The sequence below is a fragment of the Spea bombifrons genome, chromosome 7, assembly GCF_027358695.1.
Source record: "Spea bombifrons isolate aSpeBom1 chromosome 7, aSpeBom1.2.pri, whole genome shotgun sequence".
NCBI lineage: Eukaryota > Metazoa > Chordata > Amphibia > Anura > Pelobatidae > Spea > Spea bombifrons.
The window spans coordinates 8,984,978-9,230,654 of NC_071093.1; the positions used below are offsets into that span (position 1 = coordinate 8,984,978).

The 245,677-nt window shown below is 37.4% G+C and overlaps 8 protein-coding genes across 13 annotated transcripts; 4 read left to right on the plus strand and 4 right to left on the minus strand.

The window, feature by feature from the left end:
• The first annotated feature begins 407 nt into the window (after nucleotides 1-407).
• On the plus strand, nucleotides 408-32,373 carry PSMD14 (proteasome 26S subunit, non-ATPase 14). Its single transcript, XM_053471039.1, has 11 exons — nucleotides 408-546; nucleotides 6,644-6,695; nucleotides 15,525-15,596; nucleotides 15,760-15,879; nucleotides 17,270-17,340; nucleotides 19,050-19,200; nucleotides 28,311-28,418; nucleotides 29,322-29,396; nucleotides 29,655-29,780; nucleotides 31,154-31,216; nucleotides 31,597-32,373. The coding sequence occupies exons 2-11, from the start codon at nucleotides 6,648-6,650 to the stop codon at nucleotides 31,693-31,695; spliced, it is 933 nt and encodes a 310-aa protein (XP_053327014.1). The 5' UTR covers nucleotides 408-546; nucleotides 6,644-6,647; the 3' UTR covers nucleotides 31,696-32,373.
• Nucleotides 32,374-37,998: 5,625 nt separating this feature from the next.
• TBR1 (T-box brain transcription factor 1) lies at nucleotides 37,999-43,793 on the plus strand. The gene is made up of 6 exons (XM_053471034.1): nucleotides 37,999-38,687; nucleotides 39,137-39,291; nucleotides 39,549-39,670; nucleotides 40,178-40,336; nucleotides 40,922-40,983; nucleotides 42,743-43,793. Exons 1-6 carry the CDS (start codon nucleotides 37,999-38,001, stop codon nucleotides 43,575-43,577), a joined length of 2,022 nt encoding a protein of 673 aa, XP_053327009.1. The 3' UTR covers nucleotides 43,578-43,793.
• A 21,234-nt stretch (nucleotides 43,794-65,027) lies between these two features.
• On the plus strand, nucleotides 65,028-130,302 carry SLC4A10 (solute carrier family 4 member 10). Of its 3 annotated transcripts, none has more exons than XM_053471027.1 (26): nucleotides 65,028-65,334; nucleotides 89,345-89,426; nucleotides 95,221-95,367; nucleotides 95,698-95,836; nucleotides 97,001-97,161; nucleotides 99,421-99,609; nucleotides 104,746-104,837; nucleotides 105,994-106,151; nucleotides 107,162-107,249; nucleotides 109,980-110,126; nucleotides 110,691-110,791; nucleotides 110,967-111,141; nucleotides 111,240-111,373; nucleotides 111,807-112,052; nucleotides 113,337-113,442; nucleotides 115,089-115,250; nucleotides 115,618-115,731; nucleotides 121,735-121,896; nucleotides 122,031-122,282; nucleotides 122,472-122,540; nucleotides 122,828-123,001; nucleotides 123,832-123,954; nucleotides 124,671-124,738; nucleotides 125,498-125,614; nucleotides 127,943-127,981; nucleotides 130,062-130,302. In XM_053471027.1, exons 1-25 carry the CDS (start codon nucleotides 65,287-65,289, stop codon nucleotides 127,953-127,955), a joined length of 3,267 nt encoding a protein of 1,088 aa, XP_053327002.1. In that variant the 5' UTR covers nucleotides 65,028-65,286; the 3' UTR covers nucleotides 127,956-127,981; nucleotides 130,062-130,302. The 3 variants fall into 3 exon arrangements, with proteins under 3 accessions (XP_053327002.1, XP_053327004.1, XP_053327003.1); XM_053471028.1 differs by lacking the exon at nucleotides 65,028-65,334 and adding an exon at nucleotides 82,942-83,331; XM_053471029.1 differs by lacking the exons at nucleotides 125,498-125,614; nucleotides 127,943-127,981.
• Nucleotides 130,303-134,921: 4,619 nt separating this feature from the next.
• Nucleotides 134,922-161,490, minus strand: LOC128501522 (dipeptidyl peptidase 4-like). Of its 2 annotated transcripts, XM_053471032.1 has the most exons (27): nucleotides 161,394-161,490; nucleotides 159,894-159,931; nucleotides 159,543-159,630; nucleotides 152,221-152,316; nucleotides 151,255-151,349; nucleotides 151,077-151,148; nucleotides 150,627-150,679; nucleotides 147,268-147,337; nucleotides 146,584-146,704; nucleotides 145,602-145,762; nucleotides 144,452-144,555; nucleotides 143,147-143,282; nucleotides 142,950-142,988; nucleotides 142,652-142,756; nucleotides 141,803-141,870; nucleotides 141,238-141,285; nucleotides 140,471-140,595; nucleotides 139,771-139,818; nucleotides 139,368-139,466; nucleotides 139,016-139,085; nucleotides 138,628-138,822; nucleotides 138,188-138,242; nucleotides 137,978-138,077; nucleotides 137,628-137,692; nucleotides 136,780-136,852; nucleotides 136,271-136,344; nucleotides 134,922-135,709 (listed from the first exon to the last, which is right to left on the minus strand). In XM_053471032.1, the coding sequence occupies exons 2-27, from the start codon at nucleotides 159,897-159,899 to the stop codon at nucleotides 135,611-135,613; spliced, it is 2,265 nt and encodes a 754-aa protein (XP_053327007.1). In that variant the 5' UTR covers nucleotides 159,900-159,931; nucleotides 161,394-161,490; the 3' UTR covers nucleotides 134,922-135,610. The 2 variants fall into 2 exon arrangements, with proteins under 2 accessions (XP_053327007.1, XP_053327006.1); XM_053471031.1 differs by lacking the exon at nucleotides 161,394-161,490 and having other exon boundaries at nucleotides 159,894-160,093.
• A 4,435-nt stretch (nucleotides 161,491-165,925) lies between these two features.
• GCG (glucagon) lies at nucleotides 165,926-174,462 on the minus strand. Of its 3 annotated transcripts, XM_053471042.1 has the most exons (7): nucleotides 174,387-174,462; nucleotides 172,680-172,778; nucleotides 171,256-171,417; nucleotides 168,685-168,819; nucleotides 167,725-167,838; nucleotides 166,942-167,082; nucleotides 165,926-166,477 (listed from the first exon to the last, which is right to left on the minus strand). In XM_053471042.1, exons 2-7 carry the CDS (start codon nucleotides 172,769-172,771, stop codon nucleotides 166,456-166,458), a joined length of 666 nt encoding a protein of 221 aa, XP_053327017.1. In that variant the 5' UTR covers nucleotides 172,772-172,778; nucleotides 174,387-174,462; the 3' UTR covers nucleotides 165,926-166,455. The 3 variants fall into 3 exon arrangements, with proteins under 3 accessions (XP_053327017.1, XP_053327016.1, XP_053327015.1); XM_053471041.1 differs by lacking the exon at nucleotides 166,942-167,082 and having other exon boundaries at nucleotides 174,387-174,446; XM_053471040.1 differs by lacking the exon at nucleotides 165,926-166,477 and having other exon boundaries at nucleotides 166,938-167,082; nucleotides 174,387-174,446.
• A 4,477-nt stretch (nucleotides 174,463-178,939) lies between these two features.
• FAP (fibroblast activation protein alpha) lies at nucleotides 178,940-206,065 on the minus strand. Its single transcript, XM_053471033.1, has 26 exons — nucleotides 205,412-206,065; nucleotides 205,172-205,253; nucleotides 200,703-200,795; nucleotides 199,119-199,213; nucleotides 198,647-198,721; nucleotides 197,334-197,386; nucleotides 197,172-197,244; nucleotides 196,593-196,713; nucleotides 196,168-196,322; nucleotides 194,130-194,233; nucleotides 193,908-194,043; nucleotides 193,537-193,581; nucleotides 192,361-192,465; nucleotides 191,591-191,661; nucleotides 190,689-190,742; nucleotides 189,824-189,945; nucleotides 189,642-189,689; nucleotides 188,842-188,940; nucleotides 188,293-188,362; nucleotides 187,543-187,737; nucleotides 185,892-185,946; nucleotides 181,594-181,693; nucleotides 181,137-181,201; nucleotides 180,802-180,874; nucleotides 180,315-180,388; nucleotides 178,940-179,055 (listed from the first exon to the last, which is right to left on the minus strand). Exons 1-26 carry the CDS (start codon nucleotides 205,415-205,417, stop codon nucleotides 178,960-178,962), a joined length of 2,265 nt encoding a protein of 754 aa, XP_053327008.1. The 5' UTR covers nucleotides 205,418-206,065; the 3' UTR covers nucleotides 178,940-178,959.
• Nucleotides 206,066-207,702: 1,637 nt separating this feature from the next.
• On the minus strand, nucleotides 207,703-223,733 carry IFIH1 (interferon induced with helicase C domain 1). Its single transcript, XM_053471030.1, has 16 exons — nucleotides 223,190-223,733; nucleotides 222,216-222,384; nucleotides 221,904-222,077; nucleotides 220,598-220,663; nucleotides 217,038-217,258; nucleotides 216,268-216,478; nucleotides 215,115-215,332; nucleotides 214,433-214,549; nucleotides 213,784-213,907; nucleotides 213,289-213,516; nucleotides 211,792-212,048; nucleotides 211,353-211,502; nucleotides 210,241-210,402; nucleotides 209,699-209,889; nucleotides 209,278-209,362; nucleotides 207,703-208,379 (listed from the first exon to the last, which is right to left on the minus strand). Exons 1-16 carry the CDS (start codon nucleotides 223,631-223,633, stop codon nucleotides 208,188-208,190), a joined length of 3,009 nt encoding a protein of 1,002 aa, XP_053327005.1. The 5' UTR covers nucleotides 223,634-223,733; the 3' UTR covers nucleotides 207,703-208,187.
• A 6,402-nt stretch (nucleotides 223,734-230,135) lies between these two features.
• GCA (grancalcin) lies at nucleotides 230,136-237,419 on the plus strand. Its single transcript, XM_053471044.1, has 8 exons — nucleotides 230,136-230,282; nucleotides 232,160-232,291; nucleotides 233,316-233,385; nucleotides 234,426-234,469; nucleotides 234,841-234,988; nucleotides 235,714-235,827; nucleotides 236,456-236,514; nucleotides 237,317-237,419. The coding sequence occupies exons 1-8, from the start codon at nucleotides 230,259-230,261 to the stop codon at nucleotides 237,341-237,343; spliced, it is 618 nt and encodes a 205-aa protein (XP_053327019.1). The 5' UTR covers nucleotides 230,136-230,258; the 3' UTR covers nucleotides 237,344-237,419.
• The last annotated feature ends 8,258 nt before the right edge of the window (nucleotides 237,420-245,677 follow it).

Below are 245,677 nucleotides of genomic sequence, written 5' to 3' on the forward strand. Positions count from 1 at the left end.
TCTAACATAATTTTTGTTAAAATTATTCAGAGATCCTGTCCCATACCCCCCCATCATGTGGTTGCCATGCACCCAAGTGATATAAATACCCCCAGCTAAGAACCCTGATTGAAATGATGTCAGCATAAGGCTGTGTATCAGTGTTTTCTGACGCACAAATGTATGTCTAGCTTTTTTCTCTTCAATATATGTTAAATAATATAGAGGCACACATGGTGACAGCAGAAGTTAAGAACAACTGCCGTAGGTAAGCCTAAAAATGAGCGTAAAATGAACAATGCGATGCCCTAAAACTACTCCTGAACTACATTTCCCATGATGCCTCTCCCGGAAAGCATGGAGCTGAGCATTATGGGATTTCTACATGCTTCTCCGGTATGGGCTTTCTATTGGTAATGTCCTGCGGAAAGGCTGTGACATCACTTCAGGACCCGGAAGTGTTTCTTGACTATCGTTTTGAATGAAATCTGGCTGATTCACGGCAGGTGAAGCGGAAACAAGACCCTTTGACGAGAACTCTCCTTCATCCAGACCCTTTAATCACAGGTAATCCCGGTGATCGGAACGGGTTACAGCGAGCTTTCCCTGTTCAAAGCGGATCGGTAGGGGAAGACAGCTTTAGTTGGACCTAGGCCTCTGACGGCCCTGGAGCTCTCGTACAAGCACAGGCTGACTACTGCGCGACCAATCCCGTGTGCTGGCTTTTTATGTGTAGGGGATTGTCAGTAATTCGCACACCGCTGTTCTTTAAGCGTGTTCCCGGGGCATGTGCCCTGCTGCTGGTCGGTAAAGAGAAGTGCAGACTCATTCCACCTCCATGTAAACAAGTACCTCATTACTGTGCTCATCCGCTGCTTCCTTACTACCGGTATACATCTAATACAGCTATGATTTGTGGAGATATACATCCTATGCACCCCTTTCTACCGGTAGCTTTTAAAGTATAGACCTTTTGCACTTAGAACACAGTTTTATTGTGTCTAAAGGGTTTATGGTGAACAGTCTTGGTCTACTTGTTGGGTTTACATGTAATATATTATTTATTATCTCTTATTTATATAGCACCAACAATCTACGCAGTGCTTTATACAATACATATATCCAAGGGGTATGACAGACTAAGACAAACCGATGCATTAGGTGGAGAGACTTGGCTCGCAAGCTTACAATCTTGAGGGAATGGGGTGACAAACATAAGGCACAGAGAACGGATGAGAGGTAGGGTGGTGGTCGTATCAATGACAAGGAAGTTCTAGCAGTTAAGATGGTGCGGCTTCTCTGAAGAAGTGAGTTTTGAGATGTTTCTTGAATGTTGGGAGGGAGGGTGAAAGCTGAAGGTTCGGTGGAAGTAGATTCCAGAGATATGGGGCAGCCCAAGTGAAAGCCTTAGCCCGTGGGAATAAATGTATGGAGGAGCAGTGTTATGGATGGCCTTATATGCTATTACCTTTAAATTTAATTCTAAAGGTAATAGGGAGCCAGTGGAGGGTTTCACAGAGTGGGGATGCAGAAGAGGAGCGGCGTGCAAGGAAGATAAGCCTAGCAGTGGCATTTAGGACAGACTGTAGAGGAGAGAGTCAAGACAGTGGAATGCCAACCAGAAGAGTGTTGCAGTAGTCAAGATGGGAAATAAGTGAATGAACCAGAGTTTTTGTGGATTCTTGAGTGAGGAATGGGCGGATGCGAGAGATGTTTTTTAGGTGCAAGCCGCGGGATCTGGCGAGGGACTGAGTGTGAGGGATGAAGAAGAGGTTAGACTCAAGGATGACCCCAAGGTATCGGGCCTGGTTAGTAGGAGAGATAGTCTAAGATGTATGTGAAACAGCTTTCCAAAGAAGTTGCTCAGTTGTAAACAACGTCTGGCCCTTGATGCTAATGCTAAAACTATACAGGAGGTACCTGGGGAAAAAAATAAATAATAGTAATAAAAAAGTGTGTGTGTATATATATATATATATATATATATATATATATAATATTTTTTTTCTTAAACTTGGCCTGACAATAGGATTCCAATGCAATCTATACTGAAGGATCAACTTGGGAAGATATCAAGCTGGAAATGTACCGATAAAAAGCAATAAAAAAATAACCCGGGTGGATTGTCTTTTTAGTGCTGGGCTCAGTTACCGTTTGTTCTTTGACATTTTACTTTTAAATGGCAAGTGGCCATAACTGTTGAGTTACAAGACTATCCTTTTTTCACGTGTAGAAGTTTAGCATAGTGAAAACGTGGTAACATTTGTTTGATGGTATTTCTTGTACAGACGTAATCGTGTCGGTTGTCAATGTCTCCTTTTTTTTCTTTTGTTGTCATGATATGCTTCTTTCCAGCAGTATAGTGGTAGACTGGGATATTGGACGACTTCCATGCAAATACAAGCCCCCCCCCCCCCCCCCGTTTAATTCCGGAACATATGCGTTAGTAAAAAATAAGTGGAATCACAAAACATTTATTTATGCCAGCAGTCAAATCTCAGTTATTGACATTTCTTTAAAGTACCTTATTGTAATGTAAATATTCAGTTTCAAATGTTGTTTCCACCACGGCAAATAAGAGGTAGTTTTGGATTTGTAGTGTAACTGATACATTACATATTTGTTTTATTTTGGTTTATCATTAAATTTATGAGGAAGTGATTACTTATAGTGATACACTTTGTTGCTTTGTTGTCGTCGTCATTAAAACAGTTATTTTTTGCAATGTCAGATAAATTTTATTTCATAATAATTTTAGTTTAGTTTATTTAAAGAAAAAGCTAGGATTGTAGAAAAGTTTAATAAGCTCCTGTTGTGGCACACAGCCAAGACTGACTTTTTTTTTCTTCCCCATATTGGCCCAAAATAAATGGATCTGTTCGTACATACCGCTTTTCAGTGCTCCCTCACGGAGCGTGCTGGCTATTGATCCTCAGCGTTGAAGCCAGGAGGAGAGAGAGAGAGAGATAATGGCCAATTTTGCCAAAATAACTGGCAAACTGTGTTAGCAGGTCCTGAAAAACCCCGGGAGCCAGGTCGCCATGGTGACTAGAAGCCACTACCTGGCGGCCAAGGTTTTTTTTGGAACAAGGGGCATCTCATCATGCCTCCACGGGAAACTGTACGGTGCCGGATTCACTGGCAGAATATAGGCAGTGGTGTGGTAGGTCTGCGAGGTGTGCATGTGGGTGACTAGTGTATGTATGTGTGTGTGTATGAAATGTTGGATAGTGTGTGTGTATGAGTGTAGCGTTGGCGTGTATGGTGTGTGTGTGTGTTACAGTGTGGCATTAGTATGAGTGTGTATGTCAGCATATAGTGTTAGCATGCATGTATATACATTTAGAATGTTAGCGCATGTGTTAATGTAAGGTGTTTGAGAACATACGATGTTAGTATGTGTAAGCATAATGGTTAAACATTCAAGCTTTTGTCATGAAGATGTTAACTGAAAAAACGTGATTGGGGAAGAAAAAAGTTGGCTCCTAGAGCCAAAACAAATGTGTCAACTAGGGCTGAAACAACTAATCGATAAAATCGATAATAATCGATTATGAAAATCGTTGGCAACGAATTTCATCATCGATTAATCGGATCGATTTTTATCGATTACAAAAAGAGGTTTTTTTCAGAGCAAATGCTCTGAAAAACCCCTCTCCTTATATAATCCGACCTCAAACAGAGATCGGATTATAACACCGGAATCCAGATCCCCCGCTACGCTGCAGGGGACCTGGATTCCCCTCACTGTCGGCCGGTCTCTCACTTCCGTCTCTCTCCCCCTCCCATCTGCCTCCTCCCCCCTCCCATACGTCACTCTGCCTATCTACCCGGCACCGTTACTGACAGGAACTTTCCCTGCAGCTTCATAGAAGCCTCAGTGTAAGTGAAGGTGAGTAACGGAGTCTGTCTGTGCGATGCAAACCCCCACCGGCTAACAGAGAATCATCCTCTCTGCATCGCACAGACAGACTCCGTTACTGCCCTTCACTTACACTGTGGCTTCTATGAAGCTGCAGGGAAAGTGCCTTCAGTAACGGAGCCGGGTAGAGAGGCAGAGCGGTGTATGGGAGGGGGGAGGAGTCAGAGGAGTGTATGGGAGCCACCCTCCAATACACCACCTTGGCTCCTCCCCCTCTCATACGCCACTCTGCCTCTCTACCCGGCTCCCTGGTGTCTTGTCAGAAACGGAGGTTCACAGGAGGCAGAGTGGAGTATGGGAGGGGGGAGGAGGCAAAGTGATGTATGGGAGGGGGAGGAGCCAAAGTGATGTATGGGAGGGGGAGGAGGCAGAGTGCTGTATGGGAGGAGGCAGAGTAGAGTATGGGAGGGGGAGGAGCCAAAGTGATGTATGGGAGGGGAGGAGGCAGAGTGGTATATGGGAGGGGGAGGAGGCAAAGTGATGTATGGGAGGGGAGGAGCCAAAGTGATGTATGGGCGGGGGAGGAGGCAGAGTGGTGTATGGGAGGGGGAGGAGGCAGAGTGGAGTATGAGAGGGGGAGGAGCCAGAGTGGTGTATGGGAGGGGGAGGAGCCAGAGTGGTGTATGGGTGAGTTATAGTGGTGAATGGTGGGTATTATGAATTTTTAGGGCATATAGGGGGTATAAGGCATATGGATATTAGGCATATCAGGGGGGCATAAACATATCTGGGGGTAAAAGGTATATCAGGGGGCTCAGTGGCATATAGGGGGTATAAGACATATCGATATTAGGCATATCAGGGGGCATAAAACAAATCTGGGGGTAAAAGATATATCAGGGGGCTCAGTTGCATATCACTGGCATATAAGGAGTATAAGGCATATCAGGGGGCACAGTGGCATATCAGGGGGCACAGTGGCATATCAGGGGGCACAGTGGAATCTGGCATATAAGAGGTATAAGGCATATATGGGGGCAGAGTGGCAAGCTGGGGGTCAGATGTGCATAACTGGGGGCAGTTTGGTAAATAACAAATTTAAACAAGGCTTTTTTCTCAGTTTTTATTAAATATGAAAAATAGTTAACATATGAATTAATATTTACTAATACCTTTGTATTAAAACCTAGTTTGAGAAACACCTTGTTTGGGTTCTTGTAGCTTTTATTATTATGTCAGTAAAATAAGAAGGTGAATAGAGAGAGGCCATTACAAAGAGATGAAAGTGTAAATTGTACGTTTTTTATTGCAATTTTTCTTCAATTTAAAATAATGTATTTTTTTATCCGATTAATCGATTAATCGACAAAATAATCGGCCAACTAATCGATTATTAAAATAATCGTTAGTTGCAGCCCTAGTGTCAACTCCTGGTGTGAGAGTGTGTATCTGTGTGTGTATCTGTGTGTGTATCCATGCAAGTGAGTGTGTATGCTTGTCTGCGTGTTGTGTGATAACGCTACATCAGGGGGAGGCACCAACATGCAGTGTTGGCACTTTGAGGTCTGCAACTTGGTTTCATGCAGAAGATTGAGCACTCAGGCCCAGAAACGTTTGTCATCGCTGTTCTAGATCTTGGCCGTGCCGCTTGAACTGATTTAATCCCTACAATTCATCCTTACATGCTAGATATTCATGTTCTTCTAATATATTAACCATTTTAATGTATGTCTGAAGAGACACAATGGAGCTCGTCTGCATAGTCTCTTCAAATAGCCGCATGAATCCATGTCCTCTGCGAGTGTTAAATACCTGTGCATCTGTAAGGGGTGCCCTGAAAACCTACTCATGTGCTTCACTTGCACCGCGATAGTTTGCTGTAGCACTCGTACATGTGCGTGGCCGGGCACACACTTATCCAAGCTGTGGAAAGTTAAAAAAGGGAAATCCCTTTCCCATGGAAGACATTATTGTCAAGAAACTGGTCTGTTTTAGACATTAATAATGAGATCTGAATATTCTCATTGATGATCTGGCACTGCCGCGTTTAGTCAATGAACGAAATATGAATTATTTTTCTCATAGTCTGTTTGCTGTTTTACTTAGGATCTCCTGCAATCTCAAAGCATGTATTTCTTTTGTTAATTTGTGAATTTGATCAACGCAAGTGTGACAGAACAACACTGACTGGTCCTCTTTTGCTTTTACCTGAGCAGATCTCCAAAACCTGCACTTCTGTATAAATTCGCTCTCCTTGAGTAATAAGGCCAAGAAGTTTACTACACAAACCTGTATGAAACATAGGACTATAACGAGAGACTAGTGAACGGCTTCATAATAATATATAATATAATTTTTATATGGTAACTGACAAACCGCACGTTAATTAGTTATGGATCTGCTAATGAGGATGCCGCATACCATAGAGTACATCTGTAAGAGAGGGTTAATATATGCTCTGCACAAGATAATCAGTTGTTGATTCCAAAACAGCCCAGGCATTTATTTTACTATTGGGTAGAAGCATTCATTAAAAGATTATATATATTTATATATATATATATATTATATATATAAAAAAAATTGTCGTGTGTTAGGATAACCAAAACCTAAAGAAGCAAAATATGGTTTGTTAATTAGTGCAGGAGATTGCCTCTTGAATTAATGTGGTGTTAATTAACAGGAAGATTGATGTTGTGTATAATTACCAGCAATGTTTCTGGCACACCGAGTGAATGAATGAACATCTCAGATAGTAGGATTTACTAATCACATCCATGTTCTTTCTCATCTCTTTCCTAGGAAAATGGACCGACTTTTAAGGCTTGGTGGAGGTATGCCTGGACTGGGTCAGGTTAGTAGCTTTAATGTGACATGACCTTCTCTTTTTTTTTTTTCTGGTAGTTATTCTAGAATTGCTGTGTCGACACAATCAGTAAGTAACTTACTTAGTTATCGCAATTAAGACCCTTTTCCGCTTTTTTTTTTTACGCCCTATAGCTCACTTGTTTTAAGCCGAATATAAGTTTGGTGAATTTCATACGTGCCAGAATTCCTGGTTCCTGTACATTCAGAGACCGTTTAATCCAATCAGGGCAAGAACAGCAATCTGGCAGCAGATTGAAAAAGATTGTTTTGCTAAAATGTCTCTGCAGTTTACCCCAAAATAAAAAAAAAAAATGAATTTTTTTTTCTTCCCTTTTTATTGTGTGTCTGCAGATGTCTGTTTATGGAAGTGGAAATTCGCTTTTCTGACACAGGGCCTTTTACATTTTAGGTTGAGATTAAAATGATTGTTCGGCTTAATTCATATGTTACTAATTTTTGAATAATCAGTTAAAGTTTCACAAATCTAAATTATGTATATATGTGTGTGTATATATGTATGTGTGTGTGTGTGTGTGTATATATATATATATATATATATATATATATATATAATGCAATGCCAATTAGCTTTCTGCTAAGTATGTTTACTATTTTTAATTCCTCTGCTTAAAAAAGCCAAAAGCAGTTGAAAAGAACAAGTAGTAGCTGTGAGGGACCCCTTTACTCCACAGATAATGGAAATTATATTTATATATTTGATGAATCTTATTGCATGCAATATTAAGTGTATTTATTTTCGTGCTACATACACAAAAGGACAGGATTGATTCCTAAGATGTTTAAAGATGGCAGCTGAACACATCTGGTTTCACAACTACAGACATTAGGTAGATATTCCAGATGGACACAGTGACATTCATAAGTAAACCTCTGATCTTTGTCTACTGTTTCAACGGTCTTCGCGTGAAATAGGCTTCAGACAAGTCATATGGCTTTCTCACCTTGCATGTGAAGCCCGACTTCCATCACGGCTTCTCAATGCGCATTTTAATGATGTCATTATTAAGTGTTAGCTGAAATATAAAGAAGCGAACTTCCTTAATTCCAACTTCTGTCATCTGTCTTTGTAAAATGTGAGAAAATGTGTCTGAAAGGTCGACATATGGGCCTTACAATTGATTCTGTTGGAGGAAAAAAAAAATGCAAATTTTTGTACAAATGGTTTACTATAAATTTTAAAACGAAAATTTATATAGATTAGACTGTAAAAAAAAAAACAAAAAAAAAACAACTTTACTGTTGCCAAAGGGATCTACCAATTTATTAGTTCTGACCATAATGACCATTTTTGTGTGGAGTTTTTTCCCCCCTGGGTGTGGGTTTTCTTCCTTTCATGGACACGATAATGATGATATTGTTGATGTGCGTTACTGTGTTTGACAGAACCAGTCTTTGAATTTTTTTTAATTGTGCCGCTATCATGCACCACCTGATCAACGTAAGGGTTTGAGAAATATATTATTTTGTTGCATGTTACCGTTTTTAATGCAAATAATCCCAAAAACGGATGATTTCAGGAATTTAATCCCTAAAAGTAATTGTAACTAGGTGTAGTTATTTCTTTCTCTTTTTCACATTTAAAGACTCGGATTTGAACTTCCAAAAAGAATTGTTGCACAAAAGCTAAAGGATCATACATTTAGTAGTATAAAGATGAAATAAAAACATAGAATTTGACGGCAGATAACCGTTCGGCCCATTTATTAAAGAGTACGAGCCCTACCGAAACAGAGAGGGATCTGTAAGTGAGATTTATTCCCAGATCCAGTTTGTGGCTCGTTGGCCATCCAAAAAGATATAGCCCGTTAGGACCCAACGAATTGTAACACAAACCATAGAAGTTTACTGAAAGGTAATACAGATTACCTTTAATGTTAATAGGGAATCAGGAACATTTCAGGAAATTTAAACATATTTCACACTAACATAAAACAACTAAGTAATATTAATATATTAATATTACTTATAATGTAGGTTTTTAGGCCAAACAAGGAATAGAACGCTCCTGATCCGTGTGTGTGTGTGTGTGTGTGTGTGTGTGTAAATATCATCATATGATGAGTATAATGTGATAAACATGCTCCATGGTAAAGGTGAGTTCTGTGAAAGGTCTGTCTTGACTCCTGCTCGCCTGTATTTAGAATTCCTTTTAAGTTAATGTAATGCGTGTTTTAGGAAGGAGAGACAAATGGCACAGTGATTTCTATATTAAAATATTTTCTTAGTGTGTTTGCATCAAGTGGACCGGGAACATTTCCATATGCCATACATCTCAATATTGGCATTCATCATGTTTCTTAATACATGACGATTGCCAATGTTCCAGAAGCAGGAAATTTCACAAAGAAATTAACACTATGCCTTAAAACTTTTATTCTTGAAGCCACATTCATTTCTTTTAGCTTTTTTCAAATTACGGGCCTTAACACTTTGCTGCCCATGATAGTAAAGACTTCTCCTCTCCTTTATTTACTATCGAATGTATGGTGAGGAAAAAAAAATGATTAACGTCACTTAACCTCACTTAACCTCACCTGGCTTTCCCCTTTTTTTTTGCCCTTTCTCTTTAATGCTTTTTGTTTTTATTCTTTCTTTTTGCTTTGGAATACTGGTAAACATGCATGGCAGTGGCCATTAAACTGCAGCAACGCACTTGCCAATTACCCATCAAGTTCTTCCATCTGTGAATGTATTTTATCAGATGGGATCGTTGGGAGTTTTCCAGAGAAGGGCATCATGGATGGCACTCAAGCTTTAGCTCTTGGAATCTGATGTCCCAGGCATGAAATTGGTTATTAAAAAGAAACTGTTTTCTACAGCTTATGAGAACACAGTCATAATATATATGAGGACCTGTAAGACCTGCCAGTTGCATCAAACCACTTTCTCATCTGCTCATGGCTAAGTAAGCAATAGCTGTCACATTTGAGTGGCTTTCTGGAACCGAGAACGCTGTGTTATTCAGTCGTGTTTTTGCGTGGCTGCATGGGTTACAGAGTGTTGGTTAGGAAAGCATGCCTTCTGTTACTCAGGGCAAGCTAGCCTGTGACAGGGGTCTGCTGGGCCCAAATATGTTTAGATTGTCTCTGCCCCCCCCATGTTTAAAAGAGAAATAGTGATATCTCATGAGTTTGATTCTTTCACCATTGGGGTGGTGGTCGCTTCTGCCATCTTGAGATGCTGCTTCTGTTCATTTTAAAATAATTAGTCTTCCAATCGGATGTATTATTATTAAAATCCTTTGTATGGCTCCAACAGCTTAAGCGACAGTATGCGGAGGTTATACATAGCTGCAGTCAATAATAAGATGACTATTCGTAACACCGTGTCATCCGTTAATGCCCAGGTATGGACAGCCAGCAGATGCTTTATCTGTGGCTACTAGATTCAAAAAATAACCTAGTGAGCAGCCTACTTTCCAAACCATAGAACGCTGCCAGTTATTTAATCCGATGCCTTAAGGCTCGTATTCTCGTGATTCGGCTCCAGGTACCGGTGGAACCTCATAGTGTTTGTCACTTGTTTACATCCTCTGATACTGTGTTCTCTTATAAAGGCGAAAGGCTACTGCCCATTAGGAAACACAGGCGGGCCAGTCTATTAAATTATGTAATAAAATAAAAATAATTAAGATTTTTGTTATTTATTGACACACATGAAGCTGGAATTTTTGTTTGTATGTTTGTACATGTGTCCTTAATTTATTCGTGCAATCGCACATTAGTCATGTTATTACGAAGCCAATGACCAGCATGATACTAATAGGCTTCAATGGTGTGCTTACAAAAAAGGGGTTTTTACACAGTTCCCAAAAAGGTTTATTCTTCCACAGGTTTAAATCTGTTCAGTCTTTCAACGGGACTCTGATCCGTCCACTTTACATCAACTTCTCTGAAGGATATATATTGAGTACTTCCAGGGTACTTTTTTACTAAACAGAACTGACATGTGACTGTTCCAAAGCAAGAAGAAAACAAATTATTTTCATTGAAAAGATGAAATTTCAACCACGTAGCTTTTTATATTGTAAGCCTCTGTTGGCTCCTTTCAAGCTAATTGTTAATAAATCTTGAAAAACAGTGCAGGTGGTAATGAAAACCACGTTACTAACATATATTTACAGCTTCTTAACTGTGTTTAAAAAGGCCAAATCGCAGAGCAAGAAAACGTTTGGAAGGATCTTATTATAGGGCGCCAGATTCATTTTACGGTTGGAGCGTATAGGGATACAGTGAAACATAATTAGGCCGGCACAGTCTAGATATTTTTGTTTATGGTATTTTGTTTTTAAGTATCAGGACCATTTGAAGAAGGAACATTCATTGGCGCCATGCCATGCTTTCCATAAATAGGCTTTCAAAGCCCTCATAAAGTTCCTGCTTTGCCGATCTGTTTCGTTAAAAGTATTCTTGTCAAGTAGCGAAGAGTAACAGATTTCCCCCTATGCCTTTAATAAACATTATTTTCTATCCTATATCCCCACTACTGACTTGTTTAGCGAAAATGGTTACAACTTCATGGACACTAAAGACCTTCAGCTCATCCCAAACTATGCCTAGAGTATATCATTGCCGACCTCTGTGCAGTGGTGTATTCTGCCCTAGGGTGGCAAGTCTTGGGGGGTCGGTAGCCCCTCTGCTGCAAAACAGAGGTTATATTGCCTTTTTGGCCATCATGCTCTGTTGTTCTGCTGCTTGGTAGGCAGGTTGCAGAAGCGAGAGGTCGCCCTTGTTTACCGTCCTAGTTACACACTGGAGGTTTGTGCATCGCTGGCACGGCCTCCATAGGTAAGAGTCAATAATTTTTTTTTATTATTATTTAATACTATCAGATGTACTTGGTACTGTACAGTTTACAGTAAAACAAAGACCTAAGCCTGTAATATATCACCATTAACCATGTGGCAACAAAGTAGAGCAAAACAAGTTATTTTGATTACATGTCGCATGAAAGAAACACAGTAAAAATATATAATGGAGTCTTTAGTCGAAGGCGATGCCTTTTTTGGGCCAGTTTAGTGACTCCCATAAGTTTTCAGGATCTCGGAGGTATCTCTCTCATTTTAGTGCTGTGTTGGCCCAAAGCATCACCTTATACTATAGACTAGAATTCAGCTAAAAACTACTACAAGTACGATTGCCGAAATCCATGAGTTAATGGACAATCTTTTATTTAACATTTTACATGGGATATATTTAACATATGTATTGGTGTAATACAAAGTTTGGTTTTTGGTATATTTTTTGGCTTTTTAAAGTAGACCTCGCATAATGCAACTCCTCAAGATGTACTCCTTATAGTTGATAGGCAAGTCTCTTTGTTATCTCTATTGGTAAATCCACTTGTGGAGACGTAGAGAATATGTTCATTTTGCCTAAGCGTTTGCTTAGCAGTCATTCAGTTTTGGTGGGAGGTCATGTGAACGTAAACTGTAGATGATAAAATTAGCTTTCTTTTTTTCCAGATGAAGATATGCTGGAAAATAATTAAGGCCACAACTGCCTATAAACGAAAGTATATTATTCCAGAGTTTAAAATAACCTCTTAGCCTCAGTGAAGTTGGTTTCGTGATAAGGTTTGGTAATTGGTGTTAGAAGCATGTACAGCCTTTCTGTCTAGAGAGTATTTGCCTTCGTTATCCTGTGACCTGCAAAGATGCATGCGCGGAGAGACACTTATGACAATATTAAGGTCATTAGATAGTTTCTTAAAGATATGTTGCACCTTTTTTTATTGTCGCTATTGTTTGTCTTCTGTAGTTCAAAAAAGAGGACAAATTAAACTGATCAGTAGAGGCGCCTTTGTTCTGGAATGGAGTCCAACTGGGAAAAGAAGAGCTTGTAGTATTAGTATTGTCGCTACTGTTTTTTTTTACGTCCCATTTTAATGTATAGACATAGATACTGCTTTCAGTCTATAGTGTCAGACAACAACCACCCTTGGGGTGTTTTGTCCACAAACCGTTTCCGTTGGGATCCTGATGGCTTCTGCGGATATTTCTGTGTTTATCAAGCATTTTTTTACTTTTTTATTTATTTTGTGCGACTGTGGTAATGTGAATAGTTAGAGGAGTTAGTGTTTAGAATTAATAAATGCCGAGGAATCATAAACAACCATGAAAAAATTTGTACGCAGGTTTCCCTGGAGTCAGGAGAACGTTTGATCCTTTAAAGCCCACCACGTACCCCTTTTATGCTGTGGTTTTTCTGTTTTAAAAATGGCCCGTCATTGAGCTACAAATTTGTTTTGCTGATGACGATGATTCTGAAACCGTAGTTCTGTATATTAAATAGAATTCACTGTAGTTAGATATTTTCAACCTAGATCACTCCATAACTACCATAACGTAGTGACCACTGAGGCTCTTCTACAGATCTCCAGACTGATATTTAAGTATTGTCTTTCTTTTAACCGTCACAAATGCTTGACTAATACAAATTATTCTAGAGTTTCATCTACGTTTCATTTTCAGCTTGAATCGCTGACCCGACTTAACGGTTTGATCTCTGCTTTTGAATCTTACTCGGGCAGGCGTCTACACGATGAGGATTATAGTCCAGCTCAGATGTCCTCAGGAAGCTCCTCTTTAAAACGTTCTCTGCTGTTTTCCTGAAAACACCTGGTTTCCTCTGAAAATCCTGGTTACGTCTGTCTCTTAGCTGGATCTGTGTTATGTTGCGAAATGATCATGATACGCGATTCGCCCGAAACGCTATTTCTGTGTTCTCCGTTGGAAATGGGCTTGTTAAATTAATGTGTACATATCTTCTAACATCATACATGATGATCTCTGGTGTCCCTCTAAATAAGTGCTAATTTTTTTTTTCCCAGTGTTTTGCAGCTCTCCTCAACCGTAAAATGATAGCGTTTTATTTTAATACATTTTATTAACTTTTTGAGATAAAAATTTGTTGGTTAACCCTTTCGGTCATGGCTGCCCCCACTCATCGCCTTGCCATCGAATGGGTTAAACCAGCAGGAAAGAATTCATTTCCACTTTAATGACCCAGGCTTGCAGAGCTTGGACAATGGGGGACATGCTTCTGACTTGTACTCCTATTGCCAATTAACACCTCCTGTAACAGGTTGCACAGCGAGTCACCGAGGCAGACGCAGTAGCTGGAGTTTACGTGCCGCTTGTTTTTCGCACTCGTTGTTTAATGCTCGCCGAATTAAAGAATTAAAAAGCTGCTTCTTGGCTTTGAAAGAAGGACGTATATGTAAAAAAAAAAATAAAAAAAAATCGAGGTTTCTCCACCTTTTACATTTAGAAGGTTTGACGTGTAAATGTGTAAACCTAATTGCGGCAAATGTTTTTGCGTTTATTAAGTATCTAAGATTTATATATCGTATGTAGATGTTTTCCCTCTGTGACCACTTCACAGCTCGTTATCTGTATATTATTTTTTAAATCTGCTTTTTCTTACCTTTTTCTGTCTAGTTGCTCTGGATAAAAAAACTAATATATTATTCACACCTATGTGCCTGGACGTATTAGAAATCGCAGAGCTGCTATTGTAAACATCTGGTTTTCGGAAATAAAATTCCGGATTTTTCTTAGCCCTTGTTAACGTTCGTTAGTTGGTTGGCGTATTTACAGCAAACAGAGTTCAGCGTCGCGGTTTTCCTATCAGTCGTTTTGACTCTTGTTTAATCAGCAGGTATTTAATAAATCTGGCTAAGTGATGGAAGTTCACACTAACAGGAAGGTGAAGTTAAACGGCTAATAGCGTTAATAAATTTGCTAAAAGGCCTGAGCGGATCACACATTAGATTTGTGCTGTTACCATCTGAAGTGCCTTTTGTAGCACTTTGTCAACATGCGCTGCCCATGCGAAGCGAGCGAGCCGATACATTGCGTTTACACATAAGCGCAGCCAACACGTTCCGTTTCTCAAGCGTGAAGTTATGATGTGCCGCCTAAAACATGGCTTCTTCGACTTGTTAGTAATTATATAGCGTTTAGATTGTTAGCTCCTACTAACAGAGCCCTGCCTACTCCATATATCATAGTACTTTCGCTGCTCTGGCCCATAAAATGCGCGTGTGTGTGTGTATGTGTGTATGTATATGTATATATATGTATATATATATATATATATATATATATATCTCCGTCGTTCTCTGCTTTTTCCCAATTGCGTTATGATTCCATCATTATTCTGGGATATGACTCAAAGCCCAAGACAGAGACTCCGGGTTCTAGATTGTTTTTGCGTTCTGACTGAAGGTTGTGATTATTGCCCTGCAGGCAGGTCAGTTCACTGGCTAACACGTTTAGACAGTTAAAGGCAGATTGTGGCAGCTATATATGTATGTGTTTGTAATTTTTTTTTTTTTGTGATTGTATTTTTTTTTGGGGGGGGGGGGGCTATTAACCAGATCGATTTTCAAGTGTCCTCTAACCTGCCTCACTGGTGAATGGTTAAGAATCACACCTGATCTACTGTATTTATCATTATCTTTTACCAATATAAATTTATCATTTCTTTTTTAAATTGCACAAAATACATGTTTTATTACCCTGCAGACTGAAATATATATTTTGTTGTGGCGAGTCCTTTCTCTAACAAACCTTTGTCTGCTGTAATCTTCTCCCCAAAACCTCTGCTCTCCACTTCTAATCGCTTCCCATAAATGTTCCCTAAAATGTGTTTGCTCAGATTCAATTTATTTATTTGGACTTTTAATTTATTTAATTGTCTTGTTTTTTTCTGTTGATTAGTTGCAAATTGTTTCGAAATATAAAAAAATGCCTGATTGTAACCATAAGCAAAATTTTGTTATATTTCAGGGACCACCAACAGACGCTCCTGCAGTAGACACCGCAGAGCAAGTCTATATATCCTCTCTAGCCTTACTTAAGGTAAGTTGAGTATCCATACATGATCAGTCTTGAACATCTGAACAAGCCAGTTGACCATTTTGGTATGACCTTTTTTATTGCGTCTGTAAGATATATTTGTTGACAGATTAAGATAAAAGTTGACATGCCTTAGGTTAATTTGTTTTAATATATCCCGGTCTAGATGCTGAAACATGGCCGTGCTGGTGTCCCTATGGAAGTCATGGGACTGATGCTGGGAGAGTTTGTGGATGATTACACAGTCAGAGTTATTGATGTATTCGCTATGCCACAGTCCGGAACGGTGGGTCCTCTTATTCTTACAATCAAACGTTTACATGTAATTTAAGTATTTTGAGTTGATGGCTCTAAAAATAGAAGTTCACTTACATTGAAGACTTGAAGCATATAAAAAAAGCCAGCAGCCTAAATTAAGGAGTGATCTATATGCACAGACATAGAATCTTATGACCAGTAAGGGCAATCTGTAAAGTCTATTCTGCTTAGATTTTTTTCTACCTGGCCAAGAACTCAAACCTTACTATAGTTTACATTAGCTAACAGCCAATGATCAAGTATTTCTGTAGACAGATGCTATGCGCACACATTAATGTTCTAAATGACTATTGTAGCTGGAAACAAATTAATTTTAATGGAATATCTTCATAGGCGCACAGGGCCCCTTTGTCAGCAACCATTATTATTGCGTTCACTAATCCAAGCATGAATTTAAAAGGCTAATTCATCTCCCGAAAACCCTTGTGCGATTATGTTGGCACAGCTAGAATTTTTAGCAAACGGCTGTGACCCCAAACTTTTGAACGTTTGTTTGTGTGTATGTGTATGTATATATATATATATATATATATATATATATATATATACATGTGTGTGTGTGTGTGTGTGTGTGTATATATGTGTATATATATATATATGTATATGTGTGTGTGTGTGTATATATTATATATATATATATATATATATATATATATATATATACACACACACACACACCCCACAGTGACCTGTGTCTAACACCTAATTAGTCATGTGTTCTAAGTACACATTCTAAGACAGATTTTCATAAAGCAATTAATACTAAACCTATGAATTTATCATATGATATATCCAAACACGCGATTACCTAGGTTTATAGGTATACACGACAGAGAAGCCTAGGTTTGGGAAAGTGTCAGGTTCCCCTAAAGAGCTGACAATCTGTGCCGAGTAAATGTTCTCTTGGCGTGGGTTACATAGACCAGCATGTATGTCTATATCATGCTTAAATAACAATTTTGTTGGTCTCAGACTGTACTTTCCATACTGCAATCACTAATGTTTGGATTGGCCTTACTCATAACTGTGTAGGCTTTCTACAAAACTGTCATGTTTGTCACAAATTGCTCCATTTTGCTAATTAACGTGATTTTAGAAAATTAATCCTGCTTCTTTTAACAGTTTTTGTGCCTTGTTTTGTAACAGCAATAACCCTTTACCATTAGCTATCTGAACAGCTTGGTTTGCAACTATCATTCCCCACTGCAAATATTGAAATTGTACATGCTATCATTATAGCGCATTGAGTTTTGGGGGAAAAAAATCCAAATTTGCAATGTACTGATTATGACAAGCATGCTGCGTTATTAAACTAGACGGAAAATGTGGATATTAATAACCAAATGTGTGTCTTGTAGGGTGTTAGTGTGGAGGCCGTCGATCCCGTGTTCCAGGCGAAGATGTTGGATATGTTGAAGCAGACAGGAAGGTAAGAATGTGTTCTTGAAGCAGTCCCATTAACACAGAGCTAGTAAGTAAGTACATCTATGAAATTAAATGATGAAGGATGGACCGCGAGCAGAGTCCTTTTCAAAGGTTTTCTGCTTTTAGCGTTCCTTCCCATTTTAAGCTATTTGGTAGCCAAGATGGCCAAAGCATAGTCCAAACATTTAAGACTTCATGTTAAGCAAATAAACCTTAGCTGATCTGTCATATTGTTTGTTGGTTCGTTCACTTAAAACTGTTTCAGTTTCTATGACAACAGCGCTCGAGTCCAGTATTACATTTGGTGGAGGTTAAAATATTGGGAGTCTGATGATAGAATCTTTAAAGCCACCCGTAGCATGGCCACTTTGTGTTCTCGGCACATCCACAAGATCATATTTATATTTTAATAGAGTCCGCTAGCACACAATAACATCAGGACCCCTTTTTTGTTTTTTTTTGTTTTTTAGTTGTTTCATCCCCCCAGATGGTAATTTATTAGCCTTTTGTATGTGTCTGTAATCTGAGCCTAATCTACTAAACAAACTCCCTGACTCCTCCTTATACTGTTTATAGTAAACAATAGAAGAGCTCAGTCTTAATCTCCTAGCTGGACACCCAGACTAAGGAAAGACCATGGAGGGCTTCATTTTTACTGCCATAAAGAATAAGCTTGTTTTGGTGTTTTGAGAAGAGAGAGAACATTCAAAATATTACATGAATGACAACAATGGCAGCCTCCTACAACTTAAGGCCCTGTAGCCGTCGATCCCTTACACCTCCCGTGATTGGCATCCGCTCTGGTTGCTTACCTCTTTATTTGTCGTGCATTTTAAACACTTAAGTATAGCCCTGATATTTTTGTATATTTATATAATAATGTATTTAAATATCTGTGCTTGTATGTGAGATATACAGTGTGTGTGTGTGTATGTATGTGTATATATATATATATATATATATATATATATATATATAATATATAAAAATTTATTTAGTGTGCTTTTTGTTTGTTTTTTTATAATAGTATTAATTGTTTATGTATGTATGTAAGCACCATTGCATTTTCATTGATCAATCTGGTAAGATTTAAGCTAACAAACTTGCAACCGACCTGTCCGTAACGGCTTTAACCACTTTTATTAGTAAACAGCACTTTCTGGCGTAACACACGCAGTAATTTCTCAAAATCATCTTCCACGCCGTTTTATTCTTTACCTCTCAACAGTTGTCATGTACGCGCTCAAAATTCTTTTACTGTGAAAAAACTTTGAAATTAATGTTAGCAAAAGGCTCAGCAGCTGAGCGGAACAGTGCAAATTGCTTTTTGACCGAGTTCCTAGTTGTACTGCTGGCTTAATTGATATTTAAAGAGAAGATATTTACTCGAGTGCTGAAAGGGTAAAAACTGGCTCTGGGAAGGTGTGGTAACAGGGTGATATACTGAAAGCACAATCTACTATCGCTAATGTGCATCCCTTAATGATACCACTCCTTTGTCACACGTATTCATTTTCATGCTTTCACGATGATAGTATGGTGAACGTTCCTAATGGTGCCTTCTTCACACCACCGAGTTTCCCGTTCCTCTCTCTGATTTATACTCTGTTAGTTTAGTGCTTCTTCTCATATCTTACCATGTTATTGCTTGTACAGTTTGGCGTCTGAACAGTTGTTGTTTTCTTTTTTTTTTTTTTTTTTTGCTTGTTTCAGGCCCGAGATGGTGGTTGGTTGGTATCACAGTCACCCCGGCTTTGGCTGCTGGCTCTCCGGCGTCGATATTAACACGCAACAGAGCTTCGAAGCGCTCTCGGAAAGAGCCGTAGCTGTAGTGGTGGATCCCATTCAGAGCGTTAAGGGAAAGGTACGGTAAAAAAAACATTTCTGAAGACCCTTTACTCACCGGCGTAGGATCCTTTACAGCTGCCAGCGTTCTAAGTCTCCGCTCCGTCATTAATATAAACGCAGCCTGCATTTGAATGCTCGTTATACGTATCACCTGCTTGCACGCCTGCTTTCTTTTCTAGTTTTTCCACGCTGCACTAATCATTACAATGTCTTTTCTCCCAAGCGGCTTCTAACGTACTTACGGGTGGGATGGTTCCTGCCGCCGAAAGTTCTTTTTACCTTTTGTCGGCTAATTGCTTGATTTCATGTTTATGAGAGAGAGCTCATGCCTATGATTAGCGCATTGCTACGGATTAGCCCATTAAACTACATTTTCGGCAAACTTTTTGTTAAAGAATCCATCCAAAAGCATCACATTTTGTCCTAAGGAGACCGATGAATGACTAAGTACGCCAAACGCGTCTGAAAAGAAATGAACTTGCAAAGCATATTGGGTTGTAGTTAGGTCTTTGTTTAAATCTCTTTTGTTCTTGTTTGGTTTCTTTTTTTTTTTTTTTTTTTTTTTTATTATTTCGTTCTAGCCCCATATGCCATTTTCCTATTTCCTGCCTCGTGACAGCAGGGTGCAGCTCTATTATCACCTTCTCAGAGCTGTCTGCAAATGTGAGAGGCAATTCGATTTTGCTCAGCCACAGGGAGAGAGCGGATTAGAAAAAAAAAAAGTCACTATATACAGAAATTGGCTTGAACGGTTTACTGCTTTAAAATACTGCTGAGGTGTCTTGTTGGAACATGTCGCTTCCATTGTAATGTAAAATAATGGATATGATAAAATGAACGGGATGCATTATTATGGAAGTTTGCCTTCCTCTTAAAATAGTCTATCATTATGTATCTCGCTAAACATTTTATCTGGGCGCCGGAGCAAGCACAGTGTGTTTGGGGAAAACGTACCAAGTTGCATTTACATAATATTTTGTGCGTGTTATTGTAAAACAATTCCCAGCAAGGTGGCATACCTGAAATATTAAAAAAAATGAGCAACCATTGCGTTCTAATAAGTCTTGTTTTGTCGGCACTATATAAAACGCATTCGAAGAGCAAAAATTGAGTTTGTGCTCATTAAATCGGCTTTGGCTTAATGAGTTAATTGAATATATGCGCTTAATTTACAGACTGCGCCATTAACGCATGGTGGGTTTTTATTTTTTTTTTGGTTTTGTTTTTTTTTGTACCAGGATAAGGACGAACCAAAAATATAGAATGAGAATAGGTTTAAATATGTATTTTTTTGGACTTTATCTCCATGCGAGTCTGATGTTTGGAAAGTGTAAAATGATTGTTCTATTTAATGACTGCATGGTTTCAGTAATGTCACATATAGGTAAAAGCTATAATTCTTTTTTTTAAATATATTAAAGCCACAGAGTAGCATTAGCATTTATTAAAGAAGTCTAGGATAGAGAATTCAATATTTAAAATCTGTTTTCCCACTTCATCATGGGCAATGCTTTAAGGGGTCCTTCATTGTGGTCTTGGGAGTTTAAGTTTAATTGTATTAATATTAAATTAAAAAATGTACACCACGTTTCCGTGCCATCTTCAACATTTTTTTTCCCTGAAAAATACATTTGATAAGGGATTTTTCCCCCTTTATTTGCCATTGTATTTTTTTAATTTTTTTAAAATAAAAAAAAATAATTGCTTTTGGAAGTTTATTTTTTTTTGGGATGGGGGGGTATGGCCATATATTATATTTTGGGGGGTGGGAAAACTATGAGACCCTATATAATATTTATTAATAAAAATAACACATAAATTGCCGTCTGTGATTTCATGAATCCACTTACACTTTCTTTATTTTTACTTAATCCCAAACATTAAGCGGGGAAAACCTTATGTGTATTTTCGACATACTTTCTGTTCAAAGAAACAAGGGGTTAAAATGGCTCTCCACCTAATGTGTTTCCAAGTTCTTTAGTAAATAGAACCGGAATATTCTCAGAGGACACGCGGAGAAAATGCACTTACTCCTTGGAATTTGTTTTCCAGATTTAAAATTGACATTTTATAAATAATTTCAATGTGTCTAACGTCAAGCACACAATCACAGCAATTCAGTGATATTCATTTGGCATGCGTCGGTTTCGGTTCTTTGTGCTTTTTATCGAAAATGGCATAAAAAAGTCTGATTTCTCTGAATTTTTTATGCTGTGGGCTCGCAGAAAGCAGAAAATGATGCTTTTCTCTTGTGGATGCCTGACGGTACACGACAGCAGAAATACCCTGATGATTCTAAACCCTAGCTGCACTCGCCGGGTCACATGTCCATTTAAATTTTTAACGATTCTGGAAGGTTAGCAGGATGTTGATAACCGATCTGTTGCAGGTGATAAAAGATGCTTTAGATGGGACATTAGTCCTTTTTTGACACCTGGCATATCAGCGATGTCTGTGTGATCACGGAATACATTACAATAACATGGTTGACTTAAAATGTAAATCGCGTATACAGGTGGCTCAACTGCAGCTCTAAGCCACATAAAGCTCCGTTACCGAGGACTCGAGTGTACTCGAACAGGGGTGCGTTTACGAATTGACTTCAGAACAGGTTATTGGCAATCTCCTTCCATTCGTGAACGTTATAGGTAAATGTCCTCACCATCACGAATGTTTCAAGTGCAGCAAGACAAAGACATCTACCTATGACTAAATAAAACCACATGGGTAAGGAGAGCGTCAGCTGAAGTTTGAGGCTTAGTGGAGAGGACAGTGTTTCTGCTTATATGTGCGGTTTTATGCTTAGAATACAAATGTGAAGTGTGTACTTCCCACAAAAATGTGATCCATATGAATCTGTAGTTCATAGGGTCTTTTGATAGGACATCAACAATGGTGTCAAAACGTCCCCTTTAAGCCGTGTGGGTTCTTGGTGTTTTAGTGAGTTCATGTTTACTCGCCTGTTTTTGTAGTGATGAGGATCATTCATTGAGCCTTTGGTGTGGTTGGGAAGTAGAGAGGAATGTGTGTGTCAAGTTAACGGTTGTTAGTTGCGTTTGAGCCTCTTGGGAAAAACCATTGGGGAACCGCCAAGCTGCTAGGCTTTCTAAAGTCTAAAATTGAGTGGACTTGAGGTAGGGTTGAGTTGGAGGTAGAATTGAGTAAAGTAGCACTGGTAGAACCATCGTGTGCTCTGCTTGCCTTGTCAGTAAAGGAAGTGGAGCGCCGATGGCGTGTACGCAACTCTTGCTCGGCTGCTGTGGCATCACTGGCGAGCTTTCTCACCTCTGTTTTGCCGATCATCCAATTCAACTGGCAACACGATTCCACTCTTTTCAGAGCTTTAAAAGCTAAAGCAAATTAATTTTCCTTCCATTTTTCCTGCAAAAAAGTGACATTTAATTATTTTAAGCGGAGGACATATTTTACATACTGTTATAAAGATGAATGCGTTCATGTAGATTATATATGATGGTTATGTGCCTTTGTAACCCTACCCATAGGATTTGGAGCATTTTTATTCTCTCTTGTTTTGCCTGTATTCATAACCATTTCAAAAAATAACCTGTTAAAAAGAAAAAATGTTTTTGGAAAAGCTAATTCTTCACGAAGGTCTCCAGTGCTTGGGAGTTCACCTCGTAAAGCTGCTTGGGGTTTGGAGAGCAGCTCTTGTATCAATTAAAAACGGGTATATTAGTCCATTAAGTGACATTTCAAAATACAAAGTAAACGTGAAATAAACAACTTGATCTGTGTTTTTTGGAAACCGCGACCGATGCAATCATCTCATATGCTCTAAAATGCTGCAGTGCTGGACTTTAATTATCTGCTAATGTGAATAAATAAGGTTAATTGCTGTACGATAATAAGACACATTCTTGTTCATTTCTTTTTACAACAATGAATACCATGTAATGACCGACTTTAAATGTCTTTAGAGCCAGAATTCTTGCCCATGCATTTTATGGTGCAAGTTGAAGCCACCTTCCTCATATGCTTCTTACATTCACACCTCATTTTATTTAACCCTGAATGGAACAGCAAGGAGAACGTTGTTTGGTCTCTTTACTGCCGTAGAGTAGTGCAAATCAAGTGTTTTGTGTGTCTCTGCCTGCTGCGGTAGGAAACAAGACGGACGACCTTCTTTCTGAAATAGGTATAATATATTAATATCATTGTCAGCGAAAAGATCTTTTCCTTTATGTCCGAATAACCATCGCGTGCTATGTAGAATAGGCATCTGCTGTAATTAATATATTGTATATATATTATAATATTGAATATATATTGTATAATAGTATACCGGTGAGCATAGTGAATACTAAATCATATAATGTATCGCTGAGCATAGTATTACATTATATGATTTAGTATTCTATAATACTACGCTCATCGAAATAGAATACTAAATCATATAATGTATCGATGAGCATAGTATTACATTATATGATTTAGTATTCTATAATACTACGCTCATCGAAATAGAATACTAAATCATATAATGTATCGCTGAGCATAGTATTACATTATATGATTTAGTATTCTATAATACAATGCTCATCGATATAGAATACTAAATCATATAATGTATCAATGAGCATAGTATTATAGAATACTAAATCATATAATGTATCGCTGAGCATAGTATTACATTATATGATTTAGTATTCTATAATACTACGCTCATCGAAATAGAATACTAAATCATATAATGTATCGATGAGCCTAGTATTATATGATATTATATTGGCTTACAGTTTTAGAAACTTTTGCACTGAAGGACAAAACGCCATTGCAAGAATAGCTATAAAACTGAGAAATATCAATTCCTACAAGATCACGTTAAATATAGTTGAAAATCGTCCCGCAAGCCAGTGTATCTCAATATTTGTTCGATCAACATGAGACAGATGACAAACCGGCAGATTTTTTTTTTTTCCCTTTCCTTCCTCCTCTTCTTCTATTTAGAAGAAGCCAAGTTTGGAAGATTTAATTGTTTGAAAATAATCTGGCATTTATTTTATTTTAGGGGAAATATTTATTTTTTGCAATCCATGGGTCAGTCACCTGCCATCTTTGTATAGAATAAATATGGAATTCCATTCTTGTTTTTCAAGCCACAATGAATTCACAAGCGAACACAGATGTACAAAAAAGATGCAGCTTCTATTTCCTATTGACAGCTTCCAAATATTTAGTATCCAATTCCAAGAGTTGCAATTAGTACAGAATCCACGGTTCTCCAACCACACATCCCACCAGCTAATTATATTTGCAAGGTCAGAGAAAATACATATTTCCCGAGAAATAAAGGGCTGTATTAATACATGTTTTCTTCTTGGCTGTTACAACCGCAGTTTGTTGATCTGGAGTATAATGTGTACAATTCACAAATTTGTCTGATAACAGAAAGTGGTGTGTGATTGTGTTTATTTTACTAACCAGTATATTCACAGCAATCACTTCCAAATATCTCTCCAGTAAAGATGTGTTAATTACAAAACAGACAAGGTCTTCTATTATATTAAAGCTACTAACAAGAAGACAGCAGGAATCACACATTTAAATAGCATCATCAACCTCTATTTTAGTCCTCTGTTTTGATCCGCGCGTTGCACGTAGACCAAAGGTTCTACTAAAGACGAAGTCTATGAAATAGGCAGCGTTATATGAACAAAATATATTCAACAAGAAACAGACCTTTTAACTTGATTTTCAACAAGCCCACGAAATGATACGCTCTTGTATGCTACCGATTCATGCAGTGATAATGGAGGCAATGGCTGGAGGGTTCCCTTACCTACCCAAACCGCCAATGGTTTTGTTATAAATTGTCTCCTGCTCCCGAGACCTCGTATACAAGGAGGGTTACTCGGTGGAGGGTCTTCATTTATGTGGTCAAAAGCAACAGTGCCATCTTATGCGTCCCTTCTTACATTTTAAGGGGTAACTTGACTATATTAGGAATTATTGTTGAATGGTGTTATGCAGGTCATCCTAATGAGTTAATTAATATTGATATTTTAATGGAATGAGTTCTCCTAAACAAACAGCTTACCAAAACTTTAGGTATGCCACGATTTGTTTGCTTGTTAACCATACAAAGCAAAAATTGCGTTCCATTTGATTTTATTTTATAGAGCGCCTCCACCTACCAGATCAATGAGAAGCTTGGCCAACCACCTTTATGGCCTGTGGAGGGATAAACCAGCATGATTAGTGGCCCTGTTAGTATTGCAAGGGCTAAATGATTTTCTTTTGAATATTTTAATGATCGTTACCAAAGAAATTGGACCTTTTTTCTATAAAGTACTCAAATGGTTTTGACATTTTACTTTTGTGCTTAGCTTCCAATAACGAAACAATCGTTCTTCCATTGACGTAACTTTAGCGTTGTCTCGCACGTGCAGCAGAGAATTGTATTCACCTTTATCAGAGAACTGTAACATAAATTACTTTATTATCAGTGTTATGACAATGGCTTAATCTTGGCGTTTTAGCTTAAAAAGCGAATTGTCTGCTCCTTATAGCCTTATTTTACTAGCATAAGGTTTGTAACCCAGTCTGTGACAAAGACAAAAGTATGTTCTTTGCTGCCTTTGTGTGTGAAGCAGAAAGGCATGCGTTTCGTGTAAAGATTGTTCTGCATAAAGTTTGTCTGAACATAAGACTTGTTTACTATGGTGTACGGTGTGTTGGTTTTTCTCTATGAAGAATATCACCAGAGTTTTCTTTATTATGAAGAACGCAGATTTTAAAGTAAAAGACATAAAACATGTCTTGAAGTGCCCACTAGGATAATTTCTGTAATCTTACTGCTGTGTAATTAACACCTATTCGCCTATAACTCATTAGCTCTGGACAAGAATAAATCTATTTATTTTTATATAAATCACCAAAAAAGTGACTTTGAACGTGGCACGGTTGTTGGAGTATTTCAGAAACTGCTTATCTACTGGGATTTTCACGCACAACCATCTCTAGGGTTTACAGAGAATGGTCCGAAAAAAAAAGAGAAAATATCCATTGAGTGTCAGTTGTGTGGACGAAAATGCTTTGTTGGTGTCAGAGGTCAGAGGAGAATGGGCAGAGTGGTTCCAGATGACAAAAAGGCAACAGTAACTCAAATAACCACTCGTTACAACCAAGGTATGCAGAATACCGTCTCTGAACACACAACACGTCGAATCTTGAAGCAGACGGGTTCCAGCAGCAGCAGAAGACCACACCGGGTGCTGCTCTTGTCACCTAAGAGCAGGAACCTGAGGCTACAATTTGCACAGGCTCAACAAAATTGGACAATGGAAGACTGGAAGAACGTTGCCTGGTCTGATGAGTCTTGATTCCAGCTACGGCATTCATGAAAGCATGGATCCATCCTGACTTGTATCAATGGTTCAGGCTGCTGGTGGTGGCATAATGGTGTGGGGGACATTTGCTTGGCACAGTTTGGGCCCCCGGATCTCCATCCAATAGAGCTCCTTTGGGATGTGGTGGTTTGCATCATGGATGTGCAGCCGACAAATCTGCAGCAATTTCGTGATGCCATCATGTCCGTATGGACCGAAATCTCTGAGGAATGTTTCCAGCACCTTGTAGAAAGTCTGCCACAAAGGCAGTTCTGAAGACAAAAGGCGGTCCAACCCTCTACTTATAATATGGTTTGGACCAATAAATGCAACGGCTATGGACGTTTTTTTTTTTCATTGTTTTTTTCCAAGAAAATAACAGGGACGCATCCAAAAGTTATGCATAAGGTTTTTTAAATATGTGGGAGACGATTCAAGCACATACAAAGATGACAAGAAATTGGAATGAAAAGGCGAAGCGCAGACTGCCTTTGGCAAAGGGTTGTTCTTGGGAATCTTTCATAAGCATCGCTGATTTAGATGTGATAATCCTGTTATTTTCCGCCCTACTATGGAGCTAAAAACAAACAGAGGGATTTTTTTTGTATGGATGTATGTTTTTTGGGGTTTTTTTTTATAATCCTAGAAAATATGGTGGCTCACAAGTCCTCCTTGTTACACTGCTTTAAACATTATTATGACTATTATTACGAATTATTATTACTACCACTAATTATTATCTATTGTTTATAAATAGCACCAAAAGTTTATGCATCATTTATTACGTATTTGCTTCAGTTTAGGGTAGTGGCAAACTAGTCGAAGATTGTGGCTTCTGCATATATAGATATCATACACTACAGTGGAATTTCCCAGACTCATTTAAACTTTCTGGTGGTATACGTGGTAATTGTGTATGGAGAACTATGGAGGTGTTACGTCTAACCCAGACGTTTGTGGATAACGTGAGCATTTGGACGTTATACGGGCCAGCACCAGTGAGCTTCTACATGATGAGCCGAGCTGGCCCTGCATAGGGCATCGCATTAACATTGGAACATGTTCAACTTAAACGTATCTGCAGAGTCCCTGGTTACTGGAAAACATACTAATGTTGAAGCGTAGCTACACTGAATATCCAAATACAAAAGTATACTTTTTCCCTAATCTTATGTTTTTATTTGTAGTATATTTCATATTAGTTTTATTTTATATGTAATATATGTAATTGATGTGTTGGAAATGAATAAATGCCAGATTGTGACTTGGAACTCACGGGTCGGCTTGAATGTAAGCCGTGTGTGATTGGCAGGGGATATTAGAGGAATGTTCCTCGCTGGTTATAATTTTGCTGTCATATGGGTTATCTTTCGTAGTGTAATTGATGTGACAGGAATGGGCCAAGGACTCGGTCCCTCAGCTTGTGCTCACTTTCACATTCAGCCTTCTTCTGACTTTGAAGATGATGAGAGGGAAGCCAGGTGTCCAGCCTGTGGACCTTACTGTTAAAACCTCTTTAAAAATAAGCATCAATACAATTCTCTTCAGTAGCAGGAAAATGGAGAGAGGGGAAAAAAATCATCCCCGGCGATGATGCTTTTCGTTACAGAACTATATAAATGTCCTGATGGCTCACTCAGCAGGGGGGTCCTTTTTTATTAATATTATAATTAAAAGAATGTTTGGGAAACTGCCAACAAGCAAGCGAGACGTTCACACCAAGTCCATTGTTGAGTCCTGCAAGGGATTCATATGTTTGCTTGGCTTTCTTTTACAGGTCGTCATTGATGCCTTCAGACTGATCAATGCGAACATGATGGTCTTGGGACATGAACCAAGGCAAACAACCTCAAACCTTGGGCACTTAAACAAACCGTCCATACAGGTAAGTGCTGCCCTTGAACCAATGCAACTACTAAATCGTATGTAATGGTGTTTTTCTATAAAGATAAAAAATATATATTAAGTTCTACATGTGTCCATTTGACATATTTATAGTGTGCACATTTATTTGCCCCCACAAAGGTCCATCTACAGCTCTAATTTTATTAGTTGTAAATGTCTTGTAGCAACAAGCCATTTTTTTTTATTAATTATGATTAATGATTAATTACGAACTCACTCGTTAATATGGTGCTATAGGTTTCCTGCGTGTTTGAAATTGTAGAAGTATCTTGTTTTAGAGCCAATCGTCTTGGGACTTGTGGCTTTGTTTGTGAGACGGAGGTTTGATCCGATGCCTATTATGGCTTAAGATTTTTTTTTTCTTTGTTATGCACACCCATAGTATAAAATGCATCTAGTATACGTTCCTAACGTTCTGCAGTCAGAACGAGTAAAGCCAATATGAAGTCTAATGAGGATGAAATAGCCCTTGTTTGTTTTTTTTCTAGCTGGGGATGGACAAGCCCATACTTGCATGTTTCTAGAGAATACATTATACTGGACCCTTTAGCCAGGGTTTAATGACCTATCCTGTAAACATCATAGCATCTCGCATGTTCATTATTTTGAAGAAGAAAAAAAACGGTTCCCTTTGTGTCCAGAATGATTAAAGCCAATCCCGCCTAATTAACGAAGAACAGCATTCTGCTTTAACTAAGCAGAGTGTGTGCGTTTTTCATAATACCCACTGATACTTTCGAAATAAAGGTCATACTTCTTAATGTAAAACATGCGTACGATGATTTCTAGCATCACACGGTATATAACCAACCGTTCATTTATTGCTGACCGTAAAAACTTTTTATGTGTATTTGCTTATAACTTATTTTATTTTTTTTATTAGGCTCTCATTCACGGCCTGAACCGACATTACTACTCTATAACCATAAACTACAGAAAAAATGAACTGGAGCAAAAGGTATGGCATTTCCGCTACTCAGTAACTTGCATGGAAGAGCTTAAGTGTCGTTCTTATATTTAGTCACTTAACCGCCCGTTTCCTTTTCTTTTAGACTAGAGTCCGTTAACACGTTTAGTAATCACACCTTCCTAGGTTGAATGTCCTTTCTTTATGGCTCTTTAATCAGTGGATTAAGTCACTTGACTCCAGATGCTGTTACATGCTGTAGTTTGGTTCATTAATCTGATACTTTTTTTTTTTTTTTTTTTTTATAAGATGTTGCTGAATTTGCATAAAAAAAGTTGGATGGAAGGCTTGACTCTTCAGGACTACAGTGAACACTGTAAACTCAACGAGACTGTTGTAAAAGAGATGTTGGAGCTAGCAAAGAATTACAACAAGGTATCAAGAATGCACGTAACATAAGACCATTTCAGCTTTTGTATGAAGACAGGATGTATTTTTAGGAAAATTTAATTTGTGGGTTTTTTTCCTTGGTTGAGCAAAGGTTTGTGCAAAATAGCATGTGCAATAAGGTTATACAATAAAAAAAAATATTAAATATAAAAATAATTAAGAGAACACATTTATACACAAATGCTTTTTTTGAGGATATAACGCAAACACCTAGCTTTGCTTCTTTTTTTTATATATATACAAATATATCCTGGGTTTAGCAAGCCTAGCCCAGACTTACACAAATATCTAATGTAGCTTCCATTCTGGTCTATTAAAAGGATGCATTAAACTAAGTTAAAACCCAGGAGGCTTCTACTGGTTTCTGAAAGGAACAGCATAAGTAGACTCAACATTTCTGCATAATGCAGAGCCTTGATGCTTGGCCGAATATTTCAGTTGTCACCAACTACTTATGGGGTGGATAAGTCCATAGCTTTTAAAGCCTTATTGTGTGCATTTTTTGCTCTGCTTAATATTGACTTTTATGGACATATCCCTTCTTGGCGTCGAGGAACTTCCTTCTGCCTCATGTGTCCATCGCTGGCCGCCCTAGTTTAAATTGCCCCCCTGTGCATACAGCGGTTTCTTGCAGTTCTGATTATGAAGTGGTTAAAAATATCATGATTCCTCTGTGTTGGCTCATTACTGAATCCCATTTACATATATCAGAAGAAACTCGCCTCGCCGTGCAGTGGGAACTGATTAGTAACTGAGCCTGTAGCGCGTGTTGTCATTTCGTTTTTTTTCTTTTTTTCCCTTCTTAGTGTGGCTGCTGCCAGTGGATCGGAGTGGGTGTTAGGCATGGCATTGAGAATGGATCTAGTTAGCTTTGATTGATTTGAGAGTGAAAACCCAGCAGTCACTCCACTTGGGCGCATATTAGTAATTGTTTGTCTGAGGCTAGAAGAACACATTCAGGCATCTTTAGAATTGTCAGACTTGATTAGAATATACTTTAATTGGACTCGCACACAAAGTAAGGGAAGCCACCTGGTTACCACGACAAGATGCGTGTAAGTTTCTGATTATAAATAATTTTAATGACACCAAAAAAGTTGATACAAAAGAAACACCAGCAATATAGAATGGAAACATTGATGCAACATACTTCATTATGTCGAAAGTTATCTGGGTCATTTCATTGTGTGAGTGCTTGTTAAGAGCGCTCTTTTTATCTTATATATATATCATTATAATATATATACAATATAAATATTATATATATATATATATATAAATAGTATTTTGGTTTCTTGTTGAAAGTGCACCAATATTTGATCTTCTTATCTCTCCTGCTATCTTGTTTTTCTCTCCAGGCTGTAGAGGAGGAAGATAAAATGACACCAGAACAACTTGCAATCAAAAATGTGGGGAAGCAGGTAAGTGGCAAGAATGGAAAAACTTCAAGGCAGAAATTATACTATATTGCCAGGTGCATGATAATGATAAATAGTGCATTGTGGGCATAAGGCAATTTTAGTAAATATAATTACAAATAAAACATATCCTCTGACCTTTACAGTATAGTATGTACTTAAAAAAAATGTTTTTATTTTTGTTTTTTTAATTTGCTGTCGGTGACAAATTCACTTAAATATACCTTTTAAATCAAGCTTAAGGGTATCATTCCAATTCCTTAATACAAAGCTAGCCTATGTATACAAATGTGGATTTTAGAATTTATTATCTGAAATTCTAAGGAAATTTGGGAAAATAAATCTTTTGGTTTTAATTTTTATTTTCTCCTTGTTCTGCTTAGGACCCCAAACGCCATTTGGAAGAACACGTGGACGTTCTGATGACCTCAAACATAGTCCAGTGTTTAGCAGCGATGTTGGACACTGTTGTATTTAAATAAACGGTGTGTGAGGGTCTGTCATACAAGTTCAGCGGTGTGGCCGGATTACACAAGGAATCAGCAGTCCATCTTATTATTGCGTTACATTGTGATGTATCGGTATATACACAGAATCAAATATCACTTTGCATTTTTCCCATTCTTAAAATTAAATGCCATCTGGGCGCTATTTGAAAGCAAACTAAGTATCTCTATAAAACAATTTGTTCGGATGAATATGACTTGAAAAATCAAGCCCTATTCTACATAAACAGTCTACATATTATATTGTTGGTGTGCAGACGCTCAATTACTTAAACGTTTTTGTGGAATTGATTGGTGCCGGCCAACTAAGAGCCGCTCTTGCGGAGACTGTATTAAAGTTATTTCAATTGTTGGGGAGGATTCTACTATAAACTTTACTATAGATGAGTCAAAGACATCCAATAACGTGAACTGCTGCTTTAAATGTACAACATCTGGCATCGCTTGCAGTCTGGGACCAGCGCGGTAACACCTTTTCAGTCTCCGTTGTGCAATTACTTCTGTTCGTAGACGTCAGGGTGTTCGCAGACTGCAAAGTAGATTGAGACTACATTAGGGCAAATTTTATTAACTTTCCATTTGATAGCAAAAAAAGAAACATGTACCACAAATGATATATTGTGTTTCCGCATAATAAAAATATTGTTTGAAAAATACTGTGTCAATTATATTACTAACGTGTCTCTGTATTTATCTCATTATATATTTAGCTTCTAGTTTAAATAACCTATCTACATAGATCGGTGAACATTAGAATGCATAGTAGGGCACACAGCACTCGTCACCAGCTCAAAAATGGCAAAGAATTGCTGTAGATTGTTATATTTTTCCCCGATTTAAACAATGCATATTGAAAATGTATTTCTAATTTACATTCCTATTCGTTAATTTCTGTGTGATTACATATTTTTGGAAAGTACCTTAAAGCTAAAAATATATAAGGTTAGATATTTTTGTATTACTTTATAGACAAAAAGGCCTCTGCTGTTTGTGTACAGGGGGTATAGTGGTTATTTTTTCCCCCATTGGTTATGTTTATCAAGGTAAAATAGGAGAAATTCTGATACTTTTTGGATTACAAATGACTGTGCATGAATGGGGATTACCGGTAGGTAAAGAGGCTTGCCAGTTGGTATCAAAGGAACATATTCTACTTTGTTATATGGAAACTATATATGTCCGGTTATGAATCTATTAATATAACGGGGAAAATAATTGTAAGTGTCCCCCAAGTGTCATAAGATGTGTACAAGTTGGAGTCGGTAATTAGATGGATCTGCTGTACTTTTGACAGGGCCAGGAGCAGAGGGACTTACAAACAAGACTGAGGTGGACGTATTAAAATGTGATAAGTCTAGTAGCATGTTTAAATAGGAAAGAAAATAAAAAAATGGTATTGTCAGGCTTGGACTACTGGTGGGGAAGCTGATAGAATAAAAGAATTTACCAAAAACTGCTTAAAAATTCAGCTATAACCTATGGGAAAAAGAAAAAATGCAACTCTACATGGTAGAGTACACTTTTCATGTATCTTTTAATTTTCACCACTAGATATTATTTGCCATTATTACAACCTTCCACCACATTCTTGGTAAATTCTACCATAGTGATTTCATAAACTTTTTGAAGGTGTATGTCAAAATGGTTAAGGCAAATAGGAAGCTATGATTAAAAAATATATAATATATAATAATTATAATCATTGCTTAAGCCCTTTTCTTTGCCACCTGAGACTGTGTCTCATTGAGCCTCATTAACTGTACTCTTGGCACCTGCCTAGTGTTTGGTGTTCTGGTCATCCCTCTGCTTTACATCTGTCATTAATAGATGTAGTTCAATTAAAGTGTTGCTTCTCTCTCCTATGGAATGTGTTCTACGGAATGGATGGACACCTGGCAGGAGACGTGGTCTTCTCTGAGTTTAACGAGTTAAGAATGTGTTGTAGTATAGAATCAGAGGAGTCGCCTTTATTGCATTCTGTAAATGTCAGTTCCAGCACGAAGTACAGTTTGAACTTACAAAATGCAGCTGAACACCACAGAATCCGGACTTTTGACTTCCAAGTTCTTGTGCTTTACACCTGCCAGGAGGGATGTTGTGAATGATGGAGGGCCTCCTGCTGCAGTCATTTTAACAAAATCCACCCTTTAGAAAACAGAATGTGTAAGAATTTTCAAAAAAATGTTCTTCGAGCCAAAATTGTGTTGATAGTAAAGAAAATTGTGTTGATAGTAAAGAAAAGGCTATTTAATTTAATGAAAGCCTTCACGTAGGTCCTTGTTTATTGTGGAGTGCTTCTGGGTCGGAAGGATCAATCTGCTTATTAAGGTGCTAGGATTGATTTCTGACATGAACGTAAATTTGTTTACTTTTTTTCCAATTCATTTTAAGGGCTGTTAAACTTTATCCTGAAAAGGTAACATTTTTTAAAATTTCATGTATACATCACTATCTGCTGTTTAACTTCTGGTGGGTACCTAAATCAAGCCTATTACCTACTTTTAGATTAGGTTAAACCGTAGTTTGCCTCTTCTTCCCTGCTTAATTTATTGACTTTATGTATTGTAAAGTCTTTTTTGTAATATAATTATGATGGGCTGCTTTGAGTAAAGAACGCCTTTGTTTCAAACCCATGGATACATAGTCTGTGTAATACTTGACTCCATTGACTCCAATTGCATTATAAAAGACTTGCTGTGAATTTAGCCTTCAAGAGAAGGTCTGAGCTGGCCATCCATAATGCTGCTAAATTTGGAGGATGATTGTCAAGAAACCTTTTAATTTGTACATCTCACCTTACCTTAGTTTCGTTTTTGTACATCCACGTATCCATTTCCCATAAGACTTTTAATTTTATATCACATTTTATCTCCAAACAAAAGATGTCTGAGCAATCAAGGCAGATTGGTTGACCATGAGGCACAACAGCTTATTTAAGTAAAGAACAATTTAGTTTCAAACCTATGGATTACCTGATCAAGGTTCATTCGTGTGCACAAATTGGGTTTTACCAGTCTCACATATGCAGTCTACTTTGATATAATAAACACAGTTTATTTGAACCTGAAACCTGAAGGGGTTCCCAGATTTCTTCCTTACAGAAGGCTATTTAATTAGATGGGCTTGTGGTAAACACTGATCAAAGGCCTTTGTTTAGAAGATAGGTCCCTACACTGAGTTTTATTTTGAGGATACACACATTAAATGTGTTTTTTGAAAGATTACATATACTGTCCTACCTAAGTATAGAAAGCTGTAACTTGGTGGATGTCAGAATTTGTCATCAATAGCCACATAAACACACACACACACACACACACATATGTTTTAGCTCCTTGCCTTGTGGCTTCACAATTTACCATCTGCTTACTAGTAGAGTTTTGTTCATTGAGTTATTATTGAGCTCCTCATGGAGGGCTGCATATGTGCCAGGCAACTGCCCACTGGAGAGAGCAATATTTGCTGGGGTATAACCACAAGGACAAGTATACACCTTCCTTTCCAGTGGTGCACTTTACAAATGTACCTTGAGGTCAGTCCTTGGACATACTTGTTAGACATGATTTTATTAAGTGTATTTTTATTCCCACCAGACCATTATACCACAGGGTGTTCTACTGGACAGTCAAATGCCTGGGACAAGTGAGTAGGCCACTTCTCTTGGAAAGACTCTAAAAATGTATTACATTAATGCTAGAAGGGCCTTTGTCAAGATGGTCATCGTAACAAAAAAAAACCAAAACCCATTCCAGATGGAACAATATGAAAAGAATCCTGTGCATGGCTGCATGAAAAGGAGGACTGGCACGAAACAGCCCAATGGACCAACCCCAGCTAAAAGAGCCTATAATAAAAATATGAATATGTGATAAAAGGATACAGAAAGGACCCAGTTGTGTAAATAGTTTGTTGTTCTAATTAGCACGGTAGTTATGTTTGGAATTAAAGAAAACTTTTTTCTAGTGGACTGTGTTCAGCTCCCCCTTTGTCAGTTCTCTTGGTGCATGGTTCTGTCAATGCAATACTTTACATCTTCTCAGTGCATGAATTACAGGAACATCTTTGGAAAACACAAAAAATTGTCTCCACATAAAAAGGTCAATCGAGAGAAAACAGAAGATCACCTCCGTCATACATTTGTATGTATTAGTGATACAGATAAATGCAAAACACTAAAAGACACTACCACTCTTGGTGCATATATTGAAGGGGTTGATCATAACAAAAAAAATAAAATTAAAATTAAAATAAACAAGATCCAATTGTAATCCAAAAAATTCTATGGTATTTTGTACATTTGCTTGAATTCTAATACTTTACCATTTTCTTATATTTGCAAGAATAAATATACGGTAATTTGACTTTGCATTTGGTTGATGATAATGGGATTTGGTAATTTTTTACATAATGTAATTAGTAATAATAATAAAAAAATACTATGATTATGCATAACAGTGGGCAGTGTAGAGGTGCATGGCTATGAAGCTACAAATTATCATCAGCTCCTCATGTAAATGTGTCCATCTAAATTTACCCATCACCAATTTGACAGGTTCCTCACTTTATTTACTTTTGCTACAATTTATCAAACTCACATGCTGGCCTTTTAAAAGTATTGTTAACATGTACTGCAGCTGCTTTGAACTACACCACCCATCATGCCCAGCCATCCTTTCAGTGCAATGGGATTAGAAACTCTGAACTGCACTAGCTCCAGAAGCTTTGCATTGTTGAAAATGTAGTCAGGACATGAACAATGATGTCATTGATGGCTCATAATAAATAAGAAACCAATGTATTCTTGGAAAATGTTATAATGTCTGCTATAGGTTCCTATTAACTAGAGATGGTATACATAAGCAATCCCCAGCAGGGATAAGGTCCATTTATATCATACATGTTATTAGTAGGGTCCCCATGGTCCCTTATTATCAGTGCTGCACCATGCATCATTTAGAGTTCCTCTAATTTAAAATAGGGGGTCTTTGTACCATTGTTGATGTGCCCCAGTAAGTGTACTATAAATACAGGGTATATGGATAACATTACATAAGGCAATATGCATGCATTAACATAAAGAGTGATACAAAGAAAAACAGTAAAGCAATATAACAATGTAAAGCTTGTTAATGTAAGCTTTTTATTTATTATAAACATATAATGCGTTTTAATTGTATTCCTCTGAGTTGAACCAGTAACTAGAAAAATATTTTTCAACCCTAAAAAAATGAATTTCTTACAAACAATTAACTGTTTCTGTGCTTTAGAGCATCTATTATAGAAACACTGAACAATGTTTAAAATGTTTAAAACCATAAATGTTTGTGGAGTGCGAGCTCCATTTTTTTCGGATAGATCGACTTAAAAAGCCCCTCTTGTGTTTAATATGTAATCTATAATCTAATATATACTAATATCTATATGCTGTAAATGGATAGATAGATTATTTTCTTTGGGGTTTGCACTGAGGATTAAATATTTAATAATACTATAAAGGATGCCATAAACATCACTCCAAATGCATCATGTCACTTCCATTCAGCATCTTATAATTATTTCAAATCTTCCACCCAAAGACTCAGTGTTTTCCCTTTCGCCTGAAATCACACAGTCCAAACGCTTATATATATATTTCCTTCTTCTTCTACTTCTTCTTCTTCCTGAAAGGTGCCTTGAAATCAGTGCTTGCAGCTGATGGTAGGAGGTGTAGGAAATGCCCCATATAAAAACCCCACATGGTGTATGGGCTGAGCATTGTGATTGCAGTAACAAGTGATCTTATCATTTGTACCTAACAAGCACCTAACTTAGCTTATCTACCCCGAGAGGATCTCATCGAACCCAGGTCATCATCGCAATCTACTGGGAAAGGGTTAAACATTTTAAAGGGTAAGATACCTTCAAAATAAGGAAAAAATAAATAAAAAAGGCACCAACACCCCCCCCTTCAATAAACTGTGCTTCAATTTGCCATCCCAGCAACCAGCAGACAGGTGATTATCCTAATTAATGTCTATCTAATTAAATTACTGTCAGCCGTTAACCAATGGCAAGAGCTGTCTCATCAGCTCCAAGTGAAGCAGAATCAAAAGTGAGTTGTTGTGTTCCTGCCTCATGGAGTCAATTGGCCAATCTGGGCTCCCAAGCAAAGTGGATTCAAGCCCTGGGAAGAGGCAGTAGAGTGGGGTGGGGGATTTAATTGTTCCCCTGGATGTGTGGATGGTTCATGTGAGTGCTCTGCAGTAACAGGGGGTCTGAGGGGTTAGTTGGATGCTAGCTATGCAGTTAGATCACTGCCTCTCTCCTTCCATCATGCTGTCCAAGAAATTCCTGAGTGTGAGCAGCAGCTACCCTCATCCAGGAGGATCTGAGCTGGCTTTGCATGATCATCCCATCATCTCCTCCACTCCTGACAACCTGGGGAGAAGTTCACCTCTGAAAAAAACTAGCAGGGGGATGACGAATCAGTCTGATCCAGACAATTTCCCTGACTCCAAAGACGCACCAGGGGACGGCCAGAGGAGTAAGCTGTCTCCTGTCTTGGATGGGGTCTCTGAGATTCGTCATAATTTCGATGGATCTGCAGCAGATCGCTATCTCCTCCCTTCTCAGTCCCAGTCTGTATCCTCGGCTCCCACTACTATGTTTCCCTACCCCGGCCAGCATGGACCTGCTCACCCAGCCTTTTCGATCGGGAGTCCCAGCCGGTACATGGCTCACCATCCAGTGATCACCAATGGAGCTTACAACAGCCTCCTGGGCAGCTCTTCCCCGCAAGGATACCCCGGCGCCGGATACTCCTACGCCCAGCAGTATGGACATTCTTACCAGGGGCCACCTTTCTACCAGTTCTCTGCCGCCCAGCCCGGACTGGTCCCCGGGAAGGCTCAGGTCTACCTCTGCAACAGGCCACTTTGGCTGAAGTTTCACCGGCACCAGACGGAGATGATCATCACCAAGCAGGGCAGGTAGTGGCACTTCCCGGCCGCCTGCGGCTCAGCGGCACTCACCGACGTGTTTCGGTTTCACGCACCGAATTTACTCCCACGTTTAGGATTTATTTTTTTTCTATTTATACATTTCACTTTTTTAATGCTGTTTTACGTTAGTATTTTTACAATATCTTCCTATTTTTTTTTTGCTTTATTTAATTCATAATTAAAATATTAACTGCACGGGTTATTTTAAAACATAAATGTCACTTTTTATAATTTTTTTTTTTTTATTTATTTTTAACTCTAGCATGTGTTCCTTTTTAGATGTAGTTGTATCTTTTAGTAGCAGATTTTTATTTTATAGTAGCATTTTACATGCACAAGCTTTCTGCATCTGAATTTTTTTCTTATATTCCTTATTTTATCCTTAATTTCCAGCCTACTATTCTCCTTTCTAAACTATTTTTTCCCCTTTCCACCAGACGCATGTTCCCTTTTCTAAGTTTTAATATTTCTGGGCTGGACCCCACGGCACACTACAATATTTTTGTGGATGTTATCCTTGCTGATCCAAACCACTGGCGGTTTCAAGGGGGAAAGTGGGTTCCTTGTGGCAAAGCGGACACCAATGTACAAGGCAAGTCCCAATTAACACATTTTTTGTTTAGTTTTATCCTTCCACGCTTTTTTTTTTTTTTTTTTTTTTAGGTGAGAAACATTCATTAAAGCCTTTTGTGTTCAGTCTAAGGAGCAGATGACGCGAAAAATAGAAGGGTTTTTTTTTTTTTTTTTTTTTTTTAAATGTAAATGATCCAAACTGGGGAAAAAAGGAAATTCTGTTTTTAAAAAATGTGGTATATATTTTTAATTGTGTTTTAATGTGTAATATAACAGGTAATAGAGTGTACATGCACCCAGATTCCCCCAATACCGGAGCCCACTGGATGAGACAGGAAATTTCTTTTGGAAAAATGAAATTAACCAACAACAAAGGAGCGTCTAATAATAATGGCCAGGTAGGTGCAATGTCCTGCTATTCATGTTCATGTGTTTATGAAAAAGGAATTGTACTTGTCTTGTATACAACCCAGGCTTGCTCTCCCCCAGCACAGAATATATTTATAGCATGTGTGTCATTCAAAGCCATCTGTAAGATGCATTTCAACACTTGCAGATCCTTGAAGCAGTCTGGAATAAATTACTGTGCATAATCTATATTGGCTGTTCCCAGCTCGTTCATTAGGATATACATCCAGTATTCTGCATTTTCACACTTTGCAGTTAAAATTCACATTATTTAAAAAAATCCTTTTGTAAGGCGATCCATTAATGAAAGATCTGCAATGTGTTTATGTGATATATAATTTCCATGCAAAGAGATAATTGCCTAGACACACTCAGTGAACATTTTAAGGTCTTAATCTATAATAATAGCAGCAAAAGGTCTGTATGTTGGCCACAATCTCCCTTTCCATACACTGATTTATTTTATATATCAAATGTTTTATATTTTTGGGGGGCAGATGGTTGTTCTGCAGTCTCTTCACAAGTACCAGCCCCGGCTCCATGTGGTGGAGGTGAATGAAGATGGTACAGAGGATACCAGCCAGCCTGGAAGAGTTCAGACCTTTACATTTCCAGAGACCCAGTTTATTGCTGTGACTGCCTACCAGAACACTGATGTAAGCAATAGTTTCCAGTCTCTGTGTGTCACCCCCAAGCTGTCCAAAAATGTTCAAAATAACCCCTACTTCTATACATAAAGAAATGTCTATTCTCTGTGGCTCACAAGGTGTTAACTTATTACAAAATATTTTTGCGATAGGGAAAAAACCCCAAATTTTGACTCACTTTTTACTGCTAAAAGTGAACTTAACATTACAATAAACTTGTGTGCAGTCCATTCATATTCGGAATAGAGTGCAATAAAATTGGATTAAAAAATGTAAATATTTTTGTTTATATGTTCTGCAAATTTTTATATATATATATATATATATATATATATATATATATATCCATATAGCTATCTATCTTTAATCTAGAATGAAACATTCAATGACGCAGAAATTGATATAAAGACGATTGTTTTAAATTACACTCTTAGAAATATAAAACATAATGCATGAGCTTTATTGTAATATACACATGAAAAAAGTGAGCACAATTATCGAAAATGCCTCAGTATAAACTGTATTTTAATTTAAACATTTCAAATTAGTTTTGTAGGTGCTCAAGACTAAATCTTCTACTTGCTTTTGTCCTAGATAACACAGCTAAAAATTGATCATAATCCTTTTGCGAAGGGTTTTCGGGACAATTATGACACGTAAGTAAAATGTTCAAATTCCTCTAAGCTTGGTCAAATTATCCACGTATTATTTGTGTGTATGAGTATATAATATTTTTTTTCCTTAAGTACCTAATCATACCGTTACACTTATTTACTAATCTGATAACTAGCACTGAGTTTTTAACTTGGAACAGGTGGGGATTGCAATAATTTTCTGAGGTTGTCCTATAAACCCTCATTAAACCAGCAAATTATACTATAATCACATCATTTATATGTATGATTAATTATAATACATCGGGCACTTAGCAGCCTACTTCACGTTAGAGGCAGGTTAATGCCAGACATGGTATTAGATTTTTGGTTATAAATTAGAACACTATACATTTGTTGTTGTCTCCGTGGCCAGAGCAATTTAGGTGCTTAATGCTTATGCCGCCTGCATGGACTATAATGCCTCTGGCTGATTCTGATGGGAGTAGAATTCAAGGTTTCTGCAGCAAGTTGCTGTTCCGTATGTGCCAGCAGGTCTAAGGAGTTACTAAGTATCTGTAGTAGTAATGATTATGCTTTTATTAACTGTTGGTTTAATGCAACATAAACCAAGTTTATGCTGAATTTCTGGATTATTGGATCTATTACATACCCATTACTACTGTATCAGACTTCAATGCCCCACTGTAGTAACACATTGTGCATGTGGAGTTAACACATATTGTATATTGACAGACTTTTAGTGAATCCTACCTATTAACATTCCTATGAACTACCAGCTGCAGTAATGTATAGCAAACACAGTATATTAGTGCATGAATATATTGTTAGATTTATTTCACTGTGCTGTGTAGTAAAATGGGAAGGTAAAGGCTCTGGATTATTACAAGATATATTTTCAGGAATTTCAGTGATTTTCAGATACATTTAGACTTCTGGTTTTGTCTTCCTGACGTATAAATATGAAAATGTGTCTTAATCCAGTGTATAGAGGATGCTGCTCTGTGGTGTATATTGTGATAAAATAATAGTGTGCTGTATTTGAGATCTAAAAATGCTTTATGATAAAGAAGACACTATACTGACTCTTATAATCCTGCCAATACATTGTGACTTTAAAAAACAAAATACACCATTATATAACCGTGAGGCAAGGAAGGGGCGGCAGCATTTATCATGGCTAAAGTCTGGCCAACATGTTTATGGAACGAATACATTGATACATTTAGAGTAGGACAGAAAGGATCCAGGCATCGTGCAAAAACTTAGGTTTAATTGCAGTAGGAAACAAACAAACATTTATTTATTTATATATATTTATTTTATAGAAATAAAATGCAGATAGTGACCAAAAAAATCTTTAATGTTTACTAGCCCAATGGGCCATACTGTCAATGCGCTGGTTACATTAGAACAGCACAAAGTATCTATTTACTAGGAAATCGTACACTACTGTTACATTGTTGTGTGTGTGTGTGTGTGTATGGATGTATAATATCTCACACACACACTTTTCTTCGTGATATGACTGCAGCATGTTCAGTGCCCTACTATACACAACAGACCCTGTGGAGTTGAGCAGATCTTGTGACATTTATAGCTGCTATAATTAGTCCACTTTTTTGTTATAAAACCTGTTTGTTTTTTATGTTGAGTGATCAGTGGCTGAGCATGTGTGATTTCTTATAGTTAATGACATGGCCTTCAGGTACTGTACACGGGGTAATAGATCCCAGATGATGATGATGGGACTCATGCTTATTTGATAGCCCAGCGCTGACCTTGGTTCTATGTATTTTAGGATCTACACTGGCTGTGACCTGGATCGCCTCACCCCATCCCCCAATGACTCCCCACGCTCACAGATCGTGCCCGGGGCCCGCTACTCCATGGCCAGCTCCTTCCTGCAGGATCAGTTTGTTAGCAACTACGCCAAATCGCGTTTCCACCCTCCAGGAGCCGTGCCCGGGGCAGGCACTGACCGCAGCGTCCCCCACACCAATGGGCTGCTGTCTCCCCAGCAGGGGGAAGACCCCGGTGCCCCCTCTCCCCAGCGATGGTTTGTGACCCCAGCAAACAACCGTCTGGACTTCACCACCGCCTCAGCCTACGATGCGGCCACGGACTTCGCCGGCAACGCTGCTACCCTGCTGTCTTACGCTGCTGCCGGAGTGAAAGCTCTTCCCCTGCCAACCGCCGGCTGCACCGCGCGCCCCCTGGGCTATTACAGTGACCCCGCGGGATGGGGCGCGCGGAGCCCACCCCAGTACTGCACCAAGTCTGGCTCTGTGCTCTCCTGCTGGGCCCCTGGGGGGCGGGTGGGGACTACTAACCCCTACCTGGCAGGAGTGGAAGAAGCAGAGAGTTTGACAGCAGACCGATCCCCCCTTGGAGAGGACACCAAACCCAAAGACCTGTCTGACTCCAGCTGGATTGAAACCCCTCCATCCATCAAGTCCATGGACTCCTCAGACTCCGGAATATACGAACAGGCCAAGAGGAGGAGGCTCTCACCTCCAGACCCTGCGGTATCTGGCAGCTCCTCGCCCCTAAAAAGCGAAGTGCTGCCCCCTAGGGACTGTGAGAAGAACTGCGCTAAGGACCTGGGCTATTATGGCTTCTACACTCACTCCTAATCTATGGCACTGATTATAGTCTTAAAGTGACACCTCTCGAGGACACTGAATAAGCTATCATTGGGATCCACAGCACTGACATTTCTACGAGAACACTTATTATTGGGGTCTCTCACTCTTCCTTTTTTTTTTTTCTTCCAATATCCACCTACAATCACCTTGAGGACACCTACAACTTTCTAATGGCTTCCTTGGGACCCGGATTCACACCCTTCACACTTTACTCACCTACCTTCCTTCACCCCTTTTCAAATCTCCCCCCCCTCCCCCATTGGATGACTTCAGCACCAATGTGAAGGGTATAGGGCAGATCAGCACCGCGGACAGCACTGTCTCTGCTTCGGCCGCGCCGTGGACAGCGCCTCCTGCTATTCCCAAAGTAGATGCCTCCTTGTAGCACGGTCCTTAAGGAGATCCTGACTTTGTTCCTGATCCTCCTAAGGCCATAATTTTTTCCATGGTAGGGATTTTAAACAAGCTTTTAAAGCTGTGAAATTACTGTCTATAATTATGTTAAATTTGTGAAGTCGCCAGTACAGTTCCCTCTTAAACTTTATATATTTGTTTTTTTTTAACCTTTTGCCATTGATTTGGTTAAACGTTTTGCTAGATGTTGCGGAATCGGCTGACAACGAAATACCTGAGATGTGCACTTGTATATTTAATGCTAACGTCATTTTATCTGTTTTTAATAGCCTTTTAACCCAAGGACAATTTTTTTTCTTCCTTTTTCCATAAAACTGCTGGATTTACAAAACAGTGTCATACACGTTAAAAAGAGACTTATGGTATATTAACCTTTTATTTACTGTGCCAAAATCAGGGCATTGCAAAGCACTGAATCCTTTCATACCATCCTCTTTGACATTTTAATTATAAATCTATTTGAAAAAACCCATGGCAAATACCGCATTTCCGAACTGCTGGTGACCTATAGTGTAGTCCAGTGAGAATTTTAAATGTGAATTGTATATGACATTCTAGAACTAAGGTCCATTTTTAAATGTCTGGGAGAAAATGCATAGTTATAGCGGATTCTTTTTTGTCTATTTAAGTCTTGAATTTAACAAGCGTCATCATTATAGATTATGTGAAAAGCTGGATTCACAGTTTATTTTATAAAATACTCTATCCAAAATAACAAAATGCAATTCTCTCTATACATATGTGTACATTTCGGGCTGCTTTTTGATTTATTTTTTTATCACTGCATTTGGAATTATTCGTTGTTTGTGATACCAGCCTTTGGAAGACTTTGTGCAACTTAGATGTTTTTAATTTTTTTTTTTTTTTTTTATTTATATATTTTTTTCGTTTGTATCGTCTGTATTACGACTGAAATAAATCCACAAAACCTTAGTTTGTTTCATAAACTAGTTTTTTGTTTAAAAAGAAAAAAAAACTAAATTCAACGAAGCAATATTACTTATACGTTTCCGTAGATATATATTAGAATTCGATATATATATATATAATATATATATATTATAAAAATTTCTCCTACAAACTCGGAAAATTAAGTGTTACATGCTATTCTATATTTAAGCAGGTATAAATTCCCATAGTAGAGGGACACTCAGGATCGCTTTATATTGGGGTATATACATTAAATCCGACAAAGCTAAAATCTGTAGATGTAGGGATATATAACTTCTAAACACACGTACATAACAGGTGAATCAAATACAAGAATTTAGATTTTGTAAAATTGAATATATATATATATATATATATATATATATATATCTTTTTACATTATCTATTCAAGTTTATAATTCAGACACAGGGCACTTATGCTTTCATTTTATTATCTAAGTGGGAACATTCGTATCCCAATACAATACTGAAAGAAAATATTCAATAATTTTGCATCAGTTTACATTGATATAAATTTTATACCTTACATTAAGATTCTATATTTGTGTAAGATTTATAAATCGAAGGTGAATACGGGATTTTATGTACCTTTTTGTTTTTTTATTTATCGAATAAATGTATTTGCAGTTCCAATCAGTAATTAAAATATAAATAGGACTACAGTGATTTATATTATTTGATTGCCAATCATTCTTTTGGACTGTGATCTTAACGGTCTACATTATAGGAACTCCGAATTCCTGTCTATTAGCAAAGAGGTTCACTGCTGTATAATGAAGTTACTATGAAGTGATGGGAAATACTCTGGTAATATTTAATGAGAATCTAATTAAGCTAAAACACCCCACCATTCTTATATGACCCTGATCTTGTGATGCAGTGTTAATGATCTGATTCAAAATTCCGAGTATCTCCATGTACAGGATCAGGTTATCAGCATCTCTTTTATACTATTTATTTGTGCTTCCTACACAATTATTTATTTTTAAATTAGTGTGAAAAAATCATTAGAATTTTAAATAAGCTTAATTGTGAGATATTCTAGAATTTGTTTAAATATGTAATGATTTTTATTGCCATTGTTTTTGTGTATATACCCCTCCTGATCACTACGGTCTCCCCCACTCCTGTGCAGACAATAATATCCTTGTCAGGATATTACTATTATCAGGTAATATTTGTGAAAATGGGAAGGTCCCCTAGGCATTTGGGTTCTTAATAGCTTTTCAAAGCAGTAGAATCCCACCAGACATCGAACAAACTGGGATATTGAAAGCTGCAATTTTGGATTTTTAATTTATAACACTGATTCAGAAGTCTTATTGGTTCCATGATGTTGGATTTTGTCCCTTTTTCCCTTTTGTTTAATAGCTGGGGTTATTACTAACCATATTCTCTCAGCTCACTTAGGTTTAATAAGGAATATTCTGAATTGTTGGCTGACAAACATGTAATATTTAGTTGTCACAGTGCCCTTCTGAACAGGTGAATAATCACATTGTTTGAGATACATTTGTACTATTGTGTGCACAAGTTCTAGATAATAATATAATAAATTACTTTTTAGGAAAGAAGATAAATGCTTGGACCATCCTACAATTTCCAATTTTCTGTAAAATACCATCAAGGCTCCATGATGGGTTTACAGATTATACAATTCTCTGCTTTAGTTAATTTGACCTCTGTTTATTAAATGCCACTATGGGCCTATTATTATTATTATTATTATTATTATTATTGTTTTTTTATCTTTTATTTCTATAGCACCAACAATTTATATTCAAGGGGTATGACAAGACTAGAATTGACAGACTAAGACAAACATTAGGTGGAGAGACCCTGTGTGTGTATATTTTATATGTATGTGTAGATATACAGTAGATATCTCCTTTTTATAGTAGCAATAAATTTTGTAACATTGGATAGCACAATAAATGCAAGTCAAAACAAGACTTGTGGGCTATACATTGTATTTAAAGATAGATACATCTCTTCAAAATCCTATAGGCAACGTGGTCATGTTATCAGCATCGTTTTTGAGCTAAGACTTAGTATTGCGCAAAAGAAATAAGACACCTTTTAATCTTAAAGCATTCTCGCTGTGTTTTAAAAAATCTGCCTAATGTTACTGACAATCTTATTTTAAATCGTCACTTTCCATTGCCTTGCTATATTGTTGGTGTATGTGTGAAATGTGTGAAATATATATATATATATATATATATATATATATATAGATATATATATATAGATATATATAGATATATATAGATATATAGATATATATATATATTTTTTTTTGGTCCTCCACTTGCACTATTGCCATACTGCTGTTATTTTAAACATGTTATTGACCGGTGGAGAAAAAATAGTTTCTTTTAATATAAGCAGAACACTCACAATCTTATCTGTTTTCTGGGGTAACTCCTGCAGGGACACAGAAACCTGACATAAACATCTGATGCAAAGGGCCACAAAACACACAATTGGTTATTTTTTCTTTTCTTTTTTTTTCTTAAATTTTTCCCCTCTATATAGGCAAAAGTGTTTTGCTCACATCTTGTGACAGGTGTTTTAAAATACTCTCCTTGCCATAAAAAGATTCAAGGCTTATAAGATTTATTTAAGAACTAAACACTACCTCCTTCCTGACTTCTTGCACCATATTAAATATGGTTAATTTATATCAAGAACTATACACCTCCACACTAATTGCCATCTGGTTTGACGAGCTGCTTTTTTTTTTTTTACTTAGAGAAAAAAAATAATATAAAAAAATAAGTTTAACTTTCAATTGAAATCTTGAAGAAATCTTCACACACTGAAATGAATGTATCCATTTGTTTACTTCTTTCTAATCCATTTTCTTCTTCTTGTAAATGTGTTGCTTAAATATGCTTTTGGTTTTAGGTTTGTTTGTTTTTTTGAATACAGTGTATCAGAATTCCGGTGTTGTTTCCCAAGACACATGTGAAACTAGTTCTAAGCATCTCTTTCACTCATTAGGTGCTACAGAATTTCAAGTGTTTACATCTTTTTGTCGAACATATTGTTTCCTGCCTAAGTAAGATAATCTATTCCGGTTGTCTCATTTAAATAAGTGCAATAACAACAAAAAATATGTCCATGTGCCAGTTTTTGTAGGATAATTTGAGGATCTAATTATATATCAAACATTTTCACCCAAACTATGTCTCTGAGATTGTAAACAAAGGTAAAAATGTAAGTATGTAGCATGTTTACATAGCGCTATCCATAGGCGTTTTTCTGTTCCAGACACAATCGGCACAAGTAAAAATCCTGGGGCGTGCGAGACCTGATGTAAGATTTCACTTCTCAGGGGTTTAGTTGAGTGGTGATGTTTGGGAAGTTTTTAAAATGTTGCAATAGTTATATTTTTCTACTTTTTATAAAATTGAAGATACATTTGGGTTCATTCACAAAAGGTGTAATTGGCAGAAGAGCTACAGTTTCAGCTCACTGTCATCTACTTGACAGAGCGGCCGCTTAACAGTGTGGCAAAAGGGCTATTGGCCCCAGACAGTGGTATGTTTACCTTGGGTGCTGCCCTAGGCCTGATCCATGCATCCCCTTTGTTGCCGCCATGGTGCACTGGGATGTGAAGTTTCTTAAGAGCTTGGTAATGCATCCCATGGAGAGATTTCCTTTGTAACCGGCACCTTGAGCAGTGGGGCACATCCCTAGGCCAGAACATTGCTTGTCCCAGGGCCCCAACTTGCTACTTATTTGCTGCTGTAATATACTCGCACATAATGCACAGGAGTAAAATTCTTTAGGTTACCTGGAAAAAAAATAGTTTGGTTGGGTACTTTAATTGCAAAATAAAACAAAAGTCTCGCCCTTCACCCAGCTCTAATTAGTGAAGTACTTCGGGGGCATACAGAAGAGCTCCACAGCACCTGAAGGGCCTCTTCCATCATCTGATCTTTCTAGTGACCTCCATCAAAGTGTAAACTAAACCCATAATGGCTTCTTGGCAATGAAAGAACCCTTCTATTTGAAATGGAAAAAAAAATCAAAAAACCCAAACACATTCTGGAGAAATACGTGATGTTATAAGACCATTAACTCATGTGAGGGTAATAGACCAGAATATTTTGTGACACAGGATACTAAGTCCTAACTCGCTTGTGTAAGTCTGTATCTGGTTGTGATGTAACTTGCGTGTTGTGTTTTATAGGTGCACAGCGGCTTTCAATGCAGTCCATGTCTTCAGTAGGCCAGTTGGGGATATCAAAGATCTCAACTGTAACTGTTCCATTTTGCGGCATGACATTGTGGGGTGGGGGGGGCTTGATCGGCTAAGAGGCAAACTGCTCTCTGGTTTTGTAGGCTCAGTTGACCTAGCCCATGTTACGCCATTGTTGATATGTATGGCACATGATTAAGTATACAGTTTCTATAGGAATATTTCTGAACAGAACAATGCTTCCATTACTATCATAAAGAAAGGTAGCACACACAATACATTATCCTCTTATATAAACCAGCATTTGTGTTATCCAGTAGAATATTTATCAAGTACTTCAAAAAATATCATTGTTTTAAATGTTGCACTTATCCCTACTGGCATGGACTTTGTTTGGAAGTAGAATTTTAATCGTTCGAAATTTGTCTGACCTTAGCTCTCTATTAATTGAATTAAAATACAATATATGAATTAAAAATTAATATAAAAAGCTTCAATAAGAGATAAGAAAACGAAGACCTATACTTTCATAGTTTGTAAATTCTTAGAGGGTTTAAATAACACAAGGGCAACAGGAGTAGATTCGTGGATTTTTTTTTTAATTATTATTTTTTTTTTTTTACAATTTTAGTTCTTGCGCATTTGTTAAGGCAACTCCATATTATTTGTATGTGTTCTTGACCCCCTGTCAGGGGAAGGCTGGCACCTTGTGGCCTAGGAGGCAGTTCGGTTCTGGTGACATTTAGAGGCCTGTTTCAAAGGGTAGGTCCCTGACAGCTTCTGGATTTACCTTTCACTTACAGCAGGATCATCTCCAGGTTTAGGAAACGATCTGGACTCGATTTTGCACTCCAGGACCATCACCGCCAGCAACTTAACTAAAACTAAATTTCCAGAAATATTAGGGGGAAAAAATGGATCCCCCAGCACAGAGGGGACCATGGCCCACTTACATAATCTTGTGGCCCCTATATGCCTCCCAACTGAAATGCCATCATCCACTGCCTGCCAGCACCACTGGAGGAGAATGGCCGATTAGAGGGAGAAATAAAAGGAGCGTGAGGTCTGTTATTACAGACCTCTGTGTCCCTTCTTCCTCACAAAACACTGAAGCCGCACGCACCGAGACTAAGCAGTGAGACAGGGGTCTGTATGAACAGAATTTGCACTTGTGCTACAGGACTTCAGAAAGGTAAGTGTAGGGTAGAGTAGATAGTGAGATAGAAGGAGAAGAGATAGAAAGAAGGGAGGAATGAGAAAGAGGGGACAGTGAAAAGGGGGAGAGAATGAGAAATAAGATAGGTGGCAAGATAGGGAAGAGATAATGAGAAACGTGAGTGATAAGAGAGATAAGGACAAAGGGAAGAGATAAAGAGCAGGAGAGGGAGAGAATGGAGAGAGATAATGAGAGATCAGAGTATGGTATATATGTATATTTTGACAGCCTATCCATTACTGTGACTGTTTTATGCCTAAAGGGTATATACACAAAAAGTTTCCGCACTTTTATATTTTCTTTGAAAACGGTGAAGGCGGGAGGAGTAGTAATTGGCTGTGTCTTAGCGTGTCATGTGACTAGTTCTGTCTGCCAGTAACCAGAATGAGGAATCTGCACACTCCAAAGGAACTCAGGTGCTTAACTGTGCCAGGAAGGGCCAGCTCCCCAGTAGATCAAAATAAATAAAGGCTCCAGGCACTCAAGGGTTCCAGCTCAGGCAGATTTATTAAAGGAAGACAGAAACAACATTTTAACCTCACAATGAGGTCTTTATCTGTCTGGCAAGCCGGCTGCCCTTGCAGTTTCGAGTTTTCACCCTGGGGTCAAGATTACTGCGAAACGTATAAATTGCACCAAAGAGGAACAGCGTCATATGCTTCTTGTGGGCAGAAGGTGTGCCGGGAGCGCAAATTCATCTTGGCATGTGTGCTCAGTTGAAGAAGTTGCAGGAAAGTTGAATGTGAGTGTTGGATCTGCCTATGTTCAGTAAAGTGTGTGCCGGGTGGGTGCCTAAGCAGCTTACAGAGAAGCAGAAGCGCAAGCTCTTAGACGTTTGTTCCCGACACATGGCCCGGTATTGTGAAGAAGGTGATGATTTTCACCAGAAGATAATCAGTGGTAATGAAATGTGGGTTCACCATTACGAGCCTCGAAAGCAACTGGCAGAGTATGCAGTGGAAGCATCCATCCTGATGATGTTGATGTGAAAGCAGTGGTGCATCAGTGGCTACGCGTTCAACCAAAAACACTTTTTGCTGATGGCAATAAAAAGTTGGTACGACGTTGGGAAAATTGCATTGCAAAGGAAGGAGACTATGTAGAAAAGTGATGTAATTTGTTTTGTTTTGAAATAAATAGTTTAAAAAAAAGTGTAGAAACTTTTTGAAGTCCCCCATGGGTGGGCATGAAGTCAGCTGCTGGACCACTAAAGTTTAGCCAGCTTTCTGTTCCCCAATAACCTAGAGAGAGACTCAGTAGAAGGAGAGTTGTGGTTTCAACTCGCTTTGCATAAAGCAAATGTTTGTAGTGTTCGTGGCTGATGTTTGTGAGTTAATAGATATTTTTAAATGTTTTTTATTATTATTAAAAGAAAATATGGGAAGCATTATTCTTTTGAAAAGTGTTGACTGCTACTTGTGGGGATTTAAAGTTGGAAGCCAATTCTTAATTCCGCAGAAAACATTGTTATTGGTGAGAAGACAAGGCTGTTATCTGTGTTGAATTGCAGAATACAACAGATGCTAAGATGACCCCTTCTTGCAATCAGCTAGCTTTTAGTTTCATGTCCAAAAATAGGCAAATATTCCATTTTCTATCAGCCTAAATCTTTGTAATGTCATTGTATGAGGTACACAGCACAAGTAATAACAAGATCTATCTGTAGTTCTAAAATACTGCCAGTTTGTTACTTTTCTGTTTCTCTTTGTTTCAATGTTTAATTGTGCTTCAATCTGAGAAATAAATCTTTCAAGGTGTTGTCTTGCTGCACTGTGAAAAAAACACATTCCTCACAGTGTACTAAATGATTGAAGAAACGGTCAGCCCAAGACTATCTACTCTTTTCTGGACCCTTATTCCTTGTCATCTATTTTACCTTCTCACCCCATACCTGTCTCCTTATCCTACATACGCTATCTGACTAAAAGTTTGTGGACTTCCAAAACCATAGGCCTTAATATGGAGTCCCCCTCCCTTTTGCGGCTATAACAGCCTTTGGCTGTGGGAATTTGTGCCGATTTAGCCAAAAGCACATTTGTGGTGTTAGGTAGTGACATTGGACAAGATTGCCTGGCTCACAAATAGCCTTTTAATTCACCCCAAAGGTGTTCAATGGGGTTAAGAAAAAAGCTCTGTGCAGGACCGTGAGATCAATCAAGGCTATCCACCTGTCCCAAATCAGGGTAAAGGTCGTTAAAGAAGGAGGGTTTGGCATGGGAATGCCAAGCCCTCCCCATTAAAGGATCAGCTTTCTACAGAAAAGCCAACAACTGCAATGATAATAATGATCTTCAACTCGTAAATGCTTGACGCTATTTGGTGAAATTCACAAGGAAGCCCCTAAGCTGACGCCCCTATTTTATACCGAATCAACATTGGCACATGGAACGTGAGGACCATGTACGAGTCAGGAAAGACCGTGCAGGTTGAAGCTACCACCTTACCCTACTGGGCATTAGTGAGACAAGATGGATGCAAACTGGGCAGAGATGACCGATGACAGGACAGCTGTTGCTGTATTCTGGACATGAAGAGAGTGACGCACCTGACACAGAGGGAGTAGACCAAGCAGGCACAGAGCCAACTCAGGACACAAACAAGTTCTGGGGACTATGCTCTGGGAGAGATGAGAGAGAATGGAGAGAGATTTGTGAACCTGTGTGCTCTCAACAACCAGCAAGCGCAGAAACAAATCCATTGGATGTTGTGGACCCAGCTCGATGATCTGGACTTTGCAGATGAGTTTGCACTCCTTTCGCAGAGCAAACAGCAGATGCATGAGAAGGGTGAAAGAATAAAATTAACTGAGAGATGAACACTAGAGGGCCCCACATTACAATTTTTAACTGCTTTATAGTGAATATTGCTTTCAGAATTTGTAGTTAATTTAGTGATATTTAAAGTAAGATTCAAGCCCTTCTTACTGGTGGGAATCTCCGGGGCTCGAGTTGCTCAATGCATAATGAAGTTGCTCAGATAAAATATCTCGACCCACCTACAAATGACAGGTTGGTCCTCCAGCCATAATTCCATACATTTCACTAATTAATTGTTGCAGATCTTAAATATAATATTATTGAAGCAAATTTCTATCACATATAAATCTCTTGCGTGGTTGCATAGAGATGCAATGATATACATCCAATGTGACGCTTGCCAAGATGTGTGTAAAAAAATCTGATTATAAGTCTGGCATGACCGTGCTATAAAACAACCCTGCCGTGGTTTTATTGAAGGTGTAATCAGTGATGTATTAAGGCTTTATGATGTCGTAGGCATGGTCAAGGCCAAGTTCTCCCGTCCACATTTACCACACCATCATCTGCCCTCCCTTTTCTCTCCAAGCACTGCTTACTGCTGCAGAGTGCAGGGATTTGATCAAGCCCAGACATGCCATCCGGCACACTGGGTAAATATCTGGTGGACTGGTGGCTGACATCGCTGCATTCTTTCCTATACTGCCCCCCCCCCGAGGCAGATTGGGTCCTGCAGTGTATGGCCCCTGGCTGTACTATAGGTTTGAGCCAGCAGGAGAACAAATCTTTCCAAGATTTCTGATCTCCCCAAGCGGCTTGACTGTGCTGCCTGCCACCTAGTAGTATCACTTTATGCACACACACCTAGGCATGCTCCTAAGCTGCTACAGGTTGCCCCCCCCACACCTACAGCCCTGGGTCTATACCTAGGGGGATAGGCCAAATACATCACTGCCTGTAACAACTTCAGGCTTCCCTAAAAAGAAAAGTTCAGTCAGATGTACAGTACATGTAGAGTTATAGGCCACGAAAGCCTAATTTTTTATTTGCAAAATTCAATATTCATACTTTTTTGGACTTATTGGTAGAGGTAGGGGTCTTGATAAGTGAATGACCTTCAGACGACCTTAAGCATCACAGCAGGTATCAGATGATTGTTACTGCATGCAAGGAGAAGGGTAGTAGGCTGACCTGTTGCTTGCGATCTGATCTGACATAGTTGCTGGTTGTCACTGACTCATCAGTAGCGTTCCATTTATAGCTGAAGGGGTTGATTTCATGTATGTATAAAAGAAAGGTATATAGAAGATGATTAGCAAAATAATATTAAAATGAATGGCTTGGTACCATGAACAACACATGACATGTCACACTGTGTCATGATTTCTTCAACAAAAATAAAGCCAAAATGGAAAAGCCATGTGTAAAAATCTAAATACACCTTATGATTCACTATCTTGTAGAAGCACTTTTAGCAACAACAACCATTTTCTGTATTGATTTATCAGGCTCTCACATCATAGTCAACCCAATGATTGCAAGGTTCCCAGGTCCTCCTGGCAAAACCCTTCCAAACAAACCAAACATGTTCAGTATTTTTCTTGTCGTGTCATGAACTTTAACATTTAACATGCTAACTGAGACCTGTAGAGTCTGAGATGTAACTCTTGATTTTTGTGCAATTTCTTAGAGCATTTCATCTTGGGGTGGGATTTGCTGGGATGTCCTCTCCTGAGAAGATTGGCAACTGTCTTAAATGTTTTCAACTTTTGAATAATCTTTCTCACTGTAGAATGATGGACTTCAAGTAAATGCATCCCTCTTCATAATTTCCCATGATAATCTGGGTTTTATCCAGGATGGACTGATATATTGATTGATTTTTGTTAAATACCAGTAAATTTATACCATCACTTTGCATTAGGGAAGTGCATTTTCTCCTTCTTAATTTTTTTTTTTGTTTTAGATTGCTGTATCTGCTTTAAACTTTTTGTCCTTTCATAATAACCTTTTAGCTTTTTATGTAAATATTAAAAGCATCCTCAGGATTTAGAAGGCTAGTCTGAATACCGTATTACCCCTGCTGATCCATAAGGATTTGGTATATTTTCAAAAGGCATTTTCAATTTAACATGAAGAAGCTCGTAGTATTATCTGTTGTTTGTTTTGGTTTAACTGAGAAAGCATGACGATTAACTCCAAACATAGACATGTGACTAGGCAGCAGACAAAGCTCATGATAATACTCACAGTGAACGTTATTATGTAGTGGTCAATACAAAGAAACTCAAAACCATAAAAATAATAAGGAAAATGTCCGGAAACTCAGCGGTGGGCAGCAGTAGTGTTTGGTTTATGCAAAACATAGGGTTTGCACCCATACTGGACAGTAACAATTATTTACTATACATGAGATTACATATTCCTGATACACTGATGCTGGTGTCCAAGTCTCGATAGGGCTGTAACTTAAGCCCTTGAAGAGCCTGTAGGTATTTTTACTTTAACAACCCATTTCAATGGACATGGAATGGAAGGTACAGCGGCATAAATGGTTGTCTGGTAGAAAAATGATAGGGGCAGGGGGACTGGATGGGCTCTGTATCTCTCATTGGTTTCTTTATTCTATTTCTCTTGGCCCCTATCCACCACACAGAGAAGGTTAAGAACAATGAGGGATTGTAGCTCTCTTGGTTATCAGGCGACCACTATTTCTTTTTTGGGAGGAGTCACATTTAACCTGGCAACTCAAAGGTTAATTAATCAAAATTGCTTGCTTTTTCACAACTAGCATCAAGGTGTATCCCAGTGGGAGCATTTATAGAAGTGCAAATGTGAGTTGGTAACAGTGAATACAAAATTCAATAGCACAACTTTGCCACTAGAGGGCAGCAATGTATTTTTGGAAAAATAGGACTTTCTTTCTATTTCGATCAGTTTCTTGTAACGCATTCTATTTCATTTTGTAACAATTAGGAAGCAGGTACAAAGTTGACAGCATAGGTAACATACAAATATTAAAAATGTCTGAGGGTGTAGCATGTTTACCTTTTCACAGAGAAAAAAGGATAAAGAGAGAACATTCATAGGACATGTATTATTATTATTATTATTATTATTATTATTATTATTCTTTATTAAGCTCCAACACATTACATAGCACTGCACAGTGGGTTGTGGTTGGTTAACATATACATGAGAAATATGTATTTACATATAAAAATACTACAGCTTGCCGTCTAGCCTCATGACACCTTCAAAGTTCCTGGCAAGAATGGTGGGCTTCTGATTCTGCTAGGGATTTTCTCAGAGTTGATGTGTTAGTTAACTGTGTTTCTGGTAATACACATGCAAGTGAATTTTAATTATTAATCTAAACACTGTTTCATAAAAAAATGCAGGTCTTCCAAACAAGATAAAGCATTTTCTGCAACGGATTGGCCATCAAGTTACTTCTGTAAATTCCATGTTGACATCCAGACCAATAGTGTAACATTAAGCCCCCTTTTTCTTTACAGAGTATTTTTACACGATGACATCTGTGCTCTGTTTCTATCTCCTCCATAAAATATCTCATATTGATACATTTAAGAATAACATATGGATTTACACATTTTGTATCATATCACTGAGGACTAGAATGATATCAGAACTTTTGGGTTCCTGTGAGTACCTGTGAGAGGGGAAAACTCCGTCCACTGGCCTTAAGGCTTAGGATGCAAAGAAATTGTTTTTTTTGGAGCCCTCAAGTTAGGTTCACCTGGGTGCTTGTCATTTTGTCCATGTTTGGATGACAGGTACACTTGCGCAATCACTTTACACACACTGAATCATTCCTTGTACCTTGTTTTTCCTCACAAGCCCAGCATAGATTTTTTTAACCACAATGCAGCTGGGTCTCTGAAGACCCTTTGGTTCCCACTTCCCCTTAAAGGTTTCAGTGGTTGCCCTACTTTGGAGGGGGACAAAAAAATCCAGGCGTCACTTGGTTTATCCAGCAAAGGGAGGAAAGGAAGGGCTATATAACCCATTGGAAAGTATTGCCATAGGAGAAAAAGATTGGGGACCAGTGTTCCTTACCTGTCACAGTCACCTTCACCCTTCTTCACTTGATGATTTAAAGCACAATACCCATGGCTCCTAGATTAAATCACATCAGTGAGGTGCATTATGAGACCTGAACATATTTTCATTGGTAGGGACATTTACGGATTCAAAAGCTACCCAAAATAAAATAGACAAAATTAAGGACACGCGTACCTGTGATTTCTTAAATCTTTAAAAAGTCATAATTGATTCTTATTTTTTTATAATAAATGATTGTAGGACTAATTCCTTTTTGCAACCACTTAAAAAAAGACAAAAACAATGTTTGTGGTGTACACAGTACTCTTTGTTCTCCTCGTATTAGATTATGTATGAGTCACTAGACATGCTGTGAGTAGGTGTTAGGAACCGGCACAGTGTAATTCACTTACCCGAGAAAAACAAAAATTTTGTGTGCCTTTAAAGTGGTTCAATGAGCAATCAGCGAATTCATCCACAGAGGAAACAAAACTCAAAAGAAACATATGTTTTTTTCTTTTCTTTACTTTTATTGGAAGTGTGTTGGCATACTACTTCTGCACAGGTGTCTATAAAGGAAGGATCCAAAAAAGAAAGAAACATATGCTAATATGTGCAAAGGTTGAATACAGACTTGTAGTAGGGGGGGTGTTACAGTGCTGTGAAAAAGTTTTTACCCCTTTCCTGATGTCTTCTATTTTTGTACATTTGTCACACTTGAATGTTTCAGATCATCAAACTAATTTTAACATAAGGTAATCTAAGGCAGTTTTTAACCCCTTCATGACAAAGCCCGTACATGTACGGGCTCAAAATGCATTGTTTTCAATAGGTTTTGGGACCGCCCATTGTCCTTAAGGGGTTAAATGATGATTTCATGTATAGAATGAAAAAATCTATCCAACCCTACCTGACCTTATATGAACCGTCTTGCTTAAAAAGCAGCACAGAATGCCGTGATCTCAAAAAAAAAATTCAAGAACAGATGAGAAACAAAGTTATTAACATCAATCAGCCTGGAAAGGGTTACAAAGCCAATGGTTACAAAGTGAACAAAGGCGAGAACCATTATATACAAATGGGGAAAACGTGGAACGGTGGGGAATCTTCCCAGGAGTGGCTGGCCGACCAAAGTTCCTCCAAGAGGAACGACATCATCCAAGAAGTCTCAAAAAAAACCAGTCTAACATGTAAAGAACTGCAGGCCTCACTTGTCTCAGTTAAGGTCAGCGTTCATGATTCCATAATAAGAAAGAGACTGTGCTAATGTACACCTTCATTTCTTTTTTTATTACGATCAAAAATTTATGTACAATGGTCAACATTTTTGTAATGTACAAGAAATGGCTTGTCTTTAAAATAAAAAAAAAAGTAGAAAAAGTAGAAGAAATCAGGAAATGCTTTTTTTTCAGCATTGCGCATATTTAACAATTTCTAGAGTTGAAGATTGCATTTCTTATGTTATTTTTTAATCTATTTTGATTATCAAACTATATATCTCTCTCTCTCTCTCTCTCTCTCTCTCTCTCTATATATATATATATATATAGAGAGAGAGAGAGAGATATATATATATATTTATGAATATTTCTTCCTAATTCTTTATGAATATCTTGTCCCCTCCAGTCTTTTTGAATCTGTGTCATAATAGAAGATTATCATGCATAATCTAATATATTAAAGCAGAGGTTTATGGAGCATAACTTTGAGAAAGAAAGATTTAATACAAGTATAATCCATGTTGGTAATGTAAACAGAGAACAACTTTAACACCTTGGAAGGATAAGGCCCAACAGGATTTTGATTTTAATATTCTTATTTTTCAGATTACAATAATGCGTTTAGAACAATCAGACATTATTCAGGACCATTGAAATAAATCAGAAAATGACTCTAGCCTACAGTAGATGTTACCATGTATGTCAAGAATAGTATTTTTGGAACATCAAGCATTAACCCCTTAAGGACAATGGGCGGTCCCTAAACCCATTGAAAACAATGCATTTTGGGCCCGTACATGTACGTGCTTTGTCATTAAGGGGTTAAATACAAAATAGTTAACAGCAGGTCTTCTGCTACCAGGAAAACCTCACTAGGGTTGTCCCTTCATAATTGTGTTTCTCTTTGGCATGACTTTTGGGTTTATGCACTACGGGGAGAGATGGAGGATCATAGGAGAGTTGTGCTTTCAACAGTCTCACTTTGCTCTTAATGATGAAGGGCCAGCACTGACAGGACCTCCTTTAGGAAGGGTTGAGCCGGCCCTGTATAACGCATGATTCAAAGAGTGAGGAAACTTTGAAGTAACCTCTCTGGTTTAATGAGGCACATTCTGAGGACCATATCAGCTGCTCTCTGATGACCCGTCTACTAATAGCAACTGAAATGAACAAGAGGGCATCCATTCATACTTAAAAAAAGGATTTTTCACTTAAACCAGCGATAATGACAATACAGACGTGGAATTCACTGCCTACATAAGGTATGCTATCAAATTCAATGGTTGCCTTATGATATAAGCTATGCTATTTTTTAGCAAAGAAGAACATAGAAAGATATAGTTGGGTATAAAGACATGATTCATTATAGGTTGGGGATCTTGAGGTCTTTTTTTTTCAATCTAAATTACTAAATCTAAATATTTTTCAGGTCTCAGTAGGTGAAAGTTAGCTGAACATTTCTGGCTTTTTATAATCGCCTCTGCCTACTCTACCTGCGGTGTTCCCATCGGAATAACTATTCACAACTGGATTGGAAGCTGCTATCCAGACAGGTATATTGGAATCCATTCAATTTGTCCTTTTTTTTTTATAAAAGGTATGTGCTAGAGCATACTTAATCCCCTAGACACTGTGAAAATTGAATTTCGAACCAGTTTTTCCCATGGCATTTAACAGTCACGTGCTATAAGATAATCAAATGCAAAACAATTCATTAAAATAATGCATTTTGGAAGCATTTAATCCTTTGAGATGCTCACAGAAACATTTCATTAAATTGTTCCTTCCATTTTTATTACATGTGTTTTTCAGTGAGCCCTTGGCAGTAGAGAGGATTATAAAAACTTTGAAAACATTGAACAGATAGGTGCATCGGAAACATGTATGTATTTATGTATTGGTAGGTCTAGATAACTATTAGACGTGCATTTGGATTCATACAAAGCATTTGAAATTTTGTTATGATTAATTAGTTTGCCTACTGTAGCTAAGTAACCCCCCCAGTTGCCAGATGATACTTTTGTTGGGGTCAGACAGGCTTAAAAAAGTTGTGGTTGGCTCCTTGGCAATGTTTCAAGAAAATGTGCTTAGGGTTTAAAGTAGGTACATGTGTTAAGCATTCCTAAGTCCAATAAATCTAACTGGTGCTGCTTATTAAGTATTAACAAATGCAAACTCCACATGGAACAGTCAGGGACAGGATGAAAGAGGTTACAGAAAGGAAAAGAAAAAATGACTATAGTTTACCATTGCTAGACATAGGTATATTGAAAACAATCTTAACTCAGATCACTCTAAAACTAAACTTTTAATAATATCTTTACAATTTCCAGCCAAAACACCAGCTTATAACAGAGAGGTGCAAAGGTGAGGAAAATAAAAATATCAGGGTATGTGTGGACGTCAAGCTACTAGACTGAAATATTAGTCTGTTCTACTGCTGTGGGGGCAGCACACAATTCCCTAAAAAAGAAAACTGATGTTGCCTCACTCAGCTGCCCTCAAATGTGATATAATCTTAACATAAGCAATGGGCAAAGGAAGTCATAGGGTGAGAGTGCAGGGGCACAGACAGGCCTGGGGGAGAGGGAGAGACAAAGTTTGTTTCAGAATTTAAAACAAAGCCCTCCAAATTTCATCTGAACCAAAAGGGACATAAACGAAGAAGCCAAAAATGGAACAAAAAATTAGTCTGAAATGGTTTTGGACCTCGTGCACAAGTCTAATAACCATAACCATAGGTTTATGAGTATTCTGAACAAAAAGTATTGATTTGAGTCATCTTTAATAAGGACTTGGCATGTATGGCCATTAAGGGAGGCTTCCATTAAGGACAGGTCAACGTCCTTTTGTACAGGCTGTGTTGGGAACCCTAGAAAACAAAGGCTCTTTGGAGAATAAGCTTCCCTCCTATCATTGGTTAAACTGTTGATGTATTGTATCCTATAAAGCAAGAGCAATATATTGTGCTATTGTAACAAACACTCACAGAATTACAATCGTTGTGTTTATTTGTGGCATTACAAAGAAAAAAAAGGTAACAGCCTAACAGGCATTTTCATAAAAAAGCAAATAGTCCACATGTGAATCGTGAGATAAATTGTGGGCAAGCAGAAAACCTGACCATCAAAAACAACCCCAATTTTTTCTTAAAGGCCAAAGTGTGGCCCTATAATTCCTGTGTAGAAAAGCATGCGCAACAGCCACATTACATATCAGGTTCTTAGTCTTCATCTTAATGGCCAGCCTCCGCAAAATGAAGTTCAACTCATTATCCCCTCCTCTGTCAAAAGGACGAGGTGGCTGGACCTACTGATCTTGCCATCTTGTTTTTTCCCCCCCTTACTTGTTATGGAAGGAGTTTTATCACCAACATGTCAGCCTGACCTCATCCTTGTACATTTTTCCTGAAGACACTCTAAGATTACATAGAATGGGCTGGAGCTGGAGCGATTGCTCATTCACGGAAAATTCAATATTTACATATACTTGAAAGGATAGACTGAAAATGGACTCCAATGGGTATTTTTATATCCCATCAGCTTTAAAGTGACCTTGATGAACGCACAAATCTAATATTAAAAACCACACCGAAAGAGCCATTTTCCTTCTTCGAAATGTACAGTTTGTGCCAGAATTGCACCCATCTAGGTGAATGGGATTGATGTGCGTTGCAGTTTGCTGTGCAGCTGCTGGGCTGCGGGTATTCCCTGTGCTGCTCTAGTGTGAATCAAGCTTGTGATATCTTATAATATCACTGGGAAGCCTGTTACTATTATGCTCCCTCCTTCCCCAAAGAACAGCAATCTTCCTAGAACAGCTTCTTATCTCTAAGGCAACTGTGATCTGTTTTGTATATATATATATATATATATATATATATATATATATATATATATATATTATATATATATCTTATTTTCATGTAACCATCTCATTTCTGGATGAATTTCTCATAATATGTTTGTACGTTTAACCCCCACTCTGCCTTTATTTTCTGCTTGTAGGGTTTTTCCCTTCCTGCTAGTGTGGGGGAGGTGTTGTCAGGGATACACAGCATTATTACACTCAAAAGACCTTGAGCAAATCTGACTTGGAGACAAAAGCACGAGGGAAGTGGATTCGATCTGTTTTTTTTTTTTTTTAATTTACATTTTTAGGCTCTGACATCCAACAAATGCACATTTTGGACATTCCATTTTCCCATAATCTCAAGTGACATTGTATTGCAATTGTACCCTCAGATCAAATGGGATGTCTACTGGCATTGGGTTAACAAAGGGTTCTTCAAACTTAGGGTAGAATAGACATGCAAATGGGCCAAAAAATGAATCGGATGGCATTCTTTATTTGTTGCAATTCGTTGCCCTTTGCCCACATTCACTCTTACTCACACACCTTCTTGTTCTTCACCTTCTCGCTTCTACCTTCTGCCTTTCATCTTCTCTCCTTTGTGTTTTATCTTCTCCCTTTTATCTTTGTCAACATCTCCGCTGACATAACCTTGTGCGAACCTCTACCAAAATGATTGCGCTTTCCATGACACCACCCCTTATTCTCGATGAAAATGCTTTGGTTTTTTTCAATTCGTGGGGGTCTGGCCTCGTTTTTGTGGCTTTGTACGAATTTTGCCGAATTTGCCAAAATTCTGTAAATTTGCAATTTGTGCCAATCTGAATGCAAAAGTACATTCATGAGTGTGGGTGATTTTGCTGCACTAGGTTTAAAAGTGCCCAGAATATTGGTTTAATAGACAGCTCTCGTAATCCGTTTTATAGAGGTCCTATCCACTGGAAGTATTGAACCTATTGGTGTTTGCCAATGGAAGTGCCTCTGGGAGCTTGTGAGCACCCTGAGACTAACATTTTAAGAACTTTATGGGTTTTATGGCGTTCTTCTTACTATTGTTCTTTCTTTCACAGGACTCACTGGGCAGAATTATGTGGGAAGGGGTGGTACATTTTAGCCAGGGGGCATTTCCAGCCACATGGCCAAGAGGTATATAGGCCTGAAACTTTTCTGCCCTAGACCAATATAATTTGTATGACGTTCAAAAAACAATAATGGGGAATAATATATTCAGTAACTTTCAGAATGTCAGACTAATATATTATAAAAAGGTAGCAGAGAAGAAAGATTAATACTTAGCACCAGCAGGGGGTATTTTAATATGAATTATCCTGTTTTAATTATATTTTAAGTGCCAAATATTTGTGCAACTGTAGTCTCTTTGGTATTACTTGTGGCTGAAATGAGGAAGGCTGGTATGGTTTTAATAATCTGCGTCTCCATGGGTGATGGCCATAACTGCCAACTGGCAGAGATTTTCACTTATGATCACAACATGTTTTGTCCTAGGCAAAGCATTATGCTGCCCATTCATCAACAGATCCATACCTTTATATGCGTTTATGATTGATTTGGAAGGGTAGTAGCTGAAGGTCTGGAGCAAGTCCAGCCAAATAGTCCAGAAATATGGCAGCCCAAAACATAGGTAGCAGACCACTATTTCACCAAAAGGGAATGCATAGGTACTAGTGTTGTCAAGGGGTCATTGATTGACTAGCTTGACCATTTTTTAAGGGTCAAGCTGGTTGCCAGTTGGATTTCCTTGCTGGCTCTATAAAGACACTCCAGCCATCATATTCTTTTTAATGCATTTGATAGTTGTGGAGTCCCCTCATTTTTTGTGGTGCATTTGCCCCTTTGTTCATCCCTCAGCTTTTATCCATGCAGCCAATCAGTGACAAGCATTGTGAGACCACTGACTCAGAGGAGTGCAACTACAGCTCTGTAGCTGCAGCTTCTGTAATTTTAGAAGAATGTAAATGAAAGTACTCACAGACTAATTTGCTTTCTTTTAAGTGAGACTGTCAGGGGTGTAAGAATACTTAAGACAAGTAACAGCGCTAGGAGGAGAGCGCTGTTACATTTAAAAGGAATCCAAGAAGCAAACAGCCTCCGTTCTGTTAGCAGAAAGATACAATGTTACAGATACATTGTAACTCAACAGAAGAGCAATGATCCCAAGCGCTGTCTGTTCAGCCTGCTTGTGTCTCTGTGTGTGTGTGTGAATGAGTGGTTAACACCTTCAATGCTCAAGTGCAAAACCATCGTGTGAGTGCATGGTTAACCTCTTCAGCGCTGAAGTGCAGCTTCATGGCTGCTGATCAGTATATTACATACTGAAAACAACACAATTCCCCTTTGAGATTTGACAATAAAAGTGTATCGTTCTCCCCAAATAATGGCACCCCTTCTTCACTTATACTTAGTGCAGTACCCTACCTCTATACATAGTCAATCAGAAAATACATTGCAATGCTAAAATATATCTTTTCCAAATTGAAATATTAATTTCTAACATTTATTATTGTATATCTGACCATCACCTGTAATCTTTGGAGATTCTGTTCCATAACTCTGCAAAAAAATACATTATTATCTAAAAAGAATAACTGGGACACTTAATGTCCTCATTGCCCCCTCCCCCAATTGCCTCCTCTTGTCTGGGCAAGTTTCTGCATTTTTACCCTCATATGGTACAGTATGTTTGCTGCGCAGCCTGCTGCCACTGACGTATTGTGCCAGTTCTAGCAGGACAGTATTAAGCTGCACTGGGCAGGACCAACGTTTGGGCATCAGTGGGTGCTGAGCAGACCAAGGCTAACCTCTAATCTCAGCCAGTCTATGTTCAGCCTCCAGTGTGAGTAGCAGCCATGTGACTGGGATGACTTGGAGTGTATAATTTCCTCCTGCTTCAGAGCTACCTGACCCGAATACTAAGCAGATCTCAGCTGTAACACTAAAGACACTGCAGAGAAAGCTAATTGCAGAATCAGGGAAGACTGACATCTTCACAAGCATGGATATTAAAGACCAAGGTGCACAAATGGAGCCATTGCTTCCTACGGTAAGGCATCTGCTTGTTCCTTCTTCTAGTAAGATGATCAACCCCCAGTGCTGGAGATGTCTGGTGGTAGGGCTGCTTGTAGGGTATCAAGGAGCTGGTTAGAAGGAATAGGGACATAGATGGATGCCTTGCACTGAAAGCAGGCTTGGAAATAGGAAGAGATTCCCTTTGATCTGTAAATTGTGTGTTTTGTCATTGAACAGCTGGGGCTTGAAAGAGGTCCAGTGCACCTGGCCATGTGGACCTCATGTTCTCTTAATGACGTTTATTGCATTAAATGAAGATGACATTGAACTGTGCTATTTAAAAATGAATATTGTTGCAAAGCCTAGAAGTGAAAGATTAACAATAACAACCTCGTATGAGAACAAGCAAGGCATTCAGTCATAATCCATACCATATGTATAAAACATATACACACAGTCTGTGTCTTTCTTAACCACTAGTATACACACACACACAATAATGTCTTTTTGGTACTCCTATTGCCTTAGCTGAGGTTGCGTCATATTTTTTGACTTACATTTTTCTGTATCACATTTTGTGCTTTATACTTGCAAATGATCTATAATGTATGTTTTGTAGCACCAGGGAGATGAGCTTCCCCTTTGAAGAATTCACAGGGCCCATTTCCTTGTTGCACTGAATGCAGTACACTGGAAATCTTCATTGCTGACACAAAAATGCCATTTTTTATGCACTGCTGCAGAAATGATGTTTGTAGGCTTTTCTGCCCTTTAGTGACAGTTTTGGCTGCATAGAGGAGACATGAAAGGTTTAGAACATTTCCATCCCTGTACTGACACAGGTACTGTGAGTGGGTGTAAAATCAAGCAAATTATAATCTACTCACATCAGGGACAAAACCCCCATGCTGTGTAAGTCACTACATTAATCAGCACTGACAGGGCTGAGTATACCAATGTATCACAGCACAAGAAAGCCCCTGATTACTGACTCTCAGACCTTTGCAATTATTTCAATTATATATAGGTACATTTGATATGGAAAACAACATTTGCTTGCCAGTGTCTGAAACAATTCCTTGCCCTATGTCATTCACCCTATGTTATCCATAGGGGTTAATTTTGTGGGTGTCAGAGCAGTATGTGACTGATACAGTGTACCTCTATTGCATTTCAGAAAAGGTTAAACCCCTGGCACCTAAATGGTTAACAAATGTTACTGCTGCTTTTTGTAAGTTTGTATAATTCAGTATTATGACTTAACAGTTAGTCGTAGTCCTATCATTGCTTAAGAGGCCTTATTGGAACAACTCTTCTCAAAATGCTTGCATTTCATAGTATTTCTTTTTACAAAAATCCTAATTTTGATAGAACGCATTTCCTGCAATGTATCTACCAGGTGGAAATTACAGGTGTTGGAACATCATATGACCTCATATGTCGGAAGCTGCCATTTGGAATGGATACATTAATATTTACATCTAATAACTACATTGTTTGTAAACACATTACTTACTTTTACCTCTTCCTTGATGTTGAGAAATAATGATAATCTTTCTGTACGTAATGAAATTGAGTGAAACAGACTGAATACAAGATAGGTATGGAGGCTTACAAAGATATATCGAAGGGCGCTGAGAAAGTAGAGAGTAGTTAAATGAAAATGCACATGTATATTTAAGTGTAGGTGCAAATACACCAACCTGTGCCCACCAGATCACCCTCGAGAAAGCCCTTATGTCGAAACATTGGGGATCTCATTAGCATGTTCTGCTCCTCTGCCACATTATGCTTATATTGAGTACTAAATGTAAGTCCCTTTTTGGTCATTTTTTTGTACTTGATTTTTTTGTTAAATGAGAATAATGAGAATAAACCTGAAATATTTGTTTGCATATACTTTAGGCTTTTTGCCTTTTTTGAGTGCAGCTCCATTCAATTGTCTTTATTCGTGGAGAAAGATGAAGCATGTACAGAGAGAGGGACACTAATGAGACACTAAGGGAGTGCTGGGAACATTCAGCCCAAGGGGCAAGCCCCAATGAGTGGCCCAATGCATTTGAAAAACAAAGTCAGAGGACTACGTGGACATGTCCAACACATAATCACTAAGAGGAATATCATATGAAGGCCATATAGTCATAGAGGAGCCAGCAAGGATCAAAGAGAGTGCACATTCTGCCTAAAGTCCTTGTTATGCTAGAAACCCATATGGCTATGCATGGAAATATAAATAAAATACACAAAGATATGTAAGAAAGTGATGACAAATCTTCAAGTAAGAGCAACTGCCTCCTGCCCCACTTGTTAGCCCACCCTTGCATGCACATAGAAAGATAAAAAGAGGGACCCCCAGTCAAGCACTAACTACTGCCAGCTAAAATAACAATAATGGTCAAAAATGTTTCCATAGAGAAAAATGGAGCTACCTTAGTAACATACATCTGCTGTGATAAATATTGAACTCTTCTCTTGAGAAATATGGCATATGTGCCCTCTGTAGTCACCACTTCTATCAAAAACAGACCAATAGATTTTAGGAAAGCCATATCTTTCACTGATTTATGTGGATGTGTTTTTAATTTTTCTTGAAAATGATACTTTTTTCATATCATGATTTTTTTTGCCTGTCAAAGAAGATGGTACATTGATGACACATTGTAGAGTATGCAGAGGATCTATGAATCTGTTGTGAAAGAACCCTGGTCCTCTGATATTGCTTTGCTTCCATGGATGGCTCCACAGACACCAAAACCATTGTCTCCACAATACATGATCATATAATGACCTCCTAAAATATTTATTGTCCACTACAGAATTGGACACAAAATACCTGCAGGTCAAGGTTTGCAACATGGTCGGGTTGACTGGTGATAAGCAGAATGGGCTTCTTATACTTTTTAGTTTTTCTCACTACAATTATTGTAAAAGTGAACTCAACCTTGCCCCTTCACCTATGATTTCTTCTTTTTAACTTGTATGGAAAACAACGAGTATATCTAACCAGGACAGTCTGAAATATTTTTGAATGACATCAATGCTATAACTGCATATGGATTTTTAGTAAAAGAAAATGGTAGCAGAAACAGATCAGAAGGTCATATTGGTAGAGTGTGCTAGAATGTCACATAGGTAAAAGTATTAAGCATGTAAAGTCAGTATTATTTCTATGGAGACAGCTCCTTGTGAATAGTAATAGCTGTCAGCAATAATAATTATCCAAAAGTGGATTTATAAAACTCCAACATATTCTGCATAACTCAAAAGAAAAAACCATTGCTTACATATATATGTTTCAATGCAATAGCCAATACCAAGCATATGCCTGTGTTTGGAACTTGGAGTTTGGGTTCAAATGACCATATATGTAAATCAGAATTATAGGTAACCTTTTTGCATTGAAAGCCAATGTTCATTTTTGGACATCCACATAGTCATCCCATTTCGATTTCATTCCATTGTCACTTTGAGGTTACATACAGGGGTGTAACATAGACCCCTGAAGCCACTCCAGCACAGGGAGTCTCCTGGTCTTCTCATTGTGCAAGTGGGCTCTGTGAAATTGGCACCAATGAGGTCTTCTCCCAATGAGCAATCATATTTGCTATTGTACACTTGGTTATCTGTCTGTCTGTCCAATCAACTATCTATTTAAGTTGGGGATACAGAGAAGTTGTGCATTGAAACAGTATAATTGTGTCAAATTAAATAGAAGATTAAGAGATTGTGTGCACTGTATGTGGAAATTGCTGAAACATAATCAATAATAGTAATAATTTGTTTAATGTATCCTATGTTGGATCATCATTACTTCCGTACATACTTAAATCTTATGGACTTACAGAAATATATCTACAAAGGGTCATACAATCAAACAATGAGAAGAAATGATTATGCACTCAGTCAAAGGCTAAAATTATACCCATAATTAACTTACTACAGCTTCAACTGATACAAAAAAAAACAGGGAAAAGAAAAAGTATAAAAGTCAGGGAGCAGCATTGTAAATAGATTGCAAGCTCACAAGGCTGCCTCCAAATAGATTGCAAGCTCACAAGGACAGGGTCTCCATCTGAAGCAGTTTCTCTTAACATTTGTTAATGTTATTGTCCATTTTGTATATGGTCAGATCTGATGTTATTCGATTTCACCTGGAACCTGCTGGTGCTCTGTAAATAAAATGGAATATCTGTTGATCTGCTATTGAGTGAACCAGCAATAAATGTATTTCTGTCATGATTTGAGCCTTCGCTATGTATTTTCTTTGGAAACGGGCAACGGGGATCTCTGTCCCGACCGGAAGCAGCAGATCTGTCAGAGCTACAATTGTATCCCTGTTGCATGAAGAAGTTGCTAGTGTTATAAATTTATCATGGATTATAAAATCAATATGGAATTCAACCAAACCTTTGAAAGCTGAAAGTAGTGGCAACCACAAGCAGATGTGATGTTAGCCTGCCAGTATATTGAGCACTAAATACAGAAAATGATTTGGCTGTTAACCATGCCTTAGAAACCGTAAAAAGTAATGATTCCCAGAGCTCTTGGTATAAAATACTCGAAATTTATGTTTTTGCCTCTTTCTGGCTGCCTTGCACCTTGAGCTTGCTTTATAGAATCCTATGCCATTGTCATAATACACGATAGGTGGTTTATCAAGGATAATTTCAGACTCATGGGGTACCTGTCTTGCACCTTTAAACATGCGGTTCCCTCTACCCTATTTTATTTATTTATTATTATTATTACCGTATTTGCTCGATTATAAGACGACCCTGATTATAAGACAACCCCCCAAAATCTGAATATTAACTTAGGAAAAAAAGAAAAAGCCTGAATATAAGACGACCCCAAAGGAAAAAAGTTTTACCAGTAAATGTTAATTCATGTAAACTCTTTTTTTTAATAAAAGCTATGATTGAGAAAAAGATTTCTTTTGTTTTTATTTCTTGTATTTTCCAAACTGTCCCCCAGTTACGCACATCTGCCCCCAGGCTTGCCACTCCAATATGGCACTGTGGCCCATGATATGCCTCTTAACCCTCTATATGCCACTGTGCCCCATGGTATGCCTTTTGACCCCCTATGTGCCACTCTGCCTCCAGAAATGCCTTATACCCCTATATCCCATTCTGGCATTTAGGGGGTTAAAATGCATATTATGGGGCAGAGTGGCACATAGGGAGGTATAAGGCATTTCAGGAGGCAGAGTGGCATTAAGGGAGTTAAAAGGCATTGTATAGAGCACTCTGCCTCCAGAAATGCCTTATACCCCTATATGCCACTCTGCCATTTAGGGGGTTAAAAGGCATATTATGGGGCAGAGTGGCATATAGGGAGGTATAAGGCATTTCAGGAGGCAGAGTGCTCTATTAAATGCCCCCTTAACGCCACTCCAGAAATGCCCTATGCCCCCATTTAACACACACACACCCTATAACCCCATTTAACTAACACACTCTCTCTCTCTCTCTCTCTCTCTCCTCTCTCTCTCTCTCTCTCTCTCTCTCTCTCTCACCCCCTCTCTCTCTCTCCCCCCCCCTCTCTCTCTCACCCCCCTTCCCCCGCTCTCCCCCCTCTCTTACCGGTGCTTCCAGCCGGGGCAGCGGGTTGACGTCGCCTTCTGCTGCAGCCGGAAGGAGGTGTGGCTAGCAGCGGGGGTTTGTATGCGTCCGTCGCGTATAATTTCCCCGACTCTGACAGTCGGGGAAGGTCTATGCGACGGACGCAGACAACCCCCGCTGCTAGCCACACCTCCTTCCGGCTGCAGCGGACGTTGTCTACGCGCATCGCGTAGACGTCAACCCGCTGCCCCGGCAACAAAGCAGGAAGCACCGGTAAGTGTGTGTATGGGGGGGGGGGGGTCGGGTGAGACAGGAGGATCCAGGTCCCCTGCAGCGGTGCGGGGGATCTGGATCTTAGTCTCCTAATCAGACCTCTATTTGAGGTCTGATTAGAAGACGACCCCGATTAGAAGACGAGGGGTATTTTTCAGAGCATTTGCTCTGAAAAAAACCTCGTCTTATAATCGAGCAAATACGGTATTAAATGTAGCATTCAAAACGTAATAACTAGGTGCAAGTGAATGCCTAAACCATTCTCCGAAATAATTATTTAATCATCACAAACATTACATAATTCAAAATTTTGCTGGGAGCACTTAATGATCATGTGACACAAAAACACACCGATGGGTGGTTGCCATAGAAACCGAAAAAGCTTCTTAAAAGCCCAGTGTTGCTTTTATGTGATTAAAGCTTCAGAGGTAAGAATAACATGGCAGATCTGCTAAGGTTTATTTAACATACTAAAGATTGTATGTACTATTTCCTTTAAATGAAGGCATGTGCTTGTCTAAACTGCTCTACATAATTAACTAGAAAGATATCTTCACATATCTACTGTTTTTTTCTACTTTTGAACGCCCTCAAGGTTGGAACGACATTGGTTTGATAAGCTCAGAAGCAAGATGCCTTGTTTTTCTAAGGATTCTTAAAGACAAGGCTATTAACTATTATTGCAAATGGTATTTCATCATATTAAATATTTGCACATTTCATTACAGAAGGGTGTATTTTTATAAGAAATCACATGAAAAAGAGACATTTTCCTAATAAAGAATAATGCTTGGTTAGTTTGCTCTGAAATATAATTTGTTGTCACTTGTTTGTTGTAACTGGAACAGCTCTCGGTCATGGTGCTAAGTTTAGGAGGAAATCACCACCAAATTTAATGGAACTTAAATTCTGATTGCACATGTTCTAGACTTTTACCTAAAATAGTTTCAAACTACAATGGTGTTTTAAACCCAAAAGAATAGTGGTCACCCCTTAAGGACAATGGGCGGTCCCTAAACCCATTGAAAACAATGCATTTTGAGGGCTTTGTCATTTACCGGCTTTGTCATTAAGGGGTTAAAAAAGTGTCTCATTCATCCTGATTTCCTCTATAATCCCATTACCCTTCCTTCTATAAATATATACCATTAATATTTTGTCAGCCTCATTTTTTCAAATGCCCTCCTTCCAACATTGTGAAATTGCCCCTGATCACTTGCCCACATTTGCCTTACATGGGGCATTGCTGCTATTGGCTGCATTTATCGGGGGCTGAAAGTTTATATCCCAATTGGCCCTGTCTGAGAATAGCGAAAACCAGTAGATTTCTTTTGTAACTTGAACATTTTTGTGAATTTGTTATCAGTGTCTCTGTGTTATGTAATTTTTTTTTTTTACACGTTCTCAAATGACGCAATATATGAGTAATCATCTAATGTTAATAGTCTTTGTTAAAATTATTCAAGCATATTGGCCTTTGACTGCTTCTGAAAACAGTATTGCTGTTGTGCACAGCCTTTCATACACCAGTCTTTACCATGTGCTGGCTAAAATAATATGTGCTAATTCTATCTTGTTGCTATTAGTGGGGACATCATGACCGTCGTAATAGTTTCTAGGCTCCGGCGGTATGAAACAGATACGGGGATATCCTAAAAGCAGCAAATTGTTTGCTCACATATCTCAATGTTTAGATACCCAGGTTACAAATTTGTGTCCTTACTATGTGAAAAATATTATGTACTTGACACCATTCAACTGTAGTTAACAAGCCAAACTTTGTCAACATATCTATTCACTGAAGGTTAAACTGTTGAGTTGAGCCAAGTGCTGTCGAGTTGGATTTGAGTATCCATTTGTATCAAGTTGCACTCAACAGCAGCCAAGATAGACTTGTCTTTCCTGGTCTGTTTGATTTATCAAACAGTTGACCAGTTAAGGGTCCACCTGCCGTGGAGATGAGTTAACATTGTTCAGTGGGAACCTGTTTTTAACTTAAAACCAAGTCAAATTTTGGTGAACAGATAAGTTGCTATTCTTTACACTGAACTCGACTCAATTTGGGGATGAATTTGACTTGAAATCTGACCTAGTTGTCAGCCTAGCTGACTTTAGCAAATGTCTGAATTGTTACATTTGTGACAACATTTAAGATGACCTCAGCAAAGAGATAGAACTATGACTTATTCTTACTATAGCCCACAGAACACCCTGAAGGCTCATGTACATATATGACGATTCCCAAGATTCTATTACAATTTATTCCAAAGTGAAAATCCTTTTGAACGGACCAGCAGTACCTATGCTAAACCCGCAGTGTGTTGGACTGTTTGTTTAGTTTTTGAGACCAAAATACAGTTGTTAGCAGCTTGTGATCCATTCAATCAGCTTCTGATCTGGATAAACAAGTTATACACAGAGGTTCACTGGCGAATTTGTTAAGTGGCCAAATAATGTTGTGCTAAGCCATGTCCCACATAAATAACAATATAACAAGGTATCTGACTGTACTAAAGTATTGAATATGGATTCACAACAAATTTAGAAATGCACTTTTTCTGCTAAAGGTACCAAAAATTATCCAGGTTATCTTCCTGGAAGCCAATTAATAAGTAATGGAATAAACTGCATATCCTTTTTTAGGAGATATTTATATTATTTTAAACTATTCCTGCAGTTTTGTTGTTGTGCTAAAAGAACACTGATTTAAATTCAGAATTGTATCTATTCTTAATAGTGTTTCACAATTGTTAGCACCACGCACATTTAACAGGTTAAAAACAGCACTGAGATATTGTGAAAGGACAGACTCATTCTGTGAAATGTTACAAAAAGAGAAATGCGACTTCAGTACACAATGTTGAATTGCAACATCCAAACAAATAAAATATATCATTTTATAACAAAAAACAAACAAAAACAAAATCAAATTCACCGTAAATACTGACTTTACTCAAGATAATCGTATAATTCAATGAAGTGCCTTAGGAATATGGCACATATATATATATGCTATGTGATTATAACTTTCTAATCATACTATTGAAGTAATGGTACCAAAAGATATACAGAAATCCCAATGGAGACACAAGTATATATTCCGGTTCTACATTAAAGTCACTATACAGGAAGCATTTTTATATACAGTACTGTGCAAAAGTGTTAGGCAGGTGTGAAAATGCTGTAAAGTAAGAATGCTTTGAAAAATAGACTTGTTTATTTTGTTTAACAAAATGCAAAGCGAGTGAACAGAAGAAAATCTAAATCAAATCAATATTTGATGTGCCTAACCTTTTGCCTCAAAACAGCATCAATTCTTCTAGGTAGACTGTCATAAAGTCAGTATTTTTAGGGATGTAGTTAGGTATATGATTAAACAAATACACCAAACAGGTGCTAATGATTATAAATGTAATATGTAGGTTGAAACACAACCATTAAGTAAAACAGAAACAGCTGTTTAGGAGGAATACAACTAGGTGAGGAACACAGGTTGAGGTTACTGAAGTCAAAAGTCATACACCATGGTAAGGCTGAGCACAGCAACAACACACAAGGTAGGTATACCGCTTCAGGAAAGTCTCTCCCAGGCAGAAATTTCAGGTTAGACAGGGGTTTCCAGATGTTGTTTCCAAGCTCTTTTGAAGAAGCAAAAAGGAACGGTCAATGTTGCGGACCCTACACCCAGTGGATGGCCAAGGAAAATTAGTGCAGCATTTGAAAAAGAATAATCTATCATGCACCTTCTTTTTAAAAGCTTTGTAACTTGTTGTAAAGAACAGGAGATGTAAAGTGAGTTTGTGTGTTTCCACAGTACGCCCAATAGAAAAGATCCAATAGCTTGACCCTCATAACACAGCCTGAGAGATAAAACATAAAATATGTAGAGCATGTAAATAAAAAACAAAACAAAACTCCTAAAGGGTACAGATCTATATGAAAAGTTTTAACAGATTAGATAGACAATAACCACCAGCTCAAGCACAACGTTAGTGTGAGACATTCCAATATGACACTTGGGCCTTGTTGTCAGAATAAAAATACTATACTGACGCAGACTAAACTGCACTTTTTTTCTGAAGCATAATAATAATTTAAAGGACTTTTTAAATTTTAAAAGCTCAGAGCAGCACATTAGGGAGCCATCCAAATAATCATTAGAATCAGTTGATTTTTGGACAGCAGCTGCCATTTGAAGTAAAATCAATCTGTTGATGAGGAAATTAAAGTGCACAGTGTTCTCCAGTCCTGTAATCTGTTCCAGACAGTTCTACAAATACGTGAAATAAATGTTGTTAATTACTTTTTTTTTTGCCGTTATCAAATTTTGGCTCTGGGTAAGAAACCATTCTCATATAATTTAAAATGAGCATGTAATTATTATTTTTTTTTGCCTAAATAATCATATTAACTTGGTTTTAGATAAAAAAAAATCTCCATAAAAGAAATGAAAAGGGGAGTGAGATTTGGGTGCCTAATTTAATCTTGTTTTACTATTTACGCTTCCATCGCTTAATATTTTTATATAGTTGAAACACATTTGCTTAATAAATAGCGGGTCTAAAGTCCACTAATTTACATGCTGTTGAGGGTTACTTTCTGGGAGCTGATGGCTTATGATTGCACAAAATTGGGACTTTCCCACAAAAAAAAAAGGTCATTTGGCAGGGATACTAAAAGTAAAAATTGATTTGAAATATTTGTGTAGTTTATAAGTTTAGTGGAATGCTGGAACACTTACTTGAATAACACTTTGGCGCCAACACACAGGGTCTGGCCGGCGTGGGTGGCCCTGCAGCAACCAGCAGCAAATAGGTAGAGCCAACCAGAGGCTTAGCTGCCAATCAGCCAACCAGAGGCTGAGGTGCTACCTGCCAAGATCAGTACACTGCGACTTAGAGTTCATTCCAGGACACTACATCTATACAATCAGGGCCGGCCCAAGACTTAATGCCGCCTGGGGCGAAGTTTAAAATGCCGCCCCCCCGCCGATGCTGGGGAGGGGGCGGCATTTTAAACTTCGCCGACGCCATTATCTAACCCCCCCCCCGGTACTTACCTTTAAACAGTCCTGCGGCGAGTCTCCCTGCTCTGTCACGGTGCCGGCTTGTAATGTTGAGCGCCAGAAATTTGAAGTCACTTCCAGCGCTCTGCATTACAAGCCGGCACGGAGACCGAACAGGGAGACTCGCCGCAGAGGAGAGAGAGGGGGCGGCGAGCGGGTAAGCGAAAACCACTCGGTGCCCCTCTCTCTCTCTCTCCTCCGCTTCAAAAAAAAAAGCGCTTGGGGCGGCAAAGTACCGCCCCTTCAAAAGTGCCGCCTGGGGCAATTGCCCCAGTCGGCTCCATTGTAGGGCCGGCCCTGTATACAATTGATTAGTTTCAAGCATATCAGAATTTTGTATATGCAAATTGTCTATATACACATATTGAGTATCATTTTGCCTCAAAAAGTGAAGTACTCAGTGAGTTCATGAGAGGCTTCATTACCACAATGTATCTCTACAAAAACATTGATAATTAGACCAAGATATTCTTTTACAGGATGAAAAACAGAGATAAATCAAGGCTGTGCAATATTCATGTTTAACAAAGTCTTGGGAGTGTACCTTTAACAAAAAGAGGAACATTAATATTCTGCTATAATTACAGAGAATAGAGGGTTACTTTACACTTTGAATAAATACATCTTTCAATATGCTATAATACACCCCCAAAAATGCCTTTGCACCATAGTGATAATAGACCAAAATGTAATAACTTTAATTTGTTCATTCTGCTTGTTGTGAAAACTTACTTTATATATATATATATAAAAAAAGTTACTTTATGTAAATATAAGAAATAAATAAATTGTAACTTTGTTAAATATCAACTACAGATGACACTATTATGCCCTACTTTGCTCTCTATTTAGAACAGGGCTCTCGGGCTCAAAATCTAAGGGTGTCCACCAGCAATCAATTTATCAATAACAAATAAATTAACCTGATTAGTAAAACTTGCCTAAAATATATTAAATTATACCACTGCGCGTATTCATATAGATTCTGTTCTGGAAATAATTTTATAAAATAATTAGATGGAGACCAAAAAGTTAAGAGTCTACATTCTAGTACATTTTGGGTAAGAAAACCAAGCAATTGCAGGGGTATCTATCTAATTTATTAAGTGTATTTACTAAAAAGAAATTACTTTTTTCCCCCTTACTATCACACAATGATGATGATTTTGGCTTTCCTTTCTTTACTATCAGAAAGAGGACAACTTAAAATGGTATATGATACCTTCCAAGTGACCATCTCTGAAGTCCATTGTTCGTTCCTTGATGTTCCTCTTTTCTCAGAATGAATGTATCACTGTCGGTGCTGGACTGGTGACAATGAGGTGACCTTGACACTTTAAGGTCAGCGGCCTCCTGATGATGTAAGTGTGGCCGGGCAAATCAAGCAGCTGGCTGCACTCTGCCACTCCTTAAATAAAGGTGTCCTTCTTTGGCACTTTTATATGCTGGGAGTAGTGCAGTACAGTTGTGAAAATGTATAAATGTATACTAAAGGACTGTATTAAAGGTTTAAGTGATCAATTTACTTGCCTCCAAATAAAGGGGCCGTGCGGTCCCTGAGGCTTTGTGTTAGCTGAAACATCCTAATGGACAACCTGGCAGTAATAGAGTTACAAAGGCCAAGGCCAGTTGCAGGAGAGTAAATGAGAAACGGTCTGAAGGTCAGGACAGGCAGCACTCAAAGGCATAGAGAATAATTGACCAGGTCGCAGCAGAGAGCAAATCATTATACCAGCAGCAAGAGTGTGCATGGGCCAGAACCCTATGAGGAAGGGCAGGGCATAGAGACCCCTAGGAGGCCTCATTAAGTGTGGGCAATGGTGCTAACATACTAAAATGTTGTAGCCATTCCCTTCTTTCCACCATCTTGAATAAGGGCAATATGTCAGGATTCTTCATGATTACTTTGTGGGACTAAAAGGGTCAATGACCCAATATTTGTACAGTGGCATAATTCACAGCAAAACACAGTTTGAACCCTTATATAACAACACCCTACATTATCTGCATCCGAGCTGCCAGTTGGAAATGCGAAGCTTAGCCGAGCCATTTCATTACATTGTATTATTTTCACTAAGGAATTGAGGGAATTAACATTCACACGGGATTAGAACGCTGCATTCCCTGCAGACGAAATTTCTGGAAAATGTTCTATCCAGGAGCAACTTCCTGGCTTTTCGATTTTGCGGATTTCTCCTGCTGTCCCATTGTATGCCATTTTGCTACCTATGAGAAAATGGGTAAGCAGATTTACCCTTTAACCAGGAATGTGTGCAGTCATAATTTGAGTTCACTGATAAGGAAGTAGATAAGTGGAACAAACGTTCAGCAGAAATAGTGGAGGTTAACATAGTCAAGGGATTTAAGCATGCATGGGATAGATATACGGCTGTCAGTGATGAGCTTATAGTTATTGCCTTCATGACTAAAATATATGCAAATACTAACACACAAACTCACTCTAACACCCACTCAAACACAATACATTTCCCTCCTCTCTGTTACACTACTGAACCAAGGCTCACCCCTGACACTCAAGCACCATATGTTGACACTCTAAGATCATACACTAACGCGCTCTTACACGATACAGTAACATGCACACACATGCTAACAGCTGCATCTCACACATGCTAACACCGAACACACATGCTAACATCACATACCAACACATGCAGTTTCTACCACAATAGAGTAATACGCACTAATGCTAACACCATATACTCATACACACACACACATGCAGTAACAAACCCACTCTACTGCCATGTACATATACATGCACACTCTCGATTGCCATACACTTACACACGTACTCACACACACACACTCCCACTCTCATCAGCAGCAACTACCACAGCTCTCATAATCTTTAGCACTTGAAGTTCATATATAATCTTCTCAGGCAGGGTTATTCCAACTTCCTACTAGCAGCAGCATCTAAATGCAATCTTCCAATGGATCATATATGCTACATAGGAAGCGGTGTTCTGTTCTTCCCAGCGTTCTCTGCTTCCGCATTGTTAAATCATATGTGATGCTTTTAGATACCGTCACTATAGATAGTAATGAAATTGCTCTTTAAAAATGATAAGGAAAAAAACATTTTCAGTTGTTATGCTGTTCAACACTGATGTGATTATGCTGTAATTTTATATTCCTTACTGTTTGATTACGTTTATACTTATATATAATTATTTGAGGCAATTAATAGGGATAATTATTATTGTTTGTAGCACCCTGGTGTGCGTTCTATCATGATCTTTACAGATTTTTTTTATGTGCAAAATTGGAGCACGATTTAGTCAATGCTTACGTGTATTATCATTATTCACCTTTAAAAAATGTTCTAAACTTGTATACTTTCAGAGAATGTGTTATACAGTTTACCAAATGTATGTTTAGTGAGAGGGCGGTTTCAATCATTTCCTATTCACTACTATGGATTATATTTCATATTTATGTTGTAGATAAAGATATTTGTGATGAACTCAGATGCTGCATGTATTCATTACTTTAATAGATGGACTACAAGTTGAGTTGCTTCAGTCTTCAACACGCACCTTGCAAAGCCAGTCTTAGGCTAGCTAGAGGTAATGGGAGCTATTAGGTGGAATAAAATGCCGAATCTATAACAAGCAGACCCATATGGCAAAGTTGGCAAATGCCTAGTGGGCCAGTAACCAATAGTGTTCCATACTTATCCTCATTGCTCGATGGCCGCGTGTACATCATTTAGTGGCCAGTGCACCAGTCCAGCACTGATTGCAAATAATTGAGTAGCACTGTTTAATGAATTGGTTGATGAATCTGGACCAATATTTAACTGGTTTTCATCATACTTTTTCCATTGCAATTTATGAAATTATTTGTAGGTTTATTTAAATCATGTAACCCAGCTCCTTATATATTATTAGTGACCCTGTGTTTATATTCTGTTCGTCCTCAGTGAATGGGATGGTCAATGGCTTGGGATTCTATAATCAATTAGTGTGGCATTGACACACAATAATAAATATGAAAGGATGGATTGTTGCATTTGTAAGAATACCTAATTTGCCCTAAATAGGTCGTTATGATTTGCAGGAAAAATATTATCTCTGCAGCCTTGAGACTCCGTGGCAGAAGAGATAGCCTTCCTGGTATACATAAATCTCTAGTGGCTTCTTTTAAGTAACAATTAAAACTATGTAATATGTCACTTTGTAGGGGGTACATTTTCAACTGGATAGAAAATATATAGGTACAAAGTAATTTAATTGTTACCCCCCCCCATTAACTTCAAGCTGACATAGATCTAAAAATATCAGTTAATGGCAGATGGATGGTTTTTGGTGCACCCATATACCTCTCCACCATGTCACAGATTATGGGATAGTACAGGGTCAGTACGCATGTGGGTATGGGTATGGGTACAGGGCCCAGGATGACTTAACTTTTATAACGTCTCCCATTGGGGACAACATCTTATAACTGCTGAGAACATGAGAGCTCTGTCTTCTCTCATAATGACTTCTCTAAAGCCCATTCACTTTAACACCATGCACTAACACACACTTAATCATTCTAATACTATTTTTACATACTTTTGTTAACATTAGAAAAAAGGTGTCTTAGAGAGGCTGTGATATCATTATACAACTGGATACAGGGACCATATCCTGTTCATTATTGAGACTTGACAAAAGGAATATTCATCCAAATCACCCCAAAGGGTTCTTTACAGTAAGAACAACAAATATGTGGAGTCCATTACCCACAGGCATTCGATAGGGATATAATTGGATATAAGGATATATGGTGGATAGTGGATCCAGTGAGAAATCAGATGCCATTATGGAGTCACGATTGGAAATCAATTCAATACGAGGTTTACCTTCTTATGGATCAACAGCAAGATAGATCGTCTTTTTTCAACCTAATTTACTAAACAATGTTATGTTACTACTTTATGTTACTACTCATTACCATTGGGTGCTACTAGTACTAGTAGTCAGGTATAAATTGACAATTCTTCTAGCGAACGTATATATTCTCACAAATACGTGATATATTAGTACTGTATAGAAAAAGCAGCTCTCTTGTGCTTTGTGTATGCCAACAAATACTAGATTCATCAGTGGCTTATGCAAATGTTGTGGGCAAAGCTTGTACGACTTTACCACTAATCATCATTTTGCTGGATTATACTAACACCCAAATAATTATCAAGAGTCAGTGAAAAAAATGAACACGTTGACGTTGTTTTCCTTTATTTCCAAAGCATGTATATTCAGTGTTTGCCATTATACAATTATTTCAGAATTTAAATAGAAATTATTGTTACTACAGATCATCCATCAGGATGGGGATGCTCCAGAACACATACATATTTGAAACCTGTTTGTTTGTAAGATATAATTTGTATATCTATCATGGTCATGTGTAGAAGTAAAAACATTTAACAAGCGCTGGTATTTTAATAAGGGGACTTTCTAAGAATCCACTTTGAAATTACAATTGCAAGCATTGCATTTCTTGATGCTTCAAAAAAAACAAAAAAACAACTATCTTGGGTGCCAAGAATAGTTACCATACTAGGAGTGGTCTGCACTAAGATGATGTCATCAAAGTGATGTCATCGGTCCACACAGTATCAATGGACTTTCTCCATTATACTATATATGTTTATGCACAAATTAAATGAATGCTAATAAATCTGAATGGAGGTTCTATTCACATGCATACCTGGGACCTCTGTAAACTTGGGCTGTGAGGGGACAGAGCCAGGCTTATCTCATGGGTATGTGACCAGCTAATAAGAAGAGTAGGTGATTACATAAAATAGTAGTAGATTACTATTTAAACAATTTCATTTATAAACATAATTTGTGCTTATATAGACCATGTAAGCATACCTGTGTATTTTCCATGGCAGGCCTCTAGGAGCTGTCCCTCTTGTAGTAGAGTAGCTTCATAAGGGACATTGGCTAAACCATGCATGGTGGCATCCACCACCCAGGACCTACATCAGTGGTCCCTGTCCTCCTACTAAGCATTGAGGTATGACCTGGCACTCATCCTCAGAAGGACACATGGCACCTGGTACATCATGCAAGACTGCCACAGTTTCCAATAAATTAAATAGGCAGCATGGGGAGATCTTGCTTATAACCAGCCTATTCCACAGTGGTGCATGAGCGAGCCAATAGGATTACCCCCTTCTCTCGGACCTGCCACCACACTCATACCTACAAAACATTCTGACCTAGAAAAAGGAATATCAAGTGAAGAAAGACGGACAGAGGAGTTGGGTGCCAAAGAAGGACTGTCCCTTCTAAAAGGGACGATCAATTGATGATCTATCTATCTATCTATCTATCTATCTATCTATCTATCTATCTATCTATCTATCTATCCATCTTCCTATTATTGCTAGAAAAAGAATCATTTCAACCCATTGTACACATCTCATTTATGATCTCAGTCCCTTCCATAACAATGAAAAATGCTGTTAGTCATTTCTAACCGACAGCCGTATAGGAAGCAGGGAGGGGGATGGTCTGAATTACAATGGAAGCATCTGCCACACGCAGAGACCTTCACATATCAGCAGTGACAGAACTCCATGATGGGGGGGGGGGTGCATTTGTATTTTTACATGTGTCATATTCTCCAAAGACAGTCTGTTCCGTTTTTTTCCTAAAATAATCTATAAAATCCTCTGTGTAGTGAGAATTTTTGCTTTTTCCAGATTTAATCAGCTGACAAGTGAATCTTGCCTCCCCTCGGTTGGGGAGGAATTGAATGGAAATCCGTGGCAGCAAGATGGATTTTCCTGTGACAGTGATGAGCTGAAAGACACGACATGCTTTCTCTTTGGCCGACGCAGAATTGCTTAGGGGCAGTAAGCCTGGCTTGTTTAAATAGCATTAGTGTTACAGAGCAGACATGGGGTGCTCCAGAATGGTGAAACGCTGAAGCTTCCCATTGGGAAAACATAATTTTTTTATAAACATTTATATCACAATCAGAAAGTAAATGGGTTTTGGATACTGTCGAGATTATATTTACAATCTGTAGTGTTTTTTGGGAATAAAGGATGATGATGTCTGGAAGCACTGAGATGTTTCAGTCTCTTTGTCACCAGGTAAGGCCTGATCATTTCTCCCGATAATATTAAAATAATTTAAAGTATTACATTTTTATTCTGTATTATAATTTATATTTTGTGTAACACCAAAAAGGTCTTGTGGTCTGTCGCACCAGCATATGTAAACCAGATACTTAAAATAATAATAATCTGGTCTATTTTAAATTGTTCCTCATATATTCTTAAAATTAAAATTCAGAAACAGGGAAACGAAGTAAACAGATTGCGAACGTTAGAATTTTTTTTTAGTCTTCAAGAGATCACAAGGAATTTTCGGATCAGTTTGCAGTCGGTCCAGTATAAACTCACAATTAATAGCCTTTATGGTAAATCTGGACTTAGCTAAATAGCTATGCATTTTAATTGTCAAAATGTAATATTTCGGGATATTTAGGGCATGACAATATTGAAATCGTGTCCTTTTAGCTTGAGAAACATGCTTATATTATAGCGTTCTACAGATTTCTGAAGCTGTTTTTATTCAAATAGTTAATCCGATGGCTGTTTGGATAATTCCATTTTAATTCCGTGGCCTCTTATTTTACATAATAACGGTGGTATTTCAGTGCAGTCAGTGTATATTTGCTGATCTATAGGCTAGAATATTTATTTGGGTTTGGTTTCAAGAGAACTATATTTAGTTGTGCTCTTTAAAATGTCCAATAAGGTGAAAAAATAAATTGACTAAAATCTTTAAATAATAACTTGAAGTTGGCAGAGTGACTGCTTGATGATATATTTGCAAATAATTTCTATAAGAAATATAGGTATATAAATGATTGCTCTTACAATCATGACATTTTTTTTATATAATTGTATATTGTTTTGTTTTTACAAAACAAAGCCATTCCTTGTAGTAACAATGTATTATTTACATAGATTAAATAATATGTTAAGGAAGAGGCAACTTTCCGACTGGTGATAGAATTACTTGAAGTTCCCCAAAAATAACAAGCAGTACGTGGTTTGCGTAGCTCTAGTATTAGAATATTCGTTATGGTTGGTAAGTATTATATCAGAGGGACAAATTATATCAGCCAGCAGTAGTTCTACAATCCTCAGTTTGATTTCCCCATAAATTAGGCATTTTACTTAAAATAGAAATCACAGTTGTGATGAGAGGGGAGAATGATGGAATAGTAGGGTCTAATAGGACCATTTGGAGTGTTTGTATATATAAGAACAAAGAGTAACACCAAATCTGCTTGCATCTGTGCATCATCGAAATATCTTCTTGTAGAATTGCATATCAGTTCTGGCTGTCACTGCTGTACTTGTGGACCGTATGCCTGATCATGAAGGTCACCTTCATCAAGTAGAATGCAAATCGACAAGCTGCGGATCTGACTCAGCCATTACTGTATTGTTAAATGTGTTTGGAATGCGTTGACCCGGTTTGCAAAATGCTCAGCGATACCCTAGCCACCAGTTGTCAAAGAACCTGCAGACATCTTTTTCCTCTCCTTTTGTACGGTTTACAATTTGAACTCCTGGAACAGAGTTGCGGATATATCAGATTAATTATTTATAGACTCAAATGTCAAAACAGTTGGATTTGTTAACCAAGGAAAGTAATATTCTGCGGAATGCAAATTAAATCAGCTCAATGTTTTCTCCATAAAAAAAGTCTAGAATGCAAAGGAAGTTAATATGTGGTCATTTCATCATTTTTATCTATTTGTCAGATGACTGGGTTTAATTTATATCTATTTGTCAGATAAAAATATATGAATGATATGAATTGATATGCAATATGTTATATACTGTATTGGCTCGAATATAGGCCGCACCTGATTATAGGCCACACCCTAAAGTGTTGCCGCTATTTTAAAGAAAAATAGAAGCCCCGGCGGAAGTGCTGGCAGCAGAGGTTGTCTACGCGCATCATGCAGACGTCCACTGGAAGCCGAAGAGTAGGATCCAGGTCTCCTGCGGCGCTTCGAAGGATCTGGATCCTAACCCTGCTACTTGCCCGCAGCAGGGCTAAATGAGTGTCAGCTTATGAGTGTCACCTTTGTCCCAATGAGCTTATCAGTGTCCTCCTAACAACCAAACAGCCTGCCTGTGCCATCTTGGCCCTAGCTTGTCAGTGCTCCCAAACAGCTTATATGTTCCATTGTTGAAATCGTTGACAGCTTGTCTATGCCATCATTGCCCCAAATAGCTTGTCTGTGTCTTCTTTGCGCCTCCCCACTGCCAACATACACATATTTACACAAATATACAAGTACTCATGCTTAGACATGATACTCATACTCACTAACACACATGTACACATTTATTCTAACATACTCCGATTCACACCACTTATATATATACACAGCCATGATAACATACAAGCACTCCATCTCACACCTCTTACACATGCATGCTTACAGACACTTACACGTACATGCTTACACACAAACACACATTCACGCTTGTACCTACAAATGCTTTCACATACACATACATGCTCACATACACTTATACATAGCCATTCATGCTCAAATACACTAATACATAGACATTCATGCTCACATACATTCAAACATACATAACCTCTTACATCTCCTGCAGCTTTCGGTACGGTGTGAGCAGCCTTGGTTTCATCACATCGTGTGACCCCGCTGTGTTCTTGTCTCCCTGTGCCAGTAAAAAAATAGTTAGAAAGGGCTGTTCTGATCTGGAACTTACCCATAAATTATTACGAAATTATGATAAACCAAAAACGTATATATTGTAAAAAAAAAGATGAAGACAACAAAAAAGGAAAACTTTAAAAACTTTCTTGGTTTTTTATTCTGGCCTCATTATGGATTTAACTAGCACTAAATTAGATTTACATTGGTTGGTTTGTTGATTAGTATTAGAGGCTTAACATTATAATTATTCGGCTAGATAAAATATGATGTGGGTTCGGTTAGCATCCTATGGTTAATATAAACCCGTGAATTCTTATGCCTTTGTCTTCAGGATATATTGTTCATACAGAAAGTTATTTTTTTAGTTTGGACACCCATGATCGCATCTGATGGCAGCTCCAAAGATTCTGTGATGAATGAGTCTAATAGATCTTCCCCCAAATGCATTGATAGCGAAGCTGATGATAATCACTGTTCTTATTCAGTATCATGCTTGTTTAAGATTGTTCACAACACTTCTGGATTAGTTACTCAGTATAGGTGTTGGGGTCAGCTCCAGGCAGCCCCTAGTAGAAGGAAACTGGGCAGAGATTAGACGAAACGTAGGCAGGGAGTAGCCAAAGGGTAGATATGAAATGGACGAGACCACACACTGCTTCTCTGCCCATAAAAAGAGGAGACTGACCTGGAGACCCAGGAAGCAAGGCTTCAACCGGAGAATTCAAGTCAAACCTGAATTATTCCCAGGAACGGTTAGATTGTAAACTCGTTTGAGCAGGGCCCTCCTCACCTGTTGTCTCTGTAAGTCAAATTGTTATGTTACATACTAATTGTTATGTCCTGTCTACCCATTGTACAGCACTACGGAATTTCATCACGCTATACAAAACAATAAATAATAATAATAACGGTTATCATCAATTAATGAGCTATTTTATTGATCTATTAAAAGGCAAGTTTTTACATTTTCTACCTATTCATTTTATCCGTTAAGCATTCTTTCCTTGGCTTCTGAAGCCGAACATAAAGTGCTCATATAGTGACACCCTTCACAAAGTGTTCATCGGTAAAATTAATTTCCCTGTAAAATGTGCAAATTATACCACAAACGAAACAAGAAATTTGTCAGAATAATTTTTCGTCTGTTTGCACAAGTCTGGTAATTAGTTGCAATTCCTATAATCACTTATATCAACATGACTGCATTGGGCTCCATATAATACAGGAAAGAGAAAGAATTTTTGAAAGAAGATGTAACATGTTGTTAAATATTTACATTGAATAACAATGAATTTATAAGGTACAGCTGTGGGATGGATACACTCGCCTGCAAGCTACTCAAGAATAAGAGCATAGTGGCCGCGTGTATCCAGGGTGCCTCTGTGATTAGGTCAACAGCCACCAGCCTTAAAGTGAAAGGTCCGTTTTTCTTCCCCAGTTCAACCTTGGTGATAAGGAAGGAGATAAGACCTTCTCAAGGGCTGTTTCTATTCTATGAAATACCCTACCATTGCTTCTCAGAGTCTCCTCTAATCTCCAATGCGTAAAAATGCCAGGAAAATGGAATTACAATGTTATAAACAGGGATATATTATGTCTGCACTCATATAAGAAAAAAAAAACTAATGGTTTTCAACTTTACATCAACTATTACACAATACACAGAATGGCCAAAAGCAGACTTGCTGCAAACGCTTAGTGTTCGCTGGAGTATGAAAAGCTACTGTGCAAATCATAGAATAACAAAAATAATTACAGATTGCTTCGAAGAGCTTGCATTTGTGCTACTTTGGCCCATGGCACATTGCGTTAAACAGAAAGGAAATTAGAGTTTGAATTATTTATGCATATTTAGAACATACAGTTTTTTAGATACTGTATGTTAGATATCTTTTTCTACTTTGCTAAATTTCACAGGGGGACTCCCTCCTATTTTTTTATAACTAGAATAATCATGTTATTTATATATATATTTTTTTTCATTCAAATAACAAAATAGCTGTCCTGTTGTTGAAAAGTAAGTAAGGGGCTTGGAGGGCCATCATATGCCTTTTATTCTCCTTTCTCTCCATCTGGTACCTTTCTGAAGTCCCGCGGTGGGAGTGTGAGGTCTGTTCAAACAGACCCAGAGTGCTCCATTGCAGTGTAAGCGGCTTCAGTGCTTAGCGCCAGCATATGACTTAATGTCCAGGCGATCGGCATCAAGAGCCGTCATGCTTCACAGGTGAGCAGTGAACCAGAGATCTTTATGAACAGACCTCAAGCTCCCTTTATTTTGGGCCATTTGGAGGGAGATCTATCATCTCCCCAACCAGCTCGGCTCCTTGCATCAGAATTATTAGAGGCTAATACAGTAAGGAAATCTAACCATGCATGGGATAGGCATAAAGTTCTCATGATGAAGGATTGATTAAGACCTGAGTCTTAGATCAGGGAAAATGGGAAGACTAGATGGGTCAAATGTTTTTTATCGCCCGTCAAATCCTTTCTATGAAGTTAAATTATATTTATTACCCATAGTTGGATTAAATAGAAATTGTGTCAGCTGAACCTCTACTCAAAAAACCTGAATGCTAGTGGAAAGTGGAATGCTTGTTGTTGTGGATTAAGAATGATTCCATCCACTATAAAATTAAAACAATTCTCCCTGTTTGTTTTTGGTAAATCTGAGAAAACACAAAGTTACTATTATATTCTGTGTTTTTGTTACATTATCATATTTGGTGTTGATTAGAGCTGTCCACGTTTTATTAAATACCTGATTGTGGAGTGGCACAATTATACATTAGAAGACAGGGCTGGACTGGCAATGACGAGGCGGCCCTGGCGCTTGCAGGTCAGTGGCTGTCTGATGACTATATTGCAGCTGATGGCTGGATATGCATGGCGCTTCCTACGTTCCGCAAGTAGTGTGTAGCCGGGCATATACAGCCACTGGTGGTAGTACCTGATCTGCCACTGGAGCAGAGAGGCAGATTTGTGAGTGCGTGGCACTGCCGGTCAGCCACCCACTGGGCATTTGTGTCAGATGGCTAGTCCAGGCCTGTTAGAAGAGTTGACTCCATGAAGGTGATGGGATTGAAATCCAAAACAGAAACAAGAAGAAAAGAATGTTTGTTTTTTACATTCCATAATAACATGATTTTCTAAGAGACCAAAGAACGAATGCTCCATTTCCACAGATTCTTATGAAAATATTGCATAGTGTTTTATTCCCTGAATTTTCATTATATATTTTGTGGTCTTCATGTGCTTTTTGGTTAATATCTCCATCAGAATCATTGCTACCCTGATGCAAGTTTAAATCCAATTATTCTGTCATACTTGAAGCTTTAAAGCAACCTCATTTTTGAAACGCTACTAAAGAGGTCTTTTTAATGTTTCAGAGAAACGACGAAGAGGCTGTAGTGGACAGAGGAGGAACACGTTCTCTTCTGAAAACACAATTTGAAAAGGAAGATTTGGAAGGTAGGAGAAGTGATTATTTTTTTTTATCTGTACTTTGCGTTGTTATGCATGAATTCAGGAAAAGTATAATTAAAAAAAATAAATCTGTTACAATAGTTTAAATATATGCTTTTTAAATGGTGGTATTTGGTTATGAACCTGTTGCCTGTTACCTGATTTGTATTATCACACATAGATATGAGATGAGTTCCATTTATAAGTACAGTATGAGCACTCATTGTTCAATAATGTCACCTTTGATTAATTTTACCCTTGGTATTATTATGAGGTTCTTTTAAAGAATGGAAAAGCAGATTAGGATTATGTACTGGTTTTGTCAGTACCCTAGCTCACAATGGGTAAGCGGTGCAGAGTTGCCCTCTGGAGACCCAGGACATCCTGGACCAAATGATGGAAGCAAAGAAAGCACTTTAGATATTATTGCGTAATGGCTCACCTGACATCTGACAAGCATGGAGAAGTCAGGCATTGTGTTCTACTCAGCTATAATATAAATGATAACACTACCTGCAATTATAGCAATTGCATTACACAGGAGATGTTGAAGGAAGAGAGAAAACCCATCGTCATATCATTTGAGTTTACCATCGGTGAATTAGGAGGTCTGAGAGTTTATGTTTCATCCATAAATCCGTTGTTCCGTATGTTTGTGTTTGAGTATGTGCTTAATACAAATTTGCTACATGGAGATACATTGTGGCTCTTTGTAAGAATAATAAGATAATGCATTGAGTTTAGTGAACACATTTGCATTCAGGCTTGTGGAACTGTGTCAGTTATGTTTCTATGACTTTATGAGTGCAATGTTCACATATAGCTTGATTTAATCTGCAAAATTCATTAACATGGAATTATTATTTCGCGTAGGATTAGGCAAAAGTGACACATCTCAACAACAAATTTCAGAACAAAACAGCCACATTCATTCCAATTCTGAGCTTGTACAGAATTCCACATAATTGTTGACTCAATCTAAGTGCCAGAATTTAAGCTTTGTCTTGAAGGAATAGAAAAACTAGATGAAAGCTATGGGCCAACATTTGTATAAAGAAAAATACAAGTATTGTTAACATTTTAGTGTACGTTTTATAGTAGCAGCCAACGATTGCTTTGCAGCGCCGTCTTCAGAAACATTTTGGTGAAACCAAAGTTATGATATATACACTTTTGCTTGCCATATATAGTCACATCATGCCAACCAAGGTACATTTAGTAGTTTTTAATTCATTGTTCCACAAAAAATGCTCACTATATCAGGTGGACCACAGAGGGACGTTCTGAAGAGGCTGAACTATAGAAATGAAACATAGGCTTTAAAATGTTGTGTGGGTAATAATTTATTTCTGGAAAGGCTAAAGTGATCTAAAAAAGTATAGAATGTTTGTGAAGGGGCACAATGCCACAGCGCATGTTATTCTGACTCATGTATGTTAGCTTACACAAATGTAATGTCTTAAATTATAACTATAACTTCTAAATGTGTAGACATGTACACGACTATAATTCATCTGTGTTATGCTGATCGGCAACTCTGAATCCATAAAGGGTATAATTAACATTTTGAAATCCACAGATTATCTGCAATTATTTTGAACTCATGTTATTGTGTATATGGAGTGCACTTAACTGTAGAACTCTTGTTCCATTAGAACACCCACATAACATACAGTGTGTCTGTAGCACCACTTCACCATCATCATTATCTGTGCAGAACATGGTTTTGTGCGGGTGAAGCGATAACAAATAATTAACACCACCTGCTTCTTCTTAAAATCTTAAAGGCATCGTCTCGAGCCATTTCAATTTCTTGAGGGAAATCTAAACATGTATTGTGTTAAAAGATTGAAATGTTTTCTCTATTAAAAAGAGCATCACTTTATTTAAGACATGCTATCCCAGCCAAGATAAGATTTTTGGGCTGGCATACTGACAGGGGAGGAAGGGACCAGAAAGCAGTAGACCACCATGCCATGGACCATCCTATCTTCACTCTAAGCCTTGACCCAGTGACGTATACATCTTTGGTGCTGCACCCCTTGCCATCCCCTCCACAACTGATGTCATTACTCTTAAGCACTCTTAATGTCATAAGGACACACAGTGCCCAAGAGGGGCAGAACTGTATTAAACTCAGTAAGGCTACCATACATCATCACTACTGATGAACTGAGAGACAGACTTACATGATAACTTAACCACTAACAATCAACTCAACCAACAAACATAATGGGCAACAACTTCAGTTGTAAAATACAAATCAGCTTAGGTTTGGTTCTAATTTGATGGGAACTTGATCCATTTTGATTTTTGGGGGGGCCTGGTGTACAGTGCTCCAATTAAAAAAAAGGAGATAACTAAGGGTGTGTTCTGTGAGTCTTCTTCCCAACCCTCTCCAGCCAGCAGGTCAGCAAGAAGCCTAAGGTCCTTGGCTCACCTTGCTAGCAGTGCTTTGATGCCATAAAGATTTTTGCCCCTTCCCATTCAAAGTGCCGGCAGGAGGTTGGGGTCTATCAGGGGGAATGTGGCAAAATTGTTGAACCACAGGAAATCACTGGGCTTCCCCCAGGGGGGGTTTACCTGAACCTAAGGTGGTGGCAGCCAGCATGCCAAACCCCACCATTCAGACCAAGAAAAACCCTGGAGCTCACTTTGACAATTCCAGTGACAACAATCTTAAACCTTAGCGAACTGAGCAGCTTTTATACGCTTCAGTTGGAAAATGCATTACACTCGCTTATATTAAGGGGAAATACAAACATTTCACATCCCTTATCCTGAGAGATACCGTATATAAAAATACAATTTAAACTGCTTCCTATTACTGCTTGAAGGCTTGAATCTAGGAAAAACTGATTTGGCTTTAGTGAATATCCGAGTCATAAACTATATATATGAATAATTTAAAAACCTAAAGGTAGTTGTAACACTACAAGTTAAATGAATTTACAGCTACATCCAGTATATGCTTTAATCTGAGATGTGACAACTCAACCAAATTAACTTTATAGGCTAAGGGAAGCTGTTGGATTTAATTCATTTAGGTAAATGCACAAGCCAAATAAGCTGATGTAAGAAAACAAGTTTTAATCTATAACCATGTTGCGAAAAGGTATTTATATAACCTAATAAGGTATTTTGAACTACATTACTTTATTCGGGAAAGACTGTGCAAGATCCATTTGGTTGAATTAAAAAGGGATTGTTATACTGACTATACATCTAAATTTGTAACCTAATATATTTCCTCATTTTGCTAAAGATGCTTAATTTTTATTTTGATAAAAAAAAATACACAACACATGTAAAGTGCAAGAAACACAACATACACAAATAAAATAATCCACATACATTAAAATAGCACACCAAAAAGTTTGAGAACAACTCAACCAAGAACTGAAAGGACCATATCTAGTTTTAGCTCCCTTATGCCAGTATGGATGAAAAACCTCTATCCAAATATCAGTCTGATCCTGCCTTCACACAAAGGAACCAACAACTCCAAATGTACATTTTGGCCTTCGTGCACCTTGTCAGTGGGGTCTAAGTAAGCAAAGAGGTCCTTATCTGGACTTCCCTTTACTCTTGAGGTAGGCTCCAAGAGATCCCAAAGAACAACTCAACAGGGGACAGACAGCTGCTTCATACCCTGTCCTACAGTGCTTTTTTGCTCAAGAACATCTCAGGTTTCAGCTCATTTGTGCCATTATACAGGAAAAATCTCCATTGACATATCAGTCTAATCCTACTCACAATCGCAGCCCAGAGCAAAATCAGAAGGCAAATCTTGTACAGGGGAACCAACAACCCCAGATTTACATTACAGCTTTCCCGTGCCTCATTAGTTGGTGTCCCTCTAGGCACAAGTGAGCATGTAGGTCTATGTCTTGACTCACCTTTACACCTGGCATGGACTCCAAAAGATCTTCCAAGGTAAAATTACATATATCAAAAAGTTTGCACAGGCGACAATTGCTATGCATTCTTGAGTTGTTCTAAGACTTTTTAATATGTGATTTTACCCTTTGGGGATCTTCTAAGATCCACCCCAAGTGTAAAGGGGAGTCCAAATGTGGGTCTTCTTGTCTACTTGTACCTAGAGGAATACCAACCACATCTTACTGATGGAGGGTGAAACATACATCTGGTAAAAATAATAGAAAAGTAAAAATATCAGTAGATGATAGGATTCAAGTTTTTAGATTTATCAGCCTGGTAGTTTTTCGAAGGGACTTGAAGGGAGATGAGGCGTTTCTTGTTAGCAGAGCAATGTTGACGTGAATACACTTTATGAAGCATTAGTTTTTTTCAAAGTGTCCTTCTCTTGGGAGATTCCTTTTATTAAGTCATTTGGACTGGCGGTCAGCTTGCACAGGGCTGATTTCAAGATTCCTCTGCTATTTAGGGCAATACTGGATTCATTATGTGCTCTGTTTGGGGCAACGCGTTCAAATACCGTTTGATGAATATTAATCTATGTTGAAAAGGAATGACCAATACACATATTTGCTCAATATGTTTTTTTGAAGTTAAATGCAACATAATCCAAGCAAAATTAAAAAAACCTCTAACTTTATTGCACGTTCAGTTATTTTATTCTTACAAGCTTATGATTTTGTGTTGTAATACTTTGTAGTAAAACCATAAAAAGCTTCTTATTTTTTCTGTCGGTAGAATTAAATTAACAATATACTGTTGTTTTCAACAGCTATCCCAGAAATGTATTACACCATCAAAATCTCTCTGTACAACAGTTTCTGAAGGTGACATTGTGTGTTAATGTAATATATACTTAGTCTGGTGACACATAGGTGTATTTGGACATCATTATCTAGAAGACATTGGTAAATGACGTGGATATAATATAGATCTAGAAATGAGCATATCTGGATTTAGATAAACAAACAGGTTTATATTGGTTTATTTCTCTAAAATTGCCTACTTTCGACTCCAGTCTATCTGTCTGCCCATCTATCTTTTTCCTTCCTTTTCAACCTTAAGGTATGGGAAGGTGGCCATGAAGGGACAAAATCTCACCTGCCCATGCCAAAATCTTAAAAGCATGCCCTCAATGACGGAAGATTAATTTTTGGGCCAGCATAAAAAAGGTGTAGACTTCCATGAGCTGATGAGACATTAGAGGTCTCTTGGACCGATATGCTGTATTTCTTTTTTATTAAGCAAAAAGTAATCTAGTAATCGGTCTTTCTCCTCTCTTTTGCCTAATCTGTCTCCCTCTCTGTTGTCTCATCTGTCAGCCGTCACTCTCCTGTCATTTCTTGAGACCCTCTTCTGCGGCATGGTCAATTTTCTATTATGAGCAGAACATTGTGTATCAAATTGTTTTCCATAAGATTCTCTGCTTTGACTAAGTTCACATCTTCCGACAAGTAGCATGTCAATTGTCGGTGATGAAAAGAGTCTTGTCGAAGTTGCTACTGTTCATTAAACAGAACAATCTGATCATTATATTGTTCCACAGGGGAAAGCTAAAATGTAGCTAAATGTAGCTCATTTAGTAAGCATTAGCTAAATCTGATTTTTTTAGACACACAAGAAGGGTAGTTGGTGTATTAATTAGTCCTGGGTTATACATTGTTTGTTATTATGTTTCTTTTGTCTTGTTCATAAGAGTGTGCACTTAATATTAATTGCTTACTGTTATTCATGGGGTGAAATAAAATATCCACTATCACTCATTTATGCGAACCCTGGTTGCAATCAAGGCCAGTTGGATCTAGTATATATGTGAAAACCAGTAAGAATCTTCACTTGGTTTATTATCATATTTCTGTAGGTCATCGGACACTGTTCATTGGAGTACATGTACCTCTTGGGGGGAGAAAAAGTCATCGGCGTCACAGGCATCGTGGACACAAACACAGAAAAAGAGACAGGGAGCGTGACTCAGGGTTAGAAGATGGTCGAGAATCTCCTACATACGGTGAGCTTTGATGTTCTGTTATCATTTTTTAATAATTGAAATAATAATAATTTAATTGAAAAAAAAAAAAATGGAGACTTACATTGCATGTTGTCCACGTGACGGGATCTTACTTAACTTCAGCACTGCTGTAGATTAAGGAATAATTTCAATAGTCACATGACACTGTTAATTTGGCGTGTTAATACAGTCAGAGAAAAGTCTAATACGTGCTATAAATGGGGAGGTATTACTCTGCAGACCAACTACTATGTTGCTCCTCCAAAGGTATTAACAAAAATGCATTAGCAATGAATTCTCATTGTGTTAAATTATTGAATTTCTTTCCAGACACTCCGTCCCAAAGAGTGCAATTCATTCTGGGAACAGAGGATGATGATGAAGAACACATTCCGCATGATCTTTTCACAGAGCTGGATGAAATTTGCCTACGTGAAGGGGATGACGCCGAATGGAGAGAGATGGCAAGGTGAGTTCCACAATTACTAGCTGGAGATGCTGTCCTTTTAAAATGATCCCTCTTGCAGATGAAAAGATCAGTAATACAGCAAATCTACTATTCAGTCTGTGCTCTGGAAAGCATATATTTTAAACATGAAACTTCAACTGGATTAGAAAAATTTTCTATGGTACCATTTAAACCTGTTTATGCCAGCGTGAAATACAATTACCTGGCACTTGAAAGCTCTAAGGAGATTATCTATAGACTGGCATCCAGAACACGCCTGTGTACTAAGAAATATATTACTTATGGAAAAGAGGCCCTTTAAAAGAATGGCCTGTCTACATCTCTTGATATGTATACGTTTAAGGAATTTAAAAGCATCTATTATATACAGTGGGAACAAAAAGTAAGTAAAACCTTTGGAATTTACCAGCATTTATTTATACCTTGATCTTGAAATATGACATGATCTTCATCTAAGTCATAATAATATTAATAATAATTATTATTAATAATAATAATAATAATAAATATCTGTTTTAACCAATAACACACAGATTGTTGTATTGTCCTTGTCTTTATTAAATACATAATTTGAACATTCACAGTGTGGGTTGGAAAAAGTATGTGAACCACAACAAAAGCTAATTGGAGTCACAGGTTAGCAGACCTGGAGTCCAATCAATCAAACAGGATTGGAGGGGTGTTTTTGGAGCTACTTTGACATACAAAACCCACATTTTTTAGTTATATTGAGCTTTTCTCAAGAAGCCTCTGTTGATGAGAACCATGCCTCACAAAAAAAGAAATCTCAGAAGACCTATAATCAAGAATAATCAAGAATAAAGACATGAAGGAAATGTTGTTTCTGTGTTATTAGCACATTGAGTTTGTCCGTACTTGTGATCAGATCAGATGGGTAATTCCATAGGGTTTATTTTCCATAGGGTTTATTTTCTTTTTCTTGCCACTGTATATATTTTTTTCCAGTAGGAGTTCAACATCCCAGTAGCTCACTAATTTTATATAGTAACCCATATTGTACACAAATGATCCATGTTTCTGTGTATTCCAGTGTTTGTTCGGTTAAATTGGAATAATAGCCAGTGTAAATCAATATAATTGCATAGTAACAGGGATTGACCGTTCAAGATTATACGTATACCTAATCCTTTCTTGTTTGGTAAGATGGCTGAAGTTTGAAGAAGACGTTGAAGATGGTGGAGAAAGGTGGAGCAAACCGTACGTTGCCACGTTGTCACTTCATAGCTTGTTTGAATTAAGAAGCTGTATCCTGCATGGTACCGTTCTACTGGACATGAGAGCTAATACCTTGGAAGAAATTGCAGGTATTGTACAGGGATACATAGTAACTGATATTGAATTCCTCATTTTTTAGTAAATGCAAGCAGGAATTTTGTGGAATTTTTGAGAATTCTCCAGTAGATCTTCAAATTTGTACTTTCCATTCGGCTCTAATCACTTGTGTTCAAATAGGCCTGTTAGATCTTTTTCTTTAGGGTCTATTTGCAATATATTTGCTGAGGTCCCCTTTTAAGAATCCCCATAAGAATCCCCTTTTGTTAAGTTGCTGTTCCTTAAAAGATCAAGGAGAGATAACATTGAGAGAAGAAAGCCATTGATATGCTAATTCTGCCACCATTGTCCACAGATCAGAGCTTGTTTGTCATAAAAAGATAGTCCCTGACTTTTGATCCAAATGCTTCAAAAATAATCACATTGAAAGCAGTACTCATGATGATTTTCTTTTCACACTCAGTAATAAACATTACTTTTTTCCTTTTTTTAAAAAAACGTGTTAAACAATATGCTTACCAAGGATAAACAGAACAATGGTTCTTTAGCGTGACATCTTGAAAAAGTGTGTGGGGAGAAAAGAGCTTTTGTTTAAAATTATAGCTTTTTACCAAGACAAGAATAGAGTAAATTGTGCTTTATTAACAATCCTGTGAAGGAGATGTCTACTTTTGTTTTATGTCAAATAAAAACCAACAGATGTTTTTTTTTCTGTATGTAGCTGTATTTTTTACATTTCAAAATCCCAGATGCCATTTCAAATTCTGCGGATGAAGGGTTTCATATTCCCAACGAGATTAATTATGTGTCAAACAGAGATCATTAATTTTTGCTAATTGCTATCCAATAACGCCTCTATAACTGAGAAAGAAACCCAGATGGCGTGACATATTGAAATACGGAGGTCTATTCAATGAAATCGAAGAAATTAGTATTTTTTCAGACATGCACAAATATTATCTCATTTTCCCTTTTATTCCATTACACCAAACACTGAAATACAATGAATACAGGACACTGAAAATAAGACACATCTTCTAGCTGATTAAAATGGGTTAAAGTTACTATGAAGTGAATGATGTCACTTATTAATTGGGATTAATGGCTGTTCATCTTCATTGAGGAACTGTCATCCTCAACAGGTAGAGTAGTCTATAAAAATTGTAAAGCAGTAAATTTCTGGAATTTCTAAAGTTATGATGAAAACAAATTAAACTTTTGCTAATATGCCCAAACTATATATGTATAAAGGCATTCAAATAGTTTCTACTCACCAAAACTAGTTTATTTTACTTGGAAACAATCCAAGGATGTTTTTAACTATATTGAGAAACGTGCGGCAATTTGTAGACATCAAAAAAGTCCCTAATATCTATCTGTAGACAATCTGTGAGGTTTGCCTAAATCATAAGCTGTAGATTGAGGCAAGATGAAACATTTTAGCAAACTGACCTAAGCATGGATTAAAACACGCCAACCCGGGTGATCTTCTCATGCAAGAAGGGCAAAGTTCCCCCACTTACTGTAGTGTTAACACAGAGAAATGATCTCAGAAGTCTAACTTTGCATATTGGGGACCAATAGCCCTTCTTACTTGAAAACTCACTGGGTTGTCCCTTTATAATGCATATTTATTTTGGTGATGGCAGAACCATTCTTCATCATGGAGAAGCTGGACTCTGCCTCATGCCCTGTCTTTAGAAGCTCCTCACAGTCCCACTGCTTATCACTCACTACCACATCCTTGATCAATGCACAATGCTAACATATGACATCATATGCCAACACATTTACTATTGGGTGATCAAGCGCCCATGTGAACTACCACTCAATGGGCAGTTTACAAGGGTGATTCAACACCCAGCCTATTTACACTGTGAAGAACTGAGCCTTGTTGGCACAGCCTCCACAGCATGCTGTCGCTCTGAGCAGAGCGCTGAGCTATGATGTCATATGCCAATGCTCAGCAGTAAGAATGGTAGCCAGGGTGGTGGTGCCCTACTACAGTGCCCAACATAAATATACCCTAAATCTGGCATCTTTGGAAACTCCTTGTTGTATTGTTTTTGAATTCCAGAAAAACCCAATGAGGTTTGTTTAGAAAATGCACTTCTACTGCAAACTGCTAACTCTTGACCAATCAGCAATTTAATCATGAGTATTAACCTAGAGGTGTCGTTCATACATGAAACATAATGTGTTTCGCTTCAAAATGATACATACATTTCATCCATAACACTTCTGCAAGAAATTAAATATACATATTATTTAATTATTATTTTGTTTAACAGATATGATTCTTGATCAGCAAGTAGCTTCAGGACAGCTGAGTGAAGACGTTCGTCAAAGAGTTCATGAAGCGTTATTAAAACAGCACCATCATCAAAATCAGAAGAAGCTAAGTAACCGGATTCCAATAGTACGTTCCTTTGCTGACATTGGCAAGAAACAATCAGAACCTCATTCTATGGATAAGAATGGTACGTTTGATTTTGCAAATACTATTTAAAACCACGTATATTGATGGGTGTGCGCTGATCCCTTGCTTTGCTGTTTGTCTAAATTCTACTCAACTTGAATATCAATGAGTTGGGGTACAAATCAAGTCATTTAAGTTACCACAAGTTAACCATATACTAAACTAGGAAATTAACAAATGTATTATATTGTTTCTGTGAGTAATATATTTAAAGAGGATTGATTATTTGAAGTATGTCGTTATGAGGTCATTTAGAGAGTTCAGAGATACAGCTGTATGCAAGAAAATCTCATTGTTCGTACAGTTTTAGTGGAGAGCAGAAGATGTAGCCTCCATCAGCACAGCTCTTAGACTTATGTATATCTCATTAAAGAAAATGAGATACCATGGAGCCTTTAATAAAACTTTTCACTTTTTTACTTGCCCAATGAAAAAAAAAGATGTAGCGTAACGTGTGCTTTTGAGACCTTGTAGGTTTCTTCTTTAGATGGAAGAAAGAGACCTCTAAGATCCTGAAGGTATCACCTTTAGCTAAAAATCTAGTACACACCAATGGTTGTCCTAAACCACTCATTCTCTCAGAGAACATCCTGAAAAGAATTACTTAAACGGGCAAGTTACATGAAAAACAAACCATTTATTATTGTATACATACGTATAATGTAATGTAGTGTAGCATTGTGAAGTACTAAGTCTTGTTTTACATGGTTCCAGTAGTCTATGTTTATCTCAACTCAACACAGAGGGGATGATTTATAACAATGCAAACAAAGTGCTGCTTATGCTAGTGAGGTCCATAAAACATAAGTAGTCAGTTGATCCCACTGGGTTATTAAGACAAAACAAGATCTTTTTTCCCCACATGGCAGTAAGAATGAATTTGCCTAGTAAATTAGGCGAAGTTGCCATACCTAAATGCATCCACAATAGCTATACACTTTATGACTGGAGCTGAAAACCTTTTGTGTACATCAAGTACATAATTTATATATTTTCATACCTAGAATATACCTGGTTTACAGAAATCCAAAGAATTACTTTTCTTTCACAGCCAGGTGAAGCCGTGTATGCGCCCTTTTTTTACAGATTGTCAATGTCTTACCAGTTTACCTCAGTGTATACGCTGCCCATGGACACTGATACTGTTATCACTAATTTAGAGGGCACCAACATATCTAAGATGGGCACATTGCTTTAAACTATGTAAAAGATTACATGAGACCAACTCAACCAAGGACAACTCACTAGTGCCATTGCAGAAGAACATCGGTTTACAGATCAGTCTGATCCCACTCCCAAGGGCAATCTAGAACTGTAATGCAAGAAGAACTTCCTCTGTCCAAGAAAACCAACAACCCCAGAAGTATATTTGACATTTATAGAGCATGTAGTTAATGCCATTCTAACCACAGGTGAGCAAGGATGTCCTCATTTGGACTAACACTTGGGGTGAAGCCCAACAACTCCCTATAGGGAGAAGTCGCATACAAACAGGTATTAAACCAACTTAACTGAGCACAAACAGCAACCCAATAGCCTGCCCTATTTTACATCCCCACTCAGGAGAACCTCAAGGTCTAGCTCACTTTTGCTATTACAGGGAAAACATATCCATTGACTTGTCGGTCTGATTCCACCCACTTTGTATGAGTTGGTCCCATACCTCTTTATAAACAATTTTTCCCTTTGGTGAATCTCTTGGGGCTCTCTAAGTATTATGTTGAGTTCAGATGTGGATCTCCTTGCTCATTTGCATCTGAGGGCTACCGCTTGTTCTTCGGTGACAAGGTCTGTGAAGGCTAAAATGTATATTTGTGGTTGTTAGTTCCCTTGAGTGGTCTGATTGTCGCCTGCCTTTGTGGCTGATATCTTACGAGAGTTGTTTTTCTCTGTAATGTGCCATTAAATGCTGCCAAGGTTCTAAATTTTTTGATACAACATACGATGCTTTTTAAGAAATTTGGCAATTTTTTTAAATATTTTTTTTAGTGTCACTCTGCTTGAACCTAATATTACAGGTCAAATATATTATATTTAAAAAAAAATAAAAAATTCTTCTTTTAGTTGTGAAACTATTAATATCTACAAAGGTTTCATTTTGCCATCTAGTGGCTGATACACATCATACTGAAAATTCAAGCCTGATAGGGAATCTGTTTTTAGTCGGGGACTATTGTTTGAAATTACAGATAAATAGCACAATATTCTGCACAGATTCTGATGGACTTCATTTATTTGTTATTAAAATAGATGTATATGGAGCGGAAATATATTCTTGGGTATAAAAGGTATGCGGGGAATCCTCACGTAATTATCTTACAAATCATCTAATGTCTTCTCCATGTTTTTTTCCCATTTGTTGAAATCCTCGAATTCCAGGATTTTCATGTATTTCTTTAATCAACATCATGTCTGTTGTCTAACATTTTCTCTAATTCTGCTTGTTTGATGTTGGAAATGTCTAGATTTAAGCATGTTTGTCCGGTGGGAACGGTGACCCAAGCAGAACTACTTTGCAGTTCTCTGCTTTACCAATGGTGTTACCATACAGACCCATACCTACCCTTTTCTTTAAAAAATAAAACCTTTTTATATAGTTGAATTGCATGCATTGGTAAATAAGGTCCTTGTGCAACGTACTGTATGTTTTCTCATTCATCCTTCTGTTTCACTCTGTTGTATGTATTTCTAACAGGCTCATCTCATCTCTGTTCCTCCCTCATCTCTTACCTTTGGCCTCTCTAAAAGTCCATTGAAGTTTTTCGAGGTAGTGTAAAAAACAAAATCCACAATGCTTGAGTTCAAGGTTAATTTGTGTTTTTTTGTGATCCTGCACAATTTTAGATCAGTTAAGTGAGGCACAACCTCCAATTATGAATGACTTTCCGTCAATTACTCTCTTGTGCTCATATCTTCTTATAAAACAGTGAGCGTCAACTACTTCTAACAAGAGGTAACAAAGCAGTGCCTCAGTGCCCCCCCTAAAAGTATCAAGCCTCTCTAAGTTCTTGATGTAAAGACCCTTGACTTAAAGACCCTTGACTTAAAGACCCTAGTTATCTGTTGATGCTCCATACCTCCCATGAACACGTGGCTTCTGAAGCATCTTTAGAACTACATGTCAATAAAATTGTGCAGTTGGGTATCCCCAGCTTTGAATACATAAATTTTATGGTTCTCTTTAATTTCCGTATGCTTTATTTATTTATTTAGAATGTTTTCTAATGACATATTTGGTTAATCACGAGTACCTTGTACATGAAAATGTTATCACATATAACATAACAGATGGTTCTACAAACTGTAGTACACAAGCAATATGTGGAAAAGGACTTGCTAAAATTTTGGGAGCATGTTTATTCACTTCAAACCAGGATGTGTTTCTGCATCTATACTGCGATTTAAAATGCACCCAAAATATAATTTCCTTATGGAAAGATATTCCTAATTCATCCCCACAAAAACCTGACCTAGAAAAAATTATATATTTTTAAACTAACATTTCAGATTACACATTGATTATTACTAATTATTATTATCCAGGGGAGATGGACATTGTACACGCTGTTCTAAAAGAAAATATCCCTCTGTACTTTATACCTTTTCTTTCTTTTCTCAAAATCTTTCTCCCGGAGTAATCTAGATTACATAACAAAGCATAACATTTAACAGTGCAATAAAAGTAATAAAATGTTGCACAAAGTTAGTCTTGCTTTTCAGCAGGAAACGTAATTACCCAAAGGATAAGGTGATTGATCTTTTTGACTCCATCTTTTTGGAGCCCGTTTTTCTCGGATGGACTCCAACGTGTCCGCCCGAGCACTACATCACTAAGAGCAGCCAATCATAGCTATCCTTTGTGCATGCGTGGGGAATCATTTTAGGGACATCTCTTTATTGCTTTGTCTCCATATCTCTATTCTCCCGGAGGGCGAGCGTACACTTTTGAGGGCTGTTTAAACTTGCTCATTTCTTTTGAGCCTTGCCTGTTATATGTTGTGATAGCTGAGTCTCTGTGCCTTTTTTCCTGATCTGATAAATAGTGCATGTCCTTTGGCTTGATCCTGATGCCAAATTATCCATCTTAAATTGCTGATCCTATGTATGAACCTTCGGCTTGTTTTCTATTCTGATCCTGAGCTTTGTACCCAGACCTCTGCTTGTCTTTGTCATTGTCTATTCCATTGTCTGGTATTCTATTCTTGTCCCAATCCAGTGGATTGCCTTCCTACAGTTATCACCTTTTGCCTATAGTGTTACCATCCTGATGTCCCAAGGAAAGTAGAGGTGCCGCTTATCGTTTGCTAATGCATGACGTTCAACCATAAGGTATCTTTGATTGAGACACAAACCACCCTTCTCTATTTTCCGGAAAGGTCCTTGCTACGGTTTCACTCTGGTATTGGGTTTTGAGGTCCTGCATCGTACATACTTGCATTAAATGTCACAATGGTTCCCTTTAATATCCCTGTGTTCTTTTATGTGTCATACTAGGGGTTCATTTATAAAGATTGATTATCATTTTAAATGGTAAAAGGGGACCAATCGACAAAGATGTAATTGGCCTTTTTGGCGATTGCAATAATTTTAACAACTTTAAAATTACATAAACCCCATTTTTTTGTCCTAGGAGTTGGTGAAATCTCTCAATGTATTAAATGATGTCAAACCTAGTGGAAGGCAAAACCATTCAAGTATAATCTGTTCTGTTATACTCCATATGTAAGGCATATTCTGGGCTCAGTATGCCTTTGGTGGTAGGCATCTAATCATAGAGTTCAGTTTACCCAGAAAAGACTTTGGTAGCTTAATTGTGGTGAGGGGGAAACTTAATGTCTTTAATGTTCTATTAGACCATTACATGCCATGTCAGTGACAAATTAAATGGAAGATGCATTGCGCATGGGTCAACTTGCATCTAAGGGCACCATTGGAACAAGTAAAAAAACAACCCCGTAATCATAGATAAAAGGTTAAAAAATACCATAACTGATTTAATATTATTAAGTATTGGCTATGTATTGTACTCTGTCCCAAATCACTCAGGTAAGACAGAGTACGTTTATATTTTAAGGACACATCGTTTGTGTGTTGTTATTTTGGGTTGTAACGCCACCCTGTACTTCGTATTCTTTAGCAGGTCAGCTTGTTTCTCCGCAGTCTGCTCCCTCCTGTATTGAACACAAAAATGATGTCAGCAGAGAGAACAGCACTCTTGATGTTACCAAGGTGAGTGAAAGACAAGTATCTTCTGCCTCTGACTGCTGATAATGAAAGGTGCTTTCCTCCTTTCCACATGCAGTTGAATAGGCTGATACCTGATACCTATGATGTATTACTTTGGTATTAGGGTTGCTTTGGTGTAACAACACAATCAACCCTTGAGTCAAAGGGATATAAAAGTGTACCTGCTTCCATGTGGGTTTACATAATGTTCTTTTTTTGGACCATTAAAAACCCAAAGCCTTGTTGCTGGTTTGTTCAGGCACCATTTGTACATACAGTATATGTATATGGCACCTTTTGGCTCGTCACCATACAGTTGTTATTGTAGCAACTCAAGAGAATTGCATTATGAAGCAATAATTCTGTTTAATGCTATAAACAGTAAACCATAAATTGAAATGAGTCTTTAAAACTTAGCTATCAATTTGCTGGGCTGCTTTATATGTATATTATTTTTATTTTTTTGGAATGTTAGTTGTATAAATATTTGACAAAATACAGCAATCTTTAGTGCCGTTTTCCCAAACTCTGGTTAAATGCCAACAGCATTTGCATGAATAATCTCATAAATGTTAACAGAGAATATGTGCTGGTGTCTGAGACAGATGGCTGATGGAATCATATAAAAAATGCCCGTTTCACGAATCCACGTCGGAACGTGGTCACTGTGGCTTGTATTTAGATGATTAAACTGATGTTAATGACAGGTCAACCTGTGTAGTATACCGAGGCATCTACTAAACATCATAGTAACCCAACCCCTGGACAGGTACCATAAAATGTACCATTTCATTTACATAGAAGACTGCTGCCGAGCGGCATTTAGTATATTTTAATACAAAGTGATTCAAATCTATGCTGCACCTGCATAAGGTCCTATCGCTAGTATCACAATCCGCCGCTAATGGAAATACTACAAAGGCATTAGAGTCCATGTATAAAAACAGTTCTGTTTCAACGTGGTGAAAATGGAGCCATTGACTGGATCCGTTTATTGAGCAGAGCTGTAATAAAAGGGGATAACAGTAATGTTAGCACCAATGCAAGCATTTCATCAATACCCTGGTCTGAAGACCAGTTCAATGAGCTCTCATTACTAATAGACAATGAAATCTTGAAAAGTTATCATCATCCCCAGCTCTCTCTTTCTCTTTCTTAGTTTGACTTACATTTTATGAAAAAGATTCCTCCAGGAGCTGAAGCTTCGAACATTCTTGTTGGTGAACTGGAGTTTTTAGATCGGGCGGTAGTTGCGTTTGTTAGGCTGTCTCCTGCCGTTTTGCTCTCCGGGCTTACAGAAGTTCCCATCCCATCCAGGTAGGTTTTCCTTATTCTAAACTGTGATATATGATTTCATGATTTCATGTCTACTGCTTTACATTGAATTCCCCACAAACAGGATCCTGTCCGCTTCGTCCTGTATCTTTAACATAATCAGCCAGCCACTTAACCCCTGCATGACAGCCGCAAACAGCCCTATCTCACCGGGCATCACGAGCCCCTGCGTGCCCCCAATGAAAGTAATCGCCAAAGTCAGATTGAAATTTCTATGGTTTAAAGAGCTCAGCAGAGCATCACCGCTAAATGAATCTGAGCTCTGCCAGTTACAGCTTTTATGACAATTAACCATTATTACATTTTGTTATAATTTGTACATTACACTCCTATGATGCTGAGCCAGCCAGTGATAGAAGAGACACCTGTTCCAGAAATTAAATCAATGGCTTTTTAGAAGCTAAACATCTGTTATTGACACCTTGTGGTATAGCTCTTCCCTGTAGACTCCATAAATGAAATACAGAATAAATAAATCTTATTCAATATTTTGAATGAAACAGAGCATCCAACTCTTAATTTTATTCTTTATTCGATAACTCTGTAACCCTGTAATTATCAAACCAGCAACCTACCCTGTGTAACTGTATCAAACCGGGCTTTAGGCATAACCCAGCTCTATTTTATCTACATAAGGGATAATCTTTGAATTAAATAAGTAACATCAATACTGAATGGAAAAAAAAAAACACTAAAAAATTAAGTACGTCTTTTGAATTATACGTCATTAAATCTGCATGCTTTTTATTTAAATACATACCATATATATCTATTATGATTTTGAAACTATGAGAAATACTCGGTTGCCCTGCACTCCAGACAAGTTGATTTTTGTATATATATTTTTTCATTATAGGAGTATTATATTTTTTATAATTGGGTGACTATTATGGGTAAATAGTTCTATTCTTGGTAAATGTAAATGTTTAAAAAGTATTTTCTATACAAAATTACAAAAGACGTTTACCTGTTACATCCAAACTTTGTTGCAGATTTCTGTTCATTCTCCTGGGGCCGCTTGGAAAGGGTCAACAGTATCATGAGATCGGCCGATCAATTGCAACTTTGATGACAGACGAGGTAAGTTGTATGGTTCATGATTGAGATTATTTTTTTATACGGAATATGTTTCGTTTATGGGATCGCTTGATGGTCTGGAGTCGATGTTGCTGACTAGATTTGTTACATTTGTGACAGTGGCTACAATGTATAATTTTTTTAGCCTACAGAACACAGTTGGCTTTCAGGATGACATGGCGGTTGATTACATATTTATTACAGAAACCCTAATTAAGCTGAGAATCCAATAAGTTTCTACCGAGCCAATGTATTGAATATGTGTTAACTTCTTATTCCTCTCCTCTTTTTTCCTTTTACTCATTCAGTGCAATGCTTAACATGCCACTAAACTGTAACCATAACAACAGCTTATTTTTTAAGAAGCCAAAATGATTTTTAAGGCAAACTTTGAATTATGAGAAAGCAATCTCTATTTCAGAATTTTCGAGATGCTTTCTCTGAACAGCCATCATTGTCTGTTTCCAGCATTCAATCACTACTTCTGTATGCCCGCTACTGATTAGGTCTGAAATCAAGCATTTCTCATGGCCTGATCAGCTTTAGGCGTATAAAACACTGTGTATTTCAGTAGAAACAGATAATAGAAACACTCACAGATGAAGCTCCAGACATCAATAAATCCAAACTCTAAATCCCTTATATACGCCAGAAAAATGTCAGTGCAGAACCAGAGCAATAAACAGGTAGTAAAGTGCATACTAACATGTGTTCAGCACTTAATCATTGGTGATGGGTAACGGAAACTGCATTGGAAGAAGCCAACCTCAACAAAGTACAACATTCTTGGAACAGAATAACAAAAATCAAGTGAACAGGGTTATTCGGTCTGAGCTAATTTATAGCAGTTATACTATGTTCAATAAAAATTCCCCCCAAAACATGCCTTGTGCCATTCATACTATTATTAAGAGGGATAGAGGAAGGGAGAAGCGTTGATTCTATTTTTAATATCCTTAGCCGGCTAAATATGTTATAGGGGGGGGAGGCATTGGTAGCTTTTATACCTCCTCTGGGGCAAATAATTAGCTCCTGCTCTACCAGATATAGGATGAGGAAAGAGTGGATCTCAAACCAGCCATCTCTGGGGAACTAATTTTTTTAATGTTATATATTTTTCTCCATGCTTCCATGTTTCTGTCTCATTTTCCAAAGCTCTGCTTCTTCTCTTGCCTCTTCTGTGTTCGTCCTCTTTACCCCATGTCTTCTTTCTTTGGCCACTTCTCCGTGAATCTGGCCTCCCAGGGCACTTCAGCAAAAGGATAAGGAGAGAGAGGCTGTCCTCATGGCTCCAGTCTTTTCTCGGAGTGGGGAACAAACGCTTCTCTTTCTCCACAAATCATGCCCAATGAACCATCGCGGCTGATGTAAGGGCTGGCTCTGATCACAATACATATGGCAGTAAATCTTGACATAACAGTCATTATTTAAAATTAATAATGTCTAGCTGGTGACACATTGTGGGTCATGGTTTAACCCTAAAACCACACTTGTGCCAGGCTGTGTGCTAAGAAGATGCCATAGTAGTAACTCAACAACGTTTCTCACCTATACACTGCTCATATGGCAAAATGTATAGACAACACACTGGTTCCTGATGGCATGATTGTCCCTTTAATGTTTCTGGTGTTTAAATCACTCTCTTGTTGTTTGATGTTTGAATCCTGCCGTACCACTTTCAAATGCTCATTTTAGAAATGTTGTTTGTCAGAAAGTAGGTCATTATGCTAATAATCCTCCCAAAGCTCTTGATTACATGTAAGTCAACCGTATATTTCAAGAAATCTATTGAAATGCGAACAAATCCCAGAAGATCATTAGTCCTAAAAATATGCTCTGGGCTTGTGCGTGTATTCTGACCCCTGGCTGTCTTTTACTCCGTGTAAGCTTTTACAGAGAGCAAATCATGTTTGCCCTTTAAAAGACTCCAAAATATTAATAGGTTAGAACATATCTAATGAATAATAAATGACAAATGCATTTCAGCAGCATATTCTGCAGATCCTTTGACAAGAAGCCACTATTGTAATTGGCTAAATATAAAACTAATCTTGGGTTCAGAGAATGAACTTTCATTCACACACATCCTTTTAAACCTTACTCTATGGAGTTACGCCAGGCTACTTGCTACAGGTTAAAGGACCTGGGAGGGGGGCAGAAAGATATTCTGGTCTGGAAATGTGAAAAATAATTTATTTGCTAAAGAACTTTGTACATGAGCACAAAGTGTGGGTAGTTTCCAAGAGACATGGAATCTATTAGAAATGGATTGATATATTTGGGTTTGGAGCTACATGTTCCTTCTGGTTCAATACTTTCTGGGCTTCATCAATTAAGACATGTGAAGGAAAAGTGTATCTTATCATCTTTAGTATCCATTATAACATGTTACTTATACAATAAAAGCTGAGATAGACATAACACACAGTTTGGTCTGCTTTGTGATGTTTAAGAAACTCTAAGCATTATGCAGGGTCCGCTAGACTCATATTGTATTCCATGCTCACTGATTTTTCGCTGGCGAGTTGGATTTGTAAAGCCTAAGTTTTTGTTAATAAATCCCATGCATATTCCAAGCTATGCTTGTTGAACAATGTTGTATGTTTATCACCCATAGCACATTTCACTGTCCACTACTTAACTAATAGGAGACAATGTTTGGTGGTAACAATACTTATAACAATGTTCTGGAATGGTTTGGAGATAATTCTATTAACACCAATCTAACATTAGGTATTCCATGATGTTGCCTACAAAGCTAAGGATCGTAACGATTTGGTCTCTGGAATAGATGAGTTTCTCGATCAGGTCACAGTGCTTCCACCTGGAGAGTGGGACCCTTCAATTCGCATTGAACCACCAAAAAATGTCCCATCACAGGTGAGTAAATGTGCATGACTTCATTTCATATTTATGTTCCATTTCCTTTATTTTTTCTTTCTAAAATAAGATTATTGTGGTCTGAGTTATTGTTTCTGATCCAGTACCAACATTTTAGGCTTTAAGTGCACCTGTCTTTGACATTAGTGCAGTTTAAAAATAAATTATATCCGCGTTATGTAAGATTTTAAGGTGAACTTGAAAGCAGATTGGAAGTAGGCTGCCAATATATGTGTATAGGCTCACAACACATGGAATCGACAGCCTCCGAGTTGCTCGACCACTCCACCCCATCGATGAACACCTTGCACTTTTCATGCCGAGAGATGGCTCTTAGTCGTAGTCATGGATCATAAGTGTGTTGATGACATCTTACTTCCTTTTATGAAATGAGCTGCGTTATCTTCTGATCTGGGGATGATAGGGCCCACTTTCGAAAAAAGTTTAGCAATTAGATTTATTTTTCTTCACACACACAGTCCTGTTGTCCCTAGTTTATCGACAGCCATAGACAACTCCTGCTTTCAGTATCAAGAAATGAATGCCAATTTTATTTTTTTCCAGGAGAAACGTAAAACTCCAGGCGTACCAAATGGCACAGCAGCTCTAGGTGACGCAGAAGAACATGAGGGGCATAGTGGTCCTGAATTGCAAAGAACTGGAAGGTTGGTTGAATTCTTCAATTGCAAAACATCCTTAAACAACATGTTTAAGATCACACAGAATACTGCTTGAAAAAAACAAACAAAAAAAAACCTCCTACAATATGATGTTATATAGCACAATAGTTGAGTGTCACTGTTGGCAAGTTACTGCTGTTCTTTTTGTTGTTTGTTTTAGATTTTTTGGGGGCCTGGTATTAGATATCAAGAGAAAGGCACCCTTTTTCTGGAGCGACTTCAGGGATGCCTGCAGCTTACAATGCCTAGCGTCGTTTCTGTTTCTCTACTGTGCGTGCATGTCTCCTGTCATCACTTTTGGAGGTCTTCTTGGAGAGGCGACTGAGGGTCGTATAGTAGGTGTTGTACCTAATACCATTTTCTTAGCATTAACAGTTCATAACCAGGTTGGTATTTACAGAGAACACATGGGTGTATTTTGTGTCTTGTTTAGAGTGCAATAGAATCTCTTTTTGGAGCATCAATGACAGGAATTGCATATTCCTTGTTTGGTGGACAACCTCTGACAATTCTGGGGAGCACAGGACCAGTGTTGGTGTTTGAAAAAATTCTATTTAAATTTTGCAAGTAAGTTATTTTTTTTACCAACATTGTTTTTATGTGATTGTGTGATTGAATTTGATTGTTCGTATTGATGTTTGTCTTCTTTGATGAAACCTTATTGTTAAATGTGCATAAAACCAGCAAATGTATACGTATATAATTTGATTATATAACAACTAATAATAAAAAAAGATAATACTAAGAATAATAATAATCATTATATGTTACATTACATTTGTATGTAAGGGAGTTTAATCAAGCATAGAATAGGTATAAGGCTATCCTAGATATAAGATAAGGCCAGGGACTAAAGAAGTATACAGAAAATGGGCAAACCAGATGGGCCGAATGGTTCTTATCTGCCGACACATTATATGTTTTCTGTGTTATTCATTTGGATGTTAACCTGTTAAAGACGTTTTTCCTTATTATTATAGAATAACGTTTCTTTATGTAGGGAATATGGACTCTCGTACCTCTCCTTACGAACTAGTATAGGTCTCTGGACCGCCTTTATGTGCATTGTTTTGGTTGCGACGGACGCAAGTTCCCTTGTGTGCTATATTACGCGCTTTACCGAAGAAGCATTTGCGTCTCTCATCTGCATCATATTCATTTACGAGGCATTAGAAAAGCTGTTTCAACTAGGTGAGAAACATCCAATCAACATGAATAATAATTTGGAACTTCTAACACAGTATTCGTAAGTAAAGTCTCCTTTTCCTATTAGTTATGAATGCCAACCAGAGGGAGAAATTAAAAAACAATAAAAAAAAAATCAATCAATTAAAGCATATGATAAGAAAATGGTATGAATATATTTTTTTCTACATTGATTATGTTTCATTTATTAAATTTATTAGTTGTGTGAAATAAATATTTGTTTTCAATGTTTCAGCTGAGTTGGTTGTGCTGACCAAAATTATCCATATGTTAAAATATACTGAAATCATTTAGGGAAGAAAACAGAAGATGATGAGTTAACTGCAAATTGACTCCCATAATTTAGTAATTAATATTAATAATTACTCTGTTATTATAAAACTGATAAACGAATGAGCAGTTGGTTCAGCAAAGACAACTAATACTTTTATTTGCACATTATTTGCACATTTATGTCTGTTTTAGTGCCACAGTGAAGAATATGCAATAGACTAAAAATGTTACAGGGGTATTATTTGTACCCTATAATTATTCTTATAAGGAACTATTGAATGGCACATTGATTGTAGGAGACCATCTTTGTCTTTGTCATATAGGGTAAATGAAATGAGTCGTTTCTGCTTCTAACCCCAAACTGCAATCAGCTAAATAGCGAAATAATACAAAACAAAACAAAAAGTAACTGTTCTTCCCATTAATGGGTTACAAGTCACCTAAGGTCATTGGGCCGTTGCCTGGCTATACCAGCAGATTTTATAAGGGAGATTAAATATGAAAAGGTTAATTGTTATGAGACTGGAGGAATCAGGGTGTTTTTGCAGTAACCCATACTTTGCCAGCAGCAAAAGCCATTCTTCTACCTGTGGGTACATTTCCCAGAGCAGCAGTAGATGGCAGATAGACCATTATAGAAGATGCAGTCCATAGAGGCTGCGGTGGCAGATGATGGATGATGGGTAATACTTTGTTGTCACCATTCCATATGTATTGTACATGCTTACAATGCAAAACTGTGACATAACTAAACCGTAGTTAATCTAGAATTAAGAAATTAATGGTCATAGATAAGGATAATGGAAAGCATAAATCTTGGTTAAAGACATATGACTTCTTTGATATGTATTGTTGTTAGTATTCCTGGAAACATCTAGATGCTCTTGTGTTCTCATTTGTTTAAAGGTGCCTAAAATCATCAGGTGCGTGTGATCTATTATCTCAAACACAAGCAAAATACAGAGAAAAGCTTGGACACATTTTACTCTTATTTAATGGCGTATAATGTATCGGCACACTAAATTTTATACGAGATCTTATATTTTAATAGATGCGCTTGCACAGAGCCTACTAACCCTAGCAATGAAACCTTGGATTATTGGAAGGACCATAATATAACAACGTCAGAAATATCCTGGAACAACCTGACTGTTAAAGTAAGTATTCTTTTTTAAAAATGCTCACACATGAAATTATTGTTTCATTATTGTTAACCAATTGTTGTCTAGAAATGTTCTTCTTTTCCATGAACTTTTCCAAACTTTTGGTCCATTGAGTAGATGCTGTGGTTAAAAAACTGTTTCCAGCTGTGTTTTTGTTTCTAAATTGCTGTATGTTGTTAATTATAATAAATATTGTATCGGTTGTATGTAATATAAGAATACCTGTTAAAGTTGAGTAAAATAATTACTGTATAATATAGAATGTTCCTGTATTTAAAGAGAATACTGAAGCCACATTGAACAAATATGTTTTGTAGAAAATAAGTTAAAAACGACACAAATCAAAGAGGATTTCCATTTCCTGCCAGATGGCTATTTCAAAATATATCTAAAAAGCTCATCATTTCTCTAAAATGCTTCCCCAGCTGTTCAGGATACACATTGATATATAACCATTTTCATTAGCACAGCAGCTTATGCTAAGCTTTGTTTTTATTCTAATGGTAGGGATCAATCAGTAGATCCTGAATGTTCATAGTTTTATTGGAGATAAAGTTATATTCTATTTAAGTGCTCACTTCTAGGTGGTACATGCCATAGACTTGAGAAGGTCCTTGGGTGGTGTCTCAAACTGTTTTCCAATCAATTAGTTCTACAGTTGGTGCAATACAAAATTATACCTCTATAGTATCAAACACTATAGAACTAAGTACTGCAAGTGCTAAATACTAATCTTTTGTAGGCTGGCAACATAAAAACATATGTGCCAATTGAATTGGTAAGCATGAAATGTTGTAAAGTATCAGAAAAAACAAGCAGGGGTGCTAGATAGCTAGAGGCATTAGTAGCAGGAAGAGGGAAGTGGTTCTGCCATGTTACAAATCTCTGGTTGGACCTCTTCTAGAGTATTGTGTACAGTTTTGAAGACTTTGTCTTGAGAGAGTTCAGAGGAGGGGGGAGGTTGAAGGATAGGGTGTGCCCAGAGACTCTGCCCTTTTTCCTGAAGTAACCTCTTGGTGAACTTAGGCAAAATGGTGGAACTTCTGGCCACTTCTGGGATGTTTCTTTTTGAGAAGAACATGAAGATGCAAGGTCACGGAAGCGGTTAGCAGAGAAGATAGGGAGACATTCCGAGAGAGCATGAGAGATAGTGAATGAAAGTGTGAGAGTGAATGAAAGTGTGAGAGAGAGTGAATGAAAGAGTGAGGGGTATGTGAGAAAATTTGAATGAAAATTTAGAGCTCTTTGGATCATTTTCATTTGTTTCATTGGGGGCCTCCTTGTTTTCAGGGTTTCGGTACAAATTCAAATGCTCAAGTCTAGTCTTTACATCAGGAAAAATGGGCAGACTAGCTTAGCAGAATGGTTCTTATCTGCCGTCATATTCTGTTTCTAAATAATTAAGTCACCCATGTTACCCTTATATAGTTTGTATACATTATTTTGTTTTTAATTTCTCAAGGAATGTGTTTAATTAGTTATGATCAGATTATCATATGCTTGGCTGCTGAGGACATGCCACACACACCAAATCTTTGTCCTGCAGACTAGAAATATACCTCAGGATTCAGAATGGTCCTTGACAAGTTCTTTTCATACATAAGGTATGAGATGCTACCTGTGTTTTTTTTCTCCAACAGTCATGCCATGAGTATAGAGGAGCTTTTGTAGGACAAGCATGTGGTCATGAAGGCCCTTATGTTCCTGATGTTCTCTTCTGGTCAATCATCCTCTTCTTTGCTACTGTTAGTTTATCGTCAACACTGAAGCAATTTAAAACAAGTCGGTATTTTCCAACAAAGGTAAGATGGGAGACAATATGTAACATATTTTAACAAGTAATGAAGTAGAACATTCACTTGGAATCGATACTTTAATAGTTACATATCAGCCATAGTTTTTGTGTTATAAAATGTATGTGCATTTTTTTATTTATTGAGAACTAACAGATTTGCCTTGCTATTTACAGTTTATAATATAAAAAAGCAGAGGGAGAATAAATGTTGTGATATGATGGGGCAATAGTATGAATATATTAGAAATGGAAGCATGTAAGCTTTTTTTTTGTTAAGACAAAGGAAAATATTACACATTAACTATCCGAAATGATGATTTGTTTATATGTACGGTTGTAAAATCACATATACATTTTATGTGTTATTTCTGCAGGTGCGGTCCATTATCAGTGATTTTGCTGTGTTCCTCACAATCATGGTTATGGTTCTAACAGATTACTTTATTGGGATTCCATCTCCAAAGCTTCAGGTTCCAAGTGCTTTCAAGGTAAAGTTTTAGTTGTACATATCTACATTTTTGTAAGTACAGAGGGATACTCCTCAAAAGTTTTGAGTAAAACATATCAATCAATTCACTTGCATTCTGGTTGTCCTAGTAGTAAAAATTAGGTTAAAAAAGTTAAAAGAGTTGCACCTTATGCTCCATGTGCCAAAATGGTTGTAGCAATTTGTAGACCATTCATTGCCAGGTATATATCTATCTATCTATCTATCTATCTATCTATCTATCTATCTATCTATCTATCTATTGTAGGGGACAGCTCACGCATGGGGCGGCAATGACAGTTTCACACAGGTTTCCAACGTAAAAGCGCGTTTATTTAGATGTTGTAGTCACAGAGCACCTTGTAAACAAAACAAACTATAAGCCTGTCCGGCTCTAACTAAACAGCAGGATACCTCTCTAGCAGCCTAAGGTCTGACGCAAAGCAAAGTAACCAGTTTTGTATGGGGTAAAGCTTCATACCTGGTGAGCTGCAGCGCTGGCTGTAGCTGCTCCTTCCCCCAGTTTCTCCTCTCCCTGCAAACTTAACAGCCCTCTCTTTTAAGGCTTCCTCCCCAGTAACGAGCTTAGGAAGCCTCACCTGAGAGCACCTGGGTTTGCTACCATGCCTGGCAGAGGTAACCAGGTGAGATATATATACCATCAACCACGCTCCCATACACTTTACCACATATCCCCCCCGTCGACTCCAGACCAGAGGTCTGGACAGCGTCAGCAACCATACAGTACACCTTGGACAACGCATCCGCATTCCCATGTAACTTCCCTGGTCTATGCTCCACTGTAAATCTAAAATTTTGCAAGGAGAGAAACCATCTGGTCACTCTTGCATTCCTCTCCTTATTCTGTTTCATCCATGCCAGAGGAGCATGGTCAGTCACCAACACGAATTCCCTGCCCAGGAGATAATATCTCAGGGACTCCAACGCCCACTTGATGGCGAGACACTCCCTTTCCACTATGGCATAATTTTCCTCGGCTGGGGTCAGTTTCCTACTCAAGTACAGCACTGGGTGTTCTTCCCCATTAACCACTTGTGACAAAACTGCCCCCAAACCTCTAGCAGACGCGTCTGTCTGAACCAGAAATGGTTTCCTACAATCAGGGGAAACGAGCACTGGCTGGTCACACAGGACAGACTTCAGACTCTGAAAAGCCCTTTCTGCCTCGGGGTTCCACTTTACCATCACTGACTTACCACCCTTTGTCAAGTCTGTCAATGGTGTGGCCATGGAGGCAAAATTGGGCACGAACCGACGGTAGTACCCGGTTATGCCAAGGAAAGCCCTCACTTGTTTCTTTGTTACTGGCCTAGGCCAGTTCTGTATCGCCTCAATCTTATTGATCTGGGGTTTAACCAGCCCCCTACCAATGATATAACCCAGGTATCTTGCTTCCTCCAGACCCACTGCACATTTTTCAGGGTTTATGGTTAGGCCTGCATCACTAATGGAGTCTAACACGCCCTGTACCTTACCGAGGTGACTTTTCCAGTCAGACGAAAAAATTACCACATCGTCCAGGTAAGCAGCGGCATAATCATGATGTGGTCTCAAAATCAGATCCATCAGCCTCTGAAAGGTAGCAGGGGCCCCATGTAACCCAAATGGCATCACAACATACTGGAACAGGCCCTCTGGAGTGGAAAAGGCAGTCTTCTCTTTAGCCTCCTCAGTTAACGGTATCTGCCAATAGCCCTTTGTAAGGTCAAGTGTTGTAATGTACCTTGCCTTCCCAAGCCTCTCAACCAGTTCATCCACTCGGGGCATGGGGTACGCATCAAACTTTGAGACCTCATTTAATCTCCTGAAGTCATTACAGAACCTCCACGTCCCGTTGGGCTTTGGGATTAGCACTATGGGGCTTGACCACTCACTAGTAGATTCCTCAATAACACCTAATTCAAGCATGCGCCTGACCTCCGTGGATACCGCCTCTCTACGGGCTTCTGGTATCCTGTATGGCTTCAGGTTCACTTTACTGTGAGGCTCAGTTTTAATATGGTGTTTTATGAGGTGGGTACGGCCAGGTAGGTCCGAAAACTTTCGTCTGTTTTCCTGCAGGAACTCCCTCACCTCCTGCTTCTGGGGCACTGACAGTGCCTCTCCTATTGTTACTGGGGGGAACTGGTTGCCCCACTTCTTTGACCCCTGCCTGGGTCGCCCCCAAAGACTCCCGCTCTTTCCACGGCTTGATCAGGTTTACGTGGTAAACCTGGAAGGGTTTTCTCCTGCCCGGTTGATGGACCTTGTAGTTCACCTCACTCATCTTCTCTACAACCTCATAGGGACCCTGCCACTTGGCTAAAAACTTACTTTCAACGGTGGGCACTAAAACCAGGACCCTGTCCCCAGGATTAAAGGCCCTCAACCTGGCAGATCTGTTATAAATTCTGCTCTGGGCCTCCTGCGCTCTTTGCAGATGCGTTTTAACTATAGGCATCACCGTCGCTATTCGCTCCTGCATCTGAGCCACATGTTCAATAACACTCTTATATGGGGTGGCCTCGGTCTCCCAAGTTTCTTTGGCAATATCTAACAAACCCCGTGGATGTCGGCCATACACTAACTCAAAGGGGGAAAACCCTGTAGACGCTTGGGGCACCTCCCGGATAGAGAACATGAGGTAGGGTAATAGACAGTCCCAATCCCGACCATCCCTTTCTACCACCTTTTTTAGCATATGCTTTAGGGTTTTGTTAAACCTCTCCACTAACCCGTCTGTTTGAGGGTGGTACACTGAGGTACGGAGGTGAGTGATTTTAAACAACTTACACAGGTCTTTCATGACCCGTGACATAAAGGGCGTACCCTGGTCAGTAAGAATTTCTTTAGGGATCCCCGTGCGAGAGAACATGTAAAACAACTCCCTAGCAATATTTTTGGAGGCCATGTTTCTTAAGGGTACCGCCTCTGGGTACCGGGTAGCATAATCCAAGACAACCAAAATGTATTGGTGTCCCCTAGCAGATTTGACAATGGGCCCTACCAAATCCATGGCAACTCTCTCAAATGGTACTTCAATGATGGGAAGTGGCACCAAGGGGCTACGGAAGTGTGGTGTTGGGGCACTCTTCTGGCATGTGGGGCATGACTCACAATACCTTTTTACTTCTTCATATACCCCAGGCCAATAAAACCTTTGGAGGACCCTCTCTTGTGTTTTATTAGTCCCCAAGTGCCCCCCAAACACATGGTTATGGGCTATGTCCAGCACCAGGTGTCGGTATGGTTTTGGCACCAGAAGCTGTTCCACAATTTCCTTGTTAACTTTGGTGACCCGGTACACTAGATCCCCATTCATGGCAAAATGCGGAAATTTCTGGTCAGCTTCGGGTTCCTGTGGTACCCCATTTACTACCGTGACATTTGCCCGTGCAGTTCCCAGAGTGGGGTCTCTCACTTGCTCGGTCCCGAAGTTACCCCGAGACATTTCTAAATCTAAGACCTGTTGGCCGGGTAGGGAAGTTTCTTCTTCTTCCTCCCCAGCTAACACCTGCAAGGGGAAAGAATCTTCACTATACATTTCAGGTGGGCCTAGATCCTTTTCATCATGCCCCTTACTGGTATCATTGTTCCCAATGGCCGTCTCACCTGACCCATTATTTACAGGGAGGGTTACAGACTCTGCCGGAGTTTGTTCCCCAGCTGCAGAAACGTTCCCCCTTCTCCACAACTCCCAGAACAAGGGGAAATCGCGGCCTAAAATAACCGCATGCATAAGTCTTTTTACAACTCCGACTTCGTAGGTCACAGTTCCAGATGGGGTCACCAACTTAATGGGGGCCACAGGGTAAGCTACAATATCCCCGTGGATGCATAGCACTCTTATGTGCTTGTTCGGCACGTAGTCCATAGTCACAAGGCCAGCCCGAACCAAAGTCACCAGGCTACCCGAGTCCAAAAGTGCCTTCACGGAGCAGTCACCTATCTTCACCATACAAAAATGCAGCTCAGTCTCTGATTCTGGAATGGCTGCACAAACAGGTTCTGCAAACAGGGACTGACGCCGACTAGCGTCACACACCATGGGCTCTGAGTTAAGAGGGCAATAGGCGGCTATGTGTCCCCACTCATGGCACCTCCAGCACTGGGGGGTCCCTGGCCTCCTTAGTAGGGAGCCCTTTCTAGGATTGTGGGGTCCCAGGGGTTCAGGATCAGTCTTTTGCCCTTGCCCAAACTCTAGAGCCCTGCTCTCTCTCACATTTTTCCATACACCTCCAGCTGGAACTCTCTTACCCAAAGATGTTGCGGGTCTGACAGTCTTGGAAGGTGTTGGTGCCGCAGGGACCTCACGGAGGAAGTCCTCGGTTGCTATGAACCTTTCCACCATGTTGACAAGCTGCTCAGCAGTTCTGGGGTCTCCATGCCCAACCCACCGTTGTAGCTCCGCCGGGAGGGCGCGGAGGTAGTGGTCCACTACCACCTTTTCCACAATCTGGGCTGGTGTAGTGGATTCTGGTTCCAGCCACTTGCGTACAAGATGAATCAGATCATACATCTGGGACCTGGCAGGCTTGTCCATGGTGTATTTCCAACAGTGGACTCTCTTGGCCCGAACAGCAGGCGTAACACCCAGGCGAGCAAGGATCTCCATTTTTAGTTTTGTAAAGTCCCGGACATCCTGCTCCCCGAGGTCATAGTAGGCCTTTTGCGGTTCACCAGTCAGGAAGGGTGCAATCACTTCTGCCCACTCTGCAACTGGCAGTCTCTCTCTCTCCGCCACTCTCTCAAATACGGTGAGGTATGCCTCAACGTCGTCGTCGGGTGTCATTTTTTGTAAGCCCCGCTGAACGGCCCTCCTCACGTTAACAGTCTCAAGGGGGCTTGCCTCCACTTGTTGGGACTGAGCCACAACAGTCTCTCTGAGCGCAGCAATCTGCTCCATTAACAGGCGATTCGTTTCCTGTTGTTGGGCCATAGTCTGCTGTTGCGCATGTTGCTGGGCGTGAAAAGCCTCTGCATGAAACTTCCGTTGCTGTTCCAAGGCCTGCTCATGTCTCAGGTTAGCCTGTATCAGCTGCTTTATCACTTCCTCCATTGTGCCGGATGGGCCTTACAGTGCTGCAGCCTTCACTCAGGACATATGCTTCCGGCCCTTTAAATGTCCACAAAATTCAGATGCTGTGTTTTGTCCTGCCGTTGCTCCTAGCACCACTGTGCCCGCATTCTCCACCAATTGTAGGGGACAGCTCACGCATGGGGCGGCAATGACAGTTTCACACAGGTTTCCAACGTAAAAGCGCGTTTATTTAGATGTTGTAGTCACAGAGCACCTTGTAAACAAAACAAACTATAAGCCTGTCCGGCTCTAACTAAACAGCAGGATACCTCTCTAGCAGCCTAAGGTCTGACGCAAAGCAAAGTAACCAGTTTTGTATGGGGTAAAGCTTCATACCTGGTGAGCTGCAGCGCTGGCTGTAGCTGCTCCTTCCCCCAGTTTCTCCTCTCCCTGCAAACTTAACAGCCCTCTCTTTTAAGGCTTCCTCCCCAGTAACGAGCTTAGGAAGCCTCACCTGAGGGCTCCTGGGTTTGCTACCATGCCTGGCAGAGGTAACCAGGTGAGATATATATCCCATCAACCACTCTCCCATACACTTTACCACACTATCTATCTATCTATATATATAGATAGATAGATAGATAGATAGATATATCTTTACCCGACACATCTCCAATAGGATCACTCTAAGGCAGAACTAAGCAAGCCTCTTACACCAGGCCCCACACTCTCCCTCACACTCTCTGCGATGGTGGTAAGTAAGACGCTGAGATATGACATCATATCCCATCACTCCATTTCTCTCAGTGATACAAAGACCATGAGCGTAAGGACAAAGGGGCTCCACAAACCCCAATGTCATCCCTCTTTGTTGTGTGAGAAAGCCATGACCCTCATCCAATGTATAGGCTGCCAAGAATCTCCCCACAGGGGTAGGAGATTTTGAATTTGCACAAGTAAACTAAACTAGTCTTTTTTCTTTAGCCAACCAGAGATGATCGTGGCTGGCTAGTCAGTCCTTTGGGACCAAATCCTTGGTGGACAATAGTCGCTGCTATAATTCCATCCCTGCTTTGTACCATTTTGATATTTATGGACCAACAAATCACTGCAGTTATTATCAACAGAAAGGAACACAAGCTGAAGGTGAGGCTATGCTGTAGATGAAAAAGTAAATGTCAAAGTAGGTACCACTCTGCACATAGTAACCCACTGTTCATATATTACATTAATGGACTGTAAGACCACTATCCAGATGTTTCTTTTTTTTTTTTTTGCAGAAAGGCTGTGGGTATCATCTTGATCTTCTCGTGGTTGGTGTTATGCTCGGTATTTGCTCGATCATGGGTCTACCATGGTTTGTTGCAGCCACCGTCCTCTCCATCACTCACGTGAACAGTCTGAAGCTGGAATCCGAGTGTTCAGCTCCAGGAGAACAGCCCAAATTTTTGGGGATCCGAGAGCAAAGGGTTACTGGACTCATGATTTTTGTTCTGATGGGTTCATCTGTCTTTATGACAAGGGTACTTCAGGTAACGGACTTTTTGCAAAATTGGTGTTACAGTTTTTTATTTAAAAATGAAAGGCCACACTGAAGTTCACACACAGATTTAAAATAATGTGTTATTTTGTCATTAAAAAGGAGAAAACATTTTTTAAAACTTTGAAATATTTTTTTTTATTTTTTAGTCTTGTGTCTAATCCCTATTTTTTTTTTTTAGTTCATCCCTATGCCGGTTCTTTATGGAGTTTTCCTCTACATGGGTGCTTCATCGCTAAAGGGAATTCAGGTAAAATAATCATAATAAGACTGTATATTATTAATTAATTGTTAATAATTAACTTGGCTAATGTGTGTATAATTAATTTTGTTTTTACTCTTAAGGAAGAGAAGGTATAAAGAGACAATATGACTTGTTAGTTATTGTTACAATGTAATTGGCAAGATTGTGACAGTATGGAAAGAGCTAAAGTTCAGTATTTAAGATATGTTTTAATAATGAGTTAACTCTCTTAAAACAAGTTAAATACTTTGTCTTAGATTTGGAAATGAAACGTAATTTGTTTTTTACCCCAGTTCTTTGATCGGATCCTCCTTTTCTGGATGCCAGCAAAGCACCAACCGGATTTCATTTACCTTCGACACGTTCCTCTCCGTAAGGTTCACCTCTTCACGGTTATTCAGCTGAGCTGTCTAGTGTTACTGTGGGTCATAAAAGCTTCTCGGGCTGCCATCGTATTCCCTATGATGGTAAGAAACAAAAATGCAAGGGTGTTTAAATCTGTTATATGTTCGAAATGTTCGGAGAGAGATTGTGATTTTGTGATCTTAAATTCTCTGTATTATAATTCATATTACCCTAAACAAACTAATCCTAGAATATTGGTTCTCTCACAGAAGAAATAATGAGAGAGTTGAACATGATGGACTTTGGTCTTTTTTCAACCTTATGAACTATGTTACTATGTTACTATGAGTGTAAGAGAGTATGAGCGAGGGTGTGAGAGGGTGAGAGAGCGAGGGTGAGTGACAACGAATGTTATTTCCGAATGGAAAAAGCCCTCCAAATTGTGTCTGAATCCAAAAGGCAGAAAACTAAATTCATTGTCTGAAAACGAATGGACGGAAAACAAAACCAAAAAGATCGTAAAAGATCAGGATAATGGATAAGAACTGATATTACAGTTTCATATAATCAGTTTTTAACTATATAATGGAACTGTTTAAAATACATAAATCAAACAAGTTTATTAGAAAACAGTTGCTTAAATGTATGTTATAGTAAAACTACTTGTGTCTAACATTGAAAGATCCACATAAACATAAACCAAAAAACATGATGGGATATGGTTTTGATCGGCAACATAATATAATTTAGACTGACCCTGTTAGATTTATCATTAACTTTATTAATAAAAAAATTGGTGAAAATAGATTTGGTTTTGTGACCCTTTGTTGTGGCACTATAGCTGGGTTGCTTGCTTTATTAGTAAATAGATCATTCAGTTTGCTTGTCACTTATTATAAAATATATTGACTATATTCTGTAACATATCCTTTTCGTTCAAAATTTTAATCAGGTGTTAGCACTGGTTTTTGTAAGGAAGCTAATGGACTTTTTTTTCACCAAACGGGAACTGAGCTGGTTGGATGATTTGATGCCCGAGAGTAAGAAAAAGAAATTGGAGGATGCTGAAAAAGAGGTAATTGTTCTCACGTATATATTACATAAGTGTGTTTAGTTACCAGTTTCTCAAATTGTTGATTGTCCTTTTTTTGAACAGAAATTGTGGTTATACAAATTTCCTAGAAAACTACATTTGATTTAGTCAGCTTGCATGACCTCACCTGAAACTCGTATAATATACAGCGGTGGGCACTTGCAAACTGTGCATTATTTTGCAAATGCTGGAATGCAAGATCTGTCAAGTGAATAGAAACAATTCCCAAAAGATATTCCCAATTCCCAAAAGATATTCCCAATTCCCAAAAGATATTCTATAGATTGTGAAGTTACTCTAATATTCCAAAAAATACACTTAGAATTTAAGATGTAGCTAACGATTTTCCAAATCTTACATTTTACATAAAATAAGTAATGTATCTGTACCAGAAACCCACTTTATGTGTATACCATGGGAGCAGCCATCTTACTGCCTGTTCTCTGGATCTGCATGATAGTTCATTCACATTAATTTATGTCTCCTACAGAACAGGACATCAATCAGATAATGTACGTTCTGGCATATTGGGACGCAAATCTATCAGAAGTAAACTTTAAATGTAATGTCTCCAAACCAATTCAACCATTGATGAACAAAAATAACAGGCTAAACATAGCTTTAATAAATGAATTATACTAAAACAGTGATGATGACCAGACTCATGTAACACCCAATATTTTGTTATGTCTTTCTAGGAAGAACAAAGCATGTTAGTGTTAGAGGATGAAGGAACAGTCCAGTTACCAATGGAAGAGAATTGCAGGTAATATAGAAATATATTAATATGGGCTTTGTCTTCACTAGGCAATAAACCTTAGTCTGAAAATGACCGACTGTATTTTTATATTCTGCAGCAAAATCACATAATCTCCTTTTTAATTAAACTTTTTAGTGTCGATAACCATGCTATTAGATCTAAAATTGTTTGATTTAATTGTTGACATAAAAAATATTTTTACCTATATTTTAGATGGTTTTTCCAAGATATTTTGAATGCAGGTTTTCTGCATTGTCCATGGTATATTAATTAGGTTATTAACCAGGTTACACCTGGTCAGGTGTGAAACCAAAATAGACAAGCAAGAAGAGTTTCTTGTTGTTCAGAGGAGTTTAATAAGAAAGGTAAAATGTGGAGCAGAGAGAGAAAAAATTAACTTTTATGAGAAAGAGATGTTGAAATAGACTGGAGTGGAAAAATAGGTGGGAGTGGGTAAAAAAAAAACAGTTTAATATTGAGCCTGTATGTAAAAAACCTTCAAGGGCTGTGTTGCACCCCAATCTGCCCAAAAGTGCCTATACAACTTCTTAGAATCCTAAAAGCCTAAATTTTGACCACCTGCCCTTTTGTAATTCTCTCTTTTCACTCTAATTGGTCCAAAGGCCCTTTTAAAATTCTTGCTTTAATGATGCTTACTGATTTTCCAATCATGTATATACTGGAGCCAAATGGCATCTTCTGGCAAGTCGAATAGAACAGAAACATTATTCATTTTTTTTGCATTATTGTGTTAATTCTGTCTAGAGAGGATCCATCAGTAATAAACATTTCTGATGAAATGGCAAAAACTTCTGTGTGGAAGACTCTGCTTATAACCTCAGAAAATTCAAAGAATAAGGAACCACCCTGTTCTTCTAAAAGGTTTTAAATTTTCTTTTAGTAATTTGTCCTTATTTTGTATAATTTTGATAGTTTGAAAACTACATGTTATGTATTAGTTTAAAACTATTTTGTGGTGTTTCCGTGTCTGTTGACACACGTGAAGAGCAGAAACTGAACCATTGATGGTCATAACAATATGATCTTTATATTCTTTACTTAGCCAATGAAGGTCCTACTTACCTAGACGTAAGAGGAGTTAGATGGTCACCATGTTACTATAGGGTCTTTGTGGGGGGGGAACGCTAGGATACCATTGAACATTAAGGGGTTTAATGGAACGGAATAGCCAAATTGTCTCAAGAGGCTCATTTAACATGTCTATCTGAATGGGCCTTGGACTGGTCTGGACTTTATTTTCTTCACACATACATTCTATAATCAGTAATACGATTTAGAATACATGATATTTGCTTATACTTATACTAATTAACCCAACAATGTTGACTATAACATTTATATCAAAATGATCACTGATCCGCCTTTCTGGGTTAAAAAAAAATGATTTAAACACCGTTGAGAGCTTTGTCATGGGTTTTTTTGGGGCCTTATATGCAGATTTATGTTTTCTTGATATTTAACACTTTGAACACCAATTGGGGTTTGTGCCATTCAGTACAATGCAATACCCTTTTTTTTGCCCTTCCTGGCCCTCAAAGGGTTTAGTTATCTCCATGTTTCACTGTAACCAAAGACTATGCTTTGATGTGAATATTATGTTGGTAGCTGTTGTATCATACCGATCAGTAGATGTATAGAAGTAGATTATGCAAACTGCACATTTAAAAGATGTAAATCAAGTCTCAGAATAAAGTGAACCACTATTTTTATTAAATGTTTTTTTTTGTCTACTTTATAATTGCCTTAGATTCTCTTGAGATTTTTGGTAATGAACTAAATATTGCCACTATAAGAAGTAGTTATTCTTTAGGATTATACAATGATGAAGTTAAAGAACTGGAATTATGTTATTGTATGGCGTTTCAGGTAGTCAGATTGAAAATGGGAATCCATAATATTTCACTCACCCGATTCTCACCTTACACTGGAGCCATTGTCTAGTTACTGCGGTCTAGAAAGATACATCATGTTTCTTTTTATTTGCACATTTTAAATAAAAAAAATGCCAAAACTATTCACATTCACAAGTGACCATATTGAGGGAAGAAATTATTATATTATAGATCTATTAAAACATTATTGCTTTCAATTAAACCAGTGTCGTAATGACAAATATGGAAATTTGTGGAAGCTTTAAAAACACATGTGGCCAGGTTCCAGAAAAACACTGTGAAAAATATAAAAATATACACAATAAATTCATTAAAATGCAGAAAACTATAGGAAGAGATACACATTTACCATAATATATAATATATAGTGTGTATATCTATAATCAACCATACAAAGGTTTGGGTAACTAAGCTATTTTCATGGAAAACAAAGACATTTCAAAACTTGGATAAGCGAAAACAGCATGCCATTGGAACACAGGAGTGATGGGAGTGATAAAGGGCCATTGGAACACAGGAGTGATGGGAGTGATAAAGGGCCATTGGAACACAGGAGTGATGGGAGTGATAAAGGGCCATTGGAACACAGGAGTGATGGGAGTGATAAAGGACCATTGGAATACAGGAGTGATGGGAGTGATAAAGGGCCATTGGAACACAGGAGTGATGGGAGTGATAAAGGGCCATTGGAACACAGGAGTGATGGGAGTGATAAAGGGCCATTGGAACACAGGAGTGATGGGAGTGATAAAGGGCCATTGGAACACAGGAGTGATGGGAGTGATAAAGGACCTCTGTACACCTATTAAGACATTCCATTAAAAATCAGCTGTTTCCAGCTACAATAATTATTCACAAAATTAATGCCTGTGCTGTATTTCTGATCTATTTGATATTTTTTTTAGTGGGAACACAAGGAAATATATATCATCATCCACACTATCAATCAAGACATTTACTATTATTTTTACTACATTCTAACCAGGCTATAACTCAATGTATTGTCTTTTTGGAACATCCGTTTGGAGATATTTCGGAGAGGGGATATTTTGGACAGTGAGCTATGTTTGGATCTAGCGCCATAGCTCATAGTAAACCCTACAGGCATGTGCACACACACACAAACACACTATAAGGGATGCTGCTATGGCATAAATGTAATGTTGAGGCTACAGTGTTTATTCTTTCTGAGTTAAATAGTCCTCCGATGCATGCAAACTTTAATCATACATAATGAATAATAAATAACACTGATTCTACTGTACTTAATTGTTTCGTGTCACATTTTTATCATAAGCTCCCCTTCCTAATCACTGTAGGAGCTGATTCCCAAAAGGTAAGATCCTAGCAATGCAAGGTATCCTTGATTGCGTTCTACATGATGCTGCTATACTAATTACATCATTGCTAAGATTTGAGATGCATGGCTGAGCTGTGCTTACAGGAGGCTCGTCCTCTATTAATGATCTTTGTCCCCTTTTTTTTGGGAAAACAAAACTAAAGAACAAATTGTAGCACAATATTTCATCCAAAGTGTCAAAGCATTATTTCTGTACTAAACTGTTATATAGAGCACTGATAGTTCTGTACGTACTCTTAATTTTGGAAAACAGTTTCATAAAAGGAAAAATGCTTATTTTTCACCAGGAAACTTTTTTTTCTTGTTATATATATATATATATATATATATATATATATTATTATTATTATTATTATATATTTTCAAAGTTTGTTATCCCAAAAAAATGCATGCATTTTTTATGTTGCATGATAATAATAAAATTTTTCAGCAGTTGATGATTTTGTAGTGTTACAGAGTTAACACTGATCTAAAATAACTCTTTCCTATAATTAAATCATTCTACGAATTTAATTCTATCTGCGCACATGTGACAAAGCAAAAATGTTCCATATTTACTGTGACTTGATTGTCATTGGACAAAGTCAGGTGTTTGTGGGCTAAAAATGGCAGTGGAGATCTAGCTAAGATCCTGTCTAACTAACCAAGTTTTAGTTGGGCACTTGGTGTTTTAGCTAATTAGAATTTGAACCATAGTCGCTGACTGAGAAAAAGATTAAAAATAATAATCAGAGAAGCAGAGAGAAAGGAAGTAAGTGAGAGAAGCAGAGGGTGAGAGAGGGAGAGGAAGAGGAGAGGATAAAAGAGGAAGAGGAGAGGGTGAGGGTTATAGTGAGTGTGTGTTTGTATACATATGTATATATGTGTAAATTAGTGTGTGTCTGAGCTTGTGGTGGTGGATAATATGTGTATTACTGTAAGTATATGGTGTTACAGTGAGTGTGTGCATATATTGTGTGCATATATTGCTAGCATGTGTTTTAGTGTATGGTGGTAAGCGTGATTGTGTGTGTTTTGTGTCACCTAATAGAAGAGGGGAGGGGGAGAGAAATGGAGAGAAAGAGAGAGTGTGTATATATGTAGAGTAAGAGTGTGTGTGTGTTAATGTATGGTGTCAGACTTAGTTTGCATGTTAGTATGTGTGTTATTTACAATGCTAAAGAAATACTGCACCCAGATACCACTCACCCTAGGTTCACCCCGGATTTTCGCCAGTGTTCACTGTTAGAATATATAGCAAATTACCAAGCATATTTCAGTTAAAGAACCATAAGTGTTGGATAATGTTCTTTACAGCATGGGTATGTCATGCTATGTTAATGGGCGGTTTTTAGTGTTTTAGTGGAGGCGTATCTGGGCAATAGTCTAAGTATAACCTTGGGAACTAATACAATGTTCCTGCTGTTTTCTCCAAACTTTGTATCTGGAATTATCTTTGAAAGATTTTCTTCTCGACCAAAGCATCTGTTAGTAAAAAGTGAGATTTTGGTCTTATTGGTGTTATTGTGGAAACGTCATAGTTCTGCCCCTTTTTCAGAGAAACTCCCACAGCAACACTGTCATCTGTAAATGTAGTGGAAACTGCAGTTATTTGATTTCTGATGTCAGAATGCATGTAATGCTTCTTTTTCCATACTGAAACTCTGAGTGTTTTGACGCAAACATCATGATGCATCTCTAGTGGGTGGAATCTCTCCATTCAAAACTTGCGGCTCTATTTATTACGCACTGATAAACTGAAAAGAAATAACATTGCGTCAGTTGTGCTTGGAAAATCAGTTTAAAACATGAAGTGATCTTAACCCCAGCTTTCCGTAGAGCAAATTGTCTTCGTTGTGTGCTAACTAATCTCTTTTGTTTGCATGGATGCTGTCATACTGCTTGTCTTTATAACACTAAAAATTCTTTACTTTTAGCATCTTGCTTGTTTTTAGATTTTTTTGTCTCATCGCATGGGAAATGTCTCTTTTAATGAAGCTGTGCATGATGTGTTAGAATGTGTCAAAAATGTTACCATTCTGTTTTAGTAATAGTTACTTTTCTTGTTTATTCCTAGTTTCGAAAGCAAGGAAGACAAGACAACTTCCTCAGGGAAAAGTATCGACAGGGAGACGTGTCTTTGACTTGCTCTTCAACCTTTTTTTTTTTTTTAAAAGAAGACTACTCGTGGTGATCCAAGTCTGTTAACTTTACTATAAATTGTCACATTTATTAGCAGTGCAATACATAACAGACGCATTAGCTCCTTTGCTGTCAGAAGAACGAGCAATAAAGCCTGTCTGATGGTGAGGGAATTATATAGCTGTAGCTTTTCTTTTTTAGCATAATGTTATTTTGCATATGCTTTGTTTGGGTCGCTTCACTAGTATTGTTACTGTCCATATCATACAGTTCTTCTGTTCATGTGATACATACTGGGTAAGACTGTATAGACCGACGACCAGTGATAACATTTATTGAGAAGGGTTAGCTGGTGCGGCACGAGGGGTTCCATTGAGAACCTGAACCAGCAATATATTTTTTGTGGTAGCGATAGTATTTCTAAGCAAGGATGGGCCGTTTCTTCTATGGACTGTCAATCCTATCACATTCAGTTATCCACAGGCTGAATATTTTTGGAGTTGTGATGGTCACATGGCTAGAGCGCCATTTGTAACCCATTTAACCCCCTCAATATGGATAGTATGTGTCTGTCCATTATTGTTAAGTATGGACTAGAATTCACCTTAAACTGTTATTTTTTTATGGTAAACATTGCCATATATTCCCCAGCAAAGGAAACAACTCCTTATGTAAGTACTAAGAGTGTTTGATTTCTAAGTAGAACCCTCAAAATATCCACATTCAAATAATGTATAATTTTAATTTTCCTATGATATATTTAATAACATAAAATGTTACTTGTTTGTTTTATAAGAATAATACTGAAAAAAGGAAAAAAAAAACATTTGATACAGAGAAGATAATGAAACGGAAATATTAACGTTTTGTGATTTGTTTCATCCTTAAAGAGAAGTCCTCAACATTTGTAAATAGCGTATATATATAAAACATGCCATAAAATTTCTACTATAATGACCAAATATGATATTATTCTGAGCATATGCAACTAAAGGACAGGTTTGTGTACTACGCTATGTAATGGAGTTAACTGAAATAGAGTTCTTCTTCAGGATACACGGATACCATTTTAACTCAATTTGACCCTAAATCCCATTGATTCGGTGATATCCATTGTCAGTAATTCAAACAAACATGGAGTATCAGGGAGAAAAATATAACCCACCATTACCATTGGTCTATAATATTCTTCTTTTCTCTTTTACATCCCCTGAATATATATTAAACTTCCAATGACTTAAGTCTAATTGGAGTCTTTGCCATTTACATGCATGCACGGTCGCTTCCCCTGATTGCATGTTTGTTTCAGTCTCTGGAAATGGAGAATGGTGGACAATCTCTAAATATTAAAATGTGGGTATTTTCACTCCCTTAATATAATGACTCAAGTTTTGGGCTTTTAATACCCCTCCCCTAGTTTTGTCAAATGTTGGTAATGTATCACATTATACTGATGCAAAGTGTTAAAGTGATTTTACCGCCCCCCCAAAAAGACACTGTAGCTTATAAAGGATGACTGTTGGTAATCACTTAAAGGGAAATCACATTACCGTCCCTTTAACAAAGGCAAATATATTCTTATACCTGCTAAGGTTGCTTTAAATTGCTAATGGGAAATGGAGATGTAAATAGTTGTATATTATGAAATACATTATATCTTTGATTATAACATCAGAACATGCTCTATGACATGAAAGTTTATAGCCAACATTCCAAGAACACTCTTAAAACAAAAGTCCAGGCTTAAAGATAGATAGATAGATATTAAGAACGGGGATTGGATCTCAGATTTAAAATGAAAAATAAGTGTGATCTATGTAGTCCCTTTGTCCTCAAGATTTGAATTAATCACATGGACGTGTTACATGTTTTCCCTTTTGATTCCAAATTAGCATTAAACCCACCCAGTGTGTAAACATACCTTAAAAGGGAATCTATCATAAAATGTATATGTATCTTTTAATCTACATTAAATTTGACAAGTGCATCTCTCCCAACATTTCAGAGGGACATTTTTTATTTAGGGGGTATGGTCAGGTTGCAAGACAGTATTTTGACTTCTGTTATGGACAATACAAAAAGTGGCTACCTAGCTAAAATATCATTTTTCTAAAAATGCTTTCTGATGCCATAGAATGTGTCTCTGTCACTAGAGAACTGTTACAGTATTACATTTTCTAAACTGGAAAGAAGGCCTTTAGATCCTAGACCATGTATGTAGAAGTTGGTCTGGTAGCTTGCAGGATTCCAATAGAAGCCTTAACATGGAACATGGGACATAAAAATGGGCTTCTTGCTTGGGGCGCTGTTTGGTCTAGGACCAGCCCTGACTGAAAACATATAATGTTACACATGGCGTCTCATTTTTATTTTGCCTTGCTATCAAAATAATAGGATTTCTCTGATTAGCACATAAAGAAACATTATATTATGTTTCAATGGGTAAACCTGTTTCAAATGTGAAAGGCAGGAGAACACCCCTACACTACAAGCAATGCAATGCACATTTTCTTATGATGGATCCCCTTGGAAAAATACAAGAGGAATGTATTTAGTTTTGTGCCAAAAAAAAAATCATGATTACAAAATGTTATCTTATCCCACAAGCATTTTTAAAACATGTTTATGTTTTTGGAAAAAAATAAGTAAACAGATGATACGAGTGTTAAATAGTATAATCCAGACAACAAAACGAGTGTAATAAGTCTGGATTTTTATTACAAAGCGTTCATTGGTGAGCCTTTCGGCAGCACGCTTGTAAAAGTTGGGATATATGTACAACTAGCATATTTACTGCCAAGCCTGGAGCGGCCATCAATTTGACTGCCGCACAGCTGAGTTGATGTTAGCTGAAATAAATCAGCAACTCTAGGATTAAGTTCCCCTCAAATGAAGTGGATCTTGAATTTTCAATAAAACGGAGGTAGACAACGCTCCCTATTAACTAACGGTCAGGTGATTGCTCCCTTTCCCACAGGGCCACATTTACTTATGATCTACAGCACTGCCCTAGGCCAGGGCAGCTCCACCAGCTGCTTCCCCACACTACCATCCCTACAGCTGAGCGCCAGGATATGATGTCATATTAAAGCGCTTTGCTTTGTAAAGCACACATTGCGCTAGGCGGACATGAACTATGGAGGCCTGTGCCAACTCGGCACATTTCTCTATAGTGTTAGTGGGACGGCTGGGGAGATCAGTGATCTTCCCTTTAAGTAGCCCATTCAGCTTTAGTGCTACAGGGAACCTAATTGCCTAAAAGGGCGATTGGCTCATTGCTATCAGCAATAGCGGCATAGGGGGTGTCACTGTACCCCCTCTTGCCAGCCAGCCCCCACCGTCTGGTTAATAGTTGGTCTTAGAAACCTCTGCTTTGCAATTAAACTTTTTTCTTTAAATATATTGGAGTCATGAGGTATCAATTATGGCCTTCAGATAGGGGCAAATGAGTTTATCTCAACTTTTTACTCAAATTAACGTCGCTATAACTCAGAATTCATTGTATATCAATGAATAGGAATACGCAAGTTGCTTTGTGAGGCATGATAACCTGACCTTTACTAAAACAATCCCCTTTTGGTTTTAAATCATTTTAGTGGGGTTTCCTCACCAATGTACGATATCAGCACAAATAATAGCGTGTTCAATCAAACTGAGTGCAGTTACAAAAGGAAACATTCAGCAACAGATTGTTCATCTCAGAGTAAACACTAAACCTGAATAGCATGTTTTATTAACACATTTTGGCCCATCTGCCATCCACAAAACCGTTTTTACGTATACAATTCTAGAATCACAAAAAAAACCCTAAAGTTGAGCCAATTTTGTGTATATTAAGTACTATTATCTCTTTACCAGGTATGTTACACAGTATGGAAATAAGTGCATTTAAATATAGAAACTCCAGCAAAAGATTTTTTTAAATACTTTTATTATGTGTTATCTCACTACGCACATTTTACTTTATTTATTGTTAAACAACAAAAAGGTGCGTCCTTCAAAAATAACCTGATGTTTAATACCGCTATTCCCCGTAACAGTTTTAACAGTGTACTTATTGTGTGCAAATGCTTCTTCCGTGGTGATCAGTCCAGCACTGAAATTGTTAAACATGAAAAAAATACCTGTACTGTTATGTGCTCATTGAAACCCTATACAATGCGTCAAGGAGTCCTCCTTTAACTGTTTGTTTTATAGAGATGCAAATCCATACTGGTAACGTAACTCACATATGTATCCTCATTCAATGTTTATTTTGTATATAATGTTGGTTTTAAGGCATTTTTAGTTCATCCCAACATTTTTTAATTCATTCCAACAAACCGAAGGAAAAAAAAAAAACACAAACAAGCTCGCAATTCACTTATTATTTTGGATTTGGATTTTTTGTTTCATATTTGTGGCCAAGATCATACAGTTTTAGATGTTATTATGGATGTGTTTGTGTTGTTTGTTTTTGCATAGACTGTCTTTTCACACTATTGTCATGTGAAAATAAAGATTTACTATAACTGTGTTTTGTGTCCTCAAATAATGTGACGCATTGCATCAACCATGACCTGTAGTCAAAATTGTGGATGTCTTCATTAATAAATTCTCAGTGTATGTATGCTAGTAAAAAAATGGTTTCTGCTTGGGTAACCTCATATAATAAACATAAAAATTAGGAAAAAATTGCAAAAAAAACTCTACAAATAATCTATTTGGTATTCTAAATACTCCGAATAGTTATGTGGTTCGTGTCAATAAGCAATGTCAATAAGTAAAGGAAAGCGCCAGAAAAATAAAAATAAAATCAGAAACAAGAAATTTAAATTTTAATTGCTTCGTTTAAATTAGCAACCAAATCAGGCTTCAGAAAATATGTAAACATTTGTTGATAAATAGAAAGTAGTATACAAGGGTATAATCCTTTATAAAAATAATTATGGATATTTAGACGTTATTATTTCATGTGCCAGTTTTTACTTGTACTAAGTAAAACAACCGAAAATATTTTTCATTGAATAAAAAATAAACCTCCCCTCCCCTCGGGTAGAGGTTTGTACGAGAGGGAGGCAGAACTAGCCCCCAGTAGACATAATGGAGAGCAAGCACCACTCATCACACCTAGAGAAGGCTACCCAAAGCCCCAGCAATCAGTGATGAGTCTTGGGGCCAAGCTCAAACAGTTCCATGGTATGAGGTAACAAATTACTAAAATTAAAAAGATTGTTTTAATGATTAAGGCAATTACGCATAATATGACATCAAGAGGATCAAGTCTTCAGGATTATTCCAACCCCTTGGTTCCACCCGTCATGCTAGACTGTTACCAGCTGAAAGTCTGTTCACGTGTTCTTGTGCAACTAACTACCAAAAATGTGCACAGGGTACAGTCTGGATAGTTGGATCTTCTTGTTGTGATGATAATTGTTTCCTGTGTTTCTTTAAAACATGGATTGCTAATTCATAGAGGATGGTCCATATCCTTCTACTGTCCTTCTACTGTAGATTAAAACATTGCTTCAGAAAATGGCTCATGTGGGTGTATATATGGCGATTTGCAAGACCTCCAATTCCATGATCTTTATCTGTGTACCACTGAAAAAAAGATAAACAACAACAACAACCTCAACAAAACATACAATTTACAGAAATACAAAGGTATATCGACTAATGACAAAACACATTGGCTACCAAATTGGACCTATACATTCTGGAGAATTTTACAGCTTGGGTTCCATCAAACTTATTAGCACCCGCAATGAGTCAAAATCCTCAGCCAGGGTCTCTGGCATCTGAGGTATTCAACTCAAAAATATATGGAATCAAGAACCCATTGGAGAGTGACGCACAAATACTAACCATTTACTTGATTGATATTGTTAATAAGGCTTATAAAATGTTAATTATTGATTTATTAATTATGAAATAATCAATAAAATTAGCAATAAACCTCTAATATGTAAAGAACTGTTCAAGGACAAGCTTGATACTTAGGTCCTATTTACTGGTAACAGTTAACCCTGTCCGTTAGTCAACATTTTTATTTTGTCAGTTGGTGAATCTGCTGATTTCAGCATATCTAAAGAAATGTCTTCATGTTCATGCACATTAGTTATTAAGTACTATGGTTATGCAGATTAAAAAAGAAAACCTTACCATTGTTTCAAAGTCCACCTGTGCATCCACTAGAGCTTTTGAGATCTGAGCTGCTTGTTGGAAATGGACATTATCTAAAGACAAAAGGGCAAAAAAAATGTTCAGGGGATCCTCCACTCATTGAGGCTTCTTTCCACGGAAATGATTTGTCCACAGAGGGCTTCTCTACTGAGCGTAAACATGACATCCCTTGCCATCTAATATGAACAAGCCAATTTATTATATCATGTGTATATAATATATGTGATATAATGACTTTTCAGATATCATCTATTTAAAAATATTATTTAGCTAAACAAACATATTTACGTTTATCAGTTGACCGTCTCTCATCCAGATTGAAAACAATTACGTAAGATCATATTTTTATCAGTACACAAATTTGAGGTCAATAAGCAATTTGATATCGGTCATTTTATCTAACATTTGACCTCGGGGGCTTGTGTTTTGTCACTTTGGATATCAGAAACGTGTCACCGATAGCGCCCGGCTACTTATCTGATGCTCACCATCTGCCGTGCCGTGTATAAGCATGTAGTCGACATCCTTAAAGTTCTTTGCTCTGGACATCACAGTTGAGCTCTGCAAAGGAAAAAAAAATGATTTAAAATCAAAGTACAAATTGACCTTTAAACTTTTTAGAATACAAAATGTTCATGGATGAGCTTCAGAGGTTTCCATCATAATCATAATGGGTTATGTTTTGAGTGTTTTGGGTAGTTCTGTAAATGCAGAATATAGTTGCTTTGAACAGAACCTTAAATTGAAAGGTAGAGACATTCTACATTCCTTTAACGGACATCAATAAAAAAAAAACTGTGTTGGAGTCACTCATTGAGATTATAAAATGCCCTGGAAAACCTGTATGGAATAAAGCGATATAATATTTTGACAGCCATGTGATCCTCCTATAGAACGTATGACTGTATAATGCTTAAGTGTCCTCTGTGAGTGATCTGTGTCCCTGGGGTGTTGGTTGAAATAACTAAATTCAAACAGTCTGAAGGTGACTCCACCACCTTGAGGCCAGTTTGGCTACTTACAAACTGCAAAGTGGAATTTAACCCCTTAATGACAAAGCCCGTACATGTACGGGCTCAAAATGCATTGTTTCCAATGGGTTTAGGGACCGCCCATTGTCCTTAAGGGGTTAAAAAAAAAGAAAAGAAAACTTTAGAGTTTATTCAAAATGTTTATGGTTTATTATTTTGGGTCATGTTCCTTCCATAGGCTACAAACTTCATTATTTAAAACATTTAAAATTATTTAAAACACTTCATTATTTAAAAAATTTTAAGCAAGAATTAGATACATTTGTTTTTTACATATTAAGGTAGAAGCAGATCCATTTTCTTACCTCGTAGTTTTTAAGGTTATCTTCTTGTGTTGGAAGACCCATATATCTCTCTGTATAAATAGAGTCTGGTTTGGATAGGATAGACAATAGAATTTAGTTCTGGGAAGGAGTTTGTTAAAATTTTACACCGGTTCTTAAGTACATTCTTTTTCTAATTATAATTAGACATATGAAAAAATAAAGTGTAGAGTAAGGTTTAATATTCTAATGGCTCTATCCAGGCCATTAAAACTTTCTTCAATTACTATTATTACATACCGTCTAACATTCCCTGTTAGGTGCCTATTTATGAATTATTGTTGGAATAGATTTTTATTCTATTAGATTTTTACAAAAATAAGCTTTCATACCATAATACTCCCAGCTTGATACTGGAGCAACAGCAATTCCACATTTAAACAGCCCACTACCGCTGCCGAGCACCATGGAGGTTACGTACCCCCCATAGGACTGAAAAGAAATACAAAAAGTAACTTAGATGTGAGGCTGAGGAATGTACGCCGTAATATTTTGTTTGCTAGATAGCTTTACGCACAGAGGATCTATAGAAATATACTCACCCATCCCCAAATTGCAACTCTTTTTTCATCGATAAAGCCAAGACTTATAAAGTGCCTAAAATAATGATGCATAGATCTGTTACTAACTATTCAACATGATTACATTGTAACATTTTCATGCACACTTTATATTGATCCTACCTAAGCTAGTCAACGTTAACCCATTGCAGGTTAAATTATTGAAGAAAAGATGACTTTTGGCTAATAAAATGGCTCCAGTCCTTCTATGCCAAGAATAAATCGTCCAGCTTCTGAAATCTACTTGAATTTTACTTTTAGTAAAATAAATATCTGTCATATAAAGACTAATGTTTGTGGGCTACCAGCTGTCCTCAAAACCCTTTAATTGGCAAACTGGCTTTTTTAACTTTTAATTTGACTTAATGTTTGAAGCAGGAGTACGTAACAATTCAGAAAATTACTCAAATTTTTCCTCTCACCTGACTGCAGCAATTTGATCTTCAACTTCTACCGTCCCCAGCCTGTGATTTAATTGATGCATAATTTTATCCCCTTGGTATCCACTCCCTCGGCCATCAAAACTGGCCACGATGATTTTTTCCGTGCTGGCAAGATATGTCGCCCAGTTCAGTCGAAAATACTGATCTACCTTCTGACTGCATGGTCCTGCATATCTGAAATTACATACACAATATGTGATAATATATTAATACATTATTTTCTATATGGAAATGTTATATTATATGAGTCTAATAAGAAAAAGAATACATATTGAATGGTATTCAGATTAATAATATCCAGGCAATTTAAAGGGGTATGAGGTTTATAATGACTAAAATCTCTAGTTCAGAATTCTGTATCACTTACACATCAATCAGCAATGGGTACTTCTTGGATTTATCAAAATGTGGTGGTAAGATCATCTGATACCACAAATCTAAAACCAAAGGCAGAAAGACAGGCATGTCAAGGAATGATTGCGAATAAGGCTAATTGCTTTTAATGTTTCATGTCAGAAGTCGGTTGGCAAAGTGGTGAAGTGGAGCATGTGTTAGTGTTTTGTTCAACATATTTCCCTAAAAACAATAACATTAAGAGGATCCTTTTGTGATCATCAGTAAGCCTTCTATCTCTGCAGTCGCTTTTTGTTATTGTTCAACAGACATTTCATTGTCTCAAGTGCACAGTAAACATATTGTTAGGCCAAGAGTAGACTTACCGAAACCATGCAGCGCAAAAGTATGATTTTCTTTTGTAGGCATCTGAACATCATCCAACAGGAGCTGTAAGACCTGGTTGTCTTCTAGAATCTGTATGGCTTAAAATGGAAGTACGTAGAAAGAAATTAGGTATTAATGGCTAAACAGAATATTGTCTATTTGATGGACTATTTATTTGATTGGCCTGTGATAATGTAATGGCCATAGTAAGTCATATCCATGAGAATGTAAAATATATCTCACAGGTTTTTGACCATCATTTGGACCCACTGAAGGAGTACATGAAACACCTCCTGTTACTCATCATAATGCAGTAGGAAACCACAAGAACAAAAGAGGCATGAAGACTACTGATGATTCCATTGTGAACATATGCACAAAACTTTAGAGGTTTGAAGTTACCTTTGTCATCGCTGCCGTTGTGCAAAGTATAAATGGGTATTCCTGGACCTGTTAGCAAAAACATATGCATATAACAGGGTTGAAATCAGATAACAAATTATTTCCCATTTTGTTAACTTAGGAACAAAAATAGGCTCCATTAAATAAAATATTAGAACTTTCCCTAAAGACTATTCCATATAAAATATAACTATTTTCTGATGGGTTCCTAGATCTAAGGATAAAGATGTTAAACCACTATAGTATTTTTCTTTGAAACGATGCCAGGATACATATTTGATTCCTTGGTTTATCTAATGTTGCTCACTTAAAGGTGCTGTTCAACCTACTCTGTTGATTTAAACGTTGTAAGAGCACACCATATAATTTTGACTCATTCATAATTTTGGTGGGAAATGTGTCATGTGACACTGCTAAGTTATTGTCTTAGGAACTAAACAAGCATATGAAAAGTTTCAATGGAAAGAATAGCATGATAGATCCTCTAAGCTATTTTATAAGGACAGTTAGTTTTTTTACCAAACGTGACTACACTCTTTTTATTTTATCTGAAAACATAAAATAATGATACGCGCTATTTCTGCTCTTTCACCTTATTCTTTTTGATTAATATCAGAAATTTACATTTGTGGGCTTTTTGAGGCTCCTTCTACTGGCAAGGCAAGTTACTGAGCCCCGGGCTCCATAGGTTGAGACTTACCACTGCAGGTCAATGAGTAATACACGGAATTGTGGCTAAAGTATGCAGAATATCGTTGGCACCTCTCTGGACGTAGTTGGCAGGTGACGCATTCCGGTTTATTGTCAGTAGAACCCAGTTTTATCCTAAGAAAGATGTTTTTTCATGAGACATGTAGGCACCGACTTCTGGCTCTTGATATTAATAACGTCATTATGAGAAAGATGGTAACTGTTTCTACATTATCTGGGAAGACTCATTTTCAGAGTTCCCGTTCTCATTTCTGTTTCTTGATGAAATTATTACATAGGGGCCTTCCGCCTCCTATAGAGAACAGGAGATGGAGAGTTCCAGGATCCAGTCCTGGTAAGTTCTCATGGAAGGCTACATCCTTTGCCAGAGCCCTAGACCTTAATCCAGTGACCCAGGACTTATTTGTCAAACATGTTGCCTCCGGGTCAATCCCACAAAGCTACCAAGAATCTTCGCGTATGGAAAAGGCGTTAAATCAGACCAAAAAAACAATATCTTTCTGCCTAGTGGTCAGTCTGTCATTAGTAGAAGAGGCAACATTTACTTCAATAAATGAAAAAATAATACAAATTAAGTCTTTCAATTTTCCAATATTAACAAAATATTTTTTTACTTTACTTTTTAATACGGTTTATTAAAAAAGTAAAGTAAAAGTTTTAATGCACGGTTTATATAATGTAGACAATTAGCTAGTATTCATTAATATGTACAGACTGTACGGTTAATATCGAGGTTCATGGCAGTAAAAATCTTACTTGTAAAGTTGTCTTCTTCCTGGGAATCCTTCATTACTAATATAGTACCTATCATAACATGGAAGGAAAATACTGTTACATTTGAACACATTTTCTATTTACTTTTATCACAACATATCATTGGAAATATTATTGGAAAAAAGTACATTTTGGGTGAAAGTTATATGTGTATTGAGACATTTATAAATCTGAATAAACTTTGTATCTGTTGCACACATGTGTTGATGGGTTTTGGGAAACCAAACCAAGCAATGTAAAGTTAGTAGATATAAAATTTGTATCCCAATGTCAATAACAAAAAAACAAGACAAACATGAATTTCAGACTCTGTACAAAAGCATGAAAGTCCATATTCTAATTAAATTGTTGATCTCAGAACACACTATACATGTTTGTGTACCCCCTACAAAAGGGAACATTACTACTGATCATTAGGGGCATTGAGAAAAATCAGCTCATGTATCTAATCTCAAAGAACACAAACATATTTACCCTAAATCACACAACACAAATATTAAGTAAAATGTGTTCCATGTAATACATTTTTAAAGTGCTTTGAACTCACAGATAGTTGCTGGTTAATGTGGTGATGGTGGTAACTTCAAAATTTCCTGTGGTTATCGGAACTGGATTCTGCAGAAATAAGTGATAAATGTGGATTATTAGTAAATGGTGTTTAGTGGAAGAAAAAACATATTAGGGTGATTGACTGGTAACTTTTATGATCTTATTTGCCACGGCTGTGTCCCATAGCTACTGTATTAGTGTCACCCTAGACATTACAAACCTAGAGCACCGTCAAACCTTCCAACACAACCAACCTTCTGCAAAAGAAAAAAAAGATGCCTCCTGCCCCTGCCCTCTCCTCCCTGGTGATATTAGAGGGATCAGAGATCTCCAAACTTGTACCAGCAAAGACACAAGTGCATCCAGTTTTAGGATGATGGAGTACGGGTGTCTTCTCACGTGCAGGATCTACTAATATATAAAGCCACATGCTATGACTTATGATCCATAGAAAACGTGATGTTCACATTCAGCGTTCATACTGGGTGGTCAGGCTCCCCCATGCACTGCTACTCAGGGGGCAGTAACGAGGGAAGTCTCTGATCCCTAACCAATTCATTTACTGATAAAGCCCCCACAACACAGTGTACCCCTATGGCAAGTTCTTAAAGCAGAGCGCTTGGCTGTGACATCATAACACATCATTCAGTAGTAATGATGGATGATGTGGAAGGGGCTCCATAAATACATCTCTGCTCAAGCTAATACATTCTGCAGAGGTGCATATCAGGGGCCACAATGGTATCAAAACTACAGAGCACAGTTGCTTTGACTGTGAGCTTAATACCTGTATGAGTTATGGCTTACCTTACAAAATGCACTTTATGAAGCTGCAAAGACTCCTTACCTGAGTTCCATTAAAGAAATGAATATGCTTGTAGCCATCTGCATTGCTGACAATCTTATAATAGGCATTGTGGTCTGATGTGAAGACTGGATTGCTTGGTTGAAACTAAAATTAAAAGAACACTTATAGAACATACTCAAAATGTATTATTCTTGCCACTTATACAAGACATAGTAAGATGCATCTAATTAATGGGTATATTTTAACACACCACTGCAATAATGTACATATATATATATATATATATATATATATATGTATAACATTTACTTTCAATATAAGTAATTCAAGGACTTACATCTCCAATCCATCCAGTGATACTTTCTTCACGGACTGGCTGTATAATGTAGAAAGGAGAATTACGGAATAGCGTTTAAGTATATCTGTCATTCTACAATATAGATTATCCACAGTGCAAAAACATACACATTCATCGATTTGTGCATAAAATAAATAGTTTGATATAAACAAAACACCCATAAAAAGAATACATACCTGTAGGCATGTCCAACTATGTGTCCCTTCATTAACGTCACATAGACTGAGTAATGAAACATTTTGGATCCTTCTAAGCCACTGAATTACAATTCTTTGGTCTGTTACCCAAGCCAAACTGCTTATGTAATGATCCCTGGGATAAAAGAAAAAAACATTTACTGTACAAATTGGAGGAAACGGTCTGATTGAAAACATGTAATTTATGCTGTATTTAACTTAAATCCCAAAACTCGGCGCGCTCACTACACTTTCCACATATCAATCAATGCTGTTTTTAGAATATGGGTTGTAGTAACTCTTTAAAACACTAGAGGGCACACCATGCCCAGATTTCTAACACCATAGCAAATTGCACACTTGTTCTAGTTTGCTTCCCATACATATTCTCATTCATTTTGCACCATGGCATGCACATAGCTAATTTTAATTTTTTTTTAAATCATCATAAATCACCCCAGAAATATTTGTTAGATAAAATGTACTTATAGTCTATATTCCTATAATGATTAAAAAACGTTTAACTCACACCTGAAATGTGGAAAATGGTACTCTCCACAAAAAAGCTAACAAGATATGTGTCACAATGTGTACTATGAGTGGCATGAGCTCTTCCAAACCATTGATTCCAGAAGTGCAGAAGAGTAGGGTACATCAACTGGTCAAATCAGATAAGGCACTGGATAGGCACTGGTGTATTCTGTCCTGTAATTTAAGGGGCAATCTGGTTCCATTGTGGACCTCTAGATAAATGGTCAGGTTGGGGTGATCTCTGAATCTCTTGTAACCAGTTAATTTGCATTATTGAGGTCTATATCTAGCTGATACAGCCTCTGTGGTGTCTTCTCCTTACGTTGTGTTTACTTTTTAGTAGAACACTGGAATGCAGTATTATATCCTAGTGTTCAGCACCAAGGACATGTGGCACAGAGATCTTTCTGTGAGTAGTCCTGGTGATTTGGCCTGGACAGGGTAAGGTAGTCAGGATTTAAGATTAATATTTATCACTATGATCTCAATTTAACCCCAAGATCAGGTTAGCTCCAAAGACCCAGACCTATCCCAACAAACCTGTCCCAGAAATGAACAGGATTATTACCCCTGTGTGGAGGTGAATCAGTACCTGAGGTGGTTCCTGCTAGTCTATTGAAGAACACTTGACTAGAAACCTTGTCGAAATTCTTATGATTCTAAGTTAAAAGTATCAGAGTTGCTAGTAAGGAAATATATTGGTGTCATTGGTTTTATTATACTAGGTTTACTCACTACAGGTAAATATAAAATGATAGTTAGAAAATTCCTTACACATTTTTTATTTCGTCTGGTGCAACAATTTCCGTGTGAGAAATATTTACGAGAGGCTCGGTATTCACAGTAAACACTTTCACAGTAGGGTTTTTAGTTCCAGCCTAGGAGTGAAACACATTATTATTACATGCATCTTACAAGAATGAAGCCTCTGGAACAAGCGCAGCTTAGTGGAAGGGGCCCTGACAGTGCTAGGAGGTGGGCCTAGGGGGGTTTGTTTTAATCTTATTGGCTTGCCAGGTTAGGGGCTGGGTTAGATAAATGGGTGGTAGCCATTTTGTGATCTCATTTTATAATCAGTTTTCCAGACCTGTTGTTGTCCCTCCCTGTTTATGGTTTGGGGGGGGGGTCCCATTTTGTCACAGCGGTGGGGTGGAGAGGCAAGTTTGGAGAGTTTGAATGGGGGTTTTCGTGGTAAAAGTTAACGAAAGGTGTTGCTTGTTATGTTTTGTAGGTTTTGAGCTGGTCTGTGGCTCAGAACCTGGGGCTGTAGGGGTATCTGGGTATACCCCTATTAAGGAGTTTGGCAAAGTAAATTATTGGCACTTTATTGTTATGTTTTCGGTTATTGTTAATTTGCATATGTATAGAATTGTTTGCGTGTATCGTGTTGGATAGTATGTGTATATGTAAGAATATGGTGCTTGTGTAAATGTGTGTGTGTATTAGCATGTGGTGTTAGCATGTGTGAGCCTATGATGTTAGGGTATGTAAGTCAATGTATGGTGTTAGAGTGCGTAAGTGTACGCTGATGTATGGTGTTAGCATGGGTGTGTGTTTCTTAGTCTTTGGTGTTAGGATGTGTGTGTGGGTCAGGGGAAGAGAGGGGGAGAAAGAGTATATATGTAAGTGTATAAGAGGGAGGGAATGGGACCACTAACCCTAGTCTCACCCCTAATACCAACTAGTCCCCACTGATGAAGCCCCCCAAAGGCTGAAATATATGTTTAGGGTTTTTAGTGCCCTTGTTCTCAGTTGAGTTGTTCTGATATTTTTTGGTATGTCTTAACTCAAATCTATCTCAGTGTTCCATGGAGTAGGATGCTAAGATGGAACTTATAATAAAGTGCAATGTTAGGAAATCCTTTTCTCCATAATCTGAAACAGACATCATATTATACCATAAAAGTATGTATTGTTCACATACCTTAGGATATGGAATGTGAATGGTCTGTGGATACTGCTCTGATTCCTCCCCATAAAATGTGTATTCTATTATTGGCACTTCGGTATCATTAAATTGAACATATGACAAATATTTAGCATTCGGTGACCACCACAAAGCATAATTGCTTGAAAACATTTCCTCTGATAATGAAAAAGAAAAGGGAAGAAATGCAGTCAGCAGGAATTCTGAAGACTTTAAATATAAAGCAGTAGAAATAAAGGGCTGCTATCAATTAAAATTATCTGCTAAGAATAAACCTCAATTTATTGCATTTTCAACAAAAAAAAGATTATGTAAAAAAGGAGAAAAACAAATATATATATATACAAAGTTATGTTTTTGCCAGAAATAGATGTTTTTGGAGTTTTATAGACCATGTCATTTTAAAACATACACTGGTTGTTGTTTTGCTTTACCTCTGTACACTGAGCATTCATAGATGTCATTACCAAAAGCTATATGATATATTTTCACGAGTAACGTGAACATGAAGGATTAGCCCTGGGAGTCTTCTGCCGGGAAAGGTGTTGGGGATATAGATAAGAAAGGAGCTTTTTTCTCCTTAGGGGTCAAGCCAGGTTGACAAGCTTGTTCTTGAGGCATATCAGTGACTATCCTTTCAATTTAGCTAGAGGTACAACTGTGCTCCTCAGCAAGCATCAGATCTTAGTGCATGAAGGATACTGTGGAACACTCCTATAAGGGGAAACCCTGTCAGGGGTCTTCCTCTACCCTCTTGCTAAGTAATAGGCTGTGAAGCCAAGCTGATGACCCACTATAATGTACCTGCCATCTTTGCTGGATGAACATGAATTAAGTGTACGTTCCAGTGGCCCCCAAATATTTTACGTTCCAGGAGTCTATAATCCCCATGTATATTGCGTCCTATGACTTCTAATAAAAGATGAACTTTTTACAAAAAAAAAAAAAGATTATTATCAAGGGTTATTTTTAGCTTTACCTTCATACACCCAATCTGGTATTCCATTTAAAATTTTATTTAGTGCTCCATCCGAGGTAATGCCCACAGCTGGCTCCTCTGGAGCTTCTTTCACATAAATGTTATTTCCCTGGACAAATGCCTAAAAGTATAATAATAATAATAATAATAATTAAAAAAAAAAAAAACAGAATTTCTGTCCATTAAAATAAATAAAGCAAGAAAATAATTAAAAATGTATTTATTTAATAATTTATAGTAGTATAAAATCTGTGTTGACTAAAAAAAAAGTATCTACCATTTCATTATCAGACAAAAAACAGCCACTCCTTGGAATAGTGCTTTCATAATTAAAGACAATTAATTAAAATAAATCCAACAAAAAAGTACTTGGGATGTTGGTGTTGGACACGGCTTCGGATGTCTCCCCAGGATCCACATATGGTGGGAATACTCCAGAATAGCTATTGCTGCAATACCTGCTTTTTTTATTTTTGGTACAGGAACCTATTATCTAGTGTCTATATAATCTTTTGCCATTATTGCATGTCTTTCTATTGTGTCATAAAGACTTACATATGTTTGCCTGTTTAGATTAAACATAAGATTTCCTGCATGCGGAAATAATCACTGAGCGATATGTCATATATTGATGCATTAGTATATAAACTAGTACTTTAACTGTGTACAGTTGGATTATCTTACCAGTTTATGGCCAACAGGAGACCAGGTTATGTATTGAACTTTGTCAGGAAGCTGCATTGTTACAAACTTACTAAAAAGAAAAAAAATATAATCATAGATTTAAAACAATAACAACACAAAACAATATGATCTGCTATTAAAATAACCTTAAAATGCAGAGTGAATCGGAACAATAGAAATTATGCACCAACAAACTTATTTAAAAAGAGATATTTTTTGAAGTACTCCAGTTTATAAGTAGTATGTAATAACCAATCATTTAACAGTTTATTGCTGTCTATAACACTCATCATATCGTAAGTTTTATGGAAAAATGTGGTCATAAAAAACGCAAAGACGTATTGTAGGGAACGTCTCACTAGAGGCAGTAAGTAGCACATTAGTGGTTATTTTCCAGCTATATTTTCCAATGCACTTTTCCATTTATCACGTTGATTACATATGGATAGTTTTTTTTTATTTGCATATGCAAGGAAGAAACATAGAATTGTAATTTATAATCCAATCACAAATTTCAAATTCAAAAAAATTCTTAGGCAGAATTAATCCATCATGCACAAGGAATTCTGTGGCACAGAACAAAAAGTATATGCAGTTTATGAAGCAATCCAATGGATAAAGGACACCTGTAAATGATGTAATACTATGAATCACAGCCATGTTATTAATGTCCTTAGTTAATATATCACGTTATATTTTGCCTACTGATTCTGCAGGTTTTGCTCCCATCCCACTAAACACCAAGTCATATGAGGACATAATATTTGCTTTAGAACACATGAGCGTTCTGGTTACTCACCCACTTCCTACTTGGATCAGTTCATGATCCTCCAATGTTCCTCCCAGTTTTATCCAACACTTTTATGTTAACTCCCTTCTGCCTTATTATGAATCGATCACCACACCCTGCCCATTTTGATTAAAAATATGTACTGATCACTGTCCCCTCAAACACAGTTTAGTAATTATGAAAGACAGGATATAGTTTAGATCTGGATATGCTGGTGGAACTGGGTTTTGGTACAAAAATGTTTGAATATAAGACAATTTGACTGTTTAAATGGCCAGACTAGAGGGTCAACTGGTTCTCCTCAAAGGTCTACATATAGTTTTAAGTTTCGGACAGTGTAGCAGTGAAATTTCCAGCTACATAAAGTGGCTGCCAAGTGTTTACTAAACATGTAGTTCTATGTACAAAGTGGGCTACCAATGGTCTATTTTCTGAGCCATGTATACAAGCTGGTCATAAGACGGTGACATATGTTTGCTCTGCAGTATTAATTGTGGTTCCTCACACTACTCTGGTTGTAAATTTCTCCTTCCTGATACACATAATTGATAACAGTGGTAAGATATACCTTGTGACTATTTCCAAATTAGAAGCAGATTGATCCTTCTTGCATCATCTGTTTTTCCTCATATTTCTTTTTTCCAACAACAGCTAGTGAAGCGCATGTGACTCAAATGACACATCTTCAATAGCAAAGTCTCTTAGAATTCCGAAATTTAGTCTTTGGGCTTAAACGCTATAAGATTCCAACTATGTCTCTCTAATCTAAAACATTGAATTTATTCTTGAGCAGGATTTCCAGGGTTTACAAACAGTAGCTACAGTAGCAAGAAAAACATAAACGAACCCTTTGGAATTACCTAGTTTTCTGCTTTTCATAAAATAAGAACTGATCTACAGCCAAGTCACAAGTACACATAGACAAACAAAATGTGCTTAAGCTAATAACATACAAACAGATTATATTTCATGTCTTTGTTGAACACACTAATTGAACATTCACAGTGCTGGTGGAAAAAGTAAGTGAACCATTGGATTTAGTAACTGGACAAGCCTCCTTTGGCAGCAGTAACCTTTTGCCCTGCACAACGTTCAGGACAAGTTTTAGGCCATTATTTCTTACAGAGCTGCTTAAGCTCAGTCATATTCGTATGACGTCTGGTGTGAACGGCTCTCTTGAGGTCATTCCACAGCATCCATAATGGGTAACCTTCCGAGCAATTCCAAAAAGATTTTCTTTTAAGGCATTTTGAAGTAGATCTACGTCGCTGTTTAGGGTCATTGTCCTGCTGCATCACCCAATTTCAACTGAGCTTCAGCTTGCGGGCAGCCGTCTTGAGGTTATCCTGTATGATACCTTGATAAACTTGGGTTTTCGTTGTCCCCCTCAATGATGGGAAGCTGTTCAGGCTCCAAAGCAGCACAGCAGTCCCAAATCATGAAGTTCCCTTCACCGTTGGGATGATGTTTGCATGTTGGTATGCAGTGCCCTTTTTAATACCATACATTGTGCTACATATTCTTCCCAAACAACTCAACCTTCGTTTCATCAGTCCAAAAAACATTTTCCGTATGGTAGATTCATGAACTGAGGTGTTAACCAGTTTAAATGATTTATTTTATCCTTTAGCAGTTACTCAAGGCTTCTTTTTCACCTCATTGAGCATTCTACCCTGTACCCTTGGAATCATCTGGGTTGAGAGCCCACTTCTAGGTAGAGGAGCCACAATACAAAATTGTCTCCATTTCTAAACAATATGTCTAACTGTGAAATGATAAATATGTTTGCTTTATGCAAATCAACAGTTCTTAATTGTAGGTTTTCTGAGATTTGTTTTTTTGTGAAGCGTGGTTGTGATGCGTCTTGTGAATATCTCCTGACTCTAATTAGCTTTTGTTGAAGTGAGATGAAGGGGTTCACATACTTTTTACAACTTTTTACAACTTACACTTTGAATGTTTAAATGATGTATTCAATATGGACAAGAACAATACATTTTTTTGTGTGTTATTAGTTAAAACAGATTGATGACGAGGATCATATATTTTAGGACAAACTTATACATATGTGCTGATAATTCTAAAGGGTTCAATTATGTTTTATTGCCATGGTATTTTTATTGTATTTTCTTTTATTCTAGTTTAGATGTTAATCGATACTCTTCGCGCAGGTATTTTACGTATACAAAACAGAATACTAATTCCCATATGAATTCTCTAGAACAGTTTTTTCAGTGTGGTAATAGCACATATACTTACGACCCTATAAGTTGCGCTTACAGGGGAGGGTGGATAACTTTATTAAGGGGTTTACATATATGGAAAAGAGTAACTAATGGGGAATTAATTTCAAGAGAATTGCAGTTTTGCACTTTTGCCACTAGATACTTAAAGCCCCTGCTTCTCTTAACACCCCGATGAAATTGCAAAACAGGTAATCGGTGGCAGCCCAGGGGTCTCTTGCCCCCCCCGACAGCATCCCCCTCACAATAAAGGTATAACATGTTAATGCATCCTTGCCATTTTATTTAACGTAAAAATGATCAGAAGACGTGGGAAAAAAACGTACCTTTCTACAATGTTATATATGTGGTAAGATGCTGTGTATGAATGTCTCCATACCTGTAAAACACAGTTATTATTTAAAAAGCATAACATTTTTATTATACATTATTTTTTTTAGAATACTACTAGTGTTTTCCAGTCTAATGGTAACTAATCCTAGCTCCAACTAGTATTCGCCATCTCATTGTGTGCTTACTAACAAGTGTTAATAGGCTTGCTATAAAAATACATTCTATATAAAGATTTATCTTCTATTCATTGTCTGAGTGGTAGACACCGATCACACAATTCTTTCTCTGCTTTGAGGGATCTGCTGAAGGTAAGGTTTTTTGGGTAAAGGCGAGTCACTACGTATGAGATATTTGGTTGGCCTCTTCAGCCTAGTTCGCCAACTATGTAGCTTAAATATTACACACTATGTCAAATATTGAGGAATAAATATATGTTTTATTACCTTTTCATAATTATACTGAAGTAGCGCATATTTCCTATCTGGAGATAGTAAGTAGAATGATCCATTGTTATTCTGTAAAAACAAATATAGTATAAATAAAATAATTTGTTTCAGTATTTAATTTAATTCAATATACTCCCAGTATACAAATTAGGAATATTACAAATATTTAACATACTATTGTAGTGTTTGAGAGGATTTCGCTTGTTTCTTGGGTATCAACGTTAAATATGTGCAGGTTATTTTCTTTTGTCCGAAACAGATACTCATTATCTAGAAAAAGACAGAAGATCACTGTTATAATATTACACAAAACTCCACTGCAATTTCCATAAAGTAGGTGAGGGAAAGGTGGAAGGAAAGGGGAGTACCATATCCCATCCATAAACATATGTAAGCTTTACATTTTTTTATAATTTTTCCATTTCCGCTAGACTTGCGCATTCGTTTTCAGACAAATAAATAAAAAATTAATGCAACATTGGACGAACAAAACCAAAAACGAATGTGTGCAATACGAAAATCTTCGTTCATTCGAAGGAAGAGGAGAATCTCGCCATATTTCCTACACTAAGAGGAGGGACAATGAGTGAGCTGATCTTCATGTGTCCAATCAGCTCACAGCTGTCACACTTGTAATGAAGGCAGCCTATATAAGAGCAGAGCAGGCCGGGGATCCGTTCATTTCCCTGTGACTTCTTTATGTGACACTGCTGTGCTGCATCTGAGCATTTTACAAAGTCAGATTCTTCTGTGTGAGACTCGGTGAATCTCATTCTGCCATTTCTCACAGTAGCTAAAACTCTAAGTTAAATGTGACCCTCTTTCTTCCATCTATTGGTCTCAAATTCTCAATTGAAGTTCTTCTACACATTTATTTCTTGTTTCCATGGCAACTGGATGATTACTAAGAATACTAAGTAAGAAATGTTCCTGCCTGAAAACGAACAAGAACTTTCCGCCGGCGACCAAGTCTAATTTCCCCCTATATTTTTTTTAATTATTAGATGTTTGAGACCATTTAAATTTAGCCAATGGCTGTAGAAAACAAATACAATATGTAAATATATTTTGATAAAGAGGAGAGGCATCCTGTAATATTAAAAAAAAAAAAAATCTGGGTAAAACAAAGCAAAAACCTTACCTGAAATCCATTCTAAGCCAAACGATTTGTATCGGTATTTATCACCAAAATAATCTTCCAACGTAAATGTTTTACGTATATCTGTTGGTTCTTTGTCTGCGAAAATGAAAAAGAAATACTTACTGGACAAAAACAAAAGCCAGATAAGTGTAGAAATGATTAAAAAGTTAAAAAATATTTTAAATACATTGAAAACTGTGATACTAGTGTAAAAAAGGAAAACATGCTATGAGAGTAAGTTCCCCTTACTCTCTGCTCTGGTGAATAATAATAATAATAATAATAATAATAACATTATATGTCTGTACATATTGCCTCTGCTACTCACAAGTTAATCAGGGGTATTGGTGGGTACACTGCCAGTGCAGGGATCACAGATTCGCCAGCTGCAGCTCAGTGTTATTTTTACTGGTGTAAGATAAGAATGATTGTATGACTGTGATCTACACTCAGTGCACCTTACCCCTTGACACTCGTTTCATGTAAAGCTGGAGTGAATGATGGGATAATTGCTTGACAAATAATGTTTATCTAGGAATACATTTGGCCTAGATCCAGCCTTGAGATGTTCTGTTATAAACATTATTAGATGTCATAGATGAAAAATGCAGAAATAACTGCCACAAACTTTTCTCTTTTTTTGTTTAGATATTATCTTTTTTTTAAACACACAATGTTGAAATGGATCTCTGCAAGACAGCCTTTAGATCATTTACACTAAAAAATTGCTATGCTAAATAATTTAAGAAATGTTACCTACTCAGTAGACTCGAGCATACAGGTTGGCACATTTAAGGAATTTTGACAAATTGGTGCATTCATACGAATGCCTAAAACGAGAATGGATGCCAAACAATCAAATGCAAAATGGAAGGAAAAGCTCTTAAATGTGTTTATTCGTTTCTAAGTTGTGTATGCATTATTTCATGGCCGGGAGAAAAAAAAAAAAAAAAAAACATTTCAAATTTAATCTGGGTTAATAGGTCTGGATACTAAATTTGTCCTGTGAAAAAAAAACAGGAAACTTGTCCCTGTGCACATGTCTATTACTCAATATTCTAAATGATGTTAACTTTTCTTTTTATTATAAGCTTTATTCCATCTCTGAACGGATTGTTCTCCATAAAAATGTAGGCAGTTCCTTAAGGTTAGAAAAAAGTTAGCCATACTGTTTTTCAGCATTTGTCCACTAAGACCTAGCAAGATAGTATAAAGATATCACAAGGCAGTACCATCTCTTCATTATAGGATTAGAACCAAACATATGCCCTCCTATCTATTGCTTATTTTATGTCTGTCTCACAATGGGTTTTACGATTGTAGGAATAAAAGGCTCTTCCATGTAAGCCTAAAGGCAATAATTCTGCTGTTAGTGTGTACTGTTGTGTGCATTCTCTTTAAAATCCAACATGTTTTAACATTTTGTCATTTTACATTTTAAATTAAAAAATATAGAATAAAAATATTTAAACTGTTGCTGTTCAACAGCTACTGGAACATTTTAGTTTAGCCAAGATCAAGGTCTGCCTTAAGAAGTTCTCTAAATACGCTTTAATTCTAGATTACAAGGGGAAATATCAGGAGAGTATACAGAGTGTCAAGTACTTAAGGATAAATGTATTCCTTGATTAGATTTGGTAAGAGAAACACTTAAATCCTGCCATGACAACCAGATGGGAAATTTAAAAACATACTGTAGAATAGACCAAGACAAATGTATAACTCAAATATACACTGGAGATCCATAGTATAAACTGTTAGGTAAATGTATATCATGTTTAGGGTTTCATGTAACATTCAAAACGGTCAGGAGTTTTACTATTGCATATGTGATTGAAGAAATGTATTATATAAATATTTTTTTTAGGTATGATAATCTGAAACCCTTATACAAACCCCTTAATATAAAATAAAGACATTGTGTTTATTAGAACTAGTTACTTCAATGTAACTAAGTCCTGGCTGTAGGTGTTAAAGCTTATTTTTAGATGACCAAGAGCTTGTCCTTCAAGTGAAGATTTGGCCTAGTCTTGATTTATATTTTATTGAGATGGTGATTACTAAAGTAATCACCATCTCAATAAAAGTTAAAGGTGTTGGGTCTCGGGCAATATTTATATAAAGCATGCCATAGCCAGATGTGCAAAATGGGAAACCATAAACAAGAAGAACTCACTAGTAACTCTAGATGTACTCAAGACCAGATTACTGTCACTTGGCCTCAGAAGAACGCCTTTCAAATACAGCACATTATATCCGGAATAAATAGATGGGTCGAATGGTTCTTAAATGCTATTGTTAAAAAAATTCGAATTTTGTGCTGAAATGTGGGTGCGATTTTGAACAAAACTGTGTGAAGAATGAATGGATCCAGAAGAGTTCTTCTTCAATCATAGATGCTTATTTCTCATGGCACCCACTAAAAAGTCAGTCTAGAGTTACTATGCTTTTCTAGAAATGCATTCTACCTAGGCATAACTTGTAATTAACCTGTGAATGGTGTCACTCTTATCTCTACTTTAACATCCAAATAAAACCTTTACATGGTTTTGCTTATCTACATTATGACAGATGATCTAATAAAGGGAACTTGCTTATGATCTGAACTCATGGTGTTTGAGACTGATGAACATTCCTCTGTATAATTAGGTGTGCTAAGCACCAGAATGATACCCCAGTCATTTTATGTATCTACACATACATACATGTAAGACAGATAGCACCCCGATTTTATTGTTACTCTAGAAGAGTAAAAATGCACATACTATATATTTATGAATTAAATATGATCTTTCAGTGCATCAGGATACTGAATCGATAAAGTTGATTAGATATATTATAAAAACAATATTTCACAAGATAGAACATTGGTAATACTGTAATAACCATCTGTTCCCTCTGGTTAGGGAAGGCATGATTTTCGATACGTTTAAAGAGTATTGAGTAAAACCAGTCTTTCAGGGTTGAGAGTCAGAGAAAGTTCCCTTTACATACAAACCCAAGTCAGTAATTAATCATTTTCATTTTATAATTATATGGGTGTATTATTTCCAAGAGGAAGTATTTGCACTGGGATTGTTAAGAGGTATGTATACTCTTTTGTTCCCATCCATTGTCATCTTTATCACTTGCCAGATTGCAGAATTACGTTTTGTCAAGTGTAATGAGCAATAAAAATGTCAAAAATATCAGGGTCATTTGTCCTCTAGAATATTGAGGCATGTCCATTCACACCATACTGCTATAAGCATTAAGGACTGCATTTCAGCCTTATGATTCTTTTGATATGCTACAGCCATTGGTCTGTTTTAGATGCCTAGCTATCTAGTCTCTCCTAATACTCATGCTACTGGACGCTACTGGGTCCGTCTAATATCCTGATTGCTGGGACTTCTCTTGTCCCTATAAGCTATACCCAGCTTCTTATTCTGTACTAGGCTTGAACGAGTCAGTTTGGTAAAGGCAATATTTAGAAATGAGTACATTGAGGAATTACACACTTACATGATATCAAACCTTTACAGATTCTTTCACCTGTTGTCTTTTGATAAGCAGACTGTCTAGGGTTATTACTGAAGCAAACTGGCGTTAGTCTGTAAGAAGCTGTTGTTCCCACTCTACCTCGGGATTCCATCTTTCTTTTTATGGGTCTTAAACTGCCAATACACCAGCTGCTCTTACTTAGCTTACCTGGCAAAACATCAGGGAATGGAGATCCCCTCTCTTTTTCATCTATTGCAGGGCTGGACTGGCGATGATGAGGTAGTCCTGGCACTTTAAGGGCAGTGGCCACCTGATGACATAAGTGTGGCCGATGGCTGGATATACGTGGCTAAACGCTACATTTTTGTGCTCATGTAGAGTGTGGACAGGCATATCCAGTCCGTGGACGCACACTGCAGCATCTGATCTGCTGTTGGAGTGGCAGATCAGGTGAGTGTGTCGCCCTGTCGGTGTGTCAGATGGACAGTCTGGGCTTGATCTCTTGATAGCGCCTATAAAGGATGTCTATACTGTCTGTAAGCACAGACCTTAAGGCAATAATCGATAATTCTACAACTTTCTCCCAAAACATGAATGCATTAACTGGACCTTCTACCTAAAACAATATCCACATTTTAAAATAAACAGAATTTTGGAGCGTATTGGTACAAAGTCCCTGATAGGGTGCATGTTGAGAAAAAAAAGCCAAAATATATCATTTCATTTGTGCCTAACAAATATTGTGCATTCTATGCCTATAAATGGCCATCCACTCTACAAAAAAGATCTTCATATTTTACTACTCAATCTCACATCCTCTAAACTCAAACTGTACCCTTGTTTTAATATTCCTAAAAAGCATTCTCTAAAAAAGTATTAAACCACTTAAACCTTTGAATGATTACGAAAGTTTTAGCTGGCACAGAAATTGTATTTTATGAATTTGTTTTTGCCACTTGGTTGATTTCATAGACATTCTGATTTTTATGTATTGGTCTTGGATGAACTCACACTTGCTGGCAATCTGGCATTCCTTGAGTGTTATGTTGGACTTCACACAAGATAAAATGCTGGCTCGAGATAAAATCTGGGACTATAGTTAATCTTTGCTCAGTTCTTTTTTAGTAGATAGATATAGATAGATAGATAGATAGATAGAGTTAGATAGATAGATAGATAGATAGATAGATAGATAGATAGATAGATAGATAGCGTTAGATAGATAGATAGATAGATAGATAGATAGATAGATAGATAGATAGATAGCGTTAGATAGATAGATAGATAGATAGATAGATAGATAGATAGATAGATAGATAGATAGCAATGTTAGATTTAGTTGGTCCCCAGGATCTAAGACCTGGATGATTAAATAAATATTAATGTTTCCACAAAATCTGTATTTAGAATTTCAGCATTTTTTACTAAAAAAAACATACTTGCACCAAACTATAAACTTAACAACACTACTCTGGGTAATAATATCATTTATAATTATTCCTATAATTATTCTCATAATTATTCCCATTAAGTAGAATAACAATTCCCCAACACATTAGCTTTTTTAGGCGTGATTTGCTGGAATACTCAAACTGTGGTCGGAAATCTATTGCGAATATCAAATAAATTAGAAACAGTGAAAAGCTGGAACGTAGAAAGACAAATGTCTTAGATTTGCCTTAGAATACGATATGATGAGACCTGAGCTGGAAAAATGGAGAGAATGCTGACCCCCTTGGACAAGACAGAAATAACAATCTTCCAACAGATTTGTAGTACTTAAAAACTGTCAACACGTGAAGTATGACGCATGACGACACGAGGATGCTTATCCATGGCCTGTTTATATAAGCTGTCAGTTTCTAATCATCAGGAATGCAGAGCAATAGAAATCGGTTTGCATCCTGGGAAAAGAAAGGTTCCCATTAAAAAGGAAATAAATGACTTAACAGGAAAAGATAAGTCATGTTATCAATTATTTTTGTCGCTCGGAAAATATCACATCCAGGGGACGGTGCATTTTCAGTTTCCTCATCTATAAAATTGCAATGGGAAAGCTGTAAATGACAATTGTCCTAACCAAGTATCTATATTAGCCTGGACGTCAGGTAACATGTATAAGTGAGATCCTTGTATGGGTTTTCCATACAATCTATTTTAATGGATGTGCTGGATAGTAGTGCATACTGAAACTGTCTGGAGCTTCAACATTTTTAGGTCATTTCAAGGTTGAAGACTGTAAACCCTTCCATGAAGACGTCACAAGGAGCCACATATCTAATACACATACTCTCACGGTACTATTTTTCAGGTGCTTGGGTGAAACGATTTGTAACTAATTGTAGTTCAAACACAACATAAATGTGATGGACCACAAGAGAGAATCATGGAGTGTAGAGAAATTATCATTGCTTAGACTTATTCCTGTCCTTGTCAGAAGTCTTGCTTGCCATCAAAGGTTAGAAAAAAAAGATGTGTGTAGGTGGAATTGTGTTGTCATGTAACTGTTGAAATGGCAAGTCATGAAGAAATATTTTTTAAAAAAATATTTTATATAAATATTAAAAAATTTTTTTTTTCCAAAAACAATATTCTTAGCGCCAGAATGAGGTATTAGCTACCACATCTTTGGATGTAGCTGAAGCCAACAAGGCTGGTGGCAGCCAGGTTCAAGGGACCTCTTGCATTTTTTATTAGTCAAGAGCACATACTAGTGAAATAGGGTAAACACAAGGAAATTAAATATTTCAATGGCAAAAATTCCCAAAACAATGTTATTCAAGTGTGATTTTTCAAACCAGTCATTACATTGTGACCACAGCTGGATTAAAAATCACTATCTCCATAAAGTGGTCAGGTTCTACTCTGGCCCTCAAAGTTTGGAACATCTTGTTCCAAGCATTACTTTGAGTGTTATTTGTATATCATTAGAGTAACATACTACACAGATGTTCGGTAATCAGATCAGTGTCGTCCTTAGAAAAATAAGCAAATAAAATGTATCCAAAGTTATTTATACCAAACATTTAGACACAAAAATTCCCTTTTAATATGATTCAAAAAATCCAGCTTATCTTGAAGCACAAACCATTCATCCCTTAGAGATAAAAAAATGAATATATAAAGCAATTTAAAAAGTAATAAACTCACAAAGTTATACAAATAGTGTAGGATGGACTCTGGTCAAACTACAACAATCAGATGGGAATCAGTACAAGAGAAAGCTTAAGTAGATCTAGAATGCTTCTTATTCATCCTACAAGTAAAGCTCAATAATACTTGGTAATAGTTAACAAAAATATAAAAAAAAATTGTCATTATACAATTTAATCTATCTCTGACACACCTGCGATTAAAGGGATGGCGCGCCCTTTTTACATGCACCCGAATTCTGATGAGCAATTTGACACAACAATGTACAGTATCAGTACTATACGTTTATTATAGGATATAGGGCTGTGCAATAAAGTCCACCAGTTACGTCAGCACATAAACATAAAACAACAGAAACAAAATAGATAACAAACAATATTAACAATAGTAGCTTCAAATGCTAAAATTAAGCGAAAGGAGCTAACAGCTTGTCCCTTTGCCTAATTCTTGAGTTACTGAGCACAATTGGACTCCTTCTATAGGAAATCCAGAACATCAAGTTGGATCACATACATATATACATATACACTCATACATGCACACACACTATGTGCATACGATTTATACTTTTACATATGTGTTTCATTTAGAGATACTGTGTGTTTTTCATACCAATGCTTACATAGACACATGTTTAAACTAAAATATATACATTCATCTGGAGACTGGTCACCTGCTAGCCTTACCTTTATTTGTCAACAGAGCTACAGGGACAGCAATGGCTACAATGACAATTGCAAGCACCAGCAAACCAATAAGCCACTTCACCCATGTCTAGAAAACAAATACATATAATGAAAAATAAGAAAAGAAAAAAGCAAAAGAACATTAAAAAAAAACTTTTCCAGATGTCTCAATTACAGCAGAGAACATACTCCCCAGATCTGAAGAATAATCCTGTACACTAACCCTTTAAAACTAAAAATATTATTATTTAAATGTGCTAATTTCCAAATAATTCCAAGGACAGCATCCCCTACTGATACAGGATGAGCTCTGCTAATTAACTAGTGAGATGACAAAGTGAAATGACTTACCTTCATCTTGAGTGGGATGCTTAGTGCTGTTAAGTCTCCTGAGGCAAGGCAAAGAAGAACAGGGAAGAAGAAGAAGACCAAATAAGTTTAAGACAGTCTTGTGATTATCCAGGTCAGGCTGTTAAAGTGCTCCAGTCCAAATGGTTAAACATTAGTAAGGAGGAGATCCAGCAGGGGTGAGGTTGGACATAGTCCTGTGTTTTTTCTGGCTATCTCCAGCAGTAGAGAACTATCCTGGCAGTTTGGACATTGATTTATCTTTCATAATAATACTTAACTGGGAAAAGTGCAGGCAGTAAAAAAAAAAAAAAAAAAGTTTAGAACTGTACAGGAAAGTTTGTGTGAATACTTTGTAGCTGGGGAGGGGTTTGATGATTCTTAATCTACCTTGGAGGAAATAATGTGCAAAGCAGTTAGGGATAGGGGGTGGCATTTATACAGTGTAACAGATAGTTTTCTGCAAGGTTATTACATGAATAGGCTAAGGACATAATGTTATGTATATAATGCTATAGGTGAGTTGTAAGGCACACCCTTTTTAAGCTGGGGAGATTTAGAGTTGTTTTTATTAATTTGGTAACTGCTGCTAGCAAATGCAGCTCCAGTTGCAGGCAATAACTCCCATCATCCTTAGCCATCCCAGTATTGCATGTCAAATACTGGAGATCTTGTCCATATCATTTATAGCCCCCCTAGTAGAAAATACTTATGTCTAGAAAAGGGAAATGCACCTTCAGGCTTTGCAGGGTTAATGCTGTACTTTGATGGTGGAAATGAAGACTGTATAATTTGTGTGAAATATTAGATTTTGGGCAAATGAGAGATCCACATGAAACAGAGCTGGAAATGGTTTCTAAATAGCAATTGTGATGAGAATACTATATATCAATATTACCCCCCAAATGACCAATAACATACCTTTAAAGATCAATACTGGCCATAACTGGCCACTGTGAGGATGGAAGTGATAGTCAATGGAGAAGCTTACGATGGAAACAAGTCTCTTGCAGTAAACAACAATTTGTTAGTGAAAAATCTAGCATTGAAAGAAGCCTGTGAAATAAATATTTGAATCATCTCACAATATTCTCTGGCCAGGGAAGCAAGGAGATTCCACAGAAAGCTTCTTCAAACCCTATGCCATCACAACAACCATGTGCTACATCATCATCCTAAATATTATGACCTATCCCTCATTTACATTCATGAACAGTTTTGCCTTTACTGATTGCTCCGATGTAAATGTCTCACAACAGAAATGAGCAGGGTCAGGTTTTCAGTTAGGCAGACTTGACATAGAAACTTGAATTTGATGCCAGATAAGAACCATTCAATCCATTTCGTCTGCCCATTTTCAGTCCTCTGTCTCATATTAGATACAGCAAGGGTGTAAATGCCATATACCTATCCTGTTCATGTTTAAATCATATCACTGTATTAGCCTCAACCACTTCTGTTGGGAGGTTGTTCCACTTATCTAGCAGATGAGACAAACTAAATGGTACTTAATGTTCCTCCTGCTCCTATTCAGGTTCTTCCCATTACTTTAGTAATGTGTTCCAATCAGTTTTTTTGGGATAAGCCCCTACAAGGACTTCTACTTTATATTTTTAATAACGGAGATGTCATAGTCTGGGGCAGGAATGCTTTGCAGCCTTCAAAATAAGTGCTGCAGAAGCTCCACCTAGGAATGTTAGATGTTTGATAAGAAATACACACACATACACACTCTGCCACCGTTACAGGTCATGATGGATTGTGCAGGGAAAGATAGAAAAAAGGGAGGCTGAAAACAAATTTGGGAAAACTAGCAGGGCATGGTTAGCATTACACACATTCCTGTAAACTGAAACATAGATATAAAAGTATGTGGTCAAACATACATTTATTTCTGGAACATAGTATCTGGCAAGAATGTAACCACCTGCTCTTTTCAGCATTGCAGGTTCGGATTCTGTGCAGTCCCTTTTTCACAGCATTCCCTTAATCCCATAAATGTAGCCAGAAATATTCCTATGCAATACTGATGAGATCTGATGCACCCTGGAGACGCGGGCACCCGGCGTGCCATAGTCAACTGTTGTATGTAAAAAAAACAGTAACCAGAGCTGGCTTTGCCACAAAGGGGGCCTAAGCTCTAGGCTGGCTGGGATGCACTGCCGACAAGGCAGCGATAAGTGCCTCCTGGAGATGGAGACAGTTCTCGCTTGGGCACTAAAATGCTGAGCCTGTCAGTTCCTTACCCCAGACATTTCAGGTGTCCAAATCAGGGCATATGTTGGGGATGTGGCAAGAGGTGGGAAGGCAGGACCAGAGTTGTGACCACCTGCCCACCTCTGCAAAGTATCACAAGGTGGCCATGTGAGAGCTGGGATGGAGTTCTCTGCTGCAGCAGCTACATTAGCACAGACCTTCATTGAGTTTACAGCTCCGTGGGGCAAGTCAGAGGATCTCCTCACTTGGCCCATAATCTCCACTGCATAGAAAAGAGGGACAGTGAGGCAGCTACCTGGGACAGTGTCAAAATATAGGGACTGTCATGTGACAACAGGGACAAAATTGGAAAATTGATCAAAAGTGCCTAAAATCCAGGAAAAATCTGACTGCATTTAACCCAAGAGGCATGTGCGTTGGCATTCGTTTTCATCTTTTCATCTTTTCCACAGCAACATTTGTGCCTAGGGCCTACAGCTTAGCATCTAATTCGTTGAATGCAAACAGATGGGAACATTATGTAAAAACAGGCCCTTCAAATCTTGATGCCAACTAGCTGGGTGGCAAATAGGACGTTTCATTTCGGCCATTTTTTTTTGGGGCCCAAAATAGAGGAAACTGTGAGGGGAAGTACTTTAGATTTCAATTTCTTCTGAGATAATTGTTATGGTCGTCACCGTTGGGTGTCAGGTTGACGTTAAGCTGTATATTTACAGTCCCTATAGAGTCCACATCTTAAGTCACCATAAAGAGGAGAAACAGACGCTTCGAGAATAAAAATACAGCGTCAACTTAAACTTCTCAGCTGTGTCCAATGTGATCTTAAACCAGGTTACGCAGCAGAGCCGTTGCACATTTATTTGTAATTACAGATTTCCGGTTACAATGTAGAACCCACATTGTAACTTTGCAACTCTAGCAGATAAATCAATATGTGAACGATGTGAGGCGAGGTTCTGTAATATGTATTTGACAAACATACAAAGCTTCGGTTGCAGCAATGTTTAGTAGTATAGCATAATACACAATTATAAGACTGTACTGTTTAACATTATCTGGAAAAAAAACAATTGGACTTATTTGCCCACAACCTGAGGTAACGTTCACTTTCCATCTCCCTCCAAATTCATTTCGTTCCACTCACAGCTATCTCTCACCTTTGCGTTTGTTCCGCAGGACGCCCATGTTGCGCACGTAGTGATCCATTACTGCAAATAAAACAATAGAGTGTAACACTCTAATAAGGTAAACACACTCAGAATGACTACATTTAAGAGGAAAGGATTTCCTTGTGTTTTAAGAGCCTCAAAATTGGTCGTGAAAGTGTACTAACAGGTTCTTCTGCCTACTGGCACACAAGCCTACTCACGCAAAAGTGCCCACAGCATTTAAATCCTGCCTTTATTTGTATGATATTGTGTAAAAGCTGGAGACTGAATTTCAATATCTATAATTGATACTTATTTTGTGATCTGTACAAATCATTTTATATTTTCCTTATGAAATGTTTGCAAGTAGGGGTTCTTGGGAGGCATTTGGCGGTGCAACATTTTGTACATGGCCCTTCTATGAAGAGATCTTCTTTTATAAAACAATAAGTATTTTAATTAGTCTAAGACTGGGACTTCAGGCTAATTACTGTAATATTAGTCAAAATATCTGGTTTCTAGGTTTTTTCCATTGTTGCACCCCAACAATAAGTCAGACATGAAACTAGATTTATTTTCCGCTCATATGGCGCTGGCCGACATTGCCCCGCACTCACCCGATCTGCCGCTCCGGGGGCAGATTGGGTGTTGCAGTCTATGAGAGGTTAAAAAGTACTGTGGCTATCCAATGCCAGGGCTGCCCCACCATAATCAGTCCAGCCCTAATAGCATGGATCATTTAGGTGTCCTTTCTGGGGCTCTGCTATAGAGACCCTTCTTCTATAGGGAGTAGACCCTTTTGGATTATTAGTATTAGATGGGACTGGAAATTACACATGGAAATGGATTAGTTCCAGCTGTCGTCGTGAAAGTATTTGAACTGGCATCTGGAATTTATTGCACACAAAAAATAAAAATCCAAAACAGACTACAGAACATCTTAACGACAAAATTATAGTATTCTGCTTTTGTACATCAAAGATTCCAACAATCTATCCTTCTTCTATATATTTTTTTTATTTACCCTCCTATTCTATTATTTAAATGTTTGTATTTGAGGTAAAATTTAGATTATGAATATGAAATTATTTATGAATTTTGATTTAAATATTTTTTGTCACAATTCTCTGTAGTGACAATTGTCTCACGGTTTAGTTCCCCATGTCCGTCGAAAGAATGCAGTTGAGTTGGGGAACATGTGGTTAAAATAATGCTTCTCTCATACAATGATGTGTCAGGAGAATAGCAATATTTATCAAGGTAGAACAAGCACTGCCTGTTTCCAATTTCATAATTTTTTTATTTTTTTTTTAATTCAATGCAGTGAATTTCTTTACATTATCATGGATGAAACACTCAAATAATATTATTTATGTGGTGTTTTTCTGATTTAAGATTACCATTAAGGAATAAAGTTTGTAACACATTCTATATGTTTTTAAAAGCTGATTTAATATTTAATTGGTTAATTAATTCATGTTACTCCTTCTTAACCTAGCACATACAGTGTATTTTTTTTAGCTCTATATACTCTGATGTTCGCAATATGTAGATATGTGGCTCGTACAGAAAACACTAAAAAGCTTCTATGACTGATATAATTGATTGTATATTGATTATCCGTGGCCATACCTGCCAACAGTTATAAACCAGCAAAAAAAAAAACATTCATCAGATAAAACATGCAAAGAAAAAGCGGGAGGGCAGGATCATGTTCAGCTTTTTCCAACTTAAAAAGGAAGTGCTCCGTGTGTTAGGGCTGGCACAGGATATTCCATGCATCAATAATGTAGCTTTTCCCCAAAAAGGCCAATTAAAACGTTGAGAATGGAACCTGCTCCTCTCTCCGTCAGTCATCCGCCGTTGTGGCCGATGCTTTCTCCCCAGGGCTGCTCTGAAGCCAGTGACAATGTAGATGTCACCATTGTTCTGATGCACTTGACTGTTGGCTTGCAGGATGACATTACTGGTTGGCAAGCAGCAGCTCCCGCACACATTACTCGGAAAGCAACTGCTGCTTTTTGCTGTATTTTTTTGGTATTTTGCCCATCTCTTATCCACGTCTCTTTATTTTCATAACCAATATTCCCACCTTTCATCTCTTCCTTTTATGTAATTCCTTTATATTAAATATGCATCTTTTACTTTTTACTCGTATTTCCCACAGCTGAGTGCGGTGTTGCGAGTGTGGAACTTTACACAACGGTTACCTGAAATACTTTGATGCTGGTTGTCTAGTCAAGGAATTTGTATAACAGATGTAACATTGTAAGTTTACATAAATTGAGCAGCCTCCCAGCTGAAGTGGTAGAGAAGTGTAAAACCTTTCTTCCTAACGCTTAGCCAGCATCCTAATCGAGCCATCTGAACGACCAACAACCTCTCAAGCAGTCCTCTTCTGCTGTTTAATTCCCCCCTCAACCACAGACTAGATTGTAAGCTCAGAAGAGCAGAGCCCTCTTCTCCTTTTGTACCAGTCTGTTACTTTGTGTGATTTTCAATTATTTTTACTGATTCGGTTGTGACAGCGCTACGGATTCTGCGGGTGCTATATAAATAAATGTAATGTAATAGGAGACCACTTGTCAATAATGTGCATATCTGATTTACAATACATGTTTAGTGTAGGGTCAGCCGAACCTTTCTATGAAAAAAATATAAACAACCAAGTGAAGCTTGAAAAAACTTTATTTAAGGCTACTAGTTAATATTCTGAAAGCTTAGCATCTTTATAATAAATGTTTCAAACAGGGTAACCCATTCCGTACTTTGACACCATTGATTTGGAGCAAATTCTATATACAATTCAACTAGAAAAATAAGTTATTTCTCTTAAATTTAAACAAGTTATATTTTTATTACCTTTTTCATTTTTTTATTTTTTTTTTATATATATTTTTTTTTTTTTAGCTTCAACTATCTGGGCAACAAAGTGGCACTTTTGGACTTGAGCCCTCGGAGCGCTGGATGGATGGAAAAGCTGGTTCCAGAATATAATAGGTCATTGCTAAATGTGCATTTGACAATAAACTTTTCTTTTTTCCCCCAACAAGAAAACACTAGTGTAAATCCCATTTACTTTGCATGCAGAGCTATACCGTATGGCTTTATGATACACCTGCTTGAATGTACAGAATACAAAATTAACATTTCCAAGTGGCAGCCGAATAGTTCTTTGTCAGAGGTATGTCTGTCCTGCTTTATTGTTCCTCCAGTAGGTCCCTAAAACAATTACAAAAGTGCGTTAAAAACAAATGATGCGACTGTTTTTCCCCGTTTAAGTCTTAATTATAATCACAAAGGAAAAATTGTCAACACATATCCATCCGTATTCATTATTTTTAGTAATATTGCTAAATTTTGTCAACCTTGTCTGATCCATTCCTTTTACAATGATGTATATATTTTTTAGGAAAAAATCATATATCTGTTAGCTATCATAATTTAATATTATACATTAAATTAGGTATGTTTAGTTAATTATTTGTAGGTTTGTCTTTAAAAATAGTATGAGAACTGTAGCTAGGGATGGATAGGTGCTAACATTCAGCTGAAATAAAAAATCAATCAACATTAAATCAATTTATTCACCAACTCATAATGATTGTGTGTAGAATTGATCGTTTTCATTGTGAATTACTAGCTAGAATCACGAGAACCTCATTATTCCCCTTCTAAAGCTTTACCTTTCAGTAACCTTGGTGTTAATTAACCAGTCTAAGAACTCTTGTGCTGCAATAATATCTAGGACTTTGTTGACATCATTTGTAAAACTGCCATCGGCGTGTCTTCTGCCCATTTCTTCAATGCTGTTCATTTCAGAGTAACTTTCAAAAGAGGATTTTTGCATGTCACGTGTGTTTTTGAACCCCACAATTTCATTTTTTTTTTATCTTTGCATTTGAGACATTGGATAACTTCCGAAATACAAAATCTGGTATGACTGTCTGTTTACTCTAATTGTATATATAGATATATATATATATATATATATATATATATATATATATATATATATATCTATATATACACAATTATAGTGTAATATATATATATATATATATATATATCTATATATATAGATATAGATATATATATATATATATCTATATATATATATTTATTTTTTTAGAACATCAAAGCACAAATAATAATGAACAATCAACTAAAATAAATATAAAACATGCTGTTGCTGAAGGCATTAAGTCAAGATATATCATGCATTTTCTTTCTTTTTATAAGCTACATTAAAGAAAGTTATTTCTATAACTTTGGCTAGGCTCATCTTCAATAATGTATGCAGTAAACAAAATATTATATTTATTGTGATTATAGAACAACTTGCATGTTTTTATATAGATTGTATGGAGTAGACACAATCCAAATCCAGGTTTTTAAAATGAAGAGGTACTTATATGGGTTTCAAATGACATTCACATGGAATGGAAATATATTAAGAATATTCTTACTTCCTTTTTGGTCTTCCTTTAATTAACCAATCAACAAATTCTTTGGCTGCTTTCTCTTCCAAGAAGTTGGACATGTCATTGGTGAAAGTTCCTTCTGCATGTCTTGAAAACCTCCTGTTTAATGAAATAAACACATTTTAGAGGCGTTTAAGTATTATTATTATAGGACCTAGATTGTTCTTTGGATGCAGAACATACAAAGGTCTGCAGGGTAGAAGTTACTGGTGAAACAAGTCAAATGACGTGTGATTTAAGCAGATAGAAGAATGGTCCAGAGTGTAGTAGATGCAGTTTAATGTTGATAAATGTCAAATCACACACTTGGGATGTAAAAGCCCAAATAGCATTGGGGGGCACTGCTCTCTCAGTGACAAGAGAAGAAAGGGACTTGGGAGAAATGATTTCGGAGGACTTTAAGAAAAGCAAGCAGGTTGGTGGGTTATATAGCTAGAGGTATTAGTAGCAGGATGACGAAGGTGGTTTTGCCCAACAGATCTCTGGCCAGACTTCGCATAGAGTATTGGGTACAGTTCTGGAGACCCCATCACTAGGAGGATATTGACACATTGGAGAGAATTCAGAGGAGGGCCACTAAAATGATGATAAACCAAAAATATTTAAATTCTTAAAGAGATTTAACAAAGTACAGGAGGAAAGTTTATTTCAGAGGAGAACTTAATCAGAGGAGGTCATAATCCAAAAATAGAGGATCAGGGCTTTAGATGTATTGTAAGGAAGTTTTACTTTGTTTCCTGCTGTAGTGTTTATTATATAGTTATTATAGTGTTTTATATAGTTATTATATAGTGTTTATTATGTCTAGTTCATAAGTGCATATCTTTACTGTCTTTATAGTTAAAATATAACGTGAGATAACTTAAGCTAGTTTAGCACATTCATATATGGCAACATTAAGAAACAAAAGCAAGTTGAGAAATATAGACAGTATGTAATTCTTACCATTTCTTTGGTTTTCCTTTTATCAGCCAGTCAATAAATTCTTTGGCTGCTTTTTCTTCCAAATATTGGGTCACATCATTGGTATATGTACCTTCTGCATGTCTCTCAAACTCAACATTGCGTCTTGAAATCCCCCTATAAAAGTAAAAAAATAAACGTATAGAAACAAATATATATATATATATATATATATATATATATATATATATTTATCCTCCCGCAACAAAAGTTAATGTTTTGTATAGATACGTTTTTATCTAAATCAAATCAAATATATACTAGATATATAACCAGTATTGAATCCAGTAACTAATCCGACACCTTATTTACTCAAAAACATGAAGACAAAAAAAATTCTAAATAATTTACATCATAGTATTTTGATAATCAGCATTAATCGATATACGGTGCTGAAATCTGTTCTTTTCTCCCCCTACTCTTCATCGGCTGCAATAATTAATCAACAACAATCAGTAACTTAACAACATGAGAGATATAACTTAATGGGGATAAATCATCACAAAAATATTCTTTCACATATAACTTGTTTCTAAATACATTTACATCGATTCTGTTATTCTGTAAACAGTTACAATTAAGAAAAAGTGGCAAATCTGGTTTAAAGGGGGGGGAGGGTGTTTTAGTTTTATATCATTGACATATATTTCAGCATTTTCTCAATCATCAATATCATCAATAAGCAAATCATTTATATAGCGTGCTCTGGTAGCTAGAATCCAAAAACTAAACAAAGATTGTTTCCAAATGAAGCACCTCTCAGATCATTACATAAGTTTTTGGATCTTGAGTGGAATGTGCAATTTCAAGATTTTCTTGGCTGATTAGTCATTTTGGCATCCAGCACCACCAATGGGTACACAGCGATCACAATGACTTTATTTCCCCAACTGTTTTGGAGAACAGATCTTATTGTCGCTTGCTGGCTGTTTAGCAGGATGGACATCAAGGAGCCAGCCTTGGTTTATAAGGCAACTGTAGCTTATACATGCAGTGGTTCCGTTTTATTATGGAAAAAAAAGACACAATCCTATCAAGTCCAACCTTTTATAATACCATGTCTTCAGGTTCACATCTAGTAATCTAGTAAACCAAAAGCATCTTATAATTCCCTGTTCTGTATTTTTTTTCATGATGAAGCTACTGGTGTCAGCCACATACTCTTTGATCAGGCTGACACCACCGCCTGATACTGCCGCTCCAGGAGGGCACAGAGGGAGTCATGGCTTTAAAGCAGAAAAATAATCGCATATGACAGCGCATGTCAAGCTGTTGGCCGCCCTGACATCATCAGACAGCTGCCACCTTAAAAGAGCCAGGGCCGCGTGGCCATCTACACTCCATCCCACTCCATAATGGTTTATTAAGCTGTTCTGCATTGTCCTATTTAATAAAACAGCCATGTATGTTGTGTTGACCTCATAGGTCAATAGAACATCAGTAAGATAAGACTGTATTATCCAGAGAGGTGACAAAAGAGAGGATAAAGACTTCTGCAATGCGCACAATGATCTTTAAAGTCATGCCTTTCGGGGTTTTGGTAATCTTAGACAAAGTGAATCATTAAACTTGTTATTACTGGTAGGCAACATTATTAATTCCTGCAGCAACAACTTTTGTATGCTAATGTTTTTTTACAAGATGGTAGACTCCTACCCATAAATTATATTGTTCAATTCAGTATTATGCTCAAGAATATTCCACAAGATTAATTTGATGATTTGTCATTATGTGGTCCAAGTCACCTGTGGTATCATAATTACATCATTACATCAAGAAGCAAAATTATACAATTATACAGTTTAAAGAAGTGAGGGAAGTTTAAACCCTTAACTTTGTTAAATTTCTGTATACAAAAACATTTTCTTAGTTATAGTCCATAATTTACACATTTGCGTTTACCATAATTGTCATATTCTTTGACTACTTCAGATTTAAAATGCCTCTAAACTGAGTTTTCATATTCCTTTAATTTTTATATTTTTTTTATAAAAAATACTACTATTTCAGTAGTATAATGCTTATAGTTCTTAATGTCAGGGCGACAAACAGTGCCATGCTAATATGTGTCACTTCAATCACTCAGGACAGCAATTTTCATACAAATGTGGATGTCTTAAACACAGCTGTCCATACAGGCCTAGAATTATTAATCTCGGGGCAGCTGAACTCCTGCTTGTCCTTCAGGCTCTTGGTGTGCAGCTGCTAAATGGACCATTTGGGAAGGTGACCTCCCTTCTATACCATGGAGGTCTGGGCCTAGCTGGCGTAGCCTCCATAACACCTTGTCTATGAATGCTAGTCCTTAGGCACACATATGTAAAGGGATATATTTTGTTTCAGTTATTGTTGGTCCCTCGGTAAAATGGACAAAAGAAACATAAAAATAACTTAAGAGTTAAAGGCTAAACAAATTAGTAACATTTAGTATATGATACATTTAAGGGGGGGTTACAAGACAAGTTGAACTGAAGGGTAAGGGGCTGAGGTAAGGACTGGGGCTTCACCATGTGAAACACAGGAAAACTCATCTATTGATGCTCGTAATCTTACCCGCTTCTTTTTGAGTTCATTAACCACTGGACAAAGTCTTGAGCGCGCCTCGAGTCTAGGTACTTGCTGTAATCACTAGTAAATGTGCCTTGCGAATGACGCTTTACTTCATTGAGCTGTTCTGAACCATCTAGAGCTTCATTCCTTGCGGCTTTGACTGATCTGTGTATACAATGTTTTCATTTGTGATATAAGTAACTATTATGAAGTTGATGATATCTTTTTTTCTACTTTTCAGGCTGAGATTTTTCAAGATTTTTGAATTTAGTGCAATTTACAAATACTTAATAACAATAAAATTAAAAAACAGGCTAAACATGCATGCTTACTTCTTTCCATAATAGATTTTGCAATCTGGGACAATATAATTCCTTAAATGTTTAAAGAACAAATTTGTGTCTTAGAGGAATTTTATTCACTGAATTACTTTTTAAAACTACAAATTTCCTATTCCGTTATAGTATGATATAGAGACTATAAAACTGGTGCATTATAATGAGACATATGGCGTATAAATCCTCCTTGCGAGCTAGAGAAATATGCCATTGTTCAATTTATAAGGATCATCCTGGCATCTAGACATTAGTTTAAACATATTAAAGTAAATGTAGGCAATTACCAATTGAGTTTCAGGAAAGCATTTTTTAGTTATTGTAATAAATATAAAGGGTGTATTTTCTTCCATCAGAAGATCTTAATACAATAAAATGTGTGTTTTGGACCAATTACAAAATCCATCAAGAAGACGTAGAAGTCCTTTTTTTTTAATGAGAAAATAAAAAATGTGGACTGCGTCATCGGGATCTAGATTAGATTCTAGATTAGATTCCTTTTAAAACGTGATGATGGACTAAGTAATTTCTGAATTTTGTTTTATTTTTTGTCATCATACGTCTAAGACTAGGTTTACCTCATCTCGTAATTATATTTATTTGTCATTTTTTCTATTTAAGTCCTCAGAAATTTCAAATTGATGGCATTTTAATGACATAGAGCTTTTTAAATTTGCTGAACTGAAATATGAAAATCTTTAACTCTTCTTTACAATTAATTTGAACTATTATAACTTAAAACTATGACACAGTAACTAATATGAAGTCTTTAATTGAAGTTGATACTTTTAATTGGGCCAATATAGAAAAACCTGTGAAGTCACATAAGCTTATGGGACCTCATAGTTCTCTTCTTGGGAAAGCTTATATGTCTCTACATGTTTATCTTTGTTGGTCCATTAAACAATATCCATTTGACTCCATGTTCTCTTGGACCAATAGGTTTATTCATTCTCCTTACTCTGTACAACAGAAGCTCTACATATCTTCTTGATATCTTATTTAAATATAACATTTGTATTCAATTATAGAGACTTATTCCACTTGATCTATTTAAGAACCATCTTCCTTCCCGGGTTCCACTGCACATACCTGGATTTGTCTTCTGTTTCATGGATGGGATTTTGCCAGCTTCCTTGCAGCAACATAAAAAATAGTCCGACCATACAGTATACACTCCTCATTGTTATTCTGTAGCAAATGAAATTTCCAACACATTATTATATTATTGATATTTTGGTATCAAATTATATTTGAATCAATATTGTTTCCATTGACCTTGTATTGATTCTAGGCTTGTATCATATTAAATAAGAGAGAGATGACCTTAGGGATGATATATAAGGGTTCTAGAATACTCAATATAGCAAGAATGACCCCATATGTTAAAATAGTGACCATAATACAAGCAGCACAGCATACCAGACCCAAGGGTCTATCTGTCTGTCTGTCTGTCTATCTATCTATCTATCTATCTATCTATCTATCTATCTATCTATCTATCTATCTATCTATCCATCCATCCATCCATCCATCCATCTATCTATCTATCTATCCATCCATCCATCTATCTATCTATCTATCTATCTATCTATCTATCTATAATCTATCTATCTATCTATCTATCTATCCATCTATCTATCTATCTATCTATCTACCTATCTTTATTTGAGGAACTGTAGAATTTACTGTTGTATTCTTATCATTGACATATACAGAAACTTATATATTTTGAAGCATTATCTATATATGATGCTTGACCTTGAACAATGCCATGATATTATTGACTAGAAATCACTAATTTAAAGCTATACTGGAATAAATTTACTGAATAACTCCATCGGTGAACTGAAGAAAGCTGTGTATCCAATGCTTGTATCGAACAAGCTAAGATGTAGTTATTCCAAAGTGGGCAGACTTTCCACATTGGGCATCTCCTTTGCCACTTGAGTTAGCTGCTCAGGGTCCGTTGAGATAATATTGACCCTTGTATCTTCTGTTTGCTAATTTGAAGAATCTAGAAGCAACTTCATTTAACTGCAAATCATTACTCAATTTAGTGAATGTGCTAAATATATTAGGTCAAAGGGCATTCAGTGGCTAATCCACCAGCAACCCATCTCCTCAATGAAAACTCAATGAGAATCCAACCACCATAATACATCCATTTAAAACCAATTCACTAAAACATGAACATTTTGGTGAAGACTCTTACATATTCTATGGATCCAACTTTTTAAAATAAAACAATGGTTTTAACTAAACAAGAAAGACATGGGATAGTTTTATGCCATTAAATTGTGAGTCTGGGACATTATAGCATTAGATTAAAATAAACACCCCCAAAATAGTTTTCATACATACAGAAATAACTAATAACAACAACCTGGCAATATCCTTGCAAAGAAATATCATATGGTGTATGATTAATTGTGGATTTACCATGCATCTATTGCACTCAAAAGAAAAGAAAAAGGGAAAATTGTAATGTTATTTTTAACAGGTGTAAGCAATATTGTTAAAAAAAACCTAGCAGATGTCTCATCATTTGGAAAAGTATGAATATACTTTGCATATAGTTAAACTTTGCTGATAAGTAATTAAATATTGTTCTATAATTCAACCTGACCCCATTTTTAAAATGTAACAATGTCATTTTAGTACAAAATATTGCTTTACCAAAGTAAAATAATTGTAGAAATCACATGAAAATCCAAAAAAATACAACAGGTGCGAGCAGAAATGAGTCTAACATCCTCAATTGGTATTATTTCTGTATAAATTCAGGGATATACTTACAGTAAAGTGTGCAGGCAATGGATAAAACGATACTCTCTCTTAAGTATGGTAACTTTTCGATCCTTCCTGATCCTGATGATGAGTCTAACTGTTCATCCTCATAGCATTTTATAGTCTTTTCAGCTTCATTGAGCAATGCGAGAATGCATTCTGTGCATTAATTCTGACACGGATTATCATGTGGTTGCCGTTGGTTTAAGCGTTTCACATATGAATGACTGCTTTTTGTTTAATTTACACATTAGAGACGGCTGGCAAATCATTTCGAAACAATTGCACACGTAAAAACCCTTCCTTTCTGGACAGGGATAGGTATAATGCAATGATGTCAACCCGGTATGATTTCATTAGCCCACGTTGGAAAAAGTATGCTTTATGGGCAATATTATATCTGGATTTTTTGAATGGCATTTAACAAATCAACAGCAATAGGAACAAGTACTATTTTTAAAACAATCTATTAGGAAATAATTGAATGCATGAAGATTTCAAAAAATTAGTGTTCATTTTATTTAAAAGGAGTCCTTGCCTGTGCTCAACCCAACCCAATCCCCATAAATACCACCAAAACTAATATCTAACATAATATCCATGTTTTAATTATATACATATATCTATATCTACAGTATCTATCTATCTATCTATCTATCTATCTATCTATCTATCTATCTATCTATCTATCTATCTATCTATCTACCTATACATTGCATATCTAATTATTGTGTTTAGGTGTTTCAGTCACACACATTGCTAACAGGTGTATTAAATCAATGCACATCAAGGCGGCTATCTCAACAGACAATCAGTAGAGTTGGTCATACCGAAGAGGTCAGTGACTTCAAACATGGCAGTGTCATAGGATACCTTCTTTGCCACAAATGAGTATATGAAATTTCTGCCCTCGCTAGATCTGCCCCGATCCACTGGAAGTGCTATTATTGTGAAGGGGAAGTGCCTAGGAGTAACTATAATTCAGTCATGAAGTGGTAGACCATGCACACTCACAGAGTAAGGCTGCTGAGTGCTAAAGCGCATGGACCGTAAAAATCGTCTGTGTGTCGGAGGCTTCATGAAGTGGGTTTCCATGGCCAAGCAGCTGCACACAAGCCGAAGATCACTATTTGCAATGCCAAGCATCGGATGGAGTGGTGTAAAACACACTTCACTATTTAGAAGTTTGAGTTTGGGTTTGGTGGATGCCAGGAGAACGCTACCTACTGAAAGGCATAATCCCCACTGTAAAGTTTGGTGGAGGAGGGGTAATGGTCTAGGGCTTTTTTTTACAACGTTTTGCCCCCTTAGTTCCAGTGAAGGGTAATGTTAATGCTACAGCTACAAAAAGACATTTTAGATGATTGAATGCATCCAATTTTGTGGGAATAGTTTGGAAGGCCCTTTTGGTTTAAGCATGACTGTGCCCCTGTGCACAAATCTAGGCAGATAAAGACATGGTTTGACAAGTTTGGTATAGAGGAACTTAAGTGGTCTGAACCGAGCCCTGACCTTAGACCCATTGAAAACCTTTAAGTTGAATTAGAACGCATATTGGGAGCCAGGATTTTTCATCCACTATCAGTGTCTGACCTCACAAATGTTCTTTCAGCTGAATGTTTAGAAATGCCCACAGAAACACTCCAAGATCCTGTGGAAAGCCTTCCCGGAAGAGGTGAAGGTGTTATAGCCACAAAGGGTAGATCAACTACATATTAATGCCCAAGGTCCAACAATTTCATATAGATGTGATGGTCAGGTGATCACATCCTTTTGGTCATAATCTATATATTGAATGATGAATTTTGACCGTATCAGCGTATATATATTTTAAATACCAAGGTTTACTTGATAACATACTGATGAACTGAGATGCGAATTCATGGAGCCGAGTATGACCACAAAGGGAAGCTTTCATGGAAGCAGCGACCAGTGGGACTACGTAACACAACATTATGTAAACCCATGTGTAACAGTCTGGTAGCTGGTACCACTTGCAAACAAGCATGGAAGCCATGCGCCTTAAAGGCACATAAAATGTTAATAGCTTATAAAAGATTTTATAAGGTTTCTTTTACACAATTCCTTCAGTTTAGAGAAGGCTACTCCCAGGTTTTACTTATGTCGCTGTTATAATTATTATAACAAAAATAACTTGATAGGCCAAATATTGGTTATTAAAGAATTGTTTAATAATAATGAGAATAATATTGGGAATTTTATACTTTAGTAGCAAAACAATAACATTTTAAAATTATTATTTTTAGAATTCAGAATGAAATAGTATTGTGTTACCCTGACATTTCAGTAAATGAGAAGCCTACAAAAAAGGTAAATAAATTATTATATAATAAAATATAGAGGAATACAAATTCAGTACATTTCTATTTTCCATTTTATCCATTATTTTTTTCACAAAATTGGTATGGAGTCTAGTATCAGTGTGGTTTTAAAATATGCAAAATCTGTATTTGTTGCAAATACATATTATGAACCATTGGAAGCATGAAAAAAATCGTCATATCTTCACCGCCATTCATAATTTTTCATGCTAAAGAATGATTACGTATGAAATTATTATGCAGTTTAAAATATCTTTATTTTTATCTTCATCATTGGTAATATTATGCCTAATCTTACATCTGTGAATAAATAAACATGTTAATTACTACAGTTTTAGTATCTCATATTATTTCATGTGAACTGTCAAATAAAATATTATAAGATAATGTTTTTTTAATATTTTTTTTTCAGATTCATTTTGCAAAATGTACTGTAAAAACAAAATGCTCAAAATAACAACTATTGCATTTTTTTTATTAGACCAATTTCTGAAAATGTCTTTAGGCAAGAATAATTGATGTATTTATTAAAATACTTATTTTTTAAAAAAATATTTTATTTTATTTGTTGCCCTGGATACAGTATCTACCTTTTTAACAGAGACAAATACATGTCCGGCAATTAATATGTTTAACTCTGGCATGGTTACAACTATTACATGTGGTCAAAATGTGTACTTGTCAAGAGGTCAGGAAAATGTCTGCAGCAAGTAACCTCTGGAATTTAATATGAGCACTGATTGAAGCAGAATGGTATATTGTGGGCATTTTGCAGATGAACTGATCTGAAATGTTTCTGACGCACATTGCAAATACTGCCTCCAAACATTAAAGGCATCTTACATACTGATATTTAAACAAGTGGCGTTGTCAGGGTCAAGATTCAAATAAAGACACTGACCCGTGGATGTACGGTACTTTCTTTCAGTGTATAACCAGCCTAGACATTATTACCTTTTTTACAATTTATTGACGAATGCAACATCTTTGTTTTCCAAATAAAATATACATTTTTAAAAATGTTTAAACTATACATAGGAAATTATTAGCTAATCCTGCTAATAACCTAGATGTCCTCTATGATGGCAAAAGGGTCCATCAACTCCATTATTTGTTCTTCCTGCATACCCCAAGGATTTGACATCATATCCAGCATTCTAGAGGTCTGCAATGGGCATCTTTGATCTACCCATGACAACTTAAAAGCTGGGGTGCATTGGGGGGGCAACTTCCCAATAGGGCCCTTGGCCACTGGTAAAGTAGCGTTTAGATGTTCCTCTTCTCTGCTTGCTTGCTGGGTATGAGGGTATCACAGTGTTCTATAGTCCAAGAATCAGAGTAATGAGTATAGATACATTGGCAAATGTACAAAATATATTCTGTAACTAAAACACATTATTCATTTTCTAAATACCCTTCTAAAATGTGATACCGTAAATAACCAATAATCAATAGGCTACAAAGTTACATGGTAAGCCTTAGCATTCCCTCAGCTCTTCTGAGTATCTGCTGCAACAATTATTTTACAACACCTTTCTTGATGTTTAACACTGCAAACCTTGGACTGTATGTACTTGAGAAAACAGAAGATGAGCGTTTTTGGTTTAAGATCAGCCTATAGGTACTAGTTGAATACGATATTTTCCATTGAAAAATGCAGTTTTATTACAATTGTTTTACAAAACATAAGAAAACCCTAATCCTAACAATACATTGCAGCTGCCCATACCCAGCCTGTAGCTGCACACTGTTGGGCCCAATCTGTTTCTGGAGTGGCAGTTAATTTGAATATGAATGCTATCAGCCACTGGCCACTTGCCCGGTGTGCCGGATGGCCAGTCCAAGCCAGCATCGTCTCCAGTTAAAGGCGGTAGAGTCGCCACCTTGGTCATTTAAATCCTGACACCCATGCCATTGGTGGTCATCAGTCTGAAAAATGCTGTGCAGCTGTATGTTAAACTCATACCATCACACATTGAAAGCAGCGCATGAAACCATATAGCACTGGGCGCCATTTGGCAGACTGACATGCACCATGTACAATTCATATGCATTTTAATTTATTATACTACTATAATACTAGCAGCTTCTGCCCTATAAATCATTTGATTCTTAATTTAACCAGTATATATTTATTTATAATTTATGTGTAATTAAATAGCATTTTAGTCTTGTATCATATTACTTGACAATGAACCCAGATAAATACAATAAATGAGGTATTAGCTATTTTAATTTTATTAAAGATTAAAGCATTGTTTAAGAAAACGAGTCATGTGGGTATATAGATGTTTTCTTCCAGAGCCTGAAATTGAATGGTCCTTGTCTGTATACCACTGCAAAAAAAAAAATAATAATTAAAATAAGTCACATCTGGAAAAAAATATAATACTGGTTGTATAAAACCAGTGTGATCAAATTCTGTTTTAGAGAGCACCATATGAGCCTATAGTATATTTCCTTCAATGCATTTCGAGCAACTTAAGCAAATATATTCAGAGAAGGGAGACAACATCTTAAATGGAAATCTTTTGATTGTAAAATAAAAAAGCACATTTTGTATGTTCCTCAAATATTTATGGATATAAACACAATGTGTATTTTAAAGTGTTCCTTCTTTAAAGTTCAGCTGCGTTGGCGCTGGATCAAGGATGGCTGCCTCTAGAAGTCCATCAGGTATGTGTCCTAGTATTGTCCTAGTATTGTTTTCAAGGAGCAAAACATTAATTGTTTCACCAATACGGTTTTCAGACGGTTAAAAATTATACATTGAGGTACAGGGTGAGTGAAGGAGAAGACACTGAGAATGGTTTACATTATGTACGCATAATGTAAATGCACACTTTAAACAAAAGCTTAGATTAAAGGGTTTTTAACGATTAGACATGTATGAACATGGTGAAATCTTCATTTAATTTCATCCAGAACAGGAAATAGAAGAGTGATTTAAGCGAGACCCCCCTCCTCCTCCTCCTCCTCTTCTCGTGCGTTTGCCATATGGTAAGAATTTGTGAGAACATGGTATATGTGCATTAAGGGAATCGTTGGAAGTATCTGTGCTGTCCACATTGGCATGTGATGGAAAGGAGGAAGGAGAATATATATTAAAAGAAAGATGCTAACTTCCAGCAGCCACTTGTGCTTGGGGAAAATAAGGAATAGATTTTAACTCAGGATCAGGGTTAACCTATGAATTTGTCTTTTAATGAAAGGAAATGGCAAGAATTGTTTTCAATTTCTTGTCAGAAGCCCTGACATTTTCAACTATGGAGCATGTTGTAGTTAACGGAACACCCTACGCTCCTGTAGAGTGTTTATATGTGAAACACACTGCACAACTACCTTGCCGTGTTCCTTTCAGATTGATGGCATGTCAGCTGGCCATACTGGACATCTGACACACCAAGCAAATGTCTGGTCGGCCACTGGCCAATAGCGTAACACACTCATGCTACATGAGCATGAAAGCGTAGTGCGCGGCTGTGCATATCCAGCCATCTATAGCACTTACGTCATCAGACCAGACCCCACAGAACACCTTGCCAGCTTATAACACAGATGCAATAATCATATAAGTAACTAAAGAGAACTTTACCATTGCTTCGAAATCAACTTGGGCATCGACCAATGCCTTGGAGATCTGGGCTGCTTGTTGAAAATGTACATTATCTGCAAAGGAAAGAAATAGAAAGATAAAACCACGAATCAGAGTATTTAATATTTTAAATGACAGAGTATTTTCATTTCCTCTAAACAATCTAGAAAGCAACGCAACACATGACATACCTTATCAGGTAAATGAATATTCTGCCCAACACATTTTTACATTGCATCATTTTATACATAAGATTTGCACTTAAATAGGAAAAAATATTTTTTATTTGCCATTGGTGAAATTTAGTCTAAACACCGTTTAAATCTTTGGTGGGACAAGGGCGTATAATACGTAAAGGGTTAAGTACGACAGGAGTGTACTGTGCCCTATCAGAAACCAAGTAGTATGTCTAATGCTTCTCAAACATAATTATTCTCATATTCTCTCTCTTTATTTACACTGTTGATCGGTCTCAGATAGAACCCACCATCTGCTGTTCCATGAATGAGCAGGTAATCTACTTCCTTAAAATGCTGTGCCCTGGCCATCACAGTTGAATTCTAAAAAGGAAGAAGAGTCAGTTCATTAGACGTGATTTCTGATGCAGATCTAATATTAAAAGGCTTTTGTTTGGCAAAGCCACTATCAGTTGTGAAAGCCACTCTAAGGATGTTGTAAATATTTCTGATGGTCATATTTAACTTCCGGGAATAACTGTGTGACCTGTGCCTCGTTGTATTGCCACACACACCAAATGGAATCAATCCAAACTTTAGACTTGACTCAAAAAAAAGAATGCAATATATTTATTATTCTATGTACCTTATAATTTTCCAGATTATCTGATTTAGTAGGCAGACCCATGTACCTCTCAGTGTAGATTGAGGCTGTAAAGAAATTGAAACATTATATATATATAATAGCAAGTCTGTGTTCTAAATTAGAACCCAGTGAGCTAGAAGTCCACAAGCTAGATGGAAAAACTGAACCTAGAACCTTGCCTGGGTTGTGGATTTGGAGTTCGAGCCAAATCTCTCTACTGTCTGCTGGAAAAGTAGATGGAACTAAATGTAGGTTCTAGGTCACCTTCAAAATCATTGAGCTGAGCTAGATGTCAGGCTTAAACCTGGTTCAAGCCTTCGGCAGATTCCTTCACTCTACAATAAGTCACCATCTGTGACATTCTGTTGAATTGTTTCTACTAGCTGTGGGTATTTCTGCTATTCTATAATCCCCCTCCAATATAATTTACAATTCAAATTTCTCAACATTTACATACCATAATATTCCCAGTTTGAAACAGGAGCAACAGCCATCCCGCATTTGAATAGCCCGGTTCCGTGTCCAAGAACCATTGAAGTAACATATCCTCCATATGACTATGACGCGACATAAAAACAAATTACAACAAGCCACAATTAAATATGTACAATGTACATCATTTCAGATGTTGGCTCTTTTGACACGAGAGAATCAGATTTATTGTTTACTTATACTTTATTTAAGTACTCTAAAAAAAAAGTATTTTTCTCTGTAAATGACATTTAACGAGTCTCTATTAATTACAGGAACATTAGTCATCAACATTTTACCACTTGAGGTCCGAGAGGCGCACCCAACTGGCACACATTTTATTGACTTTGTTTTCCAAGTATCTTCAGAAATTATTAGACATCAAAGAGTAGACTATTAAAACTCAACTGAACTCAAAATGATATAATATTATAAAGTTTGTATTATAATACAAAGGAAAGGTATATTTATGTACATACTTATCTAATGGTGAGGGGGTGACATTTAGTCATTTTAGCTAAATAATCTATTGGTACTAGTGCGTTAAAATATTTTAAAAGAAAAAAGTAAAATTGCATCACAAGTAAACTTTATATTTAAACTAGTATTGTTGTATCAAGTTTAGAAGTATATATATATATATATATATATATATATATATATATATATATATATATACACACACACACATATACAAACACATTTAACATTTATTAAATCTAATAGTTGTATATAACTAAGTATTTTTTAAATCATTAACTTTTTTTAAATGTCTGTTAAAGATCATATGTTTGTTTTCTGGTTTTCAAAGAGACTATGATTATCTTTTGAGATCTGTTGCTTAAGAAGTGGATTAATACTTAGAACTTCATAGTTGAAAACTGGCCAACTGAATATTAGTTTTCTAACCGGAACATAGAGTTATCTTGGAAGAAACAACATGTGTCTAATAAAAGCATTCCTTCTCACTCAGAAACATAAAGGAATAAAGTCATATTATTGTATTATTATTTATTGTGGTAAATAGCTCCATCATATTCCATAGCGCTGTACAATGGGGATAGAGGCAATATTGTTACTGTGTTTTTCGCCATGTTGATGGGTAAAGTATCAGAGCCTATAGTCCGAAATGATACTTTCTATCTAAACAGCAATTATAACAAATGATACGTTTTTGCTATTTGTATTCTAAGTCTATTTATTCATAACGAGTAACCATAATATACAATGATACAATGATACCTGATACAATGGTTTACAGGCTTTACAGATTTCCATTCCTATGTGCAGGGCTGGACTGGGGATGACAAGGTAGCCTTGGCACTTTTAGGCCGAGGGCCGTCAATGACATAAACGTGGATGACGGCTGGATATGACAAGACACACATTACGTCTTTATGCTCACGTAGTGTGTGGTCAGACATTTCTAGCCAGTGGCCACACACTGCAGCACCCAATCAGCCACTGGAGTGGTAGATCGTGTAACTATGGAGGCTTTTGGCCAGTGGCCCACAGGGAATTTGCCAAATGGCCAGTCCAGGCCTGCCTATGACTCTTAAATATTAACACTTAAATAACCCATCTTAAAGATGATATTGTTGTTCCTCTAAATGCCCTAATAAAACTTATGACTTCAGGATACTATATTTTAAATCTGTATTCAAGCAGGGATTTCAATGTATCACAGTATAAATATATAAATCACTGACACATTAAACAGAAAACACTTTGGTGGGATATACATTTCAATGTGTGTTGAGTAACCCTCCTATATCCCAATACACATAGAGTTGTCAATATATATATATATATATATATATATATATATATATATATATATATATATATATATATATATATATATATATAGCTGTGTGCTACAAACTAAACCATTATCAGCATTAAGTAAGGCAGAACAAATACCAAAGGCTCCATTAAGGTGTGTAGTATAGGGTGACCTGATGATCTTGTATGTGAGATAAACGATATATATATATATATATATATATATATATATATATATATACGTATATACGTTACACATGTATCTGCATGAAAGTGTCCCTGGGTTTCGTTTTACCGGTCAAGTTTGAAAAGCAGTTGGAGATTAACAATATTTTACTTGGTTTATTGCTTGCGATCCAGTTAAATGACAGTAAAACACTGTACTTTGTTCAGGACGATAATGTGTTTACAAGCATGAGGAATTTAGTCATAAATTAGTGTCATTTCTTTTTAACCTTGTATATAATAAATTGTTTTTAACAGAAAACACTTTAAAAAAAATAAAATAAGCATGCAATATGTTATGTGCATACATGTCCGTGCAATCATGTAAACCATTCATATATAGAAGGAGGTTTTAATAAGTCACAAAGTAGTTCTAGGAAAATAGATAAGACTTCCTTTAATATCTAATTTTACAACATACCTGATATCAAAAAGCAGCGTATTTTCTCTGATAAAATACTTCCTAAATATATAAAGGTAAGTCAAGTTGGGCATATGTGAGGTCATATAATACAGAACCTCAACCTAATTATGTGTTATAACTATAAACGAGTTAATTTATTGTTGCAGTTTTGTTTAAATATCCTTAGTTAACCCTAAAAGGGCTTTCTTTAAATATAACAAGACAAGGCTAAGGATGAGAAGGGGCCCTGTCTCTTTAAAGCCAACAGCCATGTTTGCAGCCACCAGTTGGATATGCGTGGCTGGGTCGCTCTACTATTGCAGCATATGGCCATTTGTACCCGGTTAGCAGCTTCAAACTGAAGGGCCAGATCTGCCACTAAAGCACCAGTATAGGTAGGTATTGGGCCCTGTTGGCCACTGGGCCACTGGGCACTGATTTTTAGACCCTGACCAGCTGCTTCTATTGGCCTCTGGTAGACAGCTAAAAAATTAACAATGCATTGTTCTGGGTCGACCAGCGACTTATTCGGGCATAGGGTACTAGGCCTAGGGTGGCCTACCTTGGGTTATTAGCCTCACCAGTGCACTGGTGCTCAATTGGTCGGTTACAAGGGCGATCTGTGATGTCCCCAACCACCTCATTTACAACAAGCCAGGTTATTTTCTCTTCTCCTCTGTCCCTCTGTCTTTTTATCTGCTTAAATTATTTTTTTACATCACAATTACTTTTAAAGCATATCTTATAGCCATGGTAGACATGTAGGGAAAAGAGAGGAGATAGTTTTAAACGTGCAAGCTTCATGTCACTAGTTATTCTTTTACAAGGAGACATAAAAAGTACTATTTAAGTTGGCTTCGTGGAGAAATCTGTAGCCTGCAAAGTCAACATAGGCAGGTAATGGGTTCATACAGTTTGTATGGAGGGGGGGAAGCCCAGCAACATATTAAAAAACGATCGCACTCTGCAAACGTAGGCGGAAGTAACACTGAATGCGGCTTCCTAAAATGGAAAATAATGATTCACGGGTTTAGCGGAATCCTTTGATAATCAGCATTGAGATGCAGAGCAAATAAAAGATACTGTATTTGGGCATCAATCTTCTCACATTTTTAAGAATTAGCTGTTAATGACTGTGAATGGAGGTGGAAAATGACTCTACGGGAGCGATACCAGGACATAGCGTAATCTCAAGCTGCCGAATATGATGTGTTTTGCGTACTTCAATTGTTAAAGCTTATCAATAAAAATATGCTGATAATGTTACAGCAAATGTCTCTCAAACACTGGATGGTCAAAAATTAACTTGAACATTAAAAGCCGCATGCAGCTGCGTGTGAATGCAGGATTGTCCGCCAGCCTCTGTGCATGAATGAAGTGGGTGTGGCCACATGCCGTGGAAAAGAGGAACTGACCCAGAGACCCAGGTAAACCCAAGAGCTCCAAGTATAGAGGTAACCCAAACTGCAGAAATTATAATATATTCGAATAGCTGTGGCACGCTTTCTATTCAGTCTTCACATTTGAATCTTTGTTTAAGATATTTCACGACTCCAGAAAATCATTTGGCATTGAGAGTGAAGCCTTATATGAGTTATACAGTTAGGGTCAATGAGTGATACAGCTGCTCCAACCCTTCCAGAAAACCTTTAAGTAGCAGCTGCTGGCTGATTATTTAGCAGGGTTAGTAAGTTATGGTATTCCAGCTGTTCCAATAAGCAAGAGCCTGTCAGAGGATGATGGGAGTTATTGTACAGTAACTAATGGAGGGTTAAAAGTATACGTAGAATACAGTACGTCACATGTGTCCAATGTATACAGTACTCCTTTATATCATGTAAAAAATATTTTAAATATATAACTTTACTTACCCAACCCCATATCGCTATTCTTTTCTCATCAATAAATCCCATTTCAATAAATTTTCTAAAAAAACAAAAGAGTTCTTTCACTTCTAAACAATCTTATATTAGAATATCATTTATCATGTTGTTCTATTGACATTTCCTCTTTAAAAAATTACTTGATTGAGTCATTCGTCGAAATATACACATGTATAAAATGAAAACAGCATTAATATATTTGGTGAACCATACATGTATTTTGCATCTTAGCTGCATTGACAAGATTGGTTTCAACGCAATATAAATTATACCACTGGGCTAAAAAATAACAAACTGTCAGATTTAAGGTAATTGTTAATTTAATGTTTGTATAATGCTTTTGCTTATAAACGTTCACAATCCACGCATGAGTTACTGTGTTACTTAACGGCTTCCATGTGTTTTCCAGCACAAAACCATTTAAAGCTACATCGCCCTTGTGGAGACCTGAGGATTAAGAACGCCTATGGCTACAAAGTGATTATATATTCACACTACTTTATTACTTAAGGTTATATTCATTTATATTTGGCAATGTTCCACTTTAAACAGAAAAAGAGATTTTGAACTGACTGGTTGTTAACTTTCACTTAAAAGAAAAAAAACTATTTCTTTAGTACCAATGATTAATTCATGTTCAACTCACCAGCTATTAAAATGATGGGTAACATATGTGGATAGCGACAAACCCCTCATAACCAAGTGATACATTTAAGCAAACTGTTATATATATATATATATATATATATATAATAATGTAAAAGAAACAGATTTAAACATTGTTTTAGTCTAAAATGCTTTTTAAAAACAGTCACAGATACAAAAAAATTAAGAAAATATATGCATTGGCATATCCTTAGTCAGTAGTTTTAAAGAGTGTCATTAGACACATAACGCAAGTCTGTTTCACTCTTGTGAAAGTCATCTTCGGATGTAATTACCAAGATACCCATAACGTGAATCATACCACAGTAGCATCCATTGACTAATTTTTACTAATTACACAAGTGTCTCTTAAACTAAAGTTTAATGAAATGCATTTGCCATGGCTTTAAGACAGCCGGGGGGCCAATGTTGGAGTAACAAGCCTGTGAATAAGGAGGCTTCTTATTCTAGAAGCTCCCTTTGGTGATTCGTAGAAATTTAATTGGACCATGAAACACGTGTCTCATGTTCTACGATCCGATTTCTCAAATCTGCTACACCCTTTGGAGTCGGTGTTCTTATGAACCGATGCGTTAACATAAGTGTAGTATTCATGTTTGGCTCCTTGCCACCATTCTTCTTCTGAGTGCTAGTATTTGGTGTCAGTGGGGCAAATGGCTCCCTGTTAACCAGTAGTACAACAGCCAAGAAGAGGTGACCATTTGGTAATTCAGATAATTCATGAATCTGAATTAGCCCCAGGCCTTCCTGTTATACTAAAGAGCAACCTGTTTTATTTTATATTTCCAGCAAATATGCTACTAATAATAATAATAATAATTAGTGGTGGTATATAATAATAGTAATGAAAATACATTCTTAAAGAGAAGCCCTTGATGATGTCATCATGACATTATTATTGTATTTAATTCCACTGTAGCCATCTGTGGGAAAGTTTAAATTAGACTGAACCTAAATATTATAAGGCACTCACCTGACAGCAAATATTTGATCTTCGACTTCATATGTGCCAAGTCTTTTATAGACAGCATGCATGAACTTGTCTCCCTGAAAAGCTGTCCCTCGACCATCCACAGAGGCAACAATTATTTCTTCAGAACTTGCCAAGTAAGTCTTCCAGCCGATTGAAAATGTGTGCAGTACTTCTTGGCTCGAGGGACCACCGTAGCTGAAAGATGTTTTAAAAAAAATGTATCTTTAATTTATGATTATTTTTACACATTTAAAGATTCAAAGCACCAAATTTGGTTGGCTTCCAAATACTGAAAATTATACTTTAATGTAACAATTAAATCAGAGTTGCTTTAATACAGTAATATATTCTGGCTTAGGCTGACTGGGTGGCAGATCTTTGGGGTATTAGCCACTCTGCCACCGATCCAGGGGCAGATCACCCTTTTAGGCAATAAGGCTGCCTGGGGCACCACTGCTTAATAGGTTGGTTAAAAGGAGTAACTCTGGCCCCCTAACAAGTCCTTTAAGACTTTGGGGGACCGTCCGTAGCCTGCTCTTGCCGGCTGCCGGACATTCTTAAATAGGTGGAGCTCTGAGATGTGATGTCATATCCTGGCGCTCAGCATTACGGATGGTGGCAAGTAAGATGGTGGCTCGGGTTGAACCTATGTCAGTGTCAAAGATAAATACATCACTGCTGTTACTATTTTGATTTTTTTTAATTTAACCTTTTTCATGCTGACAGTTTTTAACAATGCATGTTACTTACACATATAGAAGAAGTGGGTATTTCTTGCTTTTGTTAAAATTGTGAGGCAAAGTCATCTTATACCAGAATGCTGAAAATTATTCAAAACAAACAGAAAAATATAAAATCACAATGATTTAATGGAAAATGATGTACGTTGGGTAGAAAAGTAAATATATAGACTTCAGTGGTTTGTAAGTTGGAATATTTGTTTCTCTTTGATAGGGAAACCATATGATCAGTAAGAGACAATATTATAATGATCAGTAACAATTTTAACGGGATACATTGCCCTTCATCGTGCTTACTAAAGTATAACAATTACAATGGTTTAGAGGTTAAGAAGTAAGGAATTTAAACAGATTATATATGTTAAAACATAAATTAGGGAAAATGGGCAAAACGAGGCAAATTTAACATGTTCAATTTACCTACATTGGACTTTCCATTCTGTTAAACGTCTTTACAAAAGTACATTCTTCAGCATGCATTGAAACTACATTATTTTAGGTCATACACATTTTACTAAATTACTGTGCATTTTGGGTAAAATAATTCAAGGATTCATACTCATCCCGTCTTGCTCAATCTTTCCAATTCTTTCTGATGGCATTCTAACTGTGAGCAGTTTGCTTTCCAAGGCGAGGTTGTCTTCCAGTACGCGGAGCTCTAGAGATACGATTGCATCCATTAGGAATACCAAGTCTATTATAAACTGGGCCTGGAAGTAAGAAGGCTTTTTTGTACATTTAGGTTTGGGACGGTCCATGTATGATAGTCAACGCTGGGGATTTTGTGTGTAAAATGTGTAGGTTGGAGGTTGTATATTGTTTTGTCTTGCTGTGGTGGGGCTATCCACGTCATGACCTTAGTTTTTCTCTATGTGGTATATATGATATACTGCATATAATATAAATCCATGTTTATGGCCCTTCAATGTTTTTATCTAAAATGCTAGAAAGGTATACAAACAGGGATGTATTCATATCGGCACTGTCCAAGGAGAAGTGCGCCCCATATGCAGCCGTTATCTATTTGGAAGGATCGGCACAATGTAAATGGGTCACTTGGGGAGTTAAGAGATCCCCCTTGTAACACATTAAGCAGCAGCACACTGTGCGGCACAAAAGAGCGGCATGGCCCTGGTTTTGCGGCAGAGGGGATGCCACCTCCCCAGACCTGCCATTCAAAAATACATAACGGTATACAATATATCGCAAAGGTAGACATATGCTGTCACAGCTTTTCTAAACACTGCATTTTAATCCAGAACACCTTAAATTCGCCATATGGGATCAGCTCTTCAGACGGTACGGCCAACATGACATTGTGATAATTAGTATATAAATAACTTAAATACACTTACAGACCTTTATTAGTACGTGCATCATGAAGGGTGACGATGGGAAGACCAGGACCTGCAAGAACAAATTCATACAAATGTAACAAGACTAATTGCATGTGTACACACAGTACGGTAAATGCAAGTTTAAATGCTATATTGTGGCCCATTACATTTGTACTGAATCTACAGGATATTAATGGCACCCACCATAACAATAGAGCGAATAATATTTTGCCTTAATGCTAAACTTTGCAGAGTAATATTGGCACCTCTCCTTTCTTAAATGACAGGTGATGCATTGCTTTTGGCGATTTCCTTGGAGCGCAATCCTTGGGGGAGAAAGGAAAATAATACTTTATTGAGTGATTTGAATCAATATTTACTCTAACAATTATAAATAATTATAAGGAATCCATTACAGATGGAAATATTGTGTAAATTGAGATTCCAAAATCCAGCTGAAATGCATTACGAAAATGCTTCTAATAGAGGATTGTGGTTAATTAGTCTATATGCAAATGCAAATTATAATATTTTAATAATGGCTGAAGGGTCACATTTAAAACAAGACAGCCCAGAGTAGCTGCCCCTAAAGCCCTCTCAACAACCACCATAGTCTGGAGGTCTGTGCAGCCACTGGTTGAGACCTTAACTTCCTACCATGTGACCTGTGCAATGGCTGCTGCTGCAGAGCAGCAGGATATGACATCATTTCCCAGTGCCTTGAAGCAGACGGCACACAGAACATGAAGCAGGGAGCATTAGTGGAGAGGTCTGTGTTGACCACCAGCTCCTTTGCATTTAGTTATGATCTGGCATGTTTGGGGAGCTTGCCGTGGCCCCCGTCAGGCATAAAGACAGCCCTAAATTGGTAAACAATTTTATAATTTTAACGCTAGAAATAGACATTAACTAAAACAGAGAAATATCTGTGAACATCGGGACTAAAGAGGGCAAGACCAGTCAAGTGGTCCAATACTAATGAAAAAAACACATATTTAGTGAAAAGGCTCAATGGATACATGTGTAATAACATGCAAGTAACCTGAGGCCTTCATACAAAGAAACCTACCGATAGATGTTTCTTCTTCCTGGAAATCCTTCAAATTCATTACTTGAGTAATAGCTGTATTTTTTTATTTACAGATTTAAAACAAAAACAAACAATAAAAATAAGTTTACACAAAAAATATTTTAGTCATTTTGTTATTTTTAAACTTGTACTCAGTATATTAATACAATTTAAAGTGGTTTAGTCGTAAATGATTTAATACTCTATACAAGCATTAGCTGTGAAAAGGTTCTTATGTTAGGATGCTGGAAAACTATCATAGGTGTTGTGGTGCCACAAACATTGAGGAAATATGTTAGATACCTCTGCTATCTAATTAAGTCGGGGATATTAATGAAGTCGGGGTTCACAGGTACACATAACTTGTACAAATAAGGGATCAGAGTCATTTGAATTAGCAATACAATGTAAGTTGGGGCATGGATGACTAAAATGTGCCAAGGACACATAGGAAACCATTGTTTAACCTGGGTATATCACCAGCTGTTCCTAGACTTCATGTCCTATGGTCTTTATTAGACTAGATGTTAGGCATCAAGTGTGGGGATTAAACACTTTAAGACCATGGGCCAGTATATAATGTATGCTGGCTGGATATACATAGATGGCTGGATGCCCTCATACTCTTGTAGTGTGCGGCCACATGTATCCAGATCTGCCATGCAAGTGCCAGTAATGGAGTGACTGGTTTACCTGATGGCCAGTATGAGTATTAGACAAAGATTTGAATACAGGGCACCTCCAAGTTTACAATATGCATGGTCATCGGACTCGTATTTCACTGGGTCAGTTATGAAACACAGTACAGGGCGATATTTACAATCATTTGACTCATCATGGGTCATGATTTCTAAGATTTCTTACTTTTTTGTACAAGCTATATTATGGCATATCACACTTACATTGCTTCATCTGTAACATAAAATATATAAATTGCTTCCCAGGGTCCACTTGTAATTTGTATAGCATTATCCTAATAAACAAAAGAACATATTAACAGTAGATTAAATATTATTTGTTACTAATATCATACTTTTGCCATTTTCAATGTATTTTATATGCTAAAACATTAAATGTCACAGGAAGTTACTATTTGCAGCAGACTGGCCATATGGCAAACTGGGCAAATGTATGGTGGGCTGCTGGCCGCTGGCACCACACATTTACCTTCACAGCTGCTCCAGCGGAAGATCAGCAGAAGAATCTAACATTGTAGCCTTTGGTTGATCATATCTGGCCGGCAGCTACATGTACTCAGCTTGGGTCAGATTTTGCCCCTGATTGGTGGCTTACTGTACATTAAAGAATTAATTAAGATTTTTGACTACCATGACCCTTTATCTACTACTTAAGAAAGGGCATTAACCCCTTAAGGACAATGGGTGGTCCCCAAACCCATTGAAAACAATGCATTTTGTCATTAAGGGGTTAAATCCGGTCCTAAAAGAAATAAAGGGAAGCACAATATGGACAAAAGACAGAAGTAAAGGCACTAAAGGCAAGGGGCGTAAAGCACGACAGTGAAAATGGAAATGTAATGAAACAAGGCAGGCCAAAGGGAAAAAAATGAAGAATGATAATTGTAGGTAACAGGGCCACATTGATGGTTAATGCAGGGTTTAGTGCTAAGAAAGTAGGTCCTTCAAAATAAAATCAAAATAAGGCTACATACCACAGACTGATTTACATAATGAATATGTTTATAACCATTCCGGTCACTATAAATTTTATAATATGATGATGAGTCGGATGTGAACACTGGAAGTGAAGGAAAGAACTGAAAAACAAAATCCATGAAAATGCATTTTAATGTGCCCTATAGCATGATAGTTGTAACAACTGTGACAATATACTGAATATACAAAATTATGAGCGTTGGACTTGAGTTTTACACCATACATTTGTTTAAATACAAGATAATCTAACGTATACTGCTTTCACACCAATTAGAAAATCATTCCATATTCCCCAGAAATTTTAGGCAAGCTTTCTGGACTTTTTTTGTCCTCACCCTACAGATGACCTTTTTAGTCCTCACAAGGCTATGACCATCGACCAAGGACCATTGACCAGCCTTCTCAAAACATGTAGCTCTAGAAAGCCAATTCTAAATGCATTAATTCAACACAACAATCTGAATACATTACTGCGGTTCATTCATAATGTATTCACGGTCGCATGAATGAAAATGTTATCTATCCTTGTTTTCCCATTATACGTTATTAAAAGAAAATCACCATCCACTTAACAAACAAAGCAAATAAGTAAGATACAGATCATTTAGTGGATGTGTCTGAATTTTTCAAGTATAAGTAGAACGAGCCAAGATATTCCAACGCAGAGCATTCTATTTATCTCAATGTAATATAGTGTAATGTAACTATAATTAACGCTGTATTTATGGTGCTGATAAACCAAGCAATTATGTTTGCAAATAAAACTAATTATTTAATAAACCTAATCTTGCATTTAACAGATGAACATACCGCAATTAACTAACTGATTATAGACGTGTATATTACTAGGAGTTGAAAAATAAAATAGCAAAGAACCATTAAGCGTCCGTATATTAAAGCTGGTTTGCATCAGATCCAACAGCGGCAAGATATTTTAACTTTTATTTTTTTTTGCAAACGCATACGTATTCTGGTTGTTTGAATTGTATAGATGTAATGTAAGGAAGCTTTACTTTGCTTGGTTGGGTGGTAGATAAGTGAAAAAAGGGGAAAAAAATGCCAAACTAGATGGGCCGAATGGTTCCTACCTGCCATATTCACTTTAAGTGAAGTGTTAATGCATATTGTACATAAAAAATAATGTAAAATGCAAATAATGTGCAAATACATACCACACCAATCCATCCAGTTGTACTTGTTTCTAAATGCTCTTGATTCTGCATAATTGTGTAAAAAAAAGGTTACTTTTTTTCTTTATGAAGGAACTGTTTTATAAAATATTTAAATGAAAAATGAAATAATAACAGTAAATGTGCATTATAAGTGCATTATATATCATGGTCAACATTCAACTAAAAGCTCACTATGTAAACAAGCTATAAAACAGTCTATGAGCTACATATATTATTTATTAAATTGCTAGTAATTCATCAGAATTTGAGCAGGATTATAGAACTGGCACCCATACACAAACACTGAATAGAAGTGGGATAACAATCAAATCTGGAGAGTTTCCAGGTATAATTATTGTAAAATACTGTACCCTTGGGCAAATCCATATATTTGAACTTTTTTCAAAATCGCATATTGCTATGACTGATATGTTTTGTGTTCTCGTCACCCACTGGACGCTGATCCGACTATCCAGAATCCACGTCACCCAGCTAAAGTAATATTCACTGTGAAAAAACCACAGCATTGTACTTATTCATAAATAGAGCTATATCAGCAAAAAGAACATACAGCTGGGTGTTATTATTCCTACCTCGCTGCTATCAATGATGGGACAGGAACTTCAGCTGTACTTATAAATCTTGGATCATCAACCTTTGCTATAAACAGTTTGACCGTTGGATTCTTTGAGCCAGCCTTTTAAAGAAGTGAAATAAATATACATTATATTATATTGTTACAGGATGACACAACATACGTTGAACGCTCTTCAATAAACTGCTGGGCTCAAGCCCATTGCCATGCAACTCAGGGTGGGCACGGTAACAATTTCTTGGGGAATACAAAGAAATGAGCATATAAAGGAGGCGTATAATATGGTATTACAAAAAGATGATTGGGCTTCATCAGGCATTGGAGGTAAAAATAATGGTCAAAGGAGATCTATGAGTAAAGAAGCATGGTTAATAAGAAAATGACATGTGAGGAGGGGTTAGGGATGTCGGAGTAAAAAACATGGAAATAAGAGAGGTTGAATGGAAAAGGTAAGAACAGATAGAGGTAAAGGGATGTGTAACAAAGGAGCTAGTTAAAAGGGATCTAATAATAGCAAGAGACAGAGCTGGATGTTAACAAAGGCTGAGATTTTGAGCTAAAAAAGATGAGAGCTGAAAGAGCTAAAGAGATGCAAAGTAGAGAAAGGATAGTTGGAAGAGAGAAAGAGTAGATTATACGAGGAGAGGTGGGTTAAAAAAGAGTGAGCAGAGGGATTAAATATAAAAGAAGGAGCTAAAATAATTACGGAGAGGAGGGATCTTAGTATGTGCTGTTTACTGGTTTTGTAGCATATGGAATTCAGGTCGGGACAAGCAAATACCCAGTGGGCTGGTGGCTGATGGATACACATTGATACGCACTTCAAGAGTGTAAAAACATAGCATGGGGCCCCTGCTAGATACACCAGGCCTTAAAGGGCCACGACCGATTTTACTCCCTAGCCTGGACCTGACGCCAAAAGCTTTTTCCCAGAGTCCCAAAGTTTTTCCGTTTGTAATTGTGTATCATCATAGAGCAATGTATATTGTGACAAAGTGAGTTCAATGTAACTACACAAAAAGCAAAACAATAGTGCTACACATCCATAACACAAATATTATTATTATAATAAATAATCATGACATTAGTTATAACGTTTCTTTTAACATCACCAGATTCTCAATGCTTTAAAAGGGGAACCAGTGCATGAAGTGCTGAGATCAGGGTCGGACATTATAAGGTCAGCAGCCACCCAATGATTGTGGTTGGATATGCACGGCCCCATGTTCATAATGGAGCAGCAGATCGGGTGAGTATGTGGCGCTGTCAGCCAGCGGCCCTCTGGGCATTTGTCAAGTGTGTCAGATTGCCAGTTCGGGCCTGGCTGTGATTATGAGACACTCTAGTAAAATGTGTACATGGTTTTTAGCAGTTTGTGATCAATTTTGGAATTGTGCCCTGGTGGTTGAATTGGTTCCTTGGTGAATTACCATGCAATGTGCTTTTCATTGAAAGGGTAATTGAGTTGCACCTTATATTCATTCCTAAAGTGCCTGAGATGGAGACAATCGTTTAATTTAAATAACAAGCCCTTATTACGCCACCTTGTGGAAAAACACAGAACATAAGGATCTTAACTCCACGGGAAAAATCTGGTCCGTGACTGTAGAGCTTAATAAAGAAAACCTAATTGATCATCACAATAAGATTTGCTGCCAAACATCTGCCGACATAATTTTTCATGTTACTTAATATTGTGAGTTCAAGGTCTGTAGGCATATTTATGATTAACACAAAAAAACCATGCAATAAGAAATGGAACCGCAATCTCTTGTTAATGTATATTATACACTTTACAGGACCCTCAAATGTCACTGGGAAGCTGTAGCAACTACTCTCATTCCGATTTGTTAAGCAGCGGATAACTCCATGAGTTAGTGAGTTAGGTTGTGTAAACAATATTTGATGGAAAGCTGACTTTGTGCCAATATGTATTTTTTTGCAGGATAAATGCAGGAAGTCAGCAAGAACATAAGACATACTGCATTACACATTATAAGAAAAACAATGGAAACATATTACATATAATAACATACCTTCGGGTAAGGAATACTGATTGTTTTAGGATACTGATCATCGCCGTAAAAGGAATATTCTATGACTGGTACATCAGTATCATTAAATTGGACGTACGCCACAAAATTGCTATTTGTAGACCACCATGTAGCATATTTCACTCCCAGCATTTCCTCTAAATATAGAAATTAGCAATTAGTTCGTAAAACATATGCGGAAAATGTCTAAATTCACTATGACTTACTTGAACTGATAGTTGGCACGTACTGTCATGTCTGCCTATAAATGCAAGAGAAAGCGTGGCCAGGCAAGAAAGGGTTAAATGAGGGCATGTTAGGTACCAGATTTAGAGGGTAGTAGAAAAGAATGCCAAGAAAAAGAAGAAGAATAGTGATGATCTGTCGGGGTCAACCAGGCCATCGACTTAACAGAATTAGGTACCTACCTTCATACACCCAATCTGGAATTCCATTGTATATTTGGTTTTCTTTCCCGTTGTTTGTTAATTCAGTGGGTGATTCCTTAAGATTGTGTTTTAAAAATATGTTGTTATCCACAATGTATACCTAAAATACAAAAAAATTGCATAATGAAAAGACCACCAAGTTCATCCTTTATTAATAAAACAATTTGTGACCCGTAGGATTACCTGTTTAGGGACTTCTGAATTTGGGTCCACAAGATTAAGGTGAAATAAGTGTAATAGTCCACATATTCATTTAATAGCCCACGCTGAACTTTAGTATTGGCTGATGAACCCTCAGTAAATGGCGCTAGACACATTTTAGTTGTGTTACCATTTTCTAACATTAAAGTATTAGAAATGCAGCCTTTTAGGACTATGGTAGACAAGACATGAACCAAAAGATTTGTAATGTTATCTGACGTTCTTCCACTAGATGTTTAAAGGAACCTGTTTAACACGGTATATATTGTGAAATATTTACCTACTTTATGACCCAATAAGATTTTGTGCTTGCATGTCTCTGTGGAGGTAAATATATAGATTTTATTTAATACATACCAATTTATGTCCGGTGGGTGACCAGGCTATGTATTGAATGTTAGGTGGGAGCTTGTTTTCTTCAATAAACTCTCTACAAAGGGAAAATGTAAATGTATTTTTTGGAAATAAACATAAATAAAAAAAATAAAAGGTTTTTAATAAATAGATAACAATGCTAACCCATTCTCTACATCATAAATGTGGTATGAGGCCGTGTAAGAGTGTCTCCATTGCTGTAAAGATATTATAAGCAAGAAAAACAGTTATTATTTTTAAAGGAAAACATGTATTAATATAATATTGTTATTATATTCATATGTAACTGGATGTAACGATATGGAAGTGGTAGGGGGTGAAGCGGCAGTAGTCTATGCATGAAGCTGCTTAGGAGATGGGGCAGAAATGGGGATCCGGTGGGCATTGTCCATGGTGTCCAACTGGTGGAAGCAATAATGGTGTATATACCATATACCAACGAATGATAATTACCCTCAGCATGTTGATTTTGGAGATCATTATTCTATGTGGAATATATTTCTATGTTAAAACTGTGTTCTAAATTGTAATAATTGCGTATTGTTATACAATGACAAATGTTCAGTGTAATATTCTGTGGATATATAGCATGGCTAACTCGGAGGCCTTTGAGAAATCTCGCTGATTTAATTGTGAGCTATGCTATATGCTACCATTTTTTAATGCTTACAATCATTTATGTAAGCCAATGTATATCTTTAAAAAAGTTAAAGTATCGGCTTCTACAGCAGCGAAAGTAATGTGTATGTGCGCTTGAACTCAGCGGCACCCCTAAATACCAAATGTTCTGAAAACTAGCTGTATAATCAGTATTTGTATTGTGAAACATAAACATTTCTGTCAAGTAAAAAGAGTTCCTACATATATATTTGGATATTCTAAATGTTTGCTTACAATGGATTTGTTTGTCCTTGTGCGAGGGTCTGCTTTAATGTATGTATTTTAACTAAACTAAGCACTAATATCTATATAGGATTGAGCCAGAATAATAGTTAGAGTTAAAATCTTATGGATAATACGTACTGTTTAAATAGTGTTTAATAATATTTTCTACAGCTTTTAGACATTATATTTTGGGTTAATAACATGCAGTTATACACCTTATGATCATACCTGGAAACTGTTGGGGTTTGACCTGGAGTCTCTGGATAAAGCCCTGCTTCCTTGGGTCTCCATATCAGTTTCTTTTTTCTCTGGGCAGGGGAGTGGTGTGTGACCATGTCCACCTTATGCCCACCTTATGCCCACCTTATGCCCATTCCCACTCACTTCCCTCCCACTCTTCACCCACTAAAAGTGTCTGAGTTTAGTTCTATGAGAAGCCACTTCCTCAGAAGAGGGTGAGTAAGCTCTGAGTAGCCTACCCTATAAAGTTCCCAATCATTCAGGTGATCTTTAAGACTAATTTAAGATCAATTAATGAGGCTTCCAATGTACTGTATTGCAGGAGAAATTACTTGTTTATAATTGCTCTCGAAGTATGCAAATTTTTGATCTGTTGACAGCTGATAATTCGTGGCATTTACAATATCCTGAAATTAGACAGAAACAGCATATTAGAAAGGAAGTTCCAGCGCTTAGAAAAAAATATTTGCCCCTCCCCCATTTCTTTTTTTTTGCACATTTGTCATACTTAAGTCTGACAAATAATCCGAAGCACGCAAGCAAGCCCACCTCTAAATGGCTCAAAGTAAACAAAATGAAGGGTCCGAAGTGGCCCATACTTATTAGGTTTATTAGGTTTGGGGGCAATTACTTCATCACATGGGTGATATATTGGAATGATTATTGAAATCTGACTGGTTGGATGACCTGAAACATTTAAATGTGTCAAAATAGCAAAAATAGAAGGCAAATACTTTTTCACAGCACTGTATATGTTGGGATTTTACACCGTTAATAAAATGATTTTGGACCAAATGTACTTACAAAAGATGTGTTCTTCAAAATGATAGAACTGTCTCCTGTTTCCACATTATGAAGAATGACGTTTCTCTCAGTCGATTTGTGCAAGTACTCATTCTCTGTTTCAAAGGGAATATCGTGGAAACATTCAGTTATTTGTTACACTTTGAAACATGGAAATATATTTTTATTAATAGAACACAAATTTAATAACAGAAACTTTAATAATGTTATTACAGAAGGTGTTCATTTTGACATCTTCTTGTTTGCGTACTCAGAATTGTGTCATTTGTACATACAGAGGGCCTTGCATTCTTATCGTGAGCCATCATGGCAAACATTTGGATGATCTCATGAATTTGGGCGCTGGTTTTGGTTCTATTGAGCAGAGGGACAGGGAGTATACAGGATTGTCCGTGTTCTTGCCTTTGGCTCCGTTTCATATTACATAATACTTATGTCACCCCTAAATGTTAAGGTAGCCTTTGGAGCTTGGGTGTGTAGTCGAGGGTCATATAAGGTGAAAATGATAGTTCAGCTGAAAATGAGTTTAATGTTTTCAGCAATAATTCTATGACATCCAAAGGAAAGTAAACACCCAGTACAAGGCCAAAATGGTACCCAATAACATAACTGGAGCGTTTGCAGAAGCAAACCGTCCCCGAATCCTAGAGGGAACTCCAGTTTCTTCTGGTCTAGGCAGAAAGCAGTGGTGGTCCTGGTTTCATTCTATGTGTACATTTAGATTACAGATTACAAGTTGCGTACCTTGATTGGATGCCATGCATTGCGAAAAATTAGCATTATTGTTGGGCAAATTGTAGCCAATTCACATTCTTAACCCCTTAATGACAAAGCCCGTACATGCTCGGGCTCAACATGCATTGTTTTCAATGGGTTTAGGGACCGTCCATTGTCCTTAAGGGGTTAATGTATATGAAACCATTAACTCGCTGGTTGGGAAATACACATCTGGATTCATTACTTTATTCTTTCATTATAAACTTAATTTAACTAAGCAGCATTTGAGCATCACAGTGAATATTATCATTATTATTACAGAGACTCAAAGCAGCAAGTCCCAAAAGAAAGGGAGGCACAATCTTTGCTTTCCCAGAAGTGCTTACATTATCACTTAAACATTTTTTATTAGTCAAAAATCCAATATTTATCTCTCAGCAGCAGAAGAAGAGATGCAAATGTTCACTCCCTTCTGTTGCCACAAATACTTGTCCACATATGCTCTCTTTGATAAAACATATGTATTTATTTAAAAGATCAGTAATATAAGCACAAATGTCGTTTAAAAAGACAGTGGAAGAAAGTTTAAGAGGTGCATGAAGTATGCATCTAGTTATTAGTACCTATTTATTCAAATAGAACATCTGTTATTGTCAAATACCTGTGAAAATAGATTTGAATGTAATCCAGTTCTAATAAAAAACAGCTTGCGGACAGCCTCCTTTTCCCCCTTTGGTTCAATTTATTTTTTTCAGTTATGCAAATTTTTCTTTGACCTGTTGACAACGTATTTTTTTTTTCGGTTTTGTTGCCCAGCTGTTCATTACAAAAGTTGTCTGAATAAATTGGCCGAATATTTCTCCGTACCTGAAATCCACTGATGATGATATATTTTGTAGTTGAAGTCTGAACTGAATGTATCCTCAAATGAAAATTCTTTAAAACCATCACTCTTGTTCCCTGGATAACACAACAAAAAAATAACCAATATTAACTAAATTAATTAAATTTAAGAACACTATGGCCTTCTCTGATTAGAATGTTTCAATATTTTGAAAGGAAATACGTGATTTTAATTAAAAAATCAAGAAATTGGATGCTTTTATATTTTAAATATATTTCCATGAAGTCAATTTGGCAAAATATCAAGTTCTAGATTAATAATGGTTTTGTTATTGGTTCTGATTTCTTTGCCCACATTATTATTATTATTATTATTATTTTTGAGCACAGTTGGCATCTCTGACATCACTTTATGTCAAATGATCAGTCTGGTAAATGTTTGTTGCTTTACGACTACCCAATAGTGGATAGAAGTGGGTGAAATGGGGGCCAAGGCAGACTCCTGACCAGGTGTGAGCCCAAGCTGGACTTGTCTGAAGAATACTGGGAGAAGGCTGGTAAGAGGACAGGAGAGCAAATGGCCCCTGGGCAGCTCTGATTTGAAAATATTGCACTCCACAAAAAGTGTAAGGCCGCCTTTAACCTTGACTGGATCATTTATGAATATTTTTTATGAAGCCTATATGGGTGAATGTGTGTTCACATAGTATGAATTAAGTCTTCACTCCAGAATCGGTCCTTATACTGTTAGACCATGTGGCTTGGCTTGTCTCCAAGTTAATGGTGGTACGCCCTGTCCCTGCTCGATGCCCTTGCTTTACTCTGTGGGTAAGCATGAGGACCACGCTATCAAAGAGGAGGCATTTTACCCAGCTTCTCTCATTTTTTGCAAGTGGGATCACATCGAAAGTATACTCCAGCATAGAACATGCTGACTATCATGTTCTATTGATAGGAATATTATAATTTACGGAAATAAAATAATTAGAGTGTAAATGTATCTCTAATAAGTTGTGATGTATCTTGCAAATAGATGCTGGCAATATGTTTTTAATCTCTACAAATTATCATTTTTTGAAAACTTGTTACAAATCCCATAGAAACATCTTATTTGAATATACCAACATATGCATTTGCCTTTAAGTTCCACAACATTTCTAGCAAAAATAGTTTACAGTATCAAGGCTTTATTACCAGGTCCCATATCGCACTAACACCAAAGGAAACAACTTTGTATCTGGCGTTCATTCAAATTTCCCATTAATGACAATTAATTAAATGCTCCAGATTGCTCTTTTCTTCCAGTCACTGTCCATCAGCAAAGGTGATGAAAAGACCCATCTGCTGATCATCATAAAATGATCATATTAGATGCTTTTATAAAAAAAATATGGTAGTGCTACATGTTATCTATGGAAAATAAAGGCACTGGCCATCTGGGTGACTGAAGATGTATACTATCATTGTAAACCGCAAAGGAACCAACTGCATATGGAACATATTCTGTTTTATAGACACAAACATATATGAACTACAATGTATTTCACACTCAGTTTTATCTCTTTTAAGTTATTGATGCATGCGGATGTTTTTCGTTGGTCAAAGTAAAGATGATGTCCAACTTTTTTTCCTAACGAGCTTTGTCAAATGTATTAAGCATGTGTCACCAAAGTAAATATTTGCTTTGAAATGGATATTTATTTGCTGATTTTGAATTCACACTTACACACTTAATCTGCCTGACAGCTTCCTTCTGCATTACTGCAAACACTGACCAATGTCAACAGCCGAGCCGACGTGTGTAACGTACTGTAACTAATGCCCACTTTGGAAAAGGAGTATGTTGGTTGCATCATATGGAGCTGATCCAGGAAGATAGATAAAGAGCATTTCAGATTCCTAATGCATGGTGTTTTCCTACTTCAGTACAATGGAAAAAGAAGAAAGCTTATCTCTGAAAATTAACTTATCAGGGGCTATCAACCATTTTACATTACATCTGCCAAAGAAAAGGCAAACCACATGGTTATTAAAACAACCATTAAAGAAACGATTTCTATTATATAAAGGTGTTTTTCTTATTTCTACAACCTAGACATCAAAAATCCATTGGCAAACTGGCATGTCAACTATTTTTTTTTTCCACCATAAGAGTACCGTTGCCTTATTCCGCCATGCTATTTTTCAAACATACTTTATTTCAAGATAAAATACAAGGGTCAGCATTTCAAGTACATTTAATGTGATTACGTTCTCCACTGGGGATTGGTTTAACCCCTTAAGGATAATGGGCGCTCCCTAAACCCATTAAAAACAATGCATTTTGAGCCCGTACATGTATTGTCATTAAGGGGTTAATGAAATAGTTTTCAACTAGGCTTTTCTAGGAATGTGGCTCTTCAGCCTATCTCATGTATTCTCTCTCTCTCTCTGGTATATTCTTTCTCATATGAAAGTTCCAGCCACTATTTTTGTTCAAAATCATCTTGACAACTACATATCGAGCAGATCTTTCACTCTTAGAAGTCATCCAACTACGATTAGCTTTCTGGATGTGGAGGTCAGTAGAGAGTAGAAAATATCTTCCAGTATGCCACATTCTTTCATTCAAACAGAATAATCTAAGGGCTTCCTACAGCCAATTACTCAGAATCTGTTTCAAAAGAGGCTAACTACCAATAAAGGGCAACTTAGTTACTTTAAGTCTAATGGCAGACAAAAGCTACATTTAGGAAGTTTTTTTTTCTCAGGAACTAAGAAAAAAACAGGGATACAGTACATGATTGTTCATGTACTTAAAGCATATGTGGATATGGAGGTGTGTTAATTGCAATGTTAGTCTTCGCCATGCTTTCACACATCAAAGACAGTTTACCTGGCCAGATCGCAACACTCTGCATATAAATGCTCCTACCAAAGCCCACACAAACCTATCAGGCCCACCTGAACCTTGTCAAACGAAAACCCCACATTTCTTCCAAACACCCTAGACTCAGCACACCAGACTGCCAAATAAACGTACGAGTACCCCAAAATCCACACCAGCCAAAGGGAAACTAACTTGAACTTATCTGAGGATCACTGAAGTAACCCTGATGTAATGGGAAGGGGACCTAATACCACCATGGCAAGAGAAAGGTACCTGCAATGCTAGGCATGACCCTGGAAGGAAGGTCAAATAAGAATCACACACACGCCCTAGCAGTAGTCTCAATCTTCCTTAAAAACAATTAACTCTGAGTCAATATCAATACCTAGAAATGAAAGAGCAGTCTGAGGGCCCTCAGTCTTTTCCTGAGCTAGTGGAACTCCAAGCCCCCCAAGGCACCTCCTGAAAACAACCCAGAAGACGCTGACACTCTTCACTACCAGCTGGCCCCATGAAAAGAAAGTCATCCTGGTACTGCAGCAGTAAGAATAGAGATGACCTTTGAGCCACCCCCACTCCAAATAGGTTCCAAAAACCTTGAAGTAATAAAATGGCAAGCACATATTATAAAATAATTTCGACCTGAACTGCATGCCTAAGAGAGAGACCTTACGTCACAACTGTTGCTGTACCGCCTGAGCCACAACAGCATCTTTTGTACACTCACTGGAGTTCTTATTCCTGCCTGTATCCTTCTCACTGCCCTGACTAGGTCCTGCCAACATCCCTTTCTTGAAACGACAGACTGCTGCACTGGGAACGCAATGACCACAGTCAGTTCTGGCAACAGACTTTTCTCTGGAGGATGACTGCGCCCTTCCTACCAAAGCCAGCAGGAAGCACTACCATTTTTTGGTATCTTGTGTATGCATAAATAGATGAGAAATATAACACACACATGAATACACAGATAATATAACAATTTAATAAATTTTAACCAAACAAACGGTAAAAAGAGGCTGGTCGAATTGAACAGTTATTGGCATGACCTCAGTGTGACAAGTTGGCTGATGCCCATCAGCGAGAAAATCTCATTTTCATAAAACAAAACACAAGCACATGAACTCATTGTCAATAAATAACTTAACTTACATATGGTTCAAAATAATGATGTCATAACAGGGTGGGGCAAACACAATGTAAATTTTCGTACAATCCTGTTTGCACAAGCTGTAGTTCAACATCTTCATTGCAAACCTTCTAAGATACTCTTTTTCTTCATTTAAGTCAAGTTCTCCTTTATATTCAACATAAGGTTGCAATGTGTTTTGGGTGTCTGCCAGACGGCATACTTATGCAGTGAGAAAGCTTTATATAAGGAGGAACGTGACAATCTTTTTTATTTCTAGTAAGTAAGATTTTTTTTATTAAAATAAAAGAATATTTAATTTTTATCAGACCTAAAAACTTCTAAACATTTCTAAATATATATACATAAACAATTCTATATTTCCAAACCTTAACTCTGCAACATTAATACAAACTGTATGCTTTTACTGCTTTCTTATCACAAAAGAAAATGTTAAAATAACAAAAATATATTGTTTGTGATGTTTTTACTTACTTGATGTCAGGAAGTAAATACTGACCACTAGAAGGGTAAGAACTGTCACGGCTGTAGTACCAATTAAAATTTTTACCGGAGTCTGCCAAATAAATTAAATTAAGTCGGTTATAGATAAATGCTAGTTCTATGTAAAGAAAATCTTTATCTAACAAAGTATGTGAAACATAAGAGAACATGCTGTTTTTTTTAAATAAATCAGTGTATTTGTTTTATAGAAAACTGAAATAATTTACTAACCTTCATTTTGCAAAGAAAAAGGGAAAAGTGGTTTCTTTGTTGATGGAAAATTCAAAAGTTGAGGAAGCTGTCTGGAGCTTCAAGTTTTAGCCAATGCCTTAAAGTTGCTGCTTCGACGTTTAAGACGTAAGTTAAGTTATTCCGATTTTAAGAGAAATTGAAAACAGATTTAATGGGTGTTTTTGGCTTTGAGGCGAACGGTGGGTGGCTCCAGATTGTTGCAAAACCTCTGTTTCCAATGAAAATATAAGTAAACTTCGCTTACAACAGCCTTCCCTTTAATGACTCAACCATAACGGAATACAAAATGTGCAGATGTTAAAAAAAAAAAGTTATTTTAAATATAACAGGAAAGAACTGAAGTCTTGCCAAACCGTACCTCAATTTCTTTGCAATCAGCAAAATGAATTGATAATTCGGTAGTCTTAAAATATACACAAACGCCTTAAAAATGTCAATGTGTGCATAAGCTGTAACTTTTTTTTTTTTTTTTGCTGTGATTCATTTTATACAAACATATTGTACTGCAAAGTCTTGCAATAGCAGCATTATATCAACACATTCGGGCTGGGGTCATTCCATTGCTATAACAAAAAGAACAAGAGTTGTGGGTCTTTCCCTAGTAAAGAAGAACTGTGGGTTTTAGCCACTTGTCTTTACAATTTTGACACAGCGATCTTCTATATTGGACCAGGGGGCTCCTATATATTATGGTATTATTTTCCAGGCAGTTTTGTATGTTTCGCTAAAAAAAAAAAAAACACTTTATGTTTTTCTGCCTATCAAATATCAACAGATATTAAATGAACACCTGACTACCTCTGCCAGAAAGCTTCAAATGGGCTGTGGTTGGATCTTTCAACGGGGCAATGATCCAAAACATACATCAAAATCAACAAAAATGGTTTACTGACCACAAAATCAAGGTTTTACCTTGGCCATTCCAGTCCAGCCTCATAGGAAGCTTGTGAGATGAGTTGAAGAGGAGAGTCCACAAGCATCAACCTCGGAATTTGAAGGATCTGGTGAGATTCTTTATGGAGGAATGGTCTCAGATCCCTTGCCGTGTATTCTCCGACCTCATCAGGCATTATAGGAGAAGACTCAGAGCTGTTATCCTAGCACAAAGTATTAACTAAAACAGAGCCAATAACTGTGGCACATATATATTTAAAATGTATTTCTCTAATTGTTTTTTTTAGCGAAACAAGCACAACTGCCTGGAAAATACATCGAGTATCAAATATAGAAGAGGGACATTGCTGTTGGCCCTAAATTACAATCATTCCCCTTGGTAGGGCATTGTTACAGGATGGGAATTAAAGGAAGGTGTGACAGGTGGTTTACCACTTTCCATTCATGAAGACCAGTGCAGCTCAAGCCTTCCTCCTTGCCCTCCAATGTTAAGGGTTTTAGTTGAAAGGTCCAGTCATGTTCTGGAGGGTCTTTTCTTTGTTTTCTTTGTCCTATTTTGTACAGCCACAACAACAGTGTTCCCCTGGCTAGTTCTTATCCACTTTGTGATCCAGGCAAATTATGGCATCAGATGGACTGGCGCTCTTTGTCACATCTGTAGATGAATAGCCTACAGGGCCATACGGCTCGTAAAGGTTATTTAAAAAGTTACGTTACGGTGTTCTGCTGTTCTCTTTATGGTGAGTTTTAGGTGCAATTCCACATATGGTGGCCAGTATGTCTAGGATAACTAGGGTGTGATGTAGCTGTTAAACCCGGAATGGATGCTTTTGGTTTGGTTTCCCTATGATTTGTATGCACAGCACACCCACCTGGTATATGTATTCATGAGATGTTATGAGCATAGCACCAATCAATGGCATCTATTACACTTACCTTTCTTTAATTAGAAGGCTGAGGAGGCCTCTTCTGCCTCTATATAATGACCTCTTTCCATTTTCATTAACATTATAAACACAGTTTATATGAGATGGATTGTGTAAATAATGCAACAACAGTATACTCCACAAAGAAAATGCCAACTGCATAGTTCTAGGCCATTGGTGCCCCATAAATATTCATGGATGTCTCACTGCAAAAACTTTCAGAATACACAAGGTCCTTGGACTTTGGCACACTGATAGCTTCTATTGTGGAGATACTATGTTGCTGCCTTAGTTTTGATGTGCTTCATTCTCAGGGTTTGACCTTGAATCTAAGGATCTTATTGTTAATTCCCAGGGCCCATAAGCACCTGTTCTTTATATTTGATTTGCGTCCCCACCCCACACACACACTGTGTAGCCCTGTGTAGTGTATATGATATCCTTTGCATGTTATACTATGTCTAATATTCAGCAGTTTATTCTTTAAACTGGCAATACATCAAATGGAATTGTGAAAGTAAGACCTTACACATCATCATCATTTCAGTCTATTGTGTAAAAGTATTACATAAATACTTTTTTGGGTATACAGGATGATCACATCTATGTCCAAACCTCTATGTTACGGAAGCTTAGCACACAGTCATTAAAACTATACAAGTATGGATGCAACAATGTATATTCATTTTCAAAAACGAAAGTGACGCTTGGATGGAATCTTCCTGGAACCAAGTGTAATAAGTAGTTCTTATGCATTTCTCATGCACTTGGGTGAGCTTCTTCAGGGGAAAAGAGTCAAGTATGCAAATATGTAACATACAACAGAGGATCATCAGGAGCTTATGGAAACCTCCATATATATTATTCATATGATTTGTATGGATAATAACGAGGAATGTATTCTTCAAAGAGGATCCTGCTCTTTTTCCATTGACCTAATCATCATCTTCATCGCTGGAAAATTCTGGTTCTGCATATTTGAAAGCTGGAAACGCGATGGGCAAATCACTCCAACGGTTTAGATTTTTATCAAGAGACAATTTTTGGTCTTTAACTTTGACCAGAAAGTTTGTTATTCTCAGGCAAGGTACATCAAGTCCTTTGTAGACCATCATTGGACCCCATGTCTTAGAAAATAAAACATAAGAATGGAAACATTTAGGTATAGGTAAGAATTTCTGAAACAAATAACAAGGAGAATGGATACAGTGGTATTAAGAATTTTTACATTTTGAGAATTTTTCACATAAGATCAACAATTAGCATTAATAAAACCACATCATGGGAACTATAGTCGTTAGGGTCACCTAAAATCTAGAAAAATCTGAGGTGAAAGCATAAATGATTGAGAATGTGAGCAAGAAGCATAACATGCAGGAAACATGCAGCTTTCCCCAAAGTTTAGTTGTTAAGTCTCCAGTGATGTCCATGAGCGAGGTCTCTGTGCAGCGAGTGCCTACCCAACAGCCGTCTTCTGCGTGATCACATTGGGCTTCCGGCTGCACTGTCAGAGAGTCTGTGACGCACATTAGGGGGCATGGTGGGCTCAAGGGACGTGGTCAGACTCGGTGTCAGATTTAAAGACCCAGAACTGATATATAGAGGCATCCTAGTGAGTTCCTATGATGCTTATTAGGCTATTCTGTATCCTAAAGCTGTGTTTTGATTCCTGGCCTGTTTGACTACTCTCTGCCTAGCGATTCCGTACTTTGCTGACCTGATTTGTGTACCAAACCTGGCTCTCCTCACTACCTGTCCTGTGTACGGACCTTGCTTCTGTCTGTGTTTGCTCCTGATGTTGGTGTTGTGACAAGGAGAGCATTTATAATAAAACATCTTAGCAAAGTGATTTTAGACATGTAGAATGTGAATATTCTCAAGGTGCATGAGTCCTCATGAGTAATCAGCAACCCCTATTAGAGTATTTTAATTAATAGTTAAGTATATAAGCACCTACTTATGTTATAAGTGACACTTGTGTTCCTGTTATTGTAAGAAACAATGGTAATTGTTTGCCAAACTTACTTTTCCACAATCCTTGCAAATAATGTCTCCATTTGTCTGGTACTCTGCAAAATTCCCTCCCTTTTCTATTTTACTGAAGAGTGCTCTGAAATATATAAAACATTAATTACTTGCATGCAATTATACAATATCATTATTTATTGTTTTATATAGCGTCATCATATTCCGTAGCACTGTGCAATATTTAAGCAAATGTTTTAGTCATGTGTTTGGCCAATCTATTAACCTAGCCTCTATATTCTTAAGAAATCACGAGCAAACATTTAGATTTCCTATGTATTATTATTCCAGAGTTATTTTTTTCTCCCTGCAGTATGCGCAAAATTGGTTACCCGCCATGAGAAATACGTGAAAATTATTTGTGTCCTGAAAAACATCCCAATATGGGAGGAAGATCATATGCTGAACCCGAAACACTTACTTGAAGTTTTCTTCTGTATTTACATGATGCATATTTTCTATAACACGAATATCACTTCCGCAGCAGACCGGTTTGAAGCAACCCTTGCATTGAAATGTGACCATGGATGGATTTCCTTGACACTTCTTGCGTGTGGCTTTGATATTTTTTACACTTTTCTCAACTATGTTTTGACTTTGAAACTCCTGGATCTGGAAGAACATTAAAAAAACAATGTCATTCAATGTCAATGTCATACACTATCATTCTTTAATTCAGTTTATGTCTCTTATCAAATCATAGTCCCGTGTATGCTGTGACATGTGCGTTAATCCTTTGAGCAGCAGGGGTTAGAACATACTGTCCTGCCTGCGCACATGGTAAATGGGGTTGTCCATCTATGACCAAATTGATATATGTGGTTGGCACGCTATTGACTACAATAACTGTTATATTTTCGAACTTCCAGATTACTTATTCCACAAGACTTATTTTTTTCTGGAAATACGTTTTGTTGATTAGGTTAAAAGCCATTTTTTTTTAAAGATGGAGGAAAAACGTACCTTATCTAAGTAGAGACTTCGGTCCATGTCTTGGACTTTCTTGATGGCTTTGTGCATCATCCTTTCCCTTATTTGATTAACACTGTCATGTTCAGCAACTAAGGATGAACTAGATCCAACTAACACATAGCTGCTATCATCAGCTCTGGCTCGACCACGGGCCTACCAATCAAAAAAAAAAAACACAATATCCATGAGTTATCCCAGGTGGTACAGTAGATTGTTCTTCATAGGGTCTGGTTGCCCTACAATGTTGGCTGCGCACTAACCTAGATGTCTACTTTGTTTATGGAGCACAGAGGCTGGGGGCGAGATTTCCTTCCACACACAACAAGTTCTTTATCCATCTACTGTCAGACTGGGCTACATCTTATTTCGCTTTAGGGTGAGTTAGATTGCCCCTGTGTATTAGTTGTGAGAAATATCACACTGCGTGTAACCTACATAGTTACTTGGGTTTCAGAAAGATACAAAGTCCATAAAGTTCAGTCCTTCCAAAATGCACAATAAGCCCCATTAATTAAATAAGATTTAAGCAGATCTGTTCGGTTGATAAAAACAATTGCAATTATATATTTGACTCCATCGTATATTATTTGGGGTTAAAAAGAGCTTCTAGATTGTAAGCTCATTTGAACAGAGCCCTCCTTACCTTTTGTTTCTGTAAGTGAAAATAGTACGATATGTCATATTTGTTATGTCCTGTTTACTCATGGTAGAGTACTGTAGGATACGATGTGATGATATGATATTATAAATCAATCAGTAAAAAATAATAAAATAAAAATCTGGAGCACATTGGTTACCTGTTGAGGACTCCTGACCTAGCACTTTGTGAATGTTCTAAAAAACTAAATTAAATGGGCATTATAAAAGGTATTGCTAAAATATTCCACTGTATTCAAAGGCCAACCATACCAGTATGATTAACCCCTTAATGACAAAGCCCGGACATGTACAGGCTCAAAATGCATTGTTTTCAATGGGTTTAGGGACCGCCCATTGTCATTAAGGGGTTAACAGCTTTCCCTTTATTACAAGGTAGCTGTTCTCTTATTTATTGCACACAACTAAAATCCACCACAAATCCACCCAGATAGCTATTCATGTACCTGTAACATGGAGATCTCATTGGTGACAAGGCCATATTGAATGACAATATTGCACTCTTTAATATCCAGTCCTTCCTCGGCCACACTGGTTGCAATTAGCAGGTTCACTTCACCAGTGCTAAACTTATGAATCACTTTCTTTTGCTCATTCTGAAAAAAATACACAATTTTACTTTCTGTAAGAGGTTACACCTGTCAAATATTTATGGATTGTTGCGTCAGTAAGTTTTGCATTGTAATTTTTGTTGTCTTGGTAGCAGTAAAAAAAGAGTGAAGGTACAAAATGACATCATGTGAAAAATAGTCCATTTTGTAGAGCTTTTCGGGACCTTTAAATCCTTTATATCTGTTGTTTTCCCACCACAATATTTGTGATGCTCCAATTTGGTTAGTCAACTGGACTGTCTAGATTTCTAAGATAACTATAATTGTACAATACCTGAGTCATGGGTTTGAAATCACTGTTGTGGCCAGCACCGATGAGGTATTGAGGACGTATACCAACTTCTTCAAACTTTTCATTCCCTTTGATCCACTCGTACAGTGAAACAGCACTTTGTCGAGTCTTGGTGAAGATGATCCCTCTAGCTTTACTGTTCCGAGTGAATTCTTCCATGATGGATTTTCTGAGGGAGATCAGCTTTTCATTTTCATAATCTTGTCTTCCAGCCAGAGTTTTCAGTTCTTTCTTATGCTCTGTTTGGACAAGATGTGAAAGCTTGTTACATAAATTATAGGAGTGTTAGACCTTGATGATTAATCCACTATCGTTTCTTGATTTAGAGTTCCAATTCCATTTGTAGGAAGCCATGAAAAAGAGGTCAGGCCCCCCAACAAAATCCTCAGGCCCTTTCACTCACACTCTGACTCTCTCACACTCTCGTTCACTCTCCCATTCTCTTTCCATACCTTCTCCGTCAACCACTTCCTCTTCTGCATGTTCTTGTTCTTCATCTTCTCCTTTCTACCTTATGATTTTCATCTTCTATCTTCATCCGCATCTATGCGGACATAACCTTGTGTGAACTTCCACCAAAATGGTGGGGCTTTCGGTGCCAGCTTCATCCCGATCTTCCAATCGAGGGACAGAACGTCCCCGAGAGCGCCACAATTTTGTCCTAAGGTGAATTTCCACCAAAATAGCGGTGCTTTCGCTGACATACTCTCCCTCAATCCTCCAATTGGGGTAGAGGATGTCAGTGCGAGGATTCACAGCACTTTCTTTGATGTCCTTTACCTCGATGCTCTAAATGGGGAAAATGACGTCACTGAAAACGCCACAATTTGGGTGGAAGTTCACTTTATGGGAAAATGGTGGTGCTTCAGTTGGAGGATTAAGGGGGGGGCAACGGAAGCACCATCATTTTGCTCTAAGGTGGATTTCCGCCCAAATTACAACGCTTTTGGTGGCGTCCTCTCCCCTCGATTTGAGGATTTGCGCCAGGCTGTGTCCGTGAAGATAGAAGAGAGACTACAAAAGATAAAGGAGAGAAGATGAAAGGCTGACGTTAGGAGATAGAAGATGAACAAGAAGATGCAGAAGCGGAAGTGGTCGGCAGAAGGTAGGGGAACATTTAGAGAGCATGAGAGCGAGAGTGAACATTAGTGTGAGTGAGTAAGCGTGAATGTGGCCAAAAACAAACTGAAAAATTTGTCTGAATCGTTTGATTCATCTGAATGGTCAGAAACCATTTGCACATGTCTAAGGGCGTCTACTGACCCCGCACCATGCAATCATCTAATGCTTTAAAATATATTTAGAACTACTAAGTTTTTTAAAAATATGGGTTAGTGTGTTTTGGGTGCTAAATCGTGCATAACAAAAGAGAAAGACCTCAGCTACGCACTTGCCATTTAAACAAATACAAAACAAAAACTGTGACTTAGTGAAAACCAGGCAATTAAGAACCCTCATTAGGAATAAAATATCACTTACTGTCAAATAAGTCGATGAGAAATTTGTCTGTTTCGTCTATATTTTCAATCAGTCCATTACCATTTTCTTCACTTAGAATAAGCTTTTTCTTTTTCTCTTCCGCGTAAAACTTTTTCAGATGATTAAGGGCATCAGTCATTCTGATTGTGTCATTAATGCCCAAGGCATCGTTGTATTTCCTCAGATGCTCCGCACAAACATGTTCCTTACGATTTTCTTCTTTAGCAGCTGAAATGAATACACACACTTATGGGGAAGAGTTTCATGCTGCAATTCAGAGTATACAGCTTTTCTTGTAATGGGGCCCAAGAGACTGATGGGACACAATGTTCCCAAAAAGATGCCATCTATAATAAGCTTTTAATGTTATTTTGCTTACCTAGATCTGAGCAGAATCTGAGTCAGCCTTTTGTAAATCCCCACTTAGTAAAGATACCTTGGACGTGGAACCGTTTGGGGCTATTATTTGTTGTCTAGTGCAGTGTATACATGTACCTGTTCTTTCTTTTTGGACTATCCACTGTTCATAAGACTGAGTTCCAAATGCAGAGGTTGTGGATAAAGTGCCATAGCTTTGTATCTCCTCCATAATTGCTTTGAGCCTATCACCAAATGGGTTCTGTAAATTAGTCGTATATGTACATAGTTAGCGGTTGACATGATTAATTACATAGATTAGAAAATAAAATATAAATGTAAAAATATAAACAAAAAACATTTGTTACCCTCATAACCATTACTCTAAGCAAAAAAGTTCCTCTGATTGCTAACACTGCATGACATAGTTACTAGTTTTAATCCATAAGGTCAGGTGCTTACCTACTTTCTATCTTTTATGAAATTAATTATAATTGGCAGAGAACAGTATAAAGGAGTAGTGTAAGGAGACATAGGGATTATGCCCCCACTAAAAAATACAGCTTCATCGGTTACCATAGATCTAGAACCAAAGACCAGTCAATGTCTGGAGCTCAGAGTAGACAAGATGCTGTAGTCATCATTAGCTAAAGTGTTAGATGTTGGCGCTCAGTGGTTATGGATCTTGCTATAAGTTCTATATCTGTGTTAGTTACATTTCTACTACTAAGCAGGATGATGAGTTTTGTTTATTCTGTTGAGACTTTTATCTACTGTTTGAACATACCTTCTTTTTGTCTTCTGCAATCTCAATTCTCTTGCATGGTTCCTTCACTTGATTCTGGAGCTGTGTGGCATGTTCCTGAACAGTCATGATATTGTGTGCATCAAGGTTTGCACATATCTATTGACAAAAGATATTTTTTAGGTCTAAAAGTTAAAGTGCCATCACTTCAAGTAAAACTGTGCCAAAGTACCAAAAGAGAAAGCAATTGCAATAAAACACACCTTAAGCCGTCAATATAACAAATATACAGTATAGTGGGAGAGGTAATTAAATATAGCAAAAATAAAAACAAAATATGCATATATCAAGTACAGTAAACTATTTTTGAAAAATACATAAATGTACATTAAATACGTTTAATAATAACCATTATCAAGGCTTTTTGTTCAGCCGAATACATAATTTTACAATTCATCCCCTTCTATCTCGATAGAAATAATTATCTATATTTTTCTTGCCTGTTTCTTGCTATCTGCTCCTCTGGTGATTGTGCCAAATTGGCATCATACCCCAGTTTTTTTTTTGGAAAAAATATTTCATATATAGAGTACAAAGACATTAACAAATACCTTACATAACAAATGCCCTTTGCATATACGTTTCATTGCTATTGATTTTTTTTGTCCTTGAATAATAATATTTTAAATGATAGATAAACATGTGCTTAAAATAGGCATAATACCCTTAGAATATGCTCTTCAGCTTTTTTATTGTTATTGGCTGCGCCGACTCCTGGTGAAGCAGTGAGTCCGAGGATCTGAGGAAGTTCAACCTGTGGTAACCCCGTCTTTTTCTTCATTATATTCCTTTTTTTCTGTTTTATGTACCGTATCATAATATTATTGTAAACGTCACCTTTTTGAGTGTGGTGGCATTCATCAATGATAATAAGAGAAAAGTCTGTAATTTTAACAGAAACAGGCAACTTTAAGGCAACCAAAACAATTCTGCCAAATGAACCTACTTATGTGCAACTCATCAGTAACCCAGGATTAATAAATACCCGGCAGATATTATTTTGCCCTGCTCACCCTTAAAATGTCTTAAACCAACTGCTACTAGATTAAAAAAAAATAGTAGGGCTAAGCAATAATTTTACTATAGTGTTCTCTTGGCATATTCCTTGCACTTAATCTTCATTATGAAGCCATGGATGTTTGTCATCAATTTCATGAAGTCTACAAAACTGGCCTTTGGAACTTCACACCTCCATCTAGTAGTAAACGTCCCTCAGGGCTGTGTGTCCCCTGGGCGGCTGGTAGGACCTACCATTTTTGAGTGCCCAGTCGCTTCTGAAAGGGGCACTCAGAAGGATATGGTCTTGAATGGCATAAGTAAGGACCTTTCATTAGTAATTCCTAGTGGAATATTTACCATTAGTGGCTCGGCGATGTTCTAGGCCTAACCTATAGCTGGGCCCATCTTCTGCTCTGCTTTCCTTACTACTGAGAGTTGGGATATATCCCAGTGATACGCTTTAAGTGAAACGCAGAAGGAAACTATGAAGGACTCAGCACAGCCCTCCATAGAATTAATGGGCCGGTTGGGGAAATTGGTGATATCCCTTTTAACTTGTAATGGGAGCCTGATCACCGGCTGGACCTCCTTCTGGTCACCATAGACAGGGAGACATTGCCAGAAAAAAACCATGGGCACAGACTCGGGGATACTTATTACTATAAATAATGAAAGGAGAGGGTTTGGGAGCCTGCAGACCAATGGAACCTAAGCTAATTGACTTTTTGACTAGTCCATGGAAGCTTTTTTTCCCATTTTAAAGAAAGATATTGTCAAAGAAGCCCTCTTCAAAAAAAAATGTAATAACTAAAACATACCTGAGAGCTTAACACCCTCTTCTTTATCTTCCTTCGCTTGAATTAGTGAATTTTCCAAAATCTTAGCGGTACATATAATTACATCATTTTCGTTAACTACATGCTTAAGTGAAATTTTCAATGACGAATCTCCACTTATTTTAATGACACGATAACGATTTTTCAAGTGAGGTTCAAACTCTTTTTGGAAATGTTGCTCTACTAAAGGCACCTAAAAACAAACAAAAAAAAATATTATTTCAGAAACTTTCCTATCCCTGATCTATCCATCAATACATATGAAAGGAGTGTATGGCTTGATATCTGGGCTATTCATATTTGTAGGCAGTTCAAACCATAAGTACAAGCCTCCTATCGCCTCTAATAATTAAAATGTTTGCTCAATATATGCAAATACTAGTAATATTAATGACAAGTGATCTATTCCACTCTAGTGTTGTACTCGGTCATTAGCCATGAATACCATGCCGTGTCTGATGATGTCATTGGATTCTATGTATGGCATTCTATGTGTCTCACTTAGGAGATAAACCTAAAACAATAATCATCATGCATTTATGTGGTTGCATTGATTATTGATCAATCTCATTCTCTATTAAGTCAGATTATGGGTTATAAAGCCTACATTTCCATGAGGATTTGGTAGAAACCAGTGAAGACTCATAATGTAACTTATTGAACAAAGCAGATAACGAAAAACAAAAAAAAACCAAGAAACATTGGTCTGTGTTTTTTACACTTAAAAAACTTTGCCTTCGCTTGGTGGATACCTTGTTGACCAGCACAATAACTTTTGCCAGGAGGCCTTGGTTGCTCCTCTTCTCCAGGTGCTGCTGGGTAATGTAAACTGCCACTCTAGTTTTTCCACTTCCGGTTGGGAGGCAGATAATAATATTCTTTCCCTCCAACGCTGGTTTTGCTACTTCCATCTGATAACCTCGTAAGGTGATTTCAGGAACCAGTGAAGATCTATCCGAGGGCATGTCATCATCTGCATTGTTTATACGAGAAAATAAAATCATCTGTTTGATAGACATACGGATGTGCGGCCTCACACTTTTCCTATATATTTAAATGCAGAGATAAGTAAGAGGACATAAATTATATAAGCTGATGGATAGATAGGTAGAGAGATAGATAGATAGATAGATAGATAGATAGATAGATAGATAGATAGATAGATAGATATAAGAAAGCTAACTTTTGGTGAATGATAAGATTTTTTAACATTATAAACTGAATTAAATATTTCATTGAATGAAAATACAAGCAATCTTGGAATATTGAAGAAATAATTACACATATGTATAAGGAAAAAACAAAAGTATATGTTCTTGCCACGCATTCTGGAAATGATAGTCTTGAAAAGATAGCTGTCCACTAACATTACAATCTAACTTTGCTAAAAAGTGACAAGGTCAGAAGAATCAGAACTGATCTGATGGTGAAATGCCTTTCTCCTACGCTAAATCTGTCATTCTTAAGTGTGCGTTGACATTATCTTCCAAAGAACTCAACATTTTTAGAGATGATTGGGTCAGACCGTCACATCTACATTGTTTTTCCTGCGTGAAACATGAGTCATCATATAGCAATACAATCCACTGATGATAATACATACGGTCCACAAGTAACCCTTTCCATATGGACAAGGCAATTCTGAGCAATTATTTTTCTTTTTGTCCTACATAAATATAAGGTGTTTATTATATTTATAATAATAATATATTATAATAATAATAATAATAATAATATATTTATAATATAATAAATATAATAAATATAATATATTTATATTATTATATTTATTTAAATTAGTATTATATATATATATATATATATATTATATATATATATATATATATATATATATTATATACTAATATAGTATTATATTAGTATTAGTATTATATATATATATATATATATATATATTACTTAAATTCCATCACATACATACATTTTCATTTAATCTTACTTTTACTGACATTAGGGAGGTGCTGGGTTTCTATATTAGCACAGTAATTATGTGGCCTCTAAAATATTTTAAATAAAACAGTCCTACAATTGTGTGGTTCTTGGGGCTCCCAGTTCGCAACAGGTCCATAATTGTTTTACAACAATTACCACTATTTATATTGTTGTTATTGTTTATTTATAACCTCTAACATATTTGCCAGCTCTGAACAATTGTAATATAGCTTACAATCTAGTCTTATGGCACTTTTATACATTGTTCCTGGCAAGAATGCTGGGCTTACGATGGTCCCATTCGTAGGCTTACGTTCTAAAAGTAATTATATAGGCTAGTGATATGCATCATATGACTTGGTACTGTAAATTACGGTATATTCTGTCAGCAGTGTTGAAACCACATGATATTCTAAGTCATCTGAAAACTTAGACATGTTTTTAAATCAAAATATTTACACAGCAGGCACTTCCCGTAAGAGTTGCAAAAAAGTATAAAAACAGATGAATTCCCTTTTTTTCCCCAATTTCAAAAAAAGTATACAATCTGTTTTGGATTTGTCTGTTGCAACTGTTTTACTAGAACAACATGTTCCTGCTACTGATTTGTGCCGGAAATACTGGAGAAAACTTGGGTAAGGTTGAGGGTTGAGACCAGGTGAAAGTAGTCATCATAGATCCACTGTATGTATTAACAGGATGGTGTAATCGGACCCAACCGTGATGGCACCGTCCAAAACTTTCAAGGAAAAGAAATCTGTCTGGCATTGTTCTGAGAAAATATGTCGGAACACACAACAATGGCATACAATGGCACAGGAATAAGGCATACATCTATTTCTCTGCTCCCTTGGCCACTTTAAAACTCTCTTTTGCCAACCCTCAATCATGTGCATCGTATGATGTCATATCACAGGACCTTAAGCAAGGGCGCCCTAATTAACTGGAGAGAACAAAGAACATAGAATGTGGGTCATCGAAGTAGAGCAAGCTCCTAGCATAAGTGATAGAGGCTAATACATTGAGGGAATGTAATCATGCATGGCGCACGTAATACTGATTCTATGTTTGTAAATGTATACCACTAGACCATTTCTCACTACATCGCCTGGGAATGCCCCTTTTTATTGCCCGGACTACAAAGAGGAGGCAGTAAAGGTAACTTCTTACCAATAATTCTGATCTGGTTATAACAAACAAACATTATGACTTCTGTGCTAGCTGATGGCCTGAATAACGCCCCGATGGACCTCCATTAAAATCCCTCTAGTAAGGAGCGCTTGCTTTGCAGAAAAAAAAAAACATTTATGCATGCTCAGGGTGAGCAAAATGGGGCAACTACGTGGGCAGAGCATTAAGTAACAACATTATTATTATTAGCTTTTATTTATATAGCGCCAACAGTTTAGGCAGCACTTAATACAATACATATATTCAAGGGGTATTACAAGACAAGACAGACTAAGACAAACCGATACATTAGTTGGAGAGAGCCCTGCTCGCAACACATCACCCTCTGATTGATTATGGGTGGCTTATAGCTACCCAAGTTAGTGGAAGGTTCTGTAACTGAAGTGAAAACAAAGGCCTTTGTATTTGAGAATTCTATCAAAACTACTATCTGTATTAAAACACTAATATTTAAAACAAATGTATAAGATACAAAATGGATATATCATGATGAGTTATATATAAATGTCACGGTGGTTCCATGATCATGCTCAAAATCTGTACTATTGGAGAAGGAAATTAAAATTGTTCGCTTGTAAACCTGTTCAAAGACCTCCAAAAAACTGTAAAAATAACATGGGTTAAAATTCGACTTGGGTTCGCTGAATTCTAAATGCAATTACTGAACTAAGACTGCGCTCTAGTGGGCAAAGAGTATATGATTTGTGCATTGCTGGGATATTTTAATCCAAAAAAAGGAAGGAGGCCCCCTCCTGGTGGTTCATGGAAGCACTGGTTCTAGTACTGGTGACAGACCAGGCAATACAATCTTGGGGGCACACTACATAGGGGCACACAACTACTAAAGGTGTCTCCAACCTGCACCATTACACAAAGAACATCATCATCATGTATGAACAAACAACACAATTATTCAAAAGCTCACGTGTGGCTTTGACAAAACCACCTATACTCGTTCCATTCCCATGTTAGCCTACATTAGCCCAAACACCCAACATATAAACTTCACAGATCTGTCATGGAAGGCACAGATTCAATCATTTGAAAAATCAAATCCTAGACGCATAATCTAGTTATAATTTAAATTAAACATCATAAAGGGATATAATTTATGCATGTAGTTTATATTTTTCCACTTGATTCCATTGATTCACAACACGATTTGTACCTGATTCGGTGGTCGTGTCACCATTTTCAAACGATCTATCCACACTCAGCTCCATAGCACTTGAATCTAAATCAGAAATGGAACATATAGAAAATAATTCGTAAAATAAAAATTGAGTGAGTGTAATATATATTATTAATTCAAGTTCACATGGGAAGCAATACATTTATAAAAAGAACCGAGATGTTTATATTTTGTTGTGTCTGTACATTGTATTGTGTATAACTTTTCCTGCAAGATGCTTGCATGTGATTATATATATTCATTAAAATACATTAGACTGTTTGACACTTTAAATTCAAACTTGAAAGCACAGTGAATCCGGTTTCAAAGTTTTAACTAAAATACAATAGACCTTTAGTATTTCGTCGCTGACCTCAGTGATTGTGACACTTTCACCACCTAGTGGGCAATACCCTGTACTGCGTCTCTGCTTTACCCGGCCACTTGATAAATTGACATTTGCTATGAAGTGGTGTATATAATAAATGCCCTTTGCTGTGCGTTTCAGCTCGTTTTGATTGCAGGAGAGTCTCAGTGTGTAAAGGTGCAGTGCAGTCCCACTGATCCAGCTCCTTGGTAAACAATATAGCCATGAAAATTTAAATAGGACTCGCCAAACTTGGGGTACTTTGACGTAGCGATGGGATAAACGATATATGGTCATATAGTGTGACGGAATTCCCTATATTTATACCTTAGGTAGGTGTTTTTTTTAATGGCTAGGTATGCGCTGAATTCTTGCTTTGTTCATTTTGATTTGTATTAATTAATTTAGTAGGAACCATTTCAGAAAAATAATGTTAAGTCCACGTGCCCCAAAAATATGCTTAACTTTTAAGGGAAAGTCATACAAAGGGTTCTTGTTCATTTTCTTAAGATACCAGGACAAGAATAAATACTTAACTAAACAAAGATCTAACCTTGGAAAAGTATTTTGGTATCATTATGCAATTGAATTGGGTTAAGCGAGGTTGAATAACACTCTCAAAAAAAGTAATTTGTTGTGGTCCCCTTGGACGGAGTATTTCTGTAACCATAATAATACAACTTTTTATTTTTTATTGTTTTGGTATTTTGTTGGCTGCTTTTTTTTGTGTGGTGGGGTGAATGCAATTAATGTCAATATTGTCCGTCCATGTGTTATATTTGATTGAATTATTATTGTCTGGCTTTGGAGTTTAATATTTGTAAATGAAAGGTTATCATTGAACAGTGAACAGTTTGCTGGTGAGGGCATGCAAGGCAAGATAAGGAGCGCGGGATAAATGCTGCTAAACAGAATGATCTGGAAAACGCGCTTTACCCAATTCAGAAGAGCTTTCTGCATATGATGTTTCGAGCTCGCTGTTTTGACTTCCTTCGTCCTGGTTCTCATGATTTATTGTCACCGCATCCAACACCAGGTTCTCTTCTTCAACTTTGGATTCTTTGGAATCTTTGTCCTCAGGTGATCTATGCACCGTCCCACTGCTCTCTACTATAAAGGAAAATATTGTTGCAATGGCAGTGCTCTTAATATGTTTAATATAATATTATATTATATTACTATTTAATTAACCGCAGGTAATAGAATATAGCCTTAAAAAAATATTTTTAAAAATATACATTTTACTACCTATACTTTCTATAGATTCGCCTCCGGTTAAGTTATTGGCAAGTTCATTGCAATCCAATTCACGTAGCACTTCCACAAATATGGAAAACCAGTTTTTCTTTTTGGTTATTCTGTTAAGAAGTTCTCTGCTTGCTGCAATATCTCCTCGTTGTGTACGTATAGCTTTAATCTGCAATAAAGAAAAGATCCTTCAAAATAACAGATAGGACGTTAATTTCACTGGAGGAGAAATAATAGAATGAAAGGTCATAATCAAGTCACAAAGCTGGAAGGTCAGACGCTTAGGTGCAACGCAAGGATGTTTTGTTTTACTGAGAGGGTTGCAGATAAGTGGAACTGCCTCCCAGCAGAGGTGATACCTCAAATCTAAAGTGAAACCAAGGACCGATTAAGGTTTAAGTCACCACACTGTTTTGTCCTTCATGGGACCCACCAGCATGAGGTTATGATACTGGGGCAGGACTCCAGGGTTCATATAAATCGTAATGGGTAAGGCAGGGAAAAAGTGATGGAAAACCCCTCTACTACGGATAATAGTAAGCATAGTAAGCATTATTAAACACTCATCCAAATCCACCATGCAACACCATGCATGTACCTCTTCCCTGGACTTTGTTCAAAGGCTGTAGTACAGCGGACATTTACTCTAAAAGAAATCCATGTACCAAGTCAATTTAGAGGGGAAAAAGGTGATTGTTTCCTTGTTTACATGTTCCTACCCAGAATCCTTTGCAGTGGTGGCAGCAGCACTACAAGGGTTACTATTATTATTAATACACTATTATTATCTAACTGTTCACCTACCATACCATTATGATATATATATATATATATATATATATATATATATATATATATATATACATATGCAATGTATAGATGCAATACATACATGTCTTCATTCCAAATATAGCACCGAATACATTTACATTCTACATTTATGTGTAGGACATCTTCTTCTAATGTAGACTCACCACGTCCATGTCTTCATCACTGCATATTTCTTTCTGATGGCATTTGAGACATGTTTCATCTGGAAGCATACCTCTAACCAGCTCTGGGCACAGGATTTGAATGAGTTGTTCACACTCATCGTTTTTGGCCTCCAACGAGGGAGTTGGAAGTTCTTCTGGTACCAAGTACAAAGCAGCTTGAGTGCACTCAGTCTCCTTAAGAGCTCTGACAAATTCTTCAAACCAGCCCAGTGCCCGACGACCGTTCTCTATGAGATCCAGAAGCAATCTCGCTGCCTCCGGGTTCCCTTGGTTTTCAGCTACAGTTTTCACTCTGCTTTTGATCTCAATATCCAGAAAAGTCAAATGATCTAAAACCGGTATCACTTGAATGGTCCTGATAAGTCGAGTTCTGAAGACCCTTATCATATAAAGGTTCACTTCTTCATTGCTGTCCTCAGTCATTGTTACAATCTCATACAATGTAGCTGTCAGTGATCCAGAGAAACAATGCGCTGCTCTAAAAGCTAGCGTTCTACGCGCTGTCCTGTGCAGGCTCTGTGAATTGTATGCTCTGCCCAGCACAATGCATTTTATCCGGGAGGCTTTCTGTTTTCAGTTTCGTTTCTCTGACATTGGGAGAAACAGGAAGTATTTTTACATTTATCTACGCGTGTCCAATCCTCTCCTTCCAGCTGACATTACATTTCTTACGTCACTCCCTGGAAGCAGGGAAAAAAAACTACTTCTTGTTTTCATTTCATGATTATTCAGATAATCCCCAGAAAGCTTCCCTTGGAATGCAATAATCCTTGTTGCAAAGAACACTTCAACATTCAGTATTATATCTGTGAAATGGGATTGCGGATACATTTTTTTCTCTTGCAGAAACATAGATTATATATATATATATATATATATATATATATATATATATATATATATATATATATATATACAGTATATGAAGACAGTATATTGTAATGCATTTTACAATGACTTCTGGGCTCGGACTAAGTATAGTTATATAACTTGTAACTTAGGCGTCAGACGTCAGACGCCCCTGGAAGATTCTGGAAAGTCCCCCCCAACGGCTATAAAAAGCCACGGCCGCGACCACAAACTTTGAAGCCTTTCCAGCGGTGTTTGCAAGAACGTGCACGGACAGCCCAGGACGGATCCAGGGATCCTTGCATCCAAGACAAGCGGCTCTTTGAAAAGTTCTGAGGGGTTTCCCAGTCTCTTCTGGGTCTCGAGTTGATCGGCTAGAGGAGTGATAACTACTTGTCTCAATGATGTATTACTGTATTGACATTTGACACCATAGCATTGATTGCTGTGATATTGATTTATTGCTTTACTCGTTTTACACACACATATATACATACATATAATGTTACACATATAACTTTTTCCTATCTGTGTGTTGTGCTGTCATTCCGTGTCCTCGTTGATTGGACAAAACATATACCGTATCGGCCGAATATAGGCCGCACTTTTTCCCTATATTCGGGGTTTAGCTCAGGGATGCACAGTTCGTATCGCCCGGCGCCCGGGACATGCAGTTCTGGACGCCGGGCTTTTTTTTTTTCATTTATCATTTACTTATCCGCAGCAGGGTTAGGATACAGATCCCCTGAAGCACTGCAGGGGACCTGGATCCTCCATAGAAGCCCCAGCGGAAGTGCCAGCAGCGGAGGATGTCTGCGCGCATCGCAGCTAGAGCCAGGGAGTCTGGGGGTGCATTAGTAAGTGGTACTTATAGGAAGCAGAGTGGCATATTAGGGGCAGAGTGGCACTTCTGGGGGGCAGGCAGGCATTTCTAGGGGGCAGATGGGCATTTCAAGGGGGCATATCTGGGGGGTCAGAGTGGCATATCTGGGGGGCATAAAGCATATCCGGGGTTATAAAGCATATTAGGGCAGAGTGGCATATCTGGGGTTATAAAGAATATCTGGGGGGCAGAGTGTCATATCAGGGGTTATAAAGCATACCTGGGTCACAGAGTGGCATATCTGGGGTAGAGTGGCATATCAGGGGTTATAAAACATATCTGGGGCAGAGTGTCATATCAGGGGTTATAAAGCATATCTGGGTCACAGAGTGGCATATCAAGGGGCATATGTATAAGTAAGGTGCATTATGAATTAAGGGGGGGATCAGGCTGTTTCACATAACTATAATAAATAACTCTCTCTCTCTCTCTCTCTCTCTCTATATATATATATATATATCAGGCTGTTTTACATAACTATAATAAATAACTCTATATATATATTGTAGTAATGTTCAGAGTGGGTCAGAGAGAATGTGAAGTATCAATGCTTAGGGACGGTTTCATTTGTTTTGTGTGCTATGTAATATTTCATCTATTTCATTGGGGCGTGTGTATGTGGGAATTAGCGTCCATTCAGCCCAAGGAGCACTTGTGAGGTCAGGCACTGAGGTTGGACAAGAAGGCCTGGCTCACAAACAGGGTTCCGCTCCAGTTCCTCCACACTGAATTCATCAAACCATGTCTTTATGTACATACGTTGCTTTGTGTACAGGGGTACAGTCATCACTATGGTGTCGGCTGTCTATGTGTTTGATTGTATACACCTGTTAGCAATGGGTGTGACAGGAACACCTACATTCAATAATTAGGAGTGGTGTCCACATACCTTTGGTCATATAGTGCCGCTGCAGAATATATAAAGTAACCTATTGTCGGACAATAGTTTTATGGAGTTTTTTAGCATTACGTTTTTACAGAATCTGTCAGCACTCTATAAACAAAATGTATTATAATGTTATTTTTGGACAAGTATATCATGTTGGGTTTTAACAGCCTTCCCTACAAATACATAATGACTTCTCACTGTCCTCACAGCAGAACTGATCACCCACGAAATGTAATTATTAATTAACTCGGATGTGATTTCAGTTTATACCAAAGATCACTTTTATGGAACTTAAGATATTGGGGCTTTGGTATTTCTTTATTACAAGTTGGTGAAGAGAACTTAGAGTCGGTTTGGGTTACAGTACAATTTGGCAAAAGTAAAGTAACTCACATAGGTGTGATTTATAGACCCCCAGGACAAGTAGAAGAACTCGATAATCTACTAGTGGAGGAAATAGCTAAAATGACAGTGAAGGGGGATGTTATAATCATGGGTGACTTTAATCTCCCTGATGTGAACTGGAAAACGAAAGTAGCTGGTTGTACCAGGAGTGCGGATATTCTAAACTCCTTATTGGGATTATCTTTAAAACAGGTGGTTGAGGAACCAACTCGTAAGGAGGCCACATTGGATTTAGTGTTCACAAATGGAGATTTGTTAACAGATATTTCTGTAGGTGAAAGTTTGGGATCTAGTGATCATCAGTCTGTGTGGTTTAATATACGAACAGTGACTGAGTCACACCACACAAAAACAAAAGTTTTAGATTTTAGAAAAGCTGACTTTTCTAAAATGAGAAAATGTATAGAGGAGTCATTATCAGACTGGCACAATTTAAATGGTGTTCAGGAGAAATGGGATTTTGTAAAAGCTGTTTTATGGAAGATAACAGAAAATTGTATTAGGTTGGTCAGTAAGAGTAAAAAATTAAGGAAACCGCTGTGGTACTCTGCAGAAGTGGCCAAAATCGTGAAAGACAAGAAGTTAGCCTTTAGTAGATACAAAAATACCCAAAGTGAGGAAGATAGACAGATCTATAAAATTAGGCAGAAAGAGGCAAAGAAAGTTATAAAAACTGCCAAATCACAGGCAGAAGAGCGAATTGCCCTATCAGTAAAAAATGGAGATAAAACATTTTTTAGATATATAAATGAGAAAAGGAAAGTTAAACAAGGATTAGTTAGACTAAAAACAAAAGGCATATATGTAGAAGAGGATAAAGGTTTAGCTGACTGCCTCAACGAATATTTCTGTTCAGTTTTTACAGATGAGAATGATGGAATGGGACCTCAGTTGGGAAAAAAGACTGAATCATTTGAAATATGTGAGTTTATCGAGGCGGAGGTTTTACTTCAGTTGTCTAAGGTAAAGACAAATAAGTCGATGGGGCCTGATGGGATACACCCCAAGTTATTAAAAGAGCTTGGGGGTGTACTAGCAAAACCGTTAACTGATATATTTAACGAATCATTGGTAACGGGAGTTGTCCCTGGGGATTGGAAAGTAGCGAATGTTGTGCCTATACACAAAAAAGGCAGTAGGGAGGAGTCGGGCAACTACAGGCCAGTTAGTCTTACATCTGTAGTGGGAAAATTAATGGAAACCATGTTAAAGGAAAGGATTGTTGAACATCTGAAGTCACATGGCTTTCAAGATCAAAAACAACATGGGTTTTCCTCAGGAAGATCTTGCCAAACAAATCTTATTGATTTTTTTGATTGGGTGACTAAAGTAATTGATCAAGGTGGTGCAGTAGACATTGCGTATCTGGATTTCAGTAAGGCCTTTGACACTGTCCCACATAGAAGATTTATAAATAAACTGCAATCTCTGGGTTTAGATCCCAATGTTGTTGAATGGATTAAGGAGTGGCTGAGTGACAGAAAACAGAGGGTTGTAGTCAATGGCGTATATTCAGAACAAGGTCTTGTTACCAGTGGGATACCTCAGGGATCTGTACTTGGACCCATTCTCTTTAATATTTTCATTAGTGATATTGCAGATGGTGTTGATGGAAAGGTATGTTTATTTGCCGACGACACAAAAATTTGCAACAGGGTTGATGTTCCTGGAGGAAGAAGCCAAATGGCAAACGATCTAGGTAAGCTGGAAAAATGGTCAGAGCTGTGGCAATTGGCATTTAACGTGGATAAATGCAAAGTAATGCACCTGGGGCATAAAAACCCAAGGGCAGAGTATAGACTATTTGGTACTGTCCTAACCTCAACGTGTGAGGAAAGGGATTTAGGGGTAATTATTTCTGAGGATTTAAAGGTAGGTAGACAATGCAGTAGAGCAGCAGGTAATGCTAGCAGAATGCTTGGTTGTATAGCGAGAGGTATTAGCAGTAGAAAGAGGGAAGTGCTCATGCCGCTGTACAGATCACTGGTGAGACCTCACTTGGAGTATTGTGTACAGTACTGGAGACCATATCTCCAGAAGGATATAGATATGTTGGAGAAAGTGCAGAGAAGGGCTACTAAAATGGTTTATGAATTACAAAATAAACCTTACCCGGACAGGTTAAAGGATCTTAACCTATATAGCCTGGAAAAAAGACGGGACAGGGGGGATATGATAGAAACATTTAAATACTTAAAGGGAATCAACAAAGTAAAGGAAGAAAGTTTATTTAAAAGGAGAAATAAAACCACAACAAGAGGACACAAGCATAAACTAGAGGGGCAAAGGTTTAATGGTAACATCAGAAAATATTACTTTACGGAAAGGGTAGTGGACGCATGGAATAGCCTCCCAGTGGAAGTGGTAGATGTTAATACAGTGAAGTCATTTAAGCAAGCATGGGATAGGCATAATGCCAAGCTAGATATAGGATAAGGGCAAGTACTAAAGGAGAGTACTCAGAGGTTGGGCAGACTGGATGGGCCTTCTGGCTCTTATCTGCCGTCACTTTCTATGTTTCTATGTTTCTATGTTTCTAAGATATCACTCTCTGGAGTCTATTACCTAAACTCTGAGTTGGATTAACTCCACTCATCTATCCACAGTCATTTGACTTGAGTGTGTTTTAAAATGAGCTCCAAAATGACAAAATCAATTGAGCTTCCCAGAACTCAACAAGACTAAAAGACTTGACGACCACCGTGACCGCCAACTCAATGCTGACTCAACTGACAGACTTGATCAGCAAATTTCATGGCCAACTCATCTCAACTTCCTTAATAGCAAACTTGGTTGTAAAGATCTTGACCTCAGCAAGTCGATGGCAACAGTTTGCAATATCCAACTCAACAAAGGTTTAAAGCAACTCGTCTTCCTATTAAAAGTTATTTGTTTAGTGGGGTTTTGGGTTGCCTCCATAGCTCGACTGGCAATGCAAACCTTATTGAATAAACCTGCCATAAATAAGCTTTCAGGCATGTTGGATGCTGTAATTACACAATGACTTTACCAAACCACACAACATTTCAACATCGCAAAAGAGGCTCTAGCTTTATCCAGACTTTATAAGTGATATTGGGACAGGAACGTACGCTGGCCTAGGTTGACGGCTCAGGACGGCAATCCCCCCGCGGAAGAACGTCTGTGTCGCTGCTCAATGGGCTGCTTGCAAGGGAGATCTCTTTTTCTTTTCCCCCATTTAAAACATTGTGGGCATTTAAGTCATGGAGCGGTGGGTTGTGATGTCATATCACAGCGCTCCGCAGCGAGAACAGTGGCTGCAGAGGGGGAAGCTGGGGGTGCTGTAAATAATAAAGTAAATCCACTACTGCTCTAAAGTGTTATTTATATGGGGCATTTAGAAGAATAATGCATTTTATTAACGGTTTCATTTATAAACATTTTTTTTTTATGTTACAATAAATACATTGTAACATTTAGGGCTGAACATTCACAGCACATTTTGAGGCGATAGAAAGGGGGGCATCAGGGGAGGAGAGAGAGGGGCGGGGGGGCATTTGAGGTCAAAAGAGGGAAACTAGGGAACTATGCAATTCTGATGAATGAATCTAGTAACGATAATGAATAGATAGATCCAGCTGTGAGCATGCGCAGTGGAGTCACCAGCCCTTTAATTAGCATCAGGATTACACGCCAATCACAGCAGCACACTTTGAAGTCACACAGGCAGAACCTTCTCAGCAGGTAGCGGTCATATGACCCCACTGCCGGCCAATAGCAGTAACGGGAAACCGGCAAGTCATCTTTGTCCACTTGGGTGCGGCGACTGGAAAATACGTAGCGTACCGCGTGGCGTCACCGAGACGGGCGTGTCCTAGGAAGGTGTGGCGCTCTCATGGGCGTGGCGCACCAATAGGAAGAGAGTAGTAACGGCCAGGCGGTCGTGCGTGTGTTTTTGGTCCGCTACATTTCCTGGCATTGCTGAGGAGCCGAAGAGTCTTCGCTGTCACACAGACTGTCCCTGCCCGTGTCTCTCCACGCGCCGCTTCGCAGCCGCCACAATGGCCTTTCCCGGGTTCGGAGGCGTGAGTATGCCGGGGCGCGACTGTCTTACTACAGTAGTACTATTTAGAGGCGAGAGCTTCCACTTCACCCCGCTGTTCTGTCACGGCACCGGTCGCTAGTTGCGGCCGGAATGAGCCAGTAAAGTCTCTTTATCATTCACCCAGCCACCCCCCCATCAGAATCACACAGAATGGTCTAGTCTTGGAGTAAACTGCATTTTAAATAGGAGCTGTCATTCACTAGTGTGCATGAGATGATCTGTACAGATGAGGATTATTTTTCATATATATGTCATTTATGTTAAATATATATGTGCCCCGTAACATGGCAGCATAGAGTGCAGCAAAAGTAACCAGACCCCACTGTCCATGCACCCTCAGAATTGCCATTTCTCCGGGGTCTAATGGTTACAGAGCCCTAGTGGATTGCCCAATATGTCCCTGTAACCCCTTCACCCAACTGTCCAAATCATCATCATCACCACCACCACCAGTCCTATCAGGCACCGGTATGACTTCACTTTACTCTACATACCGATAGCTAGAAACAGAACATCTGGAGGAAAATCATAAGGATTTTTATTGTCGTGTGGTTCCCGTACCCCCTATCGTGTGGTTCCCTCTACCCCCCATCAGTCGTAGCCTTGGTTAAGAAGCACTGTCCCAAACCCAATTTACAGCTTATGTTTTCTTTGTTAATATCTAGGAATTGTTTCTTTGAGTAAACATGCGCGTGTGACTGGTGTGCTGTTATCAAGGCCATTAATTACTTATGAATGAACCTGCCAAATTGATACGGCGCTCATATCTATCGGAAGGTTGTTGATTAACGTCGGCGTAGTATATAGGGAAAGATGAATGGTTGTAATATTTACAAACATTCCTTAACGGGCCATTGTTAAAACTTATGAGGTTCTGCAATACATTTTTAACTTAATTTTAGTGTCGCCGTCGCAGCATAGCTAGTTCAGGGAAAATGTATTGCCCTATTTATCTTATTCTAATACAAAATCAAACTTAAAGCAGATCTGCCACCTTCCCAAACTACCAAAAAAACCCACGTAGTTGTGTTTATAGTACATATGTGTTAAAAATGCACCTTTTGTGTATTAGCTATCTAAGCTATGCCACATCTAAGACAGGACCAAGGGCTTATTAAGGCTTCAGTCTGTACACCAGGAAACGTGGGCAGTCCAGAAGGGCCGAACGGGTCTTATCTGCCATCAAATTCTGTTGTTTTGCGTAGCTATACACAAGAAAATAATTTAACTTCCTTTTCCTTAAACCTGCGTGAACTTTCCTCTATGTGAGCACTTTAATATGTATTCTTCAAAAGGAAAAATGAAATGTGCAAAAAAAAAATATTAACCTGACCTAGCAGTGGCAGCCCTGCTGCTGCAGCTGCCCTCCTCCCTGTGGTCCCATCGGCTGTGCCATTTGTGCCACTGATTGGCTGCTGAATAAATGCCTGCCCGCACTGTTCACAGAGCCAGCATTTGACCCGACTGGCAGTAAGTATATCCCATGAAGGATATGTGTTTGACCGAACAGATCTCCTGCATACAAAATAACCAGGGGGTAGGGGGGCAAATGTGTAGCCCCTATGCGTCTGCAAAAGCCACACCAGGGACATTGGAAGGGACCATGCAGCTATCATATGCATTAAAGTGAGTATGATGGCAGGCAGTGTCCTGGATGTTAAATTCAATATTTTGAGCACATATATTTTTGGTGTATTTAACTTTAGAATTAGTTATTAAAGTATTTTATATAACGCTTTATAAACGGTCAACCTTATTAAAACTAAACATTTTTAGTGACTTTTTATGCATTTTGGTATACACATGAAAAAAAATATATATATATATATATATATAAATTCTTATTTTATTTTTCAGTTGGTTAACTTCACTCAGCAGATGCAAACTTTAGGGCAGACAATGGCAGCTGCCAATGCCGGATACTATGGACACCCCTCTTATCCAGGCGGTGATCCCATGTGGGGTTACTTCTCATCGGTGGCTGGGCAGGTATGGTATTCTCATTTAATGTCTCCTGTTGATAATTAAGTAAGGTAATCGTTAATGTATATAGGTAAGCAAATTAAGTGATTACATTTATTTTGGTAATCCGTGAAAGGCAGCCCACAGTGTCCCATCGCCGTATGTTTATGTTTAACGTGTTTGTCAGGGCGTATCATAAATCACAAATCAGGTTGCCGGAGTGCTGCAGTGGGAGCACAAGGCGTCCGTCTTCCCGCTGTGCCGCGGTGCGCGCTTCACAGCTGAGCGCAAGAATATGACGCTATATTCCGTCGATCAGCTTGAAACGCCGGAGTGAGGGGCGCTGAGTGGTTGCTGAATACTTCATGAGCGACCGATCTGTGCCCCTCTTTCTCCACCGTGTGAAATAAAATAAAAAATAAAAAAAAAAGAGAAAAACATGTTTTCATTCCTGACTCCCGGCAGGCGCTCCTGCGGCTATGGCTCCCTGGGCACGCAGGTCCACAGGTCGCACACCCCTAAGGCCGGCCCTGCTCGTGATAAACTTATCTCGGGCAAAAAATCTTACTGGCTTGTAATTGTCATAAATTTGTCTCCAGTGGACTTATCTCCTTTCGTCGTGTTAGGGAGGGTGCCATGCCAGTGGGAACATTTTTTTTGGTATTAACGTGGCTGGTGTTATTTAAGAAACATTGGGAACCCAAACGATCTCTCTTCTTATCTTTTCATCTAGGTGTAGTTTTCAGTGCTAGCAATTCAGAAAAGTTTGAGGAGGAAGCTGCGCTTTGAGAAACCAAAGTCCTCATATGCACAAAAATTCCCTCAAACTATGTCTTGCTATGTATGACTCTAACAAACATTTAAGTAATGTCTAAAAATAGGAAGCAAACAAGGAAAAAAAGTAAAATAAAATGCTGTACCGCCAAAGTATTGAAAGTCATATATTTCACAAATATTGTCACAAATTTGCTCTTTTAGTTTAGTTTAACCCTGTGCTTGTCCGGTACCACGTGAAGTGTTATTTTATATTAAACGAGCTGTTATTCTGTAGGATGGGGAAATAGATGCTGAAGAACTACAGAGATGCTTAACGGTGTCTGGAATCCATGGGACCTTTACTCGTAAGTGTACAAGGTTAATGCTCCGGCTTATATGCTTTTGGTTTTCTATTCTTCCACTTTGGGTATTATGACAACCCCCCCCCCGGCAAAAAAAGCATAGTAACCATAGTAATCGGGTGGTGGGAGCATTTAAATAAATAAAGGGGTTCAGAAAAATACACAAGGGAGGTACATTTCTAAGAATGAGTGTTACCAGTACATTCTTTACCTAATAGTTTTCTTTGCTTCGCTTAAACTATCTAGCAACAAATGGCAATTCAGATCACTGGTGTGAATTGGAAGTAGACCAGATTCCGGCATCTTGAGTCAAAGGGCCAGCTCAGGGAAATCTGTAGAGTCGTATAAGCTTCGGGGCTTCCTAAGTCTGTTCTTTAGATGGAAGGGAGGCGCGGATCTAACATAAAGAGGTTCCATTTGCTGAAGTGGAAGTTTGCAGGAGAGTTAAAAAGGAGAGCTCCTCAACAGTACTAGGCATTACGAACCGGTCTCGGCAAGCTATTTTTTGTAAGAAAGGCTTGTATAATCCCCAGCGAAATAAGTGAAAGTTCTTAAGTCACATATAGAAGACTGCATATTCTATAGACCAGATCAGATGTTAAATAAGTAGGTAGGTAGGTGGTCAGTTGTGTCCTGCGAGTGCAGATATTCTGTTGCGTGTATCTTGCGGTAAATTCTTATGTGTTAGGAAAGCCATCATATAGACTTAAGCATATGATAGCTGCGTGGTCCTTTTTGCAAATGCATAGGGGGTTTCTGCAGAATCCTATATGCCCCCCCCCAGCTAAATGTCATGCCGGAGATGTGTTTGCCAAGGAGGCCAGCCTCTTCTGTGTCAGGTAAGAGCTTAAATTGTATTTTTTGGAAGAATGCATTAATACTGTTAATATGCATTTTTTTTACAGGGGGTTTCGGGAACATTAGACTGTCCCTTTAACAACTGGGTGTCTTAATTCACAACAAGTATAAAGGGAGGAGCACCTAAAATCATGGTTGCTGAGACGTACCAAATAACTTTTTTGTTTTGTTTTTGTTCCCATCAGCTTTCAGCTTGGAAACATGTAGAATTATGATAGCCATGTTGGATGTATCCTTTCAAAAACTTTGGACACGTTATATCCCATCCATGTGTGTGTGTGTCTGCTTTTTTTTGGCTGCAATGAAATAGTAATGTATCATAGTAAATGAACACAGTGAATAAAAACATAAATATGTTCCAAATGATTCACTGTGAACCAAGTCACTGATATATAAAATAAACCACCTGTGCCTATGCAGCCCTTCAGCTTATAATGCTGATAAGATGTGTATTTGGTCTCCTCGCTAAGGCCGTTTATACCCGCTGTGTGTATGTAAACACTACGTAGGTGCCCCAAAGCAGATATGACCCATTCTAGACAGACCATGGCTGTGTGTTCATTGTGGATGGAAAGAAAAACCTTAACCAACCAACTCTAGACCGACTATACTGGCAAAATGGGATTCAATGAGTTCAAGGAACTGTGGGGTGCGCTGAACGCCTGGAAACAAAATTTCTGTATGTTTGACCGGGACTTGAGTGGAACGGTGGAACCGCACGAGTTTAACCAAGCCTTTACAGCAATGGGTAAGAGTATTTAGCAGTACGGGTTGAGTATCCCTTATCTGAAATGCTTGGGACCAGAAGTATTATCCTTGGATAAAGGATAATTACAGTTAACAAATCTGGTGTGCCGTGGTGGGCTAATAAGTTTAATTTCAGATAACTTGTATTTGGACATGAATTGAGCACCGCTTTGTTTGTTTTCAGAAATATTATTTACTGGTCTATCAACAAACTTGGTACATGACCATGTGTACATCAGGGATTTTAATCTCCGGGCCTTAAGGGCCACAAACAGACAAGGATTTAGGAAACTCATTGCTTTGTACACAATTTCATTTCTTCAAACCACTTTGAGCTGCTCAGGATATCCAAAAAATCTGGCCTGATTCTGGTCCTCAAGGCCTGGGCATCCCTGGTGTACTTATATTAACCCCTTAATGACAAAGCCCGTACATGTATTGGCTCAAAATGCATTGTTTTCAATGGGTTTAGGAACCGCCCATTGTCCTTAAGGGGTTAAGAACAGTATAAACATAGATACTGTATGTAAATCGCTGCTAAAAAGTAATGTTCATGAATAACTTGAGTACTCTTTAAATGAAAAAAAGTGTTTTCTTTAAAGCACTTTGCCTATGGAGTGCTGTATTTCTTGCTGTTGTTGGTTTGTTTGAGAATATTTTGGAGCCTTTTCCCTAAGAACTGGCAAAAAGACCTGATAAAATGCAGCCGTGTATTCTCTTTTACAGGTTACAGGGTGAGCCCCCAGACTCTCTGTTCTCTGGTAAAGCGTTACAGTAAGAACGGCAAAGTGTATTTTGATGACTATGTCGCGTGTTGTGTGAAGCTCCGGACGATGACAGGTATTTTTTTTTTGTCCCCCCCCCCTCCCCCCATTTTTCTGCGTGCTGTTCTGTTTCATCTTTGCTTTTTTACATTTCGTTATCTTAACTTCACAATAAATACCGGTGTTTCTGGTACGTGTGTGTTATGTAGAAGCATTTATGTTATTGGGGAGCTTCATAAGCTGTATATCATAGCTTAAAAGTTTGTTAGTCTTTACATTCTTCCAAAAAACGAAGAAGAGCTCCTCAATAGTACCAGGCATTACGAACCGGTCTCGGCAAGCTATTTCTTGGAAGAAAGGCTTGTATAATCCCCAGCGAAATAAGTGAAAGTTCTTAAGTCACATCAGTGATTGGACTGCATATTCTATAGACCAGATCAGCGCAGAAAAACTGGCTAGGGTTCCCTTTCACAGACTTTTTGGTGAATCTAGCCCAAAAATGTATTCTGACGTGCTTGAGAAAATGATTCAATGTATTGAATAAAAGCATCACAGCTTAGCGAATCAGCTGTAAGACATATGCAAAATATTTTGACAGTTTTGTTAAAACCAGTTAAACCGGTATGTAGAAATACTCTGAACTAGCTCGTCCTTTTCGGTTTTATTTTTCCAGTAATATAACAATTTTTTTCCTTCCTGTACAGAGGCCTTCAGGCGAAGAGACGCCATGCAACAAGGGTTTGCCAACTTTGGGTATGATGAGGTAAATGTGTTAAACAAACAAAAAAAAAAGCCTGCTAAGTTTAGCCTTTCTGTTGAAGTTGTTGTTCCACTAACTAAATAAATGAAACTTTAGAAACAATACTCCCAGTACTGTTAAAGGCTGATGCCCTTCCTACGCATAATTCTTTTAATCATGCAAACATGTGACTTACTTTTGGAATACTTATGTCATATCACATAAAAGCAAGCACTGATCGGTTGGATAAAGTGCCAAATCTGCTACTTAGAACAGGGGTGTCCAACCTGTGGCCCTCCAGCTGCTGCAGGACTACATCTCCCATAATGCTTTTTCAGCTTAGGGACTGGTAGAGGAGTATGGCATATGTAGTCCTGCAGCAGCTGGAGGGCCGCAGGTTGGACACCCCTGACTTAGAGGAAAGTGGAACAGCAGTTTTAGCAGCTGGCCCATGTGTGTGCTTAGAAACATAGAATTTGGTGGTATTTGTCCCATCTAATCTTTCTAATGTAAAGACTCAAACCTTAATCTCACAGATGTTTAAATTCCCTCCCTGTATTACTCTACCCCTTCTGATGGGAGGCTGTTCCATTTATCTATCACTCTCTCGGTAAAATAAAACCCCTTACATTACATTGAACATGCAACATCTAATGTTTGGGACAAGTAGTCAATTTATGCTAGTATTGTATTTATTTATTTTATAGCTTCAGTGTTGCATTTTACAAATCCTCCTTTGGGAATATCTTTTAAAAATAAAGCACAAGACAAGTATAAAAAAAAACAACAACTTTTAATTGTATTTTTTTTTTTTTTTTGCTTAAAGTTCTTGCAGTGTACCATGACAATTTAAACTGAAAAACGGCATCTACAACAATCTAACGTGTCAAGTCTTCTCCCCGGAAGGAACATTACCCTGCTGTGAATCAAAGCTGTTATTTTTCTTTTGGAATCACTTTGTATACATTCTTTAACTGCTCTGTTTATATACTTAAGATGTTTTGTATTATTTGTAGGAATGGGCAAGCAATCTATGAAAATGCCTCACTCTTTTTTTGGGGGTAAATAAGTACAGGTTTAGCTCAAATATGTATGTTCTAGTTTTCTGTTATATACTTAAATAGTTGCGCAACAGTCAACACGTGTGCACTTCCTAGATAGATCATGGGGGGGGTATAAATAATCTAATCTGTTTGGATAGATTACCTGTTTTTATTTTAAAGGCCATTCAAATATACTTCAATTACATGTAAATCTTTGTTATTTAACCTTGGTGTGAAATGATTTGAAATGAACTGGCAAAGACCATGAAGGGTTTCATTGATTACATTGTTTTGGACCTTTGCTCAGACACACCATGAACATTTTCCACGTTGCTAGCTAGTTTTCTTTCTAGTTTTAGGTTTTAGAATATGTGATTCTATTGACAGATCATTGAATTACTCCCAGTGAAAATATTTTACTAATTATTTTTGGTCTTCCGTATGCCATAATGTATCTTCAGTGCCGAGTTTTAGATTTTTAATGCTTTGCCGGTTTATTATTGGGCCAGTATATTAGTTGTTGGGTTTTTTTTTTTGTTTACTGTCGTTTAGCATAAATTACTGTAACATATTGCTTATTATTTAATATGCTGTTATAACTCCTTTTCATAACAAAGTGAATACAGTTATCAAAAAAATAAATTATTCTACACCCACAAACTTGCAAAGATGTTTTTATTGCCCTATACATGAGAAAATGTAAAATGCACAAATGACCACCTTTTTATTGCAGCAGCACAGTGCTGTATAAAGGGACTGAAGTCAAAGGTTAGAATGGGGGGGGTTACCTGCCATGGTTCCTCGGCAAGCAGGAAGGATTCATTAAAGGGATAGTTTAATGTGCCTGACACCTCCACTATTAAAATACTTTGTGGGCAAAAAAATAAAGCACTTACTTTATACAGAAGAGACAACCCTGCTTCATCTGCTTCCCTCCTCCTTCATGATCCGACTATTTTTGTTAAACAGAAGTTGAAATCGATGGGAGCTTTTACCATGCATGCGCACAGGTGTCTGAACAGCCCACAATGTTTGCAGACGCAGTGCCGGAGTATATCGCATGCTTGGAGATGCGTTCAACTGAACCTGATAAGGTTTATTCAACAAGCTGCCCTTTCACCTCCCTCGCTTTGCTATTCATAATAAGGGGCAACGCTGGTGTGTTTCTCCTACGAGATGGGCTGAGCTGGCCCTGCATGATGTATATTTCAACGAGCGAGGCAGCTTTGAAGAAATCTTTCTGATTTTACCTATACTTTATACAGGGACATCCAAGCTCCTCCTGCATCAGAAGCTCGCTAGGGTTGACTTTTCATTATTTATAGGGAAGTCAAGGAGTTCAAACCACAACTCTCCTTTTCAGTGAATAAACCCCTTTTTCTAAGAAGGGGCTGAGCAATGGGCTATGGTTCAAACAATGTAGGTGTGCAATAAACATAACTTTTACCATCGTACAATCTCTAGATTGTCTCTGTAAGTCAATTTGTTATGTTACATACTACTTGTTATGTCCTGTCTACCCATTGTACAGCGCTATGGAATTTGATGGCGCCATATAAAACAATAAATAATAATAATACAATGTTGTAAGAAATGTTACTTGCGTTACACACACATTTGTTCGGCTTAATCTATAAGAAAATAAACGGACAGCTTTGTCTGTTTTGTTAACTACGTTTTATTATCATATCAAGGCATATTTTTTATATCTAATTACTAAATCCATTTGCAAATATTTTACAGTGAAGTATACATTTTTCATATTTACATTTTCATATTTGTAAAATGTTCTAAAATGTATATTGCAAGCAATATAGAAATTCTTCTAACAGGAATATTTATAGCGTGTACATTCACTAAAATTATCTACTTACAATATGTACATACAATAATTTATATATATACTTGGAAAATCAAGTGCATGCTATAGGTACCCAAACGGGATCTAGCCCAAATTGAGTATTTTACCTTAAAAATGTTAATGCAATCAATGCGAAACACTTATAGTATCTATTCATGCTTACATTTTACTGTTGATTATGCTTTTTTAGTTATTTCAGTTTCCATGGAAACACTTTAACGGTAGTTAATTGTTTTTCTTGTGTTTTTGTGTTTTTTTTATTATTAATTGTAATGTTTCAGTAACACTCTTGTAATATATAAGGGTGCAAGGACAAGGTGTGCAAAACAAGGTGTGCAACAGTTTAACAAGAGTTGCCAACCAGTAACATTTATTTTTTTTGTAATTTTTCATTTTTTTTTTTTTTTAGAGGGCTCAAAACAATTTCATCTATATGTATGTATGTTGTGCGTGTGTATGGTATGTATGAAATCACAAACATTGTTAGGTTGGGTTATCAGTGAGTCATTGGGGATTTTCCATCTTTTAAAATTACCAGTTGGCAACTCTTGAGCTTAACCCATTCAGTGCCAGATCAGTGATCATTCCTCACATCTCATGCATTCAAAGTAACTCATTACAACATTGGCCATGTCGTACCTTTAGTATCAAATTTCAAGAAAAGTGATGCTTGCCCCTTGATGATCTCTCCCTTCTGTATAACGGACATTTAAGGACCACTCAGGACCCCACCAGACTCCACTTTCCTTAGTATCCTACTAGTGTGGATTTGGAGGAGGTCAGATGAAGTTAGATATTTGGTTTGGGGACTCCTTAGGCTACTCTCAAGTCTCATACTGGGTAATCTCTTCAAACTAATGAACCCAACATTAACTGATTTGGTTTTTTTTACAGTATTTTAGGTACTCTATGTACATTGCACATTTACTTTGCCATCAAAGTGTGGGATTTGCTTTGGAGAAATAGTCATGAAAAATGAGGTCATCTCAAGAGCTTACATGTCATGGGTGTTTTTTTTTTATTTTATTTAGATCTTAGGCATGCTATACTAATCCATGTGGCTAGAATGAGGAACAACTCGGTGGCTTTATTTCTGGTATAACATAAGGTTATATTAAGGTAAGTATCTGTGTAGTGGGGTTCATTTCAACTAAATATTTTAAAACAAATACAAGTAAATAAAAAAAAGCCTTTTTAGGTCAAATTGAAGACTTTTCTGCATATGAAAACCAACATTGTGGTCGCTAAAAATAATTCTAATACACTGCAAAGCACAAGCCAGTAGTTATAAATTGCCCTAAATCTGTATAAACCGAATAGTTCTTAAACTAATTGTTTTAAAATGCAATGAAGAATAAGCATGATCTACTTGCAAATTAACCCAAATAGTTTTTCATTATTTATCTCGTGTTGTATGTAATCACATGGTCTTGTCTGCCTGCAGAAGATCAGGTTGTGGACAACAAGTGAACTGTGTCCCTCAAGTCCCTCGAGCTCCTCAACCCTCTCCTCAAGGCACACCTTGAGTCCAAGATTTAGATATTACTAGGTTATAATAATATATTTCTTTTCTGGTCCACTAAAATATTATCTCCATTTTTTTGGGAGATACCTAAATGACTACACTTACATAAGGTTCTTCTTTGTCGATTTGTTTTTATTTTACTAAAAATTGACATAAGAATGTTGTCGGGCCTGAACGATCTGCAAAAGAGGCGGAGAGAGAATTCAAAGAATTCAAAGAGAGAACGCCTTCTGCACTCCCTTAAAGCTAAACTGATCAAATTCTGTTGTATCTTTACATTATTTCCTCAAAATGAAAAAAATGTAAAATTCTAAAAAATATATTACACAAGCTTCCTTGTTATTCTGTTATGCTTGAAAGAACATTGTTTTAAGCGCTGCGTAAATTGTTGGCGCTATATAAATCAAAGATAATAATAATTAATAATAATAATGTCTGCACCATTAATGCAAATTTTTTGGACACCCCAGCATTCTTGCTGTTTATCTGGCTAATGCGAGATTGTGCCGGATAGTGGCTCAGTCTCGAACTTTGCCGCTACTAGTTGAGCATCGAAAACAGATTTGGTTCAATAATAGGGGAATTGTTGAACTGTTTTGAGAATTCCCACCATCCCACCATCTCATAAGCATTTCATGGATGAGGGAGCATAAAATATGGTGGGTTTTTTGGTTTTTCTTTCTTTATAATGTGATGTACAACAAATAAAGCAATAAAATAAATCCAATAGCTCATATTTTCCTTCAGTTTAAAATGCTGACATGTTTTTAAATGGTGTGTTCTTGAGCTGTCTTAGTCCAGTATTAAAAATGCAAAAAAAAGTTTTTTGTTTTTTTTTAAATGGAATAACCTTTATTTTCTAGGTTTGAGTATTGCTTCAGACTTGATAATTTAAGGTTGATTCTATCCGAAGCTTGACCTAACAAATTGTTTGCCCAATAAAAGCAGGTATTACCGCAAAGCGCAATACTTAAATAAGGCACAGTCTTAGAAAAAGATACGCGTTATCATGCAGGCAAATCATTGAGGACCCAATAGAATTTCATGTTTGAATATTATGTTAATTTTGAATCGTTTCTAGGCTCCGCATTAATCTGCTTATTACTTTAATTACGTTGGGTTATTGAATCCAATTATGTGATTTTATTTCTTCCCTAAACTTATTTCCCTGCAGATATTTAGCTTATTGAGTTTCATGACTTTTCCGAAGCTGGTACGGCTCCTGAAACACAATTAACCTTAATGTCACCGTGTAATTTGTAGCTGGTAAATAATCAATGTTACGCAGTTTATTCTCTAGTATAACATTGTTTTAGCCTGGAGTGTCCAAGTAGAACAAGTCCCACTTCATTCATATTGTTTCATTTTAATGTTCTAGTAAATTGTGCATGTCCATTAACTGGGCACGTGCCTTAGAGCTCGGAGTACAATTATTATATGGAAAACACTGGTTTTACTGGATGTATTCTAGTTATATTTCTATCATGTCTGCTATCTGCTCTCTGGAATCTCTAAAGTAGATATACGACCTTATAGACATGGTGGAAAAAGAACCACTTGCTAAGGATCAATAGCGTCAAATTCCATTATAAGATCCGAAGGTCTGCATGAATGTGTATTGAAAGTGATGAGCAATTCCAAGAAGTCTAAGAAAAAAAAATACCTCGCCATATCTGTGTGTTATACTGAGAAAAGGCTAATGTGGGTCATTAAGGAACAAGAGAAATCTTTGGATGGACATTGTAGAGAGATCATTCTGGAAGCTAATGTTCTCTGCTTCTGAGAAACCCTAGAGATCTACAACATGCAACTTGGCTTGGACACCTCCAAGTATTGAGAAACAAGAAATTTGTTTCAGAATATGTTAAGGTCCTGTCGCAACAGACTAAGGGAAGGCATACGGGCCACTGACATGTAAGCTTGTGCTAGGTAAAGTTTGGGGTTATCTACATCCATTGAAACCTTTTTCTTAAACCCGTAGCGAATACTTATTCTGCACTGCCAGCTATATTCCAAGGCTGATGATGGACACAGTCAAGATCCTCAAGAACCTTCTGCCATAGAGTGCCTTGTTACTTTTCCACCTCATTGCTTCCACTACCTTTATAAATACACCCCTACTACACTAATGGCGGCATGGATCCAAACTAAGTGGCAAAAAAATATTTTGTATCGTAAAGGCACTCATATCAAGGCATCTAGCAAGGTCTCCTATACTAATTGGTATTATTATAAATAAGTGTGCTTGTAAACATTTCACGGCTGCAAGAACAAAATAAAATCATGCTATATATATATATATATATATATAAACTTTGTGTAATGAGCTTTGTTAATGTTTTTTTCCCCATTCACCTTAGTTATTGAAAAGCTGGTAATAAAGTTATCCCTTTACTTTCTTTGTAATATCTTGAATCTGCAACATTATCTCATGAGAAAACACTTAATCCAGCGGCTCAATATAAAACAAGAAGGATATACACACACAGGCAGAAATTCAAAGTATATAATACATTCTCCTAGTCAGCACAAAAGTAGCAGCTCTGAGTTGGTTTAGGCAGGATAGCAATTAGCTGTTGAAATGGGCACATCGTTTTGAAGTTATGAACTTTTGTATCAGCGATAACTATTTTTACTACAAAGTGTTTGGAAGATGGTATTAGTAAAGTAATCTGCCTAATATGTGATTTTTAAAGGGACAGTTAACGGGAACTTTTTCATTTCAACATCCTATCAGTGCCTACGCTTGTGTCAAATGACAAGTGAACAAATCTTCAGGTTGCCAGTGTTCCAAGCAAGTGACACATATTCGATTAGGGGGTAATTCACTGTTTTACAAACTACCCTTTTAAGACACATTTACACACACATAATGCTGATTTTAGCAAAAGTCTGAAAAATGTCTGGACCTCACTGGTACCAACCATTCACGAGTCACCACCTCAGAAAGTTCTACAATTAGGCATTTTGGCTTCATATATTTCCTTACAAACCTATAAATATTAGACAAATGGGCCAAAAATTATTTGGACTAATTTTTTGGTTATTTTTTTAGCTCATTCATTTTCAGGCAAGGTATTATGTTCGATTTGGATGAAAATCTGGGGGCCGTTTTTAATTCTGGTGCAAAATGTGTTGTCCTGGTTCCCTCATTCACTGTCACTCAGTCTCTCACACTCTCTAAATGTTTCCCTGCCGTCTCTCTGCTTCCACTTCCACATCTTCTTGTACTTCATCTTCTCTCTTTTGTCCCCATCTCCGCAGGCATTACCTGGCGTGAAATTCCGTCAAAATGGCGGTGCTTCCAGTGACAGAAGTTCGCACCAGGTTATATCAGCAGAAAAGCGGACAAAGATAAAAGAGAGAAGATGAAAGAGAGAAGATGGAGAACAGGAAGATGCAGAAGTGGAAGCAGAAAAGGTACTGATTCTTTTGAGAGCATGAGAGTGAACAAGATTGAGAGTGTGAGTGAAAAGGCCCAACAATTTCAGAGCTTTTTGCTTTGTTTTCGTACACTTCGTGGCTTCCTACAAATTGCCGAATTTGCTTTAATTCGGTAAATTTGTAATTGGTACGAACCCGAATGCGCACACCAAATAAGTATATGATCTTTATTGACTAATCTTGATAATGATTATATATGTTGCAATGGGAAATATTTTTGACTATACATACTTTAAGCTGGAAGCAAACACAGTAACTAAGTAACTAAGCAGTTTCTGTTTTCCTTCTGACGCTCTTCAATATGCAAATAATGACACAGGTCAAATGAGGCAAAATAAAATATGATCCCTAATCTCTGAATAAATTTTTTTTTTTACATTGAAGTGTTCAATCTTTGGTGAGCCGTTGAGGTCAGCTGACTTCAATTCAATAGTAATGATGGCGATTGGGACTTCATCAGGGAATAAATGCCAATTCGCTCAAGTGTCTCCAGAAGGGGGCCAGGTTATCAACATTGATGTTGGGTCCACGTTCCCATAGAGAGGACACAGAAAGGAGATGAAGTCCCTGGGCCCAAGAGTGGACCTTACAAGTAATTCACAAGCTTTGGGGTTCTGTTTAAACTCTTAGGTTCCTATAATTTTTGGGGATTCCAACTTAACTGTTAACATTACCTTTGGAAATCATTTATTGAATTCCTGCTTTGGTTTAAGAGACTGTTATCCTGGGTGTTTTATGCCCGTCAGCAAATTATAATATTATTGCGTTATGGTAATTTTTCACTATTGATATGTCCAACCCGCATTCCAAAGGGCTATCTTTAATGCTAATGCGGTCTTGGGCAAGCTGTCTATACAGGCCTCACATTTCTGGTAACTCCCCCCCCCCGAAGAGCTTACATAATGGTTATGATTTAACACCTATTTTCATCTTCCTCCTCCATATTCCAGTCTGTGGGCCCCTGAGGGTTGCTTAAAAACAAGTCTGCACATAAAACAATGAAAAACAGTAAGACTCTGAAGAAATAATTATGAACGTTTTTGAAAGTACCCCTAGCGGACCATGATTTTAAGGTTATATTTTGGTGGTAACACTGATCTACAGAGATCCACTGCATACACTGTAAGAATTGTTATATACATTTCCAGCACGGGTTTCTGTAGAAGCTTCTTGGTTTTGTGGAAGGATCCACCATGCGGATTTCATCATCGAGACTGTCAAATAATGGAACTCTCATTTCCTTGATCCATACATCGGTTTAACTTTGTCCCAGTTGGGCATATGTCTCCCTGGAACAGATCTGCGCGTCTGTCT

Bases quoted from the DNA above. Each gene is read 5' to 3' on its own strand.
- PSMD14 (XM_053471039.1), top strand. From the start codon at position 6,648: ATGGACCGACTTTTAAGGCTTGGTGGAGGTATGCCTGGACTGGGTCAG. The intron at 29,397-29,654 runs GTATGGCATTTC...TTTTTTTATAAG, and splicing joins AAAATGAACTGGAGCAAAAG to ATGTTGCTGAATTTGCATAA. The intron at 31,217-31,596 runs GTAAGTGGCAAG...TGTTCTGCTTAG, and splicing joins TCAAAAATGTGGGGAAGCAG to GACCCCAAACGCCATTTGGA.
- TBR1 (XM_053471034.1), top strand. From the start codon at position 37,999: ATGCAGTTAGATCACTGCCTCTCTCCTTCCATCATGCTGTCCAAGAAA. The intron at 38,688-39,136 runs GTAGTGGCACTT...CCTTTCCACCAG, and splicing joins ATCATCACCAAGCAGGGCAG to ACGCATGTTCCCTTTTCTAA. The intron at 40,337-40,921 runs GTAAGCAATAGT...CTTTTGTCCTAG, and splicing joins CTGCCTACCAGAACACTGAT to ATAACACAGCTAAAAATTGA.
- SLC4A10 (XM_053471027.1), top strand. From the start codon at position 65,287: ATGGATATTAAAGACCAAGGTGCACAAATGGAGCCATTGCTTCCTACG. The intron at 110,127-110,690 runs GTGAGTAAATGT...ATTTTTTTCCAG, and splicing joins CAAAAAATGTCCCATCACAG to GAGAAACGTAAAACTCCAGG. The intron at 123,002-123,831 runs GTAAGAAACAAA...AATTTTAATCAG, and splicing joins CCATCGTATTCCCTATGATG to GTGTTAGCACTGGTTTTTGT.
- LOC128501522 (XM_053471032.1), bottom strand. The intron at 151,149-151,254 runs GTATGTTAAATA...TTGTTTTTACAG, and splicing joins TCCTCTCAAACACTACAATA to AATAACAATGGATCATTCTA. The intron at 142,989-143,146 runs GTATGTATTCTT...TACATTATACAG, and splicing joins ATAGTTGGACATGCCTACAG to CCAGTCCGTGAAGAAAGTAT.
- GCG (XM_053471042.1), bottom strand. From the start codon at position 172,771: ATGAGGAGTGTATACTGTATGGTCGGACTATTTTTTATGTTGCTGCAA. The intron at 171,418-172,679 runs GTATGTGCAGTG...TTGTATACACAG, and splicing joins GAAACAGAAGACAAATCCAG to ATCAGTCAAAGCCGCAAGGA. The intron at 168,820-171,255 runs GTAAGATTACGA...TTACTTTTATAG, and splicing joins ATGAACTCAAAAAGAAGCGG to GGGGATTTCAAGACGCAATG.
- FAP (XM_053471033.1), bottom strand. The intron at 199,214-200,702 runs GTACGGAGAAAT...CCTTTGAAACAG, and splicing joins TCATCATCAGTGGATTTCAG to AGAATGAGTACTTGCACAAA. The intron at 196,714-197,171 runs GTATGTATTAAA...TTTGTATTTTAG, and splicing joins CACCCACCGGACATAAATTG to GTATACATTGTGGATAACAA.
- IFIH1 (XM_053471030.1), bottom strand. From the start codon at position 223,633: ATGACTGAGGACAGCAATGAAGAAGTGAACCTTTATATGATAAGGGTC. The intron at 222,385-223,189 runs GTGAGTCTACAT...TCTTTATTGCAG, and splicing joins GTGATGAAGACATGGACGTG to ATTAAAGCTATACGTACACA. The intron at 209,363-209,698 runs GTAAGTGTTTCG...TATATATTTCAG, and splicing joins AATACAGAAGAAAACTTCAA to AGCACTCTTCAGTAAAATAG.
- GCA (XM_053471044.1), top strand. From the start codon at position 230,259: ATGGCCTTTCCCGGGTTCGGAGGC. The intron at 230,283-232,159 runs GTGAGTATGCCG...TTTATTTTTCAG, and splicing joins CCTTTCCCGGGTTCGGAGGC to TTGGTTAACTTCACTCAGCA. The intron at 235,828-236,455 runs GTATTTTTTTTT...CTTCCTGTACAG, and splicing joins GAAGCTCCGGACGATGACAG to AGGCCTTCAGGCGAAGAGAC.